Source organism: Heterodontus francisci, chromosome X (genome assembly GCF_036365525.1).
Source record: "Heterodontus francisci isolate sHetFra1 chromosome X, sHetFra1.hap1, whole genome shotgun sequence".
NCBI classification, from domain to species: Eukaryota; Metazoa; Chordata; class Chondrichthyes; order Heterodontiformes; family Heterodontidae; genus Heterodontus; species Heterodontus francisci.
The window spans coordinates 15,188,713-15,463,093 of NC_090421.1; the positions used below are offsets into that span (position 1 = coordinate 15,188,713).

The window sequence follows — 274,381 nt, forward strand, 5'->3', positions numbered from 1 at the left end:
TGCTGTTCCCTGCACACTAAATTTGTGTCTAGCTGGGGTGTTGCAAGCAGCAGACTGGAGGGAGGCAAAGCCTGAAGGTAGCTGGGCTTCAGTTGCAGAATAGTGAATTTATGAGCGGGTTGGAGAAGGGAAATAGTAATGGAAACTGCAAAAGGAATATTGGTTGGAATGTTGAATCTCTATGCAGTATTTTTTCAATAATTTTTTTAAATTACCTAAATATATTCTTCAAAAATTTGGCTCAGAAACAGTACAGTTCTTTATCTTAAACAGATACTGGATCAGTCAGAAATATCAGCCAACGGGGAGGAAACTGTAAAATGGCCACAAAAGGATAGCAAACACTTCTGCCATTATGGTTAAACCTTTCTGCTTTGCAGAAAAATTCACTGCGCAAACCAAGCAATTTGCCAATTCCTATGTTGCTAACCTGCAAAGTGACTTGGTATTGTCAATAGAGTAAATTAAATATTGAAGAAGTCAGAGCTTCTGTAGTATTTCCCTCAACTTTCCTCAAGTCTGATCCCACTTTTTAAAACTTTAACATAACTGTTGCACAGTACATCATATGTATGATCCAATCTACTCATTGAACAAAAATGCTTAGATCTTCCCCTGTGGTGATTTTTTTTTCTTAGCAATTCTACAGTGAGGGAGGGGAGAGAAATATTGTGCCCTGTGGATTTGAGAATTTATTCCCATATTTTCCCTGTATTGCTTCTTGTTTAATTTTAGTGTTTATTTTTGTCAAAACTGCTAAATATTATAAATGGCATCACTCCTTTTCTCAATCTAGAATGTGTTTGAATCATTTAGATGTAATCTTTTGTGCAGTTACGTTTTTCAAAATGTAATATTTGTGACCAAATTGTCCAATAAAAGTTATTGCATTTTCGGGAGAAAACGTGTAATGAAACATGGCAGCAAAATCAGTGGCTCTGTATTTGTAGTGAAATTTACTAAATACAGGATGGCCATGAACATGGAAATGCCTGGTTGATCGCACACAAAAATATATTTTATGACCTTTTTGGAAATGTATGGGCTCAGTGTTAGAATAGTTTTCTACTCTGTTTGGAAAGCAGGAGGCATGGTGGGGTGCAGGGGGTAAATTTTAACCTCAGCGTGTGCGTTTGGGTGCCGGTGGAGGGTGAAAGCTGGGAAAAATTAGAGCATGTTGGGAAGCCAGTTCCATCTCCGCTGTCTTCTGTGTTTTAACTGGAGAGCGTTAGGATGCTGAAAGGATGTTTCCCCTTTTGGGAGAGACTAGAACTAGGGGACACAGTTTAAAAAATAAGGGGTCACCCATTTAAGAGGGAGATGAGGAGAAATTTTTTTCTCTGAGGGTTGAGAGTCTTTTGAACTCTCTTCCCCAGAGAGTGGTGGAGGCAGGGTCATTGAATATTTTTGAGGCAGAGGTAGATAAATTCCTGACTATTAAGGGAGTCAAGGGGTATTGGGGGTAGGCAGGAAAGTGGAGTAGAGGCCACAATCAGATCAGCCATGATTTTTTATTAAATGGCGAGCAGGCTCGAAGGGGCTCCTGCTCCTAATTCATATGTTCGTTTGCACACAATCTCCTAGGGAGAAGTGGGTTGTCTAGTAACATATATTCTCCTAATTGCTCAATTGGAGCAATATTTCAACACACTTCCAAATTTAACGGCGCATCCAGGGATTTCAGGAGTTTCCTGAAACTCGCCAGTGAAAGCAAGACAAGAATACAACAGCAATCGAGGAGACTGAATCAATCTCATGGAAATATTGCAATAAATACTCAATACTCACAGCTGCTTTCTTAGCTACTAGTGTGAAAGGGTTTGTACACAATACTTTTGGTTAGAGTTTACTTTCTACACATTGGAGGTTTTCTGAATCATGTCAGGATAGGTGGTGCTTTGGCTGCCTTAGATCGGATCTCAGATGGGGAGCAATGTGACCTGCAGCAGCACCAGCCTGCTGTTGAGAGACCTCGGGGAGTAGCAGAGATGAAGAACAGCTCACAGGAGGCACTATTCGCGACACAGGTTGTATAGACAGAGACTGAGTTTCCTTGACATAGCTGAACAGCAATGTTTTAGGAAGCTCACGTCAGGTGGTGGCAAACATCTGCAGCTTGCTAGAAGACCTGGTGCCTGCTGAACCTGGTGGCTATGCTTTGCCAGTGTCTATCAAAGTTGCCACCACCCTCAACGGTTTAGCCTCCGGACCCTTCCAGGGCTCTGCTTGAGATATATCCAGTATTTGCCTGTCAGCAGCCCACAAATATATAAATCACAGAATTGTTACAGTGCAGAAGGAGGCCATTCGGCCCATCATGTCCGCACCAGCTCTCCATAAGAGCATTTCCCTCAGTTCCATTCCCCTGCCTTCTCCCCATAACCCTGTGCATTCTTCCCTTTCATATAACAGTCTAATTCCCTTTTGAATGCTTCAATTGCATCTGCCTCCACCACACTCTGTCAGTGCATTCCAGACCTTAATTACTCTCTGCGTGAAAAAGTTTTTCCTCATGTCACTTTTGCTTCTCTTACCCATCACTTTAAATCTGTGCCCTCTCGTTCTCAATCCTTTCACGAGTGGGAACAGTTTTTCTCTACTCTGTCCCAGACCCCTCATGATTTTGAATACCTCTATCAAATCACCTCTCAGCCTTCCCTTCAAGGAAAACAGTCCTAACCTCTCCAATCTATCTTCATAACTGAAATTCCTCATCCCTGGAACCATTCTCGTGAATCTTTTCTGTACTCTCTCCATTGCCCCAACGTCTTTCCTAAAGTGTGGCGCCCAGAACTGGATGCAATACTCCAGCTGAGGCCAAGCTAATGTCTTATACAAGTTCAACATAACTTCTTCGCTCTTGTACTCTATGCCCTTAATAATAAAGCCCAGGATACTGTATGCTTTATTAACCACTCTCTCAACCTGTCCTGCCACCTTCAATGACTTATGCACGTATACACCCAGGTCCCTCTGCTCCTGCACCCCCTTTAGAATTGTGCCCTTTATTCTATATTGTCTCTCCATGTTCTTCCTACCAAAATGAATCACTTCACATTTCTCTGCATTGAACTTCATCTGCCACCTGTCTGCCCATTCCACCAACTTGTCTATGTCCTTTTGAAGTTCTACACTATCCTCCTCACAGTTCACAATGTTTCCAAGTTTCGTATCATCTACAAACTTTGAAATTGTGCCCTGTACACCAAGGTCTAGGTCATTAATATATATCAGGAAAAGCAAGAGTCCCAACACTGATCCCTGGAGAACTCCACTACAAACCTTCCTCCAGCCCGAAAAACATCCATTAACCACTACTCTTGGTTTCCTGTCAGTCAGCCAATTTCGTATCCATGTTGCTACTGTTCCTTTTCATTCCATGAGCTATAAGTTTCCTCAAGTCTGTTGTGTGGCTTTGTATCAAATGCCTTTTGAAAGTCCATGTACATCAACAGCATTGCCCTCATCAACCCTCTCTGTTACCTCCTCAAAAACTCCAGCAAGTTAGTTAAACATGATTTTCCCTTAAGAAATCCATGCTCACTTTCCTTAATTAACTTGCATTTGTCCAAGTGACTATTGATTTTGTCCCAAATTATTTTTTCTAGAAGTTTTCCCACCACCAAAGTTAAACTGACAGGCCTGTAATTGCTGGGCTTATCCTTACATCTTTTTTTGAACAAGGGTGTAACATTTGCAATTCTCCAGTCCTCTGACACCACCCTCGAGTCTAAGGAAAACTGAAAAATTATGGCCAGTGCCTCTGTGATTTCCACCCTCACTTCCCTCAGTATCCTTGGATGCATCTCATCTGGTCCTGGTGCTTTATTCACTCTAAGTACAGACAGCCTATCTAATACTTCCTCTTTATCAATTTTAAACCTTTCAAGTGTCTGACTTACTTCCTCTTTCAACATTGCCTGGTGACTGATAGGTTCTTTGCCAGAACCGGCAATTATGGGAACTTCAACTGTGATGACGCCAGTCAGAATAAGGGGGGGTGGGGGGGTGCTCAGGTTTGCATCTCTGGTTGGCTTCCCATAAATGTAGGGTGCCATCGACTGCACACATGGCAATCCGTAATCCGCACACCCCCTCGAGCAACCAGAAGTATTCATGAACTGCAACTGGTGTGCAACCACAGTGATATTTCTGCAGGCATGCACATGATTGCTGGGGGGCTAAGATGCTTTTATCCTGTGGTAGCTCAAGCTCCCTGACGTCTTTGGACCTGCAAGCACATTTAGAGGTTGGTTTCTCGGAGACGTGGGGTATGCTCTTTAAACTTGACTGATAAGGAGGGAAAAATTAGAGTACAAGAGAAAGCTAGCTAGAAATATAAAAAGATAGTAAGAGTTTCTATCATCTTTGGCCTCCTTATCTCAAGAGACAATGGGTAAGCGCCTGGAGGTGGTCAGTGGTTTGTGGAGCAGCGCCTGGAGTGGCTATAAAGGCCAATTCTAGAGTGACAGGCTCTTCCACAGGTGCTGCAGAAAAATTTGTTTGTCGGGGCTGTTACACAGTTGGCTCTCCCCTTGCGCTTTTGTCTTTTTTCCTGCCAACTGCTAAGTCTCTTTGACTCGCCACACTTTAGCCCCGCCTTTATGGCTGCCCGCCAGCTCTGGCGAACGCTGGCAACTGACTCCCACGACTTGTGATCAATGTCACAGGACTTCATGTCACGTTTGCAGACGTCTTTAAAGCGGAGACATGGACGGCCGGTGGGTCTGATGCCAGTGGCGAGCTCGCTGTACAATGTGTCTTTGGGGATCCTGCCATCTTCCGTGCGGCTCACATGGCCAAGCCATCTCAAGCGCCACTGACTCAGTAGTGTGTATAGATATTTAAAAAAGAAAAGTTAACAAAGTGTGCGTTGGTCCTATAGAAAGTGAGTCTGGGGAATTCATTATGGAAAATAAGGAGATGGCAGATGAATTCAACAAGAATTTTGCATTGGTCTTCACTATAGAGGATACAAGTAACATCCCAGAAATAGCTGTAAATCAGGAAATGGAAGGGAGGGAGGAACTCAAGAAAATTACAATCACCAGGGAAGTGGTACTGAGCAAATAGTTGGAGCTGCGGCTGACATGTCCCCGGGTCCTGATGGACTTCATCATAGGGTCTGAAAAGAAGTGGCTAGTGAGATTGTTGATGCGTTGGTTTTAATCTTCCAAAATTCCCTAGATTCAGGGAAGGTTCCATTAGATTGGAAAATAGCAAATGTAACTCCTTTATTCAAAAGGGGAGGAAGACAGAAAACCGGAAACTACAGGCCAGTTAGCTTAACATCTGTCTTAGGGAAAATGTTCGAAGCTATTATTAAAGACATTATAGCAGGACATTTAGGAAAATACAAGGTAATCAGGCAGAGTCAATATTGCTTTGTGAAAGGGAAGTCATGTTTAACCAATTTATTGGAGTTCTTTGAAGAAGTAACGTGCTGTGGATAAAGGAATGTACTGTACATAGATTTTCAGAAGGCATTTGATAAGGTGCCACATCAAAGGTTATTGTGGAAAATAAAAGCTCCTGGTGTAGGGGGTAATATGTAGTATGGATAGAAGATTGGCTAGCTAACAGGAAACAGAGAGTAGGCATAAATGGGTCATTTTCTGGTTGGCAAGATTTTTTTTTATTTGTTTGTGGGATGTGAGCACTGGCTAAGCCAGCATTTATTGTCCATCCCTAATTGCCCTTGAACTGAGTGGCTTGCTAGGCATTTTAAGAGTCAACCACATTGCTGTGGGTCTGGAATCACATGTAGGCCAGACTTCCTTCCCTAAAGGGCATTCCTGAACTAGATGGGTTTTTAACAACAATCGACAATGGTTTCATGGTCACCATTAGACTAGCTTTTTAATTCCCAGATTAATTGAATTCAAATTTCATCATCTGCTGCAGTGGGATTTGAACCCATGTCCCCAGAGCAGTAAAAGCAAAATACTGTGGATGCTGGAAATATGAAATAAAAACAAGAAATGCTGGAACCACTCAGCAGGTCTGGCAGCATCTGTGGAAAGAGAAGCAGAGTTAACGTTTCGGATCAGTGACCCGAAACGTTAACTCTGCTTCTCTTTCCACAGATGCTGCCAGACCTGCTGAGTGGTTCCAGCATTCCTTGTTTTTATCCCCAGAGCAGTAGCCTGAATTGCTGTGTTATTAGTCCAGTGACATTACCACTACACTACACCACCACCTCCCCTAACAAATGTAACGAGTGGTGTGCCACAGGGATCAGTGCTGGGGCCTCAACTTTTTACAATTTATATAAATGACTTAGATGAAGGGACTGAAGGTACGGTTGCTAAATTTGCTGATCACACAAAGATAGGTAGGAAAGTAAGTTGTGAAGAAGACATAAGGCTACAAAGGGATATAGTTAGGTTAAACGAGCGGACAAAGATCTGGCAAATGGAGTATAATGTGGGAAAATGTGAAATTGTAAAAAGGAAACATATTATCTAAATGGTGAGAGATTGCAGAGCTCTGAGATGCAGAGGGATCTGGGTGTCCTAGTGCATGAATCGCAAAAGGTTAGTATGCAGGTACAGCACGTAATTAGGAAAGCTAATAAAATGTTATTGTTTATTGTGAGGGGAATTGAATACAAAAGTAGGGAGGTTATGCTTCAGTTATACAGGGCATTGGTGAGACCACATCTGGAGTACTGTGTACAGTATTGATCTCCTTTATTTAAGGAAGGATGTAAATACATTGGAAGCAGTTCAGAGAAAGTTTACTAGACTAATACCTGGAATGGGCAGGTTGTCTTATGAGGAAAGGTTGGACAGGCTAAGCTTGTATATTTTTAAGGCAGAGGTAGATAGATTCTTGATAAGCACGGGGATGAAAGGTTATCGGAGGTAGGCAAAAATGTGGATTCGGGGTTACAATCAAATCAGCCCGTGATCTTATTGAATGGCGGAACAGGCTCGAAGGGCCGAGTGACCTACTCCTGCTCCTAGTTCGTATGATCATGATGCCTGTCAGAAACCTGACCAATGAAGCAAGACAGTGCAATTTCACCACGAGTGCTATATTCATTGCTACCATTCTGCTGGAGAGCACTTTTCTGCAGATCAGTGCAGCAATGCAAGACCAAGGCATATCACTTTGTGTCACTATTTAACGTGGCAGACATGTTGCCATCCAGAATCTGCACGGCCCTGATCAGGGTGTGTACAGACTCTTGTGATTTCTGTGTTTGATGTTTCACAGAGTTGGCCACTCTATCCATGCTAAGATCATCACAGTGTTCTGTGATATGAACATACTCACACTTGAAGTGGACTCCCTGCAATCATGGTCAGTGTGCATGGAAGAGCTGTCAGTACATAACATATTCTCTGCTGCTGCTCAGTGATCCTTTTCATCGGCCCCTGGGATACAGCAGCTGGGTCCAGCTGAGCAGAGCTTGGTGACGGCTGCACCCTCCGATGTGGACACTCCATTGCTGTCCCTGACTCCAGAAACTGCTCATGTTTATGAAGTGTGAGGCATCAGGTGAAAATTCAACTATCTGTCTAACTGGTCCCACTGAAGTGCATCTGAGCTGGTGAATGGTAAGCATGAGTACTGTGACAGGCATCCTCAGAAAATGATTAAGGGATTAAGATCCTCAGAAGGAATCAGCTCCTCTGTGGGCTCATCATCCACAAGGTTCATTGACTGCTGCTGCACTTGTGAAGGCTCTGATGTAGAGAATATATATGAATTATTACTGGCAAGGTAAGAACATTGCAACTTATTGTTATGACATGGATCCTATTTCACTGACTCGCTGTTGAAATCAGGGTAACATGATTGCATGTTATATGACATGGGTTGCTGAATTTAATTGAGTGCCACGTAGCTGGAACGACTCCGAGAGTCAGGGATGCCAAAACTCCACTGATCTCCAGTGCTGCCTCCTCTGCAGTTGTCAACTGGGAAATCTGTGGAGGACCACCTCTAGTTCTCGCTGACTCCCTCGTGTTCTATGCCCTCTTCTGCAATAGGGGAAAGAACAGATCCATGAGTGACTGTAATGGCATGTGTTCACTCGATGGATGCAGTGCATTTGATGAGAGTGGCTATCTGGGAGAGGCATGAAATTGTATAAGGATGAGGGTGAGTGCCAGTTGTGAATGGATATATGGGGATGTGAGGAACTGCATAGACAGAGAAGGATGGGTATGCATGCAAGGTAAGTGGGTGTGAGGAGTGATGTGCCTTAAAGGTTGAGAGAAAGGCAGAGAGGTTTAGGGAGGGAATTCCAGAGCTTAGGGCCTAGCCGACTCAAGGCACGGCTGCCAATGGTGGAGCGAAGGATGTTGGGGCCACCTAAGAGGCCAGAATCTTCATCCTTATCTTCAAACTTCCCCATGGCCTTTCCCTATCCTGTCTCCACAACTTGCTTCAGCCTTATTTCCCCTCCCACACTTTTTGTTCCTCCAACTATGGCTCTTGGTGGCAGCCCGCCCTCCCTGACTGCACCATTGGTGGATGATCCTTTAACTTGGGCTTGGGAATTCTTTCCCCAAACCTTCCGCCTCTACATTTCTCACTTCACTTTAAATCTTCTCAAAACCCATCTTTCGGGCTAAACATTAGTGAAATGACGATTTCTTTGTTAACTGGATATTTGATACTTTGATTCATTTACATTTGGTCAAATTAATTTGAATCAGTTAGGAAGTACCAATGAGGAATGAGTAAGCAGCAAAAAGAACTGAGCAGTCAAATCATTCATTTTTTTAAATTTAAAAAACCCTACCAGTTTCAAACTGGCAAGTAATGGGGAATGGCTAAATTGCTCCAAAATTTAAGTTGATTTCAGCTGAATCACATTGGACCCGTTTATTTAATGATAGCAAGACAAACTTCATAGATATCCAAGAATTCTTGTTGTAAACCCTGCCACATTCCCATCCAGTAATGACAAAGCCTGGAAACCTGTGAGGCAAATAAAAGCAGAAGCCATGAACATTTGGAGTTTACCTGAGGTAAATGATGTAAATAATTAGATACAAGGAGTTGTTTATGCAATTTATACTTACTAAAAGTAGCCTTGTGTTACTATTCCAAGTTTAATCATGTTGTTGTGAAACATGTAAGAAAGACAAAATAATTACAAACCTTATTTCGGACATTTGTTATGGAGTGTTTCTGATTGGTTCACCTCCTTTCTTTTCATTGGTGAGATCTCCTGACTGGTCATTCTGGACTTTTTTTTTAAATCATTATTTTCTCATTAGTAGCTTTCTTGCTGCTTTCCTCATTTAATTTGCATCTGCTGCTGTCTCACATTGAGATGGTCAACAGTGTGATGAGCAGGAAGTAAGTGTGACCAATGAGCGATACATGCTCGATGTAAAGCTTTTAATGTAATATAGGTATCTTGCATCTAACGCTTGCCCATTGCACACCAGGCATCACACTTGTAGATGCAAAACAATTTTGATTTAAAAGGCACCCAGGCATTGATCTGGAGACTGAAATTTATGAGCAATTTTACATGTAGCTATCTGATGGGGACAGGCCAGGTTAGCAACCATAGATCAAAAATGGGCTCCAAGCCCTAGACTACTGTGAGCAACATCCCAAGAGATCTGCTTTTACTAATTGTTGGAGTTTGTTGAAGTTCCAGTTACTCTACATCTCCATGAAGGTTGTGTGCATGGACACCTTTTGTAAAGTTTTGTAAACTGCTGATCTCAAACGTCTGTTGCCTCCAGTCATGTACCTAACAAGTTACTAAATCCAGGAAAAAAAAGTAATGTATTCAGTCAGTCGTTGCTGAGTTTCGGACTAGCAATAAAACAGTGTAAGTCCCTAGAGGCAAAAAAATTGAATATTTCCACACCCTAATGTAAACACTACTTGATTGATGAGATTGTTTGTACAGTTTTTATGGCTAAAGCTTTCTGTTAATTTTTCAGAGGTATATATTAGAATGTTGTTTAGTACAAGCATGAACAAACCTAACACTGAACCACTCTGAGTAAACGGTCAGGAATCTAAATGTGCAAAAGGTATAATTAGTACAAAATATGCAAAGGTATTTATTCTCCTGATACAGCTATTGGTATCCTCTGTACTACATTTTCATGAAGTTTATACACCATCCTCCTCCAACGCCTCTCCTCCGTCATCCAACTGGGTGGATCTGTCCTTGCTAGTTCCATTCTCATCTATCAAATAGAATCATAGCCCTCTGGTGTCCCCCAAGGATCAATCCTTGGCCCCCTTCTGTTTCTCATCTATATGCTGTCCCTCGATGATAACGTCTGAAAAGACATTGGGTTTCACATGTACAACGATGACACACAGCTGTACCTCACCACCACCTTTCATGACTTCTCCACTGTCTGATTTGTCACACTGCTTGTCTGATGTCCAATATTGGATTAGCAGAAATTTCCTCCAACTAAATATTGGGAAGACTGAAGCCATTGTCTTTGGTCCCTGCCAAAAACTCAATTTCCTGATCAGCATTTCCATCCCTGTCAACTGTCTGAATCTGAACCAGATCATTCACAACCTTGGTGTTGTGTTTGACCCTGAGATGAGCTTCTGACCGCATATTCGCTCCATCATCAAGCCTGCCTACTTCCACCTCCAAAACATTGCCCAACCCCAATCCTGCCTCAGCTCATTTGCTGCTGAAACCCACATCCATGCATTTCTTACCTCCAGACTTGACTATTCCAATTCTCTCCTGGCCAGCCTCCCACTTGAGCTTATCTGAAACTCTGCTGTGCATATCTTGACTCGCACCAAGTTCCATTCACACATCACCCCTGTTCTTGCTGACCTACACTGGCTCCCGGTCCAACAATGCCTCAAGTTTAAAATCCTCATCCTTGTGTTCAAATCCCTCCATGGCCTCGCCCTTCCAGCCCTATACCCCTCACATCTTCTCACTGCGCTCCCCAAATTCTGGCCTCTTGCACATCTTCGATTTTAATCACGCCAGCTTTGGCAGTCGTGCTTTCAGTGGCCCAACCTCAAAGTTCTGGAATTTCCTTCCTAAGACGCTCCTTTATAACCTATCTCTTTGACCAAGCTTTTGGTCATCTGTCCTGATATCTCCTTCTGTGGCTCATTGTCAAAGTATTGATAATGTTCTTGTTAAACACCTTGAGACGTTATGCTGTATAAATGCAAGCTGTTTGTTGTGTGGCCTACCCTATCTGAATCACCTTGTATCAATGGTCTCCACTCTAATTTTATTGTGCTGTAGTGTTCTCCTCTTCTTTCCTGAATAGTCTTACTGAGGCACAGTTCAACGAGAACAAACCTCCTTTTGGCGCCTCATCCAAGAAACCAGTTTTCATATGTTTGGAGGACGTCACTAATAACTTTGATCCAATTGCCGCCTGACATTCATCGCTGGAAAGTGGTCAGGAATGGGGACTGTAGAAATTTGTTGAATGTTTTCCTTCAGAGCCCATTTTGAATAATTTCATTTGAAAGTGTCTTATCATACCCGTGGACTATAAAATAATTTGCAAGAATGGATGGTTCCCCCTCTATTCTGTCCTCTTCAAGCCTGTACCAGCTAACAGTACTGACTGGAGAGCAAATAGGTTAATCTGACAACCAATTCATACAGTTTGGATTTAGAAAGACCTAGGCCCTCTTTTCCTCACTCTCTGTAGTTTTGAAGGGTGAGTGCATGATGACTTCCTTTCTGATAAGTTTAAAAACTAATTTCCTCACATGTTTGTTCTCCTTGTAGTGGTTTACAACATTACCCCTTCCTCCTTTTTCAGGTTTGTTTGAATATTGACTTTCTCCCTGAGTATATTCATCACTGCTAATTGGAGAGACCTGGGGACAGCAGTCATGTTGTGATGCATCATCCAGTCAGATTTTCCCACACATTGTGGTTAAATGAAGTAGAAAGGGGAACGAACAAACAAACATGGATTTTGTAGAAATGGAAATGTATTTGTGTGTGTCAAAAGCTACCTAAGGAGGTTACAATGCCTGGTCATTTAGTTAATCTAAAAACTGGATTGCTTGTGCAATATTACATTCACTGGAGTTCTGTGTTCTGTCTGAATATGTCTAAGGCTCAAACACGAACAGCAGCTATTCAATTGAAACTAGTCTGGGGTATGAAGGCCGTGGTGTAGTATTGCCCAACACGATGCATTCTCAGAGATGCTATTCAACTCTGCTGAAAGCTTCAGTGACTGTTGTCCCTCCTAAAATGGTACATACTTGCTCCATTGACAAGCTACTGAATGTTATTAAAATTCAAAATGCCACACAAGCTTAACAAACATTGACCAGCAATGCAGTGGAAACAGTTTCGACGAAAAATGCTGATAGCAGTGGCAACTGATTGGAGAACCTTCTGGTGTTATGGAAACGCAATGCCATCTCATTACTGACGTTCACTATCTGTACATTGGATATTGTAAGTGTTATTTATTAACTCTCCTCACAGAAGAATCCACTTGAACATTTTACAAAATGTTTACCTTGCTACAATTTACAGGAAGATCCTGCCACATTGCTGAAATGAAGAAGGCTGGCACTAATTATTGCCAGATATGTAGAAACCATTCGGTTGCACAGTACCAAGTGTGCAATACGCTTTTGGGGCTTGTAATGTGGAAACAAGCTTCCGCCTTGTATAGGGACAAATTGAGCCAGAACGTCTGAGACAAGAAATCGCTTAGAAGTTCCATGACCTTCTGGTCAGTTATTCTCTGTGACCTTGTCCTATCAACACCTCTTTTGTTATCTCTTGCCCCCCCCCCCCCCCCCCCCGCTTTACTTGCTTAAAACCTTTTACTTTCTAATATTTGTTAGTTCTGAAGAAGGGTCACTGTCCTGAAACGTTAACTCTGCTTCTCTCTCCACAGATGCTGCCAGACCTGCTGAGTATTTCCAGCATTTCTTGTTTTTATCTCTTGGAAGTATGATCTGTTCTCTGGAAATAGATACAAGCAGACATTTGTGTATGTTAATTCCACTTTTTTGCAATTCAATAAATTCACTTCGTATAGAATAGTATTATGGTCTGCAATATATTTTTCATGACCTACAATAATAGATGGATAGCTGTCATTTCAACATTGCAACTAAAATGCACTTGCTGCGTCTATGCACCATTATTATGTTTTCCTCTGGCCTCAGCAATGGGAAAGATGATCACTTGGAGCCTTATAAATGTTGTGTTCCTGAGGGAAAATTTCACCGGCCTAACAATGAGAGCTTGTTTGGAAATGCTGGCATTGATGACCTTAAAGCAACCGGCGAACAGATACACTAGGGCGGCACAGTGGCGCAGTGGTTAGCACCGCAACCTCACAGCTCCAGCGACCCGGGTTCAATTCCGGGTACTGCCTGTATGGAGTTTGCAAGTTCTCCCTGTGCCTGCGTGGGTTTCCTCCGGGTGCTCCGGTTTCCTCCCACACGCCAAAGACTTGCAGGTTGATAGGTAAATTGGCCATTAGCAATTGCCCCTAGTATAGGTAGGTGGTAGGGAAATATAAGGACAGGTGGGGATGTGGTAAGAATATGGAATTAGTGTAGGATTAGTATAAATGGGTGGTCGGCACAGACTCGGTGGGCCGAAGGGCCTGTTTCAGTGCTGTTTCTCTAAAAAAACTAAAACTAAAAACTATTTTGGTGCCAATACAGAGGGTGGACCATCACCCCTGTGTTTGCTGACTTACACTGGCTCCTGGTCTGACAACTCCTCAAATTTTAAAATTTTTGTCCTTATTTTCAAATCCCTCAATGGCCTCGCCCCTCCCAATCTCTGTAATCTCCTCCAGCCCTACAGCCCCCCCAAGATATCTGCACTCCTCTAATTCTGGTCTCTTGAGCATCCCCAATTTCCATTGCCGCACCATTGGCTGTAGGCTCTGAATTCCCTCCCTAAACCTTTGCACCTCCCTACCTCTTTCTCCTCCTTTTAAGATGTTCCTTAAAACCTACCTCATTGATCAAGCTTTTGGTCATCTGTCCCAATTTATCCTTATGTGGCTTGGTGTCAAATTTTATCTGATAACTCTCCTATGAAGTGCTTTGGGACGTACTACTTTGTTAAAGGCATTATTTAAATACAAGTTGTTGTTGTTGTTGTTCATCTTAACAAAATTATGCAGTTGTCTAAGAGACCAGGGATTAATGAATTTTAAAATCCTAAATAAATTTCAAGCTCTGTGATTTTACTTTTTCTGAATATTAAAGTTCTAGAGAAGCTCTATTTGTATCTTGGCATCTTTTATGAGAGAGGAGATGTGGTAAATCAAAGGGAAACAACGAGGTAATAGAACAGGGTAGCAATTTGGGTAATGATAACCAGAGTGTGGCAGGAAGGGACAGAGCGTACAAATGTAAGACTGCACCAGCAGATAAGGCCAAAGATTGCAGATGATCAAAAGACAGAGTCAAAGGCTCTGTATCTGAATGCACGCAGCATTCGTAACAAAATGGATGAATTGTTATCATAGATAGAAATAAATATGTATGACCTGATACAGAGACATGGTTGTAAGGTGACCAAGGCTGGGACCTGAATGTTGAAGGGTATTCAACATTTTGAAAAGACAGGAAGCTGGGAAAAGGTGGTGGGGTAGCTTTGTTAATTAAGGATGTCATTAATACAGTAGTGAGAGATGACCTTAGTTCAGAAGAGCAAGATGTAGAATCAGTTTGGGTAGAGATAAGAAATAGGAAAAGTAAGACGGCACTTGTGGGAGTTGTTTATAGGCCCCCTAACAGTTGTTACGCTGTAGGACAGAGTATACAGGAAGAAATAAATGAAATACGTGTAAAAAGGGTACCGCAATAGTCATGGGTGATTTTAACCTACATGTAGATTGGATGAATCAGATTGGCAAAGGTAGTCTGGAAAATGAGTTCATAGAGTGCATTCAGAACAATTTCTTAGAGCAGTATGTTCTAGAGCCAACTAGGGAGCAGGCTATTCTAGACTTGGTAATGTGCAATGAGACAGGATTAATCAATAACCTCATGGTAAGGGAGCCTCTAGGCGACAGCGATCATAACATGATAGAATTTCACGTTCAGTTTGAAAGGGAGAAGTATTTTAAACCTAAATAAAGGTAATTACAAGGGTATGAAGGCAGAGCTAAAGTGAACTGGGAGACTAGGTTAAAAGTTAGGACAGTAGAGATGCAGTGGCAAACTTTTAAGGAGATATTTAATAACTCTCAGCTAAGATTTATCCCTGTGAGAGAGATTCTTTGAGAAGGATGCATCATCCGTGGCTAAACAAGGAAGTTAAGGATAGTATCAAATTAAAAGAAGCACTGTACAAATTTGCAAAGATTAGTGGTTGATCAGAAAAGTGGACAGATTTTAAGAGCCAGCAAAGAATGATGAAAAAAAATGAAAAAAATAACTAAAGCTGGTGTTGGCTGTCTAGAAAGTGAGTCTGGGGAATTGATAATGGAAAACAAGGAAATGGCAGAGGCGCTGAACAGGTATTTTGTGTCTATTTTCACTGTAAAAGACTGAGAAAACCTGCCAAAGATACTTGAAAATCCAGAGGTGAAAGGGAGGGAGAAACTTAAAACAATCAGCATCACCAGGGAAAAGGTGCTGGGAAAACTATTAGACCTAAAGGCTGACAAGTTCCCAGGGCCAGATGGTCTGCATCCTAGAGTCTTAAAAGATGTGGCTGCAGAGATAGTAGAAGCTTTGGTTATAATCTTCCAAAATTCCTTAGATTCTGGAAGGGTCCCAACAGATCGGAAAATAGCAAATGTAACACCTTTATTCAAGAAAGGAGGGAGGCAGAAAGAAAGAAACAATAGGCCAGTTAGCCAAACATTTGTCATAGGGAAATTACTAGAATCCATTATTAAGGAGGTTATAAGCAGGATACTTAGAAAATCATAATGGGATCAGACAGAGTCAGCATAGTTTTGTGAAAGGAAAATTGATTTAACTATTTTATTAGAGTTCTTCGAGGAAGTAACAAGCAAGGTGGATAAAGGGGAACGTGCAGATGTGGTGTACTTAGATTTCCAAAAGGCATTTGATAAGGTGCCATATCAAAGGTTACTGCATAAGGTAAGAATGCATGGTGTGGGGGGTAACATATTAGCATGGTTAAAGGACTGGTGAGCTAACAGGAAGCAGAGAGTAGGGAAAATTGGTCTTTTTCAGATTGGCAAGCTGTAACTAGTAGAGTTCCACAGGGATCAGTGCTAGGGCCTCAAGTATTTACAGTTTATACCAATGACTTGGATGAAGGGACCGAATGTATGGTAGCTAAATTTGCAGATGACACCAAGATAGGAAGGAAAGTAAGTTATGAAGAGGAGGTAAAGAGTCTACAAAAGGATATGGATAGGTTAAGTGAGTGGACAAAAATTTGGCAGATCGAGTATAATGTGGAAAAATGTGAACTTGTCCACTTTGGCATGAAGAATAGAAAAGCAGTGTACTATTTAAATGGAGAGAAATTGCAGAACTCAGTGGTACAGAGGGATCTGCGTGTCCTGGTACATGAATCACAAAAAGTTGGTATGCAGGTACAGCAAGTGATTAGGAAGGCAAATGTGGAATGTTGGCGTTTATTGCAAGGGGAATAGAGTATAAAAGTAGGGACGTTTTACTGCAGCTGTACAGGACCTTGGTGAGACCACATCTGGGGTACTGTGTACAGTTTTGGTCTCCTTATTTGAAAAAGGATATAATTGCATTAGAAGCAGTTCAGAGAAGGTTCACTCAACTATTTCTCGGCATGAAGGGCTTATCTTATGCAGAAAGGTTGAACCATTGGAGTTTAGAAGAATGAGAAGTGATCTTATTGAAATGTATAAGATCCTGAGGGGACTTGATAGAGTGGATTCCAGGAGGATGTTTCCTCTTGTGGGGGAGACTAGAACTAGGGGACACAGTTTAAGAATAAAAGGTTTCCCTTTTAAGACGGAGATGAGGAGAATTTTTTTTTCTCAAAGGTTCATTAGTCTATGGAATTCTCTTCCCCAGAAAGCAGAGGATGCTGGGTCATTGAATTTATTCACAGCTGAGTTTGATAGATTTTTGATAGATAAAGGAGGCGAGGGTTATGGGGGGCAGACAGGAAATTGGAGTTGAGACCATAAACAGATCAGCCATGATCTTATCGAATGGCAGAGCAGGTTCGAGGGGCCGAATAGCCTACTCCTGCTCCTGAGTACTATGTTTCTAACTGCCTCTAGTCTGGCTGTGATAAATTATATAAAATGCAACATTTCCCATTCTCTAAATGTGTGCAGATCTTTGTCTCATCAGAAGTAAAGATTACAGACAGCTGACAGGACAATATACTGTACTTCCAAAATCCATGTCCTGTAATTACATGTCTTGCTTCTAGTATGCAGCTGCATCACCACACCATTCAAAGGCAGCACATCTCAAAGTGGACCTTTGAAGACTCACCTCAACTTGTAAATGTTGCAACTTCCAAAGTGTTTCAAGTCCGTAGGGCATTGCTGATGTTTAAGTCATTATGTGAGCCAATCAAACATCTGGTATGGTTTGATTAATTGTCAGTGTGAATGAATGATCAAAACAAAACTTAACATTACATTTCTTCAATTCCTCCCCTCCCTGCTCCCCCTTGACTATCATTCAGAAATTATCCATTGAAATTACCCTGTAGAAGCCTTCCCTTTTGGCTGGAGCCTGGGGCTTGAATTGGAAATTTCACTAATGAAAATTTCCAGCTATTATTGACAAATTCAGTGTCAGAGAGAGAGTCTTCATGAGACTTGTAGCTCGACAGGAGCAAGAACACAAGAAATAGGAGCAGGAGTAGACCATGTGGCCCATCGAGCCTGCTCCACCATTCAATACGATCATGGCTGATCTTGGGATTCAATTCCACTTTCCCGTCTGCTCGCCATATCCCTTGATTCACTGAGAGACCAAAAATCTGTCTATCCCAGCCTTAAATGTATTAAACGATGGAGCAACCACAACCCTCTGGGGTAGAGAATTCCAAAGATTCACAACCCTTTGAGTGAAGTAATTTCTCCTCATCTCAGTCCTAAATGATTGGCCCCTTATCCTGAAACTGTGTCCCTGTGTTCTAGATTCCCCGACTAGTGGAAGCAATCTCTCAGTGTCTACCTTATCCAGCCACTTCGGAATCTTGTGTGTTTCAATGAGATCACCTCTCATTCTTCTAAACTCCAAAGAATATAGAGCCAATTTACTTAGTCTATCATAGGACAACCCCCTCATCCCAGGGACCAATTTAGTGAACCTTCGCTGTACCACCTCCAATGCAAATATATCCTTTCTTAAATGTGGAGACCAAAACCACACAGTATTCCAAATGTGGTCTCACCAAAACCCTGTACAATTGTAGCAAGACTTCTCTATTCCTGTACTCCAATCCCCTTGCAATAAAGGCTGACATGCCATTTGCCTTCCTAATTGCTTGCTGTACCTGCATGCTAACTTTCTGCATTCCTTGTATAAGCACACCCAAGTCTCTTTGAACATCAACACTTACAAGTTTCACACCTTTTAAATTGCAATACCCAGCCTGCACCATGACAATTCATGTCACGTAACAACCAGGTAGGAAAGAAACAGGTATGGGGAGATTTTCCTGGGTCCATGCCAGGGTGCACAGGATCATCCAGTGAAAGCAATTATCTGATAATTGGGCTGGTTGGAGCACATTCCTGAAAAATCAGGCTGTGTTTTTTCATCATTTAAATTATATAGAAGGAAAATCATGTGGGTTCCTTTTATAGGCATGTGTTCTGACCCATTGGATCCTGAGCAACCTGGCATAGACCCAGGGAAATCTGCTCTCGTGGCTCCTGTGGAGGTACTGTGTGCATCTTAGGAATGTAGATTTTCACCCTGTTCCTGTGGAAGTACAAAAGCCACTGTACTGTGACAACCAGGTAGAATATTTATCAAAAATTAGACTTGTATTTCTATAATGTCTTTCACATCCCAAAGTGCTTTACAACCAAAGAAGTACTTTTGAAGTGTAAGTGAAGTCACTGGTGTAATGTAGGAAATGCAGCAGCCAATTTGCACACAGCAAGGTTGCAAAAACATCAATGTGATAATGATTTGATAATCTGTTTTTAGTGATGTTGATTGGCTAAGACCTGGGATCCTGGAATATCTCAGCTGCTGTTCTTCCAAATAGAAAATAGAAACATAGAAAATAGGAGCATAAGTAGGCCATTCGGCCCTTCGATCCTGCTCCGCCATTCATTATGATCATGGCTGATCATCCATCTGTTCCCGCTTTCACCCCATATCCTTTGATCCCTTTAGACCCAAGAGCTGTATCTAACTCCTTCTTGAAAACATGCAATGTTTTGGCCTCAACTGCTTTCTGTGGTAGTGAATTCCACAGGCTCACCACTCTCTGGGTGAAGAAATTTCTCCTCATCTCAGTCCTGAAAGGTTTACCTTGTATCCTGAGACTCTGACCCCTGGTTCTGGACCCCCCCACCATCGGGAACATCCTTCCTGCATCTACCCTGTCAGGTCCTGTCAGAATTTTATAGGTTTCTATGAGATCCCCCCTCACTCTTCTGAACTCCAGCGAATATAATCCTAACCAACTCAATCTCTCCTCGTACGTCAGTCCCGCCATCCCAGGAATCAGTCTGGTAAACCTTCGCTGCACTCCCTCTATAGCAAGAACATCCTTCCTCAGATAAGGAGACCAAAACTGCACACAATATTCCAGGTGTGGCTTCACCAAGGCCCTGTATAATTGCAGCAAGACATCCCTGCTCCTGTACTCGATTCCTCTCGCTATGAAGGTCAACATACCATTTTCCTTTTTTACCGCCTGTTGGACCTGCATGCTTACCTTCAGTGACTGGTGTATGAGAACACCCAGGTCTCGCTGCATATTCCCCTCTCTCAGTTTATAGCCGTTCAGATAATAATCTGCCTTCCTGTTTTTGCTACCAAAGTGGATAACCTCACATTTATCCACATTATACTGCATCTGCCATGCATTAGCCCACTCACTCAACTTGTCCAAATCACCCTGAAGCCTCTCTGCATCCTCCTCACAACTCACCCTCCCACCCAGTTTTGTGTCATCTGCAATAGGATACAGTGCTATAGAATCTTTTATGTCCACATGAGAGAGCAGACAGGGCCTCGGTTTAACGTCTAATCTGAAAGACGACAACTCCGACAGTGCAGCGCTCCCTCTGTGCTCAAGTCTCTGGAGTGGGACTTGAACCCACAACCTTCTGACTCAGAAGTGGGAGGGCCACCAACTGACCCACAGCTGATAATTGACAAATGGCTTAGGTGTAAGTGAAGGGGGAGAAATAGATTTAAAATTCCTTCCATCCCCAACTGCCACAGTATTTTTAAACAATTTAAGCCATTAATTAAAAATTCTAAAGTAACAGGAGGAGAATTTCTTTTGTGTTACTGATGTTTTCATTGGTGTTAGAGATTACACTTGTAATTTGTTTAATTCATTCAGAGGATGTGGGTGTCACTGGAAAGGCCAGCATTTATTGCCCATCCCTAATTGCTCTTGAGAAGGTGGTGGTGAGCTGCCTTCTTGAACCGTTGCAGTCCATGTGGTGCAGGTACACCCACAGTGCTGTTAGGAAGGGAGTTCCAGGATTTTGACCCAGCAACAGGAAGGAATGGCGATATATTTCCAAGTCAGGATGATGCGTGACTTGGAGATGAACTTGCAGGTCGTGGTGTTCCCATGAGCCTTGTCCTTGTCCTTCTAGGTGGTAGAGTTCGCAGGTTTGAAAGGTGCTGTTGAAGGAGGCTTGGCGACTTGCTGCAGTGCATCTTGTAGATGGTACACACTGCTGTCACTGTGCACTGCTGCTGGAGGGAGTGAATGTTTGAGGAGTGGATGGGGTGCCGAACAAATGGGCTGCTTTGTCCTGGATGGTGTCGAGCTTCTTGAGTGTTGCTGGAGCTGCACTCATCCAGGCAAGTGGAGAGTATTCCATCACACTCCTGACTTGTGCCTTGTAGATGGTGGACAGGCTTTGGGGAGTCAAGAGGAGAGTTACTTGCCACAGAATTCCCAGCCTCTGAGCTGTGCTTGTAGCCACGGTATTAATATGCCTATCCAGTTAAGTTTCTGGTCAATGGTGACCTCCAGGATTCAGCAATGGTAATGCCGTTGAAAGTCGTGGGTAGGTGGTTAGATTCTCTCTCTTGTTGAAGATGGTCATTGCCTGGCACTTGTGTGGCACAAATGTTACTTGCCACTTATCAGCCCAAGCCTGAATGTTGTCCAGGTCTTGCTGCATGCGGGCATGGACTGCTTCATTATCTGAGTAGTTATGAATGGAAATGAACACTGTGCAATCATCAGTGATCATCCTCACTTCTGGCCTTATGATGGAGGGAAGGTCATTTACGAAGCAGCTGAAGATGGGCCTAGGACACTGCCCTAAGGAACTCCTGCATTGATGTCCTGGGGCTGAGATGATTGACCTCCAACAACCACAATCATCTTCCTTTGTGCTAGGTATGATTCCAGTTAGTGGAGAGTTTTCCCCCTGATTCCCATTGACTTCAGTTTTACTAGGACTCCATGATGCCACACATGGTCAAATTCTGCCTTAATGTTCAGGGCAGTCACTCTCACCTCACCTCAGGAGTTCAGCTCTTTTGTCCATGTTTGGACTAAGACTGTAATGAGGTCAGGAGTTGATTGGTCCTAGCAGAAGCCAAACTGAGCATCATTGAGCAGTTTATTGCTGAGCAAGTGCCGCTTGATGGCACAGTCGACGACACCTTCCATTACTTTGCAGATGATTGAGAGTAGATTGATGGGGCAGTAATTGGCTGGGTTGGATTTGTCCTGCTTTTTTGTGCATAGGACATACCTGAACACTTTTCCATATTGCCAAGTAGATGCCAGTGTTGCAGCTGTACTGAAACAGCTTGGTTAGGGGCGCAGCTAGTTCTGGAGCACAAGTCTTGAGTACTACAGCCGGGATGTTGTCAGGGCCCGTAGCCTTTGATGTACCAATGTGATCAGCTGTTTCTTGATATCACGTGGAGTGAATCAGATTGGCTGAAGTCTGGCATCTGTGATGCTGGGGACCTCAGGAGGAGGTTGCAGATGCTTCAGCCTTGTTTTTTGCACTGTGCTGGGCTCCGGCATTATTGAGGATGAGGACGTTCATGGAACCTCCTCCTCCTCCTGTTTAATTGGCGTCCACCATTCATGACTGGATGTGACAGGACTGCAGAGCTTTGATCTGAATCATTGGTTTTGGGATTGCTTAGCTCTGTCTATAGCATGCTGCTTCTGCTGTTTCACATGCATGTAGTCTTTGTTGTGCTGTTCCTTTGCTGACCTTGGACATTGTGGCTGGGGTCAGGTCAGTCTGTTAGGTCTGGACTATGGTGAATGATCACTAGATGCTCATAATTGGAGACTCAGCAGTGGGAAACCCTTCCTGGGCACTGCTGCACCTCCAATAGCTTCACATCCACTGCGGGGAATAAGGGTGTGAATAGAATTATTTTCTAATCCTATAAGTAACATGAAGAAAAGATGTTTTTGTGAAAGGACGAATCAATAAACTGAAGTACTTTCATCTTAGGAAATACTGAAAATGCATTGTGGAAAATGAAGCAAATATTTTATAATGTGAAGAAGGTGTTTTGGAAAGGGAAAAGCATGGTTGCTTTCTTAAGCAAGTTTTGGAAATTTTGGAACTATTCTGTGAGTATCAGTAAAGTATGTCATTTTTCCATTGGGTCAGTTGTGATGTATTGCTTCTATTAATTTGCTGCATAACGGTGATTGGTAAACTACTGTGTTTAGGCTGCAGTGGAACTTCAATAAACCTCACTGCAGTCAGGTCTTGGTCCACTATGAGTAATGCCATTGGTGATCTAGTAATGTTTTATTACTGGGAGTGGATTGAAATGGTTAGAAGCTGAAACTTGCTTTCTGAAAACTGGTGGAAAAAGTTACTCTGTGCCTTGTTTCAAAATCTAATGACTCAATGCAGAGAAACATAGACTGTACAGCACAGAAACAGACCATTTTTCCCAACTGGTCTCTGCCAGTATTTATGCTCCAGGCAAGCCTCCTCCCACCCTACTTCATCCAACCCAATCAGCATATCCTTCTATTCCTTTCTCCAAATTGAGTTTATCCAGCTTTGGCTTCCCTTAAATATATCTATGCTGTTCACCTCAGCTACTCCATGTGGTAGCAATTTCCACTCTCTGGGTAAAAACATTTCTGTTGAAGTCCTTATTGGATTTATTGGTGACTACATTATATTTATTATCACGAGTTTTGGACTCCCCCACAAGTGAAAATGTTTACGTCTACCCTATCAACCCCTTCATGATTTTGAAGACCTCTATTAGGTCACCCCTCAGCCTCCACTTTCCAAGAGAAAAGAGACCCAGCTTGTTCAGCCTCTCAGTTCTGGTATCATCCTTGTAAATCTTTTTTGCACCTTCACCGGTGCCTCTATATCCTTTTGTGATATGGAGACCAGAATTGTGTATGGTAGTCTTTTTAAGGCTGGTGCACAGAACTCTTAAGTGTGCTAAACCACATGGTGCATTCACTGATTAAGCCAGAAGCATTCTGTCTAGTGTTCCTTTCAACTGTCTCCAGTCTTGGACCTAGCCTAAATCTAAGTAAACAGTTGATATTCAGAGCTCGGCGATCGCACAATGAATGGCTCAGATCAAAGCTTTGCAGTCATGAATGCTCGTGGACAATTAAGCAACTAACCAGAGGAGGAGGCTCCACAAACATCCTTATCCTTTTTTTTACTTGTTTCATGGGATGTTGGCATTGCTGGCCAGGCCAGCATTTATTGCCCATCCGTAATTGCCCATGAGAAAAGGTGGAGGTGAGCTGCCTGAATGATGGCGGAGCCTAGCACATCTGTTCAAAAGACAAGGCTGAAGCATTTGCAACCATCTTCAGCCAGAGGCGCCGAGCGGATAATCCATTTCAGCCTCCTCCTGAGGTCCCCAGCATCATAGATGCCAGTCTTCAGACAATTCGATTCAATCCAGGCGATATCAAGAAACGGCTGAGTGCACTGAATACAATATGTGAATAGCACGTTTCAGGAGGTGGTCACCCCGCTGTATAAGAGAACACAGGCAGAGAGGGACTGGGTGGCTGCCAGACAGACAAGAAGGACACAAAAACACAAGAAATAGGGGCAGGAGTAGACCATGTGGCCCATCGAGCCTGCTCCGCCATTCAATACGATCATGGCTGATCTTGGGCTTCAATTCCACTTTCCTGCCCGCTTCCCATATCCCTTGATTCTCTGCGAGACCAAAAATCTATCTATCCCAAACGTAAATATATTCAATGATGGAGCATCCACAACCCTCTGGGGTAGAGAATTCCAAAGATTCACAACCCTCTGCGTGTAATAATTTCTCCTCATGATTGGCCCCTTATCCTGAGACTGTGCCCCCATGTTCTAGATTCCCCGACCAACGGAAACAATCTCTCAGCTTCTACCCTATCAAGCCCTTTCAGAATCTTGTATGTCTCAATTAGATCGCCTCTCATTCTTCTAAACTCCAGAGAATAGAGGCCCAATTTACTCAGCTTCTCATCATAGGATAACCCCCTTACCCCAGGGACCAATTTAGTAAAATTCACTGCACCGCCTCCAGTGCAAGTATATCCTTTCTTAAATGTGGAGACCAAAACTGTACACAGTATTCCAGGTGCAGTCTCACCAAAGCCCTGTACAATTTTAGGAAGATTTCTTTATTCCTGTACTCCAATCCCCTTGTAATAAAGGCCAACATGTCATTTGCCTTCCTAATAGCCTGCTGCACCTGCATGTTAACTTTGTGTCTTCCTTCTACGAGTACCCCCAACTTTTACTGAACATCAACACTTACCAGTTTCACACCTTTCAAAAAATATTCTACTTTTCTATTTTTACGACCAAAGTGAACAACTTCACACTTCCCTACATTATACTCCATTTGCCATCTTGTTGCCCACTCACTTAACCTGTCTATATCTCTTTGTAGCCTCTCTGCATCCTCCCCACAGCTTACCTTTCCACCGAGCTTTGTATCATCAGCAAACTTAGATACATTATTCTCTGTCTCTTCATCCAAGTCATTAATATAGAGTGTAAATAGCTGAAGCCCCAGCACTGATCCTTGCGGCACACCACTATTCACTGCCTGCCAACTTAAAAATGCCCCATTTATGCCCACTCTCTGCTTCCTGTCTGTTAAACAATCCTCCATCCATGCTAATATAACACCCCAACACCATGAGCCCTTGGGCTGGATTTTACCTTAGGCGGACAGGAATTCGCCACCGACATGAAAGTCGGCGGCGAACCCGCTTCCGCCTAGCCCAGGGTCAGTCCCGCATTTTACGGGTCATCAGGCTTTAATTGTCCCGAGGCGGGACTTTGGGAGGAGGTCCCGCCTCAGTGAGCTGCCAGCCAATCAGCGGGCCGGCAGCTCTTAGTCCCAGCAGCGCCATCGGGAGCAGTGGTTACTGCTGGGACTACAGCCCAGCCGACGCCAGGAGCCCTGGAAGGAAGGTAAGCAGGGGCATGCCTCACCAGGGGGATCGGTCCTTTCTTGGTGAGGCTGGAGTGGTCATTTGGGGGGAGGGGGGCATCTTGGGTCCTGCGGGTGGGTTGTGAGGCAGGGGCGGCCCTCTATCGGGCACCCTGTGCCTGATTGCCATTCCCACCCCGCCCCCCCCAGGGCGCGGAAAGGCCAGCAACTATCGCTAGGTGGCCTTTGATGTCCTCAGCACGCCCACTTGCCACCATGGGTAAAATACCCATGGAGGTGGGCAAGGGCCGTTAAGTGGCCACTTAAGGGCCTTGATTGGCCTCGGGCGGGCGGGCCGTTTTCCACCCCCCGCCTGGCTGCCGTAAACTTGGCCGGAGGCGGAAGCGGGGCGGGTAGGCCTTCTGGAGCCTCACGCTCAATTTTATGCCGCCCCCACGCCACCATCCAACCCACTGGGGCGGCGTAAAATTCAGCCCCTTATCTTGCCTATTAACCTTTTCTGTGGCACCTTATCGAATGCCTTTTGGAAATCCAGGTATACTACATCTACTGGTTCCCCTTTATCTACCCTACTAGTTACATCCTCAAAAAACTCTAATAAATTTGTCAAACAGGATCTCCCTTTTAGTAAAACCATGCTGACTTGTTCTAATCATACTATGCTTTTCCAAGTGCAATGTTAAGACTTCTTTAATAATAATTTCCAGCAACTTCCCAACGACTGATGTTAGGCTAACTGGCCTGTAGTTCCCTGTTTTCTCTCTACCTCCTTTCTTGAAAAACGGTGTAGCATTTGCCAACTTCCAATCTGATGGGACCATTCCTGAATCTAAGGACAAGGCAGGTAATGCAGGAGACCCCGGAGGGCGTCCCACTTTCTAACCGTTATTCAGTTTTGAGTACTGATGGGAGAGAGGGTTCCTCTAGAGAGTGCAGCAAGAGTCATGACCAGAGCACCAAGGGTGGATCAGCTGTGCAGGGAGGGAGGAGAAAAGACAGGAGAGCAATAGTGGTAGGGGATTCTATAGTTAGGGGAACAGACAGGCATTTCTGTGATCACAGACCTGATTCCAGGAGGGTATGTTGCCTCCTTTGTGCAAGGGTCATGGATATCTCCGAGCTGCTACAGGGCATTCTGGAGGGTGAGAGTGCACAGCTAGAGGTCGTGGTCCACATTGGTACCAACGATATAGACAGAAAAAGGGATGAGATCCTGCAGGCTGAGCTTAGGGAGTTAGGAAAGAGATTATCAAGCAGGACCTCAAAGGTCGTAATCTCCGGATTGCTCCCAAGGCCATGTGCTGGAAATAGGAGTATAGAAATAGGAGAATACACCAGATGAATGCGTGGCTGGAGAGATGGTGTAGGATGGAGGGCTTCAGATTTCTGGGGCATTGGGACTGGTTCTGGGGAAGGTGGGACCTGTACAAGCCGGCAGTCTACACCTGAACAGGACCGGGATGAATATCCTTGCAGAAAGGTTTGCTGGTGCTGTTGGGGGTGGTTTAAACTAGATTGGCAGGAGGATGGGAACCTGAGGGCAGTTTCAGATAGCACAAATTCAGAGCAGGGAACGGAGGCAGAAAATTAGTGAGTGACTCTGAAAGACAGAAGAAGCAAAGGTTTAAAAAGTGTGCAGCACAAGAATTTGGCAGTGTTAAAAGGTATTTGTTTAAATGCAAGGAGTCTAGCAGTTACAACCAGGTGCAAAAGGTGTCTTGGGGTCTGTTACTATCTTCACCTGGTTTTATTGTAACAGGGTTTAATTTTAAACACACTGTGTTTTGAGCTCCCCTTTTGTGAATCCTTGTTCACAGCTTTCCGATCATAAGGCAAAGAAATGAGCAGAAACAGGCTTTCTTTGGTTTAAAGAAGAAAGATGAAATTTATTAAACCTTAAACTCTAATGCGGTTAATGCCTACGGATATACGACGCACCCACGCTACCATGCACACGCGATACACACATGCAAATAGGGACAGAAAAGATAAGTAGAACAGTTCGAGGCAATATCTTGTTACTGTTTCTCGAACTCGCTGTAGTCCTCGATTGAAAATGTGGTCGTTTCGTTGGGGCCCAGTATTCGTCTTATACCTTGTTCACGTAGGAGACTGTTCTCTCTTTGAGTTTACGTGTCTTCACAAGATTCAGTTCCGTGGGAAAGAGATGGAGGCAGGCAGACAAGAGAGATGTTCTTAGTCCCAGGAGAGATCTTTACTCCATGAGCACACGGCTTTGTCTCTTCCAATCCTTTGTTGGGAGTTCAAATTCAAAAAACTCCCAGGTTGCCCAGCAGGGTAGTCATGTGACTAGCTCCTTCTATTAACAGTCTCTCCTGCGAGGTTTGTGGATTGTACCTTAACAGTCTCTGGAATGCCAGCTGCCCCCACCTTCAATGTCTGATAATCAAAAGTTCATTGTTGGTTGAATGAGTCAGGGCATGGCCCGTTGTCCCTTGATCCAACACTGTCAGTTACCATGGAAATGTCTTTCCGGTCAGTGGCTTGCAATTTTAAGTCTTCATGTTCATGTGGTGAAATCCTGTGTGCCTCAATCTTGGCAGGTGGGAGGTTTGCCTGACAATAGCAAATAAAGCCAATGAGCTGAGGGCACAGACACATGGCAGACTGGCCAAGAAGGTGTGGGAAAATGGCGCACTGACACAGAACACAAAAGTCTGAGTGTTTCAAGCCTGTGTCCTCAGTACCTTGCTCTACAGCAGCGAGGCCTGGACAACGTATGTCAGCCAAGAGCGATGTCTCAACTCATTCCATCTTTGCTGCCTCCGGAGAATCCTTGGCATCAGGTGGCAGGACCGTATCTCCACCGCAGAAGTTCTCGAGAAGGCCAACATCCCCAGCATATACACCCGACTCAGCCAGCGGCGCTTGAGATGGCTTGGCCATGTGAGCCGCATGGAAGATGACAGGATCCCCAAGGACGTATTGTACAGTGAGCTCGCCGCTGATATCAGACCCACCGACCATCCATGTCTCCGCTTTAAAGACATCTGCAAACGCGACATGAAGTCCTGTGACATTGACCACAAGTCTTAGGAGTCAGTTTCCAGTGATCGCCAGAGCTGGCGGACAGCCATAAAGGTGGGGCTAAAGAGTGGCGAGTCGAAGAGACTTAGCAGTTGGCAGGAAAAAAGACAGAAGCGCAAGGGGAGAGCAAACTGTGTAACAGCCCCGACAACCAATTTTATCTGCAGCGCCTGTGGAAGAGTCTGTTACTCTAGAATTGGCCTTTATAGCCACTCCAGGCGCTGCTTCACAAACCACTGACCACCTCTAGGTACTTACCCATTGTCTCTCGAGACTAGGAGGCCAAAGAAGAATTCCATAACAGTTTCATTTTCTGGTAATTGATTAAGTTGCATTTCAATCCTTTGCCCTGTAGCAGTATCAGCTGTTCATTGGAAAGTGGTGATCCTCTCATGTGGACAAAATGGTAGAAAATGTTCTGGCCAATGCAGAAGCATAATGATTATATTCTTAGTACAGTGTTATTGCGAAGTACCGAAAAATATTTCCTGTAACTTTTCAGTGTAAGAGTGGCACTGCACCATCTCCCTCCATTCCATCCCCAACCCCCCGCCATTCCCCCGCCCCCGCCTCAGGGAAATGTTGCATAAGCCTTTAGATTAATGTCAGAACCTCGATACTTGCAAATTGCCTTGATTGTTTGCACCACTTCCAAGTGACATCTGTCAAAACCCTCTGGTGCTCATTTACATAGCTCCATCTCTTTTGTCGCACCTTACCATACTTAATCAAAGTGCTGTCAGTCTCTGCACCTGAAATTTTAAAGAAAGATTTGCATTTGCATAGCACCTTTCACAGCCTCAGGTGTACCAATGTGCTTTACACTCAATAAAGTACTTCTGAAGTGCAGTCATTGTGGTAATGTAGAAAACACAGCAGCCAATTTGTGCACAGCAAGCTCCTACAAACAGCAAAGTGATAATGACCAGATAATCTGTTTTCGTGAAGTTGATTAAGGGATAAATCTTGGGCAGGATACTGGGGAGACCTCCCCAGCTCTTCAAAATAGTCCCCTAGGATTTGTTATGCCCAGCTGAGAGAGCAGACAGGGCCTAGGTTTACCGTCTCATCCGAAAGACGGCAGCTCCAGCAGTGCTGCACTCCCTCAGTACTGCACTGGAATATCAGCCGAGATTTTTGTGTTTCAGTCTCTAGAGTAGGGCTTGAACCCTTCACCTTTTGATTCAGAGGCAAAAGTGCTACCGGCTGAGCCATGGCTGACACTTAAGCCCCACCCCTTCCCCCACAGGTTCAGGAGGGCTAAGCAGCTGGAATGGCCTTCCCAATGGGCATACCCCTGTTTTCCATAATAATGGAAGAGGAACAGGAGAGGCAAGAGGCTTTGGGAGTGAGGGGGAATGGCGGATAACAGCAGTCACTATTGCCCCTGTTGGTAACAATGCATTTGCACTAGTTTCACATTTGTTTTTTACATTCTAGCATAGGCAAATGAATACTGCAGGATATTTTGGTGCAAGATTCTGTTGGCAGGATCAGCAATCAAAACCAGCATAATTTTTTAGTAAATAGTTCTTTGATTTTCCTCAATCCCAATGTGTATGTTGTTACGAAAGTGCGTCTATTTCTGTTTAAAATATTTTTTGAGGATTCAGAATCAAACTGAAGAAATGTTGGACCAGTTTTTTTTCAAGAGGTTCATCAAGAGAACACTGAAAGAACTTGTTTGACAACAACATTTACTGGTTATCACATGACTCATTAAAAATAGAACAGAAACGCTGGTAACTGGGGGAAGATATGTGCAGAGAAGTGACAGGTTAGAAGGTGGACTTTCTGTTTCCGGCTTGACTTTTGAATTGTTTGGAGTTGGGAATTAACTGTTTAAAAGGGGTTGGAGTTTTTAAAAAATAAAACTGAAGGACAGAACCTCAGCTCAGCCCAGCCTGTTAAATCTCTTTAAAAAGCCTGCAGAAAAAGGAAGAGAACTTCTAAGGAGAGAAGAGAATTCTCAAGGAAGGAGAGAAGACCACAGCCCAGCTCAGCTTTCCAGCACCTCTCTAAAAGGCCCTGAGAAGTTCAGTGTGTCAACTCATCTCGTTTCCTGTCTCTGAAGAAAAGCCTGCTAAATTAATTTTCAACGCCGCTTGAAAAGAACTGTTCTAAAAGATCCCAGTGACCCATCTATGTGTACTCGGAGGCCAGAATGTATGCCAGTTTTGGAACATAACATACCCCATCTGCTGTTTCTTCAAGAATGAGCAGGTATCCAGCCCAATTTTTTTTTTGTCTGTGTCATGCTAGGCCCCCACCTGTCAAGAATGAGGCACATTAATTTTGTCATGAACATTGATTTTAAATTGTTGCTGGAGTGAGGAAATGACTTGTTAAACAGATCAGCTGTGGCTGGAAATGACATTTGCACATTAACAGACAGTGCTTGGAAGGACAAAGGACCATTCTCTGACACATTCAACCCACAATGGACCTTGATCACCAGGTATTGTGTATAAGAGGAGCATTCCAGAGACTGCTAAACTGATGCAATCCAGGACTGGTTAGAGCAGCTGGTCACATGACTAACTGGCTGTTCCAGGGTCTTTTGAACTAGCCACAGAGAGTTTGAACTCAAAGACTTTGCTCCTGGACTGAGAAGATCTCTCCCGTCTGCTCGCATCTCTTTCACACAAGCCTCCGAATCCACTGAAGACACATGAACCACAAGAGAGAAAAGTCTCCTACAGTGAACAAGGTTTAAGAAGAATACTGGGCCCCAACGAAAAGCAAGATCTACCTACAATCAAGGACTCTACCGTGAGCTTGAAAAACCGTAACAAAAACTCTTCAGATATTGCCTCAAACTTTTCCACTTCATTTCTTCTGCTCTTTTCTGTCTCTATTTGCATGTGTGTATTGTGTATGCATGCTAGCGTGAGCGCATTGTGTATCCATAGGCGTCAACCGAATTAGAGTTTAAGTTCAAGTTTAATAAATTTCAACTTTTCTTCTTTAAACCTAAGAAAGCCTGTTTATGCTGGTTTCTTTGCCTTATAATTGAAAAACGGTGAACAAGGATTCACCAAGGGGGAGCTAAAAACATGGTGTGTTTAAAATTAAACCCTGTTACGGTAAGACCAGGCGAAGGCTGAGAGGAACCCCTAGACACCTTTCTCACCTGGTCGTAACATCTGTAATAGAGCTCTTAAAAACAAAAATCCCTTTATTTTTCCGGTTAACCGGTGTATGTGTGCGTGTGAGTGAGTGTGGGGTGGGGGGGCTAAGGTAAAAAGGGAACTTTAATATTGCAATCTGTGTGTTTATTCTTTACTTCATTACTGGTTAAGACTCGTTTTATAATAAACTGATAATTTTGTTGTTTATTAAAGAAACCTGTTTGGTGTGTTTTATTCTGGTATAAAAATAGTCTATGATTGACCGTATCGGTAAGTGGGAAAAAATTTAAATATATGTTGTGACCCGTGGAGAAGTGGAACTAGAATAAACAGTGCACTCTTCCCGTCTCAGTCATAACAATGTATATTTCGTGCCTCTGATACGAGCTGATTTCAGTGTTTTTGATTTCAGATCGATCAACCAGTGAGGCAACCGCGAGTTCAAAATAGCCTTTTTTAAACCTTCAGGCCCCTAAAATTCAAACTGGGCAAACCAGTGATTAAGAAATACAAATGTAAATAGAACACAGACCCCTGGACTCGCTGCTGGATTGCCAGGGCTTGCACACTGTATATGGCTTACTGTCTGCAGTTTTCACACGACAGTTCAAAATAATTCCCAGCAGAAAACACTTTGTGCAGTTGAATATTGCTCTCAATAAAAAAAAAAGCAGTGCTATTACTGTCCTTGTAGGTAGACTGTCCATAGAACATGTTCTGCTTTCATTTGACTGTTATCTCAGCCCATGTATGCTCACTGGCACAATTGCACCCTTGAACATCTGCAGTGCTGGATTGGTATAGTAAAAGCTGTTTCTGGAGCTAGTAATTCAGTTATGTAATCTACTTTTTAGCAACCTGAATATATTCTGTGTCATAATGAGAGCAGTCTTTTTTGGTAAGATTGTGCAAACATTTTCAATATACCAATATTGCTGCTGGTACTGTCTTTTCCTGTACTACTTGCACTTGTATTACAGAGCAAATCACTGAGTGAAAACAGTGCTTTGAAACAATTGAGTGAAAGCAGTGCCACAGATACACTCCAGTGAACTATTTCTAATTGTATTTCTTAATTATGCAGTCTGCAGTAAACAAACTTAATGCCCTATTTCAATTATGTATTTACTTTTGAAAGCTAAGCTGAAGGTTGAAGACTCACAGGTTGAGGCCACCAGCAAGGTTGGAAAAAGATGAGATAAATCAAGAAATAGTTAGTTAAATGACACCAAACTTTGGTTTTAAAAGCCCGAAAATTGTAGGAGGAAGACTGGGGAAGGTAAGGATTTGCACAGTTTTAAAGTTCTAAAAATCAATCTGCGTAGTCGGCAGTGTAATTTTTTGATTTCAGTATAGTGAGGATTCAGGGAGGTGGAAGCGTGCACAGTTTGGGGGATTTGGAGCTTAGGTGGAATAAGAAAGAAAAGTTCAGATGAGCACTGACAATCTATAAAATTGAGAAAGTTTGGGCACTGGAAATTATGGAAATTGCCTAGTCAGGTATCCTGTCTAGGAGTGTATGAAAGGTGCCAGAAGAGTTTCTGATATATGGGAGCAATATTCAAGTCTTGGGCTTTAAATTAAGAGACGTTACTGGATTACCATTGTTCCATTCCTGCGATGGTAGAACATGAAAGTGAATGTAAGGACAATCTGCATGATTTATCCTGAACAGGATACAAGTACTCAATAGAACTGTTGCAGAATGAGATTTGTTTTGTATCAGCCAGTTGTTTACTTGTAAGTAGAATGATGGTTTGGCAAGCTATGTAAATTGTTAGATTCTGATTATGTCCTAGTCACTGGACACCTACCCTGAAGAGCAAACACACTACCTTGGCAGATATTTCTGTAATCGTCCTCCCTTGTGGTTTAGAGAGAACCATTTTTATCCACAGCTGTTGCTGCATCTGCTTTAGCACTGTGATAATAAATATTTCTGAGTAATCTGTGTGTCTATAATCTACATTTAAATGCGCAAGCAGCTTCTGTACTGTAACGGACTTGAAGACTCAACTTTGACCTGGACACATGTTGGCCAGATTCAAAATTATTTGCTGATTGTCTTCTCTGTGTCATACCCAGCATTTGTACAACTGCTTTCCCATGAACCATGCCTCTGGTAGTACCAGTTGTCTTATCCAAACATTTTAAAAAGAAATGGAGAAGGCACCATACCATGCCTGGAATGGTCACTAGGGTGAGGTACCAGAGAGCTGCCAGCGCTGCCCGCCCCCTGCCAGTACTACCCCACAATAATGCACTGCCTTCAGGAGAGTGAACATTTGAAATCAGTTTTTTTTAAAGATCTGGAAATAAAAACCTGGTATCAGTAAAAGTGCCTTTAAAATCTCAACTGGTTCATCAATCCTTTTCAGGAAAGAAACCTGGTGCCCTTACCCAGTCTGGCCTATGTGATTCCAGTGTCACAGCAACATGGTTGATTCTTAACTGCCCTTTAAAATCAGTCAAACTGCTACCAACAGTTCAAGAAGAAGGCTCACCACCACTTTCTCAGGGTAACTAGGGATGGGCAATAAATGCCAGCATGCTAGTGATGCTAACATCCCGAGAATGAATAAAAAATGATTTATCTATTGGATTAAATGTGCCGAGATGCAACTATTGGAGGTCATTTTTAAGTATGACATCAGTTTTAGATTTTCAGAAGGTGGGAGAGTGGTGCTGAAACTGAGTTCACTTTGCTTCCTTATTTATTTTGCGTGCGGCCCCTGCTGATTCCCACAGCTAAAGGAGAAGGAATCTGGCTCCATGTTTTGTTGTAAGTGGAGACCTGAAACCTTGCAAAACTCAGGAAAATCCAAAACATTTGGGTCGCTTTTATATAAGTGAATACCCTTGATAGTAGGAATATGAGTTGCATCTATGTAAAAGTGTCTTTCAAAATGTGAAAGAAATCTAAAGAAGTTGGCCACCAGTCATAACCAGTCACCACTTTCCACCTCCTCCCCTTTCCCCTGCCAAACTGCAGCACATGGTGGATAAAAGCCAATAATTCACTCCTGGCAGTATAAGACTAGTACATGCACTTGTATGTCTGCTGTAAAGAATAGTTGATATCTGAGAGGGAGAGAAACAGTTCTAGCGGTCGAAGCAGTCTAGCATTTCTAGTGCAGCTACTGCGTAGATAGTTTGCTGCTTCCATATGATACACACAGCAGTATCAGCTTCGATGCATTGTGTCGTGTAACTATCAATTATAAGTAGCATCCAGTGAAGACTAAATTATGCAAGCTCACCTTTCTGCTTCTGGAAAAGAGCAAGGTCTGATGCAAGTAGTTGGATTATGCAACAACGTTCTCTAACAGATTACACTATTTAACCGAAAGTCAGTTTTTTTAATGATTTGTGGGAATTAATTATTGTGCGTACCAATTTAAAATTGTTATTAGTGGAATTGATGTGAGATGATGCAAAGGAAAAGGGTTTAACTTTATCTAATTGAAAGTATGTTAAAGTTTGAGTAGAGCGTGATAGTCAACACGAGTTCAAATTATAGCACATGGCAAGGTTTTTATTGCAACATATTGTAGCTAAAAACATTGTTTTCTTTATTGACAGGTTTAATGTTACTGGTTTTAAAATTTTAATTAAAAATTTACGAGCAACTGAAGGTGAAGAAAATCTAATACTGCAAAACAGGAAGTTGATGTCGCCCACTGAATAGGGAAGGTAAGAATAATGAGAAATCCAATTTCCTTCCGTTCTTATTTGATAGACTGGCTGATGACGGAGACCTTTATGCTTTGCACAAATAAGGGGTGAAATTGGACTCGTTTTTTTGGATGCTATGAAGCCACTTAAAGTTACAAAATGGTGTCCGCAGCATGCACATACACTTCTGACATGAAGTGTGCCAGCCGCCATATTCATAAACGGTGCAGAGTTCTAACCCCAGTGTCCACTGGAGGATTGCAAAGCAGGCAGATCATGATGTCAATCAGTGTGCAACACTGATTTGATGCCAACACTGCCATTTTGGAGCTCCACACTCCAGTCTACACCCTCTCTTAAATTCCAACAGCTGAACATGTGTTCAGTGACATGAAGGACACCCCACCAGTGCTACTTAAAGGTATCATCAACTACTTACAGGTTAATTACTGGATTACTTATTCTGGTTCTAACCACAATTCTCTGCGTTTTGGTTGCTTTTCCACACTGTGGGGTATGGTATCATAGTGGTTATGTTAGTGGACTTGTACTCCAGAGGCCAGGACTAATGGCCCATGAATTCAAATCTCACCATGGCAGCTGGGAATTTAAATTCACTTAATTAAATACATCTGGAATTAAAAAGCTAGTCTCAATAATGGTGACCATGAGGACTGGATTGTTGTAAAAACCCGTCTGGTTCACTAATGTCCTTTAGGGAAGGAAATCTGCCGTCCTTACCTGGTCTGGATATGTGACTCCAGACACATGAGCAATGTGGTTGACTCTTAACTGCCCTCTGATGTGGTCCAGCAAGCCCCTCAGTTTGTTCAAGAAGGTGGCTCACTGCCCACCTTCTCAAGGGCAGTTAGGGATGGGCAATAAATGCTGGGCCTCGCCAATGACGCACACAACCCGTGAATAAATGAAAAAACAGCTTTCTTCTGTGGCCTAGCCCATCAAATTCATCATCTGAGTCTTTACCCTCTGGTGAGCTGGCGGCACCTGCACCCGACCTGAATGCAGCGAACCTGTGCCCAGTGTCTCCCCATGTGCAGATCTCTCCTCTATCCTAGCCTCTAAATTATATGCAGTGTCAGTATCTGAGTTGGTGACTGCAAGTGTGAAACCAGTTGATGGTGTATCTTATCACTGTCTTGTTGGTCTTCCTCCCACTGTCCTGGGTATCTGAAAGGAAAAAGGGGTAACGATTGGGTTGCAATGAGGGGAGACGAGAAAGTTAAGAAGTTCAGCATGGATTTGTTAAGGGAAGGTCGTGTCTGACTAACACGATTTGAAATTTTTGAGGAGGTAACAAGGAGGGTCAATGCGGGTATAGCATTTGATATAGTCTATATGGATTTTATCAAGGCTTTTGATAAAGTCCCGCTGGGCAGACTGGTCACGAAAGGAAAAGCCCATGGGATCCAAGGCAAAGTGGCAAGTTGGATCCAAAATTGGCTCAGAGGCAGGTAGCAAAGGGTAATAGACCATGGGTGTTTTTACGACTGGAAGGCTGTTTCCAGTGGGGTTCCACAGGGCTCAGTACTAGGTCCCTTGCTTTTTGTGGTATATATCAATGATTTGGACTTGAATGCAGGGGGTATGATTAAAAAGGTTGCTGATGATATAAAAATTGGCCATGTGGTTGATAATGAAGAAGAAATTTGTAGACTGCAGAAAGATATCAATGGACTAGTCAGGTGGGCGGAACAGTGACAAATGGAGTTCAATCCAGAGAAGTGTGAGGTAATGCATTTGGGGAAGGTTAACAAGACAAGGGATTACACAATAAATGGTAGGATACTGAGAAGTGTAGAGGAACAGAGGGACCTTAGAGTGCATGTTAACAGATCCCTGAAGGTGGCTGGACAGGTAGGTAATGTGGTCAAGAAAGCATACGGGATACTTGCCTTCATTAACCGAGGCATAGAATGTAAGAGCAAGAACTGCTGGAACTGTATTAAACACTAGTTAGGGCACGGTGGAGTACTGCATGCAGTTCTGATCACCGCACTATAGGAAAGATGTGATTTCATTAGAGGGTACAGAGGAGATTTACGAGGATGTTGCCTGGACTGGAGAATTTTAGTTATGAGGAAAGATGGAATTGGCTAGGGTTGTTTTCTTTGGAATAGAGGAGCTGAGGGGAGACCTAATTGAAGTGTATAAAATTATGAGGGGTCTAGATAGAGTGGACAGGAAGGCCCTATCCCCCTTGGTTGAGGGGTCCACAAACGGGGACATAGATTTAGGGTAAAAGGTAGGAAGTTTAGAGGGGATTCGAGGGGAAATCTTTTCACCCAGAGAGTGGTGGAAATCTGGAACTCACAGCCTGAAAGGGTGGTAGAGGTAGAAACCCTCATAACATTTAATATGTACTTAAATATGCACTTGAAGTGCCGTAACCTACAAGACTATGGACCAAGAGAGCCAGAAAGTGGGATTAGGCTGGATGGTTTCTTGTCGGTCAGCGTAGACATGATGGGCCAAATGGCCTTCTTCCGTGTTGTAAATTTCTGTGATTCTATGAAGTGCATTCTTACACCATCTGCAGCTTGAGTCAGAAGAGATTGTGGGATGAGGGAGAAGTGGGATGAGATGAGAGGGAATTAGATTTGCAGATACTCTCATAATTAATCCCTCCAGCCCTGCTGGTGACTATGGCCTCAGCGATGGCCCTTCCCATAATAGCCAGCACCATCTCCTCTGTGGGGGGTTAGAACATGCAGATGTGCCTCTCCCTACCTCCATTAAGTTCCTGTTACCTCTGGTTAGGCACCACCTTCTTCTGCAAGCAAGGTCAGTGTTTCAGTGAGTATCGTGCAATATGTTTGGGTGATATGGCTGTCATGGTTGAATAGCTGGCAGTGTGTGCAAGATGTGAGTGTGAGGTTTCCAATAGTGCTACATGTGTGAGGGTGAGGTGAAGTGTATGAATGTCAGATATGAGTTCTGATTGATGGAGATTGTTGGTAGTGTGGTGAATTGAGCAGTGGTTGAGGCTAGTTGGTAGGATGTGGTATTTGAAGATGCATTCACTGGCCTTGACCACTCATTTCAGGTCATTTAACTTCTTGTGGCACTGTATCCAGGTCCTTGGGGCTAAACTCCTGGCATTGACCTGTTACCTATTTGTTCCTAGTGCCTTCTCATCATGTGTCTTGTGGGCCTCCTGCTTCACTGAAGATACAGGATATCTCTCCTCCTTTCCACCTCCTCAAGTGCAGTGTCTGAAAACCTGAGGGCCTGCTCTCTCCCATGGTCAGCCATTCTTCACTCTTTCCCAGGTCACTTTCACTTGTAGAATGGCCCCAGCACCTATTCCTGCCACAGTGCACCTCCTCTTTAAGAGGTGCCGGCTGGCTTTAAGTAGTGCAAGTTTGTAATGAAATTGGGCCCCCTGCTGATGGATGCAGCCAATGAACAGCGCAATTCACACTGGCTGCATGCAGAAAGCATTATAATGAGCTGGCAGCATGAAGTTGACTCGCTGGCTGCATTACACTGAATGGGCACAGGGTAATCGCACAGCGCGATCCCTGCGTCCATTTCCAGATGCTATCCAATTTATAGCCCAAAGACTTTAAAACCCAGTAGAATTCAAATAACATAAGTCTGTTGTATTCCTTGCAGTAGGTTCTGAAATGCTCTTTCAATATAGCAATAAATAACAAAAAATCTTTAATGTGTCTAGGATACTGATTGGGGAGTGGCGACCAAGTAATGTCTATCCTTGTAGCCTCCCAATGTTGCAGTTGAGAATAAACCATCCCTTCATCTAGTATATTGTGGTTATGCTGCATTCACTTTGGAAACCAACGCCTTTCAGTAAGTCTTGAGCAAATGTTACAGTACTTAGCTTCACTGGAGAATACTTAATTTGGGTGGTTACAATCTGTTTTTTGACCCAGAGGTCTAGTGTGTGGTGAGCTGCTTTCATCAGGCAGTTAGAGAAGTTAGCCCTTTTTTATACTGCTATAAATGATATGTAAAGACGTAGGAGAGAGTGCAAAAAAAGGTTTATGAGAATGGTTGCAGGGATGAGGAACTTCAGTTACGTGGATAGATTGAAGAAATTGGGACTGTTTTCTTTGGAGAAGAGAAGGTTGAGAGTAGATTTGGTAGAGGTGTTCAAAATCATGAGGAGTATGGACAGGGTAGATAGGGAAAAACAGTTCCCATTGGTGAAGGGATCACGAACAAGAGGGCACAGATTTAAGGTAATTGACAAAAGAAGCAATGGCGACATGAGAAAAAGCTTTTTCACGCAGCGAGTGGTTAGGATCTAGAATACACTGCCTGAGAGTGTGGTGGAGGCAGGTTCAAAAGAGGCATTCAAGAGGAATTTAGATTAGCAGGGCGACAGGGAGAAGGCTAAGGAGTGGCACGAGGTAAATTGCTCTTTCAGAGAGCCAGCACAGACACGACAAGCCAAATGGCCTCCTTCTGTGCTGTAACAATTCTGTGATTCTGTGATAACTGAAGGAAGGTTGGCATTATGAAGAAGAGAAAACAATGGTTATTTATATTGGTTGGATTATGGGCAGTTGAAGCACAATTGTGTGTTGTTGCCTGTTCGAGAGATGTGATTTATTGGAGGGTTCCGTTGTGAGGGAAACATCCCTTGCACCTACTCTGAATAATGTGTCTAGATTTGTAGCAGTTCAGGTCAGACTGTTGGCAAGTAAGTGGCTGACTACGTATCCATGTATCCGGTCCAGTATAACAGTATGAACAAACTTTAGTCAATCAGCTTACTGGCACAGGTCTAATCACCCATCTTTGGTAACCTAGCACGAGTAAGAAGGTAAAATGTGTGCAGCTAAATGAGGCACCCACTGAGTTTTCCTATTTTAGAGCAAATTAAAGCACAAACCACATTTTTTTTTTACAAAGTGATTCCTGACAACGCAGGGGCCCGCTGAAATTATCAGAGTGCACCAAGCCATGCGCATGTGCAAATGGTCTCTTGCGCTCTGAGATGCTGCACACATGCAGCCTACGTCTTGCCTTGCCAGGACTAACAGGCACATGAGCAGAAAAACGCTCTTCCCCCCTCGGCCACTCACTCCAGGCATCTCACTTGCTGCTTCCCCCCACCCCCCCAACCACTCTCCAGCCGCTTGCTCCCCGCTCCCCCCACACCCCTGCTCTCCCACCCACTGCCCGCTCCCCTCTCCTTACCCCCCCCCCATACTCTCCAGCTGCTCACTCCCCGCTTCCCCCCAACCCCATCCCTCCAGACGCTAGCTCTAAGCCGTGGGCCCCTTCCCTCCTCTCAGCCATTCGCTCCACCCGAAGAAGCAAAGCAGGCCACGAGGGGTGACGGGGCGATGTAGGAGCGAGTGGCCGAGAGGAGGGAAGCAGCGCAACCTAGAGCTAGCGTCTGGAGGGATGGGGGGTGGGGAAGCGGGGAGTGAGCGGCCAGAGAGAGGGATGGGAGGGAGAAGTGAGCAGCTGGAGAGCAGGATGGCACTGAAACCTCACAGAATCACAGAGGGTGTGCAGCACTGTCAGAGGTGCTGTCCTTCTGATGAGACTTTAAACAGCGCAACGTTCTCCGTGTATCAAACGTGTCCATTATGTGCTGCCATGGGTTGAAGTTGTTCTTCTGTGATAAATTGAGCAGTGCCATCTTCAATCCTGGCAGCAGCCTGAATGTTGCAGACAGTGATGTTTAAGTGGATGAGGCTGCATTTGCGCATGTGCTAGTACAGTGCCACCTAGTGGTTACGTTGTCAGCAAACGCAGCCTTTTGTTATTCTTTCGTATGATGTGGGCGTCACGAGCAAGCCCAGCATTTGTTGCCCCATACCTAATTGCCCTTGAGAAGCTTGTGGTAGTTGCCTTCCTGAATCGCTGTAGTCCATGTAGTGCAGGTACACCCACAGTGCTGTTAGGAAGGGAGTTCCAGGATTTTGACCCAGCGACAGTGAAAGAATGGCAATACAGATCTAAGTCAGGATGATGCGTGACATTTGTGTTCCCATGCGTCTTGCTGTCCTTGTCCTTCTAGGTGGTAGAGGTCACAGTGTGGAAGGTGCTGTTGAAGGAGGCTTGGCGAGTTGCTGCAGTCTATCTTGGAGATGGTACACACTGCTGCCACTGTGCACCAGTAGTGGAGGGAGTGAATGTTTAAGGTGGTGGATGGGGTGCCAGTCAAGCGGGCTGCTTTCTCCTCGATGGTGTGGAGCTTCTTGAGTGTTGTTGGAGCTGCACCCATCCAGACGAGTGGAGCATATTCCATCACACTCCTGATTTGTGCCTTGTAGATGGACAGGCTTTGGGGAGTTAGGAGGTGAGTTACTTGCTGCAGGATTCCTAGCCTCTGACCCGGCAGATGTGAGTGAGGCGCTGATTAACTGCACCTCATTTGTACAACAGTGATATTTGTTCTGTACTGTTAGCTTAATAAATTAACTGCTGACTGTAGTAAAGGTTGTGATGGATGTGGACTCCAGTCTGCACAATGCTAAGTCTATATTACATCTTCTCTGGAATTTTAGGTGGAGCAAGGCACTGGGACTTTTAATATTGAAGCTCTTGCAAATGTTTCTCGTCAAGTTTCCTTTGTCCTTTTGCGTGTAGGTAGAGTGAATATTTGCTTCACTCACTGCCACCAAATATTGTTGTGATAACTTCAATATATTATCAATCAGGACCCCCAGATCTCTTTCATTTTCCATGTACGTTATTTTCTTTCCATTTAAGTATCATTACTTCCTGAATTTCTGTCCCCAAAGGCATATGGGATCCTGGGCTTTATAAATAGAGGCATAGAGTACAAAAGCAAGGAGGTTATGGTGAACCTTTATAAAACACTGCTTTGACCTCAACTGGAGTATTGTGTCCAATCCTGGGCACCGCACTTTAGGAAGGATGTGAAGGCTTTAGAGTGGATACAGAAAAGATTTACGAGAATGTTTCCAAGGATGAGAGACTTCAGTTACATGGACAGATTGGAGAAACTGGGTTGTTCTCCTTAGAAAAGAGAAGGTTGAGGGGAAATTTGGTAGAAGTGCTCAAAGACATGAGAGGTCGAGACAGAGTAGATAGAGAGAAACTGTTCCCATTGGCAGAAGGGTCGAGAGCTAGAGAACACCGATTTAAGGTAATTGGCAAAAAGAACCAACGGCGACATGAGGATAAACTTTTCTACACAGTGAGTGGTTAGGATCTGGAATGCACTGCTTGAGAGTGTGGTGGGTGCAGGTACAATCATGGCTTTCAAAAGGGACTTGGATAAGCACCTGAAGAAAAATAATTTGCAGGACTTTGGAGGAAGGGCGGGGGAGTGGGAGTAGATGAGTTACTGTTGCAGAGAGCTGGCACAGACAAGACAGGCTGAATGGCCTCCTTGTGTGCTGTAACCATTCTATGATGCTATGGTGGAGCACTTTGCATTTCTCTGCATTGAATTTTATTTGCCATCTGCCTGTCCAATTCCCATATATATTTAAATCCTCCTGTAACTTATTCTGTTCAGCTTTGCGGTCTACCGCCTTCATTAGCTTTGTATCATCCACAAATTTAGACACTGTGCTTGTGATTCCTAGCTCCAGATCATTTATGAAGGTAGTGAAGAGGTCTTAAAACAGACCTCTGTGGAACCCCACTGGTAACATTCTCCCAGGCTGGTGACAATCCCTGTAGCACCATCCTCTGAATTCAATGAATTATGTATTTATTGTAAGATTTTTCCACTGACTGATTCGTATTTCCACTTACTTTCAGCATCAGCCTCTCCAGAGGAACTATATCAAAGGCCGTACTGCAATCCAAGTACACCACATCGACTGCCTTATCCCTGTCCAGCCCCTTTATCTTACCCTTAAAGAAAACCAGTAAGTTAGATTGACAGGACCTCCACTTCATGAATCCATATTGTCTATCTTTTATGATTTTATTTCTATCCAGCTGCTCCGTGATCTTAACTTTAAGGGCTTCCATAACTTTATCCATGTCAAACTCACTGGTCTGCCATTTCTCGGGCCACTTTTGTTACCTTGTCAAAAAACAGGAGTAGTATCTGCCTTTCTCCAGTGCCCAGTATTCAGGAATTTTGGAAGATTTGTACCAGAGTTCCTGCATTCTCCTTCCTTATTTCCTCAAGGATCCTCGGATGCATCTTATCTGGCCCTTGAGATTTATTTACCTAAAGTCTGTGCAGCTGTTCAGCAACCAAGCTGATCATAATGTGAATAGAGTCACAAATTACCCTGCAACAACCTAGTCTTATCTTTTCCAGATAAATCCTTATCTGTCTCCTCCTTGGTAAAAATTAATGCAAAAAAACTATTTAACTGAGCCAAGGAATTGCCTCTGAGTCAGATGGGTTCAAGTCCCACACCAGAAACTTGAGCACAAAACCTAGGCTGATACTCCAATGCAATACTGAAGGAGTTCTGCATTGTTTGAGGTGCTGTCTTCTAGATGAGGCATTAAACCAAGGCCCCATTTGCCAAAATCTCCTGGTGGCCCAGCCAATCTTTATCCTTCAACCAATATAACTAGAACAGATTATCTGGTCAGTATCTCATCACTGTTTGTGGGAGCTTGCTGTGCACAAATTGACTGTCCTACACAGCAACAGTGACTAGAAAGAAAGAAAGACTTGTATTTATATAGTGCTTTTCATGACCACAGGATGTCTCAAAAGTTTTATATAGCTAACGAAGTGCTTTCGAATTGCAGTCACTGTTGTAATGTAGGAAATACTTCAATGAAGTACTTCATTGGCTGTTAAGTGCATTAAGATATTCTGAGGTCGTAAAAGGTGTTATATAAATGCAAGTTTGTTCGTTCTTACGTTTTTTTCAGCCTATGTAGCATCAGTTGTCATGCCCTCACTCTGTCCTTCGTTTTTATTTTTCTCTTAGATACTGAAAGGACTTATTACTATCCTTCATTTCTCTTGTCATTTCAATTCACAATTTTCCTGTGTTGTTTTGATGCCCCTTTTACAGCCCAAGCATTTGTTTTGGTATTGAATCTGACTTAATTCTGTGCCCTTTTTTTTTTCATGGTATTAACTCTGTTTTTCCCTCCTTTTGAGTTGCGTGGTAGCCCTGCCTTTAAGCTTGGTATATTTCCTTTGCTTTGCATGCGTACATATTGGTCCATTGCATTCAGAATCATGTCCCTGAAGCAACTCCATAGCTTCTCCTCACTCCCAGCCATATTCAATCCTTCCAGGCCCACTCTGACGAAACTTCTGAAGTGTTTGAAGTTGGTCCCCTTAAAATTTGGCAATTTTGTTTGGGTTTAAGTAACCTCTCCAATTATTGCAGTGTCAAAAGTGGTCACATTTTAATCACTGGTACTTAAAGCTTCGTCCACCTTTGTGTTGGAATTTTGATCATCCTTATTACTCAATCAAATCCAGAAGGTTTTCTCCCCATGTTGACTCTTTTACTAACTGAGTGATAAAACAGCATTCCATTAACGCTAGAAATCCCTTCTCTGTCTTACCAGTGGGGACATTATTGTCCCAGTCAATTTTGGTAAGTTGAAATCTCCAAATATGATAGTCCATTACCTTCCTTATGTCATCTTACACTTCCAGATCAGGGGTTTCACCCTGGCCTGGGGTTTAGCATAAGTTTATCTCTGTTACCGTCTATTCATTTTATCCAAAGTGATTCTGTGTCTGTCCTTTCCTTCAGGTCCTCTTTCACTTGTGCCTTGTCAAGAAAAGGGTGTTTGTTAATCCTGCAGCCGTCTAGCCCATTCACTCACTTCATAGGAGGTAGGAGCCTACTCCTAGATACTGCCTTTCTTCATGTGGACATGCATAGAGTATGTTGGACCATAATAGAGGTGGTGTGGCATAGGTAAAAGTAGCAGTGGTGTGTGACTATTGTAACACCATTTATTTCCAGCAGGATATATACGGTCTATATTATGCTTTACACTTTATGCTACCATGACACATTGATGCTGTTTTTCCTGGTGACCAGCAATTGCTAAGTCTTCAAGATATTAACAGGAAAAGACAGGCTAGATAAAGATAAACTATTTCCACTGGTTGGAGATTCTAAAACTAGGAGACATAGTCTAAAAATTAGGACCAGACCATTCAGGAGAGATGTTAGGAAAAACTTCTTCACACAAAGGGTGGTAGAGGTTTGGAACTCTCTCCACAAACAGCAGTTGAAGCTAGAACAGTTGTTAATTTTAAATCTGAGATAGATAGATTTTTGTTAAGCAAAGATATTAAGGGATATTGGCCAAAGGCAGGTATATGGAGTTAGGCTGTGGATCAGCCATGATCTCATTGAATGGCAGGACAGGCTTGAGGGGCTGAATGGCCTACTCCTGTTCCTATCTTCCTATGTTCCTAGTTGTCAGTGCTTTTTTGTGAACCTTCGCGTGCATCACTACAATGGTAATCAGTGTTGTTGAGTACTGCTGTTGGCCAATGTGGAATAAAACTACCCCATAAACTTCAAAGCATACATCATAAAAATAACAGGTACCTGGAGAGATTTGAAGTCTTTTAAGAACAGATTATGCTTGGTCTGCACTGAGTGCTGCTGGAGGGCACAGAGTGTGAAGAAGGGAGTTTGGTAAGTGAGGGAGTTCAGTAAGGAGGGGAGCTATATTAATTAAGAGAAAATAAATTTAATTAAATTAACACAATAAAGATGGCAGGACAGGTGATGTGTTGCGGCTGTTGTACATGAGAGCTCCTGTCTGTGGCTTGAGGAGCTTCGACTCAGAGTCATTGAGCTGGAGGTCGAGCTGCAGACACTGCGATGCATCAGGGAGGGGGAAAGTTACCTGGACACTTCGTTCCAGAAGGCAGTCACACCCCTTAGGATAGGGTCATCTGCTTTGGTCAGTGGTTAGGGACAGGAGGGTGTGACTGCGAGTCAGGCAGGTAAGGAGATCGAGAAGGTGGAAGTGGAGGAGCCTCAGCCTTTGCAATTGAACAACAAGTTCGAGGTTCTTGTAGCTTGTACGGACAAGGGCGAGGGCTGTAGTATGGATGGGCAGACTGACTATAGCACCATGGTACAGGAAGTCATTCAAGCGGAGGGAGAAAAAAGGAAAGTATTAGTAGTAGGGGACTTTATAGTGAGGGGGATTGACACTGTCCTCTGCAGCAAAGAGCGAGAGTCCAGATGGCTGTGTTGCCTGCCCAGTGCCAGGATTCGGGACATCTGCTCAGGGATGGAGAGGAACTTACAGTGGGAGGGGAGGATCCAGTCATCGTGGTGCATGTCGGTACCAATGACATAGGCAGGGCAGAGAAAGAGGTTCTGCATAGTCAGTATGAGGAACTAAGCACCAAATTAAGAAACAACCTCAAAGGTAATAATCTCTGGATTATTACCTGAGCTATGTGCAAATTGGAGTAGGGCAAATAAGATTAGAGAAATGAATGTGCGGTTCAAAGATTGGTGTGGTAGAAATGGGTTTCAGTTCGTGGGACACCGGCACCCGTACTGGGGAAAGTGGGGGCTGTACCATTGGGACAGTCTACACCTGAACCGTGCTGGGCCCAGTGTTCTAGCAAGCTGCATAAGTAGGGAAGTACAGAGGGTTTTAAACTCAATAGTGGGGGCAAGGGATCAAATTTGGGAAGATATGGTAAATCAAGGAGTAGAGACAAGGCAAGAGAGAAAGGTATTAATATGGGAAAAGATAACCAGATTGTGGCAGGAAGGGACAGTGAGTACAAATTTAAGAGTAAATCAGCAGACAAGGCTACAGGTTACAAAAATAATAAAAGGACAAAACTAAAGGCTCTGTATCTGAATGCATGTAGCATTCGAAACAAAACAGATGAACTGAGAGTGCAAATAGAAATAAATCAGTACAATCTGACAGCCATTACAGAGACATGGTTGCAGGATGACATAGATTGGGACCTGAATATTGAAGAGTACATGATGTTTAGGAAGGACAGGAAGCTAGGAAGAGGTGGAGGGGTGGCTCTGTTAATTAATTATGGTATTAGCACAATAGAGAGGGATGACCTAAGTTCAGGAAACCAGGATGTAGAGGCGGTTTGGGTCAAGATGAGAAATGATAAAGGAAAGAAGTCACTTGTGGGAGTGGTGTACAGGCCCCCTAACAGTAACCACACGGTAGGACGGGGTATAAAGGAAGAAATAATGGCAGCTTGTCAGAAAGGTATGGCGATAATCGTGGGGGATTTTAATCTACATATAGGTTGGAAAAATCAGATGGGGAAAGGTAGCCTAAATGAGGAGTTCATAGAATGTTTTCAGGATAATTTCTGAGAACAGCACATTCTGGAGCTAACCAGAGAGCAGGCTATACTAGACCTGGTATTGTGCAACGCGATAGCATTAATTAATGACCTCATAGTGAAGGTACCCCTAGGCAGTCGCAATCATAATATGATTGAATTTTACATTCAGTTTGAGGGAGAGAAGAGTGGATCTAAGACTTAAATAAGGGCAATTATGAGGGCAGGAAAGCAGAGCTAGCAAAAGTGAACTGGCAAAGTAGGTTAAGGTCAATAGAGATGCAGTGGCAGACATTTAAGGGGAAATTTCAGAATACGCAGAATAGATACATTCCAACAAGAAAGAAAATTTCAAGTGGAGGACCCACCATCCGTGGTTAACTAAAAAAGTTAAAGATAGTATCAAACTTAAAGAAAAAGCATATAATTGCACAAAGATGGGTGGCAGGTCAGAAGATTGGACAGAATATAAAAAGCAACAAAGAACGACCTAAAAGATTAATACGGAGGAAAAAATTAAGAGTACGAGAGAAAGCTGGCAAGAAATATAAAGACAGATAGTAAGAGTTTCTATAGATATTTAAAAAAAGAAGAGTTAACAACGTGAGCGTTGGTCCTATAGAAAGTGAGTCTGGGGAATTAATAATGGAAAATAAGGAGATGACAGATGAACTGAACAGGTGTTTGGCATCGGTCTTCACCATAGAGGATACAAGTGACATCACAGAAATAGCTGTAAGTCAGGAAATGGAAGGGAGGGAGGAACTCAAGAAAATTACAATCACCAGGGAAGTGGTACTGAGCAAATTGTTGGAGATGCGGGCTGACAAGACCCTGGGTCCTGATGGACTTCATCCTAGGGTCTTAAAAGAAATGGCTAGTAAGACAGATGATGTGTTGGTTTTGATTTTCCAAAATTCCCTACATTCAGGGAAGGTTCCATTAGATTGGAAAATAGTCAATCCTTTATTCAAAAAGGGAGGAGACAGAAAGCAGGAAACGACAGCCCAGTTAGCTTAACATCTGTCATAGGGAATATGTTAGAAGCTATTATTAAAGACGTTATAGCAGGGTGTTAGTGGGAATGAATCTAGAAGAATCACTCGACACTCAGGTCTGCTCCAATGTCAAACAGTTTATTACGCCAGCGGGGAGCAGGTCACTGGTCTGTCCAGATGCCTCTCCACCCGAACAAAGGAAAATCATGTATACTTATACATTTTTCAAACAGTTACTCAGCCCATCCTGGCTGGACATGATCCAATCATAACGGTTATTGATTACATACATTACACATATTACCAATTAGATTACTCATTAGGCATCATGTGGCTACGTGATCAGCTCATGCAAGCCCCCTGATCATCTTGTGATGTTTCCCAGACCCCCTTATCAACTATCCTTGAGTCTTCACAATGAATCCTTCTACCTTTATCAAGCTTGCATTCCTGATTGCTTCGTGCGGTCTGCAGTTACACAAAGCAGCTGTCTTATACACTGATATGAGGGGCCCTCCTTGGTCAGGCTGATTGTCTGTGCTAAGCAGTACCATGCTCAAGGCTGCAAGCTAACTAACTTGTCCCACAATGCCTTGGGTAAATACTCCATTTTGTAACAATATGTGGCTATACTTTCATCTTATATATATATATAGATATGTGTGTATTTATTTAGCTGCATCGGCCACAATTTTTCCTTCTACAAGGGCACTTAAAAAAAATTCAAGGCAGTTAGGCAGAATCAGAGAGTCATAGTTATACAGCACAGAAACAGGCCCTTCAGCCCATCGTGTCTGTGCCGGCCATCAAGCACCTATCTATTCTAATCCCATTTTCCAGTACTTGGCCTGTAGCCTTGTATGCTATGGCGTTTCAACTGCACATCTAAATACCTCTTAAATGTTGTGAGGGTTCCTGCCTTGACCACCCCTCCAGGCAGTGTGTTCCAGACTCCAACGGCCCTCTGAGTAAAAAAATCTTTCCTCAAATCCCCTCTAAACCTCCTGTCCCTTACCTTAAATCTATGCCATAAAAAAAGCAAAATACTGCGGATGCTAGAAATCTGAAATAAAAACAAGAAATGCTGGAAATACTCAGCAGGTCTGGCATCATCTGTGGAGAGAGAAGCAGAGTTAACGTTTCAGGTCAGTGACCCTTCATCATTAAATCTATGCCCCCTGGTTATTGACCCCTCCGCTAAGGGAAAAGGTTTCTTCCTATCTATCCTATCAATGCCCCTCATAATTTTGTATACCTCAATCAGGTCCCCCCTCAGCCTTCTCTGCTCTAAGGAAAACAACATTAGCCTATCCAGTCTCTCTTCATAGCTGAAATGCTCCAGCCCAGGCAACATCCTGGTGAATCTCCTCTGCACCCTCTCCAGTGCAATCACATCCTTCCTATAGTGTGGTTCCCAGAACTGTCCACAGTACTCCAGTTGTGGCCTAACTAGCGTTTTATACAGCTCCATCATAACCTCCCTGCTCTTATATTCTATGCCTCGGCTAATAAAGGCAAGTATCCTATATGCATTCCTAACCACCTTATATGCCTGTGCTGCCGGGGCAGGAGGTTTAGAGGGGATTTGAGGAAAGATTTTTTCACCCAGAGGGTGGTTGGAGTCTGGAACACACTGCCTGAAGGGGTGGTAGAGGCAGGAACCCTCACAACATTTAAGAAGTATTTAGATGTGCAGTTGAAACGCCATAGCATACAAGGCTACGGGCCAAGTGCTGGAAAATGGGATTAGAATAGATAGGTGCTTGATGGCCGGCACAGACACGATGGGCTGAAGGGCCTGTTTCTGTGCTATATAACTATGATCTACAGACGAGTACACCAAGGTCCTTCTGACCCTCTGTACTTCCTAGGGTCCTACCATCCATTGCATATTCCCATGCCTTGTTAGTCCTCCCAAAATGCATCACCTCACACTTCTCAGGATTAAATTCCATTTGCCACTGCTCTGCCCATCTTATCAGCCCATCTATATCGTCCTGTAATCTAAGGCTTTCCTCCTCACTATTTACGACACCACCAATTTTCATGTCATCTGCGAACTTACTGATCATACCTCATATATTCACATCTAAATCATTAATGTACACTGCAAACAACAAGGGTCCCAGCACCGATCCCTGTGGTACACCACTGGACACAGGCTTCCACTCACAAAAACAACCCTCGACCATCACCCTCTGCCTCCTGCCACTAAGCCAATTTTGGATACAATTTGCCAAATTGCTCTGGATCCCATGGGCTCTTACCTTCTTAACCAATCTTTCATGTGGGACCTTATCAAAAGCCTTACTGAGGTCCATGTAGACTACATCAACTGCTTTACCCTCATCTACACATCTAGTCACCTCCTTGAAAAATTCAATCAAGTTTGTTAGACACAATCTCCCACTGACAAAGCCATGCTGACTATCCCTGATTAATCCCTGCCTCTCCAAGTGGAGATTAATCCTGTCCCTCAGAATTTTTTCCAATAGTTTCCCAATCACTCATGTGAGACTCACTGGCCTGTAATTACCTGGTTTATCCCTGCTACCCTTCTTGAATAATGGTACCACATTCGCATTGTCCTCCAGTCCTCTGGTACCTCTCCTGTGGCCAGAGAGGATTTCAAAATTTGTGTCAAAGCCCCTGCTACCTACTCCCTTGCCTCACATAACAGCCTGGGATACGTCTCATCTGGGCCTGGGGATTTATCCACTTTTAAGCCTGCTAAAACATCTAATACTTCCTCCCTTTCAACGCTAATATGTTCAAGTATATCACAATCCCCCTCCCTGATCTCTACACCTACATTGTCCTTCTCCATAGTGAACACAGATGAAAAGTAATCATTTAAAACCTCACCTATGTCCTCCGGTTCCACACACAGATTGCCACTTCAGTCCCTAATGGGCCCTACTCTTTCCCTGGTTATCCTCTTGCCCTTAATACACTTATAAAACGCCTTGAGATTTTCCTTTATCTTGCCCACCAGTGTTTTTTCATGTCCCCTCTTTGCTCTCCTAATTAGTTTTTTAAGTACCCCCTACACTTTCCATACTCCTCTAGTGCCTCCACTGTTTTCAGCACTCTGAATCTGCCATGAGCCTCATTTTTTTTCCTTATCCAACCCTCCAACCCTCTATATTCCTTGACATCCAGGGTTCCCTGGACTTGTTGTTCCCGTAAAGGTGAAGGGTAGAATCATGTTGGCCCTGAACTCTCACTATTTCCTTTTTGAATAACTCCCACTGGTCTGATGTAGACTTTCCTACAAGCTCCCAGTCCACTTTTTATCATATTGAAATCGGCCTTCCCCCAATTCAGTACTTTTATTTCCGGTCCCTCTTTGTCCTTTTCCATAACTACCTTAAATCTTACAGAGTTTATGGTCACTATCCCTGCAATCACCCCCACTGACACGTCTACCACTTGTCTGGCTTCATTCCCTGGGATTAGGTCCAGTACCGCCCCTTCCCTTGTAAGACTTTCTACGTGCTGGCTCAAAACGCTCTCCTGTATGCACTTTGAGAATTCTGCCCCCTTTATGCCTTTTGCACTAAGACTATCCCAGTTGATATTGGGGAAGTTGAAATCCCCTACTATTATTACCCTATTATTTTGACTCCTCTCTGAGATTTGCCTGCATATCTGCTCCACTATCTCTCCCTGACTGTTCGGAGGCCTGTAGTACACTCCCAGCCAAGTGATTGCCCCCTTTTTGTTTTTAAGTTTTATCCATATGGCCTCATTTGAGGAACCTTCTAAGATATCATCCCTCCTTGCTGCAGTAATTGACTCCTTGATCAACAGTGAAATGCCACCTCCTCTTTTACACCCTCCCCTGTCACGCCCGAAGATTCTATGCCCTGGAATATTGAGCTGCCAGTCTTGCCCTTCCCTCAACCACGTCTCTGTATTAGCAATAATACCATATTCCCATGTGTTAATCAATGCCCTCAATTCATCTGCCTTACTAGTAAGACTGCTTGCGTTAAAATAGATGCAATCCAGCCTTGCATTATTCGATTGTGCCTTAACAGGTCTATATTTGCTCAGCCTTCCAGACTGACTCAGTTTCTCTTCTATATTTGACTGTGCATCACCCCTACTGTACCTCCACTCTGTATCCCATCCCCCTGCCAAATTAGTTTAACCCCCCCATCAACAGCACTAGCAAATCTCCCAGCAAGGATGTGTGTCCCATTCCGGTTCAGGTGCAACTCGTCCAACTTGTACAGGTCCCACCTTTGCCAGAAACAGACCCAGTGATCCAGGAAACTAAAGTCCTCCCTCCTGCACCATCTCTTCAGCCATGCATTCATCTGCTCTATCCTGCTATTCTTATACTCACTAGCACGTGTCACTGGGAGTAATCCAGAGATTACAACCTTTTGAGGTCCTGCATTTTAATCTGCTACCTAGCTCCCTAAATTCTTGTTGCAGGACCTCATCCCTGTTTCTACCTATGTCATTGGTACCAATGTGTACCACAACCTCTGACTATTCACCCTCCCCCTTCAGAATGTCCTGTAGCCGCTCCATGATGTCCTTGACCCTCGCACCAGGGACACAACATGCCATCCTGGAGTCACAGAAACGCCTATCTGTACCCCTTACGATAGAATCCCCTATCACTATAGCTCTCCCACTCTTTTTCCTTCCCTCCTGTACAGCTGAGCCACCCGTAGCGCCACAGACTTGGCTCTTGCTGCATTCCCCTGAGAAGCTATCTCCCCCAACAGTATCCAAAGTGGAAAATCTGTTCGATAGGGAAATGGAACCAGGGGACTGCTGCACTACCTGCCTAGTTCTTCTACTCTTCCTGGCGGTCACCCATTCCCTTTCTGCCTGAGCAGTCTTTACCTGTGGTGTGACCACCTCCCTGTATTTGCTATCCACGATGATCTCAGCCTCGCGGATGCTCCAGTGTCTCCAGCCGCCACTCCAGATCCGAAATACTGATTTCGAGTAGCTGCAGCTGGAGACGCTTCCTGCACACATGTTCGCCCTGGACTCTGGAAGTGTCCCTGACTTCCCACATTGCAGAGGAGGAGCCCTCCACACTGACAAGCTGCCCTGCCATGACTTACCCTTAATCTACTCCCTTAAATTACCCAAGAATTAGATTATTTACACTAGGGACCTTGATTCCCTAAAACAAAAATACACTATCTACTATATTAAAAAAAAACTGTAGACCTTTCTCTTTACTTTAGTTACTTACCCAGCTAGTTAGAGTTATTCCCTAACAGCAGTTACTCACCAACCAATCACCTTGCAGCTTTCCTGTGATGTCACTGTTGACTATTTGTTTCTTTTTTCAAAACTCTGGCGTGCCTGGACTGCTCTCCGCTCCTGGAAGGTAAGTGAAGGTCCTGAGCCTCGTGCTGAATTTATCCGCTCCCGGTTCCAGGCATTCCCACACAGGTCCGACTGCTCTCCGCTCCCAGAAGGTAAGTGAAGGCCCAGAGTTTCATGCCGAATTTATCTGCTCCCAGTTCTAGGCGTTCCCACACAGGTCTGACTTCTCTCTGCTCCCGGAAGGTAAGTCTAACCAATTTATTGGAGTTCTTTGAAGGCATTTGATAAGGTTATTGTGGAAAATAAAAACTCATGGTGTAGGGGGTAACATATTGGCATGGATAGAAGATTGGCTAGCTAACAGGAAACAGAGAGTAGGCATAAATGGGTCATTTTCTGGTTGGCAAGATGTAATGAGTGGTGTGCCACAGGGATCAGTGCTGGGCTTCAACTTTTTACAATTTATATAAATAAATTGGATGAAGGGACCGAAGGTATGGTTGATAAATTTGTTGATCACACAAAGATAGGTCGGAAAGTAAGTTGCAAAGAGGACATAAGGAGGCTACAAAGAGATAGAGATAGGTTAAGTGAGTGGGCAAAGATCTGGCAAATGGAGTATAATATGGGAAAGTGTGAAATTATCCATTTTGGCAGGAAGAATAAAAAAGAAGCATATTATCTAAATGGTGAGAGAGTGCAGAGCTCTGAGATGCAGAGGGATCTGGGTGTCCTAGTGCATGAATCACAAAAGGTTAGTATGCAGGTACAGCATACTAATATGCTGGTACAGCATGGTCTTGTAGTTTGACACCAACTGAACTCCTCAGTTTTAGATTGCTGCCTTGTCATCTCACCAGGTACCTGTTATTGTGTGCATACTGTTTATTACACACTGTTTATCACAGAAAAAGAGAAAAGTTGCCTCTTCTTTGCACTGCCCACCCACTGTGCCCCCCCCCCCACCCCACCACCGGCCTCTGTGATCACAGAGCAGTTTGCACACCTGTGTATTTGGAACACCAGTATCCCTATCTGCACAAGTTTAATAATTGAGAGAAAACGAGAACTGCAAATGCCAGAAATCTCAAATAGAAACAGATAAGTACAACATTTCTATTAATATCTGAAAGAGAAAGATAGATCAACATTTTGAGTGAAGAATTTTTACCAGAGCTTTATTGCTAACCAATCTGTTCGCTTTCAGATGAGAAGTCACCTTTGCATTGCAAGCATTTTCTTCTTTAATGGGCAAAGTACATGTTTTGTACAGCTGAATTGTCTACACCCTCTTGTAAAGTAATCTCATTATTGAGGTTGCAGTGCATTGCTGCAAATGGCAGTGAACATACCATTCAGATGTTGTGTAGATAAGGCCAGTTGTTTGAAATGGATTGGATTTCCAATTACATTAACTGCTTAAGTATATCTGTTTAGGTCTATACTTAAAGGGTAATGAAAGTTTAGGGGGAGTGCTTGCTGTTCAAATACTCTATCGTAGAAAAGGGGGCTACAAAATTGGGCACGGCCTGAAAACGGGCACAGGGATTATGATGCAGGACTACCATTGCTTCCAATGCAGGCAGCATGCAAACTTAGTGCTGCCTGCTAGTGTAAATGATTGTAGTCAGCAGCCAGTGCTGAATGCGCTAATGTGTGGCTGCACTTAAGTAGGGGGTGTAAATCTTGAGAGGCTAGTACAAGTTCAAGCTAGCCTACATGACTTAAAGCCAGCTGGTACCTCCTAAAGGCGAGGTGCATTGTGGCTGAAGCCAAGGGAAGTCATTCTAAAAGTGATTTTTGACGTGTGGAACACTCAATAATGTCATACTATGGCAGAGAGCAGGCGCCAAGAATTTCCAACACTGTACTGGAGGCCTTGGTGCAGGAGGTGCAGAGAGGAAGAGATTTGATCTATCCACAGGGGACCAGGAAGCACTCCAGACAAACTTTGTGAAGACGGTGGGACCAGATAGCCATGGCGATCAAGCCCCAAGGACCTGGATGCAGTGCTGCAAAAAGTTCAATGACCTCACACAAGTGGTGAAGGTCAGTGAATGCATCTTCACGTGCCATATCCTATCAACTGCACCATTAGCCTCAGACACTGCTCAATGAGAAAGCTAAAGAGCAACAGGATAACTAAGGAAAGAGTAGGGCCTATTAGGGACCAAAAAGGTAACCTATGTGTGAAGGTGGAGGATGTGGGTAAGGTTCTTAATGGGTCAGAGGATTGTGAGTCTTTGGAATTGTCTTCCTCAAAAGGCAGTGGAAGCAGTGTCTTTAAATATTTTTAAGGCAGAGGTAGATAGATTCTTGATAAGCAAGGGGGTGAAAGGTTATTGGGGGTAGGCGGGAATGTGGAGTTGAGGTTACAATCAGATCATCCATGATCATATTGAATGGGGGAACAGCCTCGAGGGGCCTAGTGGCCTATTCCTGCTCCTAGTTCATATGTTCATATGTCTGTATGTTTGTAATACTTTGTAGCTGTCTTCACAAAGACAGGAGCTAATGATGATGGCATAGTTAAGGAGGAAGAATGTGAAATATTTGATGGGATAAACATTGCAAGAGAGGAAGTATTAAAGGTTTTATATCTTTGAAAGTAAGTAAATCGCCAGGCCCAGATGAAATACATCCCAGGTTGTTAAAAGAAGCAATTGAGGAAATTGCGGCAGCTCTGACCATCATATTTCAAGCCTCCCTGGCTACAAGAGTGGTGCCAGAGGACTGGAGGACTGCCAATGTTGTACTGTTCTTTAAAAAGGAAGGAAGGGATAATCCGTGTAATTATAGGCCAGTTAGCTTAACTTCAATTTGAATCTGTGGGACAGTATAAACCTACATTTCGAAAGGCCTAGATTAATCAAGGAAAGTCAGCATAGATTTGTTAAGGGAAGGTCATGTCTGACTAACTTGATTGAATTTTTTCAGGAGGCAACAAGTAGAGTTGATGTCTACATGAATTTTAGCACCTGACAGGCTGGCCAAAAAAGTAAAAGCCCTTGGGATCCAAGGGAGAATAGCAAATTAGATCCAAAATTGGCTTAGTGGCAAGAAGCAAAATGGTTGATGGGTGTTTTTGCGACTAGAAGGCTGTTACCAGTGGGGTTCTGCAGGGATCATAGGAATAGGAGCTGGAGCAGGCCATTCTGCCCATTGAATCTGCTCCGCCATTCAAACAGATCATGGCTGATCATCTACCTCTCTGCCATTTTTCCCCACTATCCCCATATCCCTTGATGTCGTTAGTATCCAGAAATCTATTAATTTCTGTTTTGAACATGTTCAATGATTGAGCTTCCACAGTCCTCTGGAGTAGAGAATTCCACAGATTCACCACCCTCAGAGTAAAGAAATTCCTCCTCATCTCAGTCTTAAATGGCCTGTCCCTTATTCTGATACTGTGTCCCCTGGTTCTAAACTCACCAGCCAGAGGAAACATCCTATCCACATCTACCCTGTCAAGCCCTGTAAGAATTTTGTAAATTTCAATGTGCTCACCTCTCATTCTTCAAAACTCTAGAGAGTACTTACCCAGTTTCTGCAATCCCTCCTCATAAGATAATCCCGCCAACCCAGGGATTAGTCTGGTGAAGCTCCGTTGCACTCCCCCAATGGCAAGTATATCTTTCCTTAGATAAGGAGACCAAAACTGTACACTATACTCCAGGTGCGGTCTCACCAACATACTGCTCCAGAAACCCATCTGATACACACTCCAGGAATTCATCCTCTCAGTACCTCATTCAGCCTCTCAGGCTCAGTACTCGGTCCCTTGCTTTTTGTAGTTTATATTAATGATTTAGACTCAAATATAGGGGGCATGATGAAGTAGTTTGCAGATGATACAAAATTGACCATGTGGTTGGCAGTGAGGAGGAAAGCTTTAGACTGCAGGAAGATATAGATGGTCTGGTCAATTTGGCAGAAAAGTGGAAAATGGAATTCAATGCAGAGAAGTGTGAGGTAGTGCATTTTGGGAGGTGCAATAAGGCAAGGGAATACACAATAACTGGGAGGATGCTGAGTAGTGTGGAGAACAGAGGGACCTGTCCACAGATCCTTAAAGGTATCAGGACAGGTCGATAAGGTGGTTACGAAGGCATATGACATGCTTTCCTTTATTAGCTGAGGCATAAAATATAAAAGCAGGGAGGTTGTGCTAGAACTGTAAACAAAATTAGACCATAGCTTGAGTATGGCATACAGTTCTGGTCACCACAATAAAAGAAAGATATGATTGCTCTGGAGAGGTTGCAGAGGAGATTTACGAGGATGTTGCCAGGACTGGAAAATTGCAGCTCTAAGGAAAGATTGGATAGGCTGGGGTTATTTTCTTTGAAACAGAGGAGGCTGAGGGTAACTTAATTGAGTCATAGAGAGATACAGTACTGAAACAGGCCCTTCAGCCCACCGAGTCTGTGCCGACCACCCATTTATACTAATCCTACATTAATCCCATATTCCCTACCACATCCCCACCATTCTCCTACCACCTACCTACACTAGGGGCAATTTACAATGTCCAATTTACCTATCAACCTGCAAGTCTTTGGCTGTGGGAGGAAACCGGAACACCCAGCGGAAACCCACACAGTCACAGGGAGAACTTGCAAACTCCGCACAGGCAGTACCCAGAACCGAACCCGGGTCGCTGGAGTTGTGAGGCTGCAGTGCTAACCCACTGCACCACTGTGCCGCCGCGATGTATAAAATTATGAGGAATCTAGACAGAGTAAATAGGGACAACTTATTTACTTTAGCAGAGGAGTCAAAACCAGGGGGCATAGATTTAAAATAATTGGTAGAAGAATTAGAGGGGCGATGAGGAAACATTTTATTCACCCAGAGGGTGGTAGGGACCTGGAACTCACTGCCTGAAAGGGTGGTAGAGGCGGAAATACTCACCACATTTAAACAGTACTTGGACGTCCACTTGAAGTGACCTGCAGGGCTATGGACCTAGTGCAGGAAGGTGGAATTAGGCTGGGTAGCTCTTCGTTGACTGGCTCGGACACAATGGGTCAAAGGGCCTCCTTTGTGTCATAAATTTTCTATGCATGCATCACAATCCCATCTCTAGCACCTACCAACAATTTCTATAAGGATTCATACCTAATATTCATATGCTTCACCTCACCCTCACACCTTAGCACTGCTGCAAACCTCACACCCGCATCTCACAGCTTGCACACACTGCCAGCTATTTAACCATGACAACCACATCACCCAAGCATATTGCACAATACTCACTGACACACTTCCCTTTATCTTGCAGGACAAGACAGAGCATAACGCAAGGCAGCAGGAACTAACCAGCAGAAAACAGGCACAGCTGCATGTCCTCACCCCCATAGAGGAGATGGTGCTGGCCATCATTGGAGTAGCTGTGGCTGAGGGTGTGGTCACCAGTGAAGCTGAAACCATCGAAGATGATGGTACCCTCATACCTAATCCTCCTTCCTCCTCCTCACATCTCACCTCCACATCATCCCACACTCTCTTCTGATTTACAAACTGCAGATGGTGCAAGCACGCACCTCTCACTTCCGCCCCCGCCCCCAACCACCACAACCCTACCACTGTGCCTTTCTCCTTTCAGATATCCAAGAACTGCAGTCCAGCTGCGTGTACTATAGAGGATAACTTGGAGGTGGGATCTGCGCACAGTGAGGCACTGTACCTGAGTGGCCTGGAGCCAGGGCAGGGACCAAGGGAAGCTCAGGTGCCAGCTCACCAATGATAGAAGTCGCACACGAGTTCTGTCACATAGCACTCAGATGGGGACGTCGATGGGGCGGCGTACAAAAGAAGACTGATCGGTATGCACTATGAAATGCTTGGTGCATTGGCAGGCCTGACAGCCTACGGTCAATGTCAAGAAGCATGGAAGGCACCGGGCTTTTCGCAGAGCTTGGAAGTGGTGGTCAACTCCATTAGCACACTTGCAGATGCAGCCATGATGGCCAATGTCTCAGCGTCCATTGCAGCACAAACAGTAGCCATCCAATGTCTGAGTGCTGTAGTGGAAGCTCAGACTGAAGTCGTGTAAGCTTCGCTTGCTGTCATGCAGGCTCATACTGCTGCCATCATGGCTGTGGATCTCAGTGCTCAAAGGGGTTTGCAGGCTCTTACAGCAGTCCAGCATTCTGTCCTCCAGCAGATTACTAGGATTGCTGAGGCACTGTCCTGGGGGAGTGGCAGTGGCTCCTTGAAGCACGGCCCTGCTGTTCTCCCCCATGATGACAGCATTCATGCTCCCACCACTGGCACTCTGCCAGTGCCCTTGCTGTTGCCAGTCTACCAGCCAGCTCAGACTGCTGCCCCCGTGCCAAGATGGTGTCATCCGAAGCCAGGCCTTCTAGGTCCAGAGCTGGTTGAGGGTCTCCTGCAAGGCCATCTGCAGTCTCCCCCACTGAAAGTCAGCAACCTTCCACCAGCCATGCTGCAGCCACTGAGGTAGCATGGGGTAGGAAAACTAGGTCAGGCAAATGCACCCGCAAGACAGGCACTGAGGGAATGCACAAGGGTGATTAGTTGGCATTTGTATGCAATATGGAATGGTTTGGTTTATAAATTTGGTTTGGAATGTTTTGTGGTGACTATTATTTTAGCATTTTGGCCAAGCACATGTTGTGATGGTCAGTGACAGAGGGAAAGTAAGATGTTAGACTTTTGGTGAATGGGGAATTGGGGTTGTATTTACTGGTGTCGCAGTCAGATGAGATGATCATGGACAGCCCAGCCAGATAGGGGGCTGTCCCTTCCTCTTCCTCCTCCTTCTCCTCCTTAGCTGGAGGAGAAGGAGGAGGAAGAGGAAGGGACTGCCCCCTATCTGGCTGGGCTGTCCATGATCATCTCATCTGACTGCGACGCCAGTCGCATATATATGGTCGCCATATACTTGGTGGCAAAGGCTGTCCCTCATGATGGTGAGTTTGTGCAGCGTGCAGCAGACCACCTTAAGTCTTGATACCCGCTCTACCAAGTACTGCAGGACTCCTCCACAGCGGTCCAGGCTGTGGAAGTGTTGTTTAAGCACCCAATGGTCTGCTCTATCACATTTCATGTGACAACATGGTTTTTGTTTTATGCATGCTGCCCACGTGTGCGTGGGTTGCGCAATGTAGTCATGAGCCATGTGGTCAGCAGATAGCCCTTGCTACCCAGTGGTCACCCTCTGGTTTGTCATGGTGTCTCAACTACAGATGGCACAGCAGACTGTTGCAGAATGAAGGCATCACGACTGCTGCCAGAATACCAGGCATTGACCTGCATGATACATTGTGTATGGTCGCACATCAGCTAGACGTTGAGGGAGTGGAATCCCTTGCTGTTGCGTTACATCTTTGAGTTGACATGCTGTGTCCGCAAAGCGATATGCAGACAGTCAATGACGTCCTGCACCATGGGGAAGCCTTCAATCCTTATGAAGCCAAGTGCTTGCTCCACCTGCTTTTCTCTGCCAAGAGTGAATGAAATGTATAGCAGATGGCAAACTGCGAAATGATGCAAATATTGCCAGCTCCAGACTGGAAGAAGCCAGATGCATAAAAATGAATGGCCACCTTCATAGCCACTGACAAGTCAATCCTTGCTCTGCTCGAGGCTGCAATTGTGGTTGCACCCCAGGTGGCAGATTTCACTGAGGACGTCCTTAGTGAAGTGGGGGTATCTCTCACACTGCTCCTACCTGAGGTTTTGCTAAGACAATTACTAGAAGGATATGGCCTTCTGCTGAGAGCGCTTCTCCACCTCCTCCTCCTCCCTCTTCCAGCAGCTTGGCCTGTGTCGCCCCTGCTCATTCTCCCTGTCATGCTGTTGTCCAAGGAGAAAGCTAACTACTGCATCCATGTCTGGGAGCAGACATGTGCAGACTAATCAAACTGCTACAAAAATGTCAAATAAGAATAAAATCACCTGGCATCAACTTAGGCACCAGAAATAATAAAGGCACAGCCAGCCCAGTTGACCCTGCAGAGTCTCTTCATTAACATCTGGGGACTTGTGCCAAAATTGGGAGAGCTGTCCCACCATCCCCCACCAGGACAGTTTGAGAGCTCTCCGCTTCTTCCTTGAGCAGAGGCCCAACCAGTCCCCATCCACCGCCACCCTCCTCCGCCTGTCTGAACTTTTCCTCACATTGAACAACTTCTCCTTCAACTCCACTCACTTCCTTCAAGTAAAAGGTGTTGCTATGGGTACCTGCATGGGTCCTAGTTATGCCTGTCTTTTTGTGGGATATGTCGAGCATTCTTTGTTCCAGTCCTACTCAGGCCCCCTCTCCCAACTCTTTTTCCGGTACATTGATGACTGTATCGGTGCCGTTTCCTGCTCCCGCCCCGAACTGGAAAACTTTATCAACTTTGTTTCTAATTTCTACCCTTCTCTCACCTTTACATGGTACATCTCCGACACTTCCCTTCCCTTCCTCGACTTCTCTGTCTCCATCTCTGGGGATAGGCTGTCTACTAATATTCATTATAAGCCCACCAACTCCCACAGCTACCTCGACTACACTTCTTCACACCCTGCCTCCTGTAAGGACTCTATTCCATTCTCCCAGTTTCTCCGTCTCTGACGCATCTGCTCTGATGATGCTACCTTCCATGACAGCGCTTCTGATATGTCTTCCTTATTCCTCAACCGAGGATCCCCCCCCCCCCCCCCCCCCCCACTGTGGTTGACAGGGCCCTCAACCGTGTCCGGTCCATTCCCCGCACCTCTCCCCTCACCCCTTCTCCTCCCTCCCAGAACCGTGACAGGGTTCCCCTTGTCCTCACTTTCCACCCCATCAGTCTCCATATCCAAAGGATCATCCTCTGCCATTTCTGCCACCTCCAGCGTGATGCCACTACCAAACGCATCTTCCCCTCCCTTCCCCTGTCAGCATTCCAAAGGGACCGTCCCCTCCGCGACACCTTGGTCCACTCCTCCATTACCCCCATCACCTCGTCCCCTTCCCACAGCACCTTCCCCTGCAATCACAGGAGGTGTAATGCCTGCCCATTTACCTCCTCTCTCCTCACTATCCAAGGCCCCAAACACTCCTTTCAGGTGAAGCAGCGATTTACTTGTACTTCTTTCAATGTAGTATACTGTATTCGCTGCTCACAATGTAGTCTCCTCTACATTGGGGAGACCAAATGGAGACTGGGTGACCGCTTTGCGGAACACCTCCACTCAGTCTGAAAGCATGACCCCGAGCTTCCAGTTGCTGGCCATTTCAACACTCCCCCCTGCTCTCATGCTCACATCTCTGTCCTGGGATTGCTGCAGTGTTCCAGTGAACATCAACGCAAGCTCGAGGAACAGCATCTCATTTACCGATTAGGCATGCTACAGCCTGCCGGACTGGACATTGAGTTCAATAATTTCAGAGCATGACTGCCCCCCCCCCCATTTTACTTTTATCTTTAGTTATTTTTTATTTTTTCTTTTATTTTTATTGTTTATTTTATTTTAGTTTGTTCAGTTTGTTTCTACTGTGCCTACCCACTGTTTTTTTCATTTTTTTCATGTTTGTGCTTGTGGCTGTTTGGTTTGCAGTCCATTAACACCCTATCTGTACTAATGCTTTGTCTTTCAGCACACCATTAACATACCATTCGCCTTTGTTCCATGACCTTCTGGTCAGTTATTCTCTGTGACCTTGTCCTATCTACACCTCTTTTGTTATCTCTTGCCCCACCCCGACTTTACTTGCTTAAAACCTATTACATTTCTAGCCTCTGCCAGTTCTGAAGAAGGGTCACTGACCTGAAACGTTAACTCTGCTTCTCTCCCCACAGATGCTGCCAGACCTGCTGAGTTTTTCAAACACTTTCTGTTTTTATTTTAGTCAAGCAACAGCCTGACATAGTCAAGTCACAAAATCATACCTTACAGCCAATGTCTCAGCCTCCTCCTTCTTCATTCCTGGGTATGTCCTGTCCCACCAGCAGGGCAGACCCATTGCAGGTGGCAGCACAAGAATTAGGAGCAGGAGTAGGCCTTTCGGTCCCTCGAGCCTGCTTCGCCATTCAATAAGTTCGTGGCTGATCTGATTGTGGCCTCAACTCCACATTCCTGTCTGCCCCCCATAACCCTATCTAATTCAGCCTTGAATATATTCAATGACCCAACCTTGTTATGACCGAAGTGTTAATTCAGTCCCACTTCTCCACAGGTCACAACATATTAATAAATGTTCCCACTTACTGAAACAGCCAATTAGATACTCTATTTATCCCCAGAATAAAGCACACCAACCAGGTTTCTTTAATAAACAAGAAAATTATCCATTTATTATAAACCAAGTCTTAATCAATAATGAAGTAAATATAGATACACGAATTGAAATATTAAAGCCCCATATTATTATCCTAGCACTCACATACACAGAATCACAGAATCGTTACAGTGCAGAAGGAGGCCATTCAGCCCATCATGTCTGCACTGGCTCTCTGAAAGAGCAATTCCCTCAGTTCCATTCCCACGCCTTCTCCCCTTAACCCTGCACATTCTTCTTTTTCATATAACTGTCTAATTCCCTTTTGAATGCTTCAGTTGAACATGCACATTAATCCAAAAACCGGTTAATGGAAAGAAAAAGAAGGAATAAAAAGAAAGTAAAAGCAAAATATTGCGGATGCTGGAAATCTGAAATAAAAACAAGAAATGCTGGAACCACACAGCAGGTCTGGCAGCATCTGTGGAAAGAGAAGCAGAGTTAATGTTTTGGGTCAGTGACCCTTCTTCGGAAAAGCTTAGTCTGAAAAGATATGGAAGGAAGTCCTTTGGTTTGGCTAGGTGTCCCAAAGTCGAATAGTTGGCAGCCATAGGAGTCTTTCCAGGCGAAGTTGATGAACAGTCTGCTTTGGGTAGGTGTTCGAAGAAATTCAGGTCAGCAGGTGTGCAGCAACAAAGATGTCAGTTCTCACACACATTCGATGCAAAGTCCTTTTTAAAGATGGAAGTTTTCTGCAAGCATTCAGGATGTCTTCAAAAATACAGGAGGCAACAGTACAACTTCATACAAGCTTTTGCTTTTCAAGAGTCAGGATTCTTTAAAGAGAGGTAATAGTTGTCTGCTTTTTCTTCTGATCTCCTGGCAGGTCCATATGCAGATGCCAACTGCCTCTTTTAGTCCAAAAAACAGCATCTTTTAACAGTTCAAAATGAAACCAAAACTTTTTCCCAGGCAAGTCTCATGCTAATCATAAATTCTCTCTTGTCACAACAAAGAATAGCTCTTAAGTCAAGCATCCTGTGGTGTTTACTTGAAATCACCTGCTTTCCAGTAAAAACTTGTTTACTGGTCAACTTTTGTTGAACTTCCTTTTAAAAGAAAAACACCCAAAGTTTAGCAATCTCCAGATGTTTCAATGTCCATGAAATCCTTTATTTTAGTTTTTTTAAAAATATAGATTCCCAGGTTTTAACACAAAAAAATGGAAATTCCATAACGGCCTCCACTGCTCTCTGGGGAAGAGAATTTCACAGACTAACAACCCTCTGAGAGAAAAAAATTCTCCTCATCTCAGTCTTAAATGGGAGACCCCTAATTTTTAAACTGTGTCCTCTAGTTCTAGACTCAGGTTGATAGGTAAATTGGCCTTTATAAATTGTCACTAGTATAGGTAGGTGGTAGGGAAATATAGGGACAGGTGGGGATGTTTGGTAGGAATATGGGATTAGTGTAGGATTAGTATAAATGGGTGGTTGATGTTCGGCACAGACTCGGTGGGCCGAAGGGCCTGTTTCAGTGCTGTATCTCTAATCTAATCTAATCCCCCACAAGAGGAAACATCCTCTCAGCATCTACACTGTCAAGTCCCTCTCAGAATCTTCTATGTTTCAATAAGATCACCTCTTATTCTTCTAAATTCCAATGAGTAAAGGCACAACCTTTCCTCATAAGATAACCCCTTCATCCCAGGAATCAGTCGAGTGAACCTTCTCTGAACTGCTTCTAATGCAGTTATATCCTTTCTTAAGTAAGAAGATCAAAACTGTACACAGTACTCCAGATGCAGTCTAGCTAAGGCCCTGTACAGCTGTAGCAACACTTCTCTACTTTTATACTCTATTCCCCTTGCAATAAACACCAACATTCCATTTGCCTTCCTAATCATTTGCTGTACCTGCATACTAACTTTTTGTGATTCATGTACCAGGACACGCAGATCCCTCTGTACCACTGAGTTCTGCAATCTCTCTCCATTTAAATAGTGTACAGCTTTTCTATTCTTCCTGCCAAAGTACACATTTCCCACATTATACGCCATCTGCCAAATCTTTGCCCACTCACTTAACCTATCTATATCCTTTTGTAGACTTTTTACCTCCTTTTGACAACTTACTTTCCTTCCTATCTTGGTGTCATCAGCAAATTTAGCTACCATACATTTGATCCCTTCAGCCAAGTCATTGATATAAATTGTAAATAGTTGAGGCCCCAGCACTGATCCCTGTGGAACTCTACTAGTTACAGCTTGCCAATCTGAAAAAGACTCATTTATCTCTCTGCTTCCTGTTAGCTAATGAGTCCTTCATCGAATCTTCTGACCTCCCACTAATCTTTGCAGATTTGTACAGCATTTCTTTTAATTTGATACTATCCTGAACTTCCTTATTTAGCCACAGAGAATCTTTCTTTCTCACTGGGATAAATCTTTGTTGAGAGTTATTAAATATCTCCTTAAAAATCTGCCACTGCATCTCTACTGTCCTACCTTTTAAACTAGTTTCCCAGTTCTCTGAAGCTAGCTCTGCCTTCATACTCTTGTAATTACCTTTATTTCGGTTTAAAACACTACTCTTAGACCCACACTTCTCCCTTTCAAACTGACCCTGACCTGAAACGTTAACTCTGCTTCTCTCTCCACAGATGCTGCCAGACCTGCTGAGTATTTCCAGCGTTTCTTGTTTTTATTTCAGATTTCCAGCATCTGCAGTATTTTGCTTTTATTATGGCTCTAGAATGGACTGCTCTAAGAAATTGTCCTGGATACACTCTATGAACTCATTTCTAGGCTACCTTTGCCAATCTGATTTGCTCAATCTACATGTCGATTAAAGTCACCCATGACTATTGCGGTACCTTTTTTACTGATCCCATTTATTTCTTCCTGTATGCTCTGACCTACAGTGTCGCAACTGTTAGGGGGCCTATAAACTACTCCCACAAGTGCCCTCTTACCTTTCCTATTTCTTATCTCTACCCAAACTGATTCTACATCTTGCTCGTCCGAGCTAAGGTCATCTCTCGCGACTGGAAGAATGACATCCTTTATTAACAAAGCTACCCACCACCCTTTCCTAGCTTCCTGTCTTTTCAAAATGTCAAATACCCTTCAATATTCAGGTCCCAGCCTTGTTCACCTTGCAACCATGTCTCTGTTCCGGCTATCACGTCATAAATTTTTATTTCGATCCGTGCTAACATTTCATCCATTTTGTTATACTCCATCTGCCAAATTTTTGCCCACTCACTTAACCTATCTAAATCGCTTTGGAGACTCTTTATGTCCTCTTGACAGCTTACTTTCCTACCTATCTTTGTGTCATCAGCAAATTTAGCAACCATACATTCGGTCCTTTCATCCAAGTCATTGATGTCAATTCTAAATAGTTGAGGCCCCAGCACTGATCCCTGTGGCACTCCACTAGTAACAGCTTGCCAACCTGAAAATTATGCATTTATCCCTACTCTCTGCTTCCTGTTAGCTAACCACTCCTCTATCCATGGTAATATATTACCCCCTATACCATGAGCTCTTATTTTGTGCAGTAATCTTTGATGTTGGTACCTTATTGAATCCCTTTTGGAAATCCAAGTACACCACATCTACAGTCAGGAGGGAATGGCCCTGGCAGTCCTCAACATTCGGGTCAAACATGGGCAAGGAAACCTCCCCTCTTACGCTCTCCCCTAAACATTCCCTTCACCCTCCTCCCTCCACCAGTCACACTCACCCCTACTTCCCTCCCTGCTGCCCCCTCTCCCTCTTCCCCTCTCCAGCCCGCTCACCTCAGCCCTCCCCCACCTCCTTCCCCCTCCCTTTCCCTCCCCTCCTCCCCCTCCCGTCCCCTCTTCCCTTCGCCTCCCCTCCCTCCCTCCCTCTCTCCTCCCAAGTCCTTTCAACCCCCTTCTATCCCCCACCTCCTCTCTTCCCTTCCTCCTCCCTCTCCCCTTCCTCTCACCGCTTACTATTCTTTCCTCACCCTCTCAACCCTCCCCCCTTCCCTCTCTGCCCTCCCTCACTCACCCCTCACCCTTCGCATCCACCCTGCACTGTCGCCTCCCCCTCTCGGGCTTCGCTCTCACGCTAAACATTCCCTTTACCTTCCTCCATTCACACTCGTGCCTACCCCCTCCCCCTTACCCACTCCCACTTCACCCTGTCCACTCTTACCACTCCCTTTCATCCCTCCCCTTCTCCCCCCACTCCGCCTTCCCCTACGCAACCCCCAAACTTTACCACCTACTGCCCTCCTCAGTTGATGAATCAGTGCTCCGCCTGGTTGAACACCACTTGTAGGAAGCACTGAGGGTAGCAAGAGCACAGAATGTACTCTGGATGGGGGGGACTTCAATATCCATCACCAAGAATGGCTCGGTAGCACCACTACTGACCAAGCTGGCCAGGTCCTGAAGGACATAGCTGCTAGACTGGGCATCTGGGGTGAGAACCAACACAAGGGAAAAACCTACTTGACTTGTCCCATCAATCTACTTGCTGCAGATGCATCTGTCTATGACAGTATTGGTAAGAGTAACCAAGCACAGGCCTTATGGAGGCAAAGTCCCCTCTTCACACTCAGAATACCCTCCATCGTGTTGTGTGACACTACCACCGTGCTAAATGGGATAGATTCAGAACAGACGGAGCAGCTCAAAACTGGGCATCCATGAGGCGCTGTGGGCCATCAGCAGCAGAATCAACCACAATCTGTAACCTCATGACCCAGCATAGTCCTCACTCTACCATTACCATCAAGCCGGGGGACCAACCCTGGCTCAACGAGGCGTGTAGGAGGGCATGCTAGGAGCAGCACCAGACATACCTAAAAATGATGCCAACCAGGTGAAGCTGCAACACAGGACGACATGTATGCTAAACAGTGGAGGCTGCATGCTATAGACAGAGATCAGCAGTCCCACAACCAATAAGTCAGATCAAAGCTGCGCAGTCCTTCCACTTCCAGTTGTGAATGATGGTGCACAATTAAACAACCATCCGGAGGAGGAGGCTCCAAAAACATCCCCAGCATGTCAATGCAAAAGACAAGGCTGAAGTTTTTACAATCATCTTCAGCCAGAAGTGCCGAGTGGATGATCCATCTCGGCCTCCTCCTGAGGTCCCCAGCATCACAGATGCCAGTGTTCAGCCAATTAGTTTCACTCCACGTGATATCAAGAAAGGACTGAAGGCACTAGATACTGCAAAGGCTATGGGTCCTGACAACATCCCAGCTATAGTACTGAAGACTTGTGCTCGAAAACTAGACATGTTCCAGTACCGCTACAACACAGGCATCTACCCAACAATGTGGAAAATTGTCCAGGTATGTCCTGTACACAAAACACAGTACAAATCCAACCCGGCCAATTACCACAACATCAGTCTACTCTCAATCATCAGTAAAGTGATGTAAGGTGTCGTCGATAGTGCTATCAAGAGGCACTTACTTAGCAACAACCTGCTCAGTGACGCTCAGTTTGGCTTCTGCCAGGGCCATTCAGATTCTGACCCCTTTACAGCCTTGGTTCCAACATGGACAAAAGAGCTGAGCTCAAGAGGTGACATCAAGGCAGCATTTGACCAAGTATGGCATCAAGGAGTCCTAGCAAAACTGGAGTCAATGGGAATCAGGGGGAAAACTCTCCGCTGGTTGGAGTCATGCCTAGCACAAATGAAGATGGTTGTGGTTGATGAAGGTCAATTATCTCAGTCCCAGGACATCTTTGTAGGAGTTCCTCAGGGTTATGCCTGGTGCTGCTCCTGCAGTCTTCATTGAACCACGGTTGATCCCCCGGCTTGATGGTAATGGTAGAGTGGGGTATATGCCGGGCCATGAGGTTACAGATTGTGGTTGAGTACAATTCTGCTACTGATGATGGCCCACAGCACTCATGGATGCCCAGTTTTGCATTGCTATAACTGTTCGAAATCTATCCCATTTAGCACGTGGTAGTGCCACGCACACGATGGAGGGTATCCTCAATGTGAAGACGGGACTTCGTCTCCACAAGGACTTTGGGGTGGTCACTCCTACCAATACTGCCATGGGCAGATGCATCTGCAGCAGGCAGATTGGTGAGGACGAGGTCAAGTATGTTTTTCTCTCGTGTTGGTTCCCTCACCACCTGACGCAGACCCAGTCTAGCAGCTATGTTCTTTAGGACTTGGCCAGCTCGGTCCGTAGTGGTGTTACTGAGCCACTCTTGGTGATGGACATTGAAGTCCCCCACCAGAGTACATTCTGCGCCCTTGCCACCCTCAGTGCTTCCTCCAAGTGGTGTTCAACATGAAGGTGTACTGATTCATCAGCTGAGGGAGTGGGGGGGCGGAAGGTGGTAATCAGCAGGAGATTTCCTTGCCCATGTTTGACCTCATGCCATGAGACTTCATGGGATCTGGAGTCGCTGGTGAGGACTCCCAGGGCAACTCCCTCCCGACTGTATACCACTGTGCCGCCCCCTCTGTTGAGTCTGTCCTGCCGGTGGGACCGCACATATCCGGGGATGGTGATGGCAGTATCTGGGACATTATAAGGTTTTATCTCTATCCCTTGCTGTTCTCATCCATGTGGTTCCTAGGTATGATTTTATGTCATCTCTCCATCTTCTTCTCAGTCTCCCCCTTCTTCTTTTTCCTGTTCTTGGCTGCCAATGCCGAAGCCTTTTTGTCCACCTGTTGTCATTTCTTCGAGCAACATGACCAGCCAATCTCCATTTGACTTTTTTTTATCTTCCTAGTGATGTCCAGTTTTCTGGTGTTCCGCCATTTCCTTATTTTAATTGACAAATATCAATGTTATCAGGAGTAAAAAATGGGGCAGATTTAAAAATGGATAGCATTTTATCACATTCCTGACTTGTGCCTTGTAGATGGTGGACAGGCTTTGGGGAGTCAGGAGGTGAGTTACTTGCCACAGTATTCCCAATCTCTGACCTGCTCAAATAGCCACAGTATTTATGTGGCCAGTTAACTTTCTGATTAATGGTAACCCCCAGGATGTTGATAGTGGGGGATTCAGTGATGGTAATGCAATTGAATGTCATGGGGAGATAGTTAGATTCTCTCTTGTTGGAGATGGTCATTGCCTGGCACTTGTGTGGCGTGAATTTTGCTTGCCACTTATCAGCCCAAGCCTGGATATTGTCCAGGTCTTGCTGTTATATGGACATGGGCTGCTTCAGTATCTGAGGAGTTGCAAATGATACTGAACATTGTGCAATTATCAGCAAACATCCCCACTTCTGACTTTATGATGGAGAAAAGGTCATTGATGAAGCAACTGAAGATGGTTGGACCTAGGACACTACCCTGTCCTGTATTCAGTGGCTATTAGTGGGTCAAATATAGTAATTTTTGATCTTTGGCTTCATATAGTTTAAAATAGTAAGGGTAATGAAGGTTTAAAGTAGAGGCTCTTATTCTTTCTAGAAAATGGAGGACCTAAGGCACTCCATCTACAGGCAACAGGATTTGTTTTACAAATGCAAATAAATTCAATAACCAGATTGTACAATCACAGCAATGATATACTCACACTTTGAAATAACTGCTATTGTGTGTGTCAGGCTGTAATGGGGAGGTATGACACCTTTACCAATGAAAATGCCCATCAGGAGTAACATACTGCATATCCTAGAGTTGTCAGTGAAATGAGTGCCCTGCATATCAAATTTAACACACAAATTATGTATAGTATATGTGTGTGCATTTCCTGACTGGAAAGTTGCACTTCCGGGCAAATTTATTCTAGACAAAGTTTTTTTGCAACTGATTGGAATCACATACACATTCCTTCTATCTTTTTGAAGAGCTCAGAGAAAGTCAATCATTTTGAATGTAGAGAACCCCCCCCCCCCCCTTCAGCCAACAGAAAATACCTTATTAACATATGTCAGAATGGCTGAAATCAAACAGAAGATCACAATCACAGAATTGTTATAGTGCAGAAGGAGGCCATTCAGCCCATCGTGTCTGCACTGGCTCGCCAAAAGAAAAATTCACTCAGTTCCATTCCCCCGCTTTCTCCCCGTAACCCTGCACATTCTTCCTTCTCAAGATGCTAGTGTTATAATCCCCATGGAGACCACCAACAAAACAAAATAATCGATCTACCGACTGACCCAAATTTAGAAAATCAAAAACCAAATGAACAAGATTTCACTTTTATCAAGTTTAGTTTAAGACTCAAACCAGAATCAATATAAATTAAACATGAATTAACAGTTAACTCACGGTCGGTATATGTATCTTAAAGGTTACATATTAATTAGCAGAAGCATCAAAAATAGCCCTTACGGATCTTCAGAATAGTCTTATCAGCAAGGTGACGCTAAATAGTCCCACAGTGCAACAAAGTCAGGATCTTCCTCATGTAGTTTTTTAACTTCTGTCCTCCAGGATATAGATACAGAAGTAATGAGGTACTGTCGATAGCAAGCAATGCAGTCTTCCCTTTAACAGTTCGGCCTTGTCACCTCTCAGCCTTGCCCACTACAGTCGTGATGGCATGGTATCACGGATAACTCTTTCGGTCACCGAAGACGGCTGCCATAAGTCATTCATCAATGGTTAGCCCTCGGTTTTGCAGTTAAACTACATCAACTAGCTGCTTTGTGATCTGATTCTATTCCAAGCAGCCTCTCTAGAAGCCCAAAACTTGCATCTCTCAACCTGTCTCCTTGAAACAATCTGGTTGATGTTTTTCATCACTGCAGAGTTCTTCACAGCTCCCCAAAAGCCTTCTTTTTAAAAAAAACACACAAAGCTGGCTCTCACCTGCTCCAAAAGCCTCTGGTCTAACTGAAACCTAAGACCTCAGTCACATGTCCTTGGTAAAGAAAAACAACTGTTTGTTTCTTCTCAGTCACAGGACTGTTTATTTGTCTAACATAGGTTTGACTCCCCAAAAACCTGGAAGCCTTCAGTTTCAATTTCAGATCAGGGACTGTCTCAAAAAAACAAACACAAGCTGTATAGAACCCAGTCTACACACGAAGACTGCATCACACTAGAAGCACACAACAGGTCACTCAGTGCCTGTGGAGAGAAAGACAGGTTAATGTTTCAGACAGTGTCCTTCATCAGTGAAGACTGAAAGTAGAATAAGCTCTTTAATAGAATCAGAAACAAAAGGAAAAAATACAGTAGATGCAATGGATGAATGCTTGAAACAAAACAAGAGATTACTGGGATCATCTTTATACCATCCAATGCAGTCAGCAAGCATGACCCCGAGCTTCTGGTTGCTTGCCATTTTAATTCTCCATCTTGTTCTCATGCCCACATTTCTGTCCTTGGTCTGCTGCAGTGTTCCAGTGAACATCAATGCAAGCTCGAGGAACAGCACCTCATCTTCCGACTAGGCACTTTACAGCCCTCTGCACTCAGTATTGAGTTCAGTAATTTCAGACAATGAGCCCCATTTTTTTTTTATTATTTTATGTTTTTATTATTTTTATGTGTTTTTATTTTTTATGTTATTTATTTTTAACCATGTGCTAGTCTTAACTTATTTTTCATGTTTTTGTTACATTGTTACATTTCTGTTACAGACTGTTACATTTCTAACTTTTGCCAGTTTTGATGAAGGGTCACTGACCTGAAACGTTAACTCTGTTTCTCTTTCCACGGATGCTGCCAGACCTGCTGAGTATTTCTGGCACTTTCTGTTCTCATTTCAGAGTTCCAGCATCCGCAGTATTTTTCTCTTATTTTGTTAAGAGAAGGTTTTGCCTGACTAACTTGATTCAATTTTTTGAGAAAGCAACAAGTGGGGGGTAGATGAGGGTAGTGTGTTTGATGTAGTCTGTTTGGATTTTAGCAAGGCCTTTGACAAGGTCCCACATGGCAGACTGGTCAGTAAATGAAAAACTCATGGGATCCAAGGGAAAGTGGCAAGTTGGATTCAAAATTGACTCAGTGGCAGGAAGCAACGGGTTATGGTTGACGGGTGTTTTTGTGACTGGAAGCTTGTTTCCAGTGAGGTTCCATAGGACTCAGTACTGGATCCCTTGCTGTTTGTGATATACATCAATGATTTAGACTTAAATGTAGTGGGTACAATTACAAAGTTTGCGGATGATATGATATTAGCTGTGTGGTTGATAGTGAGGAAGAAAGTTATAGACTGCTGAAAGATATCAATAGACTGATCAGGTGGGCAGAAAGTGGCAAATAAATTCAATCTGAAGAAGTGTGAGGTAATGCATTTGGGGAGGACAAACAAGGCAAGGGAATATACAATAAATTGTAGGATTCTGAAAATTGTAGAGGAACAGAGACACATTGGAGTGTATGTTCACAGATCCCTGTAGGGAACAGGACAAGTAGATAAGATGATTAAGAAGGTATATAGGATACTTTCCTTTATTGGCCGAGGCCTAGAGTATAAGAGCACGGAGGTAATACTAGAACTGTATGAAACGCTAGTTAGACCGCAACTACAGAGGACCTGTCTTTAGGTTACCTCAGGTACTAGTTCAGTCCTGTGCCTAGACCTTGTTGCAGTCTAACTATGTACAGTTCTGGTCATCACATTACAGGCAGGGTGTGATCACATTAGAGAGGGTACCAAAGAGATTTATGAAAATGTTGCCAGGAATGGAGAATTTTAGCTCTGAGGAAAGATTGGATAGTCTGGGTTTGTTTTCTTTTGGAACAGAGGAGACTGAGGGGAGATTTAATTGAGGTGTATAAAATTATGAGGAGCCCAGATAGAGTGGATAGGAAGGAACTATTTCCCTTAGCAGAGAGGTCAATTATCAGAGGGCATAGATTTAAAGTAATTGGTGGAAAGATAAGAAGGGCGTTGAGTAATTTTTTCACCTAGAGGGTGGTGGGGGGTCTGGAACTCACAGCCTGAACGGTATCCGGCAGAAACCCTCTTCGCATTTAAGTCACTTGGATAGGCACTTGAGATGCCATAAACTCCAGGGTTACGAACCAAGAGCTGGAAGGTGGAATTAGACTAGACTCTTTTTCGGCTGACACAGACATGATGGGCCGAAAGGCCTCCTTCTGTGCCATAAATCGTTCTGTGTAAATAAGAATCAAATGAATGACTTTAAAATGGGAACAGAGTTACTTCTGCAAGCCCTAGTTCAATTATCAACTGACCTCTAAACCTGCTTGATCTGAAGACTACAATTGGTCTTGACTCCTTGGGCTGGATTTTACCAAGCCCACGACGTCGGGCTCTGTGGCAGGGGGCGCTGGAAGATGGTTCCAGCAGCGGTCCACCACAGGCTGGCGCTGGGCGGGCCCAGCCCGATCCTCCTGGCGACGGCGAGGCTCCGTGGTGGCCCCCCAGCCACTGGGCGACGGGACCTGGAATTAAATATTTAAATTACTGACATGCCATAAATTTAATTCAGTTTATCTTAAATCTTGAGGGCCCGCCGTGATCTTCGGCACGGTGGCTGGCACTTTTGTGCCTTCAATTCTCCATCTGGGGAAAGCTGACGTGACAATGGTGGAGAGGGTGGAGGAGTTAATATTTTCTGTTGGGAGGGGAACGGGGTCAAATAAACGTAATGGGTGTAAGGGATGGTGAGAAGGGGTGAACTTTAAACTCTGTGCAGTCTGGTGGCGGGGGCGGGGGGAAGGTCAGATTCAGATTGGGGCGGGAAAGGGCAAATACTTAATGTAATTGTTATTGGGGAGCGGGAAAGGGGCTTAGAAATTTATTTGATATCTTTTGGGGGGGTATAGCTTTAAAAATTTAAATATGCTGGCAGGGCTGGCTGCCCTTTAAAAATGGCGCCAGCACCTGCACACAGGCAGTTGACACCTTTGCTGGGGATGGACAGCCCACCCCCTCCATGTGATTGGGGTGGGGGGGTGAGCAGGCCACCCTGGCTATTTAAATGAGCCACCGTGCGGGAGATTGCAGTGGCTCACCATTTTTTGAGCTTGCCACTGGGATCGGTGATGGGCTCTTAAAATCCAGTGCCCTGTGTGCAATGCCACTACTATTAATGACACTCCTCTGTCAACAGCTCTGCCAGAGCTGGCGGGCAGCCATAAAGGCGGGGCTAAAGTGTGGCGAGTCGAAGAGACTTAGCAGTTGGCAGGAAAAAAAACAGAGGCGCAAGGAGAGAGCCAACTGTGTAACAGCCCCGACAACCAATTTTCTCTGCAGCACCTGTGGAAGAGTCTGTCACTCTAGAATTGGCCTTTATAGCCACTCCAGGCGCTGCTCCACACACCACTGACCACCTCCAGGTGCTTACCCATTGTCTCTCGAGATAAGGAGGCCAAAGAAGAAGTGTCAACAAGAATGCAACCAATTTCCTATCCAACCCTGGCCAAAAGCTGTGAAACTTTTTTTTTGACGAGGCCCTGTCACCTGACCTGGCACTTGCAGCCACCAGCTCAGATACTGGCACTGCACTTACCTTGGAGGCTAGTATAGAGTTGGGATCTGCACATGGTGTCACTGGGCAAGTGGGTTGCAGCCAGGTCAGGGGTAAAGGATGGTTTGTGTGCCAGTTCACTGGAGGGCAAGTTGGGCAAGGTGGCAGACCAGTCCTGTTACTGGGGACTCAGATGACAACCTTGGGATACAGGAGAATGCTGATGGGCATGCAGACCGGGATTTTGGGTGCATCAGCTGGCCTGCCGGGCAGCCTCCTGTCACTGTCAAGGAGCATGGAAGAATCCAGCCCCAAATTGGCAGAGGGCATTCTGCACAGGTTGCCCCCTCTGCAGACTCTGCTCCATCTCCTTGTCGTACTGCAGACCCAGAAGCATTGCGGCTGCAGTCCCCATACCTGTTGCAGCTTTTGTGTGGACAGGTCACCAAATCCTCTACCCTCCATGTGAGGATGTAGCAACAGTCACTGGCGAAACTTTGGACTTTTTTTCAACAGGGAAAAAAAAATTAGGTTTGAGTGGAACATAAATGCCAGCGTGGACTGGTTGGGTCGAATGGCCCATTTCTGTGCTATATATCCTCGATGTAATCATTTGAAAATCCAGGAACTCACCACAACACCTCCACAGTTCTTAAAAATCATCTTGCCTGCAAGTTGGGTCCCTGGCCCTTTAAGTAATGCTGGTGCTGGCTGGATCCCTCTTGCAGCTGAACACCTGATCTTTGATGAGTGATGTATGAATTCATACAATGGGCCTCCGTGGTCTAAATTTGGGCAATAGGCATCACGTCAGCCAAAAGGGTTGTATGACGTCAGGATAGCACCAGTTCAGATGCGTTTGGCACATGCATGATGCCCGCGTGGGTGCTTTTCTTAAGATTGTGGGCCGTGCCAGAAGCAGCTGTCATTGTAAACAAATCTGTCCTCTGGTGTAAAGTGATCAATGTGACAAGATTCTATATGGAATATATTAAATGTGGTATGTCTAACATGAGTAAGTGTCATACTTTTACAGATGCAAAACAACCTTAAAATGGTGCTTGCTTCTGACCTGGAATATGAAGCTGACCAGCATATTTGCAAAGTTCCTTGATTAAACGATATTTCATCTAGGTTTCAGTTTTCTGAACAATTGGAGCTTGTGGCCTTGAGGGAGTACACCTCCACCTTAGCAGAATGACACGTTATGTATCAGATGGTATAACATTCTTGCCTTTCTAAAACAGTACATCATCCAACTTGCTGTGAACAAAAACAGTGAACAAAAAAATCATTTCATGCTGGTTTCTTCTGAGCTGGAGCCAAGAGTTTGCAAACACCTGCGGCTTCCCTCACCAATCGCAATTAACCCCTAATTGACCCATGTTCAGCAATTAAACTCCCGACCTTAAAGGGTTGGGCAAGGTTGAACGCGCAGTAAAAGATAAATATTTTATGCATTATATCCTCCAACTTACAGTGAACAGCACTAGAGAAGATACACGAGTATATCTGGACAATGTATTACTCCCTTTCTGTTCAATGAGCTATTCTGATGATGTCATTCATACTCGTATTAACATTATCGATTCAACCCATGACCTTGTACAATCAAACACTTGATTTGAAAAGAAGTGAGCAAGGTTGGTTTGGTAATATAATTTGAAGTGCCAATTCAGGATTCTCAACTTTAGAAGACTTAAGTTTTTGTAAGGGATCAATTACCTATTCAAGTTTTAGATTGTATGCTGTAGGTCAGGGACTTTAAGAAAACACACAAGTATGTGAACTAATCCTGACCTGTTTCCAGAGTTCTAAAATGCTTACCTGTCTTATCGCAGATTTGCATCTGTTGACAGCAATGTATAGAATTGTGTGGCAATAGCAGGATATATTCTGTCAAAGCTCAAACCATGTTGGCTGAACATATTTGTACTTAAATCTCTCTAATCGCTAGTGGAGGCTCACTGCAGTAGTTTATTTACATGCAAACGAGACTTTTGTTTAAAGTGCTTCCATCTGTGAATTTTCTGTACTGAGCTAGTACGAGTGCTTGCCAAGAACAGTTTCCATAAACCAACAAACCTCTGTCTGAACTTTTCTATAAACCAACAATTTTCCCATTTAAAGTATTCAGGGAATGAATTCCTGGTGAACCTAAGTTCCCTTTAACAGAACATTTCCATAAACCAGATGTCATTAACTGGTGTGTACTCTGAGTGATTATGGTGTATTGGTGATCCAGTGAAAGCTGCATAATGTTTTTACTGTAATTCAGAATTTAGTTTTTTTTTATAGCTTTTACTGAGAAGCCAGAGTTAGGAGGAAAGGATGTCATCAGATCAACATAGGTAATAGAGGAGGAGGTAGCTGGGGTAATGCTAGTCTTGGATCCCACCCTCTGCAGACTTGAGCTTATCCGAGCTGTCCGAATCCTAACTCGCACCAAGTACTGTTCACTCATCACCCCTGTGCTCGCTGACCTACATTGACTCCCTTTTAAAATTCTCATCTTTGTCTTCAAATCTCTCCAGGGTCTCGCCCTTCCCTATCTCTGCAATCTCCTCCAGCCCTACGACCTTCTGAGATCTCTGCACTCCTCCAACTCTGGCCTCTTATGCACCACTGATTTTAATTGCCCCACCATTGGCAGTTGTGACTTCCACTGCCTAGGGCCTAAGCTCTGGAATTACTAAACCTTTTCGCCTCCCTCTCCTCCTTAAAATCCACCTCTCTGACCAAGCTTTTGGTCACCTGTCCTAATGTCTCCTCTTGTGTCGCGGTGTCAAATTATGTCTGATAATGCTGATGCGAAGCATGGAGTGTCTTATTACGTTAAATACGCTACATAGATGCAAGTTGTTGTACGAGGTTTATTTCATGAAAGTCCATTCTGAAAAGTGTAGCGAGCAGAAGGACCTTGGACTGTTGGCTGGATTTTGTGTTGGAGGCGGGGCTCCCAGTGCTGGGCCGAAAAGGTGGGGCAAAGCCCGCCTCTGCCTTTTCATGCCCCCCAGAGCGATCCTCCGGTCTTTTAAATCTAAGTTTCAGGAGCCAGGATCCCCATCCCTTTAAAGGGACAGGGATCCTGCCTCCAAGAGCTGTCGGCCAATCAGAGGCTGGCAGCTCAGCATTACCAGCAGCGCTGCTGAGAGTGGTGGCCACTGCCGGTACTGCAGAGACCTTGGACCCAGGCCCGATGCTGGAACCCAGGACCTCAGGTAAGTGAGGCGGGGTTACTAGGGCCAGTCCAGAAGGCAGCGGCAAGGGGGGATGGGTGGGTGGTTGTGCAGTCCAGGGGCAGGGTGGTTCCGGAGGAGGGGGTAAAGTGGTTCCTTCCGGGTTTCCTCCGTGGGCCACAGATTGCCCACAGAGGAGGGAGCCTCACCCCACCCCACCCCAAGCCCACAGGGAGGGCGCCTCATGTTACAAGGCGCCCTCCCCGCATGGCAGAGGCACCCCCCCACTAGTGGTAAGATCCCAACAGCAGCGGGAAGAAGCCCTTAATTGACCGTTAATCAGTCAATTGGTCTCTGGGCGGGAAGGCCATTGTCGGCCTATCCCGCCCCCAGGAAGATCGCTTGGCTATGGGAAGGCAATGGGCCCCCACCACCTGTCACAATACTTCGTGTTCCCCCCACCCCTGGCCTCGGGGCCACATAAAATCCCAGCCTGCATGTCCACAGATAAAGGCAGCAGGACAGGTAAATAAGGTGGTTGGGAAGGAATACAAGATAATTTCCTTTATTGGCCAAGGCCTAGAGTATAAGACTAGTTATATTGCAGCTAGAGTACTGCATACAGTTCTGGTCATCACATTACAGGCAGGATGTGCTCACACTAGAGAGGATACAGAAGAGATTTACGAAGAATGTTGCCAGTAATGGAGAATTTTAGCTCTGAGGAAAGACTGTATAGACTGGGTTTGTTTCCTTTAGAACAGAGGAGACTGAGGAGGGACCTAATTGAGGTGTATAAAATTAAGAGGGGCCTGGATAGAGTGGATAGGAAGGCCCTATTTCCCTTTGGTTGAAGGGTCAGTAATCATAGGGCATAGATTTAAAGTAATTGGTGGAAGGATTAGAGGAGAGCTGAGGAGTAATATTTTCACCAAGAGGGTAATGGGGGTCTGGAACTCTCAGCCAGAAAGGTAGCAGGCAAAAATCCTCATTTCATTTTAAAAATCACTTGGATATGCACTTAAGTTGCCGTAAGCTACAAGGCCACAGACCAAGAGTGGAAGGTGGGATTAGACGAGATGGCTCTCTTTCAGCTGCCAAAGACATGATGGGCTGAATGGCCTCCTTCAATGCCATAAATCTTTCTATGTTTTTATGTCCAAATGTGTTCTTTAATTGTTTCACATAGGTCACAGCAGTTTTACATCAATGTGAACTGTGTATTGTGATACAGTTGTGAAGTAGAATCCGTTTTGGAAAACAGTGACAGTATAACTGCATGGGAGCCCAGTATTTACACTGGAACTTGGGCTTGTGCATGTGTTTCTGTCATTTTTGCTTGTCTGATAACTAACCAATGCACATGGATATCTATCAAATCTTGTTGATCAAAATGAGCTACTTCACAAAACTTTTGCCTTGGTCCCTAATTCAAAGTTTTCTCTGTGTATAACAACGTCTCATTTTTCCTTTTGAAAATGTACAATCACAGTATTCAGGTATGTCACATAAAAACAGGAAAAATGCCAGAAGTGTAAAGTGAGTTCATCATTAGGTAGAAAGAGAAAATACGTTTTAGCAAGTGCAGCATAGCTGAGGGTGGCTTGTGGCAAACCAGGCAGTTGTGTTCATGTTTGTATTTTCCCAGGTGAAGCAGTTTTTCCAGAACGTCACTGTACAGAGTGCACCTTTCTCCCTGCGCTCCCACCTGCTTGAGTCCCTATGGACTTTAGATTGAGGGGATTGTGGTGCTTTTCCTAACTTGCAGTGCTGTCTTTAACAGTTTCCAGGTTTGATTTGGGTTGATAATCTCAGTGAGTAGTCCGTATGAATTAACTAACCGCTTTCTCTATTGCTGGAATAATTTGAAGTGGTAACACAGATATAACATATATTAGTATATGTAACACATTTACATATATGAGACAACTGCTACCTTGTAGCTCAGAACCTGGAAAAAAATTTTGTGCATTTTATAAGTGAGTCATTTCAGTCACCAGAACTCCTTGGAGAGAGGGAAGTTTAATTTTTCTGTGCACTGACTGCCCCTGCTGCACACAGTGAGCAGAAGATTGGAAGTCAGAGGAGGCAGCAGAAGACTGAGTGCTAGAAAGAGCCTGTTGGTGGAGAGTTCATAATCGAGAGATCGGGACCAGGTGAGCTCACTTTCTAGTAAAGAGCTGCATATTATCCTTCACAGCGATGTTCATATAAGATGACCAACCCCCCTTTACTTTCAAGCCACAAGCAGCGACTTGATTTCTAGTCTAGTAAGTGAATGGGTATGGTATATTTCTTTAAGGGCAATTATTCTATCTATAGTATATGGAAGTACTCGTCTGTATGGGAGCAAAATTGAGAGGTGGTGCTGTGAGCTTGTCAGTGCAGTCAAACTTTTTCATGATTTCCGTGAAGTTGCAGACTTTGGTTTCTATTCATTTTCATTTTATTTTCAGTGAGTCCCAGCTGAGTTTGCAAACTAAATGCAACTGTTCTATAGGGAGAAGGAGGCAGCAAGAATAAATGTTGCTGCTTCATGAGTGGGAGAATATGCTCTTGTGCAACGATTTGCTGCTTGATCCTTTTTATTGTTGTGTCTGTGTGCTTTAATCTGCTGATTAACATTGTATTGTGATTCAGCATTTGAAGACGACTACAAAAATGGTACTGTTTGCTCTCTCTGATTTGCTCTAAATTGAGTTCACAGTGAACAACAAATAGGTTAGGCAGTAATTATTAGCACTATAAAATTGGCTTCAGTTTTGAAGTGAATTTTAAACAAAATGGCTTTTTATCATCTTTTCCCCTGAAGGTTGGAAGTCAATGATGTATAAGAAAAGATTTTAAATTCTAAATCATGCTAAAATTAACGAGAAGGATTGCTCACCCCCCTTTCCTTGCTGCTACACAGGTTTAGAGAAGAGAGGGAGTTGCTTAAAATGCTGCCTGCTTTGCAGATGGTTGCATATTGCTTAGTCACTTTGACTTCTATCTTTTGTTGATGAAGCAAAGACTTAATGAGGTTGTATATTCATATTTTTGGATATTTTGCATAGTCAATCATAATATACTTCTTGTAAAATCTAATTTGTAAGCTGCACTTCTATAATATTGTCACTTAAGTTAAAATCTGAAGTTATGTTGATCTTTATTGTTTCAATGTGTTCAGAGGATATGAGAGCATACACAAGTAATGATTTCATACACCAGATTTTATAGTAATTGGTACCATAGTGGAGGAAATATGATAACTACCTGGATTTATTCTATTTATGTCTGTGATTTCTTAATTCTTTCAAATTGGCTTGTCCCCGCTTTGCTGTTTTGACTGTTGTGCGTTGCTGATATGGGGTAATGTATTGCCACCTGGTATGGGATGGACACTAGAACGATGCCTAGCAGTTATTGATTTCGTAGTGCTATTCTTTTAATCTGCCTCTCCACCTCCCACTCCTCCATTAGACTCTCTTTAAAACTCAACACTTTGACTAAGTCTTTGATCTGCTTCTCTGCCTCAATATCCATTCTTGTCTGATTACGCCTATGTGAAGCTCATTGGAACATGTTTCTCCATTAAAGGTGCTATATAAATGCTAGATGTTGCTGAATCTTTTGACAATCTGGTGGCTTGATTCAGATAATTGTGGAAGAAGAATGGATTGGGGTTAGAATTGCAACTTGAAGTATGCATGTACCAGTGACCAGATGCTGTTCTGTGGTGATTGATCTTTCTCATAATTCGTAGGCCTGGTCACATATTCTTTCACACTTATTTGCTATGGTCAGGTGCCATGTACTTCACTCCTGCTATACTTAGGGTTGTGGGGGTCCCCACATAGATGTCATGCTGTACTTTATTCTTCTCTTCTTTGGCCTCCTTGTCTTGAGAGACAATGGGTAAACGCCTGGAGGTGGTCAGTGGTTTGTGGAGCAGCGCCTGGAGTGACTATAAAGGCCAATTCTAGAATGACAGACTCTTCCACAGGTGCTGCAGATAAAATTGGTTGTCGGGGCTGTTACATAGTTGGCTCTCCCCTTGCGCATCTGTCTTTTTTCCTGCCAACTGCTAAGTCTCTTCGACTCGCCACACTTTAGCCCCGCCTTTATGGCTGCCCGCCAGCTCTGGCGATCGCCGGCAACTGACTCCCACGACTTTTGATCAATGTCACAGGACTTCATGTCGCGTTTGCAGACGTCTTTAAAGCGGAGACATGGACGGCCAGTGGGTCTGATACCAGTGGCGAGCTCGCTGTACAATGTGTCTTTGGGGATCCTGCCATCTTCCATGCAGCTCACATGGCCAAGCCATCTCAAGCGCCGCTGACTCAGTAGTGTGTATAAGCTGGGGATGTTGGCCGCCTCGAGGACTTCTGTGTTGGAGATACAGTCCTGCCACCTGATGCCAAGGATTTTCCGGAGGCAGCGAAGATGGAATGAATTGAGACGTCGCTCTTGGCTGACATACGTTGTCCAGGCCTCGCTGCCTTAGAGCAAGGTACTGAGGACACAGGCTTGATACACTCGGACTTTTGTGTTCCGTGTCAGTGCGCCATTTTTCCACACTCTCTTGGCCAGTCTGGACATAGCAGTGGAAGCCTTTCCCATGCGCTTGTTGATTTCTGCATCTAGAGACAGGTTACTGGTGATAGTTGAGCCTAGGTAGGTGAACTCTTGAACCACTTTCAGAGCGTGGTCGCCGATATTGATGGATGGAGCATTTCTGACGTCCTGTGCCATGATGTTCGTTTTCTTGAGGCTGATGGTTAGGCCAAATTCATTGCAGACAGCCGCAAACCTGTCGATGAGACTCTGCAGGCACTCTTCAGTGTGAGATGTTAAAGCAGCATCGTCAGCAAAGAGGAGTTCCCTGATGAGGACTTTCCGTACTTTGGTCTTCGCTCTTAGACGGGCAAGGTTAAACAACCTGCCCCCTGATCTTGTGTGGAGGGAAACAACAAGATCAGGAGGCAGGTTGTACTTTATTACACAATACAAAAAGGGTAGCTTTCACACTGAGGAGTTTTCTTTGTCCAAAAACGTGCACTATTTAAATAATGTGGCATTTTTGCACCATCAGAAGTATAACATATGTCATCTGTTTATTCCCAGAATGTTAGAACCTTAAGAAATATGCACAATTCTCTAGTTTTCCACACCTAATAGCCAGAAGTTACAGAAAATCCTTGTTTGCATTCTATGAAAGAAAAGATCCAACTTGTCACTGCAGTAAATAACTCCCTGAAGATTATCAGCCTATTTCCATAGTTGTCACTTGAGAGTTTATTCTGCAGAGACATGGCTGCCTGAGGTTATTTCCACAGGTGAAGAATTATCGATTGAAAGGTCTTTTTGGCTAAATTTTATTGCAATGATTTTAATGTGGTCTATTTACCTAATGGTTGATAGTGCAATGTGTAACTCTCCTAGTCTAAGATACGTGTATTTCTTCAGGTTTATGTACACAGGTGCTCTCCCCAAGTGATTGCTTAAGTGTTACATGTTTATCAAAAACACACAGTCTTTGCTGAACACTTTTTCCACAACTATTTTTTCAGGTGTGGGGAGAGAGAAAAGCTGTACATTGTAATGTATTCATATATTGTGTTAATGTCGCAGATGTCAGAGTATGTGCAGTATGTAATGATGCAATAAACACACACGGGAACTGGCCATCTTTGGTGTCTGTCGTCTTTGTTGGTGCCACTCAATATGTAACAATTTTTGGCGACAAGAATGGGATGAAAGTCCACAAATATCAGCAGGGACCGCAGTGAACAGGAACAGCCGGCTCCTGGTGACCTGCCCACTCGAATGGCAGAGATTTTAGCCATGTTATGAGGAGCCTCACCATTCCCATCATCGCGTGGCCACACTCCCGCAAGGCGGGTCAGAGCAGATTAGGACCTGAGACTAATCCCTCTGCAACTGAAATCCAACAAGAAGACTACAATGCCAGGAAAGGAGAGGGGAAAAATAGAATTTTCTGGTGACTTTTGACGTCGTCACTGTGTCAGACAGTGTCTGGAACTGTCTCCTCAGTTGAATGGGCTGCTGCAGGGTCCTAATATGCATCTGATTAAAATCTTGCATCTGGCCAGGAGGCCCTTTTCAACCACTGACTGGACTGATTTTGAGTGAGTTTGTTTTACCTAACCTGACTTATCGAGATGTTTTATTATGAACACTTGTGTTGAATCACGTCTACCTCACACCGACAGTTATGTGTGCATGAGACTCTATCACTGTTACGGACAGCCACAGTGAAGCTTTTACAGTATCACTGTTGAATTTGGAAATGGGACAATATGGCTGTGCCCACGTGATACATCGGAAGGCTTGGAACATACGAGAGGGCTTGAGAACCATTCAGTTCATATATTGAAAAAATGGGCATGTTTTTCAGAACTAATAATATATTAGAACGTGAAGGTGAAAGTGAAGAGCCCCAGACTCAGAATAAGGCAATTCTTGAGCACAAGAAAGCAATTTTGCTGACTAATATTGGCCCGGACGTGTATGGCACACTGACAAACCTTCTTGTTCACAACAAGGCAGAAGATGTCACTCAAAACAATCATCACTAAGTTGGAGACACATTTTAATCCGAATCCACTAGAGATTTGGAATCAGAAACCAGAGAATTAGTCAAACAGTTGGTGAGTACATTGTGGCACTGAAGAATTTATCATTACACTGCAACTTTGGTACATTCTTAAACCGTGCATTACAAGACAGATCCATGTGTGGATTGGTGGATGAAAGAATCCAATCAAAGTTACTGAACACACAAAATCTTACATTTGAGCTAGTGTGTAAGATCTTCCCACGGAGATGGCATCAAAGAAAGCTCGGGAATTTCACCGTCCGCAGGTGACTAGACCAGCTTCTCTCCACTTTCAGGAGGCTTCCGCCAAGCTTAAAGTGGGGAGACCTAGTCAAAAGAGTGCTGGTAATAGTGGTTTAGTGACTTGTTATCACTGTAAGGGCAACCACACAGCACCGACATGTCAGTACAGAAAATGCCGAATGCTTTAATTGTCAAAAGATAGACCATAATGCAACTGCTTGCCGAGCGAAGGCCAAAGCAGGAAAGAGAATTCATTCCAGTGGTAATGGAAAACAGTGACATCACAAGGCTGGAGGTCACAATCTTGAAGTGAACCCAGAGTACCTAAGTGAAGAGGAGCTGGGGCTGTACAGCATTTATACCACTAGCAATTACTCAAATGACAGAGACTTTTGTACAAAGGTGTTGGTAAATCAACAGAACGTCCACATGAGAATCGATACAGCTGCAGATTGCTCCATTATGAGTAGAGACACGTATGAGAGCCAATTCAGTGATGTACCTCTAACTGAGAGCTTCAGTTGCAGCTCAATTGAAAACCCACTCTGGTAAGGTATTAGAAACATGCGGACAAATGGAGTGCAATGTCCAATATAAGGGCAGGTCCCTCAAGTTACCTATCGTTGTAGCGAGATACCTCAACAAACCAATGTTAATGTGCAAAGACTGGCTTTGCAAGCTGAAGCTAGACTGGAAGCATGTTTTCCAAGTTGAGACGACCAAGAAGCATGAACAGCTATTGAATAGTTACAGGAACATTTTCAAGGGCAGCTGTGAAGGCATCGTCGTTGAGTAAGCACTCAACCAAATTAAGCCTGATGCAACACCAGTACATTGCAAGGCTAGGCCAGTTCCTTATGCTCTCAAAGCCCAGGTTGAAATGGAACTAAAAAGCTAGAGAGGAGCGGTGTCCTAGTGAAAACTGACCAGTGATTGGGCAACCCCAATTGTAGTGGTGCCCAAGTCAGACAAAACTGTAAGACTATACGGGGACAAAGTCGCCATCAACCAGGCAGTGGGTGATGAGCAGTATCCATTACCGACCTCCCAAGATTTGTATGTGGAGTTAACGGGGTCCAAGCTATTCACAAAGTTGGATTTGTCCCCTGATTATGCACAACGTGGATCAAGAGACTTAGCAGATGGCAGGAAAAAAGACAGAAGCGCAAGGGGAGAGCCAACTGTGAAACAGCCCTGACAACCAATTTTATCTGCAGCACCTGTGGAAGAGTCTGTCACTCAAGTATTGGCCTTTATAGCCACTCTAGGCGCTGCTCCACAAATCACTGACCACCTGCAGGCGCTTACCCATTGTCTCCTGAGACAAGGAGGCCAAAGAAGAAGAAGGATCAAGTGAGTCACATGGAGTTATATTCCTACACTAAGCTGCCCTATGGTGTAATGTCTTCTCCAAAACTCTTCCAAGTTACAATGGATAAGATTTTGCATGGACTGCCACATTGCTTGTGTGATCAGGATGATGTGTTGATCAAGACTGCAACGGAGGAAGAGAATCTTCAAGTGTTGGATGAAGTATTAAGGCTCAATGATCACGATGTGAAGTTGAAAAGGAGCAAGTGTGCCTTTGTGTAATCTGAGATAGTGAACCTTGGCTTGAAAATTAATGAAAAAGGACTACAGCCAGTGAAAGAGAAGATAGACGCTATTGTCAATGCCCATAAGCCATAAGATGATATGAGCTTAGATCTTTTCCAGGCATGGTCCAATACTACTCGCGATTTCTGCCTGAGCTTGCAACAGTGAGTCCATTACATGAGTTGTTGAAGAAAGAAGTGATATTGGAATGGTCTAAAACAGGGCTCTCCAACCTTTTTGTGTGGGGGACCACATTACAATTTTTGTCCTATATAGGGGGTCAGTGAGCAAATTTTGGAAAGTTAAAGGCATTAAAAATGTATCCAACTATCAAAACAGCAAAAACTGTGCATTTTTGTGAAGAAGCTTTAAATGAGAAGACTAATTTGTTGACTTACCCTCTTGTCAGTATATTGAAAACCGATTTCGTGACAGACCTGGCATTGTTTGTTTTTGCTTGCATAAGTAGTTAATCTCTACCCACACACTTGATGTAGCGATGCAGAGTATTCTGGATAGATCTCCATCTGTCAGGAGAGACCTTGATCACTCCTCCCTCCTTTCCCCACACTCACTCTCACTCTCTCCCTCCCTCTCCCCCTCGAGGACCAGGGGACACTGATTGAAAGTTCTGGATAAAAGATGCAGGGGCAATATGAGGCAGCACGTTTTTACACAGTGGGTGGTAATGACCTGGAACTCGCTGCCCTCAAGGGTGGTGGAAGCGAAGACAATCAATGACTGTAGGAGAAAGGTGGATGGCCACCTGAGAGAATTAGACTTGCAGGGCTACGGGGATCGAGCCGGGGAGTGGGACTGACTGCATATCTCCCTGGAGAGCCAGCATGGACTCGATGGGCTGCATGGCCTCCTTCTGTGTCATAAGTAAATGACTCTATGACTCTCTGGTTCTCTCTTTTCCCCCACCACCAATTTTCTCTCTCCCCTCTCTGTGTCTCTCTGTCCCTCTCTCTGTCTCTGTCTCTCTCTCTCTCTCTCTCTCTGCAGCGGTGGCTGTACTTCTCTCACAGTACGACTACAACATTGAATATCGCAGTTCAAAAGAGAATGCTATCGCTGACACACTGTCACGTTTGCCACATGAGGACTCAGAAGTAAACTGTGAAGGGCAATCTTCACAATAGGGGTAGTAGATGATGACTTTCCAATCACTGCAGCTGAAACTCACAAAGACTCAGTGTTGAAGAGTCTACAAATAGATATTGAATGGATGAACAGGATTTGACCAGTGTACATATGAGGAACTGAACCCATTCCACTATCGTTGCAATGAGTTGTCATGTGAATAGGGCTGCATCAAGTGTGTTCACAGAGTGGTGGTACCTAGTTTTTTGAGAGAGAGGATTCTGGCAGAACTCCATACTGAACACACAGAAATAGTCAGTATGAAATGGATAGCAAGAGGTTTTGTTTATTGGTCTGATCTAGACAGTGACCCAGAATTACTGGTAAGCAAATGTACTATCTGCCAAAACTGTAGAAATAAGCTGTCAAAAGCCCTTTTTCAGTTATGGTTATGGCCATTTCAAAGAGTTCATGTCGACTTTTGTGAAAAGGAAAATGAGTACCAAGAAATTGTCGTCAATAGCCTCTCAAAGTGCATCGCAGTAAAGCACATGGGTCAAAACACCAATACTGAGCAAACAATAGACAAATTATGGTCTATTTTAGCTTGTCATGGATTGCCCGAGGAGCTTGTCTCAGATAATGGCCCTAAATTTCATTTTGCTCCGTTCCAGAAAAACGGTATCAAACGTACCCTCACTCCTCCTTACCATTCAGCATCAAGTAGAGCAGCTGAAAGACCCGTTCGGATAGTTAAAGAAGCACTCAAGAAACAAGTGCTGCGTGGGTGTTCAAAACTCAGTATGATACAACGGTTGGCTAATTTCCTGCTGAATTATAGAACAACCCACACTCCACTACAGGGTATATATCAGCTGAGCTTTTGATGAGGAGGTTGTTAAGGACAGGTTAGAGTCTGGTTCCACCAAACTTGACTGTTAAAGTTGAGCACAAACAGTTCAGTCAATAATACCAGTGTGACACAAACAAAAGGGAACAAAGTTTCAGGCAAAATGATCATGTTTGTGTTCTGAGCCTCGCTCACAAGTCACACAAGTGGGATGTGGGAAATGTAGTAGAAGTGTGTGGAACTTGGTTGAAATTGATGGAAAGGTGAGAAACGTTTATGTAGATCACATGATCCCAGCAAAGGATGAACCAAAATACGAGCACAATGCACTTGATCATGAGCTCGTGCCAGAGTTTGAACCAGTTCAGACTTCAGTGTCTGAAGTACCAATTTCTGAGAAAGAAACAAGATCTTTAAGTACTGAACCAAAACCAAACAGTCCAAAACCTGTAAGGAGATCAGGAAGGCTTCATAAACCAGTTACGAAACTTGATTTGTAAATATAGTTCAAAACAAAAGAAAAGCCAGTTTTAATTATGCCAAGTGTGCAGATCCAGAAAGGTTTGCTTCATTGCATCTCATTGTTGAAGTTTGTATAATGAGTGAAACAGGAAATTGTTTTAGAAAAGGTATATATGGACATATACTTTGAAGCATACCACTGTTGATATATTTGGTTGATATCATTGTAAAGTACATACACATATATGCAAAACATTCAATTGCAAGAAATGTTGAAATAAGACTGGTTGAAATAAGCACTCAACACACACATTCATGTTTTCAGTGTATTTATTGGGAGTAAAGATTGCACATGTATAAGGTATGTATTACACGTATAAGATGCATATTTTCAAAGAATAAGGAATCTGTTTTATACACAACTCATAGCCTTTTGAATATGTATCAAAGAAAAACCTACAGAAAGAAAGTATGGTTTGTTTTTGAAAAGAAACAAAAATACTTTTCTTTTCAAAAGGGAAAGCAGTGTAATGTATTCACATATGTTAATGTTGCAGATGTCAGAGCATGCGCAGTGTGTAATGATGCAATAAACACACACGAGCTGGCCATCTTTGGTGTCTGTCTTTGGTGCCACTCAATATGTAACATACATCTTCAGAACAATATCATATAACTGACATATTGATGACTCTCAGTGTTATTTATATGATTATATATGGGTTTTGTAAACAAATAAATTTTCTCAAACACTGCCCGTCACCAAGCAAGTACATTTGTAAACAAGCCTCCTCTTAAATTCTCCTATCCTAGTTTGGTCTGTAGGCATATGACCTTGAATGAATTTGCATGTTGCGCAGCCTTTATGTGGCCCTTTTGGATTGGCTGAGAAAAACATCAAGCAGCTGGGTCCCCATTTAAGCAGTTAGTTGGTAGCTGATCTATTTCTGAAATAGTATCTTTTAAGATGCCAAATATGTGTGTGTACAATTGCAATGCAGAGGTATCCATACTAGCAAAACTGGATACACACAAAGGTTTCAGTAGTTGCTAATTCAAGTTTTCGATTAGCCTAGTTCCATATTTTGTTCTTGTATCTCATTTACATGGCTTCTAATGGTTTTAATGGGGACCCAGATTCCCCAATATGATCTGGTTCCTATTGTTTTGAAATTGCCGTTTTATACTGCAGACTGGATTTGGAGACTAGCGCCAAATACATATGTGCAATTCAAAAGTAGCAAACATGTCTGAAGCAACTGTGCAAGACGATCATACAGATACCAGGTTGTATTTGTTACTTTACTATCTGATTACAGCGTAATGTTGGGGAAAGCTCCATACAGGCCAGTAGTACTTAAACCACATTGCTGGCCTGTATGGGATGGCTGAAGTGGGAAGCCGCAATAAAATGGTTGGCTCAGTGGCAAGTAATGCTGGTGATTGCTATCTAGTTTGCCTGCCAGTAGTGCTTTTCCTCTGGGGGTAGGGAATGAAGCCATCTTAATAAGTAGTGGTCTTTGCCTCTCGGGGTAGTGCTGTAGTGCTTAAGCAACAGTTACACATTCAGTTGGTGCCTCAAAAACCCAAAAGGGTAAATTTATCATTGTTTAAAAAATCGCCGATTAAACGGAATATTACATTCTATTCAAGCACTTTTTGTGGGTACTCTTCATAAGAACATAAGAAATAGGAGCAGGAGTAGGCCCTTGAGCCTGCTCCACTGTTCAGTAAGATCATGGATCTGATTGTGGCTTTAACTCCACTTTCCTGTCTGCCCCCCATAACCCTTGACTCTCTTGTAGATCAACTCAACCTTGAATATATTGAATGACCCAGCCTCTACTGCTCTCTCGGGAAGAGAATTCCAAAGATTAATGACCCTCCGAGAAGAAATTCCTCCTCATCTCTGTCTTAAATGGGAGACTCCTTATTCTGAAACTGTACCCACTAGTTCTAGATTCCTCCACGAGGGAAATATCCTCTCAGCATCTACCCTGTCAAGCCCCCTCAGAATCTTATGTTTCAATAAGATCACCTCTCATTCCTCTAAACTCCAATGAGTAAAGGCCCAACCTACTCAACCTTTCCTCATAAAACAATCCCTTCATCCCAGTAATCAGCCTCGTGAACCTTCTCTGAACTGCTTCCAATGCAAGTATATCCCTCCTTAAATAAGGAGACTAAAACTGTCCGCAGTACTCTAGGTGCAGTCTCATCAATGCCCTGTACAGTTATAGCAAGACTTCCCTTCTTTTATACTGCATCCTCCTTGCAATAAAGGCCAACATTCCATTTGCCTTCTCAATTACTTCTTGTACCTGCATGCTAACTTTTTGTTATTCATGTACAAGGACACATAGATCCCTCTGTACCATAGTATTCTGCAGTCTCTCTCCATTTAAATATTCTGCTTTTCTATTCTTTCTGCCAAAATGGATAACCTCAAATTTTCCATTATCCTCCATCTGCGAAATGTTTGCCCTCTCATTTAACCTCTCTATATCTCTTTGCAGACACTTTGTGTCCTCTTTACAACTTGCTTTCCTTTGTATCGCCTGCAAATTTGGCTACAATACACTCGGTCCCTTCATCCAAGTCATTAATATAGATTGTAAATAGTTGAGGCACTCCACTAGTTACAGTTTGCCAACCTGAAAATGACCCTATTTATCGTGATTCTCTGTTTTCTGTTATTTAGCTGATCCTCTATCCATGCTAATATATTACCGCCAACACCATGAGCTCTTATCTTGTGTAGTAACGTTTTATGTGGCGCCTTATCAATTGCCTCTTGGAAATCCAGATACACTACAACTACTGGTTCCCCTTTATCCACCCTGCTTGTTCAGGGCACAATGGTGTGGATCTCTGACTATTTAAGTTTGTCTTTTTTTTTTCTCTCCATGTCCCTTCCACCATTGGACTGAATTTTTGGGCCCCACCGAGGTCGGGAACGGGGCTCAAAAGTAATGGTGCCAGCCGGCATGCCGGTCTTGCAACACCATTCCTGGTGCCGGCAGTGTTAAGCAGGGCGGGTGGAGGGTGGGACAGAGATCCCACCTGATTCCCTATTAAAGCCAATTAGAGTGCTTACAGAGCTCATTAACGGGGAAGTTGAGAGTTTCACGGGGTTGCAGGGGCTACACACGCTGTCTGGGGCAAACCAGGTGAAGGCAGACAGGAACAGAATGAAGAGCCCATCATGGGTGTTCGAGGGAATTACCCCAGAGCCATAAAAGTTGCAACGGTGCCGAGGGGGACTCAGCCATTAGGTGACAGGTGCCCATGGTGCTGTGCAGGGGGCAGGAAGAGTGGGCAATGCAGGGGGTCATCGCCCTCCTGGCATTGTCAGGGCAGAAGAGCAGAGGGAAAGGCAACCATGGACAACTAGGAAACCAGCTGAGCACATGGAAGGCAGCAGCTGGCAATGGGGGCAGAACTCGCGGATTTTGGGTCCAGTGGCGATGAGGAGCAACATCCTCCACAGGAAGGGTGGAACCCCGGACATCGGGAGAGCAGAGGAGAGGGATGAGGGACAGGAAGGACACAGCCATACCCTCCACATAGGATCTACTGCTGAAGAAGGTGCTACCTGGAGATTGAGACTCTCCAGGCAGATGGTCACGGACATATGTGCCCTTTTCGCCGAAGACCTCGCACCGCGCAGCACGAGTCGCCATGCCATGCTAGTAGCCATCAAAGTCAATGTAGCCTTGAACTTCTTCGACTCTGGCTCCTTCCACGGATCTGCAGGGGACATTGGTGGCACCTCACAAACGGCATCACACCACCACATCTCACAGGTCACTGATACCATATATGCCAGGACCAGGCAATACATATATTTCATGGCAGATGTGGCCTCGCAGGGACAGAGGACAGTGTGTTTTGCTGTCATCGCTGGATTTTCCCCGGGAGTGGGGCATCATCTATTGCATCCATGTGGCCATCAAGGCACCCAGTAACAAACCAGTGCGATTCATCAACAGGAAGGACTTCCACTTCCTTAACGTTCAGCTGGTCTGCGATCACAAGAGCTTCCTCCATGTTTGTGCTCACTTTCCTCGCAGCTGCCAAGACTCCTTCATCCTCCGCCAGTCCAGGCTGCTGCAAATCTTCACTCCAACCCCCAACCTACATGGATGGATTCTGGGGAGCAAGGGGTATTCCTTGATAAGATGGCTACTCACCCCTCTATGAGAGCCCGAGACAGAGGCAAAGAGGCTATATAACTGAAGCCACTTACTCACTAGAACAGCCACTGAGCAGGCCATCGGGCTTCTGAAGATGTGGTTCCAGTGCCTGGACCAATTAGGTAGCACCCTGCAATACACTCCTGCAAGGGTCTTGGTCATTGTGGTGGTCTGCTACATTCTCCATAACATGGCCCTCTAGAGAGGCGTGGATCTTGAGGATGGTGAGACCCTGGAATGAGATAGCTGATCGGAGGAAGAGGAGGAGCAGGAGGTGAGAGAGGAGGAGGAAGTGGAGACGGAGGGGGAGGATGCAGAACACCAAGGTCCCCGGCTGCACAAGGAGGTGGCCGGGTGCAGGCGTGAATGTCTGATCAGGATGCCATGAATGTCAAAGATGTTCTGATTCAGGAACGTTTCAACTGAGTGTCTGTGACCCAGGATGAAGGCATGGGAGGCAAGTCATTCTAAGGTGCCTGTGGCCAGAACATCTGAACTCTTACTGCCAGTGAAGGATGCACATGTGCCCAGAGCCTTTGCCCTCTCCTTGTATGAACCCTTGATCTCCTTCAGCACCTCATACCACTTTCTTCGTCATGCTAGCAATAAAATGAGTCTCAGACATGTGCCTTGAAGCTTGATTATATACTCTCTGGAGTTTAGAATTGAAACATACACGATTCTGATGGGGCTTGACAGCATAGACAGTGATAGGTTGTTTCCCCTGGCTGGGGAATCTAGAACATGGGGCCGCAGTTTCAGGATAATGGGTCGATGATTTAGGACTAAGAGGAGGAGAAATTTCTTCACTGAGTTGAGAATCTTTGGAATTCTCTAAGCCAGAGGGTTGTGGATGTTCCATCATTGAGTACATTCAAGGCTGAGGTAGATAGATCTTTGGTGTCTCAGGAAATCAAGGGATATGGGGAACGGGCAGTAAAGTGGCGTTCAGGCAGAAGATCACCCATGATTGTGCTGAATGCCAGAGCAGGCTCGAGGAGCCAAATGGTCCACTCCTGCTTCCACTTCTTCTTATAAAATGACAAGAAAGGGAAACAGTGCACAGAAACAGTAGGAAGACAATCCAGTGAGCCACTTAGTGCTTTGTGTGATGCGGTGGCCTCCACGCTCATCCATTCCTATGCGGTGCTCCTCTTGTGGCCTCAGAGGAGGTGGAGGCAGCCTGTTCCCTGGTCTCTGCCTGCGGCTGAGATGCATGTGGCGGTTGTCCTCATCATGGAGGTGCCCATGGGGGCACCTCCGGAGGCTGCTGCAACTGCATCATTGCGGGGCAGACTTCATCACTTTGCCCTGCTGCACAGAGGCTCCCACAGTCAGAAGAGCCAAGGACGCCGTGGATGACGAACTCGCCCCATGAGGGGTGGCACCCTCATTCACCTCCGTGACATCCTCAGCCTTTACTGGGTACGCTGGATGGATATGCCAGCTGGGGTGCAACTGGCCTCCACTCCAGACATCTCTGTGCTATCAGCGCCACTAACTGCTACAGGGTACACAGTGTGACATGCATCCCGTGCATGCCAGTGCGATGCTCCTGCATCCACTCAGTGATGCTGCATGTGGTTCTCCACAAGGTTGGCCATTCTCTCTGTGAAGGAGCTCATGCGTTCATAGCCCTGAGCCATTGTGGCACACATGAGCTGGATGGACTCCCACAGCTGCCTCTAACTCTGGCACTTCCTCCTGCACACTTGTAGCATGCTCTTCACCCAGTGCCAACCTATCTAAACGTCCACCAGGACCCCACCAAGGTGAGAGTATCTGCGCTGGTGGATGGTGCGATTGTCAGGTGTGACAGTTCTTCCTCAGTTTCATGAGGTTCCTCTGGGGCTGTGGAGGAAGAAAGTGTTGTTGGGTAGACACCTGCACCTCTGGGAGACACAAGAAGAGATCAGGAGAACCAGCCTCGGAAAGCAGAAGCCACTGCAGTGCTGAGGCTACCCAATGCAACTCTGTGCTCGGTATGCTACTGGATTGGGTGGTTTACGCTGTTTTCCCCCCCCCCACTATTGAGCGCTTCACACTCTGTAATCACCATCTGCACCATCTCGCCTGGCCTGACTTCCTCCTCATCCAGAAGCCTGGCTATCTCCATTGCTCTTTCCTCTATTGATATTATCCTTTGGTAGCATGGAACCCCACCGCCTGTCAACACCCTTTCCCGGGCATTATGTGCCCGTTTCACCTGCAAGGACGAAAGAGAACAAGATAAGGCACTGCTATCTTCAATGGCCAATGGCATCTGCCCCTATCCATTAGAAGCTGCATGTATCAGTAGTGACAGTTCCTCAGCAGCACTGTGACTCTGAGCCATTCTGAGGGGGTCAGTAAGTGTCCTGGGCACACACCCCTCTGTGTTCAGGAGCAGTATATGCCCTGAGGCTCCTCAGCTGCTGTGTCTACTGGATGGTGCGAGCCCTGAGACCTATCCTGAGGTGAGTTGCACTCGTATTGCCAGTGTGTATGAGGTCGTTGAACCTTTTATGGTACAGAATCCAGGTTCTTCTAATTACATTTTTGCTGCTGACAGTGGCAGCTTTCTCAATCCAGGCCTGTTTAGTTTGGGTGGGTTGTCTCCTCCTGCCACCCTCCAGGAAGATGACCTCCTTCCTCTCCCATGGGGTGTTTAAGTCAGGCTTGCACATCCGCTTCCACCACCGTGGCCTCTAATTGGCCCCCAAACCTGACTTCAAACAATTAAGGGGTTGCCCTCGTGAAAATGGTGACTTTAATCTACTTCCCCACCCCCAGAGCTGGGTTGGGGACCCAGAAGCAGTCTTGACTTCTGTTTTCCGCCTCCATTGCGAAAATTCAGCCCATTGTCCTAACACCCCGCTGTAAATAAAGGAAGAAATACTCTGAAATACTTCCTCTTATTTGGTGGTGATCCTAAATTTATGTCCTCTATATGATAATTGGTTGAAATAGCTTTTCCCAATTCGCCTTATCGAAGTTCCTCAAGATTATGAACCCCTCTATCAGATATCCTCTTAATCCTCTCTGCTTAAATAAAAAGAGCCCTGGTTTCTCTTGTGCCTTGTCATAATCAAAGCATCTCACTCCTGGTATCTTAATGAATCCCTCCTACACCCTCTCCATGGCTTTGACATCCATCCTAAAGTAAGGTACCAAAACTGGGCACAATATTCTACTATGGCCTAACCAGTGATTTGTACAGGTTTAATATCATTTTTGCGTTTGTACTCTTTTATGTCCATATTTGTAAGATCTAGGATCCCATATCTTTACAACTTTTTTAGCTTGTCTTCTCACCTTTTAAAGATTTGTGTATCTTAACCTCATATCTCGCGGCACAGTGGCGCAGTGGTTAGCACCGCAGCCTCACAGCTCCAGCGACCCGGGTTCAATTCTGGGTACTGCCTGTGTGGAGTTTGCAAGTTCTCCCTGTGTCTGCGTGGGTTTCCTCCGGGTGCTCCGGTTTCCTCCCACATGCCAAAGACTTGCATGTTGATAGGTAAATTGGCCATTAGCAATTGTCCCTAGTGTAGGTAGGTGGTAGGGAAATATAGGGGGACAGGTGGGGATGTGGTAGGAATTTGGAATTAGTGTAGGATTAGTATAAATGGGTGGTTGATGGTCGGCACAGACTCGGTGAGCCGAAGGGCCTGTTTCAGTGCTGTATCTCTAAACTAAAACTAAACTACTCCTCTACTTTTAAGATTTACCATTTAGTGTTTATTTCATCATCTCATTCCTCCTCCCAAAATATAGCATCTAACATTTCTCTGTATTAAATTTCATTTATTTCCCCCATCTATTAACCTGTTCATGTCCTGTTTATTGCTATCCCTCTAAAATGGGGATTTAAAGTGCAGTTCTTGCAGCTGTTCGACAGTCAAGAATCATTCAATCAGATAATGGGTCTATTCACTTTCCTGTTGGCATGGAAGGCAGTGCGGTGCAAGTAAGGACAATTTGGATGACCAATGGCAGGAGTGTGGGGGTGGGGCAGTTGGAGGCAGCAGGTCACTTGATGACACCTCCTGAAATATGTCCAACAAGAGTGGTAACCCTACTGCCCATTCTTACTCAATTTTGTGAAATCTTGTTTTGCCAAATTTATTAGAGTGTGGTTCATCTAAACGTATAAAGGGACTATTTACTTGGTATGTGCTTTGGAGACATAACTCATGGTGACAGAGTTACAAGTGACTCATGTAGGCTGAAATGGTATTCCACAGTGAGGTGGGGAGTAATTGTTGGTCGCGCATCAGTAGAGATAGTTTTACTACAGTTAATTTGAGGTGAAAAAACAATTCACAAGTGCTATGAGTGCATATGAATTATGAAGTTTTTCCCACAATTGAAATCTAGAATGACACCGACTGGTGTAATATTTCATCTTATCACACACCAGTTGGTTGGTTCATGATGGAAAAAGATGGTCTAAAGTTATTTTCTGAATTGCTTTCAGAGCCATCATTAACAGTGCCTCCAGTGAAAATCTGATCTGAGAAGTCTTGGGAGAGGATGAAATGAAAACCTCTGAAAGATCATATGAGATTGTATTCTTTTTAATTTCACTGTGCACATCAAATAAATCTCCGTCCTGTACTACTGTTGGTAGTAGTTGTATCCAAAAGCAAAAAACACTATGGGCTTAGCAAAAAAAATACCCCTTGGAGGGCAAGTAATCCATTCTCACTGGATTACTTGCCAGGATCCCAGATCAAACATTGATTCGCATTAAATCTGTTCAAGGGATTTTTTTTCCTCAGTGACTTTTGTTAACTAATATAAAATGAACTCATCGGGTTTTTATTGCACTTGTTCTTCCTGTTCCTTGAGTAAATACTCATCTGTTTAAGGAGGAGAAAATGTTTGTGAATATACTTTTTGTACAAAATTCTCCATTTTATGGTAGGGGGTAGCTATCTATATGTTGAGGAGTTCCTGCCGTTTTCGCCTCACTTTCTTCTTTGCTTGTCAGTTGCGTGCTTGTTTTCAGAGATACCTGAAGACAACGGCGCTGGGCCTTAAACTGGTGACCCCCAAAGATTGAAGTGGGTCTGAGGGAGCCCGACAGCAAGGCCTGAGGGCTGAAGGGCAGATTTTTGTCCCCAGCAGCCATTGGCCGCTATCAGAGAAGAACAGACCGAATATTGCAGCCAGTCGTCAGATCTGCAGATACGCTCTGGTTTCTACTCTCCCCTTGACTCCAGGTGCAGGCCTGTGCTTGGGATGTGACTGGACCATGTTAATGGACTAACCCAGTAAATTCAGGCATGCATGGACCTGTCCATGTGCAGCATGGTCTGGGGTCAGGAAAATTGGCCCCTATATTCTTGATATTTTTTCATAGGAATTTGTAGATCCTTAAGTATTGTGATGAGTTTATACTGTCTCCTTTGCATTCTGAAAGTCCTTTGCATTGGATGTTTGGGAAATAGACATCTTGACTAATATGTTGGAAGTCACTTCAAAGGTTGTTGTCTGATCCCTATACGACAGATTGATTGACAAGTATCGCGACAACTGAAGTTAACATAAGCAAGAAAATAGTACTGAGAAACAATAATGACACTAAAGACTGACCAATCTGCAGGACCTGATGCTTTCCACCCCAGGGTTTTAAAGGCCCTACTAGATTTAGTCATGATTAATGAGCAGACTTAGTTAATAATCTCACAGTAAGGGAACATTTATCTAACAGTGATCATAAAATGATTGAAACATAGCACAGTTACAAAGGCCAAGATTTTGTGTCGCCCCAAGGCGGGATCAGAGGTGGGGGGACGCAGTGTATCGCAACAGGTGGTGGGGGCAGCAGGGCGGAGGGCCCATCGCCTCCCCATCGCCAAACAATTTTCTCGGGGTTGGCATAGACCAACGATGGCCTTCCTGCCTAGAGGCAAACTGAGGACCTTAAGTGGCCTATTAACAGTCAATTAAGGGCCTCTTCCCACTGCTGCTGGGATCTTACCAGAGGCAGGTTCTCCCCGCCTTTTCAGCCCAGCGCCGGGAGCCCCGCCTCCAGCACAAAATCCAGCCCAAAGATTTTAGATTTTGGCAAATCTAACTTAATGGTATAAAACAGAGACTGACACCAGCAAATTGGTCAAAATTGTTATTAGATTAAATGGCCCATGATCAGTATATGCCCCTGAGGGGCAAGAGTTCTACTTACAAATAGAACAGCCATGGTCGACAAAAGAGGTGAGAAATCGTATAAAATGAATGGAAAGAGCATACAAAAGTGCAAAGCATAGGGTTGATCAAGGGGACTGGGACAGATATAAAGAACAACAAAGGAAGACTATAAAGGAATGTGAAAATAAACTTGGGAGGGATATCAAGACTAACACCATTTTTACATTTATATTTGAAAAAACCCCAATGACCCACTTAGTGCTCTACACAACGAGGTGGCCTCCTCCTACCACCCTCCGAGAAGAGGACCTCCCTCCTCTTCCTCATGACCTATAACATTATATCCAGGTCGGCATCGATGAAGCGAGTGTCTGTCCTGCCCCAGGTGCCAGGCCTCCGGCTCTCCTGTGACATCTCGCTTCCCTCTGGTGCAGTGGAAGGCTTTGGCACAATCTGAAGATCTCGCCCTCAGATCAACCAGCAGCCTCAGTGATGGCTGACATGGGAGTCTAAATCAGTCCCCCACTTCATCTGACCCACCTCCATTCCCACTCCCACTGGCTCTAGTTGGATAGGAAATTGGTCTCCATATCAATTAAGGGCTCACCCATGTGAAAATCTTAACCTTAATCAGTTTCCCACCAGAGGTGGGTTTCTGACCTGAAAACAAACCTGACTCTTGTTTCATGCCTCCGTGGCGAAAATTCAGCCCAGCGAGTAGAGATAATGTACTTGAATGAAGTGACCAATGGTGCCCCACAAAGGTCTGTGCTGGGGCTGAAACTATTCTCTATATTTATTAATGACTTGGATAATACAATAGAGAGCCATTTTTCTTCAAGTTAGCCAATGATTGGTGGCATAGTAAATAGTGTAGACAGGAGCATAGAATTACAAAGAGACATTGATTAAGTAAGTGTGCAGAACTGTGGCACCTGGATTTCATCCATTTTGGACCAAAAAAGAATAGGTCAGAATATTTTTTAGAAGTTGAAAAGTTAGGAACAGCTGAAGATCCAAAAAGATTCACAGGTCCATGTACAAAGATCACTGAAATATGTCAAGGATAATAGTAATCACAAGGGCAAATGGAATGTTAGTCTTTATAACGAGACGACTAGAATATAAAGGGGAGGACGTTTTATTATAGCTATACAAAGCCCTGGTTAGACTGCATCTGGACAGATGTGTGTACAGTTCAGGGCATCACACCTTAGAAAGGATATATTGTCCTTGGAAGGAGTGCAGTGCAGATTCAGCAGAACGTTACCAGGCTGCAAGGGTTAAATTATGAAGCGACATTGCATAAACTAGGCTTATGTTCCCTGGAATATAGGAAGTAAAGGGGTGATTTGATTGTTGTTCTTCAGATTTTGCAAGGAATTGATGGGGTAAATAGAGAGAAACTATTTCCACTGGTGGGGGAGTCTAGGATAAGGGGGCATTCTCTTAAAATCAGAGTCAGGCCATTCAGGGAGATGTTAGGAAGCATTTCTTCACACAAAGGGTGGTAGACATGTGGAACTCTTTCCCACAAAAAGCAGTAGGTATTAGCCCAATTAATAATTTTAAATCAGAGATTGATCAAATTGTGCTAGTGTTACGACCTCAATAGAGACCGTTAACTAAGAGATATGAATTTCGCAGTGACCAATTAAAGAATCACACACCAAGATTTCATGTTTTAAGACTTTACTGTAACAAATAAACTAAAAATCAGCAATAACTAAATAGTACTTGGTAGCTAATACACTAAATTACAGAGAAAGGTATTTCCCATTAACTTATTAACACACTCGAAAAACCCACATCACATTTATACGTTACGCAATGTTCTCAGTGAAAAAGGTATCCTTGAGTTTAAAAAGTCTCAAACTCCTCCCAGGTGCAATGGGTTGGATCTCCCAGTGTCCTCCTCAAAGCCAGTGTCCTCTTTGCTCACTTCATCTGAGCACACCAGACTGATCTTCTGTTAATAAGGCAATCTCTGGTGACCCCGTTGGTCTTTTCTCTTCCACAAACCTCGAGCCTTCAAATCGGGCTCAAATCTTAGCAGCCTTTTGCTGTATCAGTGATCTGAGAGCAGCTGTTTTCTCTCAAAACCCACTGGCCTCTCTTTCTCTCTCTTTTGGCTGCATGGCTCTGCTTGCTGGTCTTCCTTTCCTCCTTTCTTCCTCCAGACCTAAGAAAATCTGCTGAATTTATCCAGATCAAAAGCCAATAGTCGTTTGCCTTTTACAATTCTCAGAATCCAGAAGTCTGGCCATAGCAAAACCACCTGGGCCTTCCTTTGTTTCCAGGTGTTAAGAATTGTCACTCAGATCTGCAGTTTAGAGCCCTTGGCTCCCTGTTTACATTCTGAGAGCCTGGGAAGGCAAAACCCATTGTCCTTTAGGTGTTAGAACCTTGCACCCTGCTTTCAAAAGGGTCTTTGATCTGTGTTCCTGGTTCTCATGGTAACCAAGATTCCTGGCTTGTCTCTGGGCAAAGTTGAGTGAGGTCACATGTTTCCTCCGAATGTCCAATTTATACTGCTTTAAAGATCACAGTTTTTAAAAACATAACCATACGACAAAGTCCAGCATTCGTAACACTAGCCAACGGTATTAAGGGATATAGAGCCAAGGTGGATGGATGGAGTTAGGATCCAGATCAGCCAAGATATGATTGAATGAAGGAACAGGCTTGAGGGGTTGAATGACCACCTTCTTTTCCTAACTGCCATTGTTGGTGCTGGCCTACTTGCTAATTTAGCTATCATTCACTGTATAAGAGATGCAATGTGTTGAGCAATTTTTGTGCCTCTGAACACCTCTTTGGTGGTATTATGTAATTGGGAAAGTTACTTTGTGATACAAAAGCAAAATACTGCAGATACAGGAAATCTGAAAAAAAAGCCAGAAAATACTGGAAACACTCAGCAGGTTAGGCAACACCTTAATGAGACGGAGGTTCCAGCGGCAGCCTCTGAATTGGCCGCTGTTGATAAAATCGCCACTGCGGTCCTGCTGTTCACCTGTACGGGCTCAGGAGCCACATTTGGTCCTGGTGGCAAGACCTACGGGATGCTGATAAAATTCCAACCATTAACTCGGTTTCTCGCTCCACAGATGGTGCCTGGCCTGCTGAGTATTTCCAGCATTTTCTGTTTTACCTTTTGTGTTATCCCCCTTTGTCCCAGTTTATCCCATGATACTATTTGAAGAAAAGCTGGGGAATTATCCTGGTTAACCTTAATCCCTCGACCAACATCATAGATTCTCTTGATTTGCTGTTTGGGGGAGCTTGCAGTGTGAAGATTGGCTGCTGCGCTTCCTGACATTACAACAGTGACTACAGTTCAAACGTAATTCATTAGCTGTGAAAAGTTTTAAGATGTCCTGAGGCAGTGAAAGGGCTTTATAAATGCAAGTTCTTTCTTTCTTCCTTTTATTGTATACTCCCAGTAATGTGATCATTTTCTCAATTACATCCAAATGAATTCTGTTTGGAACACTTGTCTATTTAAATTTGTGTGCTCTGGTGTTATAATATTGCCTCTTACCATTATCCCTCCTACTTTTCTTTCTCCCTTATCCCTCCTTAATAATATTATTCTCCGTTATATTCAATTGCCAATCCTGATCCAGCTCCAGCCATGTTTTACTTACTGCTGTTGTAGAGTCATAGAGACATTACAGCACAAAAAGAGGCCATTTGGCCCATTGAGTACATGCTGGATCTCGATAGAGCAATCCAATCAGTCCCATTTCCCCTGCTCTATCCCTGTAGCCTGCAAGTTTATTTCCCTCAAGTGCTCATCCAATTTCCTTTTGAAATCATTCATTGTCTCTGCTTCCAGTACCCTCGTCGGCAGCGAGTTCCAGGTCATTACCACTCACTGTGTAAAAAAGTTCTTCCTCAAATCCCCCCCTGCATCTTTTGCCCAAAACCTTAAATCTTTGTCTCCTAGTCCTTGTATAATCAGCTAATGGGAACAGCTTTTTGTCTACCTTATCTAAGCCTGTCATAATCTTATACACTTCTATCAATTCTCTCCTCAATCTCCTTTGCTCCAAGGAGAACAACCTCAGTTTCTCCAACCTAACCTTGCAGCTAAAATCCCTCATCCCTGGAACCATTCTGGTAAATCTCCTTTGCACCATCTCAAGGACCCTCACATCCTTCCTAAAGTATGGTGACCAGAACTGAACGCAATACTCGAGTTGTGGCCTAACCAGAATGTTGTAAAGGTTCAGTATAACCTCCCTGCTTTTGTACTCTATGCCTCTATTTTTGAAGCCCAAGATCCCATATGCTTTGGTAACTATTCTCTCAGTGTGCCCCCTCAAGGACATGGTCTCTTTCCAACAGTACAATGTCTTCCCTAACCTGTACTTCCACCCCACCTCTCTTTCTTCCTTCTCTATCTTTTCTGAATACCTTGTATCCTTGAATGTTAAGCGCTCAGTCCTCACCATTTTTGAGCTATGTTTCTATTATTGCTGCTACATCATATTCCCACATGGCTATTTGTGCTTGTAGCTCACCAACCTTGTACACCATACGTGTGCATTTATCTACATTGTTATGGTCAAGTGAGGAGGGGTTGAAGGGATTCCCTCTTTTCCCTCTCCTTGTTTGACCACAACAGGTTTAATTCTTTCTTAATGTGGATGTACTGGCCAATTCAGTAGGTCTTTGATTGGTTCTTGTTATGATTATAGCAAGTAAGTGATTGGACAGGCTTTCTTGAGTTAACAAAGAAAGAAGTTAACTTTATTGTACCGAAACTGAACTAATGAAAATAATAACGCATCAACTTTCACTCTCATACATACAGTTTACACACACACATAAATAGGTTACAGAATGGGGAAAAGTAGATGGTTGAGTTAGAGTCCATAGAAAAAAGAGGTATGCAGTCTGTGACGTTTGGTGATTCGGCTGGCTTCTAGCTGAATTCGGTGGTCCTGAGGCTTTTAGTTTAAAGAGGTAGATGACTGGGTCGGTGGGTCTCTTGGAGACAGCGATGCAGGTGATTTCCTCCAACGGGGTTGCTGATCGTAGCTGGAGTATGCAAAGGTGGTCAGTCAACAGGCAGGATTTGAAAGCTTTCAAGCTGGAATGGAGAGAGAGAGAGAGACCTGCATTCGGGTCTGCACGTGTCAGAGTCCAGTTGCTTCTCCTCTCTCTGCTGTAGAAAGACACAAGCTTAAAACCACAGATGGGGAGGGGCTTGTCACATGACAGTCACTCAGTCATTCAAACATAGCATTTAGCAGTATTTCTCTCTTGCTAAAAAGAATAGATAGTTCCTTTCAAAATTCCTGGGTTGTGGGTCTTGCTGGGGCATGAGCAGACATTTTGTCTCCTTCCTCACAAGCATTGCAGTGCAGGATACAGTGTTGCAAATTAGCTAGCCATCTTAAGCTGCCAGCAAACATCCTTTTAGCTGGCCTTTTAAAAATGTCTTTTTAAAAAAATATATAAATTCAGATCTCCAGTCAGTGGATTAAAGTAAATTATCATTCAACAAAGCACATTGGCGTAACAACATGTGTTCTAAACCTATCTTTGTATTCCTCGTAGTCCTTCTTAGTCTGCTTCTATCTAATATGGTACGACTTTCTTCTCTAGTATTATCCAACACTCACTCCTTTATGCACCTTATTCCTCTTTTCTACTTCTATATGCTGGTGCCCATCCCCCTGCCAGTTTAGTTTAAACCCTCCCCAACCACAATAGCGAACCTCCCCGTGAGGACATTGGACCCAGTCCTGTTGAGGTGCAACCCATCCCTTTTGAATAGGTGCCTCCTGCCCCAGAACTGGACCCAATGTCCCGAGAATCTGAAACCTTCCCTTTTGCACCATGCCTCAAACTACACATTGATTCTCCCTATCTTCCTATTTCTACTCTCGCTAGCGCGTGGCACTGGGAGTAATCCAGCAATTACTACTGTTGAGGTCCAATTTTTAACTTCCTCCCTTGCTTCTGAAAATCTGACTGTAGGCCCTAAATACCTGCCCTCTTTATGTCATTGGTACTGATGTGTACCACAACTTCTGGCTCACTCCTTTCCCCCTGCAGAATATTCTGTACCCTCTCCATGATGTCCTTTACCCTGGCACCAGGGATTATGTTATAATTTTGCTATTTTAATGAATCCCTTTTATTGAAATTTTGTTTTTTATGCTCTCTGCATTAATATACATATTTTAGTTTGGATTCCCTTGATTTGATTGTTTTCCTTTTACTTTGCCTGCCCATGCCTGATTTCTTTATTTGCTATTTAGTCCTGTTTATCCTCTGTCCACCTTTCCATGTCCCATTACCTATACACTTAAAGCTTACTTTCCCTTCAAAGATGCCTAGTCTATGTTTTTTTTATTTTGCTTTCCCCTCCCCTTGCTGTATTACCTTAAATTCTACCCCACAGTCTAACTAACCTTCCTGTGGCGGTGTTGGTCCAGGTCTGTTCAGGTGTTGGCTGTTCTGTTAGTGCAGCTCATTCCTGCCCCAAAACTGGTCCAGATGCCCAAGGAATCTGAAATCTTCTTTTCTCTGCTATGCCACTAGCCATGCATTTACCTCCTTTAATCTGGTAGTTCTTGTCTTGGCAAGTGGACAATATTTCGAATACACTAATAATAACTTCCATTTATATAGTGCCTTTCACATCAAATGTCCTGTGGTACTTCACAGGAGCCTTCTCATACAAAATTTGACACTTAGCCACATAATGAGATATTAGGACAGATGACCAAAAGCTTGATGAGAGGTAGGTTTTAAGGAATCTCTTAAAGGAAGAGGGTGTTTAAAATTGGGATAAGTAAGAGTCCAGAATTGGAGGAGCACAGAGATCTCAGAGGGTCATGGGGCTGAAGGAGGTTATAGAGATCGGGAGGGGTGAGGCTGTGGAGGGATTTGAAAAAAAGGATGAGAATTTTAAAATTGAGGCATTGCTGGACAAGGTGCCAATGTAGATCAGCGAGCACAGGGGTGATAGGGGAATGGGACTTGGTGCAAGTTAGGATACAGGCAGCAGAGTTTTGGATGAACTCAATTTTATGGAGGGTGGAAGATGGGAGAGTGTGGAATAATCAAGTCTAGAAGTATGACTGCTGCCTTTTTGAGATCCTGCTTCTTGATCTACTTCCTAAGCCCTGGTAGTCTCTTTGCAGGAGTCAAATCCTATTCTTCCTATATCGTTGGATTGCATATGAACTGTGGCTTCTGGCTCATGTCCTTTCCAAGATCTTCTGGATCTGGCCCATTATGTCCCTAACTCTTGCACCTGGGTGGCAACATACCATTCAGGACTTAAGTTTACAGTTGGAAATGCAACTGACTACTTCTCTCACTGTTGAATCATCCACTGCTACTACATTTCTGCATTAATCTCTTCTCTTATCTTCCCCACTTCCCAGGATAATGACTTGCTTCATGATGCTGCTCGTGATTTCTCTCTGCTGAGTTGGCTGTCTGGCAGATGATCACCCATCCCCTTTTCTGTTTCTCCCTGTCCCTGTCCGGGTGTCGGTGACCACCTCCTACAATGTATGTGTTCTAGGAACCCTGTCTCCCCTCATTTAGCGCGGTGTCTCCAATTATTTCTCAAGCTCAGTGACTTTAAGCTCAACTGAGTCCATCTGGAAATATTTCTTTTACACCTGTGGTTATGCTGGACAATGTTTCCGGAAACCTCCGTGTTGTTAAAGTTCTGCATAACCATTGCCTTGCCACAATAAGTAGACTCAAAGGACTCAAACTCATAACTGAAAGTATTCAGGCCAACAACTCTTTGTGATATGGGAGTATGAGAACATATGTGCAGTGCCTAGCTGAACTGTTTGTGGCCTTTTCATGTGTGCTGAACCTAGACTATACTTCTACAGTTCCATATCAACTGAAGATAGATAATCAGTAATCTAGCTTTCGTCACAAAACTTGATGTCTATACATAGGTTGTTCCATCTGGTTACTTTCAGCAGCCCCATTCCCCCACCCCTTACTGATTGCTGCCATTGTAAAAGTCCCTGAAGTAAGGGATTTAGGGTGAATTATGTGAACTGGTATTGTTGGTCATAAAACTTGTGGACTTTTAGTTCTGTATTTGACTAGAAGTATTTTTTTTAAATGTATCAAAAAGAATCTTTGTATTTTACAATGCAACAAAGATGCACTAAATAGCAGCCTTGCTTTCAACAGAACATTTAGTGTTTTCTGCTTTGGCAAGTTGTCATGGAGTTAAAGATTCAGCTCTGAGTTGCTGTTCTTGTGTTCTATTTTGGCCCTGTATGTTCAATTGTCTATTGGCATAAAGGAGGACACAGCGAGAAGCGAAAATCAATTTGCATGAATTTCGGAAGAATATTAAAGTGTTGCTTATTGACGTGCCTGATCTCAGCTGGAGCAGCTCTGGGCATGCAACACTGTCTGTCTGCTAGGAATGGGAAAAATCAGCTAGGGGTCCTGCTCCTGATCAATGTCTAATGATGTGCATTGGTTTGTGTATGTATATGTGTAGTTGGGTAAGAAAATGATTGGGCGTGACTGTGATATTTATTTAATCTCATAGTCTGCTGTCATTCATCTTGGTACAGATGTGAAGAATGGGTAGGTAGATGAGATACTGGAATGCAGCTGGTGTCTGTGGAACTATACTGTGGCAAAAATTACTGCCCTCAAGAGAGGAAGAAAGAAAATTCGAGTGGTTGAGGAAAAAATTATAATGAAATAGTATATGGTGCCTGCTGAATGCCTTTGCCACTCGAGCTCTGCAGGCAGTTCCCAGCTCCTGCAGACCTCGGCACCACTAATTGGGTGCCAAGCTTGCCTCCTGCCCAATTAGGGCATCAACATTTGAAGATCGCATCACTTTAGCGATGCAGCTCAGGGGTCAGGCATGCGGTCAGGACCCGGAAATCCTCCAGGCGTCGGGTTCTCGACCTTATTTTGAAAATTCAGCCTCAAATGTTGACAGAGGGAAAGTCATAAATATATGTGAGACAGAGATATATTGCTTCAGGCTTCTCTCAGACATTTGTATAAGTCATTTGGACTTTGCCCTCATGAGTTATTCATGCCGTGCAAGTTAGATCATTAGCTCTCCACGATATGTATTTTCCACATTAGTTTTCATACTATGTCCTCGATCTTCCTACGATCAGTTACAACAGACGGAATGAAACAGATCTTGTGTCAGCAGGATTATGTCGAGCCCTGTGGTGTTAATTAAATGCTTGGGCCTGTTTATACACTGCAGCAGTGAGTGTTTAACAGTAACAAATTAGGTGTTAAACAGTAACTAATGCCGACAGTCACTGGTTACAAATAGACAGCTTATGAATCCAAACAGGAACAGTAAAGTTTTCAAACTTAGCAATAAGCAGTAAGGATGCAAACATTTAGGGGTGAATTTAGTCGCACTGCGCCACGCCGAAAAAACAGTGAGGATCCTGCCTCAGCCCAACAGAACAAATCAAGAAACACGATGATTGGGAAGGCAACAAATCTGTGAACATCCACACCCCTACCAAAGGAGAACCATACTTGCCTTAAACCAGGAATGGACCCTTGTGACGTAATTAAGGAACGAGCACCTGAACTTTAAGTTGAGGTGAAGAGAATGCATGATTCTCTCCAAGTGGGCTGCTTTCTAATTCCTCAACTCAGGTAGAATGTAGGTGATGTAATGACTAGACATTGTTTAGCAGAAGAATGGTGATCAATGTGATGCAAGGAATTTCCGTCAGTAGGCCCAGTCCAAAATGAAGTGAGTTGGACTCAATCCTGACTTATTTTTTTTTATTATTTCCCAAATATACTTTATTCATAAAAATCTGTAAAAAATACATGACAAAACAGTTCCAAACAGCACCAAGTCAAAAATTACAAACAGTGCAAAGGAGGTCAGTTTCCTTCAATACAGGAGTGAGTTGCCTCACCACCCTTCCATTTCATTTTTCATGCCATATACATTTTACAGCAAACGAAAATGTTCCCGATACAGTTCGAGGGGTTTTCCATGGATCCAGCCCCTCGGTTCACTATGGCGGGAGGACCTTACACAGTGGTCTTTCCCCATTGAGCCTTTGCTGCGGCTGCCCCAATCTTTAGTGCGTCCCTCAACACATAGTCCTGGACCTTGGAATGTGCCAGTCTGCAACATTCGGTTGTGGACAACTCTTTGCGCTGGAAGACCAGCAAGTTTCGGGCAGACTAAAGGGCGTCTTTCACCGAATTGATAGTCCTCCAGCAGCAGTTGATGTTTGTCTCGGTGTGCGTCCCTGGGAACAGCCCGTAGAGCACAGACTCCTGCGTTACAGAGCTGCTTGGGATGAACCTCGACAAAAACCACTGCATCTCTTTCCACAGACGTATTATTGCCTTAACCTTGGTGAAAGACAATCTAATGCTCCTGGACTATTTGACATGGTGGCGCTCTCATCCCAATTTCTCCAGTACTTGTCAAAGTTCATGTTGCCACCAGCGGAGATGAGCTGATATATGATGGGTCCTATACAGGGTATTTAATTGTCCTTTGATAGGCCATTACATGTAGAAATTTGAATTGCTTGTCACACAGCTGCTCAATCCTTGTTCTAAAAACGTCAAAATCCACCCACCCTACAGCTCTTTAAAGTTCATCGGGTCCGTAGAATATAATAATAAATTATATAAATAATAGAAGTGTAAAGTTTGATTATCTTCACAAACACAGCTAAATAAAACTGTCTTCAGAGTCAACACCTTCCCAGAAGTCCTCCTAGAGACTTCCAGAGTATGAAATGGTGGACTTGAGGAATTAAATCAGTGAATGGGACCTCATTAGCAGAAGGCACAGCTGCCAATGGTGGGGTGAAGGGAGGGGGAATGCACGAGAAGCCAGAGTAAGAGGAACAGAGGTTGTAAGGCCAGAGGAGGTTACAGGAATAAGATGGAAAGATTTAAATGTCAGGATGAGAATTTTAATTTGAGGCACTGGAAGCCAGTGTAGGTCAGTGAAGATGGGCGTGATAGGTGAGCAGGACTTGGTGCAGGATGAGATAGGGGCAGTAGTATTGAAAGGTGGAGATTGTGTGGTTGGCCTGGAGAGCATTGAAGTAATTGACTCTAGAGTTGATAAAGGCATGGATGAAGGCAGCAGATATGGGGAAGTGAGAAATGTTAGAGATGGAAGTAGGTAGTCTTTGTAACGGAGAGGATATGGAGTCGGAACTCAACTCAGACTCAAATAAAACGTCCAGCTTACAAACAGTCTGGTTCAACCGGAGACGATGGTGGGCAAGGGGGATGGAATCAGTGGCGAGGATATAGCGTTTGTGGCTGGGACCAGTATGATAGCTTTGGTCTTTCAAATATTTAACTAGGGAAATGGTGGCTTATCCCAACACTGGATGGCGGACAAGCAGTCTGACAATACTGAGGCAGAGCTGGGTATCGTCAGAGTACATGTCGATGGTGGTAGGGGGCCACTGCTGAAGGCTGTTGACTGCAAACAGAAGACTGAAGAGTTGACCATGAGCAGCAGAGCTTGATCCAGGGGTCCAGTGGAGGTTTTTTTTAAATTCATTCATGGGATGTAGGCGTCACTGGCCAAGCCAGCATTTATTGCCCATCCCTAATAGCCCTTGAGAAGGTGGTGGTGAGCTGCCTTCTTGAACCACTGCATTCCATTTGAGGTAGGTATACCCACAGTGCTGTTAGGAAGGGAGTGCCAGGATTTTGACCCAGCAACAGCGAAGGAACGGCGATATAGTTCCAAGTCAGGATGGTGTGTCACTTGGAGGGGAACTTGCAGGTGGTGGTGTTCCCATGTATTTGCTGCCCTTGTCCTTCTAGTTAGTAGAGGTCGCGGGTTTGTAAGGTGCTGTCTAAGGAGCCTTGGTGCATTGCTGCAGTGCATCTTGTAGATGGTACACACTGCTGCCACTGTGCGTCGGTGGTGGAGCGAGTGAATGTTTGTAGATGGTGTGCCAATCAAGCGGGCTGCTTTGTCCTGGATGGTGTCAAGCTTCTTGAGTGTTGTTGGAGCTGCACCCATCCAGGCAAGTGGAGAGTATTCCATCACACTCCTGACTTGTGCCTTGTAGATGGTGGATAGGCTTTGGGGAGTCAGGAGGTGAGTTACTCGCCTCAGGATTCCTAGCCTCTGACTTGCTCTTGTAGCCATGGTATTTATATGGCTACTCCAGTTCAGTTTCTGGTCAATGGTAGCCCCTAGGATGTTGATAGTGGGGGATTCAGCGATGGTAATGCCGTTGAATGTCAAGGGGAGATGGTTAGATTCTCTCTTGTTGGAGATGATCATTGCCTGGCACTTGTGTGGCGCGAATGTTACTTGCCACTTATCAGCCCAAGCCTGGATATTGTCCAGGTCTTGCTGCATTTCTACACGGACTGCTTCAGTATCTGAGGAGTCACGAATGGTGCTGAACATTGTGCAATCATCAGCGAACATCCCCACTTCTGACCTTATGATTGAAGGAAGATCATTGATGAAGCAGCCGAAGATGGTTGGGCCTAGGACACTATCCTGAGGAACTCCTGCAGTGATGTCCTGGAGCTCAGATGATTGACCTCCAACAACCACAACCATCTTCCTCTGTGCTAGGTATGACTCCAGCCAGTGGAGGGCTTTCCCCCTGATTCCCATTGACCTCAGTTTTGCGAGGGCTCCTTGATGCCATACTCGGTCAAATGCTGCCTTGATGTCAAGGGCAGTCACTCTCACCTCACCTCTTGAGTTCAGCTTTTTGTCCATGTTTGAACCAAGGCTGTAATGAGGTCAGGAGCTGAGTGGCCCTGGCGGAACCCAAACTGAACGTCACTGAGCAGGTTATTGCTAAGCAAATGCCACTTGATGGCACTGTTGATGACACCTTCCATCACTTTACTGATGATTGAGAGTAGGCTGATGGGGCGGTAATTGGCCGGGTTGGATTTGTCCTGCTTTTTGTGTACAGGACATACCTGGGCAATTTTCCACATTATTGGGTAGATGCCAGTGTTGTAGCTGTACTGGAACAGCTTGGCTAGGGGCACGGCAAGTTCTGGAGCACAGGTCTTCAGTACTATTGCTGGAATATTGTCAGGGCCCATAGCTTTTGCAGTATCCAGTGCCTTCAGTCGTTTCTTGATATCACGCGGAGTGAATCGAATTGGCTGAAGTCTGGCATCTGTGATGCTGGGGACCTCTGGAGGGGGCCGAGATGGATCATCAACTCGGCACTTCTGGCTGAAGATTGTTGCAAATGCTTCAGCCTTATCTTTTACAGTGGCTTTTGGTGTTAGAGATATGCAGCAGCAGATTTGCTATACCAGCAGTGGAACCAAGAACAGTCAGAGTAAAATGCAAGGATCAAGTGCAGTGAATCCAGGGAGCCAGGATCCACAGAATCAATGCGGTTGAAGGAACTGGTCAAAGGAACAGCTGTAGGGAGGTGACGTACATGCAGAATGAAAGCAGCAGGTGGAGCTTGAGGAGTCAGTCCAAGGAAGGAAGACGGAGGAGTTTTGAAGTAAAACTGACTAGTTTGGAACTGGGGAGAATGTTTGGACCAACACATCATCAGTAGGACTAAAATATCTTCCGATACCATGAAAACACTGGAACATCTAAGCTCTGGAATTCCCTCCCTAAACCTTTCTGCCTCTCTTCTTGAATCCTACCTCTTTGACCAAGCATTTGGTCACCTGTCCCAATATCTCGTTATGTGACTTGGTGTCACATTTTGTTTGTTTACGCTCCTGTGAGGCACCTTGGGACATTTTCCTCTATTAAAGGTACTATATAAATGCAAATTGTTAAACAAATGGTAACTTTGTCACCAAATTGCAATAAAATAGGCCAAAGTAAATTACTAATTACCTTTATTCAAATGTCTTAATGAGTGACATCTGGGTCACGTTTGTTAGTCATATTTCATATACCATGCCTCACACATCATTGACAGGTGTACTGACAGGCATTGTGACAGATAGTACACTTGCTGAATCTGGCATCAGCACAAAACTCAAAACCCAATCAAGGAAAGAGGATGAGAGGATAAGCTGGGTAGGGAAAACAGGAAGAGGCTGGGAGAACAAAAATAACATGTCAGCCACAACTCAGTTGATAGCACACTTGCCTCTGAGTCAGAAGGTTATGGGTTCAAATCCCACTCCAGGACTTGAGCACAAAAATCACGGCAGTGCAGTACTGAGGGCACTATCAGAGGTGTCGTCTTTTGGATAAGACGTTAAACCAAGGCCCCATCTTCCCTCTTAGGTGGATGTAAAAGATCCCATGGCACTATTTCAAAGAAGAACAGGGGAGTTATCCCCAGTGCCCTAGCCAATATTTATCTCTCAATCAACATCACTAAAAACAGATTATCTGGTCATTATCATATTGCTGTTTGTGAGAGTACGCTATGTACAAATTGGCTGGTGTGTTTCCTACATTACAATTTCAAAAGTACTTCACTGGCTCTTTGGGATGTCCTGTGGTCATGAAAGGCGCTATATAAATGCAAGTCCTTCCTTTCCTTCTCTTCCCTCCCTCGGGCAATTTTGCCTGGAAACAGAAGTTCCAACCAATCTTTCAATCAAATATTCACACTAACCCCTCAAATGGAATATTCTTTCTCCCAGACTTTAACCTCTATCGAGGGAAGGCCCGGGTTGAAAGTAATCGGGTAGGGTTGGAGGGTGAGGGATGGACAAATGATGTTCAGCCATTAGTTGGGCTTATCTTGAGTGCAATTTCTGCGAACCACGATTCCTTGTAACCATAGCTTAAGAGATCCATGGCTTTCTGAAAACCCATCATGTGCAGGATGTATGATGGAAAATGGTAGTGTACTGGAAAATGAACTACTGAGTGAGATTGGATAGAATAACTTGGCACCATAGACACAAATGAATTAAGGAAACATTTGATGAGATAGGTTGTGTTGATAAACCAGCATTGGGCATCATTTGTTATAGTGGCGTATTGAAAATCAAGATCTTGTATTCTGATGTGTATGCTCAAAAAATGATTAGGAAAACTCGCCATTGTCTATTTAGCTTTGCCAAAAGGATATGAAATGGATTATGTTTGGAGCCGTTGAGAGGAACAGCCAAGAATTATTTGGTAGAGGTAAAGGTGCGTAGTCATGTCTATTTATAGGTGAACTTTGCTATGATTTAAAAGTGACAGCTGATGGAAATAGATGAAGAAAATGTTGAAGTGAGAAAGACTGAAGTAATCTGCGGCCTAGATGCGAGCGGCAGAAAAGCTGAGAATGTGTTTGCTGTTATTTGAAATGAACAAACTGAGTCAGTAGTGGTGCCTCTTTACTTAGAATTCACTTTGTATTCACTCCCAGCTTTGCAATCTCATGGTAGCAGAACACTTACTTCCAGTGGAGGGTGAGTTATACACTTTTCATGAGATGCCAAAGGAGTACCTTCTGTTAGGGCAAAGTATTGCATGTAGTTTGATACTTAATTTTGCACTCTATTTGGGACAGTATGGACTCAATGCCTCCAATTTTGATATGCCCTCTGAATGAGCCTCAAAATTGTCCATTGTCCACGATGATCCTGAAAAGTGCTGTAAAGATTTTGTAAGTTGTCTCTGGATTATTCCTTTAAAGGGATCTGTATTATAGCATCTACCAGCAGAGCACTGCACTATTTTGTAAAGGATACTATGTCTTTATAACTACATTTTATCCATAGTTCATATTTTGATGTAGCCACTAAAATACATTTTTGTATTTCAAAAAAGGCCTATTTTTCTTGTTGGCAGTATCAAGAATTGCAGAAATGGAGCAGATGGCGGTGAGCTCGTCTGCATTTCAGCCCGAAGATGATGAATTTGATAAAAATTGCCCACGGATCTGTGGGGTTTGTGGGGACAAAGCAACTGGTTTCCATTTTAATGCCATGACCTGTGAAGGCTGTAAAGGCTTCTTCAGGTAAGATGCTTTTTTATGTAGTAAATGGCAATCATCAGTTGTCATAAGGAACCTTCTGTATTCAGTCTGTAAAAATGGTGTTTTTAAACTATGTTGAAGTACTGTATTTACCGACATATGGTTCAGGAGCAGTGAATTCCAGAGCAGTAAGGGGGCTGACAGCCATTGGAAATCTCAGTACTTATGAAAGAATGCATTGCAAGAATGTAAAAAAGAAGAAAAATCTTGTTTCAGAATGTGATTTTGTCATCATGATTAGATTAGAGATACAGCACTGAAACAGGCCCTTCGGCCCACCGAGTCTGTGCCGAACATCAACCACCCATTTATACTAATCCTACACTAATCCCATATTCCAACCAAACATCCCCACCTGTCCCTATATTTCCCTACCACCTACCTATACTAGTGACAATTTATCATGGCCAATTAACCTATCAACCTGCAAGTCTTTTGGCTTGTGGGAGGAAACCGGAGCACCCGGAGAAAACCCACGCAGACACAGGGAGAACTTGCAAACTCCACACAGGCAGTACCCGGAATCGAACCCGGGTTCCTGGAGCTGTGAGGCTGCGGTGCTAACCACTGCGCCACTGTGCCGCCCTACTCCCTGCTAAATCAGAATTTAGTCCAACTCCCTTTTGGATGTTTCAGCTGAGCCAGTATTTACTGCATCCGATCAAGAATTCTAGAGAGATCAGTAAGTGGCACTCTCATTAGATTATGTTCCATCACTCAGCTGCCTAATGGAACAACAGAGGATCTCCTTTTATGTTTTGAAGATTGAATCAGGATTAACCTGTCAATCAGAAAGCTGAATTGTTACAAGTTTGCTGTAAAAAGCTAGTTGTGCCAGACACTGGAATTCACTGCCCCTGAGCAGTATATTGGTGAATATGGTACTTCAACTGGCTGGTTTCTTGGTTCTTGCTGAAAAAAATGTATTGCTTTCAGTATAAAATGTAATGAAGATTTATGGCTATTTCTGCAGAACTCAGACTTGCATTAACTTGCTCTTGAACTTGTTTTATGCTAAATTCTCAGCCACAAAGAAAGGAAGGATTAATCTATGCATGCCTTGGACAAGTGTTACGACCGACCGCTCCAGTCAAAGCCCCCAATCAAAATATATGATTCTGATTGTGGTGGGAGAAACGCATTGTTAATTCAATCCCATCCCTCCACAGATCGCCTAACATATCATTTTAAACTTTCCAAATTAAAGAAAGACCCAGCCAAATTGTACCATCTATTAACCCCCGAATGATGCTAACCAAAGCAAGTGTCTTTAAATCAACAAATTAACTGTTTAATTAGGAAAACTAAATTCTTAAACGCTACTAAGATATAAATAACATTTAAAAATAGAAAACATGAGAGTCCGTGCAGATTTACACTCCTGCCAGATGTGGAAGCTTGAAGGCCTCACAGCCATCCGATGGGGGAAAAAAGGTTCTTCAACAGTAGAACAGTCCGTAGTCGAATTCAAAAGTCAAAATAGTTGCTCCATCTCCCGCAATGAATTTCAACAATTAACAACTTGCAAACACTTTGATTCATTAAAAAAATTTGGCTTTAGAATTTTTGAGGGATAAAAGATTGTCACAGTCTAATTTCCCTTCCTTCAGTTTAAATTATCAGTGATCTCTGTTTTGGCTTGATCTTTTAGAATTTTGAGGGAGAATAATAAATAAACAGACTAAATTCTCTTCCTTCAGTTTAAGCGGTCTGAGAGCTCTCCTTTCAGGTGCTAATACACAGCTGTCTGTCTGTTTCTCAGTGAGTTAGAACAGTCTGTTTCCACTCTAAGCCAGTTCAAAATTAAATTGTAACAATGTATCTCTTGATCTCTGGTCCTGATTGGCTGTATCGCGGGCAACGAGAATGCACTGTTTGAATCACAGTCTCCAAGTGGCTGTATCCCACGCAACGAGAATGCATTCTTTGACTTAGTCTTTGGAGCTTGCTGCCTTAAAGCAGTACTGCTCCCTTTCCAGCCTTAAAGGCACACCGCATTCTTCCAGAAAAAAAAACTACAGTGTCATAACACAAGTTAAATGGCTTGATCTGGGGAGATGCAAAAGCAGTAGTTCTCTAAGTTAATAAGTAAATCTAATATTGAATAATTGTCAAAAAATTATCATTTTCTCTCTTATTGATTGTGAGTTACACACCAGCATTGCTGTACAATATTGGTAACAGGGTATTATTTGGCACAGTGTGTTTGAGCTCCAGCATGCTTTGTCATGGAGTGGTAATGTTCAGAATCATAGCTGTAATCTTCAAATAGTAAACTCCTGACATTGGAGTTGCCAAGCACAGGTTTGGTGTTCCTCATGGAACAGGTAGTGAGTCAATGTGGAAGTTACTCTGGGCTGCCATTGTGGATTCCCTTTATAGCTGGTAACAGGGTGACAATGACAGAGGACTACAAGCAGGTTGCCTGCCCATCTCTCATCTGGGAATGGTACCTGGCATGGTGATACCAATAAAGGTAAATAGATAACTAAACCAAAAAAAAAGTCTGTAATTATAGATACACTCTAATGATGGTTTTCCAAGGAAAGTCACAAAATCAAAGATCAACTATCTGTATTAATATCCCATTATATAATTGAATTAAAGGGGAAGGGCAGACAAGGAGGTGCTAGAGATGCAAAGTACTCTCCCACATCTAAAAATATAAAATAATTATGTCTGCTCTTGTTAAAAAGAAAACATCAAGTTTCCTGCATGATAGCAACCCTGTGATTCAGATTTTGTTCCCCAGTGCTGTTCCAATGCTGCCACTGATGGGGAGGAACCACCTCCATCTTGGAACAAGCCCCATTCATCTTAATGGGAGTTCCAATTTTGGACAGGCCTAGGAGCCAATCTGAAGCTGCCACGCCCTGGGAAAGCGTGTCATCAGCCAGATAACCTACACACTTTAAACTATGTATTATATGACCTCCTTGTTTCATTTTTATCCACTTTCCCTTCCTTTGCTCTCCCTTTACCCTCCCAAGCTGACAGGGTAAATTGCTGGATTAGCCCTCCAATGCTGTTGTGAAACGGAGAGATGCAAGTGCAGCGCAAACTAATTCCCTCCCTAACTGCCTGTCTTCAGATCAGTAATGCCCTGAATAGGATCATGAGTTCATGAGCAGTATGTTGGAGTTGCTTGCCACCTCTGATGATTAAGACAAGTACTGAATGTTGCCATTTTGACAGCAATTGTATACCATTCAATATACAGTTATGATACCTGAATCAGAGCTGATCTTCCCCACTGTTAAAACATTTTTAAAGGTGTGGTAATAAGATCCATTAACATGCTGATTCTAAGGCCGGGATTTTACTGAGCTCCCGACATCAAGCTCCATGGCGGGGTGGGGGGTGGGGCTGGAAGATCGTTCCAGCTGCAGCCCGCCATGGAGCCAACACCGGAAGTGTGGTCCCGACCTTCCCGGCAGCAGCGAGGCTCCATGGCGGCCCCCCTGCTGCTGGGCGACGGGACCCAGATTAATCCAGAGGCCTAGGCCTAATGCCCTGGGGACACAGGTTCAAACCCCACCACGGCAGCTGGTGGAATTAAAATTCAGTTAATTAAAAATCTGAAATTGAAAGCTAGTCTCAGTAATGGTGCCATGAAACTATCATTGATTGTCGTAAAAACTCATCAGGTTCACTAATGTCCTTTAGGGAAGGAAATCTGCCGTCCCTACCTGGTCTGGCCTCCATGTGACTCCAGACCCACAGCAATGTGGTTGACTCTGAACTGCCTTCTGAAATGGCCGAGCAAACCACTCAGTTCAAGGGCAATTAGGGAAGGGCAATAAATGCTGGCCTTGCCAACGATTCCCACATCCCATGAAAGAATAAAAAACTTAATGAAATTAATACATTTAAATAAAATCAACAGCGATCTTACCTTTGGGCCACAATCATCCGAGCAGTGGTCGGCACTCGTGACTTCACTTTCTCTTCCAGGAAAAGCAGGCGTCACCGTGGTGGGGAAAGGGGGCACTTATGATTTTTAGTGCTGTGAGGTTGGGGGTGGTGAGAAATGAGCTCTAATGCAAATTACTAGTGTAGCGGAGGATGGGAAGGGAAGATCTCTGCACTTTGATCGGTTTGGGGGGTGGGGGAAAAGATCAAATGTTGAAGGTAAGCATTTTGGGGGGGAAGAGGGCAAATGTTGAATTTAATTGTTATTGGGGTGGGGAAAGGGGCAATAGATTTATCGGTGGTACATTGCGGGGGGGGGTAGCCCTTTAAAAATTTAAATGACTTGGAAGGGCTGGTTGCCCTTTAAAAAAGCACACAGGCAGCTGACACCATTGCCGGCGTTAGAGGGCCCACCCCGTCCACATGATTTGGGGGGGTTGCCCAACTGGCGTGTTATCTTGAGCCACCGTGTGTTCGATTGCGGTGGCATGGCGGCGTACAGCCCTTGTGTACGGGCCACCATTTTTTTCACCCACCACCGCTCCCGGCAGCGGCAGAATAAAATTCAGCCCCAAGTCTTGGTGAAAAAGGAACATAGAGTAAGCAATTTAGCCCCTGGAGCCTGTTCTGCCATTCAATGAGATTATGGCTGATCTACAGTCTAACTCTCTGTACTCACCTTTGTCTCATCTCCCTTAATACCTTTGCTTAACAAAACTCTATCAATCCGATTTAAAATTAACAATTGATCTAGCACCAATTGTCGTTTGCAGAAGAGAATTCCAATCTTCTACCACCCTTTGTGTGTAGAAGTGTTTCCTAACTCTGCTCCTGAAAGGTCTGGCTCTAATTTTTAAACTATGCCCCTGAGTCTTAGACTGCCCTATCTACTCTATCTGTTCCCCTTCATAGCTTGAAAATGTTGATCAAATCACCCCTTAACCTTCTAAATTTCAGGGAATGTAATCCTAGGTTGTGTAATCTCTCCTTGTAATTTAACCCTTGGAGTCCAAATAATTATTCTAGTTAATCTACACTGCACTCCCTCCAAGGCCAATATATCCTTCCTAAGGTGTAGTTCCCGGAACTGTTGACAGTACTCCTGGTGTGGCCTAACCAAGGCTTTGTGTCGCTAAAGCATAACTTTCACCCCCTTGTATTATAGTCCTCCAGATAGAACGGTGATAGATTGGGAAAGGGGGAGGTGCAACGAGACCTGGGTGTCCTTGTGCACCAGTCGCTGAAAGTAAGCATGCAGGTGCAGCAGGCAGTTAAGAAGGCAAATGGTATGTTGGCCTTCATAGAGAGAGGATTTGAGTACAGGAGCAAGGATGTCTTGCTGCAATTATACAAGGCCTTGGTGAGACCACACCTTGAGTATTGTGTGCAGTTTTGGTCTCCTTATCTGAGGAAGGATGTTCTTGCTATGGAGGTAGTGCAGTGAAGGTTCACCAGACTGATTCCTGGGATGGCAGGACTGATGTATGAAGAGAGATTGGGTCGATTAGGCTTGTATTTGCTAAAGTTTAGAAGAATGAGAGGGGATCTCATAGAAACCTACAAAATTCTAACAGGACTGGACAGACTAGATGCAGGAAGGATGTTCCTGATGGCAGGGGAGTCCAGGATCAGGGGTCACAGTCTAAGGATAAGGGGTAAACCATTTAGGACTGAGATGAGGAGGGATTTCTTCACCCAGAGAGTGGTGAACCTGTAGAATTCTCTACCACAGAAAGCAGTTGAAGCCAAATCATTAAATATATTCAAGAAAGAGTTAGATATAGTTCTTGGGGCTAAGGGGATCAAGGGACAAGGGAGAAAGTCGGAACAGGTTACTGAGTTCGATGATCAGCCATGATCGTAATGAATGGCGGTGCAGGCTCGAAGGGCCGAATGACCTACTCCTGCTCCTATTTTTCTATGTTCTGTAGAAAGGCCATCATTCCATTAGCCTTTTTGATTATGTTCTGTGCCTGTCTATGACATTTAAATGTCAATGTACATGGACCATCAAATCTCTTTGGACCTCCACTGTTTGAATATACCTTGCAAGTTTCTTTTCATACTCCTTTTTATCGCTCTTACTACCTATTTTGTCACCCTTTGCTGCTGTTGTATCTCTCCTAGATGCCAGGATCTCTCCTAGGTTTTGCATTTTCGCATGCTTTTCTTTTAGTTTTATATTGTCTCTAACCTCTTTAGTCATCCATGGCTTTTTTTTCTGGAAAGTAGAGCTCTTGCCCCTTCAGGGTATAAACTTATTTTGCATCACATTCTTTTTTGAACACCATCTCTGTCGCATGGAATTGAAATCAGCCTTATCTAAATTTAGAATCTTAATAGCTGTTTCCCATTTCTCCTTTTCAAACAATACATTGAAAGCAATCATATGATTGCTATTTAGATAAAGATTCACACACCATTAAGCTGTTAACTAAATCTGGCTCATTACTCATTACTAAACCTAATATGGCCTGCCCGCTCGTTGGTTCAAGGACATAGTTTTGCAGAAAACTATCCTGAACACACTCAAGAAATTCACCACCTTTCTGACATGAGCTAGTCTGCTCATCCCAATCTATATGAAAGTTAAAATCCCCATTAAAACCACTCTGCCTTTACTACATGCTTGTCTAATCTCTGCGTTTATACATTCTACAACTTCACAGTTGCTACCAGGGTGCCTATACAAAACTCCCACTGCAGTCTTAAATTCTTTTCTATTTCTTAATTCTACCCACAAAGTCTTCACTGCCTGTTTACCTCTCTTTATAAAAACAGAAAATGCTGGAAATACTCAGCAGGTCTTGCAGCATTTGTGGAGAAAGAAACAGAGTTAACATTTCAGGTCCATAATCTTTACTAATGGTTTTTTAAAGATTAGTAAACAAAAGTCCGAGTGTATCAGGCCTGTGTCCTCAGTACCTTGCTCTATGGCAGCGAGGCCTGGACAACGTATGCCAGCCAAGAGCGACGTCTCAATTCATTCCATCTTCGCTGCCTTCGGAGAATACTTGGCATCAGGTGGCAGGACTATATCTCCAACACAGAAGTCCTTGAAGCGGCCAACACCCCCAGCTTATACACACTACTGAGTTAGCGGCGCTTGAGATGGCTTGGCCATGTGAGCCGCATGGAAGATGGCAGGATCCCCAAAGACACATTGTACAGCGAGCTCGCCACTGGTATCAGACCCACCGGCCGTCCATGTCTCCGCTATAAAGACGTCTGCAAACGCGACATGAAATCGTGTGACATTGATCACAAGTCGTGGGAGTCAGTTGCCAGCATTCGTCAGAGCTGGCGGGCAGCCATAAAGACAGGGCTAAATTGTGGCGAGTCGAAGAGACTTAGTAGTTGGCAGGAAAAAAGACAGAGGCGCAGGGGAGAGCCAACTGTGCAACAGCCCCGACAAACAAATTTCTCTGCAGCACCTGTGGAAGAGCCTGTCACTCCAGAATTGGCCTTTATAGCCACTCCAGGCGCTGCTTCACAAACCACTGACCACCTCCAGGCGCGTATCCATTGTCTCTCGAGATAAGGAGGCCCAAAAGAAAAAGATTTTTAAAATCATGAAACAGTTAAAACTTTGCCCTTAGTTTACAATACAAGAATTTTTCCAAATCTGTTTTAAATCTTCTTAGTACAAAATGCCTTAATTCAGGTCTTCTATGGTTCATATACAATCATTAAAGGCTAAATTCCAAATTCAAATTTATACAAACACTTCTCCAAGTTGTGGGAGTGAAGTATGAAATGGTTGCTACTGGCCCAAAAAGGTAGTGCTGGACAGAATTTTTGAGCAACAATACATAGCTGATTCCACTTCAGTAAAATATTTTAATGTTTTGTCAAGTCTCTTCTCTTTGGCCTCCTTGCCTTGAGAGACAATGGGTAAGCGCCTGGAGGTGGTCGGTGGTTTGTGAAGCAGCACCTGGAGTGGCTATAAAGGCCAATTCTAGAGTGACAGGCTCTTCCACAGGTGCTGCAGATAAAATCGGTTGTCGGGGCTGTTACACAGTTGGCTCTCTCCTTGCGCTTCTGTCTTTTTTCCTGCCAAATGCTAAGTCTCTTCGACTCGCCACGCTTTAGCCCCGCCTTTATGGTTGCCCGCCAGCTCTGGCGATCACTGACAACTGACTCCCATGACTTGTGGTCAATGTCACAGGACTTCATGTCGCGTTTGCAGACATCTTTAAAGCGGAGACATGGACGGCTGGTGGGTCTGGTACCAGTGGCGAGCTCACTGTACAATGTGTCCTTGGGGATCCTGCCATCTTCCATGCGGCTCACATGGCCAAGCCATCTCAGGCGCCGCTGGTTTAGTAGGGTATATATGCTGGGGATGTTGGCCGCCTCGAGGACTTCTGCATTGGAGATACGGTCCTGCCACCTGATGCCAAGGATTCTCCGGAGGCAGCGAAGATGGAATGAGTTGAGATGTCGCTCTTGGCTGACGTACGTTGTCCAGGCCTCGCTGCCGTAGAGCAAGGTACTGAGAACACAGGCCTGATACACTTGGACTTTTGTGTTCTGTGTCTTTGCGCCATTTTCCCACACTCTCTTGGCCAGTCTGGACATAGCAGAGGAAGCCTTTCCCATGCGTTTGTTTAATTCTGCATCGAGAGACAGGTTACTGGTGATAGTTGAGCCTAGGTAGGTGATCTCTTGAACCACTTCCAGAGCGTGGTCGCCGATATTGATGGATGGGGCATTTCTGACGTCCTGTCCCATGATGTTCATTTTCTTGAGGCTGATAGTTCGGCCAAATTCATTGCAGGCAGCCGCAAACCTGTCGATGAGTATCTGCAGACACTCTTCAGTGTGAGATGTTAATGCAGCATCGTCAGCAAAGAGGAGTTCCCTGATGAGGACTTTCCGTACTTTGGTCTTCGCTCTAAGACAGGCAAGGTTGAACAACCTGCTACCTGATCTTGTGTGGAGGAAAATTCCTTCTTCTGAAGACTTGAACGCATGTGAGAGCAGCAGGGAGAAGAAGATCCCAAACAGTGTAGGTGCGAGAACACAGCCCTGTTTCACACCACTCAGGATTGGAAAGGGGTCTGATGAGGCACCGCTATGCTGAATTGTCAAGTAGGCAATTTAAAAAAAACAAACTCACCATACTTTTACACCTGTATATTTGCTTTGAATGAACATGTAATGAAACTCATTAAGTATATTAGCCTTGCCCTGCGCCTCGAAGCATATATTGCCCTCTTTGTCCCTAATAGGCTCCACTCCACCTCTTACTACCCACTTACTATCTACATGCTGGTAGAAGATTTTTGGGTTCCTTTTTATGTTGACTCCCATTCTATTCTCATGTTCTCTCTTTGCAGTCTTATGTTCCCCTTCACCTCCCCTCTGAATTTATTGTATATGGCCTGGTTCTCACTTAAAGAATTCACCTAACATGCATCATATACCCTCTTTTTCTTTGTTTCATCATCATTTCTATCTCCCTCGTCATCCAAGGAGCCCTGTTTTTGGTTCCCTTACTTTTCACCTTTGTTGGAATGTACCTGGCCTGTACCCAAAGCATCTCTTCCTTGAAGATAACCCTCTGTTCGGATACAGCTCTTCCTGTCAGTCTTTGGTTCCATTCTACCCTGGCTAGGTCCCTTCTTATCGTGTTGAAATTAGCCCTCTTCCAATCTGGATGTTCTACCTTATTTCGTTCCTTGCTTTCCTGCATTGCTAGTGTAAACCTTATGATACGATGATCACTCTTACCCAAGTGCTCTCCCACAGACAGTTGGTCCACTTGGCCCACCTCATTTCCCAGCACCAGATCCAGCAATGCCTCCTTTCTAGTTGGGCTGAGAACATACTGATCAAGGAAGTTCTCCTGAACACATTTCATAAATTCTTCCCCCTCCATACCCTTTACTCTAAAATTATCCCAATCAATATTTGGGTAATTAAAGTCCCCCAATATCACCACTCTATAATTCTTGTACATCTGTGATTTCCCTGCAGATTTGCTCCTCTATCTCTCTCACTATTTGGAGGATGATAGAATACCCCCAGCAGTGTAATCATACCCTTTTTGCTTCTCTACTCTAACCAAATGGATTCTGTCCTTGCCCCCTCAAGGACATCCTCCCTTTCCAGCACTGCAATGTCTTCCCTAATCAGTACTGTCACCCCATCTCCCTTTTTTTCCTTCTCTATCTTTTCTGAACACTTTATATCCTTGTATATTAAACAGCCACTCCTCACCATTTTTAAGCCACGTTTCTGTTATTGCCACTACATCATATTCCCACACTGTTATGTGTGCTTGTAGCTCACCAACCTTATTTACCACATTTTGTGCATTTACGCACATGCATTATAATCCTGTCTTTGCATTCCTCGTAGTCCTTCTCAGTTTGCTCCCATCTAATACGGAACTACACCCCTTTCTAGTACTGTGTAACACACTCATTATGCACTTTATTCCTCTTTCCTGCTTCTATATGCTGGTGCCCATCCCCCTGCCAATTTAATTTAAACCCTCCCCAACCACACTAGTGAATTTCCCCTTGAGGACATTGGTCCCAGTCCTGTTGAGGTGCCGCTCGTTTCTTTTGAATAGGTGCCATCTGCCCTAGAACTGGTCCCAAAGCTCCAAGAATCTGAAGCCCTCCCTCCTGCACCATGCTTCAAGCCATGCATTGATCCTCCCTATCTTCCTATTTCTACTCTCACTAGCATGTGGTACTGGGAGTAATCCAGAGATTACTACCGTCGAGGTCCTACTCTTTAACATCCTCCCTAACTCCTAAAAATCTGACGCATCTCCTCTAGACACTTCTCTTGTTTCTTTACTTGTCACATTACCACTCCCTTTGGCCATGCACCATGAAAGGTCACGACCTGAAACGTTAACTCTGTTTCTCTCTTCACAGATGCTGCCTGAAATGCTGAGTATTTCCAGCATTTTCTGTTTTTGAATTACTTACAGCTGATTGCCTGTTAATATAGGAACATAGGAGCAGGAGTAGGCCATTCAGCCCATCGAGTCTGCTCCGCCATTCAGTACGATCATGGCTGATCATCCACTGCAATGCCTTTTTCCCACACTATCCCCATATCCCTTTATGTCATTGGTATTTAGAAATCTGTCAATCTCTGCTTTAAACATACTCAATGACTGAGTTTCCACAGCCCTCTGGGGTAGAGAATTCCAAAGATTCACAATCCTCTGAGTAAAGAAATTTTTCCTCATCTCTGTCCTAAGTGGCTTCCCCCTTATCTTGAAATTGTGTCCCCTGGTTCCAGACTCCCCAACCAGGGGAAACATCTTAGCTGCATCTACCCTGTCTGTCCCTTTAAGTATTTTGTATGTTTCAATGAGATCACCTCTCATTCTTCAAAACTTTAGAGAAAACAGGCCCAGTTTCCCCAATCTCTCTTCATAGGACAGTCCCGCCATCCTGGGAACTAGTCTGGTGAACCTTCGTTGCACTCCCTCTATGGCAATAATATCCTTCCAAAGGTAAAGGAACCAAAACTGCACACAGTACTCCAAGTGCGGTCTAACCAAGGGTCTATACAATTGAAGCAAGACTTCACTACTCCTGTACTCAAATCCTCTTGTGATAAAGGCTAACATACTGTTAGCCTTCCTAATTTCTTGCTGCACCTGCATATTAGCTTTCAGTGCTGCCACTGACAGGCAGTTAATGTTAACTAACTTGCAGTTTCTTTTACAGTTTTTAAAGTTCTAAGTTGAATTCAAAATCTCAAACTAAATTTCAGTTTGAGCCTACTCAGCCACTGCTTAACAGAGTGTCCCACTCTCACTTAATTCCCAACCTTTACACTCTGTTTATGATACACTGCATTTATCACTGCTCTCTTAATATTTGGCAGCCTAGTAGAGGGTACTTATTACCATTATTTACCCCGAGAAGCTTTTTTTGTGTTCTGCAGTATCTTTTATCTGACAGTTGAGAGCCTACCCCTGAGATTGGAAAAGACAAGCACTTCTCCTCCCTCACTTGTCTTCACCTTTTTGCTATTATTATCCTCATCTTTTTTCAGTCGCCTGCCAGCATGTACCATTCACTGCCTGAGTAGGGGGCCAGGCGACCTGCTCTGATCACTCGTTAGCTGCCAGCTGCTCGACTGGCCTGGAGTGAATTGCCTAATGATTATTGGAGAAAATCAGGAAGCGCCTCTCGTCTGCTTGCCACTTGCCCAAGGATAGAACTTGTATATGGAAATTCAGAAGTGGCAGTCATTTGGGGTCCCTGTTGGAACTGCAGTATACTGGGGTGTTTTGGGTTTTGGTTCTGACCATTTGGCTAAGCGGATAGATTAGATTTGCATTGGATGCAAATTATTGACCTGGTTAGGAGATTGGCAGAGAGTAGAGATAATGGATATGTGCTTGAATTGGAAGGACATGACTGTGCTGGGGCTGAAACTATTCACTGTATTTATTAATGACTTAGATAATACAATGGAGAGCCATATATCCAAGTGTGCCAATGGCACAAAGACTGAGGGCATAGTAAGTACTGTAGACGAGAGCTTAAAATTACAAAGAGACATTGATAGATTAAGTAAGTGGGCAAAACTATGACAGATGGATTTCAATGCAGGTAAGTGTGAGGTCATCAATTTTGGACCACAAAAGGAAAGATCAGGGTATTTTTTAAATGGTGAAAAGTTAGGAACAGTGGAGATCCAAAGAAATTTAGGGGTACATGTATACAGATCCCTAAAATGTAGTGGTCAGGTATAAAAAATAACCACAAGGGCTAATGGAAAGTTAGTCTTTATGACTAGAGGGCTAGAATATAAAGGGAAGGAAGTTTTACTACAGCTGTACAAAGCCCTGGTTAGACTGCATCTGGACAGATGTGTGCACAGTTTGTGGCATCGCGCCTTAGAAAGGAAATATTGTCCTTGGAAGGAGTGCAGTGTAGATTCAGCAGAATGTTACCAAGGCTGCGAGGGTTAAATTCTGAAGTGAGATTACATAAACTAGGCTTGTATTCCCTGGAATATAGGAGGTAAAGGGGTGACTTGATTAAGGTTTTTAAGATTTTGAAAGGAATTGATAGGGTAAATAGAGAGAAACTATTTCCACTGGTGGGGAGTCTAGATTAAAGGGGCATTCTCTTAAAATCAGAGTCAGGCCATTCAAGAGAGAAGTTAGGAAACACTTCTTCACACAAAGAGTGGTAGACGTGTGGAACTCTCACACAAAAAACAATAGGTATTAGCCCAAGTAATAATTTTAAATCAGAGATTGATCAATTTGTGCTAGCCAACAGTGCTAAGGAATATAGAGCCAATGTGGAGTTGGGATACGGATCAGCCAAGATATGATTGAATGGCAGAACAGACTTGAGGGCCTGAATGGCCTACTCATGTTCCTATGTGCTTATTATCATGCCTAGTGCAAGTTGAGCCTGTCACAGAGTATACTGTAACAGTGCTTGGCTTAAATTCAAGGATGTTCTGTGGAAGACTTGCGCGTCTGTTCAGCAAATTATTTATGGCACTGTCTCGACTCTGGCTTCTTTTCTGGATGTCATTCAATTTCCTAGAAGACTGGGGAGGTGTTCCGACAGTTGCTCATTCAAATTGCATAATGTTTACTGGTTAGTAGCTACAGCACATAAAATATTGGCAAAGATCCAAGTCTCTTCACCGCCCAACGTCTTGGGTATCTTGCATTCCAATGCTTTCAGCTGAACTTTTCGCATGGCATTTCCCTCTGACCTTGGAGGCTTTTGGATGCTTGCAACTGTAGTGCAGCCGACCTCAAGGGTCAACAGAACAAATCATTATTGCCATTTTTTAAAATGAAAATTACCTACTTTTATAGTTAACATTATTTTCGCTCTTCTGCTCTCCCTTGCACCCTCTCCCCTTGTGTCCGTCCCTCCCTTTCTTTCTTGCCCTTACCTTCGTGCATGGACGCGGGCGCACCTGCACTCTCTCTTGCCATCGCATCCTCCCTCTCGCACTGCCCTCTGTCCCTTGTGTGTGCACTCTTGCTCTCTCACCTTCCAGTGCACGCTTGCTTTCTCTCATCCCCTCGCACCCTCTCATCCCCTCGCACCGTCTTGCTCTCACACTCATTTATTTGCTCTCTCTCACACTCTCATACAATAACACTTCCATTTAACAGCAGGAAATATGATTTATTTGCATTATGCAGAGTTGCTAGTAGTTTCTCCCTGTTGTCGGGCCACACATTTTTTCTTGCTGGAAAGGTGGGGAAAAGGTCTGATCTGCCATTACCATCCCCCAGCTAGATACAGTGGAATTTTTCCATCACTGGAAAAGCATCTAGCTTCTTCTCAATACCTCCCACAGCTATCTCAAGATCAATAAGTTGCTGTATGGAGATTTACAGGCATGACTCCACCTGTGACCACTCCATGGCACACTTTGGTATCATACTGTTGTTAAGCTGAGGCCAAGTCTGCCTGATCAGTGTCTCATCTGAAAGACAGTACAGCACTCCCTCAGTACTGTACTGAAGAGTCTGCCTAGACTATGTGTTCAAATTTCTAGGGTAGGGCTTGAACCCATAACCTTCTGAAACTAAGGTATTAATGCTTCCAGTGAGCTAAGGCCAAAGCTTCTTAAATGCTGAAGAGACAGGAAAGCTAGGAAGATTAATCCAGAACTTGTGATTTGTAACATACCTTGTGACTAAGGTGACATTGATAAAATGCTCCAGCTTTGCTTTTGTCATGCAACGTCATTGGTTACTGCAATCAAACCTGCATTAACCTATATATAACAGGTGAAGTTAAACTGGTCATGTAGGAGTTAGATTAAGCATTCGTGTGTTGATGTACCACTTTATTGTGTTGACAGGAATAAGCCAGTTGTGTCTGTCTGTCAGATGAGTAGAGCAGCAGATCTTTGTTGCAGTCTGCATTCCCAGCAGTAAAAGCATTTCAAACTAATTCATTGTAAAGAACTTTGAGACTTTTGAGGCATGGTGAGGCATTAAATAAATGCAATTCCTTCCGGTCTGTCTTTGAGTAAAAGGGCTGGACAATGCACCTGTGATGCTGTGTTCCTTGTCTTCTTTCACAGATGTCACAATTTGTTTTTTGGATTTGTGGAAAAACAACTGGAAGCAGTGAACATTGATATGTTTATTCTATGGGTAGAATGTTCCTTGGAATTCAAACCTGGCATTAGCTTAAATCTTTGCCAGCTGGTGATGTCTACTATTAATTTACAAGTCTTATTATTTTTTCCTGGCATAAATGTCACAACTAACAATAGCTTTCTGTCGCCAGCTGTTTGTTTTCAGACTCTGAAGTTTGGAGTCCACTCTGACTGCTGCACTTCAAATTTCAGGAACCCAAACGTTTCATGGACGGTGCCCAAATGGAGAGAGAGTTTTCTTTAGGACTTTGATTTGATTTACCACAAAAGTACAAATATATGTTTGCTCCCAGTTTTTGGCACTCTTGATGGTAGCCCTCCAGTATGCTGTTGAAGTGGGCATTCTTAATGTGAACCTGGGTAGCAAGTGTCAGCAGGCTATTTGACTGTGGTGACAGTGCAGTTACATCAAACAGCTCCTGTCACTCACTCACTCATTCACACACACATACAGCCCAGCTGAGGTCACTGAATGCTTCTCCTCCTTTCCCAAGTTGTTTTGTTTACTGCCTCCTCTTGATGGCTCAGCTGAAATCGGGAACTCTGTGGGGAGTTGCTGTTGTTTTCTTCTGTCCTAACATTTCATGGCACACTGCCTTGCTAATTGTTGATGTTTTCTGATTGCCTGGTATCTTGTTTTTCATTTGTTGTAAAATTGTCCTCAAAGAAGGAAACTTGTGTGGTCTGTACCTGTCCTTTGTAATTGTATATTTATAGTCTTGGTCTTGGTCACTACGCTGATTTTTTTTCCCTTCACCAGGCGAAGCATGAAGAAAAAAGCCAATTTTACCTGTCCTTTTAATGGCAACTGTTCAATTACAAAGGATAACAGAAGACATTGCCAAGCATGTAGACTCAAGCGATGCCAGGATATTGGCATGATGAAAGAATGTAAGTAATTACATTTGGAACACAGGAGAAACTTTGAAACTGAATTTATGAATGAAAAATACTCAGTTTAGTTTTTTCTTGAGACACACTATTTCCACTAATCAACTGCACGTAATATTTTAGTTACAATGGATATAATGATGAAGTCGAGAATATCCTGTCTAACAGTCACTGTGAATCAAAAAGATGCCCTGATTTCCTAGTTAATGAAGAAATCCAGCTCTACAGACGGGTTTGATTACTAATCCCTATTAGGTTAGTTGATATCAGCAAGGACATTACAGTTGACCTTTGTTGCAGTTTTGGGTTTTTCAATCTTTTCTCATTGGTCAATGAGCAGATTCCATAGGTGGATCTTTGACCCCTATGATCTGGAAGGAGGACCTTTTCTATGCACTGGCAGAAGTCCTCACCTGAGAGCTAACAATTACCCCATTTTCAGTAATCTGTTTACTGGATGTAGTGCCGTTTTGCACTATGCAGTCATATTCTCTTCAAAATGACAGATATTGCCACACAGACTCAAGCCAGTTTTACTGTTGTACACATCTGCAGCAATATTGCACCTCGGACTAGCAATTACAGTTTCCTCTTGTTCCTGATTTTTCTGTCATCATTCCTGCTCCATGTGTGGGGCGGGATTTCAATTCCAGGGTTGGAAGCCTGACGTTACGTTCATTTCCTGGTCTCGACCCTGGACTGCGTCGGCAATGCCCACACGTTGCTATTTTAATGGGAATGAACTTAATTGGCCCAGAGTCACATTTGCTGTCCAATTAGCAGTGGCAGGCAGGGGATGGAAATGGGGCACAGGAAGCAGAGGGCTTGATTTAAAGGGTGAGCGACAGCCATTGCTGTGGTTGCTGTTTGCCTCAAATATGGAAGGAGAAGCTGAGCAGAGGGCTTTGGGGATGTCCTACATCGTAGGGCTCTAAAAGAGGTAGCTGCAAAGATAGAGGATGCACTGGTTATGATTTTCCAAAACTCTCTAGGTTCTAGAATGGTCCCAGCGGTTTGGAAGTTAGCAAATGTAACACCACTATTCAAGAAAGGATGGAGATAGAAAACAGGAAACTACAGGCCAGTTAGCCTGACATCAGTTGTCAAGAAACTGCTGGAATCTATTATTAAGGAAGCCTCAACAATGCAGTTAGAAAATCATTGTAGGATCAGACAAAGTCAACATGGGTTTACAAAAGGGAAATCGTGCTTGACAAATTTATTAGAGTTTTTTGAGGATATACCTAGTAGGGTAGATAAAGGGGAATCAATAGATGTAGTGTTCTTGGATTTCCAAAAGGCATTTGATAAGTTGCCGCACCAAATGTTAATACGCAAGATAAGGGCTCATGGAGTTGGGGGTAATATATTAGAATGGATGGAAGATTGGTTAATGGACAGGAAGCAGAGAGTAAGGATAAACAGGGCATTTTCAGGTTTGCAAACTGTAACTAATGGAGTGTTGCAAGGATCAGTGCTGGGGCCTCAGCTATTTGCAATCTATATTAATGATTTCCTCCACAACACCTTGGTCCACTCCTCCATCACTCCCACACCTCTTCCCTTTCCCACGGCACCTTCCCATGCAATTGCAAGAGGTATAATACCTGCCCTTTTACTTCCTCTCTCCTCACCATTCAAGGCCCCAAACACTCCTTCCAGGTGAAGCAATGATTTACTTGTACTTCTTTCAATGTAGTATACTATATTCGCCACTCACAATGTGGTCTCCTCGACATTGCAGAGACCAAACACAGATTGGGTGACCGCTTTGCAGAACACCTGCGCTCGGTCCGCAAGCATGATCCCGAGCTTCCAGTTGCTTGCCATTTTAATTCACCACCCTGCTCTCACGCCCACATTTCTGTCCTCAGCCTGCTGCTGCGTTCCACTGAAGCTCAACGCAAGCTCAAGGAATAGCACCTCATCTTCCGATTAGGCACTCTACAGCCCTCTGGACTCAATATTGAGTTCAATAACTTCAGACCATGAGCCCAATGATTTTTATTTATTATTTTATGTCTTTTTTATTCTTTATTTTTTAATTATGTGCTAGTTTTAAACTTGTTTTTCATATTTTTGAGTTTGGACAGAGCTGTTCATTATTCTGCCGTTAGCACTCTCTCTGAACAAATGCTTTGTCTTTCACTACAACTACTGAACATTCCATTTGCCTTCTGTTCCATGACATCTCTGTCATTTAATCTCTCCTGCTGTCCGTCCTATCATAGACCTTCCCTTTTGTTCTTTTTGTTTCACTCCCCCCACCCCCCCACCCCCCCCCCCCACCCCTTTCACTTGCTTAAAACCTATTACATTTCTAACCTTTCCCAGTTCTGATGAAAGGTCTCAGACCTGAAACGTTAACTCTGTTTCTGTCTACACAGATGCTGCCAGACCTGCTGGGTATTTCCAGCACTTTCTGTTCTCATTTTAGAGCTCCAGCATCCGCAGTATTTTGCTGTTTATGGAAATTATTGAGCTTCTTTTCCTGGTAGCTGTAAGTCACCCATGTTTCACAGCCATACAGCAAGGTGCTGAGAACACAGGCCTTATAAACCATCAGCTTGGTCCTAAGGGTCAGCTTGGTGTTATTCCATGTGCGTTTCGTGAGTCGGCCAAAGGTGGTAGCTGCTTTCCCTATATGTGTATCGAGCTCTGCATCAAGGGACAGATTGTTTGTCACCGTGGACCCAAGGTAGCAGAATTTGCTAACCACTTCCATTGGGGTGTTATTTAGTGTGATCGGGGCAACACCTTGTCCCATGACCACGTTTTTCTTGTTGCTTATAGTCAAGGAGAACAAGTTACAGGCATGGGAGAGACAATCCATGAGTGTTTGTAGCTGAGTTTCCATGTGAGTGACAAACACGGCATTGTAAGGGTACTGGAATACATGAACAGTCTTGCTACAGTTATATAGGGCTTTGGTGATCCCACACCTGGAGTACTGTGCACAGTTTTGGTCTCCATATTTAAGGCAGGATATACTTGTTGTGGAGGCAGTACAGCAAAGGTTCACTGGATTGGTTCCTGGGATGAGAGGGTTGTCCTCTGATGAGAGGCTGAGTAAATTGGTGATCTCATTGAAACATATAAGATTCTCAAGGGGCTTGACAGGGTAGACACTGAGAGGTTGTTTCCCCTGGCTGAGGAATCTAGAACACGGGGGCACAGTCTCAGGATAAGGGGTCAATTATTTAGTACTGAGAGAAGGAGAAATTTCTTCACTCGGAGGGTTGTGAATCTTTGGAATTCTCTACACCAGAGGGTTGTGAATGCTCAGTCATTAAGTATATTAAGCCTCACAGCTCCAGGGACCCGGGTTCGATTCTGGGTACTGCCTGTGTGGAGTTTGCAAGTTCTCCCTGTGTCTGCGTGGGTTTTCTCCGGGTGCTCCGGTTTCCTCCCACAAGCCAAAAGACTTGCAGGTTGATAGGTAAATTGGCCATTATAAATTGTCACTAGTATAGGTAGGTGGTAGGGAAATATAGGGACAGGTGGGGATGTTTGGTAGGAATATGGGATTAGTGTAGGATTAGTATAAATGGGTGGTTGATGGTCGGCACAGACTCGGTGGGCCGAAGGGCCTGTTTCAGTGCTGTATCTCTAATCTAATCTCTAATCTAAAATATTCAATGCTGAGATAGACAGATTTTTGGTCTTTTGGGAAATTGAGGGATATGGGGAGCAGGCGGGAAAGTGGAGGTGAGGTAGATCGGCCATGATCGTTTTGAATGACGGGGCAGGCTCAAGGGGCCAAATGGTCTACTCCTGCTCCTATTTCTTATCCTTATTTAAAATTGTATTCGGTCTTTAATGAACCGTTTTTAGTGGAAGGACGAATTCTCAGCCAACTATTTATGACTCTCTACTTCAAATAAAATATTGATGACAAGCCAACCATTGTTTGATTTGACTGAATGAGTTCAAGGTCCTCACAGAATTAGTTTCAAGGAGAAGCAGCTCATCAAGACCAATTCAGTAGTATTAACCTGAAGAGGAATTTCCACAGATGTAAGAATGCAGCTTCCCTGTTGTAGTGGCAATATCAGTCACAATTAGTGTGTCAAATGGTTCCCCTTACCGAATGAATCCCAAAACACAACTCTACTTCCATGCAGCATATTGTGTATGTTGGTGGTCTGATGGCAAGCATTTTGTTATTTACAATGAGAGAATTTTTTTCATATTTGATATTTATATTTATGGTTTTGTTCTAATTTTAAAATTTATAATTGTTTTTCCTTTAACTGGCACGTTGACAAATTGCATTTTAATGTCACGAGAACTGAGGAGAGATTTTCAGATTTTCAACCATTCTCTTGTTCAGGTGTAAATTTTAAATTCGGGTTGGACAAAAAGTTCACATCAGATCACCCAAAATTGCACATGCAAATATCCAAATAACAAATGTACAAAAATAAGTTGAAATATGTTTTGCCAATTATCTGTTATATTTCTTAACTTACATTGGAAATGCATATGCTAAATTTTGCCCCCTTAGCCCTAACCTCTGTACGGGGCCTAGAGCTTTGTTTGGTTCTGAGTTTGCTGTCTGTTCTGAACAACAGGAGATCTGCAATTTAATAAAAGAACTGCTGCCACCCACCTAAAGTCCTGCCCATCCAGAGACCTCGCACCCCCCTGCCTGCTGTTTTTTGCTTTTTATTGTGCTTTGGCGCTGTGCCTCGGCTGTGGTGTACAGCTCTTACTTGGTAAGCTTGCAGATTTGTACTTGCAATTCTCTGACAGTATAGAGCACCACAAGTACAGTCAGTAGGCCCAGTGAGTGGGAACAAAATGCAAGTAGTCCCAGCCTGTCTGCTTGCTCGCTGGCACACCCAGCTCATGAGCTTCTTGGTCTACCTGCTGTTCTGTCTGTTTATCCCAAGTGCTTCCGAGCATGCTTGCTCGCTTATAGTTTTGGTTAGGGTTCAGTATTTTATCATGGAGGGCTGAGCCTGATCTGGTCCAAACGTAATGACCCCATACTGCACTTTACAGCAGAAGTTCCTGGACAGAAATCAGGAACAGGAACCCCCTCTGGGTGTTTATTTTAACTCCACTGAGCCCGGGGCACAGAGGCTAATTATTTTGTACTCGCCACCACTTTGCCTGACATCAGCTAACGCAGCACAGAATAGAGAATCTGAGACCGTCATAGTCCTGTGGCTCAGTACTCAATCTGAGAATGCATTTGTTCACTGAGCCATCAGGAACCATACATTGCTGTCTTAATGGGATTCAGTGTATTGCAGTGTTGGATATGATCCTGTTAATCTGACCCTGAAGGTCTTTTTAACTGACAACTGATAAAGCAATCATGCAGCTGAGAACATGATTGTATTCCTTTTTAAGAAGGATAAGACAAAGTGATGGGAAGGATGCCAGTTGGGGCTTTATTGAGTGGGTGGCAGAGTCTATCAGTGACTGATCCAAGAAAGCATCATCGGCAGGTGGGTAAGGCCATCAGTGCCTATAAAGGCAACCACAGTATAACCGCAAATGGTGTGTTTTATACTTTGTAAACAATTTACATAATGCCAATTAAAGTTGGCAATAGAACAAACTCTCTCAATAGTATTTAAAGCGGAAAGATAAATCAACAGATGACAGACAATAAACTGTAAGGCTGTGCTTTGTGGAATCAGTTTTCCTCTGGCATTAATGTACAGTAGTGTGAGCAATCTTCTAATGTTTGTTTGATCTCATATTTTGTATTGTGGTTAAGGGACTTGTTGCCTTTAATTTTCTGTTTAAGGTTGCATTTGTAAACTTGGCCGCTGAAAATGAGTTAGACCACACTAATTTATTGTTGGGTTTTGTGGCTCATCTTAAATGCTACATATAGGCTATATTCAGCTACATCCATCTATATAATGAAGGCTTCTATCTAATGCGCACCTGTGGTATTACAACTCAAAAACATCATGTATATATCAGGCAAAGGAAATTGTAAATGTCTCAAATAACTCAAATGTCAACCAAAAGCAGCTCTGTTTGCTAGCTAAGTAGGAAAAGCTGCCAAGCATGCAATCGCCAGCAAAAAAAACAGCAATTAAATATTTTTTTTTTCTAAAGCAGCCATTCATGAGCCAGCTACTGCTGCATACCAACCAATTTAATTGCTTGTTTTTTAAAAGAGAAATATGATTTGAACAGCTTCAGTTGTTTCCTCATCCATCAAACTGTGACAATTCATAACACATGACTACCAGAAAAATTCTGAGTTCTTTGATCTCATTATTTCCTGCTGATATGCAAGGTCATTGCTCCTCATTGCTGCTTTGGGACTTCTGTGCATGTGTTATTGGCTCATTGTCATTTTGTGCATGTGTGACTGAGGCTCCATCTTGCCTGTTCATTTCATGACATGTATGCATGGCAGAGCAGAGCACTGACACTCCTTTTCCTTAAGAATCTGCCTCTGTCTCTAATCTGCTGCACGTCTTTGCTCTGTGAGCTGTGAATAAGATCAGAAAAAATCTAGATCTAGATCTTCTCTCAAACTTGGCTTCAGGTTCCTGGACTTCTCTCATCATCAAGAAGATACTTCTGCTCTGGACTACACTGGCTATACTCTAAGACCCAACTTCTATCCTGACCTGCTGCTCTTTTGCAATATTTTAAAGTAACTTTGATCAGTTTATAGCTCTTCCCTCACCGACACTGTGATTGAGAGACTTTAGTCTTCTGCTGCACCTGTGGCTGGCCTCTGGTTATAGTGGTTTTTCAGCTTCAGTCTATTCCTGGCCAGAAAATCACTCGCCTGCACTGAAGAGCAAACCTCTGCTGCTTCTGGATTTGATGGTGTTCTCCAACTTTGCCATCACCTTTCTGATCCTGCAACTGACTCTGTACACCTGCTGGATTTTCATTACTATGAAAATACCTCTGTCAGTCCATCCTCCAATACTCTACCCTCAAACACCTTCTGGACTCGTACAAGGAATGCACAAAGTTTAGAAGCAGGTGTAGCAGGCTATTAGGAAGGCAAATGGCATGTTGGCCTTTATTGCAAGGGGATTGGAGTACAGGAATAAAGAAGTCTTACTAATATTGTACAGGGCTTTGGTGAGATCGCCCTTGGAATACTGTGCGCAGTTTTGGTCTCCACATTTAAGAAAGGATATACTTGCACTGGAGGCGGGGCAGTGAATTTTACTAAATTGGTCCCTGGGGTGAGGGGGTTGTCCTATGATGAGAAGCTGAGTAAATTGGGTCTATATTCTCTGGAGTTTAGAAGAATGAGAGGCGATCTAATTGAGACATACAAGATTCTGAAAGGGCTTGATAGGGTAGAAGCTGAGAGATTATTTCCGCTGGTCAGGGAATCTAGAACACGGGGGCACAGTCTCGGTAAGGGGCCAATCATGAGGAGAAATTATTACACGCAGAGGGTTGTGAATCTTTAGAATTCTCTACCCCAGAGGGCTGTGGATGCTCCATCATTGAATACATTTAAGGCTGGGATAGATAGATTTTTGGTCTCGCAGGGAATCAAAGGATATTGGGAATGGACAGGAAAGTGGAAATGAAGCCCAAGATCAGCCATGATCGTATTGAATGGCCATATGATCTACTCCTGCTCCTATTTCTTGTGTTGTTGTGGACTTCACTCACTGCACCTGTCTCTGAACTTGGATAACAGCTTGTCTATGCACCATGCTGACTCCACCCGACTAAGGTCATTGTTATACCACCATAAGATCTCCGACTTTAACTCTGGACTCCTTCTTATTATCTCCTATCTATTTCCTATTTCCCGTTTCCTATCAGGTTTTTATGTATCCTAATAATCATGTAACCAATTCTATGTAACTTGAGCTTTCCCTGAGTCCATTCATGTGCTCATTTTGGCTGCTTTCTCTTTTTTACTTTCCTTTTTAACCCTCCTGGACCTCTCTCTTCTATCATCATGCCTCCTTTCACTTCTTCACTCTCAGGTACTCTGCCCTCTTGCTTCCCTACCCCAACCCTTCCGTTCTCCTCGACCTTCCTGCTCTCTTGCTGCTGTCCCAGGCTTGACTCCCTCTTAGATAAGCCTGCAGCTTCCTCCTGTGCTTCTCTTGGCATCCTCCAAGGGGCACATCGAGGCACTCGGCCCTACCTCATTATGAGCAGTGACCCTAACTGCCCCATCTTACTCTCTCGTGACATTCCTGCCCAGTGTGCTCGCTCGGGGCTAATCTTGCCAATCTTCTTCCTGTCCAACTCGTCCCTCCCACTGCTGATCCTGTGGACTCTACCAGTGGATCAGCTCTCACCCCCACCCCCCCCCCCCCCCCATACGCATCTCTCTCCATAATGTCTGTTCACTTGTGAACAAGGCCCTTGCCATCCATGAACTTATTGTGGATGATTGCATCAACATCATGGCCTTAACGGGGTGCTGAGGGGTGATGTCACCTTCCCCCTAAAAACCTCCCTGCCTGGCTATATCTTCCACCACTTTCTCTGCCAAGCCTGTTGCGGTGGCGGTATGGCGCTTATCACCAAATCGCACCTTGGCCTGACTCTGCACTTTCTCCTCCTTTGAGCATCTCGCCTTGTTCCACCCCTCTCACCTCTCATTCAAAATCACCGTTATCTACTGCTCTCCCAAGCACAATAAAAATTTTCTGAAATATCTTCACTGCTTTCATCCCTCAGCCTCTGCACCGAATGACTTCTCAACCTTGGTGATTTCAACCTCCATCTCAACTCATCATGTTCTCTCTCCTCTGAGTTCACTGCCCTCTTATCTTCCATAAATCTCCCTTTATGAAAACTCCCCTTCCTATATTCACGGCCACCCCCTCGACCTTCCCATCTCACATGGTCTTGCTAGTTCCATCTTATCAATCAGCGATAAGGCCATCTCTGATTACTTCCTTGTATCACTCTCCACCCACATCCCCCTTCCACACCCCAACCCTACCTCATTCTATATCCGTCCCTGGAAAAAACTATCCCCCAATTCACTTACAACTGCACTCTCAAAATCACAACTGTCTAGCCTTTGGCCCTCTGTTCACCACAACATTTGTGCAGCTACTGATTTGCTCAGATGCACCCTCTCCAACACCTTTGAAGCCCTAGTCCCCATTCTCTCACCCTGCCATTCCCCCAGTACGGCCCTCATCGCCACTCCCTTAGGTCCAAGGGGTGCAGACTTGAAATGATGTGGCGAACAACTGGTTTATCCATCCACTGCCAGATCTGACTGGACCACTTAAAACACTATTGGGTCCTGCTCTCGTCTGCTAGAATAACTCACTATTTCAGGATCATTCTGGAATGCAAAGATAACACCTGGCTTCTTTTCTCTACTGCAAACCGTCTTCTTAACCCCCTCTCCCCTGTCCCCTCCACCCTCACCTCCAACAATAAGTGCGTGGAGTTCATGGACTTCTTTGTCACTAAGATCGAGACTATCTGATCTGCTAGCTCTGCTGCCTCCCTTCCTCCACTAGACCACCTGGCCAAACTTCCTCTAAGGCTCCCCCACCCTGGCTCTGAACTTTCATTTTTCTCTAGTTTCTCTCCTACCTCCCCTCATGTCCTCTCGGAGTTCATCTTGTCCATGAGACCCACCTCCTGCTCCCTCAACCCTATTCCCACTAAACTGCTGACCACCCAGCTTCCCCTCCTGGTCCTCATTATAGCTGATATTGTTAATGGTTCTCTGTCTTCAGGTGTTCCCCCGCTCTCCTTTAAATCTGCTGTCATCACCCCTCTCAAAAAAAAAACAACCCTTGACCCCACCATCTTTGCAAAATACTGCCCCATCTCCAACCTCCCTTTCTTCTCCAAGTCCTTGAATGTGCTGTCGCCTTCCAAATCCGTGCCCATCTTTCCCAGAACTCCATGTTTTAATCCCTCCAGTCAGGTTTCTGCCCCTGCTACAGTACCAAAACAGCTCTTATCAAAATCACAAATGACATCCTATATGACAGCGACAAAGGTAAGTTATTCCTCCTCGTCCTTCTCGACCTGTCTGCATCCTTTGAGATGGTTGACCACAACATCCTCCGCCAACATCTCTTTACTGTTTTCCAGCTGGGTGACACTGCTCTCATCTGGTTCCATTCTTATCTGTCTAATTGTAGCCAAAGAGTCACTTGCAATGGCTTCTCTTCCTGCTCCCACACCGTTACCTCTGTTGTCCCCCAAGGATCTATCCTCGGCCCACTCATATTTCTCATCTACATGCTGCCCCTCGGCGATATCATCCGAAAGTACAGCGTTCATTTTCACATGTATGCTGACGGCACCCAGTTTTACCTCATCACCAGCTCTCTCAACTCCTCCACTGTTGCTAAATTATCAGACTGCTTATCCGACATCCAGTATTGGGTCAGCAGCAATTTCCTCCAGTTAAATTTTGGGAAGACTGAAGCCATTGTTTTCGGTTCCCGCTCCAAACTCCATTCCCTAGCTACCGACTCCATCCCTCTCCCTGGCAGCAGTCTGAGACTAAATCAGACTTGTTTGCAACCTTGGTGTCATATTTGACTCCGAGATGAGCTTCCAATCACATATTCGCGCCATCACCAAGACCACCTATTTCCACCTCTGTAACATCATCCGACTTCGTCCCTGCCTCGGCTCACATGCTGCTGAAACCCTCATTCATGCCTTTGTTATCTCTACACTTGACTATTCCAAAACTCTCCTCGTTGGCCTCCCATTTTCCATCCTCCATAAACTTCAGGTCATCCAAAACTCTGCCCGTGTCCTAACCCGCTGTAAGTCCCGTTCCCCTATCATCCCTGTGCTCATTGACCTACATTGGGCTCCCGGTTAAACAATGTCTTGATTTTAAAATTCTTATCCTTACTTTCAAATCCCTCCGTGGCCTCACCCCTCCCTACCTCTGTAATCTCCTCCAGTCCCCACAACCCTCCAAGATATCGGCGCTCCTCTAATTCTGGCCTCGAGCATCCCCGATTTTAATCGCTCCACTGTTGTAGGCCACGCCTTCAGTTACCTAGGCCCCAGGCTCTGGAATACCATCCTTAAACCTCTCCGCCTCTCCACATCACTTTCCTCCTTTATGACACTCCTTAATACCTACCTTTTTGACCAAGCTTTTGGTCATCTGATCGAATGGGTGGAATCTTCTGCTCTTAGGATAATGAGCATGAGTTGGGATCATTTCTGGATCCTGACCTCACTCTGACTATCAGGGCACCTGCCTGGGAGATCTTCCCAGAGGCGGCCAATTAAGAGGCTGCCTCTAGGTTCGCCGTCCAATTAAGGGTGATGGGCAGGCCCCTGAGGCTGCAGGCCCAATCAGAAGGTCTGCAGCCTTGGAAGGATGGCAGTCCCACTGCTAGAGGTGGGCGCTGCCACTGTCGCAGGGGAACACAGGGGCACCATCTTAAGACACCCTCTGAAGAGGTTTGGATCTGTTTTCAAAAAAAACTCTGGCCATAGCTGCAAGGCCACTCATAAGATGGCCGGCCACAGCAGCTGTGGCCTGCTAATCGCCACGGCTCCAGTTTGGTGGGAGCGGGATTGGTATTGTCGGAGCCCTTACAGGGGCCCCCCAGGCCAGCCGCCAGCGAGCCACCTCCAGGCACCTGCCAGCCCTGGCCCTCAGTAGGGGGCACCCGTCCACCGCTGGCAAGATCCTGGCGATGCCCCCAAACAGCCTACAAATGGGCAGTTAATTATGCAGATTGACTATCCACCACTGCCGGGTGGGTAGCCTCTGGCAGTGATGAACCCTACCCATCTTTCTCTGAAATTCTTCCCCATCCCGCCTTGAAGCCCAACCCCACGGGACCACGGAGATTCCACCCAATATCTCCTTAGGTGGCTTGGTGTCATATTATGTTTTATAACACTCCTGTAAAATGCCTTGGGATGTTTTATTACATTAAAGGTGCCATAAAAATATAAGTAGCACGGAGTCCAGTTGAATGGAGTACTGCTTCTACAGAGTAATACATTTGGGGAATTTGGTGAGTGAGGGAATTCAGTGCAGTGAAGGAGGAGGTTCTGTCCTGGTATTTAAAAAAAAACAAGGAGCAGTTCGAGGAAGGGAGCGCGAGTCAGCGAGAAGTGAGAGTCGAGGTCTAGAGGCATTAATTAAAATTAAAAGTTTAAACAAGGTACTAACTAAATTCTAAAAGAGAGAATCAAGTTTTTTGTACATTATGGATAGGCAGCTGAGACCTGCTGCTTGCAATTTCTGTAGCATGTGGGAACTTCACACTTCATGTGTCTTGGGGGACCATGTGTGTAGGAAGTGTCTCCAGCTGCTTCAGCTCGAGCTCAGGATTTCCGAGCTTGAGGGGCAGCTGGAGTCACTGCGGAGCATCAGGGAGGATGAGAGTTTTATGAATCATACGGTCCAGAAGGTGGCCACCCCAGAGGCAGAGAGAGTTCAGGATAGTAGATGGGCGGCCATTTGGAAGAGTAGGAAGAGTCAGCAAGTGCAGGAGATTGGGATGTATACTGCTCTCAAACTGGTACTCCACATTGGAGACTGCTGGGACTGATGACACCTTGAAGGAGTGCTGTCCAGACCATGGCACCAATGGGCAAGGGACTGCACAGGAGGTAACAACAAAGAGTAGAAATGCATTCATTATAGGACATTCCATAGTTAGGGGGACCAGACAGGCGTTTCTGTAACTGTCATTGTGAGTCCCACATGGTGTGTTGCCTTCCTGTTGCCAGGGTAAAGGACATCATAAAGAGGGTGCAGATTATTTGGCATGAGAAAGGGAGTGAGCCAGAAGTTGTGGTGCATATCGGTACCAACGACATAGAGAGGGCAGGTATTGAGGTCCTATGTTCAGATTTTCAGGAGCAAGGGAGGAAGTTAAAAATTAGGACCATGAAGGTAGTAATCTCTGGATTACTCCCAGTGCCACATGCCAGCGAGAGTAGAAATAAGAAGACGGAGAGGGTCAATGCGTGGTTTGAAACATGGTGTGGGAGAAAGAGCTTCAGATTCTTGGGGCATTGGGATCAGTTCTGGGGCTGGAGGCACCTAGAGTCATAGAGTGATACAGCACTGAAACAGGCCCTTCGGCCCACCGAGCCCGTGCCAATCAACAACCACCCATTTATACTAATCCTACATTAATCCCATATTCCCTACCACGTCCCCACTTTCCCTCAATTCTCCTACCACCTACCTACACTAGGGGCAATTTACAATGGCCAATTTACCTATTAACCTGCAAGTATTTGGCTGTGGGAGGAAACCGGAGCACCTGGTGGAAACCCACGCGGTCACAGGGAGAACTTGCAAATTCCGCACAGGCAGTAACCAGAACCGAACCCGGGTCGCTGGAGCTGTGAGGCTGCGGTGCTAACCACTGCGCCGCCCCCTATTTAAAAGAGACGGGTGGCACCTCAACAAGACTGGGACCAATGTTCTCGCAGGGAGTTTCATGAGTGTGGTAGGTGAGGGTTTAAACTAAATTGGCAGGGGGGTGGGCACCAGCATATAGAAGTAGAAAAGAGGAATAAGGGGTATAAAGGAGTGCGAGTGTGGGACAGTACTAGGAAAGGAAGTAGATAGGAGCAGACTAAGAAGGACTATGAAGAATACAAAGACAGGTATAGAGTGCATGTATGTAAACACACAAAGTTTGGTGAATAAGGTTGGTGAGCTACAAGTGCAAATAGCTGTGTAGGAATATGATGCAGTATTAATAATGGAAACATGGCTTAAAAATATTGAGGGCCAGGCACTTAATATTTACGGATACAAAGTGTTCAGAAAAGATAGAGAAGGAAGAAAGGGAGGTTGGGTGGCAGCACTGATTAGGGAAGACATTATAGTGTTGGAAAGAGAGGATGTCCTTGAGGGGGCAAGAACAGAATCCATTTGTTCAGAGTTGAGAAGCTAAAAGGGTATGATCATACTACTGGGGGTACTCTATAGGCCTCCAAATAGTGAGAGAGATAGAGGAACAAAGCGCAGAGATGGGCAAGAACTATAGAGTGGTGATATTGAAGGACACTAATTGCCCAAATATCGATTGGGATGATATTGGAGTAAAGGGAAAGGAGGGGGAGGAATTTCTGAAGGGTATTCAGGAGAACTTCCTTGACCAGTATGTCCTCGCTCCAACTAGGAAGGAGGCATTGCTGAATCTGGTGCTGGGGATTGAGGTGGGGCAAGTGAACCATGGGTAGATCGATGGCGGGCAAAAAAAGGCGGCCCACCCATGCAGGCCGCATGTCGCGGAGCCGCTGCTATCTTCCGTGTAGCGGCTCATTTAAATAGCCTGGGCAGGCTGCACCCCCCCTCCCCAATCACATGGAGGGGGTGGGCTGTCCGTCCCTGGCAATAGCATCAGCTGCCTGTGCGCAGGCGCTGATGCCATTTTTAAAGGGCTTTCAGCCCTATCAGAAAATTTAAAGATTTAAAGATAAAGTTAATAATAGACATTTCTTCTGCCCCTCTCCCACCGCCCCCCCAATAACAGTTAAATTAATTATTTGCCCTCCAACCGTGCAAAACCCTATCTGACCTTCCGCCCCGCCCCCCCAAACTGCATAAACTTTAAACTGTAACCCTTCCCACCATCCCCTACACCCATGATGTTACTTTGACCCCATTTCCCCCCCCCCCCCCCAATCCGCACTAAGAAACTTACCTCCCCCCCCCCACTCCCCACCAGTGTGGTGTCTTGTTTCCCTGGTCGGGGATCCGAAGGAGCGGGAGTGCCGGCCAGTGGCCCAAAGATCACAGCCGGACATCAGGCAGTGGTGTAAGTATCATTTATTCATTCATTTTAATTTATTTAAAAGTTCATATGGGGGTCCTGTCGCTGTGTGGCAGGGGGGCCGTCACAAGGCCTCGCAGCTGCTAGTAATATCAGGCAGGGCCCTCCTGGCATTGGGGTGCATGATGGCCTTCTCCCGGAGGCATCTTTAGGCAACCCCCCACCACAGACCCCGACTGTTGGGGGAGAACAGTATCCAGCCCCAAGTGCCTGTGGGAGAACACTTGGGTAAGAGTGATCGTCATATCATAAGGTTTAGATTAGTAATGAAGAAGAGCAACAAACAATCCAAAGTAAGACTTCTAAATTGGAAGAGGGCTAACTCAATGTGATGAGAAGGGATCCATCCAGGGTAAAACGGAACCAAAGTTTGACAGGAAAACTGTAATGGAACAATGTGTGATCTTTAAGGTGGTGATGTTTCAGGTACAGGCTAGGTACATTCCAACAAGGACGAAAGATAGGGAAACCAAAGCCAGGGCTCCTTGGATGATGAGGGCAATAGAGAATATGATGAAACAAAAAGTGGGTGTATGATGCAGGTCAGGTGAATTCTCCAAACAAGAACCAGGCCAAATACAATAAGTTGAGAGGGGAAGTGAAGAGGAAAACAAGACTGGGAAAGAGAGAATATGAGAATAGAATGGCAGTCAACATAAAAGGGATCCCAAAAATCTTCTACAGGCATGGAAATGGTAAGCGGATAATAAGAGTTGGGGTGGGGCCTATTAGGGACAAAGAGGGTGATGTATGCTTACAGGCACAGGGCAAGGATAGAATACTTAATGATTACTATGTATCTGTGTTACTAGGGAAAAGGATGCTGACAAAATATCAGTAGAAGCCTAGATGGTAGAGTTAATGGATGGGTGAAAATTGATAGGCAGGATGTACTGGAAAGGCTGGCTACGCTTAAGAGTGGATAAGTCGCCTGGTCCAGATGGTTTGCATCCCAGGTTGCTAAAGGAAGTGGGGGTGGAAATAGCGGAAGGGATTCTTCCAATCTTTCCTAGATATGGGGGAGGAGATGCCAGAGGATTGGGGAGTGGCAAATGTGACACCCTTGCTCAAGAAAGGGTGTAAGGACATTCCTAGTAACTACAGGCCAGTCAGTTTAACATCAGTGGTGGGTAAGGTTTTAGAAACAATAATCAGGGAAAAGGTCAACAGGCACTTGGAGAGGTTTGAGTTAATTAAGGAAAACCAGCACTGATTTGTAGAAGGCAGATCGTGTTTGACTAATCTAACTGAATTTTTAAATGAAGTAGCAGAGAAGGTTAATGAAGGGAATGCAATGGATGATGTCTATAATGTTACGAAAGACTCAGTAATCTCTCCTAGATAGACTCACCAAACATACAATATGGTGAACAGTGGTGGCTCTTGTTATACAACACCCAGAAAAATTTGATAATCGTCAGACCTGAAGAAGTAGCGCCAAAGCTGCAGAACTCGAGAAGAGACTGTGAAGAGCTCCAGAGCTGCTCCATGGATGGAACAGAGGCATTCAGGCTACACCACAGAGGTGTGGTGGTCTATGAAAAAAATCGCAGTCCAGCAATCACAGGCTTTGAGTCGGAGAACCAAGCAACAGTCGGGGATCTGGTGGACAACCCTTAAAAAGGGTGCAAAATTGTTTATAACAGCGCACTAGGCAGGCAGCATCAGGAAAAAGTAAAAATCCTTAACAAGGGCGGATCCGAAGTTGACATCATTACGTCAGGCGACTGCAAGGCTGAAAAGTGCGGGAAAACTTCCAGTATGGGAAGGAAAATTTAAAATGGAAAGAAAACTATCTAAAAAGTTTAGAAAAGCCATGGATCTTAAATTTATGCTACCAGAGAGGTTTGGACATATGCAAGGACCAAATCAAACTCAAAACTGGTCACTTTGGAGAAAAAGATTTTTGAGGTACAGAATTGCTTCAAAATTAGACAGCAAGTCTGGAGCAGAACAAGTCAACACATTTCATTATTCCATAGGAGCAATAGCAGACAATATTATCGCAAGACAAGGCATTAATGAGACATCAGATAAATTTGAAGAAGTTTTAAAAGCCTTTGATAATTACTTCAACTTGAGAAGCAACAAGATTCTAGAAAGGGCCAAATTCAACCTAAGGGTCCAGAAACCAGGTGAACTGATAGATGCTTTTATCAATGACCTTTACAGACTAGCTGAAGGATGTGAATATGGAGACCTACAAGAATTAATATGAGACCACATTGTAGTAGGTATTGCTGATGAATCTCTATTAGATTTATTATAGTCTAAGGAAAACCTCACCCTACACAAAGCGATACAGCTGGTGAGACAAGCAGAGGTCTATAAGCAGAACAGATCAATCCTGAGAGGTGAAGATAAACCTTGATTCAGGAAATCTCCAGTAACCATCCAGTTCTTTAAGCACAGGACTGTAAAAGAAGTACCAGAAAAGAAGGTACACTTGGGAGGGAAAGTGCAAGACACCATGAAGCCCTGTCAGCTCTGTGACACCAAAACAACCCACAGGCATGAACAGTGTCCTGTAAACAAAGCAGAATGCTTTCACTGCAAGAAAGTTGGCCATTTGGGGAAGATGTGCCAAAGTAAACCTCTACTTTCACAGGTTCTAAAAGAAAAGTCTTCACCCATGGAGCTATTCATTTAGTAGAACAATCTCCATCAGAAGAGAAACCAGAAGACTTCCTTGGTGAAATCAATGACCCTAATCATGCATTCTGTCACTGCAGATAAATATGTCAACGGACATATCACCAACTTTAAACTAGACACTGGAGCAAGCATAACAGTTTTATCAGACAATGAATGATGGTTATAAATGCATTGCCTGCAACCAACAGAAACTCAGTAACACGGTCCAGGAGGGATTGAACTGAAAGTCAAGGGAAAGCTACCGGCAACACTCCAGTACAAGGGAAAGCAGATATTGGAAACACTGTATGTTCGACAGAATCAAGAATTTTCTCTTTGAAGTAGAAGAGCTTGTATAGATCGTCATCTTATCAGGAAAGTGGAAGAAGGTAAGCAGCAAGAATCCAGGAGTCACTTCCAAAAAGACTTTCCGAAGTTATTTACTGGTCTAGAAAGACTTAAGACCTTATTACTTTGCGAAGAGATGCTAAACCTGTATGTCATTTCACACCTAGGAAGATACCACACCCACTAATGAAACAAGTCCAACATCAGCTAGTAGAGATGACCAAGATGGGAGTCATTTCTCCTGTCACTGAGCCTACAGAGTGGTGCTCGGTAATGGTTCCAGTTCTTAAACCTAATGGTACTCTTTGCATTTGTGCAGACTTAACTTAATAAGGCAGTAGCCAGAGAAATCCATCCAATGTCCTCAGTGGATGAAAGCTTTGCAAAGTTATCCAAAAGTACCATGTTCATAAAGCTCGACGCGAATAGTGGCTTTTGGCAAGTTCCATTGGATGAGAAGTCAAGGTTATCGACAGACTTCATTACTCTGGAAGATTTTGTTTTAATCGTTTACCATTCGGTATAACATCAGCACCAGAAATATTCCAAAGAACTATGTTGAACATTCTACAGGGCCTTAAAGGAGTAATATGCCATATGGACAACATCTTAGTCCATGGGATATCTGTCAAAGAGCATGACCTGAGGATTAGAGCGGTTTTGAATCATCTACAAGAAGGCAGCCCTGACACCTGATGAAAAGTGTGAATTCTCAAAAACGTCTATTCGTTTTCTAGGGCACATTGTTAGTAGCAAGGGCATAATGGCAGACCCACAAAAGACGAGAGCCATTAGTGAATTCTCAATTCCTACTTCTGTCCAAGATCTCCTTTGATTCCTTGAATGGTTAATCAGTTGGCAAAATTTCTGCCCAATCTCGTGCAAGTTACTGAACCCTGAACACAACTATTAAGGAAAGATCAAGCACGGTGTTGGAATGCACATCAGGAGCCGGCATTTCAAAGGATCAAGGAAATGCTGATTTCACCAGATATCTCAGCACATTATAACCCCTTACTACCGACCACAATTGCAGCAGATGCCTCATCTACAGGGTTAGGGGCAGTCCTTTTTCAAAAACAGCCAGACAGATGTCGCAGACTGGCTTTGCTAAAACTTACCTAAGACTCAGTAATTTCTCCTAGATAAACTAACCAAACATACAACAAAAAAAATCAACAATTTTAATTTTTGAACAACTATTGAAATGTCTTGTGTTGCAGTAATAGATCATCGCTACTATCCTCTTTGGAAACAAAGTGATTGAAAGTACTCTCAATTTACTCAGTTCGGCTTTTTTAGTTTCTTTGGGTAATGTATCTGGTTATCGCATTGTCTGCTACAATATTCTGAAGATCTCATACATATAGAACATTAACCTTTTTTTATATTCTGAAATACTTTGTGAATTCTGTTCTTAGAATGTGATATTTTATAATGCTTTTGTTATAAAACAGTGCATTGTTCAACTGACGATGAACAATGCCATGGAAGATTTGTTAGGTTTTTTTTAAAAAGTAGGATTAGCAATGGGAACACATTGATGCTTCAGGAAGTTCAGCTGCAACACAGAGCACTAGATTGGGAGGTCACGTCATGAGTTCTTTGCTCTCTTTGGCGGTGTGGGTGGTGCAGCAAGGAGAAGTCCAGTTGTTGCGTGGGAGCAAAGTGCTTCACCTGTTTTGGGAGGGGAGGGAAAAAAAGAGGTGGGAATCAGGAATGGTCACATGTGAGACCTCCGAGCAGGTTGTGTGCCTGTCACTCAATGGAAACCGAAAGGGACTAAAAATTACTTTAAAATGGAGCAAAGAGAATCGGCGGCGGCACCCCAATTACCATATGTAAAGCGCTACTTACCTTTCCTGATTATGCATCCCACCGCCTGTCCCTCCACACTTCCACATTTTTCGCTGAACGGGTGGCTGTCACATGCCGTCCGGTTCACAAATATGAAAAGCCAACGGGACAGAAATAGGAGTACTCGCTCACAGTACAAGTAAGTCTGGATATACTTGGGACTCAACACTGCATACTGGAAGGGAGGTTGGAGGGGGGATGGGATTACAGGGGGAACAAGTGCATACTGGAAGGGAGGTGGGAGGGGGGATGGTATTACAGGGGGCATGTCTGCAGGCATGTGGGGAGCCACTGCGTTTCCGTCCTCCACAAAGGTTGTCCGCTCTGTGTCATTGATTGCCTCTGTCAGTGAAAGAGCAATGGCCCTCGAGTTACTCGAACACTCTCGAGTGCCAGAAACAGTAGGTATGTGAAGCTTATATGCCTGGTGGGCCAATCTATGCAGCCTGTACAATCTTTGTGTTCATGCTGTGCCACTCTTAGTGGGAGCTAAGACAGGCAATGCCATGCCATGCCACATAGTTGATGCATGAAAGCATTTGATATACCAGTCAACATCAATCTCTGCCCTTTTTAGGTACCTTCGAAGAAGTGAAAGAACTGAGTTTAATTGCAACTTGGTGATGGAGATGTTTCACCCTATATGCATTTTCCCGTTTCTCTTGGGGATCCATATGCGCCGCAGGCAAAACCAACAGGCAATTGCAGCCCACGTGGAGGCCCCCGGTCGTGCGCAGCAGCACGCAAGGGGAGTTGGCCACTACAGATCGTCGCGCATCTATAGGTCCCACATGACGTACCTGCAGATGTCAGAGCACCAGTGTCAGAGGCAACTGCGGATGTCGAGAGAGGCGGTGACATATCTCTGTGCCCTGCTCAATGATGGCCTGCAGCCCAGGGCCTTCGGGGGACATCCTATGCCTGTGGCCCTCAAAGTGACAGCAGCTCTTAATTTTTACGCCTCTGCATCCTTTCAGGGGCCCACTGGAGACCTTTGTGGAGACACATAGTCAGCAGTGCACCACTGCATCAAGGAGGTCACCGATGCCCTGTACTGGAGGGCCAGTGACTATATCTGCTTCACGACGGACTCTGAAAGCCAGGCACAGAGGGCCATCAGTTTTGGCTCCATCACGGGATTGCCACATGTGCAAGGGGTCATAGAGTGCACCCATGTGGCCATCAAGGCTTTCAAGGCGACCAACTGAATATGCAAACCATAAGGGCTTCCACTCAATCAACGTGCAGTTCATATGTGATCACCGAAAGTGATTCATGTAAATCTGTGCCCGTTTTCCAGGCAGCTGCCATGACGCCTTCATCCTGCACCAGTTCCAGCTGCTGTTGCTGTTCATTGAATTGGCTCAGATGGAGGGATGGCTTCTTGGAGATAATGACTATCCCTTGCAGACATGGCTCCTGACACCAGTGCGACACCCCACCACTGCTGCAGAGGAGAGATACAACACCAGCTACGGAGCTACAAGAGCCACCATTGAGCAGACGTTCGGCATGCTTAAAATGCGCTTCCGCTGCCTGGATAGATGGGGTGGTACTCTGCAGTACGAGCTGGAAAGGGTAGCTCGCATCGTTGCTGTCTGCTGTGCTCTGCGCAACTACACATTCAATAGAGGGGAGGCCTTGCAGGATGAGCAGAGACATGAGCAGGACTCATCCTCGGACGATGAGGACTTACAGCAGGAAATGCGCATGGGAGGACAGAGAGCATCTAGGCGCCGCATGCAGGGCGAGCAGCGAGCTATTGATGCACGGCAACACCTCATTGATGAAAGGTTCTCCGTGCCATAGGAATCACCATGGGCTCTGCAAGCCGCATAGCACCCTCGTTCCCCTGTTGTGCAGCAGTCCGCATCTGCAACATCTTTGCGTCCACCATTACTGGCAGCAGCATACTGAGCCATTGTCCATGTTACTGCATCTGTGGAGATGCATATGAATAATACTGGCATAGCAATGATGTTATTCCATACATAGGCAGTTCTGTAAGGCCAATGATGTAATGGGAGGAGACACGATCGGTACATGCTGGCACACTTCATTTGCACCGTAAAAGCAACACACGTTAGTGAAGAAGATTTTGATTTCGACCTTTCTACATTGTTGTTTCACCCGTGCAGACCCGTTTGTGTCACAGTGTTTTTTTGGAAACGCTTGTGGATGCTCCTTCGTGGTGCCACTTCTGCGCTAGCAGGCTGACTGGAGGAAGGCTGCTGATCACATTGCCCTTTGGCTGTGGATGACTTTGGCGGTCGTCCTCTGAGTGCACAAGACCTGGTGGGCCCTGGCTGGCTGGGGGAATCCTGCGTCAGGGCAGAACTCTGCTCAGATGTCATGGCTGCTGGAGCTTGACTCACTGGCGGAGGGGCCGGTGGCCACAATGGATGCACTTTGAGGGTGGACTCCAAATATGGCACGCAGGCTCGCCTCCTCCAGCTCAAGACTGGTTTGAACCTCTCTGCTGTACCAGGAAGGACCAGGAGCAGGGGCAGTCTCCATACCCCAGTCCCTCCTGCACCTTACTACTGATTTGTGGATCTGATGGCCTCAGCGAGGGATTTCAGGTCAGTGCGTATTAATGGAATGTGGCTCACCAGGAGGGCCATTGCCGTCTCCATGTATGACGCCTGATACTCAAATGCCTGGAACACAGCAGCTGTCATGGCCTAGATGGACTCCCCCATCGTCCGCTCAAGGCTGCACATGGCCTGTGGCATCTCCGCCAGATGTTGCCACAACTGCTGCTGCAGCTCCAGCATGTCCTGTGCTGTTCACAACAGAGGGTCATCAGCAGCCTGGGGCTCAACATGGGCCTGGTCACTCACAGCCCTCCGACTGTCAGGGGCCTCAGCTTTCTCAGCCTCAGTCAGCTGCTTGGACACGTGTGCAGTGCTCTCACCAGCTTGTGAACAAGACTGTAAGCCCGACCAGATTCCCACCAAGGTGACTGTATCTGTGCTGGTGGAAGGTGCGGGAGCGTCATGGGACTCTGCGCCCTCTGAGGATGTCTCTTCCTTTGAGGTACAGTAAGTGTCCTGGGCCACCATTGCTGATTCAAGAGCGTTGCCCTGCAAGATACAATGAGAAGAGCACACTGTCAGTCTTTATGGTGAGCATGTAATGATTGTGACAGCATTGTGTCAACCAGCACGATTTACACACTGATCATTGTGTATATCAAATGGATTCATGTTCGTCCAGGAGCCCGAGCTCAACGGCATCGAATGCACAGTCCACATCTGTTGCAGCCAGTTCGAGGGCCTCCTCCTCAGCCTGTATCATCATCCGCATATCTGGCACTCCTCCAACAGTCCGACTCGCCTCATGAGCATTGTGGGCTTTCTTTGCCAGGAGAAGCAAGGAGGCAGAGATTAAGGATGGCAAGGCAACAACTCGAAACATGTCAGAGAGGTGCTGGGCCCAAAGGTGAGGAAGGTTCAGCCTGCACTACTGAGTGAGCCACTCATGTAGGTGCCATGTTGTGAGGTGCCACGTCATTCCTCCCTGCCCAACCTCCCTGTCTTTGGCATAGCAGTGGCACACATGTGCCACTCTGTGTGGGGACACCCAGGTTCAGTGGGGCCATAATACAGAGTGCCACTTACTTTTGCGGTGTGAAGCAGATTGTTCATTTTCTTCCGGCATTGGACCCTTTCACGCCGGATGACCCTACGGCTACTAACCTCCTATGCCATCTCCACCAGGCTGCCATGGTCAGGCGGGAGGGCCTCTTCTTACCATCGCTGGGGAAAAGGACCTCCCGCCTTGCCCGCATAGCCTGAAGGAGAGTGAGGAGGGAGGCATCGCTGAACCGTGGGGCCACCCTAGAGAGCCCCTCTGCCATCTTCAGTTTTTGCTCTGGTCCTTTCAATGCAAAGCTGATTCCACTGTGTAACTGCTCTAACGTCTGACTGAGAGGTTTTTTTTTGCACATGTTTGAACACTAATGAAGAACTAGTGAGGAAATCTGTGCTGTTGTCCTGGTTTCTCATCTATGACAGATCAACACATGTTCACGTACACTTTCCTTCTGCAGCAGTTGATCATAATTATTGATGTAATATTTCTGGCTTGCAATGCAGCTGGAATTAAAACATATTTTCCTGGTTCTTTAAGAAGTTCTTTTAATTCCAGTTACATGTCTCTTCACATAATAGCAGTGAGATGAATAGAGATTCTAAATGCATATTAGTCTGCAGCTTTTCACATTCAGGTAATTAATAGCCCATAGTATGTCGCTATTCTTAAATTATGCTTTTGTTTCTGATGGTGTATTTGCCTTTTATGATACAATTCAGTCTCACGTTCTGATATGTGCAAAATTAAGATTATTCACCCAAGTGCAGCAAACCTACAAGAAGGAATGTTACTCTTGAGTGGAAGAAGAGGATCTCAACTGCACAGGACACTGGGACAAAGCAGAGGAAGTATGTGGCAGCAAAGCAGAAAGTGCTGGAGAAACTCAGCAGGTCTGGCAGCATGTGTGGAGAGAGAAGCAGAGTTAACTTTCAGGCCTGTGACCTTTCATCAGAACTGGCAAAAGTTAGAAATGCCACAGACCTGAAAGTTAACTCTGCTTCTCTCTCTACAGATGCTGCCTAACCCGCTGAGTTTCTCCAGCACTTTCTGCTTTGCTGCCAGATTGACAGCAGCCCCACTCTTCAATAGTGAGGTAGTATTTCTTTGGCAACTGTCAGGAAGTAGGTGCTGGGGCAATTTAAATAGCCCCCCAGCATCTGCTGCACAGCTGGGCCAACGTCCATCACATGCCAGATGTCCCGCCTCCTGTCACATAATATGGGGGGTGGGGGGGGGGGCGTCACCATAATGCTAATGGCTGATGCACGCGGGCACGCCGCTGATTGCAAAGCGCGCTGCCGCGATGTGTGGTGTGCTAATAAAATGCAGCCCTACATGTTTTTTATGTCAAAATAGCGTCGAGCTAATCTAAAAAATTTTCCCATTTAATGGGCTTTTGCTAGTGATCAGACAATTTTTGATACAATCTTTAAGTCAATATTTGTTTTTCACTGACCCTCCGGGCAGTACTTGTGCTGTGGTTTTATGAAATAGTTTCTTTATTTAGAAGCGGTCAGCAGCGTGGAAATAAGATGGCCTTTGGTCCAGATACAGAACTTACTGGTTCCCTGTACTCACTACTAAGGTGGGGGATGGTGGAGTAAAAGGAAAGATATTGGTGTTGCAGCAAAGTAACTGGAAAGAGTCCTAATTCAACTGTTTAAGATAAAGTACAGTTGAGAAAAGGCTGTTCAAAGTACAGTAACCTGCTGATGTTTACAGTAAAGATCGCAGTCTGTTTGCCAGTCCCATATTTGTTTTCTCTAGGTTTGCAAGTAAAAGCAGAGCCCAGTGCATCTAGATTGACAACACCTCACACTGAATGTAAAAGCAAGAGAGTGTCACAATGATCTTGCCCTCCTGAAACTCGATGCAATATAAGAACAGGTATAAAGTACATTAGATAGACTCAATTACCTAAAACACTCTTTTTATTCCTTTTTTTAAAGAAAAACGTCATAGCCCACAAAAGAAGACCAAAAGTGAGAGAGTTTGCAAAGAAATTTAAGTGATCCCCCCCCAGATATGGTGGTGTGTTATTTGATTTGTTCCTGGGAGATACATGGATAGTGTTTTTTTGTCTATTAACATAGTTTGCATAAGAAATAGGAACAAGGGTATATCATTTGGCCCTTCTAACTTGCTCCACCATTCAATATCACCTTCTCGCAGTATCCCCATATGTCTTAAACTTCTTAGTATCCAAAAATCTATCAATCTCTATCTTGAATATCTTCAATGACTGTACATGCATAGATGTATACACATATATACATACATGTGTATAGAATTCCAAGGATCCACAACCCTATCTACTAACAATAAATAAATAGCATGGTTACATAAATTAATAGATCTCTACATGTGTGATGGGGCAACAGTTGCTTATGTTTACTGACCATCTGGTTAGGGTGTGGATTTGTGCAGAAAATGCCAAGAGATATAAAAAGCAGCATTTGAGTGTTGCCAGAACATTACTTAAACATGCATGTTTAAATCAGTACTCTTCAGAACCTCCCTCCAAACTTGAATAATGGTGCAGTCCTTTAGAACTTGGTACTTGTTTATACTACAATGCTTGTTTTTCAGTTCTAAGTATAAACATAAAAATGCAGCTGGTGTAAAAACATACTTTGAGTCATTCCCATTTGGACTTTCTGCTCGGCTGTATTATTGTACTTGCTGACTGTAGTTTTGAGAGATCAGCCAGAATATTGTTTACACAGTTTTGCTTTCAAAGTTACCGCAGGAAGTGTTGGAATTTATGCTTCCCCTTGTTCTAATAGTTATCCAAACAAATTCTGGTAATTTTTGTTTAAAAACTTACCCTGGGGGGTTTCATTCTCAGTAATTTTGCACTGAAGGTATGTAATTTCTGAAAGTTATAAACACAGGTACATACATAGCTGTCGGCTGTTACCCTGTTTTGCTGGGAAAGTGCATGATGTAATTTTAAACACTTGTAAATTTTGCATTTTTTATATTTTCTGTTGCAGGCCTTATTTCCATCAGTAGATACTTAGCTCAAGGGGAACCCAAGAAGATGCCTAAAGGATTTGGAGCAGTTTTATTAGTAACTGGTTCTGGCTGCCCATTTTGATTGAATTTTCCAGCAGGATGGAACTTGCTCCTAATCTCTCTGTCAAGATGCAATCTTATTAGTATGCTGGGCTCGTGGTCACAGAATTACAATTTTCAGCATTTAGCTGGGATAAACATGCAAAGCAGAACAATATTTAATTGGCTCCCAGTTCAGCATCGTGAACGGAAGATCCCCCTAGAGGTTGTTCAGGACATTTTCAGGAGTTTGACCTGTTTGCCTCTATGGACAACTATGAGCTCATGCATTTCTGCTATGGGGCCTACAATAATGCATTTTCTTCTATGATTCTGATACTAAAAATGAAGGCTGAATGCTCTTTCCTTGAAGACAACAATTTCTGGGTGCATTTGCTTTGTTTCATCTGATTCCATGGGTAGTTGAATAGATCTGAGCAAACACAGTCAAAGTCGTACTGGCAACCTCACTTAGCCCCGTAAACCATGGTTGTCATTTATCACGACAACAAGTAGAGGCAGGAATGCACTGCCTGACAGTTGGAGGGGTCTAATATTGCTTTCAAAGCCCCTAGATATTCCAGTTGGCAGCCTAGTTACTAAAAGATTACTGTTAAATTAGGTCCTCTTTTCCCTGGTGGCAGAAACCTTGAACTGTTCCTATAGAGAAAAAGGGGAAAAAGTTTGCACAATACTGTTTTGTTAAGCATACTAGCTATATCTCCTAATATTCCATATATTCTGGAGTATTGACCTGTTCAACATTGGTTTAAAACTCAGTTTGTTTGGATCACATTGCAGCAATTCATCTTTCCTCCAATTGTGTTTGGTTAATTAGAGGATTACTGGCTTATGTCCTGTGTTTGGAGACAGTTTCTGATTTCCAATTGGGATCTTAATTCAGTCTTCCACAAATTAATATTGCGAGTGTTTGAACATATGAGGTTAAGTTTCTTACTTGGAAAACTGTACTTGTTAGCATTATTTTCAGCTTGTAGGGTTAGTGAACTGTAAGGCATTATTGTCGATTAGTCTTATTTGATTGGTGTCTGCTAGGGAAGTCTTTAGAACTTAGCCAAAGTGTATACCTGACCGTGCTTCTCAGTTTCATTCAGATCAAAACATTGTCCCATTGTTTTATCAACCAGTACATAAGTCAGAACTAGAAGGGCTTTTCCATTATGTTGATATACATGGTGTACCAATGTTTGATGGGTCCCAGACAGATTGATTTTATGATTGACCAAGCTAGGGTTTCTCTGATGGCCATGCATGTCTTGGTGCTTGACTGAGCTGAAGTTCGCTTGGTGATCTGAATTACCTGAATATTTAATTAATGACTCCTTTATTCAATTCAGTATTAAGTTGCAAAACTGTTGGCACAGCTTTAGTTTTCACAATCATACTGATATTTGTTGTTCACCAGCAAAAATGGAAGTGAACAAATGTGGCAGAATAGATTAGTGTCAGAGGTTGATATTCTGTGATTGCAGATAAGCTTCATAGTGCCAGATATAGGATGCTACTCAACAGAGGTCACCTGGCATGCTCAGCCCACGGGGCTTTTCAGAATTAGCTGCATTTGGCAGCTGACTTGGAAAAAATTATTTAAGAGTATGTAGTGGGGCAATGTGGGTGATTTGTAATGTGTGACATATACTAGAGGTGTGTGAACATATTTTGCATTACTAGAAACAAGAACTAGGATATCCTTTAGGTCTGTGTGGGAGACAAGCAATTGCAGGTGGTGGTTTGTTGCAAAATACAGCAACAAGAGGTGCCAAACCTGCTTGTGTATGTGCTCATGTTCACCGAGACCTAATACTAGATCAATCCTTTGTGTGACTTCAATTTGGAAATCCCAAAGTAATTTTATGTTAAGTCTAACCACGAGAGATTGTTGCACTGCATAACATACATGCACCACAACGTTGCAAAATTAATGGGTGGTAGTGAGGCACAAGGCAGTAAGTGAGTAACTTTGCAAGGCCCATGATAGTGTGGAACCTTGCTAGTGACATGTGTGGGTTAGATAAGTGGGGTTATACTATTGTAGCTCTATCTCTGACCACCCTCGTATCTAGTGAAACTCTATACCAGCATCAACCTTAAATATTTGAGCAGTTCTGATGATGAAATCTGATCAAAGCTCAAGTGAGTTAAGAATATTGTCAGTTGCTCTCTTGTATCTAGGCATTTTTTCAATCTGTCAGCATCCAGCACAGTCAGCTGCAGAGTAAAGCTCCCTTTAATCTGATGCCGCCTCAGCAGAGCGTGCCCATACTGCACAAGTGTGACATTTCCACCTCCTGCAGCATCCATCTGATTGTGACCTCTGAGTAAAATTGGTCATTTTGAAAAAAAAGTTGAGAAACTAAGGCCCATGGTGGAGGTAGCAGTGTGTGTCTTGGTGACCAGGTAAGTCAGTAAGTAGTGATTAGGTTATGCTAAGTGTGGATTTTAAAAGCCTGTAGATTGTAGGGAGAAGGGAAGAGTGAGTGAAGTAAGGAATTTCATATTTTGAGGTACTGGCAAATAGTAAGTCAGAATAGCTGACCATTTAGATTTCAAATGCAGAAATGAGGAAGGTTGCAGTGGAGAGTAAGAGATTTGATATGACGATTTTGCATTCTATCCTGTCCAGACATATATGTTAGAAAAGCGCCTCAGTGTTCAAGACTGGAATGGACTTGGGTTTTATAGAATTGTTGAAGAGAAGCAGAAAACTGAATTTTCATCGGGAACAGTTTTTTTTTTGCTGTGGACTCCCGCTTATCAGAATCTGGGTTGAAATTGTCCAAGCATGTTCCATATAGAATCCTTACAACTGGCAGAAAGAGGAGCTTTCCATTCCATTATTCTGGACTGGAGTCTGTGTTGCACTTCAGAGGGTCACAATTTGTTGCAGATGCAAAACATTCTTTTTATAAAAGGGAGAGTCACTTTTTCTTTTTTTTTAACCTTGGGAAGGAGCCAGGAAATTTCAACATCTGGCAAGTTACGAACATACGAATCAGGAGCAACAGTAGGCCAGTCAGCCCTTCGAGTCTGCTCCGCCATTCAATAAGTTCATGGCCGAACTGATTACTCCATATTTCCACCTACCCCCGGTAACCTTCCACCCCCTTGCTTATCAAGAATCTATCTACCTCTGCCTTAAAAATATTCAAATACTCTGCTTCCACCGCCTTTTGAGGAAGGTAATTCCAAAGATACTCAAACTTCTGAGAGAAAAGATTTCTCCTCATCTCTGTCTTAAATGGATGACCCCTTATTTTTAAACAGTGACCCCTAGTTCTAAATTCTCCCACAAAGGGAAACATCCTTTCCACATCCACCCTGTCAAGACCCCTCAGGATCTTATATGTTTCAGTCAAGTCGCCTCTTACTCTTCTAAATTCCAGCGGATACAAGCCTAGCCTATCCAATCTTTCCTCGTAAGACAGCCCACCCATTCCAGGTATTAGTCTAGTAAACCTTCTCTGTACTGCCTCCAACGCATTTACATCCTTCTTTAAATAAGGAGACCAGTATTGTACGCAGTACTCCAGATGTGGTCTCACCAATACCCTATATAGCTGAAGCATATATAACCTCCCTACTTTTGTATTCAATTCCCCTCACGATAAATGATAAAATTCTATTAGCTTTCCTAATTACGTGCTGTACCTGCATACTAACCTTTTGTGATTCATGCACTAGGACTCCCAGATCTCTCTGCATCTCAGAGCTCTGCAATCTCTCACCATTTAGATAATTTGCTTTTTTACTCTTCCTGCCAAAGTGGGCAATTTCACACTTTCCCACATTATACTCCATTTGCCAGGTCTTTGCCCACTCACTTAACCTATCTATATCCCTTTGTAGCCCCATTATGTCCTCTTCACAAGTTACTTTCCTACGTATCTTTGTGTCCTCAGCAAATTTAGCAACCATACCTTTGGTCCCCTCATCTAAGCCATTTATATAAATTGTAAAAAATTGAGACCCAGCACAGATCCCTGTGGTACACCACTTGTTACATCTTACCAACCAGAAAATTACCCATTTATGCCTACTCTGTGTTTCCTGTTAGCTATCCAATCTTCTATCCATGCCAATATGTTAGCCCCCTACACCATGAGCTTTTATTTTTTGCAATAACCTTTGATGTGGCACCTTATCAAATGCCTTCTGGAAATCTAAGTACAATACATTCGCCGGTTCCCCTTTATCCACAGCACATGTAACTCCCTCAAAGAACTCCAATAAATTGGTTAAACATGATTTCCCTTTCACAAAACCATGTTGACTCTGCCTGATTACCTTGAATTTTGCTAAATGCCCTGCTATAACATCTTTAATAATAGCTTCTAACATTTTCCCTATGACAGATGTTCAGCTAACTGGCCTGTAGTTTCCTGTTTTCTGTCTCCCTCCATTTTTGAATTAAGAAGTTACATTCACTATTTCCCAACCTTCCCCGAATCTAGGGAATTTTGGAAAATTAAAACCAACGCATCAACTATCTCACTAGCCACTTCTTTTAACACCCTAGGATGAAGTCCATCAGGAACCGGGGACTTGTCAGCCCGCAGCTCCAACAATTCGTTCAGTACTTTTCAGTAATTTTCTTGAGTTCCTCCCTCCCTTCGATTTCCTGACTTACAGCTAATACTGGGATGTTACTTGTATCCTCAATAGTGAAGACCGATGCAAAATATTTGTTCAGTTCATCTGCCATGTCCTTATTTTCCATTATTAATTCCCCAGACTCACTTTCTACAGGACCAACGCTCACTTTGTTAACTTTTTTCTTTTTAAAATATCTATAGAAACTCTTACTATCTATCTTTATATTTCTAGCTAGCTTTCTCTCGTACTCTAATTTTACCTTTCTTATCAATCTTTTAGTCATTCTTTGCTGTTTTTTATTTTCAGTCCAATCTTCTGACCCACCTCCCATCTTTGCGCAATTATAGGTTTTTTCTTTAAGTTTGATACTATCTTTAACTGTTTTAGTTAACCACGGATGGCGGGTCCCACCTTTGGAATTTTTCTTTCTCATTGAAATGTATCTATTCTGTGTATTCTGAAATATCCCCTTAAATGTCTGCCACTGCATCTCTATTGACCTATCCCTTAACTGATTTTCTGGTTCACTTTAGCTAGTTCTGCTTTCATGCCCTCATAATTGCCCTTTATTTAAGTTTAAAATACTAGTCTTGGACCCACTTTTCTCTCCCTCTCCCTCAACCTGAATGTAAAATTCAATCATATTATGATCGCTGCTACCTAGGTCGCCTTAACTATGAGGTCATTAATTAATCCAATCTCGTTGCACAATACCACATCTAGTATAGCCTGCTCTCTGGTTGGCTCCAGAACGTATTGTTCCAAGAAATTATCCCAAAAACATTCTATGTACTCCTCATCTAGGCTATCTCTGCCCATCTGATTTTTCCAGTCTATATGTAGGTTAAAATCCCCCATAATTATCGCTGTACCTTTCTGACAAGCTGCCATTATTTCTTCCTTTATACCCCATCCTACAGTGTAGTTAATGTTAGGTGGCCTATACACCACTCCCGCAAGTAACTTCTTGCCTTTATGATTTCTCATCTCTACCCAAAGTGCTTCTACATCCTGGTCTTCTGAACTTAGGTCATCCCTCTCTTTTGTTCTAATACCATCATTAAGTAACAGAGCTACCCCTCCACCTTTTCCTAGCTTCCTGTTCTTCCTAACTACCCTTCAATATTCAGGTCACAATCTATGTCGTCCTGCAGCCATGTCTCTGTAATGGCTATCATATCATACTTATTTATTTCTATTTGCACTCTCAGTTTGTCTGTTTTGTTTTGAATGCTACGTGCATTTAGATACAGAGTCTTTAGTTTTGTCCTTTTATTATTTTTTTAACCTCTAGCCTTATCTGTTGATTTACTCTTGGATTTGTACGCTCTGTCCCTTCCTGTCACAGTCTGTTTATCATTTCCCATATTAATACCTGTCTCTCTTGCCTTGTCTCTACTCCTTGATTTACCATATCTTCCCAAATTTGATCCCTTGCCCCCACTGTTAAGTTTAAAACCCTCTCTACTTCTCTAGTTATGCGGCTCGCTAGAATACCGACCCCAGCACAGTTCAGGTGTAGACCGTCCCAACGGTACAGCCACCACTTTCCCCAGTACTGATGCCAGTGCCTCACAAACCGGAACCCACCACACCAGTCTTTGCGCCATGCATTAATTTCTCGACTCTTATTTGCCCTATGCCAATTTGCATGTGGTCAGGTAATAATCCAGAGATTGTTACCTTTGAGGTTCTGCTTCTTAATTTGGAGCTTAGTTCCTCATACTGACTATGCAGGATATCTTTCCTTATCCTGCCATTGTCGTTGGTACCTACATGGACCACGAAGACTGGATCCTCCCCCTCCCACTGTAAGTTCCTCTCCAGCCCTGAGCAGATGTCCCGAACCCTGGCACCAGGCAGGCAACACAGGACTCTCGCTCTTTGCTGCAGGGAACAGTGTCATTCCCCCTAACTATACTGTCCCCTATTACCACTACATTCCTTTTGTCTCCCTCCACTTTAATGGCTTCCTGTACCATGGTGCCATGGTCAGGTTGCTCATCCACCCTGCAGCCCCCACTCTCATCCAAACAAGCTGAAAGAACCTCAGACCTGTTGGACAATCGCAAAGGCTGAGGCTGCTGCACTCCTGCCTTCTGGGTCCCCTTGCCTGCCTCAGCTGCTGCCACACTCTCCTGTCCCTGACGACTGACCAAATCAGAAGACCCTATCCTAAGGGGTGTGACCGCCACCTGGTACAAAATGTCCAGGTAACTTCCCCCTCCCTGATGTGTCGCTGTGTCTGCAGCTCGGACTCCAGTTCAATGACTCTGAGCCGAAGCTCTTCGAGCCGCAAACACTTACTGCAGACGTGTTCGCCCTGGATCACACTGGCATCCAGGAGCTCCCACATACCTCAGCCATGACACATCACCTGTCCTGCCATCCTTAATGTGTTTTAATTAACTACTTAATTATTTTATTCAATTGTTTATTTTATTTTCCTTTTTTATATATATTTTATTAAGCTTACCACTAGTTCATTTACTATTTTAAACGTTAGGATGAGAATGGACCTGAATCACTAACCAGATACTCACCAAACAGGCAGCTTCTTCCCAAACCAATCACCTACCTGCTTGCCTGTGATGTTTGATGCTATGTTTGATTTAAATTGAAATAACAGCTTACCTGTATACTCACCCCGGCAGCTTTCTGTTTCCCTGCTCTCAATGTTGATTGTGACATCACTCTGATGTCACTTTTCGATTTTTCCCTGCCGCTCCCGCCGTGCTCCTCTCTCTTTCTCCGCTCCCGCTGTGTTCCTCTCTCTCTCTTTCTCCGCTCCCGCTGTGCTCCTCTCTCTCTCTTTCTCCGCTCCCGCTGTGTTCCTCTCTCTCTCTTTCTCCGCTCCCGCTGTGTTCCTCTCTCTCTCTTTCTCCGCTCCCGCCGTGCTCCTCTCTCTCTCTTTCTCCGCTCCCGCCGTGCTCCTCTCTCTCTCTTTCTGCGCTCCCGCTGTGTTCCTCTCTCTCTCTTTCTCCGCTCCTGCCATGCTCTTCTCTCTTTCTCCACTCCTGCCGTGCTCCTCTCTCTCTCTTTCTCCGCTCCTGCCGTGCTCTTCTCTCTTTCTCCGCTCCTGCCGTGCTCCTCTCTCTCTCTTTCTCCGCTCCTGCCATGCTCCTCTCTTTTTCTCTGCTCCTGCCGTGCTCTTCTCTATTTCTCCGCTCCCGCCGTGCTCCTCTCTCTCTCTCTTTCTCCGCTCCTGCCGTGCTCCTCTCTCTCTCTTTCTCCGCTCCCGCTGTGCTCTTCTCTCTCTCTTTCTCCGCTCCCGCTGTGCTCTTCTCTCTCACTTTCTCCGCTCCCGCTGTGCTCTTCTCTCTCTCTTTCTCCGCTCCTGCCATGGTCCTCTCTTTTTCTCCGCTCCCGCCGTGCTCCTCTCTCTCTCTTTCTCCGCTCCTGCCGTGCTCCTCTTTTTTTCTCCGCTCCTGCCGTGCTCCTCTCTCTCTCTCTTTCTCCGCTCCTGCCGTGCTCCTCTCTTTTTCTCCGCTCCCGCCGTGCTCCTCTCTCTCTCTTTCTCCGATCCTGCCGTGCACTTCTCTTTTTCTCCGCTCCTGCCGTGCTCCTCTCTCTCTCTTTCTCCGCTCCTGCCGTGCTCCTCTCTTTTTCTCCGCTCCCGCCATGCTCCTCTCTCTCTGTTTCTCCGCTCCTGCCGTGCTCTTCTCTCTCTTTTCCTCCGCTCCTGCCGTGCTCCTCTCTCTCTCTCCGCTCCTGCCGTGCTCTTCTCTTTTTCTCCGCTCCTGCCGTGCTCCTCTCTCTTTCTCCGCTCCTGCCATGCTCCTCTCTTTTTCTCCGCTCCCGCCGTGCTCCTCTCTCTCTCTTTCTCCCCTCCTGCCGTGCTCTTCTGTTTTTCTCCGCTCCTGCCGTGCTCCTCTCTCTCTTTTTCTCCGCTCCCGCTGTGCTCCTCTCTCTCTTTTTCTCCGCTCCTGCCGTGCTCCTCTCTCTTTTTCTCCGCTCCTGCCGTGCTCCTCTCTCTCTTTTTCTCCGCTCCCGCCGTGGTCCTCTCTCTCTCTTTCTCTACTCCTGTCGTGCTCCTCTCTCTCTTTTTCTCCGCTCCTGCCGTGCTCCTCTCTCTCTCTTTCTCCGCTCCTGCCGTGCTCCTCTCTCTTTCTCCGCTCCTACCATGCTCCTCTCTTTTTCTCCGCTCCCGCCGTGCTCCTCTCTCTCTCTTTCTCCGCTCCTGCCGTGCTCCTCTTTTTTTCTCCGCTCCTGCCGTGCTCCTCTCTCTCTCTCTTTCTCCGCTCCTGCCGTGCTCCTCTCTTTTTCTCCGCTCCCGCCGTGCTCCTCTCTCTCTCTTTCTCCGATCCTGCCGTGCACTTCTCTTTTTCTCCGCTCCTGCCGTGCTCCTCTCTCTCTCTTTCTCCGCTCCTGCCGTGCTCCTCTCTTTTTCTCCGCTCCCGCCATGCTCCTCTCTCTCTGTTTCTCCGCTCCTGCCGTGCTCTTCTCTCTCTTTTCCTCCGCTCCTGCCGTGCTCCTCTCTCTCTCTCCGCTCCTGCCGTGCTCTTCTCTTTTTCTCCGCTCCTGCCGTGCTCCTCTCTCTTTCTCCGCTCCTGCCATGCTCCTCTCTTTTTCTCCGCTCCCGCCGTGCTCCTCTCTCTCTCTTTCTCCCCTCCTGCCGTGCTCTTCTGTTTTTCTCCGCTCCTGCCGTGCTCCTCTCTCTCTTTTTCTCCGCTCCCGCTGTGCTCCTCTCTCTCTTTTTCTCCGCTCCTGCCGTGCTCCTCTCTCTTTTTCTCCGCTCCTGCCGTGCTCCTCTCTCTCTTTTTCTCCGCTCCCGCCGTGGTCCTCTCTCTCTCTTTCTCTACTCCTGTCGTGCTCCTCTCTCTCTTTTTCTCCGCTCCTGCCGTGCTCCTCTCTCTCTCTTTCTCCGCTCCTGCCGTGCTCCTCTCTCTTTCTCCGCTCCTACCATGCTCCTCTCTTTTTCTCCGCTCCCGCCGTGCTCCTCTCTCTCTCTTTCTCCCCTCCTGCCATGCTCTTCTGTTTTTCTCCGCTCCTGCCGTGCTCCTCTCTCTTTCTCCGCTCCCGCTGTGCTCCTCTCTCTCTCTTTCTCTGCTCCTGCCGTGCTCTTCTCTTTTTCTCCACTCCTGCCATGCTCCTCTCTCTCTCTTTCTCCGCTCCTGCCGTGCTCCTCTCTCTCTTTTTCTCCGCTCCTGCCGTGCTCCTCTCTCTCTTTTTCTCCGCTCCTGCCGTGCTCCTCTCTCTCTCTTTCTCCGCTCCTGTCGTGCTCCTCTCTCTCTCTTTCTCCCCTCCTGCCGTGCTCTTCTCTTTTTCTCCGCTCCTGCCGTGCTCCGCTCTCTCTTTTTCTCCGCTCCTGCCGTGCTCCTCTCTCTCTCTTTCTCCGCTCCTGCCGTGCTCCTCTCTTTTTCTCCGCTCCCGCCGTGCTCCTCTCTCTCTCTTTCTCCGCTCCTGCCGTGCTCTTCTCTTTTTCTTCGCTCCTGCCGTGCTCCTCTCTCTCTCTTTCTCCACTCCTGCCGTGCTCCTCTCTTTTTCTCCGCTCCCGCTGTGCTCCTCTCTCTCTCTTTCTCCGCTCCTGCCGTGCTCATCTCTCTCTTTTTCTCCGCTCCCGCCGTGCTCCTCTCTCTCTCTTTCTCCACTCCTGCCGTGCTCTTCTCTTTTTCTCCACTCCTGCCATGCTCCTCTCTCTCTCTTTCTCCGCTCCTGCTGTGCTCATCTCTTTTTCTCCACTCCCACCGTGCTCCTCTCTCTCTCTTTCTCCCCTCCTGCCGTGCTCCTCTCTCTCTCTCTCTCTCTCGCTCTCTCTCTCTGCTCCTGCCACGCTCCTCTCTCTCTCTTTCCCATACCGCCGTGCTCCTCTCTCTCTCGCTCTGTCTCTGGTCTCTGGGCTTTTGGCGTGCTTTTTAAACCTCCACTCCCACCGTTCTCTCTCTCTCTCTCTCTCTCTCTCCCTCTCTCACTCTCACACCCTCACTCTCTCTCTCTCCCCCTCACTCTGTCTCCGGTCTCCTGCAAGTTGCAGAGAAACCTTTAATAACCGCTAATTAACTTCAGTAAATATCTATTTTTAGCAATTAGACTTTGTAGCTTTAAAGGAACAAAGTTACATAGAGCTGAATTTCAGTCATAGAATAATGTGTTATATGTTATAGTTTAACACTCCTCTCTTTGTCCTCTGACCTACCACACTAGGTTCACCAGTTCAAGGTCTAAGCTGCTTAAAGAATACTTTGCAAAGGTTGTATGAGTGGAAAATATCTTTTTTATCTGGTTAATTATTTATGATTTTTAAGCTGTTCTTGCACCAGATACAATTTTCTCACACTGCAACAAGTAGCTATATCAGAATTCCCATCAATCAAGTGAATGTGGTTTGTGGTTTACACAGGTTTGGGGGACAGCAGAGGTTGAAATAGTTTGATCATTCAAGCATGTTGTCGTTACACAGCAATGATATATAATTTTATTTAAAGTATATAAAGTGTAAATGGAAAAAAAATCCATCTGCTATTAAAAAATGCTATGGGTAAGCATTTCTGCCATTCACTTATTTGTTACTTAAAATAACACTTGAGGCTGAATTTACAGCCTATAGTTCGATGCGATAATGTAATGTTGTCATATTGTATAAATGTCTATCTCAAGCCAGAATCCTAAGTGCAAGAATGGAGGGGATAACCACAAAAAAAATGCTCATTTTGGAAGAGACCTGAAATGTCTGAATATTTGAGATAGTGATTTTACAGTGGGAGTAATGGTGGTGGGGTGGTGCAGTTAGAAGAGTTTTGCATTGGTTTAAATGACACAATTGCTGTAAATTTTGCTTGCATGGCTTTTGGAAGAACTCAGGTTAATGAAATGAGTGTTGGTTTAGTTGTACATACTATTCATGTTCCCAGATCAGGGTGCTTTGTTGGCAATGGGTGCAGCGTTTGCCTTAGCTTTTCTGGGGGTATTGTGGTTCAGTCACAATTTTTGTGGCACCTAGAACAGATGGTGATTTGTTTCCATCTTCCCCTTCATATCAGCCTGTCCTTGTTGTACTGGGTGTGTTGTAAAGTTTGTAAAGGAGGTTATGGTTTTGTATCTGAAATACTGGCTCTGTAGCTGTCTGTACCATATATCAATAAATGGCTATAACACTAAAAAGGTTTAGGATGGTTACATGCTCTTCACTTAAATGTTCCCTTTTTGTCTGCCCAGTCATTTTAACAGATGAAGAGGTTCAGAGGAAAAAGGAGATAATTTTAAAACGGAAAGAAGAAGCAGCAATAAAGGAGGCTAAGAAACCAAAGTTGTCAGATGAGCAAGAAAAACTGATTGCCTTATTGGTTGAAGCCCACCATAAAACATATGATGCAACGTATTCGGACTTCAGCCAGTTCAGAGTATGTATCTGGGCCAAGAGCAGGCACGTGACAAAAGTTGTAATTGTTTACAATGTAAAAATATTTTTGGTAGATATAGGGAAAGTTAGTGCTAATAACATAGATAAAAGGCAAAATCGCTTTTAGAACTCTAGGGTGTAGGCCCTAGGGATTTGTCAGATTTCAGTCCCTTAAGTTTTTCCAGTAATTTATCTTTTCCTCGCTCTTTTTAGCCCCTGGGTACTCTCTATTTCTGGTATGCGACTTGTGTCTTCTACTGAGAAGGCAGCCACAAAATATGTGTTCAATGTCTGTTATTTCCTCATTCCCCATAATAATTTCCTCTGTCTCTGCTTCTAAGGGACCAATGTTTACTTTAGCTACCCTCTTTATATACTTGTTACAGCTCTTACAATCTGTTTTAATATTCCTGGCTAGTTTACTCTTGTATTCTAATTTTTTTCCATTGTTATCAACTTTTTGGTGGCCCCTTGCTGGTTTCGAAAACACTCCGAATCCTCGGATTTGTTACTATTCTTTGCAACATTATAAGCCTCTTCTTTTAATCTAATACTATCCTTAACTTCCTGAGTGAACCACAGAGAGATCTTTCTTGCTGAGTTTTTATTAATGGAATATATTTTTGTTGAGCATTTTGAATTGTTTCTTTAAATGTTTCCCACTGTTTATTTGCTGCCATATCTTTTTGTCTACATATCCAATCAACCTCAGCCAGCTCTCTCCTCATACCTATGTAATTGGCTTTGTTTAAGTTTAAGATTCTTGTTTGTGATTGGAGTATGTCCCTTTTGAAGTCACTTCCGGCACGACTGCCAGCACCTGCTCCAGCCACAATGCACCTTTCCTTGAAGACATGCAGGCTAGCTTTAAGTGGTGCTCACAATTTTGGCCCGTTGCTGAGAATGGAACCAGGTGAGAGCAGTCCCACCCAGCTGGATAATGGAGCAGAGGCATTGGAGGAGGAGGATGTGAACAATCATCTCAAAGGACAAGGAGGGATAGTTTACCTTTGTCACAAGCACATCGGATGTAATTTGTGACTTGAATAAGAGCTGTTTGGTTACTATGGCAGGGACAGAAACCTGATTGGAGGGATTCAAACATGGAGCATATCCCTTTCAAACTTAACATCGAATTCAATTGTATTATGATCTTCATCATCATTGTCTTATTGCTCTTCCACCACTGCCTGGCCAGGTTGCAGTTCTTGGGAATCTGAAAGGAGAAAGGCACAAGGGTAAGGTTGTGGAGTTGGGGGGGTGCGGAGGGTGGGGGAGAAGTAAGAGGTGCATGTTTACATCATCTGCAGTTTGTAAATCAGAAGAGAGTGTGGGATAATGGGGAGGTGGGATGTGCGAAGGAGGATTCGCTATGAGGATACCATCACCTTAGATGGTTTCAGCCCCACAGCTGGCCACGGCCTCAGCTATGGCCACTCCAATAATAGTCAGCACCATCTCCTCTGTGGCAGTTAGAACATGCAGGTACGCCTCTCCCTCTGCTCCAGTTAGTTCCTGCTGTCTCCAATTGTGTGTCACCTTGTCTAGTGCAATATGTGTGGGCGATGTGACTGTCATGGTTGAATAGCTGGCAGTGTGTGCAAGCTGTGAGATGTGAGTGTGAGGTTTGCAGCAGTGCTGAACATGCGAGGGTGAGGTAAAGCATATGAATGTTAGATATGAGTCCTGAATGATGGAGATTGTTGGTAGGTGAATGTTGGGGCCGTGGTGAATTGAACAATCTGTGAGGTTTATGGTGCAGTTGGTAGGATATGACATTTGAAGATGCATTCACTGAGCTTGACCACTCGTGTGAGGCCATTGAACTTCTTGTGGCACTACATCCAGGTCCTTGGGACTAAACTCCTCGCATTGACCTCCATGGCTATTGGCTCCCACTGCCACCTTCCCACCTCCGCTAAAATTAAGTCTGGGACAGGAAGGCCCAACAGCCTTCCTGCCCCGCCGCCAATTGAGGCCCTTAACTGGGCAATTAATGCCCAATTAAGGGCCTCATCCCACCGCCGCCGCACGGGAAGCACGGCAGGAAAAACCTTATGGGCTGCTTTCTGGCTCCAGGGGTGTCCCTCATTAATAGTGCCTGAATGAGGGACCTGGCATCGGGAAGGCAGGAGCCCACTGAGAGTCACTCCCACCACCACCCCCCCATCCCTAGCTACCGGCTCCCCTACATCCGCCTCCCACGTGACCCCCTCTCGCCCTGACCTACCTGTGGCCTGGGTTCAGAGCCGCTCCTTGGCCTTGGAAGGATGGTCCACTGGCAGCAGCCACTCCTTCCGCGGTGGCACTGCTCAGTGAAAGAGCTGCCAGCCTCTGCTTGGCCGGCAGCTCTCCAAGGGCGGGACTACCTTTGCCAGGGTCCTTAATCCTGTCAACTGCCTAATTGGCACTAGATTCAGCAGGCCTCCCACAGAGGAGGCAATGTAGGATTCTCGGCATTGGTTTTTCTGGATGTCAAGACCCCTGTCGCCAGGATAAAATCCCGGCCATTGTCTTTAGTTCCCGACACAAACTCCATTCCCTAGCTATTAACTCAATTCCTCTCTCTGGCAACTGTCTGAGGCTGAACCAGACCGATCACAACCGCACCAGCTCCTGTTCACACACTGCCCCTGTGTTCGTTGATCTACACTGGCTCTTGGTCCTCAGTTTTAAGATTCTGATCCCTGTCTTCAAATCCTTCCCTGGCCTCTCCCTATCTCTGTAATCTCCTCCAGCCCTACAGCTCTCCAAGATCTCTGCGCTGTTCTGGCTTCTTGAGCATTCCCGATTTTAATCACTCCACCATTGACAGCCATGCCTTCCAGCTGCATAGACCCAAAGCTCTGAAATTCCCTTCTAAACCTCTCCACCTCTTTCCTCCTTTAAGACACTCCTTAAAACCTACCTCTTTGACCAAGCTTTTGGTCATCTGACCTAATATTTCCTTACAGGACTCAAAGTCAAATTTTGTTTGATAACAGTCCTGTGAAGCACGTTGGGACATGTTACTACATTAAAAGGCACTATGTAAATACAAGTTGTTGTTGTTGTTGTTGTGTTCTCCTCGGATTTAGTGTGCTTTGCCTGCCAGCTTAAACAATGAACTGAAAGGTTAATTAGAGCTGTGAGCATCCCAAGTGTTGCATTTTGGCTCGAGATCATCTCTGTGATATTTATTGAAGAAGCATCTGTTCTAATCGCAGATTTGTACTGGAATTCTGATTGATGCCAACCAGGAATGGGCACCAACATGTTGCACCACGGACAAAATAATTGACTCAGCCATGGGCCTGGGGTCAATTAATTTGTATAGAAAGTACATAGCCAACCTAATACCATCAAAACACAGTCCTATTTAAAACACATTTCTCACTATTTAGTGAGATACCTGGCATTGTTTTTGCTTGCACTAGTAGTCAACATCTGCCCACACACTTGATGTAGCGATACAGAGAATGCGGATAGACATCCATCTGTCAGGAGTGATCTTGATCTCTTTCTCTCCCCTCTCACTCTCTTTCTCCCTCTCTGTGTCCATCTCTCACCCGTCTCTCTCTCTCCCCCTCCTCTCCTCCCCTCCCTCTAAGTCTTCTTCTCTTCAGCTCTTTCTCCTCATCTCTTTCTCCTCATCTCTTTCTCCCCACTCTCTCTCATAAGATCATAAGAACTAGGAGCAGGAGTAGGCCGTCCGGCCCCTTGAGCCTGCTCCGCCATTCAATAAGATCATGGCTGATCTTTTCGTGGACTCAGATCCACTTACCCGCATTCTCACCGTATCCCTTAATTCCTTTATTGTTCAAAAAGATATCTACCTTAGCTTTAAAAACGTTTACTGAAGAAGCGTCAACTACTTCGCTGGGCAAGGAATTCCATAGATTAACAACCCTCTGGGTGAAGAAGTTCCTTCTTAATTCAGTCCTAAATCTGCTCCCTCTAATCTTGAGGCTATGCCCTCTTGTCCTAGCTTCACCTGCCAGTGGAAACATCCTCTCTACTTGTATCTTATCTATTCCCTTCATGATTTTATATGTTTCTATAAGATCCCCCCTCATTCTTCTGAACTCCAATGAATATAATCCCAATCTACTCAGTCTCTCCTCATAAGCCAACCCCCTCAACTCCGGAATCAACCTAGTGAACCTCCTCTGCACCCTCTCCAGTGCCAGTATATCCTTTCTCAAGTAAGGAGACCAAAACTGCACACAGTACTCCAGGTGCGGCCTCACCAGTACCTTATACAGCTGCAACATAACCTCTCTGCTTTTAAACTCAATCCCTTTAGCAATGAAGGACAAAATTCCATTTGCCTTCCTAATTACTTGCTGTACCTGCAGACCAACCTTCTGCGATTCATGCACAAGGACACCTAGGTCCCTCTGCATAGCAGCATGCTGCAACTTTTTACCATTCAAGTAATAATCCTTTTTACTGTTACTCCTACCGAAATGAATGACTTCACATTTATTAACATTGTATTCCATCTGCCAGACCTTTGCCCACTCACTCAATGTATCTATGTTCCTCTGCAAAGTTTCACAGTCATCTACACACTTTGCTCTGCCACTCATCTTAGTGTCATCTGCAAACTTTGACACCCTACACGTGGTCCCCAACTCCAAATCATCTATATAAATTGTAAATAATTGCGGTCCCAACACCGATCCCTGAGGCACACCACTAGTGATTGATTGCCAACCAGAATAGCACTCATTTATCCCCACTCTCTGCTTCCTGTTAGTCAACCAATCCTCTATCCATGCTAATACTTTACCCCTAACACCATGCATCCTTATCTTATGCAGCAGCCTCTTGTGCGGCACCTTGTCGAAGGCCTTTTGGAAATCTAGGTACACCACATCCACTGGGTCCCCATTGTCCACCTTGCTCATGTCATCATAGAATTCCAAAAGATTTGTCTCACCTCTCTCTATCCCCCCTCTCTCTCCCCTCTCGTTCCCCGTTCTTTCTCTCTCCCCCTTCTCTCTCTCTCCCACTTCTCTCTCTCTCTCTCCCACTTCTCTCTCTCTCTCTCTCCCACTTCTCTCTCTCTCTCTCTCTCTCCCACTTCTCTCTCTCTCTCTCACTTCTCTCTCTCACTTCTCTCTCTCTCTCCCACTTCTCTCTCTCTCTCCCACTTCTCTCTCTCTCTCCCCCTTCTCTCTCTCCCCCCTTCTCTCTCTCCCTCCTTCTCTCTCTCCCCTTCTCTCTCGCTTCCCCTTCTCCCCTCCCTTCTCTCTCCCCCTCTCTCTCTCTCTCTCTCCCCCCGTTCTCTCGCCCCCCCCTCGCTCTCCCCTCTCTCGCCCCCCCACCCCTTCTTTCACCCCCCCCACCCCCCTCTCTCTCACACACCCTCGCCCCCTGCACCCCCTCGCCCCCCCTCTCTCTCCCCCCCCTCGTCCCCCGTCCCCCTCCCCCTCTCTCCCCCTTCTCTCTCTCCTCCCTTATCTCTCTCACTGCCCTTCTCTCTCTCTCCCCCTTCTCTCTCCCCCCTTCTCTCTCCCCCCTTCTCTCTCTCTCCCCCCTTGTCTCCCTCTCCCCCCTTCTCTCCCTCTCCCCCCTTCTCTCTCTCTCCCCCCTTATCTCTCTCACCCCCCTTCTCTCTCTCTCCCCCCTTCTCTCTCTCTCCCCCCTTCTCTCTCTCACCCCCCTTCTCTCTCTCACTCCCCTTCTCTCTCCCTCCTTCTCTCTCTCTGTCCCGCCCCTCTCTCTGTCCCACCCCTCTCTCTCCCTTTTCCCCCCCTCCCCCCTCTCTCTGTCCCGCCCCTCTCCCTCTTCCCCCTTTCCCATCTCTCTCTCCCGCCCCTCTCCTCTCTCTTCCCTTCTCCCCTCTCCCCTCTCTCTGTCCCCCCCTCTCCTCTCACTCTCTCCCGCCCCTCTGTCCCTCCTCCGCCCTCTCCTCTCTCCCCCCCCTCCTCTCTCTGTCTCTCTCCCCCCCCTCTCTCTCTCTCCCCCCTCCCCTCTCTCTCACCCCCTCTCTCTCACCCCTTCTCTCTCTCCCCCTCTCTCTCTCCCCCTCCTCTCTCGATCTGTCCTCCCTCTCTCTCTCCCCCCCTCTCTCTCTCTCTCCCCCCCCTCCCCTCTCTCTCTCTCCCCCCCTCCCCTCTCTCTCTCTCCCCCCCTCCTCTCTCTCTGTCTCTCCCCCCTCCTCTCTCTCTCTGTCTCTCTCCCCTCCTCTCTCTCTCTGTCTCTCCCCCGCTCCTCTCTCTGTCTCTCCCCCCCTCCTCTGTCTCTCCCCCCCTCCTCTCTCTCTCTCTCCCCCCTCCTCCCTCCCTCTCTCCCCCTCCTCCTCTCTCTCTCTCCCCCTCCTCCTCTCTCTCTCCCCCTCCTCTCTCTCTCCCCCCTCCTCTCTCTCTCCCCCCTCTCTCTCTCTGTCCTCCCTCTCTCTCCCCCCTCTCCTCTCTCTCTCTCCCCTTTCCCCTCCTCTCTCTCTCCCCTCCTCTCTCTCTCTCCCCTCCTCTCTCTCTCTCCCCTCCTCTCTCTCTCTCCCCCTCCTCTCTCTCCCCCCCTGTCCTCTCTCTCCCCCCTCTACTCTCTCTCTCTCCCCCCCTCCTCTCTCTCTCTCCCCCCCTCCTCTCTCTCTCTCTCCCCCCTCCCCTCTCTCACCCCCTCTCTCTCTCCGTCTCTCTCTCCCCCTCCTCTCTCTATCTGTCCTCGCTCTCTCTCTCCCCCCCTCTCCTCTCTCTCCCCCTCCACTCTCTCCCTCCTCTCTCTCTCTCTGTCTCCCCCCCCTCCTCTGTCTCTCTCCCCCCTCTCTCTCTCTCTCTCTCCCCCCTCCCCTCTCTCTCACCCCCTCTCTCTCTCCCCCTCCTCTCTCGATCTGTCCTCCCTCTCTCTCTCCCCCCCTCTCTCTCTCTCTCTCCCACCCTCCTCTCTCTCTCTCTCTCCCCCCCTCCTCTCTCTCTCTCTCTCCCCCCCTCCTCTCTCTCCCTGTCTCTCCCCCCTCCTCTCTCTGTCTCTCCCCCCCTCCTCTCTCTCTCTCTGTCTCTCCCCCCCTCTCTCACTCTGTCTCTCCCCCCCTCCTCTCTCTCTCTCTGTCTCTCCCCCCCCCCCTTCCTCCCTCTGTCTCTCCCCCCTCCTCTGTCTCTCTCCCCCCCTCTCCCCCTCTCCCCCTCTCCCCCTCTCTCTCTCCCCCTCCTCTCTCGATCTGTCCTCCCTCTCTCTATCCCCCCCTCCTCTCTCTCTCTCCCCCCCTCCTCTCTCTCTCTCTCCCCCCCTCCTCTCTCTCTCTCCCCCCCCCTCCTCTCTCTCTCTCTCTCTCCCCCCCTCCTCTCTCTCTCTGTCTCTCCCCCCCCTTCCTCTCTCTGTCTCCCCCCCTTCCTCTCTCTGTCTCTCCCCCCCTTCCTCTCTCTGTCTCTCCCCCCTTCCTCTCTCTGTCTCTCCCCCCCCTCCTCTCTCTGTCTCTCCCCCCCCTCCTCTCTCTCTCTCCCCCCCCTCCTCTCTCTCTCTCCCCCCCCTCCTCTCTCTCTCTCCCCCCCCTCTCTCTCTCTCCCCCCCCTCCTCTCTCTCTCTCTCCCCCACCTCTCTCTCTCCACCCCTCCTCTCTCTCTCTCCCCCCTCTCCTCTCTCTCTCTCCCCCCTCCACTCTCTCCCTCCTCTCTCTCTCTGTCTCTCCCCCCCCTCCTCTCTCTGTCTCTCTTCCCCCCCCCTCTCTCTGTCTCTCCCCCCCCCCCCGCTCCCCCCTCTCCCCCCTCTCTCTGTCTCTCTCCCCCCGCTCCATCTCTTCCCCCCCCCCCCCCCCCCCGCTCCCCCCTCTCTCAGTCTCTCTCTGAGTTGCAGAGAACGGGAACTTTCCCCAGAGCAGCTTTGTGATTGGTCAGTTTTTTACAAAAATTCACAGCTGACAGGAGCAGAAATAGCGGCTTCCAAACTCAGGACAAGTTCGGGGTTTTCGGCGAGCTTTTTTAAAAGACAATAAGAACCCGCCGAAAAAGCCCGAACTTGTCCTGAGTTCGGATGCCACTGTTCCTGCTCCTGTCAGCTGTGAAACTGAGAGCTGTGAATTCTTTTAAAGTCGAGCTTGTCTGGAAAAAGAAGTCAATGGGAAATTTCTCATTCCTGAAATTACCAGTCACGGATCTCAAAGTTTTTACCACGGACATTGGTGTCCGTATACGGACATGTTGCCGACCCCTGATGCCAACTTTAACTTTAGAATCATGTGAAAAAAGGGCAAACATGGTCTGATCTTTCTTTTCAGTGACAGTAAAATCCCAATGTAGGGTAAGCCTGTGATATGAGATCTATGGTCTGTGCATAGTCCTCCGTGGTGGTCCTTTGGTCCATGTGAGATACAGGAAATGGTTACTGCTCTGGTTAATGTAATTGAGGTCCATAAAACGGGGCAGTACGTGAGGACTGAAAAATAGCTTTTGTGGGTTATAGACCGGCTTGCCAACATCATCACCTGAAATATTGTTGAGTATTTTTGGCATCCAATTTATGTTTTATTTAAGGACCATATGGGCCATTTAAATTATAGCCAAGCCCAATCCTACCCTCACCTGACATCCACATGTGCACTTCCAACTGGAGTCACTTGATAGTGATCAGAGACAGGAACCACAGCCATTTCTTTTTTAACTCCTTCTCCGTCTGAACTTAGAGCCCATGAGTCCAGTTGCAGCACAGCTGCTGGAGTCCTGCATGAGACCAGATAACGTGATACATGGCCTGTGCCTAACTGAGAGAAACTTGATGATGAAAATGAATGACATAGAATTAATGAGATTGGTTAATTGGGCTGCAAATTAGTATGGTAATGAAAGTAGAAGTTGAAGACTAATGGATAAAGATCTGTCTGGAGGAGTGACGACTGCAATTCCCCAAGGATTTACTGCTACACTATTCATGAACAATGGAAGAGGATACCTCTGCTAATACGATCAGCTTTATAAATTACTTTCACCTGTGGTGCTTAGTGACTAATGAAGGGGCATATTGATTATATTCAAAGGCACAGTTAACATGAAGCTTGTGTCTGCAACAGATGGATGTTCATTGGTAGAGGAAAAAAGTTTTGTGTGCAGTTTATTGATTACTTACTGAACATTGGGCACTTAACAGGGTTAGTTTGAATTTCATTACCTTGAATGAGTTTAGGGTGAATTTGATTATAAATCAAAATGGTGATGGCAGCCACCCCCGGGAAGACCCACCCACCAACCCTCACCAGCCTGACTGTCCACGGCGATCCCGACCCCACTTGCCTGTCCTGGGTTGTTCTTCTTCCGCATTGTAGGGCCTCCTGCAGTACCAACATTGGCCATCGCTCTCATTAGGGCTGCCGGTACTGCAGGGCTGCCAGCCTTCCGATTGGCTGGCAGCTCTGGAGTTGGGAGCTCTTCCCTCAAAATGGAATAGCAATGGGGGTCCGACAAAGGGCCGAGGCAGGGTCTCACCACCGGCCCGCTGCCAGGAATCCCGTCGCCAGAATAAAATCCAGCTCAAAATCTGTTGGTAAGAGCCTATACTGGTACAGATTTTGCCTGATCTGTTGGAAAGGCCAGGCTTGAAGAGCATAATAACCTTTTGTCTTGTTGCTCACGATTGTCCTACATGTCAAGTTTTGATTTTGAAAGTGCTGGACGGAGAGTGAATACCTCCTCAAAGAGAAAGGAGGATAAATCAGCAATATGTCCACCCTTGGCCACCTTTGTATCCCTTCCTCTGGAGGAGGTCTGGGTTCAGGTTGCCTGTCTGTTGTCTTGTGTAGGAAATAGTGTGTTATCAGGGAGAGGGGCAGTGCAAAATAAAAAATTCTCAATAATGAGAGAAAGAATAAAGCTAGATTCTTTTCCATTACCTACCAATTTCAGGGAAAGATTTCTTCTATGGGCTCGATGTAGTGAAAATGTAAACCTAATCATAAAGAACATAACACAGAGAGGAAATCTTTCCTCTAGATGTTAATATGTCAGTGACATTCATCTTGTCCTTTCCTTTTCAAGGGTTTATTGCTTACAGCAGTCAATGTATTCTGTTTTACAGACAAGGGAAGTTTGGTGTCTCTGCAGTAAGATGTGTTGTGATGGTGATAGTTTTAATAAAAGGTTAATTTAAGGTTAAGCATTGATCAGTCACCCCTCAGAAGGTTGTGGGTTTATTCCATTTCCAAACCTTGAGCAAATTTTTTTATTCATTCATGGGGTGTGGGCGTCACTGGCTAGGCCAGCATTTATTGCCCATCCCTAATTGTCTTTGAAGGTGGTGGTGAGCTGCCTTCTTGAACCACTGCAGTCCTTGGGGTGTAACTACACCAACAGTGCTGTTAGGAAGGGGGTTCCAGGATTTTGACCCAGCGACAGTGAAGGAAAGGCGATATATTCCCAAGTCAGGACGGTGTGTGGCTTGGAGGGGAACTTGCAGGTGGTGCTGTTCCCATGCATCTGCTGCCCTTGTCCTTTTAGATGCAAGAGGTCGTGGGTTTGGAAGGTGCTGTCTGAGAAGCCTTGACTAATTGCTGCAGTGCATCGTGTAGATGGTACACACTGCTGCCACTGTGCTCCAGTGGTGGAGGGAGTCAGTGTTTAAGATGGTGGATGGGGCAATCAAGCAGGCATTAAATATATTAAAGAAAGAGTTAGATATAGTTCTTCGGGCTAAAGGGATCAAGGGATATGGGGAGAAAATGGGAACAGGGTACTGAGTTTGGATGATCAGCCATGATCGTATTGAATGGCAGAGCAGGCTCGAAGGGCCGAATGGCCTACTATTTTTCTATGTTTCTGTGTCCTGGATGGTGTCGCATTTCTTGAGTGTTGTTGAACCTGCACTCATCCAGGCAAGTGGAGAGTATTCCATCACACTCCTGACTTGTGCCTTGTATAGGGTGGACAGGCTTTGGGGAGTCAGGAGGTGAGTTACTCGCTGCAGAATTCCCAGCTTCTGACCTGCTCTTGTAGCCACAGTATTTATGTGGCTCATCCAGTTCAGTTTCTGGTCAATGGTAACCCCCTAGGATGTTGATAGTGGGGGATTCAGCAATGGTCATTGCCTGGCACTAGTGTGGCGCAAATGTTACCTGCCACTTATCAGCCCAAACCTGAATGTTATCTTGCTTTATCTGGACACAGACTGCTTCGGTATCTGAGGAGTGAGGCTGAGGGAGTGCTGCATTGTCAGAGATACTGTTTTTCAAATGAGACATTAAATCGAGGCCCTATCTGCCGGTACAGGTGAACATAGAGATCCCTGGCGCTATTCAAAGTAGAACAGGGGTATTCTCCGAGTGTCATGGCCAATATTAATCCCTCAAGCAGTACCACAAAAAAGCAGATTAATTGATCATTTATCGCATTGTTATTTGAGGTATCTTACTGTGCACAAACTAACTGCTTACAAAACAACAGTATTACACTTCAAAAATACTTTGTGAGGCTATTTGGGGAGCCATGAGGACATGAAAGGCATTATGTAAGTGCAAGTTTGTTCATCTTTAAATATGTTCTTGACACAGCAGGCAAATGGAAAATAGTACATGACAGTGACAGTCCCTCTCCCTCTCTCTTCCATGCTCATAAACTGTGGATGACAACCTTGGATATAGCATTATATCTGTCCTTTTTTACCTCTGTTACAGCCACCGATACGGGATGAATCTAAAATGGAAGAATCTGGACAATCCTCTTCTACTGATCCATCACAGAATCTCTGCTCAACAGATTCTTTTGGTTCCTTCAATCCCTCCACCTCAGAATATTGCAACCCATCCATAGGTATGTCATATTTAGAGTATTTGCAGCACAGAAACAGGCCAGTTGGCCCAAATAGTCCATTCTAGTGTTTATGCTCCATACAAGCCTCCTCCCACCCTTCTTCATGTAACCCTGTCAACATATCCTTCTATTCCTTTCTCTCTCACTTGTTTATCTAGCCTCACCCTAAATGCATCTATGCTATTTGCCTCAACTACTCCCTCTGGTAGTGAGTTGCACATTCTCGCCACTCTCTGAGTAAAGGAGTTTCTGCTCAATTCTCTATTGGAATTATTCGTGACTATATTATATTTTATGGCCCCCAGTTCTGGTCTCACCTACAAGTGGAAGCATCTTCCCTATCTCTACCCTAGCAAACCCTTTCATAATCTTAAAGGCCTCTATCAGGCCACCTCTTTGTCTTCGCTTTTCTAGAGAAAAGAGCCACAGCCTGTTCAATCTTTCCCGATAGGTTTAACTTCTCAGTTCTGGTATCATCCTAGTAAATCTTTCTTGCTCCTTCTCCAGTGTCTCTATGTCTTTTTAATAATATGGAGACCAGAACTGTTCATGGTACTCAAGTGTGGTTTAACCAAGGTTTTATACAAGTGTAACATAACTGCTCTGCTTTTCAATTCTATCCCTCTAGAAATGATCCCCAATGCTTTGATTGCTTTCTTATGGCCATATAACCTGTGCTGATACTTTGAGATTTGTGATTCTGTATCCCCTGATCCCTCTATTCCTCCACCCCATGTAGACAATTATTTTCCAAGGAGTATGTGGCTCCTTACTCATCCTACCAAAGTGTGCTACCTTACTATTTTTTTTTATATTCCTTGATAATTTAATTTGGTCATTTCTCTATGCCTTTCTAAATGTGTTTCTGACTTATTTCCACATTCCCCTTTGTCATCCTCCTTTGTTGTCTGTGTTTAGTGCATGCCTTTTTCTTTAGTTTCAATTTTGCCTTTATTTCGTTATTCATTCTTGGTGTGTTATTCCTGACTAGTTTGTTCTTGCTTTTTAGTGGGATATATTTCTGCTGACCTCCATTGATCACCGTTTTAAATATTTCCCACTGCTGTTTTATTTCTTTGTTAGTCAATAAACTTTTCCAGTTTACTTTCCCTAGTTCCAGCCTCATCCCCTTAAAATCAGCTTTTATCCAATTTCTTACTTTGGTCTTTGTCTTAGAGGTGTGCAAAGGAAACCTGACCCAAGTCCGAATGCTGGACCCGGAAACCCGACCCAACCCGAACCCGACACATGCCGTCGGATCCCGTCGGGATCAGGTCGGGTAGCAGGCCTTTACCCATGTACTGATGTAAAGGCTTGCCACCCGACCCGACCCCGACGGGTCCCGACGACATGTGTCAAGTTCGGGTTGGGTAGGGTCAGACTTCCGGGTCCGGAATTCGGGCTCGCGTCTGGTTTCCTTTGCACACCTCTACTTTGTCTTACTTGACTTCAGACCTCATTACAGCCTTGGTCGAAACGTGAACAAAAGAGTTGAATTCCAGAGGTGAGGTGAGAATGACTGCCCTTGACATCAAGGCAGCATTTGACCGAGTATGGCATCAAGGAGCGAGGTGTGTGGAATGTGGCTTGTAGGTCCGAATGCACTCAATGGGCTGAATTTTGTGACCCTGTTGCGGGTCTCGGTGGTGGACCCGAAAGCAGATGCCATCGCCACATGTGATGCGCGCAGCCGGATGATCGCAATCACACGGTGGGCGGCCACTTACCATAATGGAGGCATGGGGCCCGTCCAATTACACGATGGGGATGGGCTCTGAGTCGGCGATCGGTGATCCAACGCAGGTGCTAGCACCATATTAAAAGCGCTGCCAGCCCTGCTTGTATTGCAGCCTTTCAGTGTGGCAGTGAAGCTGGAGTGCTGCTGGACACCTCTAAAGCGTTGTTGGAACACCTGGACCCCCCCACTGTGGCACCCCCCCCCCCCAGCACAAGGACTAACAACCTGCTCTCAGGGGATGTCATTGGGCTGAGCTGTGAAAGAAGATGGCCTGTCGCCAAGATACATCCAAACATCCGCCAGGATGTGGTGATGACTGACCACTTGCCATCACCTTTGTGCTGACTCCCTCCCCATGTTGTGCTCCCTCCCGCATAGCCACATGCAATCCCCAAATTGGTGAAACGTTTGGAGGACTCACCTAGGCAGAACCAGGGAGGTCACTGACTCTCTTTCAACATTGAACTTAATTCCGGGGGGTGACCCCGTGGCTGCTGGCCTCTTCTGCGATGTCCATCCAGGCTTGCTTGGTCAGGTGGGAGGATATCTTCCTGCCATCCCTTGAAAAGAGGAGCTCCCGCCTTTCCCTTGCAGCCTGGAGGAGAATTTCCAGGGAGGCATCAGTAAATCATGGGGCCACCATGGTGTCTTAGAACCACAGAAAAATTATGGCACAGAAGGAGGCCATTCAACCCATCGTGTCTGTGCCGGCCGAACAAACTAGCCGCCCAATCTAATCCCACCTTCCAGCACCTGGTCCACAGCCTGGCAGGTTACAGCACTGCAGGTGCATGACCTTTTAAATGAGTTGAGGGTTTCTGCCTCCACCACCATTCCTGGCAGTGAATTCCAGACACCCACCACCCTCTGGGTGAAAAAGTTTTTCCTCATGTCCCCTCTAATCCTTCTACCAGTCACCTTAAATCTGTGCGCCCTGGTAATTGACCTCTGGCTAGGGGAAACAGGTCCTTCCAGTCTACTCTATCTAGGCCCCTCATAATTTTGTACACCTCAATTAAGTCACCCCTCAGCCTCCTCTGTTCTAAGGAAAACAACCCTAGCCTATCCAATCTTTCCTCTTAGCTGCAACTTTCAAGCCCTGGTAACATTCTAGTAAATCTCTTCTGCACTGTCTCCAGAGTAATTATGTCCTTTCTGTAATGTGTTGACCAGAACTGTACTCAATACTCCGACTGTGGCCTAACCAGTGTTTTGTACAGTTCCAGCATTACATCCCTGCTTTTGAATTCTATACCTCGGCCAATAAAGGAAACCATTCCATATGCCTTCTTCACCACTCTATCTACCTGTCCTGCCACCTTCAGGGGCCTGTGGACATGTACTCCAAGGTCTCTCACTTCTTCTACCCCTCTCAATATCCTCCCGTTTATTGTGTATTCCCTTGATTTATTTGCCCTCCCCAAATACATTACCTCACACTTCTTTGGATTGAATTCTATTTGCCACTTTTCTGCCCACTCAACCAAACCAATAATATAATTCTGGAATCTACAGCTATCCTCTTCACTATCAACTACACGGACAATTTTTGTCTCATCAGCAAATTTCCCAATCATGCCTCCCACATTTAAGTCCAAATCATTAATATTTACCACAAACAGCAAGAGACCCAACACTGAGCCCTGTGGAACACCACTGGAAACAGCTTTCCATTCACAAAAACATCCGTCGACTACTGCCCTTTGTTTCTTGGCACTGAGCCAACTTTCGATCCAACCTGCCAAATTCCCCTGTATCCCATGGCCGTTCATTTTACTGACCAGTCTGCCATGTGGGACCTTGTCAAATGCCTTTCTAACATTCATATAGACCACATCCACTGCACTACCCTCATCAATCCTCCTTGTTACTTCCTCAAAAAACTCAATCAAGTTAGTAAGACATGACCTTCCCTGAACAAATCCATCCTGATCAGTCCATGCCTTTCTAAGTGCCAGTTTATCCTGTCCCTCAGAATTGATTCTAATAATTTACCCACCACCGAGGTCAAACTGACCGGCCTATAATTATTTGGCCTATCCCTCACACCCTTTTTAAACAATGGTATAATGTTCGCAGAGCACCAATCCTCTGGCACCTCGCCCGTATCCAGTGAGGATTTGAAGATGATCCTCAGCACATCTGCTATTTCCTCCCTGGCTTCCTTTAACAACTTGGGATGCAATCCATCCGGCCCTGGCAATTTATCCACTTTCAAGGATGTCAGACCCTCGAGGACTTCCTCTCTTATTATGCTTGTCTTATCTAATATTTCACACTCCTCCTCTTTAACTACAATGTCTGCATCAACCCTCACCTTTGTGAAGACTTGCCTCTGACATGGTACCAGGTCACTCCCGTTCCATCCCAATGGTTGTTAGTCCGAACAGCTGACAGAGGCTGTCACAGCCGAGGCCACTGACAGTCGGAGGACTGTGGGTGGCCAGGCCTGTGCTGAGCCTCTCTGGTGTCGACAGCACAGACCCTCATGGAGAGCCAGATCCCACAGATGTGTGCAGGCCTGCACACCATCACCTTGGCCATAAGCTCAACACAGCAGTGACAAGGCGAGAGGATGAGGAGGCACCTGGAGTCTTCTCCAACTCCTCGTTCTTCTCTGGTGAGCAGGGAGATTGAATGTGGATCTCATGTGAACCTTGAAAGGGAGGAGGAGAGGCTGACCTCCGCATCTGGGGTCTCCCCTCAGGGCACTCAGTGTGGACAGCGGCTCCTCAGCCCCTCCACCAGTGAGCCCAGCTCCAGTAGCCATGATGCCTGAGGAGAGTACGGCACCTGTGCAGAAAACCCTCAGACAGCCGGGACCCTCCAGGCCTCAGGCAGCCAAAGGACGTCTGTCGAAGTCATCCCAGGCCAAGGGGCAGCCTGATCAGCAGCCTGCCTCCAGCCCAGCTGCTATCTCAGGGGTTACACCTCTTAGGAGCACTTGTAAACATATAAAGAAGAGTATCTCGACGCACTTGGGGATTCACGGGTGTTTTGCATTTGGCCTTTATATTGTTTTCTGCACTTTTGCCATAAATAGAGTTTAAAATTTATTGTTGTGAAATGCACATTCTTTCATGCCTTAATTGTGAGATGCTGCCTTCACCCTTGCTCCTTCATTGGGCTGCCAGTGTAGGCACAGCCCTCGTTTGCTCAGAGTCTCAGATGTGCCAGAGTGTGCCAGGAAACAAAGGAGGCGACAGACTGAATCCATCGAGGTGTCTCTATTGAGCCCAGTCTGAGAGGTCATCATGGTGCCTGGAAGTGGGTATGTATGAGATTGTCTCTTGCCTCCCTTGCCCGTCACTCAATGTGCCTGGCCGCCTGTGCAAGGGGTTCAATATCCAGCTGCCTGCTCGTTAGCCTCCTCCACATTTTCCGCATTGGTTGAGGACTGGTGATCTATCATGTTCTCTTCATGCAAGGCCTCCCCCCTCTGCAGTGTTAGATTGTGCAGAGCACAACAGACCACCACGATATGTGAGACCCTCACTGGGGCATACTGCAGTGCTCCACCGCGTCAATCAAGGCACCGGAATCTAATCTTCAGCAGCCCGATGGTCACTCGGTTGGAGCCAGGGCAAGTGTTGTACATCCCCTCTGCTGCAGTGTGAGGGAGCCTCACAGGCGTCAGTAACCATGCCTTCAATGGGTAGCCCTTGTCTCCGAGAATCCATCCCTGAAGGCGAGTGGGGGGGGTGCCTGAAAAGCTGTGGCACCTGGGACTGTCGAAGTATGTAGACGTCATTGTTGCTTCCTGGGATACTGGCACACACCTGCAATAAATGCTTTCGATGGTCGCAGACCAGTTGAACGTTGATAGAATGGAAGCCCTTCCTGTTGATGAAGGCCGCTGGCTGCTCCATGGGAGCTTTGATGGCCACGTGTGTGCAATTGATCACACCTTGCAGCTAGGGGAATTCGGCAATGGCTCCGAAGCCAATGGCCCTCTCCGCCTGACTGTCAGGGTCTGTTGGTATTGCACATACTCGCGTGTCCTCTTGACCAGGGCATTGGTTACCTCCTTGATGCAACGGTGGGCTGCTGTCTGGAAGACCTCACGCATGTCTCCAGTGGATCCTTGGAAAGATCCAGACATGTAAAAGTTGAGTGCCACAGTGATCTTCAGGGCCACTGGCATAGGGTGACCACTGAAGCCCACAGGTCACAACTCATCCTGCATCATGGTGCATAGGTTGGTGATGGCCTCCCTCGTGAGCCGCAGTCTTCACTGACAATGCCGCTCGGACATTTGGAGGGAGCTGAGGCAAGTCCAGTACACTCTCTGGCGCTGGTAGGCCCTTCTTGGCGTGGCTGGCTGCTGTCGCTGTCCCTTTGGAGCTTTGCTGGTGGGCGCAGCTGCATTCTGGCCCTCCCTCCATCTGAGCTGCTGCTGCACGGGGTGTATGAGACCCATGCCAGCTGATCAGTAGCCCTCCAAAGCGCTGTCCTTGCAGAGACAAACTTGCCTTGGTACCTTTCCCTTAGCTACTCCCCGTAGAATATGCACCAGTGCTCCTCAGTATCCACCCTGCAGATAGCCCAGCACCCGAGATATAGCCTATTGGACCCTGTTACCCGAGTTATAGCCCACGGGACCTTAGCATCAACACAATGGCCACCCGGCCCTGTCACCCGCTACTATGGCCACCCAGCCATGTCACCCAATAATATGCCCACCTGACCCTGGCACACGATACAATGTTCACTCGTGCACAGTACCTAACACTGCAGGCTGACAATGGCCTCCTTTCCCTCTCTTCCTTTACTGCTTCCCATGGTTGCATTCCCATGGAGTCACTGAGGTCTCGCCTCGGTGCTGTCCCATTTAATCAGAAGGTACATGATCCCCGTACACCATTGACTAATTCAAAACCCCCCATAGAATTGCGATCACTTCCATGCAAATGCATTAAAATGAGCTGTTCACCAATTTAAATTACAGTCTCACCGCGTAGGGGCGGCAATGCCACCTTGGAGCTTTCCTGCTGCTGACAAAATCTGGAACCGATGTCATGATGTTGAGTTTCCGGACAAGCGTCTCCATCCTAATTTTTCGCCCCCCCCCCCCACCTCCACTCCCGCTCCTGCTGCCCTCACAAAATTCTGCCTGATGTTCAACTCCACAGAAGTAGTTTTTGTTGATGCCATGCTATAAGCCCCATTGAAAATTGTGTAAGCTGTAATGGGCAACATGATGCATTCCATGTGGTCTTCTGCAGTGCAGCTCCTTATTCATTGAGCATTTGTATAAAACAGTGACTGAACCAAGCAAATGATGCAGAGCTCCTTCACTTAAAGCTAGGGGCCTGATTGTTGAGATTTGCATTTTTCTTGCTCTTTTTGATTTTCCAAACAGAACTTTGTGCATTGATTTGTTTCTGCTGCTTGCTGCTTTCTACAATGCAGCACTCCTTTGGTGCACAGGTTCCACAGCAGCATTTGTGCTGCCACTAGTTAGTCCCTGAATTTGGAGGAAGAGAAGTTCCTGTGGAGGGAGGGAGGGAGGAAAGGCAGGTATGCTTACACTTCAGATGCCTGACACCAACCTGCAGACTTCCCAGGAATGTAATCTAACCCAGTTACAAATACTTGGATATGTCAGAAAGGACCTGCATCTACGCTTCAGCAGAGAGGCAGTCACCAAGTTGTACTGAATCCTGGAGTGAAATTATACTGGCGGAGTGGGAGCACCTCCAGAAAAAAAGCCTTGGATTTATATAACACTTTATCACATCTCTGAGCAGTGAATGAAATTGAAGTGCAGTGATTGTAATGTTGGCAAATGTGGCAGGCATTTTGCATGCAGTAATATAAATAACCACTTGATCTGTTGTTTTGTGATGTTGGTTGAAAGAGGAATGTTAACCATTACAGCGGGTTAACGCTCTGCTCTTCAAGTACTGCATGGGATCTTTGACATCCACCTGAACCACCAGAACAGAGAATGAAACTTAGTTTAACATCTCATTTGAAGCTTGGCACCTTCCCCATCATATCTGTTCTCAAACTTTCTTCTTCTTTGGCCTCCTTATCTCGAGAGACAATGGGTAAGCGCCTGGAGGTGGTCAGTGGTGTGTGAAGCAGTGCCTGGAGTGGCTATAAAGGCCAATTCTAGAGTGACAGGCTCTTCCACAGGTGCTGCAGAAAAATTTGTTTGTCGGGGCTGTTACACAGTTGGCTCTTCCCTTGCGCCTCTGTCTTTTTTCCTGCCAACTGCTAAGTCTCTTCGACTCGCCACACTTTAGCCCCGCCTTTATGGCTGCCCGCCAGCTCTGGCGAACGCTGGCAACTGACTCCCACGACTTGTGATCAATGTCGCAGGATTTCATGTCGCGTTTGCAGACGTCTTTAAAGCGGAGACATGGACGGCCGGTGGGTCTGATACCAGTGGCGAGCTCGCTGTACAATGTGTCTTTGGGGATCCTGCCATCTTCCATGCGGCTCACATGGCCAAGCCATCTCAAGCGCCGCTGGCTCAGTAGTGTGTATAAGCTGGGGGTGTTGGCCGCCTCGAGGACTTCTGTGTTGGAGATAGGGTCCTGCCACCTGATGCCAAGTATTCTCCGGAGGCAGCGAAGATGGAATGAATTGAGACGTCGCTCTTGGCTGACATACGTTGTCCAGGCCTCGCTGCCATAGAGCAAGGTACTGAGGACACAGGCTTGATACACTCGGACTTTTGTGTTCCGTGTCAGTGCGCCATTTTCCCACACTCTCTTGGCCAGTCTGGACATAGCAGTGGAAGCCTTTCCCATGCGCTTGTTGATTTCTGCATCTAGAGACAGGTTACTGGCGATAGTTGAGCCTAGGTAGGTGAACTCTTGAACCACTTCCAGAGCGTGGTTGCCAATATTGATGGATGGAGCATTTCTGACGTCCTGCCCCACGATGTTCGTTTTCTTGAGGCTGATGGTTAGGCCAAATTCATTGCAGGCAGCTGCAAACCTGTCGATAAGACTCTGCAGGCACTCTTCAGTGTGAGATGTTAAAGCAGCATCGTCAGCAACGAGGAGTTCCCTGATGAGGACTTTCCGTACTTTGGACTTCGCTCTTAGACAGGCAAGGTTGAACAACCTGCCCCCTGATCTTGTGTGGAGGAAAATTCCTTCTTCCGAGGACTTGAACGCATGTGAAAGCAGTAGGGAGAAGAAAATCCCAAAAAGTGTGGGTGCGAGAACACAGCCCTGTTTCACGCCACTCAGGATAGGAAAGGGGTCTGATGAGGAGCCACCATGTTGAATTGTGCCTTTCATATTGTCATGGAATGAGGTGATGATACTTAGTAGCTTTGGTGGGCATCCAATCTTTTCTAGTAGTCTGAAGAGACCACGTCTGCTGACGAGGTCAAAGGCTTTGGTGAGATCAATGAAAGCAATGTAGAGGGGCATCTGTTGTTCGCGGCATTTCTCCTGTATCTGATGAAGGGAGAACAGCATGTCAACGGTCGATCTCTCTGCACGAAAGCCACACTGTGCCTCAGGGTAGACACGCTCGGCCAGCTTCTGGAGCCTGTTTAGAGCGACTCGAGCAAAGACCTTCCCCACTATGTTGAACAGGGAGATTCCACGGTAGTTGTTGCAGTCACCGCGGTCACCTTTGTTTTTATAGAGGGTGATGATATTGGCATCACGCATGTCCTGAGGTACTGCTCCCTCGTCCCAGCACAGGCATAGCAGTTCATGTAGTGCTGAGAGTATAGCAGGCTTGGCACTCTTGATTATTTCCATCTTTACTTGGCATGAATTATGTCCTCCCTTTTCAAATCCTTCAATTACCACTGATGTGTCCCCTTCCTCTCTTCCCTCCACCCGCCCCCCCCCCCCACCCCCCCACACTCTACAACTGCTTGTTTAGATGCAGGAATTAATATACTTTATTTCCTTAATTTGTATTCCTATTTATATAGGTCCTAAAGCTATCTGTTTACTAATTTTAACAGTGCCTACTTGGTGAGAAATGATGCAATTTCACTCCAATTCCTGCCGCCCTATGCTCTTTTCCCCCAGTCTCACCTTTTCTGAAGATGCTGCTTTCTGCTATGGTACAGTTCCATGAATAGCAACCGCCCAAATGGTCTTCAAGTGCAAGCCTAGACAGCCTGAATTGATGGGTTATTCTACCCAGACCAATATCACAGCTGAGGATGTTGGGAGAAATATTTTCACCCAAAGGGCTATTCGAATATGAATTCTTTCACACAAGTAGATATTGAGGCAAAAACTGTAACATCATTTCATAGAATGGTTACAGCACAGATGGAGGCCATTTGGCCCATCATGTCTGTGCCAGCTCTCTGCTAGAGCAGCTCACCTAGTCTCACTCCCCTGCACTTTCCCCATAACCCTGCAAGTTTTTTCTCTTCAGATAATTGTCCAGTTCTCTTTTGAAAGCCTCAGCTGAACCTGCCTCCACCACACTCTCAGGCAGAGCATTCCAGAGCCTAACCACTCGCTGCACAAAGAAATTTCCCTCATGTCGCTGTTGCTTCTTTTGACAATCACCTTAAATCAGTGTTTTCTGGTTCTCGACCCTTCCGCCAATGGGAGCAGTTTCTCCCTATCTACTCTGTCTAGACCCCTCATGATTTTGAGCACCTCTATCAAATCTCTTCCTAATCTTCTCTTCCCTAAGGAGAACAGCTCCAGCTTCTCCAATCTATCCGTGTAACTCAAGTCCCTCATCCCTGGACCCATTCTTGTAAATCTTTTCTGCACCTACTCCAATGCCTTCACATCCTTCCTAAAGGGTGGTGCCCAGAATTGGACACAATACTCCAGTTGAGGCCAAACCAGTGTTTTACAAAGATCAACCATAATCTCCTTGCTTTTGTACTCTATGCTCCCATTTATAAAGCCCAGGATCCCATATGCCTCATTTTTTTTTTTGGGCCTCCTTATCTCGAGAGACAATGGATACGCGCCTGGAGGTGGTCAGTGGTTTGTGAAGCAGCGCCTGGAGTGGCTATAAAGGCCAATTCTGGAGTGACAGGCTCTTCCACAGGTGCTGCAGAGAAATTTGTTTGTTGGGGCTGTTGCACAGTTGGCTCTCCCCTTGCGCCTCTGTCTTTTTTCCTGCCAACTACTAAGTCTCTTCGACTCGCCACAATTTAGCCCTGTCTTTATGGCTGCCCGCCAGCTCTGGCGAATGCTGGCAACTGACTCCCACGACTTGTGATCAATGTCACACGATTTCACCCTCTATAAAAACAAAGGTGACCGCGGTGACTGCAACAACTACCGTGGAATCTCCCTGCTCAGCATAGTGGGGAAAGTCTTTGCTCGAGTCGCTCTGAACAGGCTCCAGAAGCTGGCCGAGCGCGTCTACCCTGAGGCACAGTGTGGCTTTCGTGCAGAGAGATCGACTATTGACATGCTGTTCTCCCTTCGTCAGATACAGGAGAAATGCCGTGAACAACAGATGCCCCTCTACATTGCTTTCATTGATCTCACCAAAGCCTTTGACCTCGTCAGCAGACGTGGTCTCTTCAGACTACTAGAAAAGATCGGATGTCCACCAAAGCTACTAAGTATCATCACCTCATTCCATGACAATATGAAAGGCACAATTCAACATGGTGGCTCCTCATCAGAGCCCTTTCCTATCCTGAGTGGTGTGAAACAGGGCTGTGTTCTCGCACCCACACTTTTTGGGATTTTCTTCTCCCTGCTGCTTTCACATGCGTTCAAATCCTCTGAAGAAGGAATTTTCCTCCACACAAGATCAGGGGGCAGGTTGTTCAACCTTGCCCGTCTAAGAGCGAAGTCCAAAGTACGGAAAGTCCTCATCAGAGAACTCCTCTTTGCTGACGATGCTGCTTTAACATCTCACACTGAAGAATGCCTGCAGAGTCTCATCGACAGGTTTGCGTCTGCCTGCAATGAATTTGGCCTAACCATCAGCCTCAAGAAAACGAACATCATGGGGCAGGATGTCAGAAATGCTCCATCCATCAATATTGGCGACCACGCTCTGGAAGTGGTTCAAGAGTTCACCTACCTAGGCTCAACTATCACCAGTAACCTGTCTCTAGATGCCTCATTAATAGCAAAGTATATAAAGAGGAAAAATGTAAAGGGGTAGGTGGGGAAGTGTAGGGAACTAGGATTCAAGTAGATTGCCTCAATTGGAAAAACATAGGCCCAGTCGACTTAATAGCCATCACTGTGTTATAATTTTTTTATGAATTTGTCCTCACCTAAAGTCCATATGTGCAGTTCCAGCAAGGGTCACTAGATAGTGAGTGGGAGCCCTAGTCAGCCTTCCTTTTTTTTTTACATACTTCTTATCCTGGGGATTCTGAAGTGAGCCATAGCAATCCCATCATCACCACTCTGGATAAGATTAGCTCATCACACAGACTAGGTATTGAGCCTGGGATTTGATCTGTGTGGCTGAATACATGGATTTTAGTTTTCAGAAGTGTAGAACACCAGACAACAACAATTCGCATTTATATAGCACCTTTAATGTAGCAAAACATCACAAGGCACTTAACAAGAGTATTATCAATAAAAGCACTTTTGACATCAAGCCACAGGAAATATCAGGACCGATGACCAAAAATCTTGGTCAAAGAGGTCGGTTTTAAGGAGCGTCTATAAGGAAGAGAGAGAGGTGGAGAGATGTAGGGAGAGAATTCCAGAGTTTAGGGCTAAGGCAACTGAAAGCATGGCCACCAATGGAGCGATTAAAATAGGGGATACGCAAGAGGCCAGAATTGGGGGAGCGCAGAAATCTTAAAGGCCTTTATGGCTGGAGACAGTTACAAAGATAGGGAGGGGTGAGGCTATGGAGGGATTTGAAAACAAGGATGAAGATTTTAAAATTGATGTGTTGTCAGACCAGGAACCAATGTAGGTCAGCAAGCACAGGGGTATTGGGTAAGAGAGATTTTGAGTGAGTTAAGATACGGGCAGCAGTGTTTTAGATGAACACAGGTTCATGTAGGGTAGAAGATGGGAGGCCGCTAGGAGGGCATTGGAATAGTCAAGTCTAGAAAGGCATGGATGAGGGTTTCAGCAGCAGATGAGCAGAAGCATGGTCAGGGTTGGGCCAGTGTTAGGGAGGTGGAAGTAGGCAATCTTGATGATGGAGCTGATATGTGGTCAGTAGTTCATCTCGGGGTCAAACGCAACAACAAAGTTGCGAACAGTCTGGCTTAGCTTCCGACAGTTGTCAGGGTGAAAACTGTGGTCAGGGAGCGGAGTTTGTGGTGGGGACCAAAAACAGTGGCTTCAGACAATTTAGACAACAGATATAGTACTGTTGTAGCAGAACTTTCATCGTTAGTTGCTGTCAACCATGCATTTTAGATCACAAAAATGTTTATTTTTGAAGTAGTTGAAAGATAAAGGTGAGTACAACAATTTCTTTGTTTCAGTGAGGTGATGTAATGTCCTAATAACATGACATGGCTTTGACATGTTTTGCAACCACGTAAATGTGGTCGAAGCACCCAACACTTTAAGTGGGCTGTTAACTGTATTTCAGACAGAAATATCAGGGGCTGTTGCAATGGAGTAGCAAGGATAATAATCACATTGTATTTTACTCTCTGATCTGCACAGATATGTCTCAGTTAACAACATCACCTTTCCCTAATATGTTTGAGATGCTTCATGATGACAGTGAAAGTTTCAGCACGCTTAAAGATTTCTCCATGCTGCCTCATTTGGCTGACCTAGTCAGTTACAGCATACAGAAAGTTGTTGGCTTTGCAAAGGCCATCCCTGGATTCAGGTATGTTTTTTTTTCTCAGGGGTTCTATGTGATCATTATTACAGTGAATTCTAGATCTGTAGTCAAGGGACCAATAGAGCTATCTGTATCCAATGTCTAGTTAAGAATGTTTGATGTTGCTGGCCAGGTTGGGCCAGGAAAGAATGCCATGCCATTATCCTAAGAAAACTAATAACAAAGCACCATTTTCTCACTACCCTCTCTGAAATCCGATATTGGACCAGTTTATTGACACAAGCCACAAGTTTTGTGGCAAATCCAAGCCACAAGATTATGAACATAAACAGAAAAAAATGGCAAGTATTCGGTATTTTTATTTCCACTAATTAGCATCAAGTTTGCACTATGGACAGGTTTGTATGCTGATTCATTTCTCTGTCACAAAATTATTGTGAGCATCTTGTTAACTCTGTAAAAGTTTTTCTCTATAGTTATACTACGCTAAAGATGCAAATATATAATAGTTTTATGTAAAGTGATCTTGTTTCTTGTGCTCTATTATGTTTTGCAAGGATTAGAGAGGCTTGCAGCAAAAGCAGAATTGTTTTAATGGGAGAATTTTATTTTATAAAGATTGGGAATAGCAAAGTAGTTCCAGCCAGAAAAGTAGTCAATTTCTTGAGTGCATTTAAGGTGTTTTTTTGGAGCAAGATGTTCCAAACTCAACAAAAGAACATTAACATGATCAAGTCTAGAAAGGCATGGATGAGGGTTTCAGCAGCAGATGAGCAGAAGCACGGTCAGGGTTGGGCCAGTGTTAGGGAGGTGGAAGTAGGCTTGATAATATGATTGAATTCAAGGTGAGGACTGAAAAGGACAAATGTAACACAGATATTAAGATTCTAGATTTTGGTATGACTAACTTTAACAGGATGAGACGGAATCCTATGCCAGCAAACTGGTCAAAACCATTATTGGGTAAAACTACAAATGATCAGTGTGAGGTGTTTAAAAATGGATTTCGCTTAATAGTGGACCAGTATATACCTCGAAGGGGCAAGAGTTCTACTTACCAAATAAAACAGCCATGATCAACAATAGAGGTGAGAAATAACATAAAACTAAAGGAAAGGACATACAAAAGTGCAAAGAATAGTGTAGATTCAGGGGCAGAATAGCAAAGGAAGACAAAAAAATTAAGAATGCAAAAAGGAATGCGAAAAGAAACTTGCAAGGGATATCAAGATTAACACAGTTTTCAGATGCTTTAGCCATAATCTTCCAAGTGCTCTTGATTCAGGAATTGTCCCTTTTGATATTGTGGAGAAATTATTGGAATCTATAATTAAGGACAGAGTATGAGCACTTAGAGAAATTTGATCTGATTAGAGAGAGCCAGCATGGATTTGCAATGGGTAGGTCATGTCTAATGAACCTAATTGAATTTTTGAGGAAGTAGCTAAAGTAGTAGACAGAGGATTGTCTATAGATGTAGTTTATGTGGACTTCCAGAAGGCATTGGAAAAGGTTCCACATAAGAAACTATGCTAAAATTAGCCTTTTTGATTATTTTCTGTGCCTGTCTGTGACATTTTAACTATCTATGTACCTGGCCTCCAAGTCTCTTTGGACCTCCACTGTTTCCAGCTTTTCACTATTTAGAAAGTACCCTGTTCTATCTTTTTTAGGTCCAAAATGTATGACCTCACATTTGCCTACATTGAAATCCATTTGCCATAGTTTTGTCCATTCACTTAATCTATCGATATCTCTTTGTGATTTTATGCTTCCATCTACACTGTTTACACTGCCGCCTATCTTTGTGTCATCAGCAAATTTCGATATGTGGCTTTCTATTCTATCATCTAAGTCATTAACAAATACAGTGATTACTTGAGACCCCTACACAGATCCTTGTGGGACACCACTAGTCACATCCTGCCAATTAGAGTACCTGCCCATTATCTCTCATCTCCTGCCACTCAGCCAATTTCTTAACCTAGTCAATAATTTGCCTTCATTTCCATGGGCTTCAACTTTAACTAACAGTCTCTTATAAGGGACTTCCTCAAATGCCTTCTGGAAGTCCATATAAATAACATCCATAGACAATCCCCTGTCCCCTACTTTAGTCAGCTCTTCAAAAAATTCAATCAGATTCATTTGTAATGACCTACCCTTTACAAATCCTTGCTAGCTGTCTCAGATTAGCTGAAAATTTTCAAAGTGTAGTACCTTCTATCCCTGCATCCAAGTCATTAATATAGATTGTAAATAGTTGGGGCTCACGGACCGAACCCTGTGGCACTCCACTAGTTACATCTTGCCAACCAGGAAAGGACCCATTTATCCCGACTCTCTGTTTTCTGTTGGTTAGCCAATCCTCTATCCAAGCTAATAAATTGTCCCTAACCCCATGTGATCTTACCTTGTGTATTAACCTTTTGTGTGGCACCTTATCAAATGCCTTCTGGAAGTCCAGATATACTGCATCTACAGGGTCCCCATTATCCACTTTACTTGTTACATCTTTGAAGAACTCTAGCAAATTAGTCAAACACGATTTACCCTTCATAAAACCATGCTGACTCTGATGGATTGCATTTTGACTTTCTAAATGTCCTGTTATTACTTCCTTAATAATGGATTCTAACAATTTCCCAACGACAGATGTTAAACTAACTGGTCTATAGTTTCCTACTTTATGCCTCTCTCCTTTTTAAAATAAGGGCATTATATTAGCTTTTTTCCAATCCGCTGGAACCTTTCCCGCATCCAGGGAATTTTGGAATATTATAACCAATAGATCCACTATCTCCGCTGCCACTTCCTTTAAGACCCTAGGGTGTAAGCCATCAGGCCCTGGAGACTTGTCGGCCTTCAATCCCAATAGTTTGCTCAGTACTTTTTCCCTACTGATGATGATTGTTCTAAGTTCCTCCCTTTCTATAACCTCTGCATTACTTGTTACTATTGGGATGGTACTAGTGTCCTCCACCGTGAAAACTGAAGTAAAACACTGATTTCTGTGTTCCCCTCTATTAACTCCCCAGTCTCATCCTCCAAGGGACCAACATTCACTTTAGCTACTCTCTTCCCTTTTATATACTTATAGAAGCTTTTGCTATCCGTTTTTATATTTTGCGCCAGTTTTCTTTCATAATTTACCTTTGCTCTTTTTATTACTTTTTTTAGTAACCCTTTGTTGATCTTTAAAAATTTTCCAATCTTCCAGCCTGCCACTGGCCTTTGCAATATGGTATGCCTTAGTTTTTATCTTTATGTTATCCTTAACTTCCTTGCTTAGCCATGGATGTTTTGTCCCCCTCTTACAATCTTCCTTCCTCTCTGGAATATATTTTAGTTGGGAGGAATTGAATATCTCCTTAAACATCTACCACTGCTCATCGACTGTCCTACCCTTTACTCTTCCTGCCCAGTCCGCTAGGGCCAAATCTGTCCTCATGCCTACGTAATTACCTTTGTTTAACTCCAGAACGCTAGTGTGGCACTCCAGTTTCTCGTCCTCAAACTGAATTTGAAATTCTAGCATGCGATGATCACTCTTCCCTATGAGATCATTAATTAATCCCACCTCATTACCCAATACCAAATCTCGAATAGCCTGCTCCCTGGTTGGTTCCACAACATATTGCTCCAAAAAACAATCTGTAATACATTCAATAAACTCTCCCTCGAGGCTGCCCTTGCCAATATGATTAATCCAGTCTATATGCATATTAAAATCACCCAATAATTATCTAATACCTTCTTGAAAGCCGTGATTGAATCTGCCTCCACCACACTCTCAGGCAGTGCATTCCAGATCCTAACTACTCACTGCGTAAAAATCGTTTCCTCATGTCACCGTTGGTTCTTTTGCCAGTCACTTTAAATTGGTATCCTTTGGTTGTACACATATACTCCCAGGCCCCTCTGCTCCTGCACCCCCTTTAGAATTGTATCCTTTATTATATATTGCCATTCTTCATTCTTCCTACCTATCGGTCAACAACTTGAACCTCCCTCAGATAATTCCATCAAGGAAGATTAAGGATTTCTCTCCAAGGTCTGGTCTCTCTTTTGCCCCCTAGAATTACAGTGGTGGTGGCAGCTCACCACCACCTTCTGATGGACAATAAATGCTGGCTTTGCCAGTGACACCCACATCCGATAAATGAATAAGGAAAAACAACTCTGAATCATATGAACCTGGGATCAGACATTTTTCCTTTCCCAGGAATGGATCCATGCCATTGCCCATCATAAAACCTGTGGAATGGTCAGTGACCCTATTGAAGATTTCATGGTTACTAAGTCGTTGGAGGGCCCTTGGAAAGATATACAAACAGGACCTGGGGCATGGCTCTCATCATTGGCCAGTGAAAATATTTACATTGGAAACTGTGGTGTGCTTGGCTGACTTTTCCTGAGCAAAGGCCTTGGCTTCCAAGATCCATTGCACATTCATCAGAAGCTGTGTGGTCCTGAGCATTGGATGACCCTCAAGACTGTAAATGCATCTGTGGTTGCCCTCGCACTAGTATCTCCTTAAGGATTAATGAAATAGGTCACTCCTGGAACTTCAGTGGTGCTGCAATTTGCTCTGGCAATGGTTCTCTTTGCTTTCTTTCCAAAATTCACCAGTTTAATAGCATTGGCAAGGGGTAGAGAGGGCCATGGGAATTGATTTTCATAGTTATGAATAATTTGAAATACCCATTACTCACCAGTTATATTATTTGGCATTGTTGGAAAACTTCAAACCAATGGTCAGTCACCACCTTTGTCAAGGGGGATGCTCTCAAGACCAACATGACTGCCAAATTGGACTGGCTGATGACCTCTATGTTGCAAATCATTCAGCCAAGGTACTCAGCTATAAGACGAACCATAGCGCTGGTTCTGCTCAGCTTCTGCAACTGAAATCATAAACAAGCTGCAGTAACATCCTGTTAGCCGCACATCTACTAAATAGGGTTATGTTACAATAACATCAAAGGGAAGGAGAGCTTTTAGGAGAAAGAGGAGAGCTTTTAAAATCATACTTCAGAGCACTTGAGCTGTTGCAAAGGTGGATTATGATGCACCATGTCATGAACCAGGAGGATCATTGGGGAGATAAAACAAGATCAGTGGATTGCATTCCTCAATGAGGGCATGCAATTATGCAAAAATGGGTCTAAATCATTTTTCCATTGGTTAAAGTCTGTTGTCATTTTATAGTCATTAGAGGTTTTTCTGGGTTAGTGCCAATGACTGACAAGTTTCAGTAAAACTGTGAGGACACACTTGGGGTCTCGTGAGAGCACTATAGCGAGTTAACATTAGCCAGACTGTAATAAGGGGGCATCTGCATGGACATTTCAAAAGCTAATTGAATGTCCTGTGCAGCTAAAAGATCTTAATGAACCATTTCACTGGACAGATGTGGACTCCACATTGCATCTCTTAGCTAATGGTAAATCAGTAAACATGGTGGCATCATAACTGTGTCTGTCCCAGGTGTTTCTGAAAGTATTGTGACTCTTTTTGTAAATGATAATTGAGCTGGTGGATTTGTCTGGGGACCTTGTGTGCTTCAGTTGAATAATGAGATTACCGGTGGGACGTAATTTTTTTTTATTTGTTCATGGATGTGGGCATCACTGGCTAGGACAGCATTTATTGCCCATCCCTACTTGCCCTTGAGAAGGTGGTGGTAAGCCATCTTCTTGAACCGCTATTGACTTTGTAACAATTTGATACAACTGAGTGACTTGCTCGGCCACTTAAGAGGGCATTTAAGAGTCATAGAGAGATCCAGCACTGAAACAGGCCCTTCGGCCCACCGAGTCCGCGCCGACCATCAACCACCCATTTATACTAATCCTGCATTAATCCCATTAATCAGGTGAAGGAAGATTTAGAAATCTAAAAAGAAAAGTCAAGGCAATAGAGCAGTGTAGCGATTTGGGTAAAGACAAGCAGAGTGGGACAGGAAGGGACAGAGAGTCTAATGGTAATCGTGCATCAGTGAATAAGGTCCATGCAAAGAATAGTGGTAAAAAAATTAATTTAAAGGCTCTTTACACAAAGCATTCATAACAAGCTAGGCAACCTAGTGGCACAAGTAGAGATAAATGGGTTTGATATAATCACCATTACAGAGACGTGGTTGCAAGGTGACCAACATTCAGAAATAAATATTCCAAACATTTCAAAAAGACAGGCAGAATGGAAAAGGAGGAGGAGTAGCCCTAATAATAAAGGGTGACATAAGGACAGTAGTAAGAAAGGATCTTGGCTCAAAAGATGAGGAAGTAGAATAAGAATGGGTGGAGATTAGGAATAACAAGGGTCAGAAACACTGGTGGGAGCAGTTTATCGGCCCCCTAACTGTAGTTATACCATTGGACAGCACATTAAGTAAGAAATAATTGAAGCCTTTAGCAAAGGCAATGTAATAATCATGGGGGTCTTTAACCTTCATATAGACTGGACACATCAATTGGCAAAGGTCTGGAAGATGAGTTTGTAGAATGCTTTCATGAACAACTAGGGACAAAGCTACTTTAGATCTAGTATTATGTAATGCGTCAAGGTTAGTTAGTAATCTCATGGTAAAAGGTCCTCTGGGAAAAAGTGATCATAATGCAATCGAATTCTATATTAAGTTTGACAGTGACATATTTGAGTCCAAAGCGAGAATCCTAACAAAGCCATTGGTATAAGGGGAGCACTGGCAAAGTTGATTGGGTAAATAGACTAAAAGATATGGTGGTAAATAAACAGTGGGAAATATTTAAAGCAATGGTTCAAAATGTTCAACAAAAATACAGTCCAATAAACAAAAAGTCAACAAGAAAGATCGATCATGGATACATGGCTTACTAGGGAAGTTAAGGATCATAGATTAAAACATGAGGCTTATAATGTTGTGAAGAATAGTAGTAAGCCTGAGAATTGGGAGAGTTTTAGAAACCAGCAAAGGATGACCAAAAAGTTGATAAAAAGGAAATAAATAGAATGAGAGTAAACTAGCCATGAATATAAAAACTTATTGTAAAAGCTTTTGCAAGTATATAAAAAGAGTAGCTAAAGTAAACATTGATCCCTTAGAGGCAGAGACAGGAGAAATTATAATGGGGAATGAGGAAGTAGCAGAGAAGTTGAACAAATATTTTGTGTCTGTCTTCACAGTAGAAGACACATTGGGCTGGATTTTACCTTAGGCGGACTGGAATTTGCCACCAACGTAAAAGCCGATGGCGTCCCGTATTTTATGGGTCCGCAAGCTTTCATTGTCCCAAGGCGAGACTTCCACCCACTTGAGGGAGGAGGTCCCGCCTCAGTGAGATGCTGGCCAATCAGCGGGCTGGCAGCTCTTAGTCCCAACATCACCACCGGGAGTGGTGGCCGCTGCTGGGATTGCAGCCCAGCCGACGCCATGGAGCTTGGAGACAAGGTAAGTTGGGCTTGCCTCATTAAGGGGATCGGTCCTTCCCTGGTGAGGCTGGAGTGGTCGTTTTGGGGGGTGGGGTGCGTCTTGGGTCCCGAGGTGGGTTGGGATGCGGGTGAAGTACCCATGGAGGTGGGAGAGGGCCCTTAACTGGCTGTTAAGTGGCCACTTAAGGGCCTTGATTGGCCTCGGGCAGGCGTGCGGGCTGTTCCCCGCCCCATCGACTGCCGTAAAGTTGACTGGAGGCGGGTGCGGAGCCTCCCACTTAATTTTACGCCGCCCCCACACCACCATCCGACCCACTGGGGTGGCGTAAAATTCAACCCATTATATACCAGAAATAGAGGGTAACCAAGGGGCCAATAAGAGTGAGGAACTTAAGGTAATTAATATCAGCAGAGAAAAAGTATTATAGAAACTTAAGTCTCTCTAAATCCCCAGGACCTGATGGCCTACATCCTAAGATTCTAAAAGAGGTAGCTGTGGTGATCGTGGATGCGCTGGTTATGATTTGCCAAAATTACCTAGATTTTAGAATGGTCCCAGCGCATTGAAAGTTAGCAAATGTAACACTGCTATTCAAGAATGGAGGGAGAAAGAAAACAGAGAACTACAGGCCAGTTAGCCTGACATCAGTTGTCGGCAAAGTGCTGGTATCTATTAAGGAAATCTTAACAATACACTTAGAAAACCATAATCTGATCAGACAAAGTCAACTTGGTTTTACGAAAAGGAAATCATGCTTGACAAATTTATTTGAGTTTCTTGGGGATCTAACCAGTAGGGTAGATAAAGGAGAGCCAGTAGACGTAGTATACTTGGATTTCCAAAAGGCATTCAATAAGGTACCACATGAAAGGTTAATATGCAAGATAAGGGCTGATGGAGTGGGGGGTAATATATTAGCATGGATGGAGGATTGATTAACGGTAAGGAAGCAAAGAGTAGAGATAAAGGGGGCATTTTCAAGTTGACGTGCTGTTACTAGTGGAGTGCCACAAGGATCAGTGCTGGGGCTTCAGCTATTTACAATCTAAATTAATGACTTCGTCGTCAATATGAACTGTTCTGGAGAGGGTGCTGCTGAGGTAGATAAATCTGTCAACTGCTTCAAGCCTTTGACCATTGACTGTAATAGCTGGCTTCATAAACTGCTTTTGCGGGGCAGGTTGGTACATGACTGCAGTCTTTTTAGTGCTGATGGTGAGACTGAAGTTATCACATGCAAATGAGAAGCATTCCATGCTATGTTGCATTTCTTGTCCTGAAAAAGCATTTCGGGCACAGTCATCAATGAAAAGAAAGTCACGAACCACAGCTTCACGCACTTTAATATTGGCTTGTATTCTCAAATTAAAGACTTTGCCGTCTGTGCGATATCTAATGTGGATGCCACTTTCGCTAACACAGAATGCTTCAGAAAGCATGGCAGATAACATCATGCTGAACAGGGTAGGAGCCAACCCTGCTTCACTCTGTTTGTGACGGGAAGGTGTCTGAAGACTCTCCACTTTCCAGGGCACAAGCAAGCATGCTGTTGTGGAATTGCCATAATGATGAATTTTTCTGGACAGCCACATTTTGCCATGCTCTTCCATAGCCCTCACGGCTAACTGTGTCAAAGGCTTTAGTCAGATCAACAAAAGTTGAGTACAAGTTGCAGTCCTACTCTTGGCATTTCTCCTGAAGCTGACATGCAGCAAACACTACATCAACTATACCACGACCTTCTCTGAAGCCGTATTGGCTCTCTGGTAGAAGGTCCTGTTCGAGATGTTTAGCGGGACTCTTGCAAGTATTTTCCCAGCAATGCACGGCAGGGAGATTCTTCGATGGTTGTCACAAGCTCGACAATTTTCCTTCCTTTTGTAAACGTGGACAATTGCTGCATCTTTGAATTCCTGAGGAATGGTTTCCTGGTTCCACATTATGTGCAACGGTTTGGTGAGTTTGTCAGTGGGTATTGTGCTTCCTGTCTTGTATATTTCACCTGGTATTGCATCTGACTCTGGTGCCTTGCCCCGCACGGGCAGGAGACTGATTGCTTTCATGATCTCAGCTTTGTTGGGGCTGTCAGCAAGTGGCATGTTGATTTCAATTTAGGGCAAGCAGGAAATTGCCTCAGCATTGATTGTTGAGGACCGATTCAGAACATTGTTAAAATGTTCTGCCCATCTCTACAGGATTTTGATCTTGTCTGTAATCAGTGTGGTTCCATCAACGCCAAGGAGAGGAGAATTTCCAGAAGCCTGCTGATCGTAGATTGTCTTCAGAGCATCATAGAAGTGTTTAGTATTGTTTCTGTCTGTGTATGATTGTATTGCTCCTGCCTTTTTGCTTAGCCAGCGATCTTGCATCTCTCTAAGCTTTGATTGGATGACTTTACAGATGTTGTTGAAGGTGGCTTTCTTTGAAGTAAATGAACGGTCGTTGTGGTAAGCTCTAAGCAGATGGTGTTTTTCATCCAACGGGGTCGGAATCTCCTCATTGTTTTCATCAAAACAGCCCTGGTGCTTACAGGTGGTGGGTCCCAGACGTTCTAGGGCAGTAGAGTGCACCAGGTCTCTGAAGAGATGTTGTGAGAGACAAATTTAGGACCATCTAGCTGGCAGACCAAATCTTCTCTGAAGTTTTGCATCACCGTATCCATTTTGAGTCTTAAGATGTTGAGTCTCTAATTGACTTTTTTCCCCTGGGGCCGTCTCTTGGGCTGAATATGGATGTGCAGCTTTGAGACAATGGGTCTGTGGTCAGTCCAACAATCTGCTCCACACGTGGCTTTGGTCACTCTAACATCCTGCCTGTCCTTCCTTCTGACAATAATGTAGTCAGTTAGATGCCAGTGCTTAGAGGGAGAGTGCATACAGGATATTTTGTTTCGGTTTGGCAGACGGAATACGGTGTTGGTAATGAGGCGTTCATGCTCTGCACATGTCTTCAGCAGAAGAAGGCCGCTGCTGTTGCCAACTCCATTTGTCCCGATCACTCTCTCTCCTAGGTCTGATAGTATGTGCCAACTCTGGCGTTGAAATCCCGAGGATGATGAGTTTGCCTGATCTTGGCATTGCAGCAATCAAAGATTCTAGCTTTTCATAAAATTTATCTTTCACATCTTCAGGATTTGTCATCATAGGTGCATAAGCACTGACAATGTTGGCATAGTTTTTCCCTGTGAGGGTAAGTCTTAATGTCATGAGTCGGTCACGTGCCTTTTGGAAGGCTGGCAAGTTTGGGGACTAGGTTGGACTTGATGGCAAGCCCTACTCCTGCTTCATGATACTCTTCACTACTGCAATCACTCCAAAAGAAGGTGTATCAAGCTCCAGCTTCTGTAATTTGCCTTCATCAGCTAGATGAGTCTCACTTAATGCAGCTATGTGGATGTTGGCAAGTTCTCTCCCAACCAGGGTTCTGCATCTCTCTGGTCTGTCTGCTCTGGCATAGTCCTTGAGTGTTTGCACATTTCACGTGCCAATGGTAAGCAGTGTTACCTTTGTCTTCTTTACACTTGTTATTCGACTGCTGTAATGGAATCCCCGTCCGTCGCAGTAAACTGGCTTGGGTAGGTGAAGCAGACAACGTTTAGGTCACCTTTTTTAGCCCCTTTCTCATGCCGTGGAGGTGAGCTTGGGTGTACTTGTTCAAGGAACACAAAAAGTTAGCATGCAGGTACAGCAAGCAATTAGGCAAATGGCATGTTGACCTTTATTGTAAGGGGGGGTGGAATACATGAACATGAAAGTATTACCTACACTTGTACAGGGTTTTCATGGGAGCACACCTGGAGTACTGTGCACAGTTTTGGTCTCCATATCTAAGGAAGGATATACTTGCCTTGGAGGCGGTACAGTGAAGGTTCATTAGATGAGAGGGTTGCCCTTTGACAAGAGGCTGAGTAAATTGGGTCTATATTCTCTGGTGTTTAGAAGAATGAGAGGTGATCTCATTGAAACATGCAAGATACTGAAGGGGCTTGACAGGGTATACACAGAGAGATTGTTTCCCCTGTCTGGTGAATTTAGAACATGGGGGCACAGTCTCAGGATAAGGGGTCGATCATTTAGGACTGAGATGAAGAGAAATTTCTTCACTCAGAAGGTTGTGAATCTTTGGAATTCTCTACCCCAGTGGGTTGTGGATGCTCCATCGTTGAGTATATTCAAGGCTGAGATCGACAGATTTTTGATCTCTCAGGGAATTAAGGGATATGGGGAGCAGGTGGGAAAGTGGAATTGAATGGCGGAGCAGCTTGAGGGACCATATGGTCTACTCCTGCTCCTGTTCCTTATGTTCTTATGACTACAGTGACATGCCTATCAATACTTTGAAGGGGGATGTTAACATCATAGCAGAAGTGTCCCTTTTGCAAAGTGTCTTGCACAAGCACCTGGAGAAAGAAGTTTTTGACCAGCTTGATATGCAGCAATGGACATGCACATCTAGCACAATGCAAGCTGTCTTGTATAGATCCTACCACTACATAGTTATCAATCATGTGGCTGATGAAACTTTGAAGTATCGAACACTACAATGTGGAGGCTTGGACTAATAATCCACAGTTTAAACCCCACCATAGCAAGTTGAGGATTTGATTTCAGTGCAAAAAAAACTGGAAACAAAAAGCTGGCATCTGTAAAAGTTATCATGAAACTGTTAGACTGTTATAAAAATCCAACTAGTTCACTTATGTTTTTTAGGGAAGGAAACCTGCCGCTTTTCCATGCTCCAGACCTCTGCTATTCTGCTGCAATCATTTACACATTTCTGGCTCTGACATACGTCCCTCATTTCTTGAGTTATTTTCTGTTTTTGTCTTACATCATTATCACTTCTGTCATATGAGTGATCTCCTGGTTTCCAATTAATCACAGATGTTTCTTGTTTCTCATGGTAGGCACTGGATTCTGGACATATGAACTGCCTGAAGTGGTGGTAGAGGCAGGAACCCTCACAACATTTAAGAAGTATTTAGATGTGCACTTGAAACGCCATAGCATACAAGGCTACGGGCCAAGTGCTGGAAAATGGGACGAGAATAGTTAGGTGCTTGATGGCCAGCATGGACACGATGGGCCGAAGGGCCTGTTTCTGTGCTGTCTATGACTCTATAATTGTCATCTTGCCGAATTATTTCAAAAAGCTTTGTTGAATATAATGAATGTGCTAGGGAGTTGCCAGGGGAGAACTGATTGGCATGTTGGATCATCACGCATTCTTTTCACATCTTTTTTCTTAAGCATCAGTTTAGCTGAGTTAGTTGGCATTCCTGCCTTTGAGTCAGAAGGTTATGGGTCCAAGCCCCACTCAGGACTTGAGCATATAACTTAGTCTGATTCTTCATTTCAGTACTAAGGGAGTGCTGCATCATCAGAGGTACAATCATTTGTATGAAACACTAAACTCTGATCCTGTTTGCATATTCAGGTGACTATAAAAGATCTAATGGCACTATTGAAAGAAGAACTTTTTTGCTCAACTACCAGCATCAAAAGCAGATTTATTGATCACTCAACTCATTTGCTATTTTGGGACCTTGCTATGCGCAAATTGTCTGCCACAATTTCCTATGTAACAGCAATGCCTTTACTTCATTGGTAGTCAAGCACTTTGGAAAGTCAAAAAGTGCCTCTAACTGCAAGTTATTTATTTATTCCATCTCTGAAACTTGGTTTAACTCAGTGGGGTGAAGCTCCCCTCTCTACTGGTTACCTTACTACTCTGGAATCATCCTGAGTTGTTTCACCATTAACAGCCTCTATTCTGTCTCCTGTCCACCCTCATCTCGAATATCAACTGTGAAGAGCTCATTAATTTCTTTTGTCCTCAAAATCTTCCTCACGTTCTGCCTAGCCTTGAACCATGTAGGTTCTCATTTCTCCATGACATCCAGCTCCTGTTCCCTTGACTCCTTACCAATCCAATCCTTGATCACTCAGTTACCTCTCCTTGAGTACATGATAGCTGATACTGATGGTTCTACTTCCAAGTGTATTGATGCTCCCTTTCAAAATTGTCTTCATAACCCCTCTTTAAAACGCCCACCTTGACCCCTCCACCCTCTACAACTACTGCCCTAACCCTAACCTTTTCCTCTTTAAGGTCCTCAAATATTGTAAGCTAGGTCTGTGCTCACCTGTCCTATCATTGCCTGTTGTAATTCCTGCAGTCTTGTTTCCATTCCACCCACAGTACCAAGAACACTTTAGACAAAGTCACCAGTGACATCCTCTGTGACAACAAACTCAGTGTATTCCTTTTTGTTTTCCCCAACTTCTCCACAGCCTTCAACACGTTTGACCACTCCACCCTCTTTTGCCATATCTCTGCAACCTCCTGCATCCCTAAATCCCAGTTCAGATCTTCCACTCTTGTCTACTGTGTATCACCACTCTCTTCACAGCACCATTAGTACTTGAGTGCAACAACACCACTTGCAAAAGTCTCCTTAAAATCTATCATTTAAACTAAACCGTAGGTTATCTCTCCTAACTCGTGCTCGGTGTCCATTCTTCTCGCCTTTTAAGATGTGTCTTTGGATGCTTTTCTGCATTAAAAATATAATACAGTGTAAGTTGTTGTTGTATGGGCACAACTTGAAATAAATGTGGCCTGTTTCATGCTCATTCCTTACTGGGTGCTGGTCAGTACACAAAACTGCCTGCAATTTAGCAATAACAGATCTCCAGAATGGCTGATGTGAGAAATATAAAACATCACCTTGTTGCAGGGAAGCAAACGATTCTGATGTTGACTATGTTTGAATTGACAGTGAAATGAGAGAGGGATCTGTTGTTGATTCCCCCACCTCAATGAGCAAAATAATTCCTCACCCCCGTTTTTTAAAAAAAACGAAACCAGCATTGGTCATATATGTATGTTAGCAGATTACAATCTATTCACTGGATGCAATCACATTTTGCAAATGATCATAATTTGCTCAATCTTTTAGAATTATACCTGGCATACAGTATCATATGAGAGTTATATGAGCGCAAGAATTAGCTGCTATTTGCCGCATTAGTGATGATTGCAAGAAGGCCGACTTAAAATCTATATTTTTCCTGAATTTGCAAAAGCTGACCACAGAATTCCCAACTTCTAACTTCGCTTTGCTGCCACTTTTATTTTATAATAACTGTGAAAGAGCAGGCAAAAAAATAACCACAGTGTCCTGTCCACCTCGAGCTCTCCTTTTCCCTTTCTTCCAGCATTTAAATGGTTTCATGAGCACTGATTGGGCCTCTTTTATAACTGTAAAACTTCCCTGCTCCCTAAGGGGAGTGACTTTTACTGCGGTACAGTTCTGCTGCCACTGACAGTGCTTCAGCTCCTCACCAAATTGAACATACATCATGAGTGACCCTTGATAGCAAGTAGCACCAAATTAATTGACTGTGGCAACATCATGGCCAAGCCTGATCCTGTCCTCCCCTGCTATTCCACACACTTTCCAGCAGAGGGGCTCAGACTGATTTTTCTCCTCCCTGGTCCATGGGCACAGAGACTAATTGTAGCACCCCTACTGTTATCACAGTTGAGATAATTCAACAGAGGAGCTGACCTGGGGCCTTGCTGGTCTGTATGGCTCCATTCCATACCACAAATTAATTTCAACTTTATATGTGCATTAAGTTTGGTATTTTTGTATCTATGTTTCTGATGGGCAAGCCATTGTTGCCGAATGAAATGGGATGAAAAAAGAGGTGGTGGTGTTGTGGTAAAGGCCTGCTCGGGTATGAAATTGAAACCTGACCCGGGCCCGACTTGACCACATCCAACCCGAAACCGACCCAGGCCTGAGTCCTTTGATTTTTTTCCCCACGCCTGACCCAACTACCGTAATAAAGTTAATTATATCAAACATACCTTGTCCAAATGTTGTGATCCTCCGTTCCGGCAGCAGGCTATTCTTGCAGAATTGTGCAGAGGTTCCCTCCCTGAGCAAGGCAGCATTGTGTCCGTGTCCAGCCCAGCCCGACCCGAACCTGCATGCCGGTCCCAGAAGAGAGATCCGACCTGACCCGACCCGAACCCAACACGTGTCATCGGGTCTGGTTGGGTTTGGGTCAGTTAGCCATGCTTTATGTTGTGGTAATGCTGCACAATGGAACAGTAACCCACACAAGCAAAAGGTGCAAGGTTTCCGGTTTGACTGCCACCCCTCCACTGCCCACACTCTCCTATTCCAGCCCTGAGCTGTGTCAGTTAGAGATCACACCATTTCTCTGAAAGGTGGGGATCTAGTGGGGGGAGAGACAGAAAATCAAATGGGGGGCCATTTAATCAAGGAGGACATTGACAGAGGAAACAAAATGACCACCTTCCCTAAGTGGCAGAGATGTGGGACCTAATATTGGAGAAATACACTGGGGATATACGCCCATCATTGGATAAATATCAATAAAAATTAACTTACAACAAAAGTGCTGATGCGGAAATATTTACTAAGAAGAGAACTTCTTCAATCTGCAGGGAGTTGTCTGCGGATGACCAAATTTGCCTTCTGAAGTCAAGTGCAATTGAAATTATTATGCTACGATCAAACGAGTCTTTCACGTTGGAGGATATGTCCTGGAACTGTGGAAATAATGAATTCAAATATAGTCTAAGTGACGTCACCAAAGGTAAGCAATAAAAGGAAACAAAACCCTATTCATTCTACATCGTCCACGTGCAAGTGCAATCTAGCTTTATAGGTTCTGGGAAAACCACATGCTGTGGACTCACAATGACGTTGGAGATACACGGTGCCACCCATGGTCTCTTCCTATATTGTGTAAAGGCCGAGGAACTGCACCGTTGTGCTAGTTCACTTCCCCTTAGCGAAAGATTATGTGCTACTGGCATTTAACCTCTCATTGTCAGAATTTTAATACAAAGTCTCTAGTCTCTTTTACAGAAGTAGGTTAGATTAATTAAATGGAATATCAAATATTCTGTTAATTTAATCTGGCCTGTCTTGTTTTTTTCTGTCGCTATTTCAGTTGGCACTAGGTAACAAACCTTCAGAAAATTAGTTGTCCTTATCAAGATGAGCGCACAAACATTATGGTGCCTGATTTCCAGCGCTAAGGGCTGCTGGCTGTGAAAGCCTTTGGCCGCAATCCTCCTACATTTACAGCAGAAGGTACTTTTCTTTTCTGTGGCTCCAACAGGTGGTACCAGGCCCCACTTGAAACATCCAATCCGAGTGGGGCTAGGCACACGGCTTAAGGCACACTTCTAGGTGCTACTCTAAATGGACAACCACCTCCACCCAGAACCCCCCACCACCCCCCCCACCCCTCAACAGTTCTGTGGGTTGGATCTTATGCCGCATAACCATTTCTTCACTACCGCCTTCCCCCTCCCCCCATCTCCCAAGAAATTCCTGTGCAGCGCAAAGGGGTGGAAACCTGACATGATATCAGTGCTCAATCCTGTGTTCCATGTGGCAGGAGGTTTGCTCTGATCATTACTTGTAGCACGATCATAAATCTGTTCTAAAAGAAAGAGTCTCTGATTGCACTAAAAGTACCAATAGGTGGAAGTCTTTCCTCACAGAGAACAAATATAACTGGCAAAAACATGCCAGTGGTAGCATAAAAATGGCTCTGCTAAAATGAGAATTTTACACTCTGTAGATTTTGCCCCAGCTGTACTGTGGGGCTGTATGATACACCTTTTAGCATTGATCCATGCAATAAGTTGCCTGCAAAGTAAAAGCCACTATAGTTGGATCAGCATGTCTGCTAAAGGCTTTAAATACTGTGCGAAATGTAATAGCAAATGCATGATCGCAAACATTTATAATCATGTCGTCAATGCTTGTCCCCTGAATGCAATATCACAACTTTCCAGTTTGTCTTGGGGTCATAATAGGTGCTTATACAGAATGAATGCAGCTTTCTGCATTATTCAGTAAGCCTAAGAAATCCAGCCATGCTCAGTTGGCCATTGCAGAACATTTATTAGCAGAAGCCAGGGCAGAGGAATTGTTAATACTGTATTGAGGACTCTACTGGACACTCCTATGTTCCTTGGCACTGAATTCTATGTAAATCAAGAACAGATTACACCAATCTTTCCAAGTACCATGGAAGTAAGTGAAGTAACATACCTCCCCACCATCTCTTCAAGCAGGCACCGCTCATCTTGAAAGTCCTAGCTCCACATGGGATAGTACTTCTGAGACAATCCAGTTATACTAGTAAGCACTGGGTATGCTGCATGATAAACAAGCAAAGCATTAATATCACCCAAAACAAAAATTGGGAGGTCTCCCAAACCACAGTCACCTGGCTCTGTACTCTTACCCTCCAATCATTGTAGGGGCTGGGGTAACCCATTCTGCATGAATGAGTATGACTGTATCTATGCCATTTTCATTGGGAGGCCCTTCTGAGATATCCACAGACTCCAATGGAGAAGGGTATTTGATAAAACCCGGGCAAATATGACACCATGCAAATTGCATGCTGATTCAATTCCTCGAACGCACAGCAAAAAACATGATCCCAACCACAGGGGAGAAGACGAGACACACAACCAACTTTAAACATCCCTGTCTCTCTGCAGGCAATTGTCAACAGGACCTTCCTGAGAAGGATAATGACTAATTGCTTAAAGTTTATTTTTTAGGTCAAGCTGCAAATATGCAAATACTTAACAAAAATTGCTCAAACCCACATGCATCAGCACAAGAGGTCCCTAGTCCCAGAGTGGAACTCTTCCTTCAGATAGAACATAGAATTATTGTTCATGGGCTTTATCATGGTTGCACATCTCATTTGGGGTAGGCAGCATAGCAGCAGATGCTCTTAGTTGCCTCATTGTTCATCCTCATGAGTGAAAAATCTACCAAGAGATAGTTCAGGACAACTTCAGGCATGGGGCATCTATAGGACAGACCTGTTTGCCTTGACAACAACTAGCTGCTATGTTTCTGCTATAAGATGCTGGCTGTTTGAGACTAGATGCTAAACAATCTTTTCTTTCCTTAGGCACAGGGATTTATATATGAAGTTCCTCTTTTTCCCCTGTATCCACAGGTGGTTAAAAGGTATAAGGAGGTAGAACAAAAGTAATTCCTTTATTAGTCCTGCAAACTGTGTTCCCAAAATCATGGAAATAATTGGAGACAGGATCGCAATGCTTTGCAAGAGGTAGCTCCTCTCTGCATCTGATTTTTTGATTTGATTTTGATTTAGAGATACAGCACTGAAACAGGCCCTGCGGCCCACCGGGTCTGTGCCGACCATTAACCACCCATTTGTACTAATCCTACACTAATCCCATATTCCTACCACATCCTCACCTGTCCCTATATTCCCCTACCACCTACCTATACTAGGGGCAATTTATAATGGCCAATTTACCTATCAACCTGCAAGTCTTTTGGCATGTGGGAGGAAACTAGAGCACCCGGAGAAAACCCACGCAGACACAGGGAGAACTTGCAAACTCCACACAGGCAGTACCCAGAATTGAACCCGGGTCGCTGGAGCTGTGAGGCTGCGGTGCTAACCACTGCGCCGCCTGTGCCGCATCTGATCCCAGACACATTCCGATTCATAGACTGGTTATTGAAAGATGACAACTATTAGATCAGGATGACCTGCTTTTGATTAGTTCCTCTATACCACCCACTAATAGTTATCACATTATTGGAAAATGTGCGGAGATGTTCTACAAATCAGTCAGTGTTATCTCATGTGATGTCCCACATGTTCTACAGTATCTGTTCAACTCAGCTCTGTTTGCCTTCCTGTTGTGGCTGCTGAGTTTTTTTCATGACCTGCTGGAGTTTGGTTTATTATAGGGTCATGATTGGTATCCTGTTTTAAGCAACCTGTATGGCATTGTCAATAATTCCCAATTCATACCTTAATTTAGTACTTCACAAGTTAATGTTGCCAATGTTCTGATGTGTGAAATTGAGGCCTAGGCTTTCCAGCCCTGTCCCACTGGTTTTTGCAGCAGATCTTAAAGGAATAGTGAACTAAAAGCCTTTATAGGTTGTATTGGTTTGATATTCTCACTGGAAAAGCCCTTGGGATTCACTCAGCATTCCTACCCAAAGTTCCTGTCTTCCACCAGATGAGAAACTATGTTCACTGTGTGCCATATGAAGCAATTTCAGAAGTTGTGAGATGGTTTTCATGTGGTTTGAAGACTGAAGGCAAACCAGTAGCCGAGCATTGATAGCTAAGTGAGCAAGGGCTTGTATTCGATAATGCTACCATATTGTAGGGAAGAAACCTAGGGGGCAAGTTCAGTCATTTCCACCCATTTTAAGATGGCATCCTAGGCACTTCTGATTGTTATTTCTGAGGCTGCCATGTGGAGTACTCCTCACACTTTTACTGAGTGTTGCTCTCTAGATTTGACTGCTATGTGCAAACAATTTTTTGGCAGGTCTGCCTGTCTCCTCTACCAATGTCTGCCTTCTGAATTGCTGCAGCTTTGGTGAACTCCAATGATGTGTGAAGAAGCTTAATGAAAAAAAGTGAATTACCTGCCTTTCCCCTCAGGCCTGTAAGGGTGTAGGTTTGAGATGAGGGGTTTGATAGTTGGCGATGGGGAGTGGTTAGGGGGGCGGGGGGGGGTAGTATTTGAAACCCCCTGCCCATGACTGAAAGGAGGAGTGTGGGGTGGGGGGTTAAATTGGTAAAAATGTGAAACCCTAACCCACTGTGAACTACTTCTGATTTAACCACGGCAGGGTTGGTCTCGTTCCAGTTCCAGTGATCATAATATTTAAATAAGTCTCCATTCCTCAAATTTTGAGAGTCATAAGAATTTAATGGCTGTGGGTCTAGTTTCCCAGGACTTGGGAATACTGTTCCATCTAAGCTGTGCTGCTGCCTAGCAACCCAAAGGTTCCCATGCAGGGTTTGCACAAGACGGTCCCTTTACGTTACCGCTTGTGCGCCGCCGTGCAAAAGAATTTAAAGGATCCACACACTTAAACGAATCAGCTGAGCACTTAAAAAAAATATAGAGGGTACGTTGCTTGGGAATCCCAGCAGTTGAAGAGAGACAGGAGTTGCCAGATCCGGAAGTGGATTTCCAGCACTGCTTGTAGGTCAGGTGTAGGAGTGCTTCCCCCCCGGCCCCTGAAGCAAACCTTCAGCTGTGATCTCCCCCTCCCCACGTTCTTTAGTGTCTTCCCTCCCCCTCCTGTGATCTCTTCCTTCTTCCTTGCTACGATGCTCTGAGCCCCCCACACCAACCCCTAACCTTCCTGCCCGGCAGCCAACCAGCCTCTCAATCTGACTGGCTGCTGGGTGGGAAATGGAGTAAAACAACTCTAATGAGCTCCTGCTGTTAAATTCAGCAGGACCTCTGTGCTCCTGGCATTTCTGGGTTTCCCAGTCTCAGACACACACCCAAGCTCCTTCCCCAACTCCAGGTAAATATTGTGGTCTGAGTTTCACTTCATCTCAGGTCAAAATAAGCTGATGCAATGGGATTTTGTGGGACATTGGAACAGAGGATTATGATAATCTACATCATCGTGATGCCATTTTGTGTGCACATGTATCTATCACTCTTGGGCATCTGCCAGAACAAAAAATAATTGTAGCTCCTTTTATGATAATTTATTTTGGGTTATTTCAGTCTCCTAATCTAAAATCAAAAGAATGAAGGAGAAAGAAACACCAAGTACAAATTGATGGTTTACTTGTAACATTGCTTTTCTGATTTTCTGCCCAATAAATGTAACTTTCTGGTTTTCAGCCAGAAGTTTTTTTTAAATAAAGAATATGTATCGAGAGAGATTTTCACTTTCCTCTTGTATTCTTTCTAGCTGGCCATTCCCTGGAGTTGCTGGAGCCACTGATAAAATTTCAGGCTGGCCTGAAGAATCTGCATTTGCACGAACCAGAACATGTACTTCTGATGGCCATCTGCATCCTCTCACCTGGTAAGAACGGCAGCGATGCTCCAGTAACAAACCAAAAATGCCACTATGAATGCATAATATGGGAATAGTATGGAAAGCAGGGCCGACTTCCCCTGGTGACTTAGTGATTCATACAGACCATTTGTGCTGCTCCCTAGTCTGTACTGAATTTTCTGATCAGGCACAGAAGTAAACTGTCATCTTGGCTCTGTTGGGTCTTGCCCCTGATTGTAGGACTTGAGCCCATAATCTAGATTGAAACTCTAGTGCATTACATGTGTCTTATTGTCAGAGGTGCTATCTTATGATTGGATGAAATATTAAACTCAGATCGCATCGGCCTCTTCCAATACTTACTCCCATCAATGCCTTGACTTCATGTAATAGAAAAGCCAGGCCTCAGGTAGGTCAGGACAGGAAGGGTCTTGCAGGGGGACGGGGGGGTCGGCAGCAAGGATGGAGGGGTGGCTATCAAGGGGCTAAATTCATAGGGTGGCTTGGTTTTCAGGTGTGAATTAGATTTCAGACGGGGTGCCTGAACCAGCCTGTTGATTGGCACTAAATTCGGTGGGCCTTCTGTAGAAGGCACAACTAGGTAGCAGCAACCACAATATGATTGAATTTTACATCCCGTTTGAAATAGAGAAGAGTGGGTCTGAGACTAGTATCTTAAACTTAAATGAGGGCAACTATGTGGGCATGAAAGCTGGGCTAGCTGAAGTGAACTGGGTTACTAGGCTAGGAGATAGATCAATAGAGAAGCAGTGACAGACATTCAAAGGGATATTTCAGAATACTCAGAATAAGTATATTCATACTATAAAGAAAAATTCTAAGGGGAGGACCCACCAGCTGTGGTTAACTAAAGAAATTAAGGAAAGCCTCAAACTTGAGGCAAAAGCATATAATTGCACAAAGATGAGTGGCAGATCAGATGATTGGTCAGAATATAAAGAACGGCAGAGAATGACTAAAAAGTTAATCAGGAGAAAAAGTTAGTGTATGAGAGGAAGCTAGCCAGAAATGTAAAAACTGATAGCAAGAATTTCTACAGGTATTTAGAAAGCAAAACAGTAAGTAAAGTGAGTATTGGTCCTCTAGAGAGTGAGAATGGGGAGTTAATAGTAGATAATAAGGAAATGGTGGATGAAATGAACAAATATTTTGCTTCTGTCTTCAATATAGAGAATACAAAAAACGTTCCAGTAATAGCTGTAATTCAGGAGGTGGAAGGAAGAGAGGAACTTGGTGAAATTCCAATCACCAGGGAAGCGGTACTGAGCAAACTGATGGAGCTGTGGGCTGACAAGCCCCTGGGTCCTGATGGACTTCATCCTAGAGTCTTAAAAAGAGGTGGCTAATGAGGTAGTAGATGCGTTGGTGTTAATTTTTCAAAATTCACTAGATTCTGTAATAGTTCCATCAGACTGGAAAGTAGCAAATATAACCCCTCTAAAGAAGGGGGGGAGGCAGAAAACAGGTAACTATAGACCAGTTAGCTTGACGTTTGTCATGGGGATGGTGTTAGAATCGATCATTAAGGAGGTTATAGCTGGTGACTTAAAAAAACTCAAGGTAATCGGGAATAGTCAGCATGGTTCTGTGAAAGGGAAATCATGTTTAACCAATTTATTGGAGTTCTTTGAAGGAGTAACATGCGCTGTGGATAAAGGGGAGCCCGTTAATGTACTGTACTTGGATTTCCAGAAGGCATTTGACAAGGTGCCACATAGAAGGTTATTGTGCAGGTGTTCATGGTGTAGTGGGGAACATATTAGCATGGATAGAAGATTGACTGGCTGGCAGAAAACAGAGAGTATGCATAAATGGGTCCTTTTCTGATTGGCAGGATGTGATGAGTGGCGTCCTGCAGGGGTCTGTGTTGGGGCCTCAACTTTTTACAATTTATATCAATGACTTAGATGAGGGGAGTGATGGCATGGTAGCTAAATTTGATGACACAAAGATAGGAAAGTATGTTGTGAAGTCGACATAAGGAGGTTGCAGACTGATATAGATAGGTTGAGTGAGTGGGCAAAAATCTGGCAGATGGAGTATAATGTGGGAAAATGTGAAGTTGTTCACTTTGACTGGAAGAATAAAAAATCAGAGTATTTCTTAAACAGAGAACGACTGCAGAATTCTGGGGTGCAGAGGGATCTAGGTGTTCTAGAGCGAGAGTCACAAAAAAGTTAGTATGCAGGTACAGCAAGTAATAAAGAAGGCGAATGGAATGCTATCCTTTATTACGAGAGGAATTGAAAATAAAAGTCAGGATGTTATGCTTCAGTTATACAGGGCATTGGTGAGACCACATCTCGAATACTGTGTGCAGTTTTGGTCTCCTTATTTAAGGAAGGTTGTAAATGCGTTGGAGGCAGTTCAGAGGAGGTTTACTAGATTGATACCTGGAATGAGCGGGTTGTCTTATGAGGAAAGGTTGGACAGACTGGGCTTGTTTTCACTGGAGTTTGGAAGAGTGAGGGGAGACTTGATTGAAGTTTATAAGATCCTGAACGGTCTTGACAAGGTGAATGTGGAAAGGATGTTTCCTCTTGCGGAGGAGTCCAGAACTAGGGGGCACTGTTATAAAATTATGGGAAGCCCTTTTAGGGCAGAGATGAGGAGAATTTTTTTCTCAGAGTGTTGTGCAACTCTGGAACTCTCTGCCTCATAAGGTGGTGGAGGGGGGGGGTCATTGAATAATTTTAAGGCGAGGTAGATAGATTCTTGTTTGGCAAGGAAATCAAAGGTTATCGGGGGTAGACGGGAGTGTGGAATTTGAAACACAAGCAGATCAATCATGATCTTGTTGAATGGCGGAGCAGGCTCAAAGGGCTGAATGGCCTACTTCTGTTCCTAATTCATATGTTCGTATAAGAGGTGATGCAGGAATCTCTGCATTGGTTTCCCTCAACATCAAAACCCCCACCGCCAGCATAAAATTCCCCCTCAGATCCTCCCATAATGGAATAGTCTGAAGTCCCTGAACGTGTCGGGGACAATAAGGTTGCTATTTTGGAAGGATGACACTGAAGAGCAGCCTTCCTCAAAACCTGCCTCTTGTTTTTACTTTTTTGATGCCTTTCAGTGTTTTCAGTTATTTGGCTAATCTTTTGTTCAGCCATATTTGTTCTTGCAAAGCTGTTTGCGAGTGTGGGAAGAAAGAAAAATTAATTTACATTTATATTGCACCTTTCATGACCTCAAGACGTCCCAAAGTGCTTCACAGCCAATGAAATTCAAGTGCAATCATTATTGTAATGCAGGAAACACAACAGTCATTTTGTACTCAGCAAGATCCTACAATCAGCAATGAGATAAGTGACCAAAAAACTTTTTTTATGTTGATTGATATATGGTGGCCAGGACACTGGGAGAACTCCACTGCGCATCTTTGAATAGTACCATAGGATCTTATACATCCACCTGAGAAGGCAGACCAAGGGGTTTAATGTTTCATCCAAAAGACAGCACCTCTGATAGTGCAGCACTCCCTCGTACTGTACTGGAGTGTCAGCCTAGATTATGTGCTTGAGTCCTAAGTGTGGGGCTTCAGCCCACAACCTTCTGATTCAAAGCTGTAACTATAAGCTTCTCCGTGCTTTTGTCTGTTTTTCCTATCGTGAGATCTGTTTTATGATCTTTTGTTTCTGCATCCATTTTTAGATCGTCCTGGATTGCAGGACCGTGCTCAAGTGGAGCGTATTCTAGATGGGTTATCTGAGACTTTGCAGTCATACATACTTGTCAAACATCCTCCTCCAGGTAATCGGTTGTTGTATCCGAAGATGATCCAGAAGTTGACAGACCTCCGGAGCCTGAGCGAGGAACATTCCAAACAGTTCCAATCTCTGACCTTTAGTCCCGAACGTACCATGCAGCTTACACCACTTGTGCTTGAGGTGTTTAGCAATGATGCCAATCAGTGAATCACTTTCTTTTGTTTCAGAATTGTTAGGTTCACACAGGGTAGCAGGCTTGATGGTGCACACACAGCATTTCCTTTGGAAAATTAGGTTTCCAACGATCAAATGTGGTGCTGATGGAGCAACTCTAAATTATTGGACCACTGGTTTAAAGAGAGAATGAGTGGTGGGGTAATTGCAACTTTCCTGAAAAGATTTCCACTTGTACAGGTGCTGCACAATATAGAGGCAACAATGGGAGGTAAAAGTGGCAGTTTGCCCCTTTGTTGATACTGCATTTGTACCTGTAACATGGGAACAAGTGGGCACTGATGGGCACTATTTCAGTATTTAACAAATGTAATAGATGTATATAAACTATATATATCTGGTATATTCATTATACACCCAAAACAGGTGATGTCACCCATCATTGCCCTCAAGTCCCCATTTTACATGTACAAGTGCAGTAGCTGCAGGGGGCAAATTTCCACTTTTGCCTTTCTTAGCTTTGTTGTCTGTCCATTTTGAAGGGGAAATAATTGTTTATACAGTAATTTTCCTAATATATATGAAATGATTTTAAATAATCTGAAAACACAATCTGCAGGGGCAATGATCAAACATTATCAATGGCAATACAGCCAGCAATGTCCATCTCTAATGACAGGTACTAAGCTACCACAAGAATCAAATGCAGCTTTGGAAGCCTTCATCCATTGGTCTCCTAGTTCTGCTGCACCAAAAAATATTTACTGCTTGGTCTGCAAGTGTCCCGGACATGTTGATCAGCAGAGGGAATTGACAGAGAACTAATGTGTTGGTCATTATCATGACCTGCACTACTGAAGACCAAATTAAAATTTGATTGATTGTGCATAATCAGGAAGGTGCAGTCACCACCACTCCCCAGTGTTTGCACATGCCCTTAGGTAGAAGGGACAGTTTTCAACGGCCCTTTCACAAAATTATATGTAAGCACATAGTATCTATTTATTTCATGAGCTTTTTTAAAATCAGTTCAGGTTCCAGAACTGTGCAGAAATGTCAGTTGCATTTGGAGCTCTTCACCAGCACCGTTCACATTGAGTCGATGAAAACTTGGGTTGTAGCAGCTGAGAGTTAGAATTTCTTAAATTACTAATAATTTAGACTGTCATCAAATCTGGATTATACATCACATCTGTTGTGCCCAACTTTTTTATTTTTATGGTTCCTGTTTGAAAATTACAAGTTAGAGCTTCCTGATGGTTCAGCAATTTATCCAGTGAATGGTTCATTCATAGATTAGGAAGGTTTTGTGTTCAATCCCCTGTCTGTGCTGAGTAAGTTGATCTCAGCCAGTTTGGGTGGAGGGGTATTGCATTTGGTCTTGGCACTCCTGGGTAAGGGAGAGGAAAATCAGCATGGCGCCCTGCTCCTGATCACTATACTCTCCTGCTGGAAGAGCATATGTGTTTGTTGGGCGAAGACACAATTTGGCTTGGCTGTGATACCCTCATTGTACAATTCCCTGTTAACACTCACTATCTCGGCTCCTACATGAAGAATGGTCACTTGAGTGAAGTAACAATGGGGTGCCTGTGGAATTGTGTCCCCACATGAGTTGGCACCTTCAGAAGAGGGGTGCAAATTGTTGGAAAAGGCAAAAAAGACACAAGTTGCGCTACTTTAGCGATATTTGGAGAACCCGTTGGTATTGAGGTGATTCTCTCTTACACTAGATTTTAGAATGTGTTGGAAAAGCTGCAATGACATCAGCCTGACCTGGAGAACAGATTGTGACCTTGTTGTCTGTATATTGCACAGTATGAACTCTCACCATCTATACACCAAACAGTTGTAATACATAGGTCTGATTGTGAATAATTCACTGTCTATCCCATCCTGTTATTCATCCAGAATTCCTGTACAACAGCAGCCATTTTATGCACTTATTCTCTAGAAGCAAGTAACATTGTTTCATACTCAGGAAATCCGCATTCCCTTCAGGCTATAAAGAAATAGAAATGTTTAAAAGTATCTATTTTACCAGTGTGATTGTAGTAACACATATCACAGTACTGTTTTGAATCCAGACCTGGGCAGATTGAAAATATACTTCTTTGACACCAATGGTGTCACTTACAAGCAGGTCCCCTGGAGATCTGGAATCTTACTGATTGCAAAAGACAATCCTACCCACCTAGTGTCCCTAACTGGCTGATGCTTATGTGGGTGTTCTGCATTTGCCCTAAACTTACTTTTCGAAATCAATTGCAAGTGATAGAAGTGATGATTCTTACTGCCTTAAATGTATGCAATAATGGGAAAAAGGAATCAGAAGTAAAATGGAAAATTGAGTAGCATGTATAAATGACATCAAGAAAATGCATTTACTTGACTAAATGAACAAGCAGCACTAATGGGGAAATAGGTAAATTTTTAAAGCATTATTGAGACAATAGATTTAGAATTGTGTATATATTTCTAATACGTATAGTGCAACCCTGGAGAAGCGATAATACATAGCTGGGTAAAAGGAAATACTGGTGTGTACATCACATTGGAGCTGTATGTCATTTATACAAGAATATATCGTATTTAGACAGGATATGTGTTTTTTACATAGTTCCTATACTTGTCTGAGTTGTCAGACATGAGCACTGGCTCCTTTATCACTAATGCAGTTTGCCCAATCGTACGTTTTGGTGGCTCTGTTATAATGGACACTACGTTTACCCAGATTGCAGCACATGAGTGGACAGGGAGACCTACCTGAGCCATCCAGTACTAGCTGAGAGTGATTACTTTTTTATCCAGCATGTACCTTGGACCTGGAAATTCTGGGATAGGAAAAACAAATTTACCAAATAGAAATAAGGAAAATAAAATTATATTTTGTAAATTTATTATTTTAGCTTATTATACAAATAGAAGTTATATTTTGCAGATGGTTGTGAATTATTATTGACAAAGACAATTGCATTATTCTGGTGATTGCAAAGCAATATCCTCACCTCCAAATAATACAGTGGCTTTATTTGTGAGCCCAGTTCTGCAGGTGTAAACATATGTAATATTGTTCTTAGTGCTGTAGAAGAGACTTGTTCTCTGTGTGTTAATGGCATCCTGCCACATTGTACAAGGCTTGCTTGAGCACAAGGTCATTAGTTTATGCTGAAGATGAGCAATGCTGTGCAGTTAATTGTAGTGCTGTGTTGCTTTTACTTTAATCTCTTGTTCATGTGTATATAAGGCTATTCCTAATGGGCTGACTGTAATCTATCACTTGTATGTGTCCTTCCCCACTCCTCCCCTAAAAGTTCCACAGTTTTTTCCATTTTTTGTTTTTAAAAAAAAGAGAACTTATACACCATTTATAACCCATGCACTATGTGGGCGGCACAGTGGCGCAGTGGTTAGCACAGCAGCCTCACAGCTCCAGGGACCCGGGTTCAATTCTGGGTACTGCCTGTGATTGCGTGGGTTTTTGCCGGGTGCTCCGGTTTCCTCCCACCGCAGGTGATCGGTAAATTGGCCATTGGCCTACCTAGTGTAGGTAGGTGATAGGGAATATGGGATTACTGTAGGGTTAGTATAAATGGGTGGTTCTTGGTCGGCACAGACTCAGTGGGCCGAAGGGCCTGTTTCAGTGCTGTATCTCTAAATAAAAATAAAAAATAAAATACGTAAATTCCTGTGTTTGTGGACTATGTCTTATCTCAGTTTAGACCTTAGAGTAGGGATTTAAAAATGCCTCATCTGCAAATTACTATGTGGATTTTCCAGTTATCGTGTCTTGGTCAGACCATTTGTCTTTCAACTCTGACCTATAGCATTGCATCAAATTTTCAGTGTCAGACCTTTGAGGAATGTGTGTATTGCTTCATTCCATATCCTCCACACACTATATGAATATAGCCCAGCACTATGGGTTTTGGGGAAACTGTGTGCTGAGAACATGCATGAAAACAACATTGCAGATGAATAGTACCACAAATGGTCTCCTACTTTAAATTAAATTATGAGAGTAGGACAAGAGGACATGGGTTCAGATGAGTAAAAGGTGAATTTAGGACTAATGTCAGAGTGTTTGATGTCAGGAATGGATTACCTGATAGAGTGGTGGAGGCTGAAACCCTGAAATCATTGGGGATGCCTTTAGTCTCTCTCTGGATGGATGAATTAAGTTGGGCCAAATGGCCGCCTACAGGCAGGATTTTGAGGTCCCACCGGGGCAGGAACAGAGGCCGGCAGGGAATGAAAATACCGGCACCGGCTGGCATGCCAGTTTCCCAGCACCAACAACTTTCACCAGGGCGGCAGGAGGGCAGCCCCAGGAACCACCTAATCCAGTAATGATGCCAATTAAGGTACTTAAAGAGCTCATTGAGGGCCATGTTTTGATTTTGGCAGGGCCGCACAGGCTGCACGTGGTGTCTGGGCCGGACCAGGTGCATGGAGGCAGCAAAATAGCAGGGAACCAGTCATTGCCACCCCAACAAATTAGGTGGACCCCATGAAAGGCAGAATGGTGCAGAGGGGTCACGGCCATTAGCACAAAGGTGCCACTGGGCCAGCAGAGGTTGTGAGGAGAGTGGTCAGTAAGCGCATGGGCAGCGCAGGGGGTCCTAACCCTCCTGGCATCATGGGGGCATAACAGAAGGGGGCAAGCCTTTCAGACATATTTGGGAGGTCACCTGAGCATAAGGAAGGCAGCAGCATGGCTCTCAGATTTCGGGTCCAGTGGTGATGAGGAGCAACATCCTCCACTGTAAGGGCAGAATCCCGGGCAGCAGGAGGGCAGAGGAGAGGGATGAGGGGCAGGAAGGCAGCAGAGGCCATACCCTCAGCATAGGATCTACCACCGAAGACGGCACTACCTTGAGCTGACCGAGAACTAGTGCCGGAGGAGACTGTGCCTATCCAAGCAGATGGTCACAGAGATTTGTGCCCTCATCATGGAACACCTCACACCTCGCATTGTCACCATGCCCTACCAGTAGCCGTCAAAGTAACTGCAGTATTGAACTTCGACTCAGGCTCCTTCCAAGGCTCAGCTGTGGACCTTGGTGGCACCTCGCAGGAGGTGGAGGAGCTCATGTGCTGAAAGCCCTGAGCCATTGTGGCACACGTGAGCTGGATAGACTCCTCCATTCTCAGCCTGCACACTGCCTCAAGGTAGAGCTGCCTTTCTTGTAACTCCTCAGGCCCTGCATCTTTCCCAGGTGAGCAGGGCTGTGTCTGTCCTCCATCCTCTGAGAGGGGTTGCCCACTGCTGCCTCTGTCACCTCCTCCTACACATTCAAAAGGTGCTTTTCACCAGTCCCACCCTATCTAATCTAATCGAGGACCCACCGAGGTGACTGTATTTGCACTGGTGGGGGGTTCACTTTTATAAGGTGTGACGGTGCCTCCTCTGAGCTCTGATGTTGCTGCACTTGGCCCGCTGATAGTGAGGGAGATGGTCTAATTGCCTCGACGTCTCCAACTGTGGTAGACACAAGAAGAGATCGTGAGAACTAACCTTGGAGAGCAGAGGCCTCTGCATGTGCTGAGGCTTCGCAATGCAACTCAGCATGCACTCCCCCTTAACGGCATTGGACTCTCTAATCACCATCTCCAAAATGGATGCCCATTTTGCCTTGCCTGACATCCTCATGGTCAGTGACCCTGGTGATGTCCATGGCTCCCTCCTCCATTGTGGTGATAACATGCAGGTATGGAACCCCTCCTTCCGTCTGGGCCCTCTCACAGGCATTATGTGCCCATTTCTCCTGTATGGACGAAAGAGAGTGAGATAAGGCACTGCTGGCCGACCTCTATGGCCAGTGCCAACTGCTCCTATTCATTAGAAGCTGCATATTTCAGTGCTGGCAGGTCCTCAGCACCAGTCTTGCTTTGAGCCATTCTGAGGGGTCAGTAAGTGCCCTGGGCACACACTCCTCCCATGTTCAGGAGCAGCATACATGCTCAGGATCCCCAGTTGGTGTGTCTGCTGGAGATTGAATATCCAGAGACCTGTCATGAGGGTCTGGCATTGCACTCACCCTGTCCAAGTGAAGAAGGTCATTGAACCTCTGCCTACACTGGACCCACTTTCTGCACGCCACACTCTGTCAGCTCACAGTGTTGGTGACCACAATCCAGGCCTACTTTATCTGGGAGAATGACCTCCTCCTGCTACCCTCCGAGAAAAGGACCTCCCTCTTCTCGCTCACTGCCTCGAGGAGGACCTCCAGGTCTGCATCCACGAAACGAGAGGCCGCCCTGCCCCAGGTTCCAGGCCTCAGCCTCTCCTGAGACATCTTTCCACTTGCAGTTAATGCAATGAAGCGGCAGCCACAGTAATAAATCGAGGGGTGTGACTGCTTCCCCAGAGGCGGGATCGGGACCTGGAAACAGCCCTGATGTCTGTTTCCTGGCCCCGGCAGGAAAATCTTGCCCCTCGTCTTTAATTATCTTGTGATCTTGTATAAAGCTGCAGGACCTCTTCCTTTGCATTCGTTCATTTTTCCCCAGCTACAGTTACCTAGATCATCACATTGGCCGTCTTGTGCAAAATTTGAAACAAAGTCTCGAGAAATAATTCAGCAACGGGCAAAGTATCCGATATTCCAATTGCCTTGTCCTGGCTTTTTATTCTTTTTCAAGTTTCCTAAAATGTCGAGCAACCTCTGAAGTATCTGTTCTTTCAGTGCAAGCATACAAAATTCTGATGAGGAACATTGGGACTTAAAGGCCTGCTACACAGCCCGAACCCGATGGGACCCGATGACATGTGTCGGGTTCGGTTCAGGTCGGGTTGCACTTCCGGGTCCGGCATTCGCGCTCAGATCGGGCTGGGTCGAACATGCTCTTTCACAGGTAAGTGGCTGCAATGTTAATTTAATTTTTGGACTAGAAAAGTAGTTTTGTTACAGTTATTTTAAGCTTGTGCAGATCAGCAACAAAGTGAAAAACGGAAGGTAAGTTAACTGATGGTCGGGTCGGGCGCGGGAATAAAATGGAAGGACTCGGGCCGGGTTGGGCTTGGGTCGGATGTGGTTCTGTTGGGCCTGGGTTTTTTTTTTTTGCAGACCCGAGCAGGCCTTTATTGGGACTCAGTTGGAACTTTTACCTAAAGCTACCTCCCGGGCTATATGAGTGGAAAAACTTGTCTCCTTGTATCCACTGCCACACAAACCAGACCTAGAATGTCACTTTCGCAATGTCGATGCCCACAAAGTTTTAAATCCTTGTGTCTCTTGCACAGAGCAATGTAGGAATATTTAGTTTCTGTGGTGTAACGACCCAAGCAAGCCAATAACTGAAAATAGGAGTGCATCCTACACTATTACCATTGTGCAGAGAAGAAACCTGGGGGCAGGTTAAGGAACATTTCAGTTGTTTCAAGGCTGCTTCCATGTCAGGTTCACATTGCTGGTCTATGTAAAGTTGTCACATGCAGCAATCCTCACAAATACACACTAAACATTACTGTCCAGGTTTACCTGCAGTGCATGGCTGTGTCTTTGGCAAATCAGGCTGACAGCTAATGCTTTGGCTTTTGCACAAGAGGGGTTCCTGTGCCTTTCCCCTTCCTACTTTTTGTTCTAGTTTGTTATATGAAGTGTGGAGTAACAATGAAGACAACAGATTGTCTTCTTTGAATGATATGCATCCTCTACACATCCTACCCATTTGTACCCACAAACCATGAGGTTGTAGTGTTCAGTGGTTAGTTATTTTGTTTGGCTTCAGATCAAAGAGAATTGGTGCCACAGTGCAGATCCTAGAGCTTTATACATGAGTAGAGAATGGGTAACACTGCCCATCTGTAATCTCTGGTGCATTAAAGGTAAATGACTTCTGTAGAATCTATTGAGCTAGGATATACTATGTACTGTAGGGTGTGAAAATGCAGATCACATCTCCATGGGTAAGTAATTAGTCTTTATTTGGAGGAGGGGAGGTTTTAGTTACTGATTTATCATCTGCAAAGCTGATTTTATTTTTAATGAAAAGAATTTTATTTAGCGTAAGACTTTTAATAAAGCATGGGACAAATATTCCAATGAACTCCAGCTATACCCTCATAGTTCCCTTTCTAATTAACTTCTTCACAAAAAAACAGAAAGAAATAGTGAAGACAGAATAAAGACAAGTGCACAGCTGCATCCCTGGTTGAGCCCGGCGTCCGCCATTATAGTTCCCTCATGTTTTCTAACGTCAGCAGTAAAGTTGTGTCCAAGCAGGAAGTCTCTCCCCCTCCACCACAACAGCTCCAGATTCATATTCTCAAAGACCCCATTCGTTTAATGGGAATATATAGGTGACTTTTTTGAGCATTATGCCAAGACAGTAAGTCTCTCTGCCCACAGCAATGCCAATAGAATTATGCGTAAACTGTAAAGCTTTCATCTTTGACATGAATCTCCACAAACATATCTTGGGTTCATTATTAATGGCTAAGTGTGTGTCTTGGCAGCAGGTAAGGTGAGAGTGACTGCCCTTGACATCAAGGCAGCATTTGACCCAGTATGTCATCAAAGAGCCTGAGCAAAACTGAAGTCAATGGGAATCAGGGGGAAAACTCTCCGCTGGTTGGAGTCATACCTAGCGCAAAGGAAGATGGCTGTGGTTGTTGGAGGTCAATCATCTGAGCTCCGGGACTTCACTGCAGGAGTTCCTCAGGGTAGTGTCCTAGGCCCAACCATCTTCAGCTGCTTCATCAATGACCTTCCTTCAATCATTAGTTCAGAAGTGGGGATGTTCGCTGATGATTGCACAATGTTCAGCACCATTCGGGACTCCTCAGGTACTGAAGCAGTCTGTGTAGAAATGCAGCAAGACCTGGACAATATCCAGGCTTGGGCTGATAAATGGCAAGTAACATTCGCGCCACACAAGTGCCAGACAGTGACCTTCTCCAACAAGAGAGAATCTAACCATCTCCCCTTGACATTCAATGGCATTACCATCGCTGAATCCCCCACTATCAACATCCTAGGGGTTACCATTGACCAGAAACTGAACTGGAGTAGCCATATCAATGCCGTGGCTACAAGAGCAGGTCAGAGGCTGGGAATCCTGCGGCGAGTAACTCATTTCCTGACTCCCTAAAGCCTGTCCACCATCTACAAGGCACAAGTCAGGAGTGTGATGGAATACTCTCCACTTGCCTGGATGAGTGCAGCTCCAACAACACTCAAGAAGCTCGATGCCATCCAGGACAAAGCAGCTCGCTTGATTGGCACCCCATCTACAAACATTCACTCCCTCCACCACCGACACACAGTGGCAGCAGTGTGTACCATCTACAAGATGCACTGCAGCAACACGCCAAGGCTCCTTAGACAGCACCTTCCAAACCCGCAACCTCTACCAACTAGAAGGACAAAGGCAGCAAATGCATGGGAACACCACCACCTGCAAGTTCCCCTCCAAGTCACACACCATCCTGACTTGGAACTATATCGCCGTTCCTTCACTGTCGCTGGGTCAGAATCCTGGAACTCCCTTTCTAACAGCAGTGTGGGTGTACCTACCCCACATGGACCGCAGCAGTTCAAGAAGGCAGCTCACCACCACCTTCTCGAGGGCAATTAGGGATGGGCAATAAATGCAGGCCTGGCCAGCGATGCCCACATCCCATGAATGAATAAAAAAAAGTTCCCACCACCAGGCCCCAGAAGGAAAGATTTTAGGATAATACCATAATATGCGGGGGGAAAAGGGTTCCAGTGCTACCACCTACCTTGTGACTCGTGCCTTAATTTAGCCATTCTATGTGGGGTATAATAGAATCTATGGAAGATCTTCATCCAAACCTCACCCATATATTGTTTGGGTGGTAAATTTGCATTAGACCAAGTTGTTGACTAGTTGCAGTATGTGAACTATAGCCCAGGTGCTTCTCCTAGGGCTTTTGGTCTGTAAATTATATTATCTGCCACCTTATTGAGTATCTCTAGGCTTTTTCCATGAAGTGCAGTTTTGTTGATTTCAAGCTCTGAGGCCACCAAAGGCTGCCCAACATTATGGAAGTGATCCTTTAACCACTCTATGTTGAGATGGATGTAAATATTCTATGGCACTGTTAAAATATGAGCAAGGGAGTTGTCTGTGTCCTGGCCCACATTTGTCTCTCAACCAACGTTGCCAAAACGGATTAGCTGGTCATTCATCACATTGCTGCATTTACAGTGACTACTGTTCAAAACTACTTCATTGGCTTTGAAGAGCTTTGGGATGTTTCAAGGACATGAAAGCTGCTGTATAAATGCAATTTGCTGACTTGCTGTCTCTCAATCTCTTGCAACCATTCTTGCCCTCGCCTTTGCTCTCTTGTGCTCGCTCTCTCTCTTGAACTGCCATCATACTTGGGAACTGCCACCTAGGATTCTGATTGGTACAGAATCCTGCAAAATTTATAAAGTTCCGGTTAGTTTTAAGGTCTGCAGCTACACTGTTGCATTCCTAATTACAGATTGTTTCAGCATGAGTTCTGTGAGTGGAAAGTTAAGATTCTGGTTAGCCTTTATTAGCTCTCTGGCTATTTGTTCGAAATGAAGAGCTTTGCCTGCAACATCAGCTGCTGGACCCAAGTCCATAACATGGACAGCCTTTCTGCTGTCTGTCTTTTTGGCTGAAGCATTGTTTCTAATATGCTGCCATGAAATTTTCCTACAAGGATACCTCAAGCACCACCTAACCACTATTGTCCTCCAGGTACTTAACGGCCGCTACCTCTAGGTCAAGTGTTGGCCCATTTAAGAGAAGTTTCAGGACTCTGGCGACCTAGGGTGACTTTTTTCAATAATTGTGTTGCGATGACCCTGGCGGATATCTGGAGCTTCTACTTCCCCACCACTTGGCATAACACCTAGTATTCGCCATGTCACAATGTGCATTCAAGAACTGACAGCTTTTGGGTATCACAGGACATGGAATCCTCACTGAGTAAAGATGTTGACCAAATAGTGATCTCTGAGCATATTTCATTCTACCTCACATTTAGTCTTTTTTCAGACAAAAATTGGGCATTGAGCAATAAATTCCTGTTTGAGCCAGCTTTCATGCAAAGGCTTCAGCCAAGAAGAAAGGGGAAACATTACAATGCAAACAGTGATCCACTGGTTATCATGAGATGCAATAAAACCCGGATGTCAGCAGGCAAACCAATGGCAGGAGTGAGACAGGTGCATTAGACAATGAATTGTAGACTGTGAGGCTTTTAGCGGGAACCACAGAAATAAGGCTGCTCGTAAAGAAACACTTGCAGGTGTGGCTGGGAGTCTAATGGGCCCTGCAGTACCCCTTGGGTATTAATGATATGCTCTTGAAGCCCTTCAAAAGTGAGAGGGAAGGGTTGTGTGTGTATTCTTGGAAGATGTGCCTGATTCCTATTGCCTTGCTTGACCTTGCTGCACTGAGTTGGCACCACCACTGAGCTGAACAGTTCCTTTTGAGGCCTTTTTCCACTTAGTCCCTAACAAGGCCTCCCTCCTCTGCCTCATTTGGCCCAGCAGCACTTCCACTACTACTGAAGGCTGTGGCTGAAGTCCTGTGGCAGATCTTTGATGGGGGAGATGGTGGTGCAGTGTTAATGTCACTGGACTAGTAATCCAGAGACCCAGGTGAATACTCTGGGGACACCGGTTCAAATCCCACCACAACAGAAGGTGGAATTTAAATTCAATTAATTAATAAATTCAATTAATTAATGAAAATCTGGAATTGAAAGCAAATCAGCAATTTTGACCATGAAACTATCATTGATTGTGGTTAAAAACCCATCTGGTTCACTGATTTCCTTGAGGGAAGGAAATCTGCTGCCCTTACCTGGTCTGACCTACATGTGACTCCAGACTCTCAGCAATGTGGTTGACTCTTAACTGCCCTCTGAAATGGCCTAGCAAGACACTCAGTTGTACAAAACTGCCACACAAAAGTTAAAAAGAATGGACTGCAGCGGTTCAAGAATACAGCTCACCACCACCTTCTCAAGGGCAATTAGGGATGGGCAACAAATGCTGGCCTTGCCAGCGATGCCCATATCCCATGAAAGAATTTAAAAAAAGACATCTTCAAAAGAGTTTCACTCCTCCTTTCCAAAAAAAAGTTGTTCAATAATGCCTGGCCCTTTAAGCTGCTGCAGCCATTTAAATCCTGCAACAGAGTACAATTCCTTGCCCTAAATGAGCAAGCTCTCAATTCAGAGGCGGTCCTGGCACCAGACACTTGTGTTAAATGTCTAATTAAGCTCATCCTGGAAATTTGGGCAAGTGGGTGGACCTCCCATCTTAGCTGTTTTCACCTTCCATTAAATCACTCTGGTCATTGAAGCAGTAAACTTATTAAGGTAAGTGCACTTTCTGTCCATTTCTCCCCAAAACATTTGAGTTTCTTTTGCATTTTTTTTTATTTTGGCTCTTCATTCTTTATAAATTTCCAGACTCTTTCTATCCTGTCACATTACTGAAGTAGGATTTATTTGTTACAGTTTTCAGTTGTACGCTGTATGTCTTTGTGTGCTTCTCTTTATATATCGCTCCATAAATTCACCAGTTTGCATGGTACAATAATTGATACATATTTAGAAAATCTTCCTCCAAACCAGCCAGCAATGCCTTTATAGTTAGTTTAGCTGCATCTGAATATCCTAAACTCTTCTTTCAAATTGTTTAAATCAGGAATTTAACAACATATTATGGCTTAATTTTACCAGCCCCCAGATGGCGGGAATGGAGGTGGTGGGGAGGGCAGGCAAAATAGCAGGGAGCCACGTTGGAACGGCTCCTTGTCGCTGTCCCGCCACCGGGGAAGTTTCCCAGCAGCAGGCACAAGGCAGGCTGCGAGGTGGATTGGCTGCCTGCTCCACAGAGGTGGGCAGCCAATTTGCATAATTAAGGGCCCAATTATGGGCCATTTTACAGGGCTGACAGCAGAGCGACCCCCTTCATGTGGGGAGGCTGCCATCTTCTGCGACAGCCGGGGGGAGCCATTGGAGCCAGAGGCTCCATAGCTCAAAAAGGGAGATGTGGTCAGGGACGTCCATCCCTGTGGCCCCAATGGGCCATCCAGAGGGTTTTCTCCTCCGTCCCGTGAGGCCTACCGCCCTTGGCCTGCTAAGCTTTAATTTTCAAATAGCTGTCCGGGGGCGCCTTCATTTTGAGGTGCCCCCAAGGTCTTCTGCCAGCCTCAACAACACCCCCCACCTCTCCTTGTGGCGCTGTTGAGGCTTCAGAGCTGCCGAGCCTCTGATTGGGCTGGCTCCGTCCTTAATTACTTGGCAGGCCCGCATGCGGTCAATTAGAAGGGCGCCTGTGGTAAAATCAGCAAGTGCGGACTCGGGACCCTCTTTTCGCCCCAATGTCAGATTCCCGAAGTCCGTGGTAAAACTCAACCCTATACACTCTGATTTATTTGCAAGTATCTGTATATTGGCCCAGATTTTCTGGTAAGCAGCGAAGCAAAGGTGCTCATTGCTGACCTCGAAGAACGCTGTCCACAAAGATCTAGCAATCTCTGTGGTGGGAATTTCCCCTTTCCTGACAGCAGTTTAAATCTGGCCCCAAGTCAAGGGGATGTCTTGGCGTGCAGCAGCAATGATGTCATCAAGCAGTTAGGCAACCAATCAAATTGAAGTATTCACACGCAGCAAACCAGAAATGTTAAAGACACTTACGAACTCCACTTTTAATTTAAATTTTCAGACAGCAAAATAAATGTATGTCGGTATTAAGATAGAAGCTAAAATAAAGATTAGCAAATTTTTTTTTAAAAAAAAACATTTTATGTTGTTAAAAAATGTGGATTTTTTATTGTTGACATTCCACAAATATAAAATTAGCTTTTCAGGGACAGTGAGGGTGTTTAACAGTAATTCTAAAGTTAATAGGCGCTTAAAAACCCAGTTATACCTCATTCAACGAAGTGTAACTTTTTGACTCCCACTATTACTGTCTGTTTCAGTGGCGAGTGCTAGCAGTTTCGCCATCACTACCACAGCAAAATCAGGGCCATTGTATATTTGAAGAAAGTTGCACTGTGGTTGTGGCTTGCACATAACTTTACTGAGTAAGTGTATCTTGTTGGTGGTTGTCTGACATGAAGTTTGTTTTCCTGCACGTATTTACTCAGCAACCCTCCAGCGTCCATCACTCTTTAGCCACTGAGCCAGGCACCTGGCATTCAATTGTATGAACAAGGTTATTTGAATTTGCCTTTTTACACAAAAACTTAAACCCAACAGTAAAGCTAAAACTCACGGTGCCAACAAATCGAAGGAATCTGTAAAGGGTTAAGATAACACATACTTGGCTGACTTTGCTCTTTAAATTCCACCCCAACAACCACCACCATTTCCATCCCCGCCATTGCCACTTCAACTCCTCTGTCTCTTTTCTCTCCTGTCCCTTTCCTAACAGTGCTGACTAGCTGGAGTCACTAGCATGCACCACCAGCCAGCCCTCAACCAAGTAGTATTTCATCACATGCAAGTCATTGGGTGTTGTCAGGAATGTAATTCTTTTCTCACCTCACATATGCAGTTTATAACAGGGTCACTGACTAGTGCTCAGTAACACATTGAAGCTAATTATAGCTTCTCCACTTCTCATTGCTGGTGCTTTTTAACAGAGTTTGTCAACCTAGCATCAACCACTTTTGATTGAAGTTTGTCTCATGTGACTACGCCATTAGAGAGAGGATAAAAACTCCTAATCTCTAATCTGGTTTGGAGCTTTATCATTTTCCTTTAAATGAAATGAAACTTTTTTTTTAATAGTGCTCGTGAACAGTTTGTGTTGCAGGATTATGATTAAGTACTATTCCTTAGCCACTCAAAGAAGGAATTGACATCCTCAAAAGTTAGGAGTCTTTTGACACCCAAGCCCATCATAATCAGTTGAGGTCGTAGAATCTTTGTAGTTTCAATGAAGCGTTTGAGATGGGTCCTTTGAAAGTTTTTTTTAACTCTTGCCTGTTAAAGGCCAAAAAAAATGAGTTGAAAGGCACTATGTGATTAAAGAAGTCTAGAGACAATTCCCAGCCCATAAACAAACAACAATGTTCACTGATACAGCTGCTTTCAGAACAAAGCATCCCATTAACACCCGGAGGAAGAAGGCTATTGCTGTTCAAAGGTTTATAGGTTTACCGTAGGAAATATGTTACTGTAACTGAGTAACTTATTTTATTCTTTAGATGCAATTTTTTTTAACGCTACTTAAAGTGGAAAAAACAGAGGTCTTTTTCTTCCCCATCTGCATTTGTACCCAAACATAATTCCTCTTCTCTCCTGGGTAATTAGAGGAATCTGCAGCTGATGCAGCTTGAATGCACAGGAGAACCTGCCCACATACAGTTCTCCAATTTTACTACAGGATAGAAAAGTAGAAGATTATCCAGCCTAGTGATTTGATTTTTTTTATTAATATCCCCTCCCCACCGTGGATTAGATATCTTCCAAAAGATTCCTTTAAAAAGTGAGATTCCAAGGATAACTATATATTGATGATGCAATACTCGCAGGAACTTTGAGGCTCCATATTTGGTGGCACAATACACAGGCAGACCTTCCAACCTGAAAAAGCTTTGTGGAGAGTGAAGATTACAAATACTTCACTCATTCTGTTTGATACAAAATATGGCAGTAAATTATTTAATCAGATTAATGAATGTATGTTTAAAAATGCAGATGATTGTTCAAAAATAAGGATGTCACCCTTGGAATGAGGAGCAGTTGGAAGGTGCTTTTTGCAAAAGGATGACATTTTGTGGAATGAGTAATATCTGTAGTTGTTCAGCTCCCATGGGAGATGAAGTTGAGTAGAGTCCATGAAGGTCCAGAATGTGTATGGTGTCTGGGCTTGAGGGGCTAAATTACCTTTTCTCATGTCATACTTTGTTCTGTGTCCCACTAATAGAGATGGTACACAGATGGCTCCATCTTTATGAACATTAATAATACAATCTAGTGGAAGATCACCTGCCTCCCACCAATCACCACCACCCCCCCAAAAAAAAATTCCTTTGAGGCTGTATGTTAAATGTCATTTTCTGGGCACCGTGCCCACCTTACAGCATGTGAGTGAGTGGCATGGTTGAAACTAAATCTTCAGATTTTGGGGCATTGTTGCCATGTAATGCTTCTGGAAACAGAATTTGTTTCATGGATACCTCAACGCTGCAGATAACACAACTGATAATGTGTGTCAGAAGAAAGACGTTTAAAAAAGATGGCGGTTGGGTATTAACTATGTAAAAAAAATTTAAAAGAAAATTGCTGCAAAATACAATCTTATTTGTGTTGTCTTGAAGAAAGATGTTTTGCTGATGCACTTTATATAAAAATATAAATAATCTATTATAATCAATATAAAGTAATTTAAACATTTATCAATCTGTGTCTGACTATCACAAGCTGGTTGCCAGTGTACTAACACAGCATTTACCTTGGCCATCGCAGATTAATTTTATACATTTCTTTGATTTAAAATATATTTGGAAATGTGTTTGAGAAGTTGACAATCACATCAGGCAGATAGGCATCCAGCTTATTTGCATTTGAAATAACTAAACTTGAAACTGGTTAGAAAGACTATGTCGTTACCTCAAATTGAATGCAACACTGAATTTGAAAATTAGGTGGCTTTCATTGATATTAGCCCAAAGTGACCATCAAGGAGGACATTCTCGTTATTGGTGTCAACTATTAATACAAGGCGGTTGGGGGTAGGGGATGCGAAGTGTGATGTGTAAGGTATAATTTGCACAGTTATAATAGGAAATTGGAATCTATCATATATTGTATATACTGAAAATTACTACTCCTATCACGATGTTGCCTTTATAAAATAAAATACCTTTTGAGCATTACCTGGAGAAGCCAAAGCATTATGTAATTCTGCAACGGGCTTGAGATGGGATGGAAGTTCCCCATACTATGAAAAGAAAATTAAAATGGGCATATCATTCAAGTCATTTTCAATCTGGTGATTATGTTTTCTTGCTTTGGGTCATTCAGACTTTTTGCATGATGCTTTTTTAAAACAAAATCTTATCATTGGGACCTGTAATTTTTTTTAAAAGCTGTAAATCAGAGGTGTCTTGGACTGAGCCATTGATTAGATCAAACTATTTGTGTGACCATCTATGGCATGTTCAGATTAATTGAGGATCACAGACTTCAAGCTGGATTTGAGGTAAACACGGAGAATTGAAATATCAGTCTGACATTTTCTCCCCTTGTATTTGTTTCTGTATTCTCACCTCAAATTGCAAGGTTGAAATTAAAGATCCTCAGTAAATGTGCACTTTCCTGAAGGGATGGAATGTGGAATTAAACTGCAGACTTGTGTATTGCATAAACCTGAAACGTTCAGCCTATTGGCTTCAGCTTGTTAATTTTTTTAAAAGTTCATCTAGTGATGAACATTTGGTGATCAGGTATAATGGAGATTAGACATGATACCAGTATATTTTGATGTATCTGTACATGAAAATTATTAGTTACTACTTTAAAGTTTTGAGATGGGTGATTTACTTATTTCATTTTGGTATTCCAGCAATATGAGGGAATTTTGATTGGATTATATGAAATAGAACATGACAGTGACAACATACAGATTCGTGCATTGCCATCTGTGCCAATCCGGGAAGTCTGTATGTAAGGTTTAAATCAACTCTTGTGCATGATTTAAGAATACTTGCTAAGTATTTAATACAAACAGAATTAAAAACATTTATTTTAGGAATCTTTATAAAAATGTGAATTGCTGTTCTAGAGCGTTGATAGTCCAGGAGCTTGCTCATTTTTTAATTCAGGGGTTCAGGGGTTTGAATGGGATCGGTCTGTCACTCCAGTGTACCTGCCTGGCCTGACATGAGCTTCATCGGTTTTTCGGGTGCAATCATAAAGCATTTTGCATTGGAGCTTTCCTTCTTGTCAGGGGAAACGAAGAGCCAGAGGATGGCAAAGTGATGCTATGGTGAGAGTAGTGAACACAATACCTTTAAAGCACAGCTTGTTTGTTCGATCCAATCAAGCAGTGTTCAATTTTCAACAATGTTGTTCTGTTCAGTGTTCCAGCTACATCAAGGTGTATGAAATGATACTTTTGTAACTAGAATATCCTACTAAAGAATTTCAGGATAAGGTACCACCAACTAATGAGATTTATGCTTTCCAGTCGCTGCCAGGGCTTTGTATACTCCTTGTAACATCAACAGACTTTATGCAAATCTTATCTTGTAGGTGGTTTCTGATTAGTGTGAGAAGTATCTGGTTGTTTGTTAAGACCGTGGCTAATGCTTAAAAGCTCCAGTGACAGGCAGAGGGCACTTTAGGGTGCATGTGAAGTAACCAACGAAACAGTCGAACCACTGCAGGCCTGTGCCAATCACAATTAAGTGTCAGGAAAATGTGTTACCACCATATTCTGCAGAATTTGATTGTCCTGCTGATAAAAGGAAGTTGCATGCAATCTCTGCTGTCTGTGAGGAGAGAAGTGAGCCTTATCCATCATGAGAACACGGAACAGCAACAGCTTGTATTTATATATTGCCTTTAACATAGTAAAATGTCCCAAGGCACTTGATAGGAATGTTATCAAACAAGATTTGACAGAGCCACACAAGGAGATATTAGGGCAGGTGACCAAAAGCTTGGTCAAAAAGATAGGTTTCAAAGAGTGTCTTAAAGGAGGAAAGTGAGGCAGAGAGGTTTAGGAAGGGAATTCCAAAGCTTCGGGCCCAGGCAGCTGAAGGCATGGTTGCCAATGGTGGAGCAATTAAAATCGGCTGTTAAATATAATAGGTGGGACAAGACAAAGAATTTACCAATAACCTACCTCATAAGTAATGTGAAGGAATTGGAAATCTGCATTTAACAACACTACCCATAGCATACTGCTTGTAAATACACTCACAACCTATTTAATGTGCACACAAGCCCTCAGGCACATACAAAAGATTATGTACTTTTTTGACATAGTAATATTGACATTTCAACTGTTGTAGTGAGGTGAGCTAGTTAGGGCTGGGCATATTAACTTCTGCAGGGTAAAACCTTTTAAAATACAGCGCCTAGAGTTCCATCCAATTCTGCAGCAGCAATGCTCAATATTGTCACTAGTAAACAGCAGTTCCCAATTGATGACTTTTAAAAAAAAATCTGCCTCTGTCTGAGTGTGCCAGTTGAATCCATAGATCTCATGTTTGATACTTGATTCAGAGAACTTACTGAACTCAGCTTTCACTGCAGGGGTTACTAGGAGTCAGAATTTATATCAGCTGGCTCTGGACATTTCCAGTCTTCATTAAGTGATCTGCTTTTTTAATGTCCTATAACCTTTCTTGGCTCAAGTGTTGGTCCTTGTCCTAAATCTCTCTCTAATTTCTGGTAGTTTCTCAGATCCTCTCTCACACCAGCAAAATCCACAGGAGACCTCACTTAGGACAGTCTCTAACTCCCTTTGACATGTGTTATCAAAGGATGTTTTTCATTAAGTGTTACTTGACCTCTTCGACTTGGTCCTAAATTTCCTGAACCTCAAATTAGGGACTACAAAGCAGTTATTACTATGTAGGGCACTATGTTGTATGTTCCCTTCCTCCAATATTATACTGAGGATATTTGTTTAAAATAACCCAAGTTAAACATGATTCCACTGCTGAATAACTGAAGCATTTGGAAAGAATGCATGGCCTTTGAATCAAACTAAAAACCTCCAGTCATCTCTAACTTCTGAGAGATTAAAGGTTATCTAAACACTAACTGATGGAGCTGAAACCCTTTGTGGTCATTTATTTGAGGGAGATAGCCATATCATCAACATCAAACATGGGAAGAAAAATCAGGGCAAATCCCTACCCCTAATGGTTTAGTGGACAAATATACCTTGTGCTATAGCACTGAGCCAAAAGGACCAGGTCTGATCCTTAGTCTGTGCTGAAGTAGTTGATCTCATCAGGAATAACAGTAGAGTCACTGCAATTGGCCTCAGCATCATGGCTTTGGCGGGGGTGGGGGAGGGCAATCAATGAGTCAGACTCCTGATTTTTTGCTGGCTGCATACGTGTATGGATATATCCAGAGAACCAGTTTGGGATGGGCTGTGATGATTCCCATAGTTAAATAGTCTACTGACATGCAGACTTGCATCATACTCCATTACGATTTAGCACTCTTAGAAAGGGTGAGGGAAGGAGGTAATACTTTGGGAGTACTATTCTATAGAATGTTCTTGAAACCAAGACTTGGTGAGTTATAGGATCCCAATTGCTTTCAAATAGGAGTGAGTTTGACTTCTGGCCCATTAAATTTATAATTGCAAATTTTGCAGTTTCTGAAACGCAAATACCCCTCCCCAGATTTAAAGCTACATTAATGGCATAATGTGTAGATTCCTTTCCCAGCTTTACTTTGATCAGTTTGTCCGTAAAAATACAGCATCAATTCAAAAAGCATAATTTAGGTTTTCAGTTTTCAAAACGTCTGTTCTCATATTCCATCCTTTTTTATTCAGCCAAAAGCAAAATACCGCAGATGCTGGAAATGTGATAGAAAAACACAAAATGTTGAAACATTCGGTAGGTCAGGCAGCATCTGTGGTGAGAGAAACAGAATTAATGTTTCAGATCGATGACCTTGTGTCCCACTTTTTAAAAAAATCAGCATTGTCATTTAATCTTGTAGAGGTTGGGTGTTAAAATCTCTCTCTCTCTCTCTTTGGCCTCCTTATCTCGAGAGACAATGGATAAGCACCTCTGGTGTTAAAATGGTGTGCGGAAAAGGTTGATTCCCCAGCACTATGCAAATCAATGGCTTGTTGCTACTGCCCTATTCCTGTAAAGACGACATTAGATTTTGATTGGTTTGTTTCACACTTGAGTCATTAAGTGTTGAACCTCTGCTTTGTGATTTGAGCCAGGTTAGTTTTGTCCATTTTAACTTGTTCTTGTTTGACAATAATGTAATTGCCTACTCTTTGTATTTCCTCCTCGTTTTGTTCTACTTTATTGTAATTTGAAACTCTATTAAAGATATTTGAAATACATATTTGGCTCTTTCAGTTTCTGCTTTATTCCCATTTTAAAGTTGCTTTTTCTTCCCTTTTTGCTCTCTGCACCTCCACAGTGTAGTTTTCAATAACATTGTTTTAAGGTGTATGGCAGCAGGCCTAGGATGGCTTGCCCTTTGATCTTTTTTTTAAACAAACACTCTACCTCTGGTTAAATGCTCAGCCCCCATATATTACTCACCTTTCCCAGCGCAGGAAATCAGGAACTCACCACAAGGGGGATTACATGTGTGAAGCTGATTGCTGCCACTCTCGAGCATGGCAAGAATACACAATGCTGCTATTGAGTTATTTACTATTATTTTTTGAAAAATGATTGTTGCCACCATGTATTTGCCATGGTACATGCTTGCTGTTGCTTGTCATCGCCAATACTCTCTGATGGCAAGTTGAGGCCTGCAAAAGTTTACAGAGCTGCCATCGATGTAAACCCATAATTGGCTAACGTGCATTCAGCTTTCACAGAATGGAAGGTGAACTGTTTTTTTCTGGAAATTGTAGTGAAAATTTTGTTACACAAAATAAAAACAAAGTTCTGGAATTATGCATCATGTCAATCATATTTCGTAGACTTACATTGAATTTACAGCACAGAAACAGGCCATTCGGCCCAACTGAACTATGTTTATTTTTTTTATTTTTTTTTATTTCCAAAATATACTTTATTCATAAAAATCTGTAAAAATTACATTCCCAAACAGTTTAAAACAGCATCAAGTCAAAAAATACAAACAGTGCAAAGGTGATCAGTGTCCTTCTATACAATCATGAGTTGCCTCACAACCCTTCCATTTCATTGTCATGCCATATACATTTTTACATTGACAGCACACAAAATTTTCCTGATACAGTTCGAGGGGTTTCCCATGGATCCAGCCCCTCAGTTCAGCTTGGTGGGGGGACCTTACACTGTGGTCTTTCCCCATTGAGCCTTTGCTGCGGCTGCCCCAAGCGTTAGTGCGTCCCTCAGCACGTAGTCCTGGACCTTGGAATGTGCCAGTCTGCAACATTCGGTTGTGGACAACTCTTTGCGCTGGAAGACCAGCAAGTTTCGGGCAGACCAAAGGGCGTCTTTCACCGAATTGATAGTCCTCCAGCAGCAGTTGATGTTTGTCTCGGTGTGCGTCCCTGGGAACAGCCCGTAGAGCACAGACCCCCGTGTTACAGAGCTGCTTGGGATGAACCTCGACAAAAACCACTGCATCTCTTTCCACACCTGCTTTGCAAAGACACATTCCAGGAGGAGGTGGGCAACCGTCTCTTCCCCACCACAGCCACCGTGGGGGCATTGCGCGGAGGGGGCGAGACTTCGGGCATGCAGGAAGGATCTGACGCGGAGGGCCCTTCTCACCACCAGCCAAGCTACATCTTGGTGCTTGTTTGAAAGTTCTGGTGATGAGGCATTCCGCCAAATGACTTTGATGGTCTGCTCGGGGAACTATCCGACAGGATCCACCATCTCCTTTTCCCGTAGGGCCTTGAGGACATTCCGTGCAGACCACTGCCTGACAGAGCGGTGGTCAAAGGTGTTTTCCCGCAGAAACTGCTCCACGAAGGATAGGTGGTACGGCACGGTCCAACTGCATGGAGCGTTCCGCGGCAATGTGACCAGGCCCATCCTTCGCAACACCGGGGACATATAGAAACTCAGCACGTAGTGACACTTGGAGTTTGCGTACTGGGGGTCAACACACAGCTTGATGCAGCCGCACACGAAGGTGGTCATCAGGATGAGGGCCACGTTGGGTACATTTTTCCCGCCCTTATCCAGAGGTTTGAACATAGTGTCCCTCCGGACCTGGTCCATTTTGGATCCCCAGATGAAGCAGAAAATGGCTCGGGTGACCGCCACGGCACAGGAGTGGGGTATGGGCCAGACCTGCGCCACGTACAGCAACAACGTGAGCGCCTCGCACCTGATGACTAGGTTCTTACCCACAATGGAGAGATCGCTGCCCCCACATGCTCAACTTTTGTAGTACCTTGGCTACTCGCTCCTCCCAGGTTTTGGTGCACGCCCCAGCCCTTCCAAACCATATCCCCAGCACCTTCAGGTAGTCTGACCTGACGGTGAAGGGGACAAAGGATCGGTCAGCCCAGTTCCCAAAGAACATGGCCTCGCTCTTGCTGTGGTTAACTTTGGCTCCCGAGGCCAGTCTGAACTGGTCGCAGATGTTCATCAGTCTGCGCACAGACAGCGACGTCATCCATGTACAGGGAGGTTTTAACCTGAGTGCCTCCGCTGCCTGGGATTGTCACCCCTCTTTTGCTCGCATCCTTCCTAATAGACTCAGCAAAGGGTTCAATACAGCAAACAAACAAGACCGGGGAGAGAGGACATCCCTGTCTGACTCCAGACTGGATCGGGAAACTTTCCGATTCCCACCCATTGATTGAGACTGCGCTACTGATGTTTGTGTAGAGCAGTTTGATCCAATTGCAGATTCCCTCCCCAAACCCCATTTTGGAAAGCACATCCATCATGTAGGTGTGTGATATCCTGTCAAAAGCCTTCTCCTGGTCCAGGCTGATGAGACAGGTGTCCACCCTCCTGTCCCGCACGTAGGCGATCGTATCCCTGAGTAGCGCGAGACTATCAGAGATCTTCCTGCCGGGTACAGTACAGGTCTGATCAGGGTGGATCACCAACTCCAGAGCAGACTTGACTCGACTGGCTATGACTTTGGACAGAATCTTGTAGTCAACATTAAGCAGTGAGATGGGCCGCCAATTTCTGATTTCTGCCCTCTCCCCCTTCCGCTTGTAAATGAGGGTGATGATGTCTTTCCTCGTGGATCCTGACATGCTGCCGGCCAGGAGCATACTCTCGTATACTTCCAGCAGGTCCGGGCCGACCCAGTCCCACAGGGCCGAGTACAACTCGACCGGTAAGCCGTCACTTCCGGGAGTTTAACTCGTCTCGAAGGACTCGACGGCCTTTGTCAGCTCGTCTAGAGTTAGCGGCTTGTCCAGTCTCTCCCTCCTGCTGTCATCTAAGACCTCTGTGATAGATGACAGAAAGGACTGGGAGGCTCTGCTGTCTGTGGGCTTCGCGTCATACAACCCAGCATAAAAGGATTTGCTGATCCTTAGTATGTCCGACTGCGAAGACGTTACCGAGCCATCTTCTTCCTTCAGGCTGCTGATAACAGAGCTCTCTCCGAGTACCTTTTGGAAGAAGTAACGCGAGCACGTATCATCCTGCTCGATGGAGCGGACTCTGGACCGGAAGACGATCTTGGAGGCCTCCTTGGCAAAGAGCAAGGCCTGCTGGCTCTTCACCTCTTGGAGGTCCTCCTTGACCTCGACCCCCAACTGAACTATGTTTATATTCTCTACGAGCCTCCTGTCACCCCTCTTCATCAAATCCTATTGACACTTCTTTCCCCTTCATGTGCTCATCTCACTTCCCCTTAAGTGCATCTATGCTAGTCACCTCAACTACTCATTTGGAGGAACATACGAACAGGATTGGGCCATTTAGCCCCTCAAGCCTATTCAGCTATTCAGTGAGATCATGTCTGATTTGAGATCTAATTCTACATACCTGCCTTAGCTCCATATCCTTTAATACCTTTGGTTGACAAAAGTGTTTCGGTCTCCAATTTGAAATTAACAATTGACCTGGCATGGATTGTCGTTAGCGGAACAGAGTTCCAAACGTCCACATAGGAACCAATGACATAGAACTAGGCATGATGTTCTGCTGGGAGAGTTTGAGGAGCTATGGTCCAAATTAAAACACAGAATCTCAAAGGTAATAATCTCTGGATTGATACCTGAGCCACGCGCCAATTGGCATAAGGTCAAGCAGATTAGATAATTAAACACGTGGCTCAAAGAGTGGTGTGGGAAGAAGGGGTTTCGATTCATGGGGCACCGGTACCAGTACTGGGGAAAGAAGGAGTTGATCCATTGGGATGGGCTCCACTTAAACTGGGCTGGGATCAGTGCCCTGGCGAATGGTATAACTAGAGCTGTGGATAGGGCTTTAAACTAAAAGTGGGGGGATGGGGGAGCACAAGGGGTCAGGAGGAGGGAGATTTAAAAATCTAAACAGAAATGTCGAGGCAGTAGAGCAGTGTAGGAATTTGAGTAAAGCCAAGCAGAGTGGGACAGAGAGTTTTAACAGTAATAGTGCATCAGCGAATAAGATCCAGGCAAAGAATAGTGGTAGAAAAATAAAATTAAAGCCCCTTTATCTAAATGCCTGAAACATTTGTAACAAGATAGATTAACTAACTGCAAAAAGAGATAAATAGGTTTGATGTAATCGCCATTACAGAGACAATGGGGGAATTTTATGTTAGCGGTAGGGGTCTCGATGTCAGGGAAAACCGATGCTGAGATCCCTACATCGCTTCTTGTACGGAAGGCCTGCCGAATTTAGTGCTAATCAGGCACTTAACTGGACAGCGGCGGGCCGTCCATACGGTTTAGGAGCCTGCCGTCGGAAGTCCACCCTTGAAGAGCTGCTGGCCAATCAGAAGCCGATGGCTGCTGCTGTAGCTGCAGTGACCAGACACTGAGGAGCAGCGCTGGAACCAGGCTCAGGGTAGCTCAGGGTGGGAGGGGTCTCGCGGGAAGTGAGGGTCAGCAGCAAGGGCGGGGGAGGGGTGGTAATTGTGGCTGCAGCAGGAAGAGGCCCTTACTTGGGGTTAATTTTCCAGTAAAGGGCCTCAATTGGCGGCAGGGCGGGAAGGCAATTCACAGCCTTCCTACCCCATACTAAATTTCGGCAGAGGCAGGATGGTGGCAGCAACAACCCCCCACCCCCTCCGCTACCATCCCACCTGATTTTATGCTCTCCCCGCCTCCAAACCCACCGTAGGGACAGCATAAAATTCCACCCATTGTTACAAGGTGACTAGGGTTGGGAAATAAATATTCCAGGGTACACAACATTTCAAAAAGATAGGCAGAATAGAATAGGATGAGGAGTAGCCCTGATAATAAAGCATGACTTAAGGACAGTACTAAGAAAGAATCTTGGTTCAGCAGATCAGAAATTAGAATAGTATGGGTGGAGATTAGGAACAAGGGTCAGAACACAATGACGGGAGTAGTTTACAGGCCTCCTAACAGTAGTTATACTGTTGGGCAGACCATTAAGCAAGAAATAATTGGAGCTTGTAACAAAGGCAACATAATAATCGTGGGGGACTTTAATCTTCATACAGACTGGACAAATCAAATTGGCAATAGGGAATCTGGAAGATGAGTTTGTAGAGTGCTTTCACAACAGCTTCCTAGAACAATACGTTGCAGAACCAACTAGGGACAAAGTTATTTTAGATCTAGTATGGTGCAATGAGGCAGGTTTAATTAGTAATCTCATATTAAAAGATCCTCTAGGAAAATGTAATCATAATACAATTGAATTCCATATTAAATTTGAGAGCGACATATTCGAGTCCCAAGCAGGAATCTTAAACAAGGCCAATTGCATAGGTATGAAGGGAGAGCTGGCTAAGGTTGATTGGGTAAATAGACTGAAAGGTATGGTAGTAAATAAACAGTGAGAAACATTTAAAGAAATGATTCAAAATTTTCAATAAGAATACGTTCCATTAAAAATAAAAATTCAGTGAGAAAGATCCATCCTTGACTTACTAGGGAAGTTAAGAATAGTATTAAATAAAAAGAAGAGACTTATAATGTTGTGAAGAATAGAAAGCCTGAGGATTGGGAGAATTTAGAAACCAGCAAAGGGTGACCTAAAGTGTTTAAAAACAGAAAAAAATAGAATGAGAGTAAACTAGCCAGGAATCTAAAAATGGATTGTAAGAGCTTTTACAAGTATATAAAAAGGAAGCGAAAGTAAATGCTGGTCCCTTAGAAGCAGAGGCAGGAGAAATTATCATTGGGAATGATGAAATGGCAGAAACCACTGAACAAATATTTTGGGCAGGCTTTTCCTGGTGAGGGGGGGGGGGCGGGAACAGAGGCAGGCGGGCCATTTCTCCAACATGTTCCAGACTCCCAGCTATTTTCCAGGAGGTCGGACCAGATCCAGAATGGTTACCTGCCACTTGAGCCAATTAAGGGGCCTATTAAGGCCTCTCTCCCGCGTTGACTGGAAGTTTCCAGTTGGTAGGTGGGCCCGCTGCAGTGGCTGACACATGGCCAGAGGAAGGAGGTGGCCTCCCAGCAGACCAGAGACTAGCACTCCGGATTGCTTTTAAAACTATCGATTTAAGACACGATTGTGTCGTCAGCAGAGACGAACACAGGTGCTGGCGCTATATTTAAAGCATTGCCAGCCCTGTTTAAACTGCTGCATCACTGACTGCCTTTGCTGCGGACGCCAACCACCACCACCCCCCCCGCAACTTGCCTAGAGTCCCTGTGCTGCTGACCTCCACCCCACCCCCCTGTGCTGCTGTGTTGCTGACCAAGGCCTCATAAGGCCAGGACTTGACCGGAAGCCAAGAGGGACCATAGCAAGCGAAAGACACCGAGTGGCCCCAGGATTCAGTGATGCCCCGCTGGAGATTCTCCTCCAGGCTATAAAGGAAATGTGGGAACCCCTCTTCCCAAGGGACGGCAGGAAGAGAACCTCCCGCCTGACCAAGCAAGCCTGGGTGGAGATTGCGGAGGAGGTCAGCAGCCATGGGGTCACCCTCCAAAACTGCGTCCAGTGCTGCAAGAAGGTCAGTGACCTCCTTCGCTCTGCCAAGGTGAGTCCTCCATACCCATCACATCTCTGGGGCTTGCGTGTGGCCAGGCGGGAGGGAGCGTGGCATGGTCAAAGAGTGGCTGCAAAGTGGGTAGCGAGGGGCTGAGGCAACAGCAGATCATTTCAGATGCATAGCTGCATCTCCAGGACAGCTGGCCTTCTGTCCTACCAGGGGCCAAAGGGCTGCCACCAGAACAGGTGGCCTGATGGTCTACCTGGGAAGACGAACAGTGTCCCTCTTTCTGCTTGCAGGAGAAAATGGCCCATAACACTCGGGAAAGGGCGAAGACTGGAGGTGGGATCCCGGACGTCGGTGAACTGACCCCGGCAGAGGAGGCGGCCCTGGAACGAGCAGGCTCCCAGGGTGGCCATCCATAGCAGATGGAGAGACTGAAGTGTCCACCCGTGACAGTGAGGAGGCATTGTGTTCATGTGCCCACCACTGCCCTTTTAGAGAACATCACACATGGTTGGTATGGGCAGATCCACGCAGCAGAACCTCTAAATGTTTGTAAAAGCAAACTACTGCAGATATTGGAAATAAAAACAAGAAATGCTGGAAATACTCAGCAGGTCTGGCAGCATCCGTGGAAAGAGAAGCAGAGTTAACGTTTCAGGTCAGTGACCCTTCATCAGAACTGGCAAATGTTAGAAATGTAATAGGTTTTAAACAAATAAAGTGGGGGGGGGGGGGGGGGCAAGAGATAACAAAAGGCAAGCTGTTGATAGGACAGAGGCTCACAGAGAATAACTGACCAGAAGGTCATGGAGCAAAGGCAAATGGTATGTTAATGGTGTGTTGAAAGACAAAGTGTTAGTGCAGAGAGGGTGTTAATGGCCAGGAAAATGAACAGCCCTGGCCAAAAGCACAAACATGAAAAGAAACAGTGGGCAGGCACGTGGTAAAAAAATGAATGATGAAACAAACTAAAATAAAAGAAAAGAAAAAGAAAATAAAAAGAAAAAAATTAAACTAAAAATAGAAAAGGGGGGCCAGTCATGCTCTGAAATTACTGAACTCAATGTTCAGTCCGGCAGACTGTAGCGTGCCTAATTGGTAAATGAGATGCTGTTCCTCGAGCTTGCGTTGGTGTTCACTGGAACACTGCAGCAATCCCAGGACAGAGATGTGAGCATGAGAGCAGGGGGGAGTGTTGAAATAGCCAGCAACCGGAAGCTCGGGGTCCTGCTTTCGGACTGAGCGGAGGAGACCACATTGTGAGCAGCGAATACAGTACACTACATTGAAAGAAGTACAAGTAAATCGCTGCTTCACCTGAAAGGAGTGTTTGGGGCCTGGGATAGTGAGGAGAGAGGAGGTAAATGGGAAGGTATAACACCTCCTGCGATTGCAGGGGAAGGTGCTATGGGTAGGGGACGAGGTGATGGGGGTAATGGAGGAGTGGACCGGGGAGTCACGGAGGGAATGATCCCTTCGGAATGCTGACGGGGAGGGGAAGATGCGTTTGGTAGTGGCATCACGCTGGATGTGGCGGAAATGGCAGAGGATGATCCTTTGGATATGGAGGCTGGTGGGGTGGAAAGTGAAGACAAGGAGAATCCTGCCGCGGTTCTAGGAGGGAGGGGAAGGGGTGAAGGTAGAGGTGCGGGAAATGGGCCAGACACGGTTAAGGGCCCTGTCAGCCACAGTGGGGGGGTGGGGGAGATCCTCAGTTGAGGAAAAAGGAAGACATATCAGAAGCGCTGTCATGGAAGGTAGCATCAGAGCAGATGCGTCGGAGACGGAGAAACTGGGAGAATGGAATGGAGTCCTTACGGGAGGTAGGGTGTCAAGAAGTGTAATCGAGGTAGCTGTGGGAGTCGGTGGGCTTATAATGAATATTAGTAGACAACCTATCCCCAGAGATGGAGACAGTGAAGTCGAGGAAGGGAAGGGTCGGAGATGGACCATGTAAAGGTGAGAGAAGGGTGGAAATTGGAAGCAAAGTTGATAACGTTTTCCAGTTCAGGGCGGGAGCAGGAAATGGCACCGATACAGTCATCAATGTACCGGAAAAAGAGTTGGGGGAGGGGGCCTGAGTAGGACTGGAACAAAGAATGTTCGACATATCCCACAAAAAGACAGGCATAACTAGGACCCATGCGGGTACCCACAGCAACACCTTTTACTTGAAGGAAGTGAGTGGAGTTGAAGGAGAAGTTGTTCAATGTGAGAACAAATTCAGCCAGGCGGAGGAGGGTGGTGGTGGATGGGGACTGGTTGGGCCTCTGTTCAAGGAAGAAGCAGAGAGCTCTCAAACCATCCTGGTGGGGGATGGAGGTGTAGAGAGATTGGACATCCATAGTGAAGAGGCGGCGGTTGGGGCCAGGAAACTGGAAATTGTCAAAATGACGTAGGGCGTCAGAAGAGTCACGGATGTAGGTGGGAAGAGACTGGACCAGGGGAGAAATGACAGAGTCAAGATAGGAAGAAATAAGTTCAGTGGGGCAGGAACAGGCTGAAACAATGGGTCTGCCTGAACAGTCCTGTTTGTGAATTTTGGGAAGGAGGTAGAAGCGGGCTGTCCAGGATTGCGGGACTATGAGGTTGGAAACTGTAGAGGGAAGATCTCCGGAGATGAGGTCATTGACAGTCCTGTGGACAGTAGCTTGATGGTGGGGTCATGGTCTGGGGGAGGTAGGAAGAAGTGTCTGAGAGTTGGCGCTGAGCCTCTACAAGGTAGAGGTTGGTACACCAGACAGCAACAGCACCACCCTTGTCTGTAGGTTTGATCACAATGTCGGGGTTAGACGTGAGAGAACGGAGTGTGTCAAGTTCAGAGGGGGACAGGTTAGAGTGAGTGAGGGGGGCAGAGAAATTGAGACGGCCGATGTCTCGCCGACAGTTTTCAATGAAAAGATCAAGAGTGGGTAAGAGGCCAGAGGGAGGGGTCCAGGTGGAGGGAGAATGCTGGAGGTGGGTGAATGTGTCTGCTGATTGGGGGGAGGACTCCTGGTCAAAGAAGTGAGCCCGGAGATGGAGGCGACGGAAGAAGAGCTCAATGTCATGCCAAGCGTGAAATTCATTGAGGTGGGGGCATAGGGAATAAAACTGAGTCCGTTGCTGAGTACGGGTCATTCAGCAGAGAGGGGAAGATCAGAGGGTACAGTGAATACATGACAAGGGGTCAGATCAGAAGGGATGGGGTCAGAGGGAAGTGAAGGGGAAGAAGGATCTGGAGGGGCATTAGTCCCCATCAGCTGCTGGAGCTTGCGTTCCTTAACTCCTGAAAGGAAGAAAAAAAATATTTTGTTAATGCATCAGATAAGACGGAGGATGAAATGAAACTGCTGAGTACAACAGCTTTGAGATAAGGGAGGCGGTGCTTCTGGAGAGAGAGGTCCAGTGTGTACATGTGGCAGAGCATGGCACTGAGTGTGGATCTCAGGATACGGCGAGAACAGCAGTCAAGGCAAGGGAGGAGATAGCAGGGGCTCTGACACAAATTTTCAAATCCTCTCTGGCCACAGGAGAGGTACCAGAGGACTGGAGGGCAGCGAATAAACAAAGAACAAGTAGAGCACAGGAACAGGCCATTCGGCGCTCCAAGCCTGCGCCGATCTTGAAGCCTGTCTACAGTAAAACCTTCTGCACTTCCGGGCTCCTTATCCCTCTATTCCCATCCTATTCATGTATTTGTCAAGATGCCTCTTAAACGTTGCTATTGTACCTGCTTCCACCACCTCCCCCGGCAACAAGTTCCAGGCACTCACCACCCTCTGTGTAAAGAACTTGCCTCGCACATCCCCTCTAAACTTTGCCCCTCACACCTTAAACCTATGTCCCCTAGTAACTGACTCTTCCACCCTGGGAAAAAGCTTCTGACTATCCACTCTGTCCATGCCGCTCATAACTTTGTAAACCTCTATCATGTCGCCCCTCCACCTCCGTCGTTCCAGTGAAAACAATCCGAGTTTATCCAACCTCTCCTCATAGCTAATGCCCTCCAGACCAGGCAACATCTTGATAAACCTCTTCTGTACCCTCTCCAAAGCCTCCACATCCTTCTGGTAGTGTGGCGACCAGAATTGTCCGCAATATTCTAAGTGTGGCCTAACTAAGGTTCTGTACAGCTGCAGCATGACTTGCCAATTTTTATACTCTATGCCCCGACCAATGAAGGCAAGCATGCCGTATGCCTTCTTGACTACCTTAGCAAGAAGAATGTGGTACCATTATTCAAGAAGGGTAGCAGGGATAAATCAGGTAATTACAGGCCAGTGAGTCTAACATCAGTGGTAGGGAAACTATTGGAAAAAATTCTGAGGGACAGGATTAATCTCCACTTGGAGAGGCAGGGATTAATCAGGGATAGTCAGCATGGCTTTGTCAGGGGGGGATCATGGCTAACAAACTCGATTGAATTTTTCGAGGAGGTTACGAGATGTGTAGATGAGGTAACAGCAGTTGATATAGTCTACATGGACTTCAGTAAGGCTTTTGATAAGGACCCGCATGGGAGATTGGTTAAGAAGGTAAGAGCCCATGGGATCCAGAGCAATGTGGCAAATTGGATCCAAAATTGGCTTAGTGGCAGGAGGCAGAGGGTGATGGTCGAGGGTTGTTTTTGCGAGTGGAAGCCTGGGACCCTTACTGTTTGTAGTGTACATTAATGATTTAGACGTGAATATATGATCGGTATGATCAGTAAGTTCGCAGCTGACACGAAACTTGGTGGTGTCGTAAATAGTGAGGAGGAAAGCCTTAGATTACAGGACGATATAGATGGGCTGGTAAGATGGGCACAGCAGTGGCAAATGGAATTTAATCCTGAGACGTATGAGGGGATGCATTTTGGGAGGACTAACAAGGGAATATACAATAGATGGTAGGATCCTAGGAAGTACAGAGGGTCAGAGGGTCCGTGGTGTACTTGCCCATAGATCACTGAAGGCAGCAGCACAGGTAGATAAGGTGGTTAGGAAGGCATATGGGATACTTGCCTTTATTAGCCGAGGCATAGAATCTAAGAGCAGGGAGGTTATGATGGAGCTGTATAAAACGCTAGTTAGGCCACAGCTGGAGTACTGTGTACAGGTCTGGGTACCACATTTGCACTGGAGAGGGTGCAGAGGAGATTCACCAGGATGTCGCCTGGGCTGGAGCATTTCAGCGATGAAGAGAGACTGGATAGGCTAGGGTTGTTTTCCTTAGAGCAGAGAAGGCTGAGGGGGGACCTGATTGAGGTATACAAAATTATGAGGGGCATTGATAGGATAGATAGTAAGAAACTTTTTCCCCTAGCAGAGGAATCAATAACCAGGGGGCATAGATTTAAGGTAAGGGGCAGGAGGTTTAGAGGGGATTTGAGGAAAATATTTTCACCCAGAGGGTGTTTGGAATCTGGAACACACTGCCTGATGAAGTGGTAAAGGCAGGAACCCTCACAACATTTAAGAAGTATTTAGATGAGCACTTGAATTGCCATAGCATACAAGGCTACGGGCCAAGTGCTGGAAAATGGAATTAGGATAGGTGCTTGATGGCCAGCACAGACATGATGGGCCGAAGGGCCTGTTTCTGTGCTGTATAACTCTATGACGCTACAGCATCACAACGTCGGGTTTTCGGGCAAGCACCTCCCCTACTAATTTTTCGGCCCGCCCCCACCAAAGCCTCCAATCCCGCTCCTGCTGGCCGAATTAAATCCAGCCCATAGTGTGCAAGCATTTGTGTGATTGCTGTGTTTCTTACTCCATGCAGGCGGCCACTCTTTCCATGAACAAAGACATCATCACAAAGGCCAGCGACATGCTTGAGGTGGATTCCTCCAATCCCTCGCCAAGTGTGCACAGTGCAGCTGGAACTCCTGCCAGTAGGTCTCACATTCTTCGCTGCTGTTCCAGAAGTATCCTGTTCATCAATGGGCACCAAGCTTGGATCGTCCTGTGGCCTCTGAGGTGGACTCTCCACTGCTGGCCTTGTCTCCACCATCTGCTCTTGTTCTCTTGTGATGTGTGAGTCACCAGGTGAAAACCCAACCCTCTTCCTTACTGGTCCCACTGAAGTGTGAGTTTCTTAGCTGGTGCATGGTCTACATGAGTCTTGTGATGGTGCAACCTCAGAGTGAGTGACCTCCTCTGAGGAACCATCATCATCCTCCAGCACCACCTCCTGCAGGATTCTTGAAGGCCCTGTGAGAGATTAAAGACATTAATTAGAACGGTCAAGGTAACAATGTTTTCAGTGATCATGATGCACATGACCATAATTCACTGGCTGCTGACATCAAGTCAACATGACCAAGCATTATATGTCATGTGACTGTCTGATATTTAATTCTGTCACCAGGTAACTGGGAGGCCCCCATCTCTGGCGGCCAAACACACCGAGACTCCACTGATATCCAGCACCACCTCCTCTGCAGCTGTCATGTGTGAGATGGCTGGAGGGCCACTTCCGGGTCTCTGCCTCTTCCTCGTGTTCTGTGCTCCCTTCTCCTGCAAGGAGGGAAAGAAGAGACCTGAGTGAGAGTAATGGCATGTGTTGAACAAATGGATGGAAAGCATTTGTTAAGGGAACTATGAGGGAGAGGCATGACATTGCGTAAAGATGAGGGCGAATGTCAGTGGTGGATGAACAGATGGGGATGTGAGGAAGTTCACAGACAGAGAGGGATGGGTGTTCCTGTAAGGTTAAGATGGTGTAAGGAGTAGAGTAGAGAAGGCAGAGTGAGGGGTTTGGGGTGATACATCAGGATGTAGTTGAATGTGCCCTTGCACTCACCTTTCCCACTCTGCTTAGGTCATTAACCAGCTTTCAGCATTGAATCCACTAGTGTAGCACCACACTCCTGCTGCTGAACTCCTCTGCCATCTCCAGCTACACCGTCTTGGTTTCACTGGCAGGCTTCTTCCTCCCATCAGAAAGGAAGAATATCTCCCTGTGGATCCTCACAGCCTCCAGCATCACATCCAGAGAGGGGTCACTTAAAGAAGGTGGAACATTTGATCTTCTTGATTCAATTCTCCCAGTTCCTTCCCTTAGCCCCCAACTCCAGACTCCATGAAATTGCATGTTTGGAGTCTCCCTTTAAATAGTGGAGTTGAAATCTCCTAATGGGAGTCGCCATCACACTTCCTGACACTAACTAGGCAGGAAACCTGGTTGGGTTAAAAGCCACTGACAAACATGCTGTACTGACTTCCTGGTTTACTACCCAGAACCACCTGCCCCCAACTCCTCTCCTGCCACTCCCAGCACATCGCAATCTTAAAATCCAGCCCATAGGTTCAGTATGTCTTCTGCCTATTCCTGGACAGATTTTGGAGTTGGAGTAATCCATATAAAATATTTGGACATGTACCTCAGTTATCAAATTCTTCAAAAAAGCCTGTAAGAAATTGATTGAAACAATGAACAATGGTGGTGAGCTGCCTTCTTGAACCACTGCAGTCCATGTGGGGTAGATACACCCACAGTGCTGTGAAGAAGGGAGTTCCAGGATTTTGACCCAGCGACAGTGAAGGAACGGCGATATAGTTCCAAGTCAGGATGGTGAGTGACTTGGAGAGGAACTTGCAGGTGGCGATGTTCCCATGTGTCGACTGCCCTTGTTCTTCCAGTTGGTAGAGGTCGGGGTTTGGAAGGTGCTGTTGAAGGAAGCTTAATGAGTTGCTGCTGTGCATCTTGTAGATAGTACACACTGCTGCCACTGTGCGTTGCTGGTGAAGGGAGTGAATGTTGAAGGTGGTGGATGGGGTGTTGATCAAGTGGGCTGCTTTGTCCTGTGGTGTCGAGCTTCTTGAGTGTTGTTGGAGCTGCACTCATCCAGGCAAGTGGAGATTATTCCATCACACTCCTGACTTGTGCCTTGTAGATGGTCGACAGACTTTGGGGAGTCAGGAGATGAGTTAATCACTGCAGAATTCCCAGCCTCTGACCTGCTCTTGTAGCCATGGTATTTATATGGCTGGTCCTGTTAGGTTTTTTGATCAATGGTAACCCCCAGGATGTTGATAGTGGGGGATTCAGTGATGGCAATGCCGTTGAATGTCAAGGGGAGATAGTTAGATTCTCTCTTGTTGGAGATGGTCATTGCCTGGCACTTGTGTGGCGCGAATGTTACTTGCCACTTAACAACCCAAGCCTGAATGTCATCCAGGTCTTGCTGCACATGGGCACAGACCGCTTCATTATCTGAGGAGTTACGAATGGTTCTGAACACTGTGCAATCATCAGCGAACATCCCACTTCAGACTTTATGATGCAGGGAAGGTCAATGATGAAGGAACTGAAGGTGGTTGGGCCGAGGACACTACCCTGAGGAGCTCCTGCGGTGATGTCCTGGGACTGAGGTGATTGACTCCAACAACCACAACCATCTTCCTTTGTGATAGGTGTGACTCCCACCAGCGGGGAGTTTTCCCCGAATCCCATTGGCATCATTTTTGCCAAGGCTTCTGGATGCCACTATTCGAGCCAGGTGTGTGTATGTGTGTGGGGGGTGGGGGGGGGGGGGGGGGGGGGGAAGTGAGTTGTCTCACTCCATTCCATTTTACATGTCATGTACATTTTACAGCAAACCCATATTTGGTGTATACAGCCCAAGGAGTTTTCCATGGGTCCAGCCCCTCAGTTCACTTCGGCGGGAGGACCTTACACTGTGGTCTTTCCCATTGAGCCTTTGCCGCGGCTGCCCCAAGCTTAGTGCGTCCCTCAGCACATAGTCCTGGACCTTGGAATGTGCCAGTCTGCAACACTCGGTCGTGGACAACTTTTTGCGCTGGAAGACCAGCAAGTTTCGGGCAGACCAAAGGGCGTCTTTCACCGAATTGATGGTCCTCCAGCAGCAGTTGATGTTTATCTCGGTGTGCGTCCCTGGGAACAGCCCGTAGAGCACAGACTCCTATGTTACAGAGCTGCTTGGGATGAACCTCGACAAAAACCACTGCATCTCTTTCCACACCTGCTTTGCAAAGACACATTCCAGAAGGGGGTGGGCAAGAGTCTCTTCACCACCGCAGCCACCTCGAGGGCAGCATGTGGAGGGGGTGACACTCCAGGCGTGCAGGAAGGATCTGATGGGAAGAGCCCTTCTCACCACCAGCCAAGCTACATCTTGGTGCTTGTTTGAAAGTTCTGGTGATGAAGCATTCTGCCAAATGACTTTGCAGACCAGTGTCTGATGGATTGGTGGTCAAAGGTGTTTTCCCGCAGAAACTTTCCCACGAAGGATAGGTGGGATGGCACGGTCCAACTGGATGGAACGTTCCGCGGCAATGTGACCAGACCCATCCTTCGCAACACCGGAGACAGATAGAACCTCAGCACGTAGTGACACTTGGAGTTTGTGTACTGGGGGTCCACGCACAGTTTGATGCAGCCGCACACGAAGGTAGTCATCAGGATGAGGGCGACGTTGGGTACAATTTTCCCACCCTTATCCAGAGGTTTGAACATCGTGTCCCTCCGGACCTGGTCCATTTTGCATCTCCAGATAAAGCGTAAATGGCCCGGGTGACCGCCACCGTGCAGGAGTGGGGTATGGGTTAGACCTGTGCCACATACAGCAACAACGTGAGCGCCTCGCACCTGATGACCAGGTTCTTATCCATAATGGACGGCACAGTGGCACAGTGGTTAGCACTGCAGCCTCACAGCTCCAGGGACCCGGGTTCGATTCTGTGTACTGCCTGTGCGGAGTTTGCAAGTTCTCCCTGTGACCGCATGGGTTTTCGCCGGGTGCTCCGGTTTCCTCCCACTGCCAAAGACTTGCAGGTGATAGGTAAATTGGCTGTTGTAAATTGCCCCTAGTGTAGGTTGGTGGTAGGGAATATGGGATTACTGTAGGGTTAGTATAAATGGGTGGTTGTTGGTCGGCACAGACTCGGTGGGCCGAAGGGCCTGTTTCAGTGCTGTATCTCTAAATAAAAATAAATGGGGAGAGATCACTGCTCCCACATGCTCAGTTTATTGTGTACCCTGGCTACTCGCTCCTCCCAGGTTTTGGTGCAGGCCCCGGCCCTTCCGAACAATATCCCCAGCACCTTCACGTAGTCTGACCTGATGGTGAAGGGGACAAAGGATTGGTCAGCCCAGTTCCCAAAGAACATGGCCTCGCTCTTGCCGTCGTTAACTTTGGTTCCCGAAGCCAGTTCGAACTGGTCACAGATGCTCTTCAGTCTGCAAACGGACAGAGCATCCGAGCAGAAGACGGCGACGTCGTCCATGTACTGGGAGGTTTTACCTGAGTGCCTCCGCTGCCTGGGATTGTCACCCCTCTTATGCTCGCATCCTTCCTAATAGACTCAGCAAACAAACAAGACCGGGGAGAGAGGACAGCCCTGTCTGACTCCAGATTGGATCGATTCCCACCCATTGATTGAGACTGCGCCCCTGATGTTTGTGTAGAGCAGTTTGATCCAATTGCAGATTCCCTCCCCCAAACCCCATTTTGGAAAGCACGTCCATCATGTAGGTGTGCGATATCCTGTCAAAAGCCTTCTCCTGGTTCAAACTCGATCGCCCTTCCTCTTATTTGACCGCAACAGGGGTTTATTCCTTTTAAACAGTGGTTGTACTTACCACCTCAGTGAGTGTTTTGTCTTTTAACTTTAGCGTGATTGTGAAAGAACCATTAAAACAGACTGTTTTAAAAAATAAGCCACACATTCACGCACACGCTTGCTCGAGAATCACACACACATAAACAGATTAGAGAGTGAAAAATAGATTTGTGGTCAGATTTGGCAGGAGAGACGATTGTGACCCCTCCTCACTACACCCACCTCATCAATGCTGTGATTTCCCATGAGTTGGAGTGATGACTGAATCACGTACTCTCCACATAGCTGTCACGACGCTCTCTACATGCTCCTGGCCTTGTGTGAAGATGGCGGCGGTTTGTAGACTGTTCCGAGGAGTTGGAGCAGGGCGATTGCTGTTGCTGGCGAGGCGGTTGCCGAGCGACCGGGACACTGCCAGGCGGTGTAGGTATTGGCCTTCGAAGCATAAAAATCTTTGAATACTCGCTGTTTGGGCCGAATTTAACCAGCTGCATCGAAGCGGCTCTGGTGGGGTGAGGGGTGTGGAGGGTAGGATTTGAAAATGGCGCCGCCGGGTCGGCGAGCAGACATGTTGCCGTCTCTAGGCGATCTGGTCAGAAAGCAGGTAAACAATGAAAGCAGCGACTTACACGGTAGTGGTGGCTCGGCAATTAGTGATAATTAACTGGCTGCCAGGATCTTACCAGTGGTGGACGAGCCCCAGTGCAGCAGACGGAGCCTGGCGCAGGACAGAAAGCCAGCGTGGTCACAATAAAGTCTCCGTCTTTTACTCTTCCCTGGCTGCTCTCTTGTCGGTACAACTCCCACTCACCACATTGCTGCTGCTGCTCCTGGCTCTGAGAGTAATGCTGGTCCCTTGGTCTCCTCTCTCCCATCCACCCAAGCTTTAATTCTCCCGACCACAAGTTCCCAGTCTCCCTCTCTGCCCCCGAGAGACTTAATCTCCCAACACCAAGCCCGTGCTCTGCTTTCCCCAGTCACCTCCTCGTTCTCCTGCCTGAGCCCCTTTCGTCCTGAACCCCATCTCTCTCTCTCCCTTTAAGTCCCTAGTTAACCTCTCTTCCCATCACTATTTTCTATTTTCCCTCTTCTCCCCAACCTGCAGCTTTCCCTCCCATCTCCCCACACTGAGCCTGAGGACAGAGTTGGTGACAAATCTTTGTACTTCACACAAGAACTAGGAGCAGGAGTAGACCATGTGGCCCATCGAGCCTGCTCCGCCATTCAATACGATCATGGCTGATCTTGGGCTTCAATTCCACTTTCCTGCCTGCTCGCCATATCCCTTAATTCTGTGCGAGACCAAAAATCAATCTATCCCAGCCTTAAATGTATTCAATGATGGAGCATCCACAACCCTCTGGGGTAGAAAATTCCAAAGATTCACAACCCTTTGAGTGAAGTAATTTCTGCTCATCTCAGTCCTGAATGATCGGCACCTTATCCTGAAATTGTGTCCCCATGTTCTAGATTCCCTGACCAGTGGGATCAATCTCTCAGCTTCTACTCGATCAAGCCCTTTCACAATTTTGTATGTCTCAATTAGATTGCCTCTCATTCTTCTAAGCTCCAGAGAATATAGACCCAATTTACTCAGCCTTTCATCAGAGGACAACCACCTCATCCCAGGGACCAATTTAGTAAAATTCACTGCACCGTCTTCAGTGCAAGTATATCCTTTCTTAAATGTGGAGACCAAAACTGCACACAGTATTCCAGGTGCAGTCTTACTAAAGCCCTGTACAATTTTAGGAAGATTTCTTTATTCCTGTACTCCAATCCCCTTGCAATAAAAGGTCAACATGTCATTTGCCTTCCTAATAGCCTGCTGCACTTGCATGTTAACTTTGTGCGTACCCCCAAGCCTCTGAACATCAACACTTACCAGTTTCACACCTTTTAAATATTATGCTTTTCTATTTTTACGACCAAAGTGAACAACTTCACACTTCCTTACATATACCTTACATATAGGGCCAATCAAGGATAGTAGTGGGAAGTTGTGTGTGGAATCAGAGGAGATAGGGGAAGCGTTAAATGAATATTTTGCGTCAGTATTTACAGTAGAGAAAGAAAATGTTGTTGAGAATACTGAGATACAGACTACTAGGCTAGATGGGATTGAGGTTCACAAGGAGGAGGTGTTATCAATTTTGGAAAGTGTGAAAATAGATAAGTCCCCTTGGCCAGATGGGATTTATCCTAGGATTCTCTGGGAAGCTAGGGAGGAGATTGCAGAGCCTTTGTCCTTGATCTTTATGTCGTCATTGTCGACAGGAATAGTGCCGGAAGACTGCAGGATAGCAAATGTTGTCCCCTTGTTCAAGAAGGGGAGTAGAGACAGCCCTGGTAATTATAGACCTGTGAGCCTTACTTCGGTTGTGGGTAAAATGTTGGAAAAGGTTATAAGAGACAGGATTTATAATCATCTTGAAAAGAATAAGTTCATTAGAGATAGTCAGCACGGTTTTGTGACGGGTAGGTCGTGCCTCACAAACCTTATTGAGTTTTTTGAGAAGGTGACCAAACAGGTGGATGAGGGTAAAGCAGTGGATGTGGTGTATATGGATTTCAGTAAGGCGTTTGATAAGGTTCCCCACGGTAGGCTATTGCAGAAAATACGGAAGTATGGGGTTGAAGGTGATTTAGAGCTTTGGATCAGAAATTGGCTAGCTGAAAGAAGACAGAGGGTGGTGGTTGATGGCAAATGTTCATCCTGGAGTTTAGTTACTAGTGGTGTACCGCAAGGATCTGTTTTGGGGCCACTGCTGTTTGTCAATTTATAAATGACCTGGAAGAGGGTGTAGAAGGGTGGGTTAGTAAATTTGCGGATGACACTAAGGTCGGTGGAGTTGTGGATAGTGCCGAAGGATGTTGTAGGGTACAGAGGGACATAGATAGGCTGCAGAGCTGGGCTGAGAGATGGCAAATGGAGTTTAATGCGGAAAAGTGTGAGGTGATTCACTTTGGAAGGAGTAACAGGAATGCAGAGTACTGGGCTAATGGGAAGATTCTTGGTAGTGTAGATGAACAGAGAGATCTTGGTGTCCAGGTGCATAAATCCCTGAAGGTTGCTACCCAGGTTAATAGGGCTGTTAAGAAGGCATATGGTGTGTTAGCTTTTATTAGTAGGGGGATCTAGTTTCGGAGCCACGAGGTCATGCTGCAGCTGTACAAAACTCTGGTGAGACCGCACCTGGAGTATTGCGTGCAGTTCTGGTCACCGCATTATTGGAAGGATGTGGAAGCTATGGAAAGGGTGCAGAGGAGATTTACTAGGATGTTGCCTGGTATGGAGGGAAGGTCTTACGAGGAAAGGCTGAGGGACTTGAGGTTGTTTTCGTTAGAGAGAAGGAGGAGGAGAGGTGACTTAATAGAGACATATAAGATAATCAGAGGGTTAGATAGGGTGGATAGTGAGAGTCTTTTTCCTCGGATGGTGATGGCAAACGCGAGGGGACATAGCTTCAAGTTGAGGGGTGATAGATATAGGACAGATGTCAGAGGTAGTTTCTTTACTCAGAGAGTAGTAAGGGCGTGGAATGCCCTGCCTGCAACAGTAGTAGATTCGCCAACTTTAAGGGCATTTAAGTGGTCATTGGATAGACATATGGATGAAAATGGAATAGTGTAGGTCAGATGGTTTCACAGGTCGGCGCAACATCGAGGGCCGAAGGGCCTGTACTGCGCTGTAATATTCTAATTCTAATACTCCATTTGCCATCTTGTTGCCCACTCACTTAACCTGACTATCTCTCTTTGTAGCCTCTCTGCATCCTCCCCGCAGCTTGCCTTTCCACCGAGCTTTGTATCATCTGCAAACTTAGATACATTACTCTCTGTCTCTTCATCCAAGTCATTAATATCGAGTGTAAATAGCTGAGGCTCCAGCACTGATCCTTGTGGCATCCAGTGCCTGCCAACATGAAAATGCCTCATTTATGCCCACTTTCTGCTTCCTGTCTGTTAACCAATCCTCTATCCGCGCTAATATATCACTCCTAACACCATGAGCCCTTATCTTGCCTGTTAATCTTTTATGTGGAACTTTATCGAGTGCCTTTTGAAAATCCAGGTATACTACATCTACTGGTTCCTCTTTATCCTAGTTACACCCTCAAAAAAAAACTAATAAATTTGTCAAACAGGATCTCCCTTAAGTAAAACCATGCTGACTTGTTCAAATCATACTATGCTTTTCCAAGTGCAATGTTAAGACTTCTTTAATAATAGTTTCCAGCATCTTCCCAACGACTGATCGGCTAACTGGCCTGTAGTTCCCTGTTTTCTCTACCTTCTTTCTTGAAAAGCGGTGTAACATTTGCCAACTTCCAATCTGATGGGATCATTCCTGAATCTAAGGAATTTTGGAAAATCATAGCCAGCACATCCAGTATCTGCAGCAATCTTTTTTAGAAGCCTAGGATGTAGACCATCTGGTCCCAGGGACTTGTCAGATTTTAGTCCCTCAAGTTTCTCCAATATTTTTTTCTGGCTGATAACAATATCCTTAATTTCCTCACTTTTTAGCCCCTAGAATTCTGCCTATTTCTGGTATGGAACTTGTCTTCTACTGTGAAGACAGACACAAAATATTTATTCATTGCCTTTGCCATTTCCTCATTCCCCATAATGATTTCTCCTGTCTCTGCCTCTAAGGAACCAACGTCCACTTTAGCTACTCTCTTCCTTTTTCTGTACTTATAAAAGCTCTTACAATCTGTTTTTATATTGCTGGCTAGTTTACTCTCATTCTGTTTTTTCCCTTTTTATCAACTTTTTGGTGGCCCTTTGCTGGTTGCTAAAACACTCCCAATCCTCAGACTTGCTACTATATCTTTGCAACATTGTAAGCCTCTTCTTTTAGTCTAATACTCTCCTTAACTTCCTGAGTGAGCCACGGAGGGTCTTTCTTGAGTTTTTGTTGTTGAACAGAATGTACTTTTGTTGAACTGTTGAATTGTTTCTTTAAATGTTTCCCACTGTTCATTTATTGCCGTACCTTCCAGTCTATTTACCCAATTAACCTTAGCCAGTTCTCCCCTCATACCTTCGTAATTGGCTTTGTTTAAGATTCTTGTTTGTGATTGAAATATGTCACTTTCAAATTTAACATGAAATTCAGTGGTATGATCACTATTTCCCAGTGGATCTTTTACTATGACATTGCTTATTAACCCTGCTTCATTACACAATATGAGATCTAAGGTGGCTTTATCCCTAGTCGGTTCTACAACGTATTGCTCCGAGAAACTGTCATGAAAGCATTCTACAAATTCATCTTCTAGACCACTGTTGCCAATTTGTTTGTCCCAGTCTGTATGCAGATTAAAGTCCCCCACAATTAATACATTACCTTTTTTTGCATGCTACAATAATTTCCTGTTTAATGTTCTGTCCAATAATATAACTACTGTTAAAGGGCCTGTAAACTACCCCCACCAATGTTTTCTGGCTCCTGTTATTGCTAATTTCCACCCAAACTGATTCTACTTCATGATCTTCTGAGGTCAGATCCCTTCTTATTAATGTCCTTATGCCATCCTTTACTATCAGGGCTACCCCTCCTCCTTTGCCTTTCGGTCTGTCTCTCCGAAATATTGTGTACCCTGGAATATTCATTTCCCAACCTTGATCTCCTTGTAACCATGTCTCGGTAATGACAATTTGATCTAGATCATTTACCTCTATTTGTGCCACCAGTTCACCTATCTTATTACAGATGCTTCGTGCATTCAGATAAAGGAACTTTAATTTCATTTTTTTTTACCTCTAATTCCTACAATGACCTTATTTGCCAATGTACAATTTTTGTTAAACACTCTGTCCCTTCCTAAAAGGAATTGCTTCCCACGGACTAACTGGGAATGTCTGCTTAAACAACGTCTTTGGTGGAGCAGTGTGTAGCATTGTTTTTCCATTTATAGATCTAAATTTCAAACTGGATGAGAAGACAGCCCACAGTTGCTTGGACCTTTTCAAAAAAGAGACAGGAGTCATCTACCGCATGATAGGTATTGACCCAAGCAAAGTGCCAAAAAACCCTGAGCGCTTCAGAGAGTGGGCGGTGGTCTTGGCTGATGTGACTCTTTTAACAGGAAGGCATTACTGGGAGGTGACAGTGAAACGGTCACAGGAGTTCCGAATCGGGGTAGCAGAGACAAACATGTCACGAGAAGAATGTATTGGTGCCAATGACTGCTCCTGGGTGTATGCCTATCTCCAGAGGAAGTGGTACTCCATGACTTCCAGTGAGATGGTGCCAGTTGACTTCTTTGGAAAGCCTGATCGAGTGGGCTTTCTCCTGGATTGTGAAGGCGGGAAGCTCAGTTTAATAGACATTGAAAAAGCTGCTGTCGTTAGCACAATAACAGCTGAGTTCAGAATGCCACTCGTTCCAGCTTTTGCTCTGTGGGATGGGGAGCTCTTAACACATTCAGGTGTGGACATACTGCAAGGCATCTGAATCCCCCTGGCCTGCAAGTCAAGGTGCCTGTTATCTGGACTTCATTCTGTTCACTGTGTGTTGATCAGTCGCTTTTAAGGAATCGGTTGCATCCTATAATCTGGCTCTAGACAAAACTCAGCTCTTTCAACATGCTTTGAAGCAGAGTTATCCTTTTGACCTCTCAAGGCATAACTTGCAGCCCATGTTCATATTCTGTCCAGCTGTGAGTAATATGTGATTACTGCTGTCATTGTGATCCAAATAATCTGCTGAGGATACGCAAAAAACCTTTCTTGTATTTAAAATGTGGAAGAAAATTTTGTAAAAAGACACTTTGGTTCTTGTTGACAATGCGGCTGAGGTGAAAGATCAGCTTCAGTTTCTTGTTGCCCGTGTTCCGACTCCAGTCTTGTCAAATTCTCCATGTTGGGTAATTACATCACCAGTTCTCAAAATGCCAAACATTAACTAAGAGGAATCCTGTTAACTCCAGTTCAAGGTTTACATTTTGTCGAGATCGGCTGGATCTGGATCAAGGCTTAAGAGATAAATAGAGCGACAAAGGGTCTTGGAGCTATAATTGAGTATTCTGCGTGTTGTACTCTAATATTTTATTAAAAATTTATGTAACAACAACAATAACAGCAGCTTTAATGTAGTAAAATATCCCAAGGCACTTTACAGGAGCATTATCAAACAAAATTTTACACTTTATCCATATAAGGAAATAGGACTGGTGAGCAAAACAATTGTCAAAGAGCTAGGTGTTCAGGAGCTTCTTAAAGGAGGAGAGAGAGGCGGAGAGGTTTAGGGAGGAAATTTCAGAGTTTAGGGCCCAGGCAGCTGAAGGCACAGATGCCATTGATGAGAGTAATTAAAATTGGGGATGTGCAAGAGATCAGAATTGGAGGAATGCAGAGATCTTGGAGGGTTGTGGGGCTGGAAGAGGTTGTAGGAATAGGGAGGGGCGAGGCCATGGAGGGATTTGTAAACCAGGATGAGAATTTTAAAATCGTGGTGTTGCTGGACTGGGAGCCAATGTAGATAAGCAAGCACAGGGGTGATGGGTGAACAGAACTTGGTTTGAGTTATGACATGGGCAGCAAAGCTTTGTTTTAAGTTAGTGTTTTGTTTACATAGGGTGGAAGATGGGAGGTCAGTCAGGAGCGTGTCAGAATAATCAGGTCTAGAGGTAACAAAGGCATGAATGTGGGTTTTAGCAGCACATGAGCTGAGACGGGGCAGAGTCGAGTGATGTTAGAGATGGCAGTCTTACTGATAAAATATGAGGTCGGAACCTCATCTCAAGGTTAAATAGGACACTGAGGTTCCAAACAGTCTGGTTCAACCTCAAATGGTGGCAAGGGAGTGGAGTTCATGGAGCCGAAGGCAATGGCTTTGGTTTTCCCAATGGTTAACTGAAGAAAATTTCTGCTCATCCGGTACTGGATGTCAGGCAAGCAGCGTGACAATTTAGAGACAGTGGAGAAGTGGTTGAGCAGGTCAGTAGCTGCAGAAATATCATGATTGGGATTTTGAAAGTGTCATTCAAGTGACTTGGAGAATTTTTTCCAGGGCCAGGCACAGATGAAGAAAATGGTATGTGGATGGAGAGGGATACAAGAAGGTAATCAGAGATGGCCTTATCTGTGATTGACATGATTGGAGTAGCAAGGTCCCGTGCAATGGCAAGGTCAGGGGGGTGGCCATGAATATGGGTTGGAGTGTTTATATGGAGGGAGGACAGGATGCAGTGCAGTCAGGAGAGAGGCATGACCGTGTCCACTGTCGGTATAACTTTGGATAGGACTCCTCATCAATTACAGCCATGTCTGCATCAGAGCTATGTACATCAAACTTGGACTGGCCTTTGCATTTCTTTCATATGTATTTGCATTTCTTTGCCCTCGTGGTGAGATGCCACTGCTGGGGAATAGAACATTTTCCCAGTTCAAGCACAGTGTGCCCATCAAACATTGCAAAGCTTCTTCAACTCTTTCCCAATCTCAAAGGAACACTGCTTGCTGCACCAACATTGACACCTTTTCCTATTTCTCACTTTAACTATCATTAACCCTGCCTGAATGACATTGCTAGTCAGTGCTGCAGAATCTGGATTGATAACTGCTCAGACTAACTTAACATTGAGTTGTTACAGCTGGCACATGGAGGATACTTGCTTTCATCTCATCAGCCCAGGCTGGATTTGAACCTAGGGCCCTGAGCTAAAAAGCCAATGTTTAATGCACTTCGCACTTGGTCCCTTGCATTTTCTGTGGCCCTTGGCCCTGTGCATGGTAGTCTTCCTATTACCTCATCCTGTTAAGGCTGGGGCTGAGAGATTTTACAACGGCCAGACAGGATTTAATACAATATTTCCATTACAACCTCTGGTTGGACCTCCTTGGGTATGCTGTGCCATTGTGCACAGCGTTCTATCTGTGTTAGTTGTTTTCACACCTGAGGGTAACAGGCTCGAAGTAAAAGTGGTACCATATGCTCAACTTTAACTGTACATTGTGAAGATGAAATAAAAGGATTACCTCTTGAACTAAAGTGTGTCCATTCTGTTTATAAACTTGTTGATTTAAAACTAGAAGCACAGTGCCCAGGTGTCTCTGGTAAATGCATAGAGCCATTCAGACCAAAAAGGAAACTGGCATTTATATCACACTTCGTCCCATCTTCAGGATATCTAAGCACTTCATAACAAATAAGTTACTTTTTGGAGTGCAGTCACTATTGATTTATGGGCAAATGCAGCAGCCAGTTCTGCACAGCAAGATTCCACAAACAGGAATTGCAGTGAATGACTGTTCAGGGATAAATCATCAGCTCACCAGGGCTAACTGATCCTCATCGAAAGGTGCCATGGGATGTTTTTGCATCCACTTGAGAGGGCAGATGGAGCATCTCAGAGAGGCAGGACACTTCTGACAGTGCAGTACTCCCTCAGTGCTGCAATAAAGTGTCAGGCTAAATTACATGCTCAAGACTCGAGAGTGGGACTTTGCACCCATAATCTTCTAAATCTAAAGTAAGAATGCTGCCACTGAACCAAGTGCGATCCTACGCTCTTTGGTCTGTGCTGAGTTAGCTGGAGCTGGGGGACAAGGATTGCTGCAGCACCCTTAGGCTAATAGAAAAAAATGGGCTTCCGTTCCTGACCACTAGTGGATCCTATTGGAAAATTGCATTCAGATCAAGAGCTCATGAAGGGCAATAATAATCCATTTATATTAAATTCCATTTTAGATTAAGCTCTATAGTGTAAAACCTAAAATTAACAGTATGCAAATGCAGGTGACAGTGCAGAAGTAGCCTAATTTCTTAGTCATTGTGTATTTGTAACTAACCATAATTATCTTTCAGTCGTACAGAGCTGTGGTCAGACCCCATCTGGGGTAACTGCATTCAGTTCTGGAAGGATATACTGGCCTTGGAGGAAGTGCAGCGCAGATTCATCAGAATGATACCTGGCTAAAAGGACCAAGTTATGAGTACAGGTTACGTAAACTGGTTTGTATTCCCTTGAGTTTAGAAGGCTGAAAGGTGATCTGATCAAGGTGTTTAAAATGTTAAGGATTTGATTAGATATGGAGAAATTATTTGCTCTGGTGGGGGAATTCAGAACAAGGGCTATCCCCTCTGGACATGGCTTATGACTCCTGTTGGGAACCTGGGCACAAACACAGCAGGGCTACAACGAGAGACATACTGCCACAAGGAACATTATCAAGCAACACTTCCAATGCCTGGACCATTCTGGAGGAGAGTTGCAGAAGAGTCAAGAGCAGGTATCCAGGTTTGTGGTTGTCTGCTGCATGCTCCATAACTTTATCATGAGGTACCACCCCTTATCACCACCTGGGCAGCAACAGGTGCAGGAGGAGGGAAGGGACCATGAACAGGAGGAGAGGCATCAGCCACTGCCATTTGCTACCAGACCTCTTGGGAGAAGCAACTCATTAAAGAGCACTCCACCTGAACCATCCCCACCAGATGTTCCACAATCCTTACCACTTTCCTTCTGATTGTCTTTCTCCTGTCCAACCTCATTGGTCTTGCCCTCCCTTCACTATAAATGTAAACACTAACACCAAATCCAGAACAACAAAAATTATCAAACAACTCGATTCCATCTGTGTCTAATAATTAAATGCCATAATTATGAAGCACCCTCGCACAAGCTCGTGGTGCCTGTCTTGTGTTCTCCTTTCCCTATCCCGGTGCTTCTACAAAGTGTTTCCCTTGTGCCTACAGCTTGGGAGATGAAAGACTGCTGAGCTTCCATTGAGGACCCTTCAGATGGCCGTGGTCAGCCACCTCAATCAGCTCTGGGTCTTGAGGGTAGGATTGGGTTTGTTTGTGATACCCGCATGTTCGAATACATAGTCTAGGCTCACGCATGGAGTGTGGCCATTTGGACAAGGTGGGTGGAGGGGAGGGGGGAGGACATGACCTGCTAACTCTCCATCAGTCATATTTGTCCAAATGCTCAATCGCTGTCCCTCATAACAGATTCCAGTAACTTACCCACACAAAGAGACTAATAGGTAATGACAGTGAAACTGTCAGCACTCATCACAGCTGTGTAAACTGACAGGAACTTCTGCCATCCACACGTGCGTGAGTAAATGTGGAAATCCAGAAATTACTACACAGAATGCACTGCTGCATCTGAAAAGAGGCAATCAGCACAAAATCTGTGATTTGAGGTGAACTGCAACTTTTTTGCACACTATTCTCGCTGTAAAACCATTGAAAATATTAAGCTTTGTTGAATGAGGTATAACTGAGTTTTTAAGGGTGTACTAAGTCATAATTACTGCTGAACAACCTCACTGGCCCTGAAAAACTAGTTTTACAAATATGGAGCATCATTCCCTTGCAATAACACTTAAGTCCCAGATTTGTTAAATAATAAATTTTATTGTTTAAAGTTTGATATTTCAGCTTCCACCTTTGGGTATGGTCGCATAGTGGTTATGTTACTGTACTAGTAATTCAAAGGCCTGCCTGGATTAATGATTCAGAGACATGAGTTCGAATCCCACCATGGCAGCTGGGAAATTTAAATTCAATTAATTAAATAAATTTGAATAAAAAGTGAGTCTCAGTAATGGTGAACATGAAATGACTGGATGTTGTAAATACCCATCTGGTGCACTCATGTCCTTTAGGGAACGAAATCTGTTGTCCTTATCTGGCATGGCCTATATGTCATTCCAGACCCAAAGCAATGTGGTTGACTCTTAACTGCCCTCTGAAATGGTCCTGGAAGCCACTCAGTTGTATTCAAGAAGGTGGCTCACCATCACCTTCTCAACAGCAATTAGGGACGGGCAATAAATGCTGGCCTGATCAGTGACACCCACATCCTGTGACTGAATAATAAAACAAATCCCAATCTTTATTTCATTTTCTGTTAAATGATTAAAAAACGAATTATAATCTGTGCTTTTTACTTCCTGGTTTGCTGTCTGTAAGAATTCTTCAATCTGATTGGCTCTTCAGCCTGTTTGATGATATCACTGTTGTTGGATGCCACAGATCCCTTTTCAATGATGGCTAGATTAAACATCACATAGGAATAGGGGAAATCATCATTTTAGGCGGCACAGTGGCGCAGTGGTTAGCACCGCAGCCTCACAGCTCCAGGAACCCGGGTTCGATTCCGGGTACTGCCTGTGTGGAGTTTGCAAGTTCTCCCTGTGTCTGCGTGGGTTTTCTCCGGGTGCTCCGGTTTCCTCCCACAAGCCAAAAGACTTGCAGGTTGGTAGGTAAATTGGCCATTATAAATTGTCACCAGTATAGGTAGGTGGTAGGGAAATATAGGGACAGGTCGGGATGTTTGTTGGGAATATGGGATTAGTGTAGGATTAGTATAAATGGGTGGTTGATGTTCGGCACAGACTCGGTGGGCCGAAGGGCCTGTTTCAGTGCTGTATCTCTAATCTAATCTAAATCTAGAGCCAGCTCAATCTTAGTGGGCAACTTTCTTCAAAGTCAGTGGCAAGGCTGTCCCTTCTCCACTGATCTCAAAATCCAGGCCATTAAATCTAGTTAGCCCCTCCCCTTGATTTATTTTTAGTTTTTAACAACAACAACTTGTATTTGTATAGCACCTTTAATGTGATGAAATATCCCAAGGAGCATTATAAAACAAAACATGCCACAGAGGAACATGAGATATTAGGTCAGATGACCAAAAAGTTAGGTTTTAAGGAATGTTTTCAAGAAGGAATGTGAGGTAGAGAGGTGCAGGGACTGTATTCCAGAGCTGAGGGCCTTGGCAACAGAAGGCGCAGCCGCCAATGGTAGAGCGGTTAAAATTGGGGATCATTAAGCGACCAGAATTAGAGGAGCACAGAGCTGTGAAGGTTGTGAGGCTGGAGGAGGTTACAGAGATAGGGAGGCACAAGGTGTGGACGGCTTGTAAAGAAGGATGACAATCTTAAAATTGAGGCCTTGCCAGACAGAGAGCCAGTGTAGGTCAGCGAGCACATGGGGTGATGGGTGTACAGGACTTCCTGTGAGTTGGGACACAGGCAGCAGAGTTTTCGATGAACTCAATTTTATGGAGGGTGGAAAATAGGAGGACAACCAAGAGAGTTTTGGAACAGTCAAGTCTAGAGGTAACAAAGGTATAGATGAGGGTTTCCACAGCAGATGAGCCAAGGCAGGCGTTGAGTCAGACGATGTCACAGAGATGGAAATTGGCTGTCTTAGTGATAGCATGGATATGTGCTCGAAAGCTTTCATGGGTTCTGAGCTCTGCTGACAAGACCAGCATTTATTGCCCATCCCTAATTGCCCATGAGAAGGTGGTGGTGAGCTGCCTTCTTGAACCGCTGCATTCCATGTGGTGTAGGTATGCCCACAGTGCTGTTAGGGAGGGAGTTCCAGGATTTTGACCGAGCAACAGTGAAGGAATGGCAATATCATTCCAAGTCAGGATGGTGTGTGGCTTGGAGGGGAACTTGCAGGTGGTGCTGTTCCCATGCATCTGCTGCCCTTGTCGTTCTTGGTAAGTAGAGGTCACGTGTTATGAAAGATGCTGTCAAAGGAGGCCTGGCAAGTTGCTGCAGTGAATCTTGTAGATGGTACACACTGCTGCCACTGTGCCCCTCCCCTCCCCACCCCCTCTCTCTCCCCCTTCCCCCCCCCCTCTCTCCCCCTTCCCCCCCTCTCTCTCCCCCCTTCCCCCCCCCTCTCTCTCCCCCCTTCCCCCCCCTCTCTCTCCCCCTCCCCCCCTCTCCACTTCCCCCTCCCCTTCCCTTCCTCCCCCCTCCCCCTCTCCCCTCCTCTTCCCCTCCTCCTCCCCTTCCCCCTCCTCTTCCCCTCCCCATCCCCTTCCTTCCCCCACCCCTCTCCCCCCTCCCCACTCCTCTCCCCCTCCCTCCCCATCCCACTCCCTTCCCCCTCCTTCTCCCCTCCCCTCTCCCCTCTCCCCCCCTCCCTCCCCTCTCCCTTCCCCCTCCCCTCCTCCCTTCCCCCCTCCCTTCTCCCCTCCTTTCCCCCTCCCCTCCCCTCTCCTCCTCCCTTCCCCACCTCCTCCCTCCTCCTCCCCACCTCCTCCCTCCTCCCTTCCCCACCTCCCCCCTCCCCTTTCCCTCCCCCTTCCCCCCTCCCTCCCTCATTTCCCCTCCACCCTCTTCCCCTCCCCCTCTCCACTCTCCCTCTCCCCCTCCCCCCCTCCCCCTCCCCCCTTCTCCTCCTCTCCTCCTCACCCCTCCCCGCCTCCTCCCACCCCCTCCCCTTCCCCCTCCTCCCCACCTCCCCTCCCCTTCCCCCCTCCTCCCCCCCTCCCCTTCCCCTCCCCATCCCTCCTCCTCCCCCACTCCTCCACCCCCTCATACCCTCCCCCACCCTCCACCACCCTCCCCTCAACCTCCCACCTTCACCTCCTCACACCTCCTCACCCCCCTCCACCCCCCCTCCCCTTCCCCACACCCCTCACCCCATCCCTCTTCCCCTCCCCCTCCTCTTCACCCCATTCCCCCCCCTCCTCACCCCATTCCCCCTCCCCTCCTCCCCCTCCCCTCTCCCCTCCTCACCTCCCCCTCCCCCTCCTCATCCTCCCCCTCCTCACCTCCCCTTCCCCTCCCTCCTCCCCCTCCCCCCTCTCCCCCTCCCTCCCTCTCCCCCTTCCCCCCCTCCCCTCCCCCTCCCCTCCACCCTCCTCTCCCTCCCCTCCCCTTCTCCCCCTTCCCTTCCCCCCTTCCTTCCCCTCCCACCCCCCCTCTCCCCTCCCTCCCCTCTCCACCCATCCCTCCACCCCCCTCCCCCTCTCCCCCCCTCCCCCCTCCCCCTCTCCCCCTCTCCCCCCCTCCCTCTCCCTCTCTCCCCCCCTCTCCCCTCTCCCCCCCTCTCCCCCCCTCCCTCTCCACCTCCCCCCCTCCC

The 274,381-nt window shown here is 44.9% G+C and overlaps 2 protein-coding genes across 4 annotated transcripts; both read left to right on the forward strand.

Moving 5' to 3' along the window:
- Window positions 1-43,107: 43,107 nt before the first annotated feature.
- LOC137358744 (vitamin D3 receptor-like) lies at window positions 43,108-242,288 on the forward strand. 3 transcript variants are annotated; one of them, XM_068025042.1, is made up of 10 exons: window positions 43,108-43,213; window positions 45,035-45,117; window positions 116,573-116,762; window positions 132,592-132,722; window positions 170,726-170,910; window positions 182,491-182,626; window positions 195,938-196,109; window positions 211,963-212,114; window positions 217,283-217,399; window positions 221,048-242,288. In XM_068025042.1, the coding sequence occupies exons 3-10, from the start codon at window positions 116,611-116,613 to the stop codon at window positions 221,308-221,310; spliced, it is 1,308 nt and encodes a 435-aa protein (XP_067881143.1). In that variant the 5' UTR covers window positions 43,108-43,213; window positions 45,035-45,117; window positions 116,573-116,610; the 3' UTR covers window positions 221,311-242,288. The 3 variants fall into 3 exon arrangements, with proteins under 3 accessions (XP_067881143.1, XP_067881141.1, XP_067881142.1); XM_068025040.1 differs by lacking the exon at window positions 43,108-43,213 and having other exon boundaries at window positions 45,041-45,117; window positions 116,594-116,762; XM_068025041.1 differs by lacking the exon at window positions 43,108-43,213 and having other exon boundaries at window positions 45,117-45,202; window positions 116,594-116,762.
- Window positions 242,289-259,795: 17,507 nt separating this feature from the next.
- On the forward strand, window positions 259,796-268,506 carry spryd4 (SPRY domain containing 4). Its single transcript, XM_068025036.1, has 2 exons — window positions 259,796-259,950; window positions 265,455-268,506. The coding sequence occupies exons 1-2, from the start codon at window positions 259,854-259,856 to the stop codon at window positions 265,991-265,993; spliced, it is 636 nt and encodes a 211-aa protein (XP_067881137.1). The 5' UTR covers window positions 259,796-259,853; the 3' UTR covers window positions 265,994-268,506.
- The last annotated feature ends 5,875 nt before the right edge of the window (window positions 268,507-274,381 follow it).

Coding starts and splice junctions, on each gene's coding strand:
- LOC137358744 (XM_068025042.1), top strand. CDS start 116,611: ATGGAGCAGATGGCGGTGAGCTCGTCTGCATTTCAGCCCGAAGATGAT. Junction 116,763..132,591: donor GGCTGTAAAGGCTTCTTCAG/GTAAGATGCTTT, acceptor TCCCTTCACCAG/GCGAAGCATGAAGAAAAAAG. Junction 196,110..211,962: donor AAGGCCATCCCTGGATTCAG/GTATGTTTTTTT, acceptor TTCAATCTGCAG/GGAGTTGTCTGCGGATGACC.
- spryd4 (XM_068025036.1), top strand. CDS start 259,854: ATGGCGGCGGTTTGTAGACTGTTCCGAGGAGTTGGAGCAGGGCGATTG. Junction 259,951..265,454: donor CCGGGACACTGCCAGGCGGT/GTAGGTATTGGC, acceptor TTCCATTTATAG/ATCTAAATTTCAAACTGGAT.